The sequence below is a fragment of the Dendrobates tinctorius genome, unplaced genomic scaffold (assembly GCF_039654945.1).
Source record: "Dendrobates tinctorius isolate UK_male_01 unplaced genomic scaffold, ASM3965494v1 ptg000129l, whole genome shotgun sequence".
Taxonomy (NCBI): domain Eukaryota; kingdom Metazoa; phylum Chordata; class Amphibia; order Anura; family Dendrobatidae; genus Dendrobates; species Dendrobates tinctorius.
In genome coordinates this window covers 37,994,687-38,283,044 of record NW_027361797.1, presented here as the reverse complement: position 1 = coordinate 38,283,044, position 288,358 = coordinate 37,994,687, and the positions used below count along the sequence as shown (strand labels likewise).

The following is a 288,358-nucleotide window of genomic DNA, read 5'->3' as shown; positions in this document are numbered from 1 at the left end:
TGTAATGCTTCATTTGCCAGATCCAGGACAAAGAGAAAAGAAAGCATTCCCCATAACCGATATCTGCAGAAACAAGTATATGTTCGATGATCATCACTCACCTGAAGGGACAATGTTCCTCTTATGGCTACCAAGATGGCTTCTGTTTTGTGATCAAGGGCAACAAAAAATGGAATTTCATAAATCTACAAGATAAAATATGAAAGATATTACTAGGTTTGTAGTTCTTACTCACTGCTGGGACATGATGGTTATTGTCTCACCCGGTTATGAAAGCTGATGTGGATGAAGTCCCGGTACTGCAGTCCTGTTGTTTGTAGAATGGAGCCAAAATGGCATTTTAGGTGATCACCGCCCACAATATCGCTCTGGGCTCTCCGGCTCTGGCAACTAGAATAAAAATAAGGATATAATTCAGATCTATGTGGAAATATAGTGGGATGGAGGGTCCGTCATATTGTACACTCCCTGACAGAAGTTATGTCGCTTATCCAAGTTATGTAAATAAAAGCTTATAACCTGACGTTAAATTCATCCATTGGTTGTATAAATTATTCTTTTGAAAGCTGAAACCCTCCGAAATGTGGTTTCGGTTAAGAAAATAAATTGGCATCAATGCAGAAATATTGATCATTTAATGGACACAGAGTGGTCAGATTTTGGCAAGACAAAAGTTTTGTTGCCCACAGAAAGTAATGTGATATTCAAACAAATAATTAACTTAAAATACAAATATATGTTGCATAACATCGGTGAATGAAGCTGTGGTGCTATTAGAGCAGGGGTGGGCAATTAATTTTGCCATGGGGCCGCTTTAGAAATTGTGATGGTGTCAGAGGGCCAGACTAATATAATTAACTCAGTTGCACCCAATACTATATATGTATATAATATATAGTATACATATGCTATCTTTTCATAAACAAGGGGCTTTATTAGGCGCTGACCACTCTACCCAGAGTCCCAGACCCTGGCCTGACGTAAACACCCAGTCCAGACCCAGTCTAAAGTAATTGATGCTAGCCTTACGTTGCACCACAGTGTCACTGGTCTGCTTGCAGCAGTATAGATCACACCACGCCTCCACGTTTTAGCACAGAGTTGGAGGCGTGGTGTGATGTATACTGCTGCAAGCAGACGCCACCAACGGCATCTATGCAGCCCTCTCCCTGACCACGTCCCCCTCCAGCCTCGACCAGTCAGCGCCGCAGGTCTGGTGTGTGGGCGGTGCGCTGGAGGCAATGTTTCTGTGCCGCTCTCAGGAGGTCGGGGTATGCTCCGCTCACCGCCGCGTCTGCCGGAACTCCTCTGCTTCTTGCTTTCCTCATGAATGATTCATGAGGAAAGCAGGAACCGGAGAAGTCCCAGACCCCTACGCGGGCCGCCCATTGCCCAGGTCTGTATTAGAGTCATATTTAATATTTTGTGTGACTTCCATGAGCTTGAAGGACTGCATCCATGCGGTTCAACAATGATTCATGCAATTAATGAAGTCATCAGGAATAGCAAAAATGCAGTCTTCCATGCCTCCCAGAGTTCATCTAGATTCTTTGGTTTTGTCTTCCAAGCTTCCTCTTTCATCCTACCCCAAACAAGCTCAATGATGTTCATGTCTGGTGACTGGACTGGCCAGTCCTTGAGCACCTTGATCTTTTTTGCCTGGAGGAACTTTGTAGTAGAGATGGATGTATGAGATGGAGCACCATCCTGCTGCAGAATTTGACCCCTTTTATGATTTGGAATATAAGAGGTAGCTACTACTTCTTGATATTTTAGGCTATTGATATTGCCTTCCACCTTGCAAATGTTCTGCACACCCCCAAACTGAATCTAACCCCAGACCATGATCTTTCCACCACCAAATTTAACTGTTTTCTGGGTGTATTTTGGATCCATACGGGATCCAGTAGGTCTCCTGCAGTATTTGCGGCAGCTGTAGTGTAGTTCTACTGAAGATTCTTCAGAGAAATCCACCTTCTGCCACTTTCCCAGCGTCCATCTGTTTAGCAGGCTGTGGGACTTTGCAAATGCCACACAGTTTTTTATTTGCCTTTTGTTTAGTGCTTCTGGGCACTGATTCGACCATGGAGGCCATTTCGAGACAGAATCCTACAAACTGTTCTAGTTGACACAGGGACTTGAGCTGACTAGGCCTGTTGGAGCTCTGCTGCAGTGGAAGAGGGGCTTGCTTTGGATTTTCTAACCAACAAACGTTCCTCCTGAGCAGTTGTCTTGTGGGGTCTGCCGGACCTGGGCTTGTCAAACATCTCCAATCTCTTCAAATCTTTTTTTAATTCTTTGTACTTGACACTGAGACACATTAAAGGTGCCAGCCACCTCTGCAGTGGATCTGGTCTTCAGCCTCTTGATAATCCAGGCTTTGGTCGCAGGGTGGATTTTCGGCATGTTGTCGGAGCTTTAGTTGCAGCTCAAGTGAAGGTCTGGGGTGCTGGGTTTCTTTTTACACACACCTACTAATTAACCGATCATTTACTGAGCACAGGTGAGGATATAAGCTAGGATTGGGGGCATTATATGACCAGGTGACAAAACTTTTGTCTTGCCAAAATCTGACCATTCTGTGTCCATTAACCCCTTACCTACAATTGACGTAATATTCCGTCCATGTGACCATGGACCTAATTACCATGGACGGAATATTACGTCATCGCGATCAGCGGCGCCCACGTGGTGAGCGCCGCTGATCGCGGCCGAGTGTCAGCTAATTATCACAGCTGACACCCGGCACAATGTGTCAGGGGCGGTCACGGACCGCCCCCGACACGTTAACCCCTTGCACACCGCGATCAAACGCGATCGCGGTGTACCGGGGGTTAAAGGGAAGCATCGGCAGGGAGGGGGCTCCCTCCGTGCTTCCCTGAGCCCCCCACGGCAGCGCAATGTGCAGCGCTGCTGCGGGGGACTCCCTTCCTCCAGGCCCCCGAATCCAAGATGGCGACGGGGGCCTTCGGGGGCCTGAGGAAGCTGGCTTCCTCAGTGCCTGCAAAGCGCAGGCATGAGGAAGTCTGCAGCAGTGCCTGTGACAGATCGCTGATCTGTCACAGTGATCTGTGATGTGACAGATCAGCGATCTGTCACAGGACAGTGATGTCCCACCTGGGACAAGGTAATAAAGTAAAAAAAAAAAAAAAAGTGTTAAAAATAATTTAAAAAAAAATCGCTAAATAAATTAGTTAAAAAAAAAAAAAATATTCCCCAATAAATCCATTTTTTGAAAATAAAAAAAAAACAAAACAATAAAAGTACACATATTTGGTATCGCCGCGTCCGTAATGACCTGCCCTATAAAACTGTCCCATTAGTTAACCCCTTTAGCGAACACCTTAAAAAATAAAAATAAAAAACGAAGCAAAAAATAATGATTTATTATCATACCACCGAACAAAAAGTGCAATAACGCGCGATCAAAAAGACGCATATAAATATCCATGGTACCGCTGAAAACGTCATCTTGTCCAGCAAAAAACGAGCCACCATACAGCATCATCCGCAAAAAAATAAAAAAGTTATAGCTCGCAGAATAAAGCGATGCAAAAATAATTATTTTTTATATAAAATTGTTTTCATTGCAAAAAACCGACAAAACATAAAAAAACGACCTAAATGAGGTATCGCTGTAACCGTACTGACCCGAAGAATAAAAACGCGTTATCAATTTTACCGCACGCGGAACGGTGTAAACGCACCCCCCAAAAGAAATTCATGAACAGCTGGTTTTTGTTCATTCTGCATCCCAAAAATCGGAATAAAAAGCGATCAAAAAATGTCACGTGCCCGAAAATGGTACCAATAAAAACGTCAACTCGTCCCGCAAAAAATAAGACCTCACATGACTCGGTGGGTCAAAATATGGAAAAATTATAGCTCACAATATGTGGTGATGCAAAAACTATTTTTACAATAAAAAGCGTCTTTTAGCGTGCGACAGCCGCCAAACATAAAAACCGCCATAAATCATAAATCAAACCCCCCGTTATTACCCCCTTAGTTAGAGAAAAATAATAAAACTAAAAGAAAATGTATTTATTTCCATTTTCCCGCTAGGGTTAGGGTTAGGGTAGGGTTAGGGCTAGGGTTAGGGCTAGGGTTAGGGCTAGGGTTAGGGCTAGGGTTAGGGCTAGGGTTAGGGCTAGGGCTAGGGCTCAGATTAGGGTTAGGGGTGTGTTGAGGTTAGGGTTGGAGTTATAATTGGGGGTTTCCACTGTTTGGGCACATCAGGTGCTCTCCAAAGGCAACATGGCGTCTGATCTCAATTCCAGCCAATTCTGTGTTGAAAAAGTCAAATGGTGCTCCTTCCCTTCCAAGCTCTGCCATGTGCCCAAACAGTGTTTTACCCCCACATGTAGGGTATCAGCCTACTCAGGACAAATTACAAAACAACTTTTGGGGTCCAATTTCTCCTGTTACCCTTAGGAAAATAAAAAACTGGGGGCAAAAATATAATTTTGCGGAAAAAAATGTTTTTTTTATTTTCACGCCCAGGCGTTATAAACTTCTGTGAAGCACTTGGGGGTTCAAAGTGCTCTCCACACATCTAGATAAGCTCCGTGGGGGGTTTAGTTTCCAAAATGGGGTCACTTGTGGGGAGTTTCAATAGTTTAGGTACATCAGGGGCTCTCCAAACGCACATGACACCCGCATACCAATCCATCAAAGTCTGCATTCCAAAACGTCACTACTTCCCTTCCGAGCCCCGACGTGTGCCCATACAGTAGTTTTCTCCCACATATGAGATATCAGCGTACTCAGGACAAATTGGACAACAACTTTTGGGGTCCAATTTCTCCTGTTACCCTTGGGAAAATAAAAAAAATGGGGACTAAAAGATGATGTTTGTTGAAAAAATATGATATTTTTATTTTCACGCCCGGTCGTTATAAACTTCTGTGAAGCACTGGGGGGGTTCAAAGTGCTCACCACACATCTAGATAAGTTCATTAGGGGATCTAGTTTCCAAAATGGGGTCACTTGTGGGGGGTTTCCACTGTTTAGGTACATCAGGGGCTCTCCAAACGCAACATGACACCCGCAGACCATTCCATCAAAGTCTGCATTCCAAAACGTCACTACTTCCCTTCCGAGCCCCGACGTGTGCCCATACAGTAGTTTTCTCCCACATATGAGGTATCAGCGTACTCAGGACAAATTGGACAACAACTTTTGGGGTCCAATTTCTCCTGTTACCCTTGGGAAAATAAAAAAATGGGGACTAAAAGATCATGTTTGTGGAAAAAATACGATTTTTTTATTTTCACGCCCGGTCGTTATAAACTTCTGTGAAGCACTGGGGGGGTTCAAAGTGCTCACCACACATCTAGATAAGTTCATTAGGGGATCTAGTTTCCAAAATGGGGTCACTTGTGGGGGGTTTCCACTGTTTAGGTACATCAGGGGCTCTCCAAACGCAACATGACACCCGCAGACCATTCCATCAAAGTCTGCATTCCAAAACGTCACTACTTCCCTTCCGAGCCCCGACGTGTGCCCATACAGTAGTTTTCTCCCACATATGAGGTATCAGCGTACTCAGGACAAATTGGACAACAACTTTTGGGGTCCAATTTCTCCTGTTACCCTTGGGAAAATAAAAAAATGGGGACTAAAAGATCATGTTTGTGGAAAAAATACGATTTTTTTATTTTCACGCCCGGACGTTATAAACTTCAGTGAAGCACTGGGGGGTTCAAAGTGCTCACCACACATCTAGATAAGTTCCTTGGGGGGTCTAGTTTCCAAAATGGTGTCATTTGTGGGGGGTTTCTATTGTTTTGGTACATCAGGGGCTTTCCTAATGCGACATGGTGTCCGATCTCAATTCCAGCCAAAAACGTCAAATGGCGCTGCTTCCCTTCCGAGCTCTGCCATACGCCCAAATAGTGGTTTACACCCACATGTGGGGTATCAGCGTACTCAGGATAAATTGCACAATATCTTTTAGGGTCCTGTTACTTTTGGAAAAATAAGAATTGAGGGTGAAAAGATCATTTTTGTGGAAAAAATATGATTTTTTAATTGTACTGCTGTACGTTATAAACTTCTGTGAAGCCCTTGGGGGTTCAAAGTTCTCACCACACATCTAGATAAGTTCCTTGGGGGGTCTAGATTACAAAATGGTGTCATTTGTGGGGGGTTTCCACTGTTTTGGTACATCAGGGGTTTTCCAATCGCGACATGGTGTCCGATCTCAATTCTAGCCAAAAACGTCAAATGGCGCTGCTTCCCTTCCGAGCTCTGCTATGCGCCCAAATAGTCATTTACACCCACATATGGGGTATCAGCGTACTCAGGACAAATTGCACAAAAACTTTTAGGGTCCTGTTACCCTTGGAAAAATAAAAATTGTGGGTGAAAAGATCATTTTTGTGGAAAAAATATGATTTTTTAATTGTACCGCTGTACGTTATAAACTTCTGTGAAGCCCTTGTGGGTTCAAAGTTCTCACCACATATCTAGATAAGTTCCTTGGGGGGTCTAGTTTCCAAAATGGGGTCACTTGGGGGGGTTTCCACTGTTTAGGTACATCAGGGGCTCGCCAAACGTGACATGGCGTCCGATCTGAATTCCAGCCAATTTTGCATTGAAAAAGTCAAACGGCGCTCCTTCCATTCTGAGCTCTGCCATGCGCCGAAACAGTGGTTCCCCCCCACATATCAGGTATCAGCGTAGTCAGGACAAATTGCACAATAACTTTTGCAGTCCAATTTCTCCTGTTACCCTTGGTAAAATAAAGAAAATTGAACCTGAAGTATTTTTTTTGTGAAAAAAAGTTAAATGTTCATTTTTTTTTTTAATATTCAAAAAATTCCTGTGACGCACCTAAAGGGTTAATAAACTTCTTGAATGTGGTTTTAAGCACCTTGAGGGGTGCAGTTTTTAGAATGGTGTCACTTTTGGGTATTTTCTATCATATAGACCCCTCAAAGTGGCTTCAAATGCGAAGTGGTCCCTAAAAATAAAATGGTGTTGCAAAAATGAGAAATCGCTGGTCAAATTTTAACCCTTATAACTTCCTAGCAAAAAAAAATTTTGGTTGCAAAATTGTGCTGATGTAAAGTAAACATGTGGGAAATGTTATGTATTAAGTTTTTTGTGTGCCGTATCGCTGTGATTTAAGGGCATAAAAATTCAAAGTTGGAAAATTGCGAAATTTTCAAAATTTTCGCCAAATTTCCGTTTTTTTCACAAATAAACGCAAGTTATTTGAATGCAATTTTACCACGAACATGAAGTACAATATGTCACGAGAAAACAATGTCATAATCACCAGGATCCATGAAAGCGTTCCAGAGTTATGACCTCATAAAGGTACAGTGGTCAGAATTGTAAAAATTGGCCCGGTAGTTAACGTGCAAACCACCCTTGGTAGTGAAGGGGTTAAATGATAAATATTTCTGCATTGATGGCAATTTATTTTCTTAGCCGAAACCACATTTCGGAGGGTTTCAGCTTTCAAAAGAATAATTTATACAACCAATGGATGAATTTAACATCAGGTCATAAGCTTTTATTTACATAACATGGATAAGTGACATAACTTCTGTCAGGGAGTGTAGGTGGACACGCTGTCAATCATTTACAGTGGGCAGGAAGCAGGACTTATAAACTTTCTCCAGAGATCCTGGCAACATTCATTAGTCCCCTCCTTTTATGTAACAGAAAGGCTGACGAATAAAATAAAAAAAGGATGAACCTAATCTCCTTGAAAATTAAGACTGATGACACCACACACTCACCATTCTCCGCACAGTTTGCACAGTCCAGTTAGGGGGTTACTGTACACATAAAGGGGACATCCGTAGGCAGCGGCGGCAAACTGCATGTAGTGAGCGGCCTTATGCAGCTCCACCTCGAGGTCATCTCTCTGAAAGGAGAAGGGAGGAAGGTTTTATACAGGGAGCAGCTTATTTTTAGAGGAATTCCTTTGGCAGGACTGACCTCAGGATGTGACGGCGACTGGGACAACACTTCATCTGGATCTCGGCTCAGTTCAATCTTATCCTGCTCCTGATGAAGGAGGGTCAGTCCAGCAGCTATGTCACTGGGAACCAAGTCTGTGTCCTGAAAGAGAGACGCCATACTAATCCAGAACTGGTCACCCAGAACCTGATGTCTCCAACAGAAATTAAAGGGGTATTCCCATCTCCCAATATGTAGAAGGTGTAATAATAATAGGAAATACCTGAAATTAAAAATGTAGTATAGTTCTTCTAATTCACTATATCGCTTACCCCATGTGCAGGGCATTGAACATAGCTTAGTATTCATGGTTACAATCACACATATAGTAATAGTAAGTTTGCTACTTGCTAGTAGTCATAACCATGGATTCATAAGCTACTTCAAAGCCCTGCACATGAGGTGAGAGACCTAGCGAATCAGAAGAACTATACTACATTTCTAATTGGAGGTATTTGCTAATATTAATATTACATCTACTACATAATGGGTTAGGATCTTGGAGGGGAATACACTTTTAAGAAAGTCTGGATAAAACTATTACACCAAGTGCAGGGGTTCAGGAGACTGTGCATATGGTGTGCACCCCCCCCCCTCCTTCCCAGGTCCAGAGTTGTCCTTTAAATGGAGACTACATCAGATTTGGTGCTGACTACAACCTTAAACACCTCAGATTGGTGACAGGTAGGAATAAGGGCAAGAACTACTAACTATCCAGGCTTAAAATCGGGCAGGTCACATTTTAAACACGTTTGCTACATAAATGTAATTTGAGCACCCATATATGCATTTTTATATTTAATGCATGCATTTTTGGCAAAGAAAAGGGATGTTTTCAAAATAAGGTTTAGTTAAAAAAAAAAAATCGTTCGATCATTTGGCTTCTCCAGCCTTTATGTACCACAGTGCATACACTACAAAAAGGAGCCAACAGTGAATATATCAGTTCTGATGGCAGGGACTGTCAGGATCATCTTTACTCTCTTGACCAAGTGAGTAAGTGGATTTGGCACCAAATCAAAAGGTGAACTATGATGTGCTCAGAACTCAGATAGGAAAGAAGTATTACAGACCATGCTGATGGAACACGCTGACTGACGGATTCATCGTTAACTCATCTACAACTCACTATGTACTGTGATACATAGAGGCTGGAGAAGTGAAATGGTTTAAAATGGTTAATGAAACCTTATTGTAAAAATGCTTTTTTTCCTAAAATTTATCCCTTGACAAACTTTGCTACAAGACTCCTCAAGTCGTACATTATGGGGGCTTATACATGTAGGCGCACCCACTAATGAGCCTTTAATAAGTCTTGATTATAGCAACCACGTCAGCTGTGATTTCATACCCCTAGAAAAATCTGCCACAAAATCAACGTTTTACAATTTGGATTCATCTCGAAAATGGTGCAGAACTGCCGAAGGTAAAATCCGCAGCAACTCTATGGAGGAAAATTACGGACAGCGAGAATCTACTATTAGAGCCATATATGATTGAAAAGGGAAAAAAAAAAGCCCTAACAGCAGGTTACAACAGCAAGCTGCAAGGACCGGAGTCACACAGAACAGCTTACAGCAAAGTAGCTGGTGAAGAGTTCGGCGATGCTGGAGAAAGCCACCCGGTTGTCGTTGTCCTTGCCTATGCAGCAGCACAGCAGGCGGAAGCGCGTCTCCCACACCTTGGTGGCAGTCTTCCTGAAGTTGTACAGCAGCTGCTCGGACTGGCTGCTCTCCAGGTTGTGATCTTCATCTCTCACGAAATATAACACTTTCTTGCGTCCCAGGGGATCGAAAACGATGACGACAGCTATAGTGGTGAACAGCATGATAATCCAGCTGTAATACATGGAGAGATGGCAGGAGGTCACACCCTGCGTCCGGTAAGCATCTTATTAGTCTAAGCTCTGAATTTTGATAGTGTGGTATTCCCATCTCCAGGATCAAATTCCAAAATGTATGTGGTGTAATAATATTAGCAAATACCTCCAATTAGAAGTGTTGTATAGTTCTTCTGATTTACTGTGTCGATTATCCTATGCCCAGGGCGTAGCAGCAACTTAGGTATCCATGGTTACAACCACTCATAGTGAAAGTTAGTTGTTAGTAGTCATAACCATAGATACCTAAGCTACTGCAATGCCCTGCACATTGGGTAAGCGTCATAGTGAATCAGAAGAACTGTACTATATTTCTAACTGAGTAATAAATTATTATTATTATTACACCCACTACATATTGGGATAAGATCTTGGAGATGGGAATACATCTTTAACAAACTAATTTCTTCCTTTACACCACTATTATATCAAACCCGTTCCTGCATGGTCAAATTTTATTTTTGAACTGGTCTCCCTTTTCCCTTTTTTTCTTTTCTCTTGGACAAGTTGCCATTTTGACAGACAACATTCATTTTACCATGCATAAATGTACTGAAAAATAAAAAAAAAAGTGAAGTGGTGAAAAAAAATAGTTAACTAAATAGGAACACCATAATTCTGCCATTTTTTTAAATGAGGAAATGGAATTCACACTTTTTCTCTAAAACATTTTTTTGCCTTTTTTTTTTTTTTTTTTTTTTAGTACTACAGTGTTGCAACATATATAGAAAATGACGCTCTGATGAAGCTCAGCCACAAGCTGGGCTTCACAGGAGGACCAGTACAGCAGCGACTGAGTCTTCAGCAGGTACAGCCATTCATCGGCACAACAAGACAGATTGGATCCTAGATCAAAGCTAGTTCGATTTGCTGCTGTAATAGGCAGATGCTGGCTGGGCAAAACAGACAGAATCTGCCGGCTTTGGTGCAGGCTCAACTGCTAAGCCCACTCCACATATGCACGCCCAATGTACTATTATGTCAGACATTGAGAGGGGGGATTAAAGGTTTTGTGTAGGTCATTATTATAAGAACGGGGGGCACCAGCACCTCCACCAATCAGCTTAAATTACAATGAAGTGTATTTTATAAAATATCGGAGTCAAAACTACATAAACAGGAGCTCTACCACTATGTAAACTGGAATTCAACTGCATGTGTCATAAAACTAAAGTGTTTGCAGGGCAATGGCACAGGGCACTAGCAGGATAACCAACAAGTCTGCAGAGCAATGACCTGGGGTGACAGCAGGATAACCAACAAGTCTGCAGGGCAATGGCCCGGGGTGATAGCAGGATAACCAACAAGTCTGCAGGGCTATGGCCCAGGGTGATAGCAGGATAACCAACAAGTCTGCAGGGCAATGGCACTGGCTGACAGCAGGATAACCAACAAGTCTGCAGGGCAATGGCACAAGTCTAGCAGGATAACGGCACAGGGTGATATCAGAATAACCAACATGTCACTAAAAACTTTCTAGGGTCTAAGAGGTAAGGTTTCTCCTTGCGGAGAGTGACATGCCAGCTGTGGCTTGTCAAGGTCAGGAGGCTTATTCGCCGTGCAATGCTCCTCTGGGAAAATAATATGCAAATTGCCTCTTCAGACCCTAGTCCAGAGCCTCTCACCTAGCCAAATCAGATCTCATACTTTGCACTGACGAGAGCCAATAGCTCGAAACACCGTGTCTGCAAATTGAGATTCTGATTTGGCTTGTATCCTAAGTCATATTACAAGACTCGTTAAAGGGTTGATTGTGACTTGTAGGATCGCTACTACCAATAGGTGGCGCTGTAGAGTAAAAGTCCTCTTTCTTTCTGAAGAGGCAATTTAAAACTTTCTAAGAACTCTATGTAAAGGTTCATTCAGATGTCCGTGCACATCGATTCAGATCGGACAGCTAATGGCACAGACTGGCTTTCAGTCTCTCGACCCGAGTGTGACACATTTAGGAGGACTCATCAATGCTCTAATACTATAACTTGGGTTGTTAGTCTTACCTAGCAATGACAGTCAGCAGAATGACATGCACCACTGTTTTATCACACTGAAATCCATTATCCGACACCCAGACTGCCCCCATGATGGCCCAGGCGAATTCTGGAATATAGAGAGCCAGGCGGATATAGACCAGTTTGGGCATGCACTTTCTGGGCCCTGGGTTGGCGATTGTACCTGCAAAAGCACAAAGAAAAAGTAAAGCAAACCCAAAACACAACACTTGTCAATAAGTCTAGTCTGACTACAACACCAGGTATGCTAGCAGCTGCCAACACTACTCAGAGCCACCACACCACTTCAGCGAAGTAGTCTATTGACACAGTCTGAGCTGTAAGGTTTAAGATCTGTTCCTCAAAGTGGTATCCAGGTTAGAAAACCCAATTTCAGATGCCCTACTATAAGCAGAGTCCCCTGTTATAGGGTCTTCATCTCTGGGTGGCAGAAAAGTTAGGTCTGTCGGTCAGGAGGACCTGTCCTGCATTACATGGACAGCACATTGACGTGGATGAGACCTGTGCAATGTTTCACTTTCCCTTGTGGTGGCGCTGTACGGTTTCCATAAAGAAAACAGCTGATAAAAGAACTTTACAACAAATAGTAGGCCCTGTCACTTGCCATAAATACGCTTTTTTTTTTTTTACCTGGTGTAAATGCTGACGCTCTTATAAATCTGGCGCTGTTGTCTTTTATTCCTGCCCCTCTCCTGAGATATGGCCCTTTCTCTCCTGTATGTACATATCTAGTGTTTATATCCAACTAGGTATGGTCAAGACGACTCCCAAAAAGTTACGGACCATTCCCAGTTGGCCAACAAGACGTCCCCTACAACAATGTGACGTCAGCGCTGAAGACAATAACAGAGACAACGGGTAATGGTGGAGACTCGTCGCTAGACCTGTGAAGGGTGAGTAAAGCACAGTTTTGTTTTTAAATAAACACAGTGGTTTACTCATCCTTTTAAGGTCTAGCGATGAGTCTCCACCAATTCCCCTGATATCTGTTATTGTCTGCAGCCGATCAGTGACTGCCAGAGTTGGCAGCATGAGCCGCTGAGCTCAGCCATTGTGGCGTCAGCGCTGCAGGTAACACAACACACCAGGAGCAGCGGCCGAGTCTTTGTGTTGGACCCAGAGAGAGGGAGAAAAGCTCTATTTTTTAAACCACAATATCCGACTGGGGACTAATTGGACTGTCCAACACAAGGATTCAGACATTTCCAGTCACATTGATTTCTCAGCCGATAATTGGCTCCAAATGTATCAGGAAGCAACTTATCCCCCGCTACGTACTGTAATGTCATGCCCACTGAAGCAAACGCTATAGTGAGTCTATGATGTGGGTATATTAGGGTCTTACAATGTGACAACGCAGAATTCTTAGACTTTTTTTGTTCTAGAACGTTTACAGTTGAGAGAGACAAGTACGAGCTCGTTAGAAATCCAACCAGAATTCTGCCTGAAGCCTAAAATCTGTGCTAGGAAAAAGGTGGTCTCCATACGAGCCAGGACTCGCAGAGACTCGCAGAAAGTAATGAATATCGACATGGAAAGATGGGCGATTTCAAGCGGAAAAAACCCAACATAATATGTAATCAGTGGGGGCACCTGTCAATCAGCTGTTTAAAGGGCCGGCACATTAATTGCAATATCAGCCGCCTCTTTTCTGTATGGGATGTGCTCAGTAGACACATTACTAAACAGACCACTTATACCTGACGAATTTGGTGTACTTACTGTGACAATCCACATCAGAACTCCAGTGTAATCCCGATATTGAAAGAAACATTTTATGAGTCCAGCTAGAGCTGGCCTCAAATATCCATATTCATGACGGGCAGGAAAACTTTCCGAAAGGATTATACAAACATTTTAACATGGATTTTCAAAGTAAGTACACCAGCCTCATCAGGGCTACCAGACTTATGTAATACTGTATGCCGTTTCTATTGAGAAATCTGGTGACAGGTCTGCTTAACTGGCTCCTGGGATTTCTTCAGACCACATTGAAAAGCAAGGCCACTGATTACTACAGGAACCACAAATAAGCAATAATTTACAATAGCACATTCCCACCTTGCATACTGACATAGACGATGGCAGAGATTGAGCAAATAATGGCAGCCAGCATGACGAGAAGTACAATGATGTAGCTCTTTAGTATGGGCCCGCCGGGACAGTCAAAGTGCCCCTTATGGACAGAGTAGAGAGACAGGACCCCAATCCACCTGGAAAAGAGAAGCAAACAGTGTCAACACAAAACACACTGAACATTACTTTCTTGGAAAATACCTTTTGCTAAAAGGGTCATTCCCAATATTACACGTTATCACATATCCACAGGATAGAGGGTACCTTCCGGGGGTCCGACTGCTGGCAATAAGGATAAATGATACAAACCATGAAAACACATATTGCATTGAGCAGAGTTAGAGGAGTACATGCTCAAACTTCGCTCCATTGATTGTGTAAGAGATGGACGTCAACAGACGAGCCGATAACACAGAGTTATTTCCAGCAATTGCAGAGACCATGAACTGAGCTGGGAGGCAGATCCTTAGGATGGGTCAGCAAAATCAGATCTATGGGGTCCAACACTCTGCACTTCCACCTAATAGTCACTTACAGCTATGGCACTGAATAGAAATAGAGGTAGAGCAGCCCCCCCCCCCCCACGCAGCGCGCGCAGAGAAGCCCCCCCCCACGCAGCGCGCGCAGAGCAGCCCCCCCCCACGCAGCGCGCGCAGAGCAGCCCCCCCCCCCCACGCAGCGCGCGCAGAGCAGCCCCCCCCACGCAGCGCGCGCAGAGCAGCCCCCCCCCCCACGCAGCGCGCGCAGAGCAGCCCCCCCCCCCACGCAGCGCGCGCAGAGCAGCCCCCCCCCCCACGCAGCGCGCGCAGAGCAGCCCCCCCCCCCACGCAGCGCGCGCAGAGCAGCCCGCCCCCCCACGCAGCGCGCGCAGAGCTGCCCGCCCCCCCCCACGCAGCGCGCGCAGAGCAGCCCGCCCCCCCCCACGCAGCGCGCGCAGAGCAGCCCGCCCCCACGCAGCGCGCGCAGAGCAGCCCGCCCCCACGCAGCGCGCGCGCAGAGCAGCCCGCCCCCACGCAGAGCAGCCCCCCCACGCAGTGCGCGCAGAGCAGCCCCCCCCCCACGCAGCGCACGCAGAGCAGCCCCCCCCCACGCAGCGCGCGCAGAGCAGCCCCCCCCCACGCAGCGCGCGCAGAGCAGCCCCCCCCCACGCAGCGCGCGCAGAGCAGCCCCCCCCCACGCAGCGCAGCCCCCCCCCACGCAGTGCGCGCAGAGCAGCCCCCCCCCACGCAGAGCAGCCCCCCCCACGCAGTGCGCGCAGAGCAGCCCCCCCCACGCAGCGCGCGCAGAGCAGCCCCCCCCCACGCAGTGCGCGCAGAGCAGCCCCCCCCCACGCAGTGCGCGCAGAGCAGCCCCCCCCCCCCACGCAGCGCGCGCAGAGCAGCCCCCCCCCCACGCAGCGCGCGCAGAGCAGCCCCCCCCCACGCAGCGCGCGCAGAGCAGCCCCCCCCCACGCAGCGCACGCAGAGCAGCCCCCCCCCCACGCAGCGCGCGCGCAGAGCAGCCCGCCCCCACGCAGAGCAGCCCCCCCACGCAGTGCGCGCAGAGCAGCCCCCCCCCCACGCAGCGCACGCAGAGCAGCCCGCCCCCACGCAGCACGCGCAGAGCAGCCCGCCCCCACGCAGAGCAGCCCCCCCACGCAGTGCGCGCAGAGCAGCCCCCCCCACGCAGCGCGCGCAGAGCAGCCCCCCCCCACGCAGCGCGCGCAGAGCAGCCCCCCCCCCACGCAGCGCGCGCAGAGCAGCCCCCCCCCACGCAGCGCGCGCAGAGCAGCCCCCCCCCCACGCAGCGCGCGCGCAGCAGCCCCCCCCCACGCAGCGCGCGCGCAGAGCAGCCCGCCCCCACGCAGAGCAGCCCCCCCACGCAGTGCGCGCAGAGCAGCCCCCCCCCACGCAGCGCACGCAGAGCAGCCCGCCCCCACGCAGCGCGCGCGCAGAGCAGCCCGCCCCCACGCAGAGCAGCCCCCCCCCACGCAGAGCGCGCAGAGCAGCCCCCCCCACGCAGAGCAGCCCCCCCCACGCAGTGCGCGCAGAGCAGCCCCCCCCACGCAGTGCGCGCAGAGCAGCCCCCCCCCACGCAGCGCGCGCAGAGCAGCCCGCCCCCACGCAGAGCAGCCCCCCCCCACGCAGCGCGCGCAGAGCAGCCCCCCCCCACGCAGAGCAGCCCCCCCCCACGCAGCGCGCGCAGAGCAGCCCCCCCCCACGCAGCGCGCGCAGAGCAGCCCCCCCCCACGCAGCGCGCGCAGAGCAGCCCCCCCCCACGCAGCGCGCGCAGAGCAGCCCCCCCCCACGCAGCGCGCGCAGAGCAGCCCCCCCCGCGCGCAGAGCAGCCCCCCCCACGCAGCGCGCGCAGAGCAGCCCCCCCCACGCAGCGCGCGCAGAGCAGCCCCCCCCACGCAGCGCGCGCAGAGCAGCCCCCCCCACGCAGCGCGCGCAGAGCAGCCCCCCCCACGCAGCGCGCGCAGAGCAGCCCCCCCCACGCAGCGCGCGCAGAGCAGCCCCCCCCACGCAGCGCACGCAGAGCAGCCCCCCCCACGCAGCGCACGCAGAGCAGCCCCCCCCACGCAGCGCGCGCAGAGCAGCCCCCCCCCCCCACACCTAATAGTCACTTACAGCTATGGCACTGAATAGAAATAGAGGCAGAGCAGCCTCCCCCCCACACACACAGCGCACGCAGAGCAGCCCCCCCCACGCAGCGCGCGCAGAGCAGCCCCCCCCCCACACCTAATAGTCACTTACAGCTATGGCACTGAATAGAAACAGAGGCAGAGCAGCCCCCCCCCCACACCTAATAGTCACTTACAGCTATGGCACTGAATAGAAATAGAGGCAGAGCAGCCCCCCCACGCAGCGCGCGCAGAGCAGCCCCCCCCCCACGCAGCGCGCGCAGAGAAGCCCCCCCCCACGCAGCGCACGCAGAGAAGCCCCCCCCCCACGCAGCGCGCAGAGAAGCCCCCCCCCCACGCAGCGCGCGCAGAGCAGCCCCCCCCCACGCACACACCTAATAGTCACTCACAGCTATGGCACTGAATAGAAAGAGGCAGAGCAGCCTCCCCCCACACACACACAGTGCTCGCAGAGCAGCCCCCCCCTTACAAAGGGCGCGCAGAGGCAGAGCAGCCCCCCCCCCTCACACAGGGCGCGCAGAGGCGGAGCAGCCCCCCCCCCTCACACAGGGCGCGCAGAGGCAGAGCAGCCCCCCCCCTCACACAGGGCGCGCAGAGGCAGAGCAGCCCCCCCCCCCTCACACAGGGCGCGCAGAGGCAGAGCAGCCCCCCCCCCCCCACACAGGGCGCGCAGAGGCAGAGCAGCCCCCCCCCCCCTCACACAGGGCGCGCAGAGGCAGAGCAGCCCCCCCCCCCTCACACAGGGCGCGCAGAGGCAGAGCAGCCCCCCCCCCCTCACACAGGGCGCGCAGAGGCAGAGCAGCCCCCCCCCCCCTCACACAGGGCGCGCAGAGGCAGAGCAGCCCCCCCCCCCTCACACAGGGCGCGCAGAGGCAGAGCAGCCCCCCCCCCCCTCACACAGGGCGCGCAGAGGCAGAGCAGCCCCCCCTCACACAGGGCGCGCAGAGGCAGAGCAGCCCCCCCTCACACAGGGCGCGCAGAGGCAGAGCAGCCCCCCCTCACACAGGGCGCGCAGAGGCAGAGCAGCCCCCCCTCACACAGGGCGCGCAGAGGCAGAGCAGCCCCCCCCCCACACAGGGCACGCAGAGGCAGAGCAGCCCCCCCCACACAGGGCGCGCAGAGGCAGAGCAGCCCCCCCCCTCACACAGGGCGCACAGAGGCAGAGCAGCCCCCCCCCCACACAGGGCGCGCAGAGGCAGAGCAGCCCCCCCCCCTCACACAGGGCGCGCAGAGGCAGAGCAGCCCCCCCCACACAGGGCGCGCAGAGGCAGAGCAGCCCCCCCTCACACAGGGCACGCAGAGGCAGAGCAGCCCCCCCCCTCACACAGGGCACGCAGAGGCAGAGCAGCCCCCCCCCTCACACAGGGCGCGCAGAGGCAGAGCAGCCCCCCCCCCCTCACACAGGGCACGCAGAGGCAGAGCAGCCCCCCTCACACAGGGCGCGCAGAGGCAGAGCAGCCCCCCTCACACAGGGCGCGCAGAGGCAGAGCAGCCCCCCCCCACACAGGGCACGCAGAGGCAGAGCAGCCCCCCCCCACACACACAGGGCACGCAGAGGCAGAGCAGCCCCCCTCACACAGGGCGCGCAGAGGCAGAGCAGCCCCCCTCACACAGGGCGCGCAGAGGCAGAGCAGCCCCCCCTCACACAGGGCGCGCAGAGGCAGAGCAGCCCCCCCTCACACAGGGCGCGCAGAGGCAGAGCAGCCCCCCCTCACACAGGGCGCGCAGAGGCAGAGCAGCCCCCCCTCACACAGGGCGCGCAGAGGCAGAGCAACAGGAATGGCACCTGCAAGACCAGAGGAAGTCGGAATTGGCCACCTGTGAATTCCAATCATCTATATGGGCTGCAGGGAGTTCAGATATATGATCCTGTACCATGTTGGTTACATTAGGAAGAGTGAGGACATCTGCCTATCTAGATACATACAGAAAGTGAACATAACTCCCAAAAAAGGGCACATTTCCATGTTATAGAAACAGAAGGCCAGTCCATAGAGGAGGTGCTTGGGACAGATATGACTGTATGCTCTATGGTTATTATGAAGGCTCCTCCGATATAATTTACTTTTCTCACTTATATAGAGCCATTATATTCCACAGCACTTTACAGACATCATCACTACTCTCCCTCAATCTTGATTCCGTATCAGTATATCTTTGAGGAAACTGGAGAACCAGAGAAAACTCATGCAAACCTGGGGGGGGGGGTTTCGAGACATAAAAACTCCTTAGGCTGTGTGCCCACATTGCGCTTTTTTAAGCATTTCTGCAGCGTTTGTGCCGGCTCAGACGCTGCGGAAATGCTTAAAAGATGCTTCAAATTAATTTGCATGCTTTTTTGGCTTTTTGTGCCAATGCATGCGTTTTTAACCGCTCAGGAATCGCTTAGCGGCTAAAAACGCAGGATGCTCATTAATTTCCGCATTGCTCCGCATTTTTAGCCATCCCCAATGTTCCCAGAAAACGTGTGTCAAAAAACGCGTCAAAACCGTGCGGTTTTTTTTGCACAAAACGCGCAAGAATCGCACGGAAAAAAGACGCGCATTTTCTGGGAAGGGGATCAGTTTCATGAGCGTTTAAAAACGCTAGCGTGGGCACATAGCCTTACAGATGGTGTCCTTGGTGGGATTTGAACCCAGGACCCCAGTCCTGAAAAGCAAGAGTGGTAACCACTGAGCCACCAGATCATCAATATAAACTAACGGAGGAGATATACAGTTATATGTACATTACACGGTCACTCAATACAGGCGGGAATTGTGTGTGTGGCAAGTATACTTACATATACACGCATATCTCTATCGTTACCAAAAAAGAATTAAAGAGATTCGATGCAAATGACCCTAGCTATTTTGTGATAAAACACAGTAGTACCGATCACATTATTACTGATCACGTACAGAACTATAGCACAATAAATTGGAACTGTCATTCAGATCCCCTAAAGGTCTTTCTGGGCAGAGACCGAGCCAAGTACTAGGATCAGGCTGAGAAGTGAGTAAGGCTGAGTAATGAGAACTGTATCATTACTGATTTACTATACAGCCTAAGGATGCGTTCACATGCTCAGTATTTAGTGAGGTTTTTTACGTCAGTATTTGTAAATCAAAATCAGAAGTGAAACAATCAGAGGGGAAAAGCATAATAGAAACACATCACCACTTCGGGATTTATCACCCACTCCTGGTTTGGGCTTACAAATACTGATGGAAATACTGACCAAAAACTGAACATGTGGACGTGGCCTGACACAGGTTTACGTCATCGAATCGTGCAGTCATCAGACCCTTATAATTGCATAGTAGAGGAAAGTATTTTAACATTGCACCGATGTCCATCCATGTTTTTGGCTGTGCATTCAGAGCTCTGCCCCTCCACTGTGAGCTAATGAATGCATGTTGGGGCAATGGCCAGTATACAATAACAGAAGCAGCACAGAAAGGCTCCTTGAACTTTTACCTTTGTACCTTTGATTGGCTGATTTGATCCCAAGGTCAAAATAACAAACACAGACACTGCAAAGCTCACCAGCATCCATGCTCAGGGCCGCTGCACATAGCATTGAACCTATCCATCGGTGAATCATCAGACTTTTGATAACACTGCTGAGGCCCTGATGAATCATGGCAGCAATCAATGATGTGCATTAGGGCATTTTTTTTTGCTGTGGAATCTCTCTCATTGCCTTTGCTATCCTAACGAAGAAAAATTAATCAATCTAAAAATCAAATGGATGAATTGAGGCAATAGGCAGTTCTTCAATCACTGAAATACGGCTACATCAGGGAGACAGTAAGCATTGATGCTTCTACAAACGAGAATGAAGACTGAGAACAAAAACACACTGAGAGGAGCCATGGTACTTTTAACCAATGCTCTTCAGCTACCATCTAAATCTTCTAGATACCAAACAACTTCAGAGATGAGGGTAATGGGGCATTTTCTGAAACTCCAGCTTTGAAAGCTTGTCCTGCCATTGCACAACATCCCCACAACCCAATGGCATCTGTGCAAGTATATGAAGATCATATTGATGGAGATCTGGAAACCTAAGGGTATGTTCCCACAGTCAGTAAAAGCTGCGGGTTGGACGATGCGCATATCTGCCGTGTCCAGATATTACAGCACAGTGGATGGGACTTCAAGAAATCATCTCCACTACGCGTGCACCGACGTCGGTGGCAGACCTGCGGAGACGGACATGCGGTGCGTCTTTCCAGAACACAGCATATCAATTTATCTTGCGGAGACGCTCGGTCACCGCAAGATAAATTTCACTCGTCCAATGTAATGGGACGCGGTGATTCCGCACAGTTCAATGAACACATGCGGAATCACCGGTGTTCAAAAGCCTGCAGCGCTTTGGACGGAGCGACCAAGTGCTGCTGATTACTGACTGTGGGGACGTAGTCTAACATGAAGAGGCCACAATGCTACATAGCGGATGTGTCAAAATGCCTTTAAATGTCATAGGACATGAATCTTTACTAATAACCTGTGGATCTCTCTAACTACAACCCCCAGCATGCTCAGATGCTTAGTCTTAGGTTTTTTCTATAACCCAAATAAGTAAATTCTGTCTGGTTCCTCTTACTGGAGGAGTTACAACATTCAGTTTAACCGTAAATGTCTTTCACCATTCCGCATGACAAAATTACAAAATGTGTAAAGCAGCAATAATGAGTGGTCTGCCGGGTGAGCTGGTAGTTGTAGATAAAAACCACACTCCAACTTGGAATAGATGCATCCTGTGCACACCTGGCGCAACCATCCACAAGGCTGCAGCAACACAGAAATCCAGTATTCTTATTAAAAAAAAAAAAAATCAATGTCTCGGACGTGCAGAGCCTTAATCAAACCTGTAAGAAAATGTATTTTTTATGGCTTGATAAAGGCCATGCGCGGCCAAAAGGTTGTGATTTTTCTGTACTAATAAAGTTATCAAAAAGGAGGATGTCTGGTGCCCTGGATGTTTCTTAGCACCACACTCCTTCATAGCATCCCTTTATATGAGAATCTGTGGGTGAAGTATACTAACGTGTTATGTGGGGGGTGAAGGACAATAGATGCCATCTGAGGGCAGAACCACTCCTGCACCATGGTAGCTCAGACTTAGATACAGACGGAGGCTGATGCCTTCAATACTTGTATTTCCCATAATATTACAATTCTGGAGCACCTTTTCTTAGAACTGCTCCTCTATTGTTCCTCCTGACAACTGGGTGCTGCAAATTCTCGTATCAAAGAGGCCTCTCAGTCTGATACTGGCAGCCCTTACTGTCAGAGCACTAGGGACACGCACTCACCTGGAAACATCCAGCTGTCTTTATTTATTCCCAACTTTCCAAGAAGAATAACAGATGTTACGTGAAACATTGCTCCAGAATTTTTTATTAATATTTACTAAAGCAGATATGTCAGGAGTGAGGACGGGTCGTCTTTACAGGCGGCATTTTGTACTATGAGGTGATGAAAAATATGCAGTCTGCACCCCATGTAAATTGTGCCTCTATCCCGGCAATGATTCTAACAGCACTTGTGGGACCCCCAGGCAGGATCAGGGTGGGGGGACATGCCTTCCATCCAGATTCTACCCTCTGGCTTCAGGGACCATTTTATATACAGTTTCTTATTATTTGTCATGTAGATTTAGTCACCATCAGGTCTGACACTGGGTTTATATGGCCACTCTCCATTATATGGACATAGAACAGCCCAGCTATGGCCTGCAGTGAAGGAATTGTTGCAGGCCCCCAATTAAAGGACAAGTAGGGGGTCCCAAATTCAGAGAAGACCCTATAACCAGTCATCACGAGTGCATTGTGGGATTTGTAGTCAATGGTCACGTAATGACAGCTGAAGTATGCGTTGAGCTCAGCAGGCACGTTACCACAGCAACCAGCACTACAAGTCCCAGCATACTCACCATATGAACCTAATCAGCAGCTCGAAGGCTCCGGGAAACACCAGATCATCACTGGCTATGGCCCAGCGCCGGGCGAACAGCTGCAGCCCCGGCATGGTGATGGCGGCTGGTCCGCTCCTCCAGACAGGACGGAGCAAGAGCTCTGCCGGCTGCGAACTGCTCCCTTCCCGCGGCCCGACTGACACCACAGCTTCCGCCACTGCCCGTGTGCACCGCTCAGGACATTCCGACCGGAAACTAAGGCGCCTGCGCCAGGGGGCCGCTGGGAGCCGTGCAGCGCCGTCACGTGACCGCCCGCCGCTGCTCCCTTGTTTCTCTTCCTCCCTTCATCCTCTCACAACTTGTTCCTTTGTTTCATTTTCCAAAATCTTCAATCGCAATTATATTAATGGGAAAGTTGTAAACCAGAACCAAAAACGCCAAATCTAACACATAACCTGTCCGTTGCCCATAGCAACCGGTCACAGCGGCCATGTTTGTTAACTCTTTCTAGTACATTTAGTTGTCAGGGTATTTTCTGCCCCACAAGCCGGTGGAGCAAGTCCCCACCACTTGTCCAGTATGGACCCCCCCCCCCCAGCACATGAATAGTGATGTTAGAGGGTGCTGGTGTACTTACAGTACATTCCCATACAGTCTCTTTAGAGAAACAGATGGGAATCGCGCAGACGTATTTATATCCGTTACACAGATGAGGCCGAGGGGTCCATTTTTAAGGAAAAAAAAAAAAAGATAAAACCGTGTTCAGGACATTTTCATTCTAAGAATTAGACCCCATAATAATCAGTGCCCCCCCCCCCCCCCCGTGTGTCTCCATCTGTGTAACTGCTATAAAGAATTCTGCAATTTCTATTCCTCTAAATGTATGGAAATGTTAGTGCGGCTGCACTGTAAGTACACCAGTGTCATCTTCCATTACAAGCCATGTGCTGGGGGAATCAGAGGTGGGGAGTGCCAACTCTCCACAGACCAATGGTCAGGTGCCTCCGTAACTCTCCTTTCGTTAGTTCATTTTCCAGACAGTCTTCACTCTAAAGGGTTATTCTCACGCTGTCTCTTGAGCGGCACGGTTCTTTGCAGTCTCCTTACTTCCCGGTTGCTCGGTTTGGCGGATACGCCTCCTCCGGTGACCGTTCTGCTGAGTAGCTTCATTGTACTCCACATAAAAGGGGATGTGTCATCAAGTTTTGCTCCCCCATCTGAGAGTAGCATGATGTAAAGCCAGAGACCCTTATTCCAGTGATGTATCACTTGCTGGGCTGCTTGCAAGAATTTAGATAAAATGCTGCTGTTTTATGTGCTGCTGAGCTCTGTGTAACCTGCCCACACCACTGATTTTGACAGCTTTCTGCCTCTGCACTGTGTACACAGAGAGCTGCCAATGAGTGATGAGAGAAAGCGCCTTATCCCGGCACTAACTGAGCATGCTCGGGTGCTAACCGAGTGTCTTCAGCGTGCTCGAAAAATATGTTTCAGTCCCCGCAGCGGCTGTGCAACAGCCACAACCTATGCAGGGATTGTCTAACAAACAGGAAATCCCTGCATGTGTTGCGCCTGTCAAAAATCAGCAAGACATTCAGCCGCAGGGACTCGAACAGATTATTTGAGCATGCCGTAGACATTTGGTTAGCACCAGAGCATGCTCAGATAACACCTTATGCCAGCACTTTCGCTCATCACTAAATTGGCAGCTGCGTACACTGTGCATAGGCAGAAAGCCGTCAATCAGTGTCATCAACGGGGCTATACAGAGCTCATGAACATGAAGGCTACATAGTAGCAGGTTTTCTAGTCCTGTAGTGATAACCTGATGAAAGTGTGTTTATCAAAACCACAGCAAGCAGCCCAGTAAATGACACATCGCTGGAATCAGGGTCTCGGTCTCTACCTTATGTTGCTGAGAATAGGCACCATGTAATGCCTTTTAATGGTCATCAGCGTTTGCTCTGAGGGTATGTCCACACGTTGCGGATTCGTTTGTGGATTTTTCAGCACGGACTCTATTTTTGGCAAAATCCGCAGGTCAAAATCTGCGTTTCACCTGTGGCTTTCCTGCGGATTTTGCCTACGTTTTTACACCTGCGGATCCCTATAATGGAATGGGTGTAAAAACGCTGCAGAATCCGCACAAAGTATTGACATGCTGCGGAAAATAAACCACTGCGTTTCCGCGTGGATTTTTCCCGCAGCATGTGCACAGCGGGTTTTTTTCCCTAAGATTTACATTGTACTGTAAATCACTAAGAAAACTGCAGCAAATCTGCAATGTGTGCACATCCCCTTAGAAGGCTTCTACTGTAAGCACAGCAGCAGCCAGCGAGCCATTGATGCCGGATGAGAAACCAAATTGATCAGCATTGGGAAGGTTGCTCGCTGATAAGGCGGGATTGTCTGGGTAGAACCAGCAGCAATATCTGATCTGGACGAGTCTAGCATAGTGTGACGGCAGCGAGGATCCTTCATTAGGAATGAATATTCATGGATTCAGAATAAGTCCTGATGTGCGGGACCCGTGTGCTCAACAGTAATTAAAGCTAATTTATTCCTAGACTCCATTTATTTTTAAAGCGTAAGGCACACAGAAGTGAATGGAGATGTATTATTAATAAATGGTGTTTGGAATCGGGTGACTGGCCAAATTATTCATGACCACCCGGACCTCCCAAGGGTTCCCGGTCAGTAGACGTGGGAGGAAAGAAAGCTCAAGCTCGTTGGCGTTTCTTCCGCTAATCGCCTTCACCCTCCAAGACAGTTTTCGACTCTGGATCTGGTTTAGGACAAGATGCAAGGTTCATGTGGGAAGATGGATGAAATATCCAAGAGCAAAATTAAAACATCTAAAAGATAAAATATTTTCAGATATCCTACCAACAATTTAGGTTAGGCCAGGGGTAAATCGCTCCAAGATCAGACCGCAATGCACGGACTGGTCACTAGATCTCCCGACCCGAGAGTGACAATGTCATATATTTCCATGCTCGGGAAGTACTGATGTAGGAATAAGATAGGATTCACACCATATGAAGACCAAAGCCCCCAAAACTATGATTCAGAGGTTCTCACCAGAGGCCGCAGACCAACCGTGCAAACAGGATCCAACACCTACAACTTTGGCCTTCATTTGATCTTTCGGCAGTGTCCGTCTTTTTTAGCCCAACACTATAGTGTAGTCGCATAACCTGAAGTTCATGGCCCCCAACTGTCAGTTTTTTCCTTTACTGGTGACCTTTTTTGGTTACCCCCTGCTCCTTCTACAGTTATGTCCTCGGTCATAGACTAGTTTATTGTGTCCAGACCAGCGGGAAAAAGGTCAATCGGGAGTGCAACGGTGCTTGTTTTTTACCCGGTTTGCATACTTGAAATCGATGGCTCCCTTTTGGGCACGTCGGATATCACAGTTTTGAGACTTTAGCTGGAAGTTCCCAGATAGACCAGGGATTCGCAAACCTAAGTTGAACCAGTAGGCACATGCATCTTTAATCACATGCAACTGCGACTTACATGTGACTCATCTGCTCCTTGGCCATTTTTTTATAACTAAACCAGCTGGAGGCCAGCGCTGCCCGGGCATAGTAACTAACTACGGTTAGTTATAACAAATTATAATGAATATATATAAAGAGAGAGCTGAGTGTAGAGCCCTGCCTACTCCACATAGCCACATTCACTATAATATCCCACATCATCCCGTCAGCCAGAGCCACCGGACTACTACCCCTAATATCCCACATCATCCCGTCAGCCAGAGCCACCGGACTACTACCCCTAATATCCCACATCATCCCGTCAGCCAGAGCCACCGGACTACTACCACTAATATCCCACATCATCCCGTCAGCCAGAGCCACCGGACTACTACCCCTAATATCCCACATCATCCCGTCAGCCAGAGCCACCGGACTACTACCCCTAATATCCCACATCATCCCGTCAGCCAGAGCCACCGGACTACTACCCCTAATATCCCACATCATCCCGTCAGCCAGAGCCACCGGACTACTACCCCTAATATCCCACATCATCCCGTCAGCCAGAGCCACCGGACAACTACCACTAATATCCCACATCATCCCGTCAGCCAGAGCCACCGGACTACTACCCCTAATATCCCACATCATCCCGTCAGCCAGAGCCACCGGACTACTACCCCTAATATCCCACATCATCCCGTCAGCCAGAGCCACCGGACTACTACCCCTAATATCCCACATCATCCCGTCAGCCAGAGCCACCGGACTACTACCCCTAATATCCCACATCATCCCGTCAGCCAGAGCCACCGGACTACTACCACTAATATCCCACATCATCCCGTCAGCCAGAGCCACCGGACTACTACCCCTAATATCCCACATCATCCCGTCAGCCAGAGCCACCGGACTACTACCCCTAATATCCCACATCATCCCGTCAGCCAGAGCCACCGGACTACTACCACTAATATCCCACATCATCCCGTCAGCCAGAGCCACCGGACTACTACCCCTAATATCCCACATCATCCCGTCAGCCAGAGCCACCGGACTACTACCCCTAATATCCCACATCATCCCGTCAAAGCCAGTAAAAGTAGAATAGTGAAATTGCACAGAAACATGGTTCAATAAGATCTCAGGTTTTCTACTGATCAGGTTGATAATCTCACTTATCTGCCACCATAAATATCAGTCATGTTTTTCACCAATGGACAGGCACAAACCTTATACATTAGTACAGTAGAGAAACCCTCACACACATTTTCATGCACCTTCAACTTGTAATTTGTCCGGCTGAGTTGCACATGGTAGTACAGCATCTGTATGCAGTATAGTATCATATTTAATGGGTTGTTATGGGAAAAGCATTACGTGTTATATGGGTATATTCAGGTGAATTATGGGGAAAGTAGCACTTTAAAAAAAACTCACAGCATCAGAGCACAGTAACATCAATAATGCATAAAAGTGTCTATGAGAAAATATTAAATCCACATGACATTTAATATGTGCGCTTTCCTACATTCATGTGTGTCACTTAATGATACCACATGGGAGGGGTGATTTATCTCTGTCATCACTGCTCCTTTCTGGGGGACAGACAATGGCTGGGAGCTTATGTTCCCAGGGATGCTAGATTTCTCCCACCATGTCAGTGTCTGCTGAGGTGTTGTCAAGTGGGAAAACTTTCGCATAGCAACCAATCACAGCTCAGCTACTTTTAAGCAGCTCTGGTGAAATGAGGGATGCTTAATGATTGGTTGCAAGGAAAACTGTTGTTCATAGCAACCAATCACAGCTTAGCTTCTTTTGAACAGCTCTGGTGAAATGAAAGATGCTTTGTGATTGGTTGGTGATAAACACACACATATATATATATATATATATGTTAAAGATCTAAAATAGCCATGGAACAACAAGTAGCACCGATGGTTTTAGTCATGTGACTTCTGAGACTTACTTTAAGAATTAGGACTGGGCGACATGGCAAGTGTCGCACGAAAGTATCAGGGTCATCCTCCTAGATGGATATTGTCAAATAGGACTTGGAAAAACAAGCCCTCTTGTCATTTACTGCTTACTAAAATTTGCTGCTATTCTTGAGATATTCGCACTTTTGCTTACAGCTTGATGCCTAGGAGACCGACCACCACATCAGCTTAGTTTATAAACTGCGCTGGCCGGGATACCACCATGGTTACTTACCGGTAGCCGGTTTTTCCGGAACCCATGACAGCACCACATGAGAGAGGGATCCGCCCCGCCAGGACAGGAACCTACTGAAACATAAGGGGCGGCACCTCTCCCCCACTTCAGTTGGATTACAGAGCATTTGAGAGGACTTCCCGGTTAGTTACAAATTTATCCAACACCACATCACACAATTACACCCGACTATTGTGCACACCCAAACGGTGAAAAAGGGGGGGAAATATACGGGTGCTGTCATGGGTTCCGGAAAAACCGGCTACCGGTAAGTAACCATGGTGGTTTTCCCTTCACCCATGACAGCACCACATGAGAGATTCTGGAGACTTTGAACACCTTAGGGAGGGACCACCGCTTGCAGCACCCTTCTACCAAAGGTCAAGTCAGCAGAGGAGGATAGATTTAGTCTATAGTGTCTAAAGAAAGTTGAGGGTGAGGCCCAGGTAGCGGCCTTACAAATTTGCTCTATTGGTACCTCTGCTTTCTCAGCCCAGGAGGTCGCCACGGCTCTGGTGGAATGAGCCTTGATGCCGTCAGGAACCGGGACGCCACTAGCTGAATAGGCTACACTAATGGCCTCCCTAATCCATCGGGCAATAGTCCCCTTTGACACTCCATAACCTTTTCTAGCACCCTGGAAGGCTACAAATAGGGACTGGGACCTCCTCCACTGGCTGGTTATAGACATATGCTCTACTAGGGTTCTTTTAACGTCTAGGCTATGAAATTTCTCCTCCCCTGGGTTTTTCGGATTCTCGCAGAAGGAAGGGAGGATAATTTCTTGGTTTCGGTGAAAGTTAGTTACTACTTTCGGCAAGTAAGCAGGGTCTGTTCTCATAACCACCCTATCCTGGTATATCTGGGTATATGGTGGGTTGACTGAGAGGGCCTGCAAGTCACTAACTCTACGTGCTGACGTTAGAGCTACCAAAATGATGGTTTTTAGGGTGAGATTTTTAGTTGAAATCTGCTGTATGGGTTCAAACGGCTCCTTCGTAAGGGTTTCCAGTACTAGATTTAGATCCCATGGAGCTATTTTTGGTAGGGAAACTGGCCTAGATCTGTGGCAAGATTTTATGAACCTGGCTACCCATCTGTTTGCTGCTATATTGCAATTGTATAATGCACCCAGTGCTGACACCTGTACCTTGAGGGTATTAACCGCCAGGCCTAGCTGCAGGCCTGCCTGCAAGAACTCCAAGATGGACTCGATTGGAGGTTCTTGACCTAACGGTTTTCCCAGGAATTGTAGAAATTTCTTCCACGTCCTGCCATATATATTGGTTGTTATTGGTTTTCTACTTTTCATTAGAGTAGTCACCAACCCCGGGGAAAACCCTTTATCTCTCAAAAGTGCCCTCTCAAATTCCACGCCGTCAGATGGAACCCCTTGACTTGTTTGTGGAATATCGGCCCCTGAGCTAATAAATCTGGAATTTCTGGCAGTACCCACGGGTCCGAGAGAGACATCATTTGTAGTAGTGAAAACCACGGTCTTTTTGGCCAGAACGGGGCTATGAGGATTACTCTAGCTTGCTCGTCTCTTATCTTTTTTACTACTGCCGGGATTAACGCTACTGGGGGAAAGGCATAGCTCAGTTTGAACGGCCACGGGATTTGCAGAGCATCTACTGCCCACGGGTTTTCCCCTGGGTTTAATGAGCAGAACCTCCTCACTTGCCGGTTGTTTTTGGTGGCAAAGAGGTCGATCACTGGCTGCCCCCATAACTGTACTATCCTCTGGAATATTACACAATTTAAGGCCCACTCTCCCTGTTTTAACTTGTTGCGGCTTAGAAAGTCGGCTTGAACATTTTCTGTCCCTTTGATGTGTAGGGCCGTCAGGGAGGTTAGATGTTGTTCCGCTTTGAGAAAGATTCTTTTGGCTTCGTCCATTAGGGAGTTTGACCTTGTCCCTCCCTGGTGGTTGACGTACGCCACTGCCACCCTGTTGTCTGACATAATTCGGACGTTTTGGCCCTGTAACATGGGAATGAATGCCTCTAAGGCTCTGTTTACCGCTCTTAACTCCCTTAAGTTGGAGGAAGCCTTCTGCTCTAGGTGACCCCAGGACCCTTGGGCTATTTGTTCTCTCAGGTGTGCCCCCCATCCCGAGGAGCTTGCGTCCGTCAATATTACATCGGACACGGGCCTGTGCCACAAAGTTCCTCCTGCTAAATTTGTGCCGTCTAGCCACCAAGTGAGAGAGTTTTTACCCTTTTCGGAAAGTTCCAGCTTCCCTTCTAAACGTCCTTTCAATCGTTTCTGGGCTGACAAGATTTCCGCCTGCAGTTGTCGGGTATGAAACTGTGCCCAGTTGACCGCAGGGATACAGGCTATTAGCGTGCCCAACAGGGACATTGCCCTTCTTAGGGTCATGTGAGGATGCTGTATTGCCGTAAGGGTCATTTCTCTCACCTTCTCTAGTTTTTTCTCTGGCAAGAGACAAACTTGACGGTCGGAGTCCAAAACGAACCCTAGAAATGTTTGTTTCCTTAGGGGGTTGAAGTTTTGATTTCTTTAAGTTTACCATCCAACCCAGTCTTTGCAGGGTTTCTGTTATTTTCTCTACTTGGTGTGCGCAGTGATGTTCTGAATTGCCAATCACCAAAAAATCGTCCAAGTAAGGCACCATAATCACATTGTGGATTCGAAGGAAAGCTGACATTTCCGCTATTACTTTCGTAAAAATCCTTGGCGCTATGGAGATGCCAAACGGAAGAGCTGTAAATTGAAAGTGCCTGAGGTCGCCCTGGATGTATAGGGCTACCCTCAGGTATTTCTGGTACTCTTGGTGCATCGGGATGTGGTAATAGGCATCCTTCAAATCTATTACGGCCATGAAGCAGTTGTGGTGTAACAGCTTTATGGCTGAAGTCACCGATTCCATTTTGAATGTTTGGTTTATGATCCATTGATTGAGGCGCCTGAGATTTATTATTGTTCTGAAGGAAAGGTCTGGTTTTTTTTATTAGGAAGAGGGGAGAATAGAACCCCCTTCTCTCTTGATCTTTTGGGACCTCTATTAGAACTTGTTTCTCCAACAGTCCTAAAATTTCCGTTTCTATGGCTGATTGCTCTCCTGGTTCCTTTCTGACGGGGGTTACCACAAACGAAGATCTCGGATGCTGGAAGAAAGGGATTTTTAGGCCATTTTTTATAATGCTCAGAATCCAATTGTTGGCCGATATTTTCTCCCATTCTTGAGAAAAGAGCTTCAATCTTCCCCCCACCGGAGGGCTGACGTCATTGCGGGGATTTTTTGGCGGTTGAGGTAGTTCCCCCAAACATGAACCCTGGTTCTTTTTTCCTCTTGTCGTCCCACCTTTTCCGCTCTCCCGGGGGACGGCCCCGATTGAACTTTCCCCTCCGAAAGGGCGGTCTCCTCTGATCACCCATGAATCTGGGGAAGCCCTTCTTTTTATCACCGGCTTTCTCCAGGATGTCATCCAGGTTTTTCCCAAACAGGAACTGCCCATCACATGGTAACGAGCATAATTTCGCCTTAGATTGAATGTCCCCAGGGCAGCCTTTGAGCCATAACGCCCGTCTTGCGGCGTTCGATAGTCCCGCTGCTCTTGCCGTTAACCTCATTGAGTCGGCCAAGAAAGCAGCAGCTCCGTGTAGCAAGTACATTTCTCCTAGTATTTTCTCCCTTGGTACCTTGGAGGCTAGTTTTTCTTCAAGTTGTTGCAACCAGACCATTAATGACCGGGCTGTGCAGGTGCCGGCTATTGCCGGTTTCAGACCCCCTGCCGCTGCCTCCCAAGTGTGCCTTAGGTATGAGTCCGCTTTTTTATCCAAGGGATCTCTCAAAACCCCTGAGTCCTCCAGGGGTAGGGCCGACTTTTTGGAAGATCTAGACACTGCTGCGTCAATCTTTGGGACCTTGTCCCAGACATCCGTGTCTTTAGCCTCAAAGGGGTATCATCGCTTTGAAGAGGAGGGAAGGCTACCTGATTTCTCCGGTTTCTTCCATTCTCTCTCGATTAGGGCCTGAACCTTGTCATTGACCGGAAAGGTACGCTTCTTCCTTTCTTGCAGGCCGCCAAACATTACATCCTCCAGTGATCTCTCTACCTTCTCCTCTTGCAGGCCCATAGTGGACCTGATGGCTTTGAGGAGAACGTCCGTATCTTCTACGGGAAAGCAAGGTCTGCCCCCCGTATCACTGTCTGAGGATGAAGATGACCCGTGCTCAACTTGATACTCCGAAGAGGAGGAGCCTGACGAGGAACTCGGGGAGGCTTTCCTACTCTTACTCTTCTTTTTTAATAATTTTTTAAGTGAGCCCTGTACTTCAGATTTTATTATCGATCTGAGGTTTGTTGCCAGGCTCGGCACCTCTTCAGCCATAGTCCGCTGGATACAGCTGACAAGTCCTTTTGGTAGTCTTTTGCTAAAGGGCTGTGGCATATGGCACATTCTCTATTTTTCTTTTTGCTTATAGCTTTTTTGCCTCCCTAATAAAAAGAAAAGACATAGGAAGGCCTATTATAATATTGTCTAACTTTCACGGAGATCACTCACCACCCAGGAAAGACGGATACCGGGCTCTGGGGCTGCGAAGGAGCGTGCGCTCTTTTGACCTCGAGGAATCCCTCAATCGGTGACTTGGACGGCTGCTGCTTTTGCCGCTCGAGCGGCTCTTGCGACCAGAAGCTTGCGATGGGGGCAGGGACAATGGGGACGGTGAGCGATCCTCCTGAGACGCCATTGTCACTCCTGCAGCCGCTTCTGCTCCTTTTACCGGTGAGTGAGCCCCTCATTACCCCTCCCCCCCGCGACCGCCAGCCGCTCCTGGCCGGCGTCGCGCCCGGCGCCATGACCGTCACGTCCTGATGAAGTCAGCGGTCGCGCTCCCAGAATCCTCTGCGCCGCTGACGTCAGACGCCGGTCTCCGCCCCCGGCTTCCCCTGCATGCAGGCGAAGGAACGGGCGCGTGAGCAGGGGGAGGGCGGCACAGGGAGGAACCTCCGAAGGGAGGACATTGGGACGTGCCCGCACAAACCCGGGGCCCGAATCAGGCAAAACCCCGGGGACTGCGCTACCAGCTGCCGACGGCCGGCGTCGCAGGTAAGCCAGCACTGCCATCTTTACACGCCGGGACGGCCCTGGGTCTTTCATCCTGACAGGCACCGCCGCTGTCAGAGGGATTCCTTTCCAGGACAGGAACCCAACTGAAGCGGGGGGAGAGGTGCCGCCCCTTATGTTTCAGTAGGTTCCTGTCCTGGCGGGGCGGATCCCTCTCTCATGTGGTGCTGTCATGGGTGAAGGGAAAAAGGAGGTAACCATACACTCCAGTGATCCTGGACAGCCTCAACCTGTGCTTACAAGCACAATAGAAAAGGGATTGTAAGCACTGCACAGGTGCTGCTGTCCAGCAGCAGTAGTCGGTCGCCAAGGCAACAACCTGTAAACATGTGTTAGATGAATATTTTAATAGGCAGTAAATTGCTTGCATTTACAAGCACTAGTCGACAAAACCTTTTCTCGAGATGGGAATAACCCTTTAAAATGTAGGTGCTGGTTGACATTTATTGGACACGTTAACCTTTCGGTAGGTGGCAAGAATCAAGCTATTTGGCATAGAAAGGTATGCATCACATTTAGAAGTCATTACCTATATAGTCACTCTGTGTGACTGCCAGAGACTCCAACCGTCCAATAGAAAATGAATCGAGTGGAGGGGTGCATGCTCGACCTGCACTCTGACAGAGGGGTGGTGGGCAACTTCAAAATTTGGTGAAAACTGTTGGACTTTTCTAATATTTTGCTCCCCCCCCTTGCTGGCAGCAGCTATAAATGTTTGCTAGAACTTGTTGAGCAGGGAAAAGGACAAGGCCGCAACACCTGGCATGCAACCAACGTTCACCAGATGTCGCTGCCATATTACAGTGCAGTACAAGTGACTGTCACGACAAGCAATCTGCAAGAACGCCAACTGGGGCAGATTTTTTTGCAGTTTGCTTGTTGTAGTACCCTCAGGATCCTTAACGTGATCCAAAGTAGCAACGACACTTTGCAAACATGACAACAGCCTGAAAGCATCTCACTTTTTTGCATCGGCAGCAGAGAACAGCAGCCACGTGGACACATCATACGAAGACAGCAAGCATCACTAGAGAAGGACATCATGGTCAGAAGATTAGAAGAAACAAGGCAAAGAGGAAAACCAGCAACACAATGGCTTGATACAATCAAGATCACGGCGGCGAAGACCCTGGTGGACATACCCAGGCTTGTACAAGATCCATCTTCCTGTAGATCGTTCATCCATCAAGTCACCATGGCTCAAGCTAGAGACGAAAGCATGGACACAATATATATGATACGAGCCTGAGACACAGCGGCACTTGGCAGCTACAGAAGCTTGTGGAGATCCACGATGCCTTTAAAGCATATGCAAAGGAAAGCTGCTTAAAGGGAACTGGTCAGTGTTATTAAAGGGAGTATCAGGGACTTTACAAAAAAAAAAAAAAAAAAAAAATAGTATCAAGCACCAACAGGCAGGTAATGGCAACTTGCCTGCCTGTTGTGCCCGGCCCCGTTCTTCCCCAGTCACAGACCGCTCCTGCCGGCGATTTAGCTGCTTGTACTAACTCAACAGTGCGGGACTTCATAGGTCATACTGATTGACAGCCGACCCCCCCCCCCCCCTCAGTTAGGCAGTGAGGATCAAGCTCAGACCTTGGAAGAACTGCACCGTCGACAGAGCGAGAGAAGCCTCCGCCCGGACACAAAAGGTAGGTGCAACTATATTTACATATTGAGACATTAAACAAAAATAAGAAAGGAATGATGATGATGATGATGATGTTGACTGTCCGGTAGTAAACTGCATTGTATACGTGTCCTGTGCGTGCACTAAACGGTAACGAGTAAAGAAATAAAGCTCGGTTTTGAACATATATACTTTTACTTCAAACCATTGATATTTCATATCAATTTCCTTTTCAACACAGAATGTACTGCAGGGTTAGATTCCAGAAAACATTGAGACATCAGAAATGGTTTCGTCGTGGCTGAGAAGCTAATAAGAGGCCGGACCCATAGACACCTGTCGGGATGCGGAGAGCTGGGAGTCACAACTAAGCCCCTCACATTGATAAAGAGTGCGAAACCGGCGTGAAAAATCAGACACATTTCTACCCATGACCGGTTCGGAACTCAAGGCCTGCACCAATAAAGCCTTTGTCTGCCAGAAAAAAAAAAAAAAAAAATGTTCTATCAATCATTTTCTAGGGAATCGGTGACCTTTTTTTCGTATAAAAGCTTCTTATCGATTATTTAATGGCACTTCTTCTAGTGAATAGTTCAATCTTCCTTTAGGTGATTAAATCTGGAAAAAAAAGAAACCTATACATACACTTTGTGACATGTATAAAATGGGATTTTTCTTCTTATAACAGGAATTAAACCCACTTCGCTTTATTCTGAGAACCATTTCATGAATACACATTAAATGAGACATTTGAGATAACTGATTAAAAAAAAAAAAAATATGCAATGTTTCTCCCCAAGAGAAAATAAATTATATAGTGGAATGACTGGAAAATATTGGGAGTTATTAAAAACAGACTATTAGAAATCAATGCAAAAAAAAAAAATAAAAAATTACAAATAATTGGCTCTTCAGAAAAAGCTAGTAACTGGGGAGGGAAAAAAAAAAAAAAATGCAAAAATTTGCAGTTAAGCCGAATTGTAAACTGCACAAGAAAAAAAAAAAAAGTTGTCATTTTCTTTTTACATCTATTGAATTGAAACTGCGCTCTGGATCTATTATTACAGCATACCTTTTATGTAAAAAAAACCTTTATACATCAGAATAAAAAACAAGGAAGGCAAGATGCGTAAAACAAATCAGCTGGTATCCGAGAGTCATCAATTAAACCACTTTTTGCTGTTGGAGGGGCTGGCGTCACATTCTGTCCCGGGGCCTCTCCGGCAGCAAATACGGGAGTTCTGCGTAAAAAAAGTAGTGTATCTGACTCTGCTTCAGGCATCTTACACCTTCGCTCATAGTATGGATTGTTCTGTCCACGCGGTGTGGAGGACAGCAGCTGGTCCCGATCTTTGGCACTTATGCTGGCAAACTTAACTTCTTGCCTTTTAGGACTGTAAATGGTAGAAAAAACAAACATGTGAGTAATACATTAAAGCAGTGCACTTCACAGATAAAGATGATCAAGACAACCTTCTACATTAAAGGAGGTATCCGGGACTCTAAAATGCACCCAAGTACTAACAGGCAGCTAACTGCAACTTACCTGACTGTTGTGCACGGCACCGTTATTCCCCGGCATAGACCGCTCCTGCCAGGAATTCAGAAGCCTCTGCTGACGTCCCACCTACGGAGCGGAGGCTTCTTTTCCGCCAGGGTGGGACTTCCGAGGTCATTCTGATTGACAGCCGGATCTCTGCTGTCAATCAGAATGACCTTTGAAGTCCTGCCCCATGTCACCAACAGAGGCAGCTGAAACCCTGGCAGGAGCGGAACGGCGCCGTGCACAACAGGCAGGCAAGTTGCAATTACCTGCCAATTAGTGATAAGGCACTTTTTTTATATAAGGCCCCAGAAACCCTCTTTAAAGTAATATGCCACTTCAATGCCCAGCCAGCGATGCCCGACTACACAGCTCAGGACCAGTCAGTGGTGTTGGACCCCCACCAATCACACATTGGTAATATTAGATTTCTGCTCGGTAAAGCGCAAATTGATCGAAGACCAGTCACCAAGACAGTGGAGTCATAAGCCAAACCTCAGACTCAGACTCCTCAATTTCCATGACACCAACTGACTGCAACTCCACAGCCCTGGTTTCCACCATTAAACAATCCCATAAAGCCTTAGGGTATGTTCACACTACACCAAAAAAAAAAAAAAAAAAAAATTCTCCAAGCAGAAGGAATGTGCTTATTTTCTCTGCAGTTTTGTAAACCTCAAGCTTTTACTGACCATATCTGCAGAGCTTTAGACGATCGGCTGCTGTTTTTTTTATTTTCCTTTTAATTAAAGTATATTGTCACTGGCACTTTTCTGCCTTTTTTTTTAGCTCGCTGAAACACCATTCTGGAGTTTTGTTTAATTCCACTGCCAGAGTGGTATCGCTAAGGTCTGCCATCTGCCTGTAGTAAAAATACTTACTAGCCGCCATCTTCAGCTCTTCAAGGCACCACTCCGGTGTCGCTTCGCGGTCTTGTGACCGCCACTCCCGACTGGTTGGTCAGAAGTCATAGCAAACGTTCGCAAGCTCTCAACGTAAAGCTGGCCATACACATTAGATGGCCTTCAGCTTAAATATCGCTCGTCTGATCGCCAACTCCACCGAACATTCATTTGGCCGAGTGCTCCTATGCCTTCATTGAAAAAGCTGCTGACTGACACATCTGCCAGTGGCTTATCTCAGGGAGAACAATGCGATCGGCAGTCCAAAAAACAGGCAAGCCTGATCGTCATCTCTCCCGACCATCAATCGGCTGGCACCCCATACACACTAGACCGTCGGCCGAACCTGTCGACATTGGCGGCTCAGCCTTCTTTTTAGAATGATCCTTGACTATGGTAACGTATTGAGCGCCTTCTGAATGGATTAACGTTTTAAATCCCAAAACGTTTCCAAATGGCTTAAAAGTCTGACTATATGAACATCAAGCAGTTTCCCCCATTCTAATTAGTAAGTCCATTCTTTTCATCGTGGTTAAAGCCTTTTCCACCATTTTTTTTTTTAGCAGAACAGCTTAAAAAAAAAAAAAAAAAAAAACGGTTGGTAAAGATGCAATGTGAACATACAAGGTAGTACAGTCATATGTTAAAGTTTGGGCACCCCTATTAATGTTAACCTTTTTTCTTTATAACAATTTTGGTTTTTGCAGCAGCTATTTCAGTTTCATATATCTAATAACTGATGGACTCAGTTATATTTCTGGATTCAAATGAGGTTTATTGTACTAACAGAAAATGTGCAATCTGCATTTAAACAAAATTTGACCGGTGCAAAAGTATGGGCACCCTTATCATTTTCTTGATTTGAACACTCCTAACTACTTTTTACTGACTTCCTGAAGCACTAAATTGGTTTTGTAACCTCATTGAGCTTTGAACTTTATAACCAGTTATTAGATATATGAAACTGAAATAGCTGTTGCAAAAAACAAAATTGTTATAAAGAAAAAAGGTTAACATTAATAGGGGTGCCCAAACTAACATATGACTGTATATATCAGTATATATTATGGAAAAAATGCCAAGCAAATATTAAAGGGATTTTTCGAGTGCATTTTTTTTTTTTAAAAATATTTAAAAGCAAGCTCCTTTTACTGCTCCGCCATGCTGCCACTTCTCCTGCTACCCAGATCCACCACAAGTCATCAGCAGACTAGGATAGGCATCTGACCACAGAAGTCAATCACTGGCCACAGTGGCCAAGTTAGTCTTTTGACAGCGTGGGAACCACGTTGGTTGACCGGCGGTGACGATTTTACCGCTGATCAGAAGCAGTGTTTGCCGCACTGACATGCATATGACAGCTTCGCAAACACTGGATGTTCGGACGCCCAATCACGTGGTTCGGGTACTCAAATTTTTTTTTTTTTTTTTTTACTGTTCGGCCGAACCCGACAGACCCAAACATGCAGGTGTCCACCCATCTCTACTGCAGAGTGGTCCCATGTCTGTTCCGAATGGAAAAGGAGCCAAGGAGACTGGCAGGGGGATCACGCAGCAATGAGTGGCAGGGATGACTAAGGCGAGTACTCCAGGGTTGGAAACCCCCTTTAAATAGTCTCTGCTCAATTAATATATACAATACCAAGAATGGCAACTGCAGTCTTAGCACAGAAAGCTAGTACTAAGTCTGTAAATGATTGCCAGGCTCTGGGCCAGAATGCAGCTTACATGTAAGAAGTGTCCTCACCTTTCGTAACGTACAAGTAGAAGAAGTCGCAGTACAGGATGGTTTGAACCACACCTGCCACTATCGCAATCAGGTCAAAGAAGCCTTCGAAGGAATAGCGCCAGATCCAGTTGAAGAGATACAAGGCACGGTACAAGCCCAAGAAGAACAGGTAATGAGTAGTGATTGTCTCCGCTTCACCTGTTTTACTGATCATGAAGAGCTGAGGCAGGATGGCCACCGACTCCAGATAAATGGAAAAGGTCCATAGGATCTACGAGGCGATACAAAACAACAACTTTATGTCATTAACAGATAAAGGTTTCAATTTAAATGCAACTTTTCCAACAGTCGTAATTCTCTAGGAGTGTTTTATGTACTCTGCTCCTACATGTTTATTATGACGTAAAGGGAGTAACACAACACAGGACGGCAGGAGTTTGTTTGCAGTTTCCATGGCTCGGCTAGGGGCTGTATACACGAAACGGAAGCCAGGACTACGTGCAAAGAGGTCGAGTTTTAGATGCACCGGAGCAATAGAATTGCAGAACGGCACATAAATTATAACGCATGGCGGCATATTGGCTATATTTACTGCATTACGTCTTTTGTGGTAGAGGGAAATACACTCAAAAATCTGACTTGAAGAATTTTGCCGGTTGATACATTTTTACTAGGGCTCCATAAAAGCCTGTATAGATACGCCACGATTTAGCGCAGCTCACAAAAAAGGAGGAGACAGCAGAAAAATCCTGTAAAAGTACATACAAGAATGATAAAATGTATACATAGGAGAGTAATTATATGAAAATAATGAGTATTTTTGCCAAGGATCCCTATATGAACTGAAATAAGACTGATCACATGTTACAACGGAAACCATGCCGCCACGCTGAGCAGTGCCGTTAAAGCGCTTTCACTGCCAATGGCTGCATGTTAAGGGAAGGTACACTGCATAACCACACGGTCATTGCCCATTTAAGCGCTTGTAACCGGATCATTTTCAGCTGCAATGTGACTGAGGCACACAGCGTGGGGGATTAAGAGGAGCCTGGCACATCCAGAAATGCCATTTACCCGACGACATAAAGCCAATCTGCAGGTGAAGAGCATTACAATCCTACTTGGCTGGCTTACAGGAGCAGCGGCTGCAGGAGAACATGACGTTATATTCTCCCTGCAGCTGCTCACTACCAGATATAGTGGCGGTGCAGAGGGAGCCATTACAGCCCCTGCAATGCAAGCATGGCGCCATCACTCCCAGACACAAGTGCAGGGGAGCATTAACATACGCACTCACAGTATAGCGAGTGGTGACTAACCGCTCCCTGCGCCTACGGGGAGCCTGACCTGATTTTAATGCCATTTATTTGCAAATTAACCCTATACCTGCAAGTTATAAATGGAATTTCTTGATGTGACAAAATCCAAGTCTTGACATATTCCCAAAATTCCATAGGATAATGGGTTTTGCACCGACTGCTTCCCCTTCATTCTTCTAAGCTAAACCCATTACTGCAGAACCGTAAAACCAACAATACCTCAAGAGGAGAGAAATCGTGATTGACAAGGACGGACAATCCACCGACGGGAACCACGAGGAACTCCACCCGGAAGGTGTCATGGTTTCCATCGTAAGTGGCCTTGAACTTCATGTAGATCAGATAGACTGTTGCATATGCGCAGGCAATATAGATGAGCTGGAAGACAAGAGAATACATCAGAACACACATTGCAATACTGCGCTGAACTGGAATAAACGCCGGATTGCGCTCCTGAGCTGGACAACGCTTTCCCTAGGATCGCAATAGAGCCAATAAAGAAGGACAGCAAAGAGATTTGTCTAGGAATATATTAAAAAAAAAAATCTACAATAATCTTTCCTTCCAAAAACTACAGGGTAGTGTCTAGTATTGCAGCTCGGCCATTGCTGTATTTACCTTGCACTGCTTTAGTGTTCGGCTGTGTTCACACGTTGCATTTTTTGCTGCTTCTTTTATCCAAATTTTAAGCTTCGTTTTACAGTACCAGCAAAGGTTATGACATTCCAAAAATCTCATACACTTTTTTTCCTGACCGATTTGGAAAACTATGGCATTTTTTAAAACTGCACTGTCACTTTTTTTTCACCCATAGAAAGCAATGAGTAAGTGTAAAGACACTGGTATGGGGTTTTGCTGCATTTTTGGTGCAAAAACCTTTAGGAAGTGGCATGATGACTTTCAGGGGGGCACTAAACTATCAGCATGCACAAAAAAAAAAAAAAACAACAGCAAAACCTGCACTTTGTAGCAGCTTCTTTGAGCAGGTTTTTCCTACTGCAAAAAAAAAAAAAACGCAGCAAAAACGCAACATGTGAACAAAGCCTTCCTCTGGATTAGAGTCCACTTATCCATAAAACCCATCACATCTGCCACCATTCCCTGCATTGCTCAGGATTTGCTTTATGAGAAGTCCAAAACACAGCGGGGTCGGCATCCGGAAACCCGCAGACGGCCCCCGAGAATTGCTGCCATACCATTGGCTGAAAAATACGGCTGCTATAAGGTCATGTGACTAGTCTTCGCTGTTAAAGGGGTCTGGCAATCCCTTAAGATGTTTCCGTTTGCATTTGCTAGAAAGACCAAAAAAAAATTGATGCACATAAACTCAGAATTAATCCTTAAAAAAAAATCTGTCAACATGTTTTTTGCCACCTAATCTAAGAGTATGATGTAGAGACTGGAACACCAATTACAGTGATGCATCACTTACTGGGCTGCTTACTGTAGTTTTAACAATAATCACCGATTTACCAGCTGTAGATCACCACTAGTGGACTGCTAAACCTGCTGCCAGGTAATCCTCCATATTCATGAGCTCCGTATAACCCCGCCCCCACCACTGATTGGCAGCTTTCTGTCTTCACACTGCATAGGCACAAAGCTGCCAATCAGAGGTGTGGGCGGGTTTTGACAAGCCTCAGCATTTAGAGAACGGCTAGATCTATAGCAGAGAAAAGGGTTGCCCAGGACCTGCATATTTATGACTTACCCAGATTGGTGGGGTCCAGACATAGGTGGGTAAATGGCAGTACCTGGAAGCGGCCACTAGACCTAAGTAGCTGCGACAGGTATCAGTTAAGTGATGAGGGTATCAAGTGTCAGCCCTCCGCAATCTCATACTGTTTACCTATCCAAAGGCTGGCTAATCAATTAAAGGGAATCTGTCACCTGGTTTTGGCGGGCTATTTAAATGAGGTCTGTCCGGTCCGATGGGCGACGTTTCGGATCTTTGCAGCCTCCCCATCCTTGACCGCCGTTTTTTCATGAATAGAAGTAGGTGTCCGCCATCTTTCGCACGTGCGCTAAGCATTCTTGGCTCGCGCAGTATGCTTTGCCCAACTGCGGGCAAAGCCTTACTGCGCATGCGCCGGTTAACTAGGCCCCGGAACACAGCAAAATACTTCTGGGGCTTAGTTAACCGGCGCATGCGCAGTAAGGCTTTTCGGCTTTGCCCGCAGATGGGCAAAGCATACTGTGCATGCACGAGCCAAGAATGCTTAGCGCACGTGCGAAAGATGGCGGACTCCTATTCATGAAAAAAATGCGGACAGCGGCCAAGGATGGGGAGGCGGCAAAGATCCGAAACACTGCCCATCGGACCGGACAGACTTCATTTAAATAGCCCGCCAAAACCAGGTGACAGATTCCCTTTAAAGTCCAAAGAAACCGCTTTAACTGATACTTGCTCAATTTGGCTCCAGATTTTTGCATCTATATTATGAAAGTTTGTCCTGGCCGCACTGCAAGTCTACAGACACCACCTATACTGCTGTCACATTGGGTGACAAATATAACCATAGATCCAGGACCTACTGCCGCTATACACATGCCAAACTGAGCCTAAGATGGCCGCCTGCATGAGAACTTCATTGGGTTGTCCGTCTGCTCTCACTTCTGCATAAAGATGTGAGCGGTGCCCACGATGCTGCGACACACAGATGCCATCTGTCCTATTCTGTACTACAGCATGCATCCTGGCAGGACGCTGAAGGGAGCGGCTATGGACAGCCCATTCATTAGATTGGATAGCAATTAGGCTAGTTTATAAATGGGATTGTCCAGACTGAAATGGTAAGTCTGCAATCACTATGTGATTGTAGAAGTGTGTGATGTACACAGTCACAATTCCCCTGTATTTCCCAAGCGGGTGTGTGGTCACGTGACATCAGGTATGCCAACTTCATACTTGCGGTCACACACAGACTAGACTCAGCTGGTTTCTCTCAATTCTTTTCTACAGAGAAAAGCCAGTTGATACTAATCGGCACAAGACCAGCAGCATGCAAATCGCACACAAGTTGTCATCTGACTCCCTCCTCCCCTCACACAAGACACCGTGAATTTGGGAGTGACCAAGCCACACATTATCATGATCTGACAGTCTGCAGTCACATAAAGCGACTGCAGACTTTTCATTTCAGTCTGACCAACCCCTTTAAGACATTCTTAAAGGGCCTCTCCAGGCTTGGGGGTCAAGTCTGCAGTTACTAGGACTACAGATTTGTGAATCCTCATAGCATGCAGAGTAAGCGCTGTCGAGAATTAGCCACTGCCAGCAACGGGCGGGCCCATGACTGCAATTCGGTGATTTGCATACATCTGGCCACATGCAGACCAGACTTCAACAAAAGAACTGGGCGACGTCGGACAAATCTAGTTGGAATGTGTCCGGAAGTATGCTAATCGGTCACGTGACCGTCCACTCCCAGAGAATCCTGACAGTGCGTACGGTGAGGACCTCCAGAGTGACTGCACACTTGAGCAGCAAAGCCTGAACACAACCAGTTTACTGAAAAAACCGTAACATGTAACCGAGACGCATACGAAAAACTGAAATAGCCATGCACCCCCTTATGGCCGCTCAGCCAGACTAACGTCATAAGAGCTTATTGAAAAGCCATCGAGCGCAGGGGATGAATAATGACTGCAACGTCCCTACAAGCGCAGATTCCAGAGGAGGCTGCAGATCGGGACGATGCTTATCACAGGACCGGGAGAAAGCAGCCGGCGACAGATCATCATACAGGAGCCGATATGGACGGGACACGTCCGACACGCCTAGTCTGAGTGCAGAGCATGATGTCTGGAGGTCTTCGGACCTCATGAACCGGCCCTGTTTAGTCCATTGTGGCAGATGACGTATGGCTGCTCATGCAGGAGGGATTCGCTGCAGGAACTGTCTGCAGCACAATTTGCAACAATATATTTTGCTGAAGATTTTAAAGTGGAATCTACAAATCTGGGCCAAGAATGGACATCCTGCAAAATATAACAAATCTTACCCAATTTGCTGCATACAGCAGAAGATATGACGCCTGCAAACCTGGGCAGAAAATCCAAAGCCTTTCCATCCCTTGGGATGCTACCCTCACGGAGGGCAGATATGCCAGCTGCCGCTAAGAGAACATCCACTATTGCACCAGCTGTCATGGCTCTTCACTTGTGGTCAGAGACCTGCAGACAGAACCTGCTCATCTGAAAGATCACTAAAAGTCAGCAGGACTACAACTCTCAGCATGGCAGCATCTATCCGAGACTGTCAGATCATGATGGGACTTGTTCATCATTTTGCAACAGCTGCTGAAGACCACCGAGGTAAAGACCGCAGCCCCCTCGGAGCATCTGGATCATCACGTTGGAGGCCATCATCTTACCTTCATAGAAGTGTTGTAAAGTGAAATGAACGATGTGAAGAGATCCAGGTATCGGGTGGTGAACACCATGGCAAAGAGAAGCTGACTCTTCCCAGAAATGCCTGCGAATGACAAGACAGTGCAATCAGAAAATGTCCAAATAAAGTGAACATCTCACTCCTGTCCCTTTGTATGATATAACCTGTGAGTATAACGCTAGAATAGAGATTACAACTAGCGATGAGCGAGTAAGGTGTTATCTGAGCATGCTCGAGTGCTAACCGGGGGGGGTCTTCCATGTGCTCGAAAACTATGATCGAATGCCTGCATGTGTTGTGGCTGTCAAACAGTGGCGAGACATGCAGCCGCAGGGACTCTATCATAGTTTTCGAGCACATCGAAGACCCCCGGTTAGCACCCGAGCATGCTCAGATAACACCTTCACTTGCAGATGTTGTCCCTGGTGGGATTTGAACCCAAGACCCCAGTGCTGCAAGGCTGCAGTGATAACCACCGTGCTGCCCGTATACTTTTACTAGTACTGTCTTAAGATAGTGACACTTGGTTTCTTTGCAGCTCATTGCTTTGGAGACCGACCACCACTGCGGTCCATCTTTTAAGCACTGCACTGAAGCTGTCCGGGATCAGGAGGCAACATTGCGCTGCAACAATCCCACCATATTGATGGCACTGCTTACAAGTCAACTAGAAAAGGGCAAACCCTGTGCACGCCGAGACCACCGCTGCTAGACGACAGCGATGGTCAGTCTCTAAGGCAACCAGCTGTATTCAAAAGTGAATATCTTAAGAACGGCTATAAGTTCATATGTGGTAAAATTGCAAATGTGCTTATTTACCCAACTATACCCATTTATGAAGAGGTGAAAAACCCTAAAGGGAAAAGTATCACCAGAAAATGACTTAAAATTAAAAGGTTTTTTCACATGTCTCAATCTATTAGAAATCTGGCAATATTCACACCGGCATTTTAGTATATTTTATAATTGTACTTTCTTTACTAAAAAATTTTTTTCAGAAGTCTCATTAGCAGCAGAGGCACGAATACAGTGACAGGTAACCCCTCTATACCCAGCTGATAACTCCAGTCACAATAGTCAGTCCCAGTCAACCCCGCTCCCCCCTCCATTCACAATGACCTTTGGCCAGGCTTCAAAACAAAAGGGTCAGAGTCTGCTCATTGCTACTGATTTATAAGAGGATTTCCCAAAACAGCAGAGGGCCAAAGTCTAAGTGACCCCCAGTGGTCAGTGTGAGAACTGCAAGATTGGCTTTGTTTTCTTTTTAGGATATTAAAAATACATTTTAAAAAATTGATTTGAACAGTGAGTGCTTCAGATGACAAAATCCTTTATTATCTGCATTGGTGAAAACGGACCAATTGGCATTAAAACAAAAGAGTCAATGCAACTGCTACTTGTGTACCAAAGCTGCGGGTCCAGATGATTGTAGATGGTCTCATTTGAGAGAACTGGGCCAATTAAGCAAATTGCACTCTGCTCAGAGAGCAATCAGATGAGGAGAAGACAGAGAATAACATTTCTCCATTCTGTGAGGCCATGAAAATCTGGCTGCACTCAGATGCCATTCGAGTGCAATCTGACGTTTCTCATTGACCTGCATGGACTTGGACAACAAACAGACTCATGTGCCTTAAGGGAGGATATCCTATTGTCCTGCAGGGCAGAGATTCCCCGCACAACCGCTGCAGATGAATAACTCCCTTATTCAAATCATACAATGACATTCTGAACCAGGAGGTTCTTTTCCTTGAGACTATGTGGGGCAGTAACCAAGAAAATAACGACTTCTGTACTGTGTGCAAACTGAGATTCTGCTTTGGCTTTTATCCCAAGGCTCGTTAAGGGGGTCGATATTGATTTTTAGGATTTCTACTTCCGATAGGTGGTGCTAAAGACCTAGCCCTCTTCGTCTCTGAAGAGGCTATTTGCATATTTAATTCCCAGATGAGCATGCATGGCCTATAAGTCTCCTGTGTCCACAAGGAAAAACGTTGCCCCCTAGATTAAAAAAAGAAAAACACTACTGGTTCAGCACATAGAAAAGTTTGGCGCGCCATCACACCATCGATTTCTTGCAGGCCAATTCTGGATTATTTTGGCAGCACATAGGAGGATAATTACCCCGCATATTTTCTGTAAAGATGTAACACGACTGCGGCCAGCAACATCCAGCAGCAGAAAACAAGCATTGTAAACTCCTCTCAGATACAGCCCGCAGGCACGGAGGACATGTACAGAAAGCAGAAAAGCAATATATGAAGGGCTCTGCTCGCTATGTACAGTATACAAGGGACGGCAGCGCTCAGCACTTTCTAGATCTCTCATTTAACTGCACACAAGGCCATAAAAAACAGCCTACTGCGCCTACCCTCCTAGTAAATCTATTAAAGGGAATCGGTCAGCAGGTTATTGCTATGTAGTTTGAGCAGCAGCATGATGTAGGGGCCAAGACCCTGATTTCAGTGATGTATAACTTACTAGGCTTTGTGTTCCCGTTTCAGTAAAATCAGTGCTTTAACAGCAGAAGATCACTACAGGACTGGTCGTTTCCTGCCATGTAGTCCTCCTGCTCTGTATAACCCCGCCCCCACCACTGATTGGCAGCTTACCTTGTACACTGACAAAAAAATGCCAATCAGAGGTGGGGGCGGGGTTATATAGAGCTCAGCATTCAGAGAATCGGTCAATTTACGGCAGAGAAAACATGGATTTTATCAAAACTGCACCAAGCAGCCCAGTAAGTAATACATCACTGGAATCAGGCTTTTAGTTCCCAGATCATGGTGCTTTCAGATTACAGAGCAAAAATCTGGTGATAGATTCCCTTTAAGAAAAAATAATAGTCCCCGCAAAAAAGTGGTCATAGACATAGGTCATGAATTATGGAGCAAACGCACCACTTCTATAAGACCGGCAGCCCAACTAGAACAAATCTATGCTCAACTGTGAGAGTATGCATGCATACATGGTCCTTATCCTGGACCGCAAAGCAATAGCGGCCACAGCCGATCCCCCGCCATGTTCCATTTACAATGCCTTGTTCTGCTTCTCCATAGAATTACATTGTAAAAGCGACCCCAGGGTGGTCCGGAATACAAGTCACGTGATCCACAAGAGGACCAAAGCGTTGGTGGAAAATGGGGAAGATGGGGGATCGGCGAAATTATGCTATAAGTTTTGGTGGAGTGCTTCTTTAAGTGGTAGAGGGGCTTTTGGTCCCTCTCTGACACAAAGGCTCGGGTGAGGCTATTACCTTGCAACCCCAACTTTCAAGAAGCGATACACTGAAAATCCACCAAAATGCTAGAGACACGGGAGCAAGGAACAAAAATTAGTTTACAAAGTAATACAGGGCCGCGCCGGGGGGACAGGACAGGGGGAAACGTACCGAAAATCTCTGAAAATATACTGAATTATTAAATGCACTAGATAAATTTTTCTCATTTAGGTTTATTGTATGAAATGATCAACGAACTGAAGCTCTGCTGCACCGGACAGGACGAGACCCCGCAGAGGATGAGACCCCCGCGCTCTGCACTGCAGCAGGTAGGCAATCCTCTATGGTTAGCCAATAATAGAGGTGATGATGTGGCTGCATCCTCCTCACTAACAGCCCCAAGGCTCATAACTAATACAGTCACACGCTGTCTGGCAGAAACCTGGAAGGATCTCAAGTACTAGTGATGGGGGGGCTGTAGGAGAGCGCCGAAAACTATTCAAATCAGCTGCGGGGTAGAAGGGGTTAAAAGCCAACATGTGCTAAGGGGATCTCACTGTGATGTATGGTCTCACCACGCCTTACAGCCGGCTGCCACGTCAGACCCACACACCGTCCATGTCAGAGCCCATCATCTAGGGTGAGCTCCGATTCATTGACTCCCAGCACACGAGGACACTGCGCTTACTACTTTATAAGGGGGCACTAGGGGCATTACTACTTTATGAGGGGGTTATATAAGGGGCACTACAACTTTATAAAGAGACATTTGTGGCTTTATTATTTTTTCATTAGACACAGAGGTGAGTATTGTATTAGGGACATTTGTACAGGGGTATTCAGGGAATTATAACCTCCAAAGCGCCACAAAACCTGACTGATGCTCTAAGGCTGTGTGCACACGCTGCGGATCCGCAGCGGTTTTGGTCCTGCGGATCCGCAGCAGTTTTTGCTGCTGTGTACAGTACCATTATAACCTATGTAAAATGAAAACCGCTGTGCAGACAGTGCGGAATTTTCCGCGGTTTCAAATCCGCAGCATATCAATTCTTTGTGCGGATTCCGCAGCGATTTGGCACCTGCTCCATGGCAGGGGGAAAACCGCAGGCTAATCCGCAGATAAACTGCAGGTCTTTTGACCTGCGAATTTACCTGTGGTTTTCATCAAAGCCGTGCAGAAAATTCCACAGAGCAATCCGCAGCATGTGCACACACCCTAAAGGTAAGAAAAGTTATCAATCTCTGATCGGCGGGATCAATCATGGCGATCAGAGACAAGCCTGACATCTTACTGTGAAGAATTTCACAGCCTGCAGCTAAAGGCCTTATCAGATCTGTCCAAAGGAAAGTCATGTGGAAGGGGTGGCATCCTCAGACAAGCCTGGACACAAGGACCAGTGCAGAAACGACAGGGTACGGTGGTACCCATCTCGCCGTACCCCCTACGACAGGGCACGGTGGTACCCATCTCGCCGTACCCCTGTGACAGGGCACGGTGGTACCCATCTCGCCGTACCCCCTACGACAGGGCACGGTGGTACCCATCTCGCCGTACCCCTGTGACTGGGCACGGTGGTACCCATCTCGCCGTACCCCCTACGACAGGGCATGGTGGTACCCATCTCGCCGTACCCCCTACGACAGGGCACAGTGGTACCCATCTCGCCGTACCCCTGTGACTGGGCACAGTGGTACCCATCTCGCCGTACCCCCTACGACAGGGCATGGTGGTACCCATCTCGCCGTACCCCCTACGACAGGGCACGGTGGTACCCATCTCGCCGTACCCCCTACGACAGGGCACGGTGGTACCCATCTCGCCGTACCCCTGTGACAGGGCAATCACGTGCCCCTCTGGTATAAATCAGGGGGATGTCACAATATGACAACACCAGGGTCTTATTGACTCCAAATTACAGATCAATGATTTTCGCTGCATCCTCTCGCCCCGGGCACCAGGCATTACCGCGGCCTGAGATATAAGACGTGACCAGTGCTGCCAGGGGGCATTACACAATGATGGGCCCTAGAGAGAGTCCTGCTGGCACTGCCCTCTGCAGGGTGCACACACACCGCCCTCTGCACCAGGGGAAATGCTGGAGTTTGGTGCAAGTTGCCAAAAATGATATGAAAGGTTCTCCCTGCAGTCCTGGCAGAGCCCTGGTGTGTGCGGGGGGCGCTGCAGAGGCACAGCCTGCACCCTCCCGCCCCCGGCTCTGACATCACTTACCGGCACAGGACCGGGTCTTCCAGATCTTCAGCAGCAGGATGATGATGGCTGCCAAATGGGACAAGTCCCCGGTTAGCCTGAAGACGTTCATTGTGCCGGGAGATAAGGGGGTCTACGGTGACCGGGCGGGGGGAGAAGCAAGGGCAAGAGGTGACCCGGGGACCGCGGAGACGAGCTGTGCCGCAGCCGCTGACTTCAATCCGTTAAAATGGCGAGCGCCGAGCTACGTGGCCCGGGGACGTGGCCTAACTGCAGCGAGCGCAGAGCATGCTGGGAAACAGCGCTCAGGCAAGGGTGACGTATCAGACCCCGCCCCCTGCCGCACGTCCCTTTCTCAGCCGGCCGCCACCAAGCCCCGCCCCTTAAAGGCACCGCGTCCTGGAATGTTCATTGTCTTTTTGTAACTTTTTTTTTAGTCACGTGTCTCTCCGGGATTTCTAGAAGCGTCCCTGGAGCAATGTCCGCTCTCCCTCCTGTCACTGAACCTTTCATTCTGCATGACAATTTATTGTGTCTTTTTCTATTCAAACATCTTTTATTTTCTGCACATTTTTTTCTTTTTGGATAGTTTTGCTTTTTTTGACAGGTGAGGATTTCCTTTTTTTCCTTATTTTCATCCTATTTTTTAGCAATACTGGGAGGAAAATCATAGATTTTAACCCCTTCACGCTGCAGCCCTTTTTCGGTTTTGCGTTTCTGTTTTTCGCTCCCCTTCTTCCCAGAGCCATAACTTTTTTTATTTTTCCGTCAATATGGCCGTGTGAGGGCTTGTTTTTTGCAGGACGAGTTGTACATTTGAAAGACACCGTTGGTTTTACCATGTCGTGCACTAGAAAATGGGGAAAAAGTCCCAAGTGCGGTGATATTGCAAAAAAAAAGTGCAATTAGTGACGCACTTCCGACACAATCAAATTAAATGCATAAGTCAAGAGATTGACAGCGGCATTTAACAGGTTAACAGCCGCGGGTAGATCGCAATTCCACCTGCGGCTGTGAGGGGTCCGTGTCTGCTGTTCAAAACAGCTGACGTGTGGAGAAAGATGTGGGCTCACATCAAAGGGAGAGATGCAGGGTGCGCCGTACATGCACGGCGCATGTCGTGAAGTGGTTACAGTGAAACATCAGCAGCATTTATGCCCGATCCAGAGGTCTATTTCAGGGAATGCCGTGTATATATTCAGCCAGACAGTGCTACACCCCATACTGCATCCATCACAGCAGAATGGCTCCGCAGAAGAAGGCCATGGTCACACGTTGCATTTTTGCTGCATTTTTTTTAATGCAAATTTTAAGCGGCTTACAAAAATCAGATTTTTTTGTGGTGTTGTTTATGCTGCGATTTTACGTTTTTATTGCTGCATTTTTGCAGTCTCTTGTGCATGGTGATAAACCCTGATTTAATTTCCCAAGGTTTTGGCACCACACTTGATACCTGAGGTTCTCGCTGCTCTTTTGCCCTTGCCCATTGTTTCCTATGGGTGCAAAAACCGCAAATAAGCAACAAAAACCCTGAAAGAAGTGACACGCTGCAGTCTGCCAGAATGGTGGACCTGGCATGTACCTGCCACCAGTTTCTAAATCGGTTCATTTTATTCTGTAGAACTGAGAACTGTCCAGCGTTCACCTTCTGATCTGTGTTCTGCTGCGAATAAGCAAGAAGAGATTTCCAAATCATTGCATTCTTGTTTTCTTTACATTTTGCGACATTTTGGGGTTGTAATGATAGTTTGCCCTTTGACCCCTTTTTTTTTTCTTTTTGCTGAAATCAGGAATGAAAAGTTATACATTGTTGTAATATTCTTATTTAGTTTTATTTCTTATTAGTTTTGGAATGTGTTTTTTTTTGTCTTGGGGCGTTTTGTGGCTTTTCGATTGGAAGGTGCCTTGTCGGGAGCTGATTGCATCAGGATCTGCTGCAAAGATGGGACTTGCACTTTGATTTTACACAAGGTGTTTTTGAATACCTCTTCAGGCTGTGTTCACGCAATGGGTTCACGATGAGGTTATATACCTGTAATTTAATAAGAAAGTCAAATAAATGGTATGCTGTAGATAAGCCCCCGATGTAACCCGAAAGATAAGAAAAATTAGTTAGATTATACTCACCCAGGGGCGGTCCGGGTCCGGTCTTGGTCCGATGGGTGTTGTGATCCGGCGCCTCCCATCTTCTAACAGTGACGTCCTCTTCTTCCCTTCCTGTCTCCGGCACAGGCGCACTGCTCTGCCCTGTTGAGGGCAGAGCAGAGTCCTGCGGTGCGTAGGCGCCGTGAGAGGTCCGGCGCCTGCGCACTGCAGTTTTCTGCTCTGCCCTCAATAGGGCAGAGCAGTGCGCCTGCGCAGGAGCCACGACAGGCAGCAAAGAAGAGGACGTCACCATTAGAACTTGAAGATGGGAGCCGCCGGACCACATCACCCATCGGACCAAGACTGGACCCGGACCGCCCCTGGTGAGTATAATCTTAACTAATTTTTATTATCTTTCAGGTTACTTCGGGGGCTTATCTACAGCATTACAGGATGCTGTAGATAAGCCCCTGATGGTGGCGCCGGCAGCTCATACTCGAAAAATGGGGTGACAGATTCCCTTTAAGTGGTGAAAAAAAATTGGTAATTTGTAAGAAAAAAATTGTTCGCTGTTGTCAAAATTTTTCAAGACCCATAACGTTTTCATTTTTCTGGATCTGGGGCGGTATGAGGGCTATTTTGCATCCAGAGCTGACATTTTTATCAGTACAATTATGGGGTAGATACAATGTTTTGATTGACTATTATTGTATTTTATTGTAATGTTATGGCGGACAAAAAAAACGTAATTTTGGCGTTTTGATTTTTTTTCTTCCTTACATCATTTACCGATCGGATTAGTTTATTTTATATTTTGATAGATTGGACATTTACTAACACAGCGATTACAAATAGGTGTATTTTTAAATTGTTTTGTTTTTAATGGGGCAAAAGGGAGATGATTTGAACTTTTTTTATCATCTTTTTTAAAACTTTTTTCTTCACTTTTTACTTTATTTAATAGTCTCTTAGGGGATCTGAAGCTGGGATCGTCTGATCGCTTGTGCTATGCATAACAGTGCATCATCACTACTATGTATAGAGTTATGATCTCCTCTGAACGTCAGCCTTGGGGCTCTTAGTTGCTGGAGTACGGCGTTCATTGGGTTCATTTCTGCAGCCCTGGTATGATTGCTTCTTTCTTCATGGATACCTAAAATGGCTTCCTTCTCATTATGTACAACCCCTTATAAACTGACAGATCCCAAACTCATCTCCTAATACTTTTAACGCTTCCTATACTTAAAAAAAAACCTTTTTCCACTCCATTCTGGGCTCAAACCCTGTTATATCAGCCTCCCTTTTATGGCAGGGTCCAGTACGGCCTAACTTTTTTGCTGCACCGATGATTTAGAATCATCGAGCAACTAGAGAGGTTAAAGTGGTTACAGGATACTCGTCCGACTAGGACAAAAAAAGTCGGAGTTTCATCCGCTCAATGCCGACTTTTATTCCCCATTGACTTGCATTGGGGTTGGGTTTCGGACGAAACTCCGACTTTTTTTGCCCTAGTCGGACCAGTTTCATCTGAAACAAATTTTGTTTCATGAAACCTGATCTGACCAAAGTCGCTCAACTCTAATTAAAACCTTATAATCAACCTCTGCCTGGCAGCTGTTACCTCAGGTGACTGTAAAACATTCTGGTTAATGGTCGCCCTGAGTAAAATCCCTTCAAGATTCCAAATAACTCATGTTCCTTTGTCTTGCTTACAGCATATCTATCCACTGGCGGTCAAAGACAGAAGATGGCCTCTGTGCAGTATATGGGCCCTTTGCAGTCCGACAGCTCATCAGAATGCACAATCCCACCTGCTTTGGAGGAAGAAGTGGCCCCTTACCTCTTGGGCGTCGGTTTTGAACAGGTTGCACCAATGATATGTCCGCAATTTTTTATGTATGTCTGTCTAAAAAATTAAAAACCAGAGGCAGCGCGCCTCAAGAATTTTGCAAAAAGGGTGGTTGATTAGCCCATAGTGGTGACGGTTCGGTTCTGATGTGTGAACCTTCCTCAAGCTTTCAACGTGTCACTTATATAGACCTGTATAAGCGAGGACTCGGGTAAGAATGCATGAGTTGTCACTTGCTTAAATGCCTTCCACAGCTTCCCCATGACTCGTCATTTACTCCTAGGTAAGCCTTATTATAGATGATGTGTCCTTAAGAACTTCACAGTCACAATGTTGATTTTGCTGACATGGAATATTCCCGGGGTGAGGCCATAGAAATGTCACTGCAGTGCAAACACACTGGAACCGATCTGGAAAACCTCCTCCGTGCTCCCAAATCTCAGAGCTCAAATTAAATGAGTACGTGTTGGACATATCTACTGTGAGGAAGCCCAAGAACTCTCCTGGTGAAGAAGCCAGGACTGAAGTGTAGGTCAGCTCCACACAGTGCGCTCCTTAGATATATTTTCTACGCTATGTCATTTTTATCATGATTTTTTCCAAAATTGTGATAAAATATTCTGGAAAAAAAGCAACAAAATGAGCAACATGACCACAACATGTGAGCAAAACCTAAGGTAATGTTCAAACTGCGTCTTTTGAGGAGTTCTTTGGAGCTGAAATCTCTAAAAAAAAAACCCGCTTGAAATACTCTTTCTATTCATTTCTGTCGAAAAACTTCATTGACGTAATCTGTTACTCCCTGACTAAAAAAAAAAAAATTGAATTCATATGCAAATGAGACTTAAGTGCTCAGGGTGTGTCAAAGCACTTCCAAAGCATCTGCTGCCATGACTCTATTCCCAGATTTTTCAGTCAGAGAACAACAGATCGCACCAGTAAAGATGTGGATGGCATTATCTATCGGAGAATAATCTGACCAGATAACCTGTCTTGCGGGGTTGGATCTTCCTGACATATTCCCTATAATAGTTGTTAATAAAAATTGCTGACAAAAACAAAAAAAAGTTTACAAAATATTTACAGAAAACTACTTCAAGAAGACATTATCAAAAGGCTTCAAGAAAAAAAAAAAGCAGCCTGCGCTATTTTCACTTACACAAGTCTATGGGTGCCTAAAAAATCAGATTGCAAACGGATCACAGGTATAACCTTTTTTTTTTTTTTAACGGATACATTGCAATTATTAACATAGGAAGCTGAATTTGGTCTTGTAAATTTTATTAACTGCTGATGTATAAAAACGAAAGACAATATAAATGAAAAATAATCTTTTCTTTCTGGTTGAAATTGAGCGAAAAAAACAATGGGGCACATCATTTGTTCCTTCTGGGAGGCGGTTAGGAAGTTTTCGTAATTTTGATGGTTCCACTAAAATCAGTATTAGGCCAGTCTCACACATCTATGTTCCCTTTTCAACAGCCTAAAGCCACGTTCACACGGTCAGTATTTGGTGAGTTTTTCAACTCAGTATTTGTAAGCCAAACCCAGGAGTGGGTGATAAAGACAGAAGTGGTGACGTGTTTCTATTATACTTTTCCTCTGAGGTTAAAAAAAACCTCAGCAAATACTGATCGTGTGCACGTGACCTTATATGGTAGAATGAGGGCCACATCATATGATGTGTGTAGCACACCGTGGCAAATCTTGACCACGACCCTAACCACAGCCTAAGCCACACCCATTTACCGCTTCTTTTTACACTGGCAGGAGGAGATGTCAGCAAGGCGGTGGCAGTGAGGGACATTCAATAGATACCCAAGACAGCAGAGCGTAGACCCAAATCCGGGACAGTCCCACAGGATACAGGACAGTTGCGAGATAGACTATAGGCATAAATGAAGGTGTTGAATTTGGTCAGAAAAGGAACTGTAGCGCCATAACATGCAACCATGAAATATGAAAAATGAATTGCTTTACTGCATTGAAAGTATGAAAAATTGAGAAAGTTTAGCACATAAAATGGCCAATTTATGTGTACCTGGAAGCCACGGTAAGGCATTTCTCATTTTCCAGGACCCTATGTATGCCAATTCTCGCTTAGACTGAAGTCTTCATCTGAATGGGGACCTATGCAATTCCTCTGTTTAGACTGAAGTCTATATCTCTGTGGAGGGGTAGTGGCCCTGCTTTAATTAAAAACAACTGCGGCTAACAGGTGGAGTGCTCAGTCAGAAGGGTAATGAATACAGATTTCATTAACTGACCGTCACATCCAAGCATAAGGATAGTGTGAACAGGTGGTTAACCTAGAGTCACCAACTCGTATACATTCAAGCAAAAAAGGAAGCACACTGTAGCGCCATAGCATGCAAACATGAAATATTTAGCCGCAGGCATTTTTAATTAAAGCAGGGCCACTACCCTTCCACAGAGATATAGACTTCAGTCTAAACAGAGGATTGGCATAGGTCCCCATTCAGATGAAGACTTCAGTCTAAGTGAGGATTGGCATAGATAGGGTCCTGGAAAACAAGAAATGCCTTACTGTGGCTTCCAGGTACACATAAAATTGGCCATTGTATGCGCTAAACTCAAGGCTTTCATCTTCAGGAACTGCCACACACAATCCAGGGGACACCAAGTGCTTTACAACAGTCAACCCTTTACTGAACAGTTTACAGTCCTTACAGTGGACATGTGGGATAGGGCACAAGAGGTTATAGTCTTTCCCTCAGGTCCAGACATACCTTCAGCCCTAGCATTTGCTCCTGAAGAGTGTCCAATTTTCTGCTCTCTCCAATATCTCTAGCGATCCCTGTCCACCGATGGCAGTGTACCCGGATTCCATCATCCTCCACCTTTGAGGATCCGTGTCCATCTTCCCCTGCAGGTGCAATGTGCCGGATTGCCCTGACAGCAATCTCAACTTCACAGGCCCAAAGAATAGATCTGCATGAGGGAGTTGTATGGCAATCCACTGCCCCTAGTGATAGGCCCATGTTGGCCCTAGCAGCCCACTGCACTTGAACTCTACGAAAAGCTTGCTTAAACCCTCCACTACTCCTAACCACCCATAACCAAAAACTACCTCTCATTTCATTAAAACTATTCCCCTCCCATCTCCGGGCTTGTACCTAACATTAACTATTCATTATCTATTTCCTATCTCTACACTATATTACAAATAATCCTTGCTTCCTTTTATCTATAAAACATTTATCTTTATACACTATCATAGGGTTTCATAATTTTCCCCGCTATGCTACACACTACCATAACACATTACACAGGGATTACACACATACACATTAAATACATAAAGTGCATAGCACTGTTCACACTACACATAAGCATACGGCGGTTGTCGTCACAGTACGGACAGTGTAAGATAGTCCACATCCTCATGAGTCTATGGATCGCTGTCTGTACAAACTGCCTTTATAGATAATTGGGTAATTACAACATTTCTGTAAATGCACCCAAAGTGTAGGAGTCCATATAGGACACAGGGGCTGCAAATCAAATGTAAAAGTCCCTTTTCTCTCTCCATGATGGTTCCCTGTTAGTAGAGGTGCAGCCCTGGAAAGAGCATCTGTCCTACCCTGGAATCTCCAATGATATTGCTCCTAGTAAACCCCCAAAAAAAAATTCTTCATTCTGGGGGACCTCAATTCCTGGATCCAGATGCAATCTTGCTAACGGCCCATCCTATGTCTAATACAAAGTCATCCTCAAGCTTGCTTTTTGCAATAAAAATGGCATAAATGTTCTGCAGCTTTCCAGTGTGATCCACTGTGTGCGGGATATAATTACGGGCTGTCACTATGTTTGCTTTTAGGGAGGCAACACAAAAGTCTTCCAAGTTTTCTTAATGATTAGTAATTGCAAACTCCATACTTGTTTTGTCCCCTTCTGTTGGTGACTTCCAGGCTTTGTGACTTCCCCTTTAAATCATCTGTCAGTAGCCTCAAATCCTTCATCTGCCGGATACATATCCTGCGAGACCTTCATGCACCTAGCAACAACCCAGACTCCATGGTTCTCACATTTCTGAGCTAAACAAGTTTTTCACTTTGTCTGAGTCATCAAGATGAGAAATCTCTGCTCGGTTCCTAAAAATCTGTTCCACAGAGATCTTGGCACACTCCAGATCACTATCTTACAATAAATATTACTAGTCATATCTAGGGAGGAAAAACACGTTAAGGACAATATTAAAAAAAAAAAAAAAAAAAAAACTTTGTTAGAATTTACTCTATATTTGTACTATTATTATTTATTTTATTATTTAGTTGATAAAATGATCCCTCTCTGCCCTCCAGACTTTGTAGTAATGTGATCAGAGCTGCAGGGAAATATTGCCATTTTTTTCTTCTCTTTTTATGGTGCAGAAAAATCATTTTTAGATATTCAACGTGCTTTAAGCCGAGTCCACACAAACACATTTTCAGTCCAAGTGATATCCGTGAAAATATGCATCATTTGGACCAAAGTTCTTCAATTAGACTATTCGGATTAGTTTTTTTCTCTGACTGAATCTGCAAAAGGTAAAAAATCGCAGCACGCAGCCGTGTCTTCCGGGTGTTGGAAGAGACTCGCCCATTCAAGTCTATCGGAGCGCAAACGAAAGAAATCGGATCCCATATGGATCATTTGTATGGCATCTAATTTTAACGGATTCATTTTGGTTCTTTAACACAGGAAACGGCATTTGTTGTTATAAATTTTAATTACTGCTGATGTATAAAACCGGATTGTAGACGTATGGAAATATAGATTAAATTGTCAGTTTCTTTCTGGATGAAAATCGGACGATTTTTTTTTTTTTTTTTTTTTTTTTTTAACGATCGTCTGAACTTGCACCCGCCATTGTGAACTGGTAATGATGAATATACAGTGGGAGAAATAAGTATTTGATCCCTTGCTGATTTTGTAAGTTTGCCCACTGACAATGACATGAACAGTCTATAATTTTAAGGGGAGGTTAATTTTAACATTGAGAGATGGAATATCAAAAATAAAATCCAGAAAATCATATTGTATAAATTATATACATTATTTTGCAGTGAGAAATAAGTATTTGATCCCTCTGGCAAACAAGACTTAATACTTGGTGGCAAAACCCTTGTTGGCAAGCCCAGCAGTCAGATGTTTTTTGTAGTTGATGATGAGGTTTGCGCACATGTCAGGAGGAATTTTGGTCCACTCCTCTTTGCAGATCATCTCTAAATCATTAAGATTTTGAAGCTGTCGCTTGGCAACTCGGAGCTTCAACTCCCTCCATAAGTTTTCTATGGGATTATGGTCTGGAGACTGGCTAGACCACTCCATAACCTCAATGTGCTTCTTTTTGAGCCGCTCCTTTGTTGCCTTGGCTGTATGTTTTGGGTCATTGTCTTGCTGGAAGACCCAGCCATGACCCATTTTTAATGTCCTGGCGGAGGGAAGGAGGTTGTCACTCATGATTTTATAGTGCATGGCTCCATCCATTCTTCCATTGGTGCCGTGAAGTAGTCCTGTGCCCTTAGGAGAGAAACACCCCCAAAACATAATGTTTCCACCGCCATGCTTGACAGTGGGGACGGTGTTCTTTGGGTCATAGGCAGCATTTCTCGTCCTCCAAACACGGCGGTTAGGTGGTGCTTGTCTATTCCTACATATATGTTTTGCATAAAATCTCTATTTATTCCCATTATTTAATCAGCGCCGCTGTGGACGATATTACCCCGGTGTACGACGGAACGTGCTTTTCCAGCAAAGCCATTTCTGCAACAGTGTAAACATGGCAATTATAAGGCATCAAAGTGAGCACACCATGTTATGGAGATAGCGGAGAGTCCCCAAAGGTATTTATCTGTGATGTGACGGCGTCCCATGGGCACTGCTACCTTTTATGACAAAACACAGATGCCAGGTCGTCCCATTATCATCCGTTCAAAGCCGCTGCTTGTATTCACTTATGTGTGGGAAATAATAATGAAGGGAGTATTTTTTAACATGAAAGTCTCTGAAATTCACACAATCCTTTTCCACTCTTTGTATGGAAACTTACGAAGATGAGAAATGGAGGTTTTTATCCACAGGAACCAATCAGACACGTATTCCGCAGCGGCAAAATCTGCACCAAATCAGGTTGATGTGCTGAGGAATGGCGCCAGATTTGCTGTAGAATGCACTTAACCAAAGCTTTGTTTGAAAAAAGGCTTTTAAGCCAAAACGCGTCATATATATGATGATCTGGAGATTTTATGGAATAATCCCTAAAATAATTGCAACATACGTGAGCGCCTTTTTTTCATATTTTTACATGTGGGACGCCATCCCTTTGACACGAGCGCCGCTAATCTCTTACTGCCGACTGGAAGCATATGTGGATTCAGTAGATAGTGATAAACAGATAATCTGCAAATCACGACATCTATAAATTATGTTTTCCAAACTTCAAAAATCACTTGAAAGTTATTAGGTGTCTCCCAATTTACAGCTTACTGCCTGTTGTTAGGTGTAATCTGTCTCTAGAGGCAGAGAAGTCAGGAGGCTTACAGGAAGTAGGGCGGGTCTTTGTCTCTTTGCTCATGCTCTCCTGTCTGATAAACTCCATACAGACATAACAGAGAGCTGTCTTACAGTAAGGTGCAGGCAATTGGACAGTGGAAGGAGCAATGCATGTTGGGAAGTCGGGGAAAGGAAGTTCCAGCACCTACAATGCTGGAAAAATACAAAGAACAGCTACAATTTAATAACTTACTGTATACTACTTTATTATTGCACTCAGTGCTCACATAGTAAGCTCAGAATCTACCTTAACACTGACTGCTGGCATCAATTTTATCATGAGTAGGTGAACAGTACATTTCTACAGTATAGCTTTCGTTTGCACAAATGGTGGGGTTAAAGTGTAACTAAATATTTGAAAAAAAAAATTTATATTTTGGCCCCTTTAATTACCTGCAGGATGGTGGAAGTTCTGATTCTAAGACCTCACACCCATTGCTCAAAGGATTTCTGAGAAGTGCGCAGCTTGGGAGACAGAAGCTACGCTTTCGATTGAATCCGTACTCCTGCCTTCCAAGGATGTCATTGAAAAGTGGCAGAGAGCGGTAGTCATGACCGAGTTGCTCTCCGATTACGCTCTGGCACTACAAATAAACGGGGTCCCAGTCCCAGTGTGCTGACAGGTGTGTGGGGCATCACACTCACTTGTAGGCCGCAGGCCTCTGCTGTCTCCAGGCCTCCATCCTCCAGAGCCGTCGCACACCAGGGGATGTCAAGATCTTCACAACAGGCAAACATTTAATGGTCAGTTCAAGTTCATCAGGTGGGATAGGGCACAGCATTTCATGTTTCTTCCTTCCTTACTACAACACCTCTTCTTCAGCCCTATCACTCGCTCATTCTGGGCTATCCCTAAGCTCACTGACTCCATCAGCCCCAGAGATTTCCTGTCCACTTCAGCAGTCCCCTGTCTTCCGACTTGGCGGCTCCCTTCCCATCTTACACTGTACGCCAGAGGACATGATGTGTCCAGCAGCCACTTGGCCAGTCCTTGGGTTTCAGACATGGCAGGAAGGAACGCTCGGAATCCAGTAGGGTCTGGTAAATGCTGCCCCTAGCAGCCCACTGCACCTGAACTTGACCTTGACACTACTCTTCTCTATCTCGCTTGCGATCTGGAAGTGCCCCCCTTTTATTAACACTAGATCCTACTCACTGGGCCTGTTCTATCATTAACTATATAATTAACTATTTCTTATCCTATGTCCTATATCAGTTATCTTTTCCCTAATCTAATCCTGTACTATGCACTACTCGCATTCTACATTAACACTTTGCATTACTTATATGCTGTACCTTTCCATTACACATTATATAAGACGTACATCACTATTCACATTACATGTAAAACCGCATGACGCCTATACACATAGCGCGATTGTTGTTGTCTTCAGGGGCAGCATCAGGGTAAGCCAGTCCACATCCCGACATCATCATTGCAGGAAGTAGAGACTTTCTGCTGATTGGGCAGCATCGGAAAAAGAGCAGGATAGATTTGGGGAAGTGAGTATTTGTTGTTTTTTTTTTAAACCAATCTGAGTATTTTGTAAAAAAAAAAAAATGATGCTACTCAGTAAGTAACAGCTTCTCACCCGAACCAGCGCCAATCCAGTGATGTCAGTTCTGGGTCTCCCAGGGCTATCGTGACATTATTATGCCACATGAGCCCTGCAGCCAATCATCAGTTGCTAGTGGGATGCAATGCTCACACTTCCCGCCGCCGTCAGTGTGAGAACTGGAGTCTATTAGCAGTTGTTGACTGGCTGCAGTGCTCAGAGATTGACAGCAGCATGGAAGATATTGTTGGAGATTTTGCTTTTTGGGCCAGTGAGATAGACCCCACCGGCATAGGGATGTGTCTGATGTCTACATGGTGAGACCCTCGCCTTACATTGCTCATGACTTTCTATATGATTTACAAGTAACACAGATACTGAGCCACATCAAAATAGTTTATTTTGGTCACAGATATATTTGTATCACAATAATGTATAAAAATGAAACTGGTTATCTGGTAAATTTGGAGACATGTAGTCACACCCAATATGGGTCAGTAAAGACGCAATCCCGATAGAAGTTGAGCTAAGTGAGGAGCGCCGGGTTCACGTAAGAACTCATCGATGGCTCCAAGTCACAGATACAGCAATTGGCAAATGAAGGCAAACACAACGCAGAAGTCAGCGGTTATTGAGATGCCTGAAAGAGAGGAAAAGGATGATGAGGAGTCCCATAGTGAGAAATGGGGCATAAAACAAACCTTTAAAGCCGTGTTCACTAGAGATGAGCAACTTTGCCTTTTTTAGGGTCAAGTCGGGTTTCATGAAACCCGACTTTCTCAAAAGTCGAACGAAATCGACCGACTATAGGGAAAAGTCGTGAAAAGTCGTGAAACACGAAACCCAATGCAAGTCAATGGGGAGAAAAGTTGGCAGTGAGTGGAGACTGTAAACCCACCTGGCATGAATTTTAACCCTAGAGGCGGTGAAATCTCTCTCTCTCTTCTCTCTCCCTTTCCCTCTCCCTCTCTCTCCCACTCCCACTCCAGCTACGCTCCCGCTACGCTAGCTCCGCTTCTCTCATTGGCTGAAAAAAGTTACGTGCAAGCATTCGGCGAAACCCGACTTTGGCGCTTGGGTCGCCGACCGCATGGCCGACTTCACACTGTGGTCGGGTATCGTTTCATGAAATCCGACTTTGGCGAAAGTCGGCGACTTTTGAGCCTGACCGACCTGTTTCGCTCAACTCTAGTGTTCACACATAACTTATGCTGCATTTTTTTTAATGGGGAGACTGAAAAAAAATGGAGTTGTGTTTTAAAGTGAAGAATCAAAGATTTTCTGTACTATAAAAAAAAGCTGCTTCAAATGAAAGGAAAAACTACAGCATTTATACTAAGTATGAACACAGCCTAAGACTATGAAAATTGAAATAAAATATGACTTGGGATTTCATCTTTTATTATCTCATTTGAGGGGAAATAATAGAGCGGCTACAAAGTGTATTTATCATTCTGGGGGACCTGCCCTGTCCTGCATTTCACATAAAGCCTTTTGATTTGAATGGGTATTGTGTAATGCCGAGCTTCACCTGCGGAGGCGCTGCAGGTAAGTAGAACATTTACTGCTAGGTTTCCTTACTAGATTTGAGTATCTTGTGATCAGCTTCAAAATTATCAGCCTCTAACAAATCCAAAGTGGAGAACGTTGTAGGCCTCATTGACACGTCAGAGTTTGGTCAGTATTTTGCATGAGTTTTTGTATAGCAACACTTGGAAAGGAACTTACATAGAAAAACTATGATTGAAAGATTGACACTAATGATGAGCGAACGTGCTGGTGTTATCTGAGCATGCTTGGGTGCTAACCAAGTGTCTTTGGCGTGCATGAAAAATATGTTCGAGTCTCTGCGGCTGTTGTTCATCAGCCGTAACACATGCAGGGATTCATCATTGACCGCATTTCCAGAGCTAAATCCTGATTTTTCCATCACCATCCAGAACTACATCTAAACCTATGAGATATATGTAGCATCTGACCACTTACTCATGGATACTGGGGGAGTGGTGGCGGTGGTCGTAGTGCGTGTTGTCACTGGTATTGATGTGTAGCCGCTGGCTCTTCTGCCCTCTAGTGCCTGGCCAAGGCTTTGCAGTTGTACGCTGTTCAGCAGTGCCCGCTGCGATTCTGTAACCATTGCTCCATTCTCAGGTCCAAGGTTTGTGATTTGCTCAGGTGACAGCTCCTTAGGAAAGCACATTATTAAAGGGGTTAGCCAGGACTATTTTTTTTTTTACTATGGGCCTAAGTACAAATAGGCACGTATTTGCTTCCTACCTGCCTGTTTTGCCTGGCGCTAATCTCTGCCGTCACAGAGCGTTAATAGACTACTCCCGCTGATGTCACATCGACAGAGTATTGGCTTCTCTAATGATCTGCTCTTTTGTTGAGGTGTGACTACCGATGTCATGTCTAACTGCAGAGGGCCGGCTGAATCGCCACCAGGAGCAGTCAGTGAGCAGCTGAATTGCTATTTTAAGCGGTCAGTCTGTAGCTGAATCGCCACCTAGAGTGGTCAGTGAGCAGCTGAATCGCTACCAGGAGCGGTCAGTGAGCAGCTGAATTGCTACCTGGGGCGGTCAGTGAGCAGCTGAATCAACATCTGGAGTGGTCTGTGAGCAGCTGAATCGCCACCTGGAGTGGTCAGTGAGCAGCTGAATCTCCACCTGGAGTGGTCAGTGAGAAGCTGCGTCACCACCTGGAGTGGTCAGTGAGCAGCTGATTTGCCACCTGGAGCGGTCAGTGAGAAGCTGAATCGCCAACGGAAGCAGTCAGTGAGCAGCTGAATCGCCACTGGAAGCAGGGAGCAGCTGAATTTCCACCAGGAGCAGTCAGTAAGCAGCTGAATCACCACCAAGAGCGGTCAGTCACCAGCTGAATCGCCACCAGGACCGATCAGTGAGCAGCTGAATCTCCACCAGTAGTCAGTGAGCATCTAACTCGCTATCAGAAGCGAGCAGTCACCAGCTGAATCGCCACCAGGAGCGGTCAGTGAGAAGCTGAATTGCCATCTGGAGTGGTCAGTGAGCAGCTGAATCTCCACCAGGAGCGGTCAATGAGCAGCTGAGTTGCCACCTGGAGCAGTCAGTGAGCAGCTGAGTCACCACCTGGAGCAGTCAGTGAGCAGCTGAGTCACCACCAAGAGCGATAAGTCAGCAGCTGAATCGCAACCAGGAGCAATCAGTGAGCAGCTGAATCGCCAACGGAAGCAGTCAGTGAGCAGCTGAATCGCTAATGGAAGCAGTCAGTGAGCAGCTGAATCGCCACCTGGAGCGGTCAGTGAGCAGCTGAATTGCCACCAAGAGTGGTCAGTGAGCAGCTGAATTGCCACCAAGAGCAGACAGTCAGCAGATGAATCGCCACCAGGAGCGATCAGTCACCAGCTGAATCATTACTAGGAGCAGTCAGTGAACAGCTGAATCACCACCAGGAGCGGTCAGTGAGCAGCTGAATCACCACCAGGATCGGTCCATGAGCTGCTAAATCGCCACCAGGAACGGTGAGTGAACAGCTGAGTTGCTGGGTACAAAAAGCCAATAGTTTTTAGACCCATAGTAAAAACAAATACTCCTGGATAACCTTTTAACATTTTTTTAATTAATAACCCAAGTTATACGCACAGTAATTTCCTCTAATTTTGTTAATATAAATGTGTGTGGGTGTTAATATGGCATCAGGCCACTTCTAGAGTTATAAGAGCTTTTATTCTTGGCATTGCACATGGTGTTGATGTCTCTCCTAGATGCTTGGAAAAAAAATCAATTTTATAAAATTCACTTGTGGTAAGTTCATAAAGATTGACAGTGCCAAGTTTAAAGTCACTGGCCCTGATTCATTTCCTTTTTTTATTTTGATGTCCCTTTTCTTTTACGTCTTGTGATATTCACTGACATTTATTGCGCCAAATTCATCAAAATACACTCACCTTGAGGAAGACACCTTGTGTGTCGGAACGCGTGGGTTTCTTTATGCCACCTGATGGGCTGCCTGTCTGACTGCTGACTGGGATGACTGGGTGACCGGACTCTGATACTTACCCTGATAGGGAAATGGTGATGTATAGCTATACTTTAATCAGGGCTAGTGCATCTCTCAGTATTTCACTTTTGATCTGCTAGAGCCACTGACTACTAGGATTAAACTTATTCTTTGTGTGGTCATTTATTCAGGTATTATGCTTGATATGATATTACACTCTACCTGAGTATACTATAACCACTGTGTATCAGGTTTTGTTTTACACAACCTATAGTCTTACCTAAATGGAACAACCAGCAGCATACTACTACTAAATAGTAATCTATATGTGATTTGTATATTGTCTAGGCAGTTGGTGGACATATTGTGGACTATGGGACCTCTTGTTTGTTATAGTCCCTTGCCTTGTTTTTAAATGTTTTTATTGTGTGTAGTATTTCATGACCTGATGTACAATAAAAATTCATGATTTTTTCACAATTACTAGTTATTGTGGTGATCCTAAATTATTTCTTTGCATAGTCTTTCATCTATTTAAATTCATCAAAATGGCGCACGCGGTTTATGAATTCTGCTCAAAGTAAAAAATTTACTTTTTTTTTACTGTATCCCATTTTTTTAAACATTTTGAGGAAAAATGTGCAACTTTTTCAAAATAGCACAAAATTTGGGACTTTTTGCTTGACATGCAGAAAATCACTCTGGGGGGGGGACTGGTATGGTGTGATGCTACATTTTGTAACTTTTTAAAAAGTCACACGTGAAGAATCAGCCAAAAGCATCTGAAATCGCTAAGCTCCGACCACATAAAAAAAAAACAAAAACGGGTGCAAATAGAATAATGAATTGGGCGCTAACAAAAAAAGGGGCAAAACACAAAACTAGACAAAGAACAGGCTCAAAGGCAATGATAAGCCCGGACAACTGAGCTTGGTGTGTGCACACGCTGCGGATTCTGCTGTGGATCCGCAGCGGTTTTGGCCCTGCGGGTCCACAGCAGTTTCTGCTGCGTTGTACAGTACCCTTTTAGCCTATGGAAAATGAAATCCGCAGTGCACACTGTGCGGAATTTTCTGCGCGGATTTCAAATCCACAAAAAGAATTGACATGTCAATTCTTTCTGCGGATTCCGCTGCGGTTTGCCACCTGCTCCATTGTAGAGGTGTGAAACTGCAGGGCAAACCCGCAGGCTCATCCGCAGATAAACCGCAAGTCTTTTGACCTGCGGATTTTTCAAAATCCGCACATCATTCCTCAGAGTGTGCACACACCCTCACTCATCCTTCCCAGGTCCGGCACTGTATTTCTACCGCTGCTCCAGATGTTATTCTCTACAGCGTTGATGTCACTTCAACAGCACTGCATCCAATCACTGAGCTAAGCAAGATGTCAGCGCTACAGACAATAGGAGGCAGAGACTCAGGGTTGGACCAGGGGAGGGTGAGTATTATTTTTTTTTTTTTTTTACAAACTACAGCTGGGGGACATCCTTTTGGTCATATACTGTACACATTAAAAAAAAAATTCTTATATATATAATTACCTTAAATATCTCCTCTGGTATAAATTTAATAGCGAAAGGCTGAATATAGGACATGAGTTTTGGATCAAGCGTCTTGAAATTGTCCTTACTCATACCAGCTAAAAAAAAACAAAAAAAAAACCATAACAAGGACATTGGTCAGTACATCTTCAAATTAGAGATCCTGTATATTAACAGTTACCGTGAACTATCTATATGTATAGTATATAATCATAAATCACTAAATTGCATGTATTTTGGGCTAAAATTCATCTTTGCAATTGGGTTTCATTAAAAATGTTGCACCTTTTGCCTTCTATAGCTTCTGTATTGCACTGTTTATTGCTGGCTGCAGAATGAGATAACTGAGAATCAGTCAGTGAGCTTGCATTTTTCCAGAACTCCTCTGTGCTGATTTTTGATCACAGACCAAATCAATATTGAATGTGCAGCGAATGTGGCCAAACCCTTCTTCTCGGTCTATAAATTGCAGATTGTTTGCCGCTGTTCACATCTGCAGATTTTCTGGATTATTGTTTACGGATTAACAGAATTTCATTGTAAAACTTTCCTTAGAAGTAACTATAGGAAGAGTAAAATGGGTCACCTGCTATGTAGCCAATGTCATTCAGAACATAATGGCTCCACTCCTCAGTTTTTCCGTAAATCTTCTCAGTCTTGCTCTTCAATGCTCGCAGGATTTGATGGCTGCACGGTAGAGATCCAATTCTGGAAATAACTGAACTAAATACAAAAAAAAAAAATAATAATAAGTAGGATCATCCAGAAGTTTACAGCAAATGTAATTTAGGGCTTAGCTCATACAGTATGTCCATGCACCCTTGTAAAGCATTTAGGGTGGTCCTCCCAGTGACCCCCCCCAGATCTGACAGCCGCTCCACAGAAGTGGCTCCCGTTCTGGCACACTCACATTCACCTCGATCTCAGCCATGTAATTCTACTCTTATGGGTATATCCTGATAAGACACAGTTCATATAGTAACATTATATGGTTGAAAGAATAAAATGGGAAGAAGCAGTTGTCTTAGAACTATATACATGCCGATCAAAAGCCTGAAGGTTTTTCTAGAAAAGCATATTATGGCAGGGGCGAAGAACTGAGCCTGGGTGTCTGAGAATCCCCAAAGGGCCCTCTGCCACATAAAAAGACACAAGTGTTATAAATGGCATCTGGTAAGCTGGGGGCCCTCGGGTCCTGGTATAGATTTTGCATTAGGTGTAGGAGATTTAAAAAGTAAATGCTATTTTTTTTTTTTTCAAAAATCAATAATACAGATGAAAATAAGAAACTTTGTAATATATCTTATCAGAGACATCTGCTTCTTTCTCCTCCTGGACTGATTATTCACTTTCAATTCATGGATAAAATCTGTATTGAGTGAAGACAGATTTTACCATTAATAAGACAGGAAGTGACAGTTGGTGCTTTAAAACTTCTATGTAGAGGAGAGGGGAGGAGAAAGAAACAGACAGACATCCTGCTGCAAGTTCTCCTGAAAAGATGCTACAGAGGGAGGAGCTGGAGGCAGAGACACATCCTGCTGCAAGTTCTCCTGAAATGACCATTACAGAGGGAGGAGCTAGAGGCAGAGACAGACATCCTGCTGCAAGTTCTCCTGAAGAGATGCTACGGAGGGAAGAGCTGGAGGCAGAGACACATCCTGCTGCAAGTTCTCCTGACATGACCGTTACAGAGGGAGGAGCTAGAGGCAGAGACAGACATCCTGCTGCAAGTTCTCCTGAAATGACTGTTACAGAGGGCGGAGCTAGAGGCAGAGACAGACATCCTGCTGCAAGTTCTCCTGAAATGACCGATACAGAGGGAGGAGCTAAAGGCTGACACAGACACCTAGAACTTTGTGTGCACCAATTGCCATCTATGGAGCACTGTAACTGTCATTTCAGGAGAACTTGCAGGAGAATATGTGTAGGCCTCTAGCTTCTCCCCTCTACATAGAATTCTAAAATCACCAACTGCCATCTCCTATCTCAGTAATGGGAAAATCCATCTTCATTGAATACAGATTTTACCCATGAATTGAGAGTGAATGATCAGTCCAGGAGGTAAAAAAAAACAACCAGATTTCCCTGATAAGATATACTATATAGTAGCTTATTTTCTATGTATTATTAATTTATTAAATAAAAATTAAAGTAACGACGACTCTTTACATGCATGATTACAATCTGTCAGAACTGAATTGACAGCAATTACTAAAATCATAGTTATTGGCAAACAATCAGAAATTGGCAGAAAGTGCTCCAGGACTTGTTTGTCCATATGATACCACTAATGAGATGTGAACACTTTGCTTCTGTACTAGTGATGATGAGTGAGTGTGCTGGGAGGATAAGGTGTTATCTAAGCATGCTCGTGTACTAATTGAGTATTTTCGGCATGCTCAGAAAAAAATGATTTAATCGCCGAGGCTGTTCGACAGCCGCAACATATGCAGGGATTTCCTAACGAACAGGCAATCCCTGCATGTGTTGCCACTGTCGGACAGCCGTGAGACATGCAGCCGCCGGGACTAGAACATAGTATGCGAGCACGCCGAAAATACTCGATTAGGACACGAGCATGCTCAGATAACACCTTATCCCAGCACACTCGTTCATCACTACTCTGTACATTTGGTGAAACGTATAGAAGTTCTCCAGGACTGCACAGAATGTCGGGAACACATACCGAAACTCCAATGTCTGGATCTGATCTATCTGCTCCTGGTCAGTGGCACACAGACTGATTCCCAACCCAGCTAGCTCAAAGCTCTTCAAATCATTTATTGATTTTCCAGAATCATTTAGAAAACCATAGAGTATAGACTTTGCCTGTAAAGAATGTAGAGAAAAAAAGAAAAAGAAAAAACATCCATGATTATGGTGATATATTTTATTTTTTTTCTTCTCTAGATTGACATCTAGAACAGTTCCTGTAATACAGCGATTACCAAACCCCAGTCCTCACGGCCCCGAACACATCATGTCTTCGGATTTCCGTACTATTGCACAAGCGAGATAAATCCTGAAAATATGACCTATTGGGAAACACTGCTCTACTACAATGCAGGAGAAAAGAACACAAAATCTTGGATTGGACCTAGGAGATGGTTGAAAGGTGGACGTACTACATAAATGATGTGTGAAAAGGGCCTAAAGATGGGAGAACCCTCGCCTGCATCAGCTGAAATACCCCATATAACCCTCACCTGAATAGCGGTCCATTCAGTCTGCCGGGTGAGTGCAGACACCATATCTGCAGATGGTACGTATAGCTCATTGATCTCACTGACGCTCAGGCTGGTGGCTATACGTCCCAAAGCTGTGATGTGATAACTCTTCCAATCTGACAATGGCCCCCAAACCTTCAAAGTAAGAATGGAACATTTTTATGAAAAAGTTCATCCTGAGGGTGATGTAACCCCACAAGGGTCATTACTGTACCATTTTTGCCCTTTCCTTCAAAACGAAAAGCTGGGATTGATTGAAACTTCCAACAGCCCCAAGGATGTGAACACATTTGGAGAAGGTGTCTGAAGACATGCACTGCAGCTCCTCGGGCGTCCAGAAAGCATTGGCTTCACTCAATAACATCACTGTGGCAGAAGATGGCGCTCTAATGCCTATACACTCTGTACGTGACACATGAACATACAACACTGTATGAGTGGTTAGGTAGTGACCGACACATCGCATACTGTACATTGACCAGGGCTGGCTACATGATGGTAGGTAATAGAATAGGCTAGAAGTCTCTCCCGAGTCATTCTTGGTAAGAAAGCATTACGATACCCTCTGAACTAATGCTTGAAAACTGACCATTTTTCTATTTGCACCTATTTAGATCTCTTGCTCTGTTTCGGTAGTGCCGGTAGCCATCACGTGATCCAGCTTGTCAGCTTTGTCCTCCCTGTGATGATCCACTCTATGGTATCTACTTCTGGCCAGTAACCTTGGATGGAAAGTCATGGTGACTTGTAAGGTTGTCTCAACGAGGCTATGGAAGTCTGCGCAACATCGGGCGTAGTGATGAGCGAGTGTGCTCGTTACTCGAGTTTTCCAAGCACGCTCGGGTGTTCTCTGAGTATCTAGGGCGTACTCATAAATTATGTCTGAGTCCCCGTAGCTGCATGATTTCTGGCTGCTAGACAGCCTGACAGACAGCCTGAGTACATGTGGGGATTCTCTAACAAACAGGCAATCCCTGAATGTATTCAGGCTGTCTAGCAGCCGCAAATAATGCAGCTACGGGGACTCAGACATAATTTACGAGCACGCTCAAGATACTCGGAGAACATCCGAGCATGCTCAGAAAACTCGAGTAACTAGCACACTCGCTGCTCATCACTCCTTGGCCGGTAGAAACAGCCTCTTGAGTGACATCACTGTGACTTTCTGTCTGAGGCTGGGGGCCAGAAGGAGAAATCATCAGATGGAACATCACTGGAAGTAAAGGTAAAGCTGACAGGCAGAATCACGTAACCGTCATCTACACAGTGAGAATTAGTCAAAATAAGGAATATAATTTATTTTGAATAATTATCATTTTTCAAGTGTTAGTTCAAAGGACAGAACTTGGTAATGGTGGACAGCCTCTTTAAAAACTACTTCAAGACAGAACAACACTGGAAGTAAAGGTAAAGCTGACAGGCAGGAACACGTAACAGTCTTCTGCACAGTGAGAACTGGGCAAAAATAAGGAATATAATTTATTTTGAATAATTATAATTTTTCAAGTGTTAGCTCTAAGGACATAACATGGCAATGGTGGACAGCCCCTTTCAAAGCTATTTCACAATGCTGATACTGTAATACCTGCCATATTTCCCAACTGGAAAAGTGGTTTTCTCATCATCATAAATGGGCAAAATTGCAAAATGCTCATACAAACAAGCAACTTTATAATTTACCTGTTATTAAAAATCCTCATGAACAGAGACATTTTTAATCATATTGTGCATTGCTTGTTGCTTAGTTACTGGCCACTGCCTCAGAAGTGGATGGTTTCCTAGGCAAGGTGCGCAGCACCTACAAGCTGTTTGCTATAGAGCTTGCAAATGCTGCTCTGAATCTCTGAATCCAGCTGGCTTCCATCCCCCTAGGCTCCTTCAATGCTGAAGAGGCAAAGTTGCCTCTGCATTCAGCATGGATGAACAAACAGTTCAGCCAAGCCACTAGTCTGAACTGTGAATCAGCAGGAGCACACTGCTCCCCAGCAAACAAAAAGGTGAGAGGCAGGGGAGCTGTGCGCTCCTGAAGATAGGATCATGAGAATGACCCTGTAACTTCTGAATTTTAGCTGCTGCACATTAAGTAGATGTGAGTTAAAAGAAATTCTAAAAAAAAGATAAAAAAGCAAAATTTTTGCTAAGGCTATGTGCACACATTGCAGATTCAGCGGCTTCTTCCGCGCGGATCCGCAGGTAAAGTGACCTGCGGTTTTCCTGCAGTTTAGCCTGCGGTTTCACACCTCTACTATGTTAAAGGTGTGAAACCGGTGCGGAATCCGCCCAAACAATTGACATGCTGCGGTTTGTAAACCGCGCAGAAAAAACGCAGCGTGAGCACAGCGGATTTGAAATGCCATAGGCTAACATGGTACTGTACCATGTCTGCGGAACTGCTGCGTTTCCGCAGGGCCAAAACCGCAGCGGAACCGCAGCAGAATCCGCACCGTGTGCACATAGCCTTAGGTGGAAAGAAAAGATGATTTTGATCTTTCAGGCAAATTTTAGAACAAGACTTCATCACACTGCTTCTCTTTTAGATCCTAATAGTTCAGGGTATTCAATACCTGAAAAGACATTTGTTTGATGGCCTGAGAACAATGAGGCTTTTGAATACCGGGGAGAAGAGGGGAAATGGCATCTTCATGACGTCTGCAGAACGTGACTAACAAGCAGGATAATAAGCTTTACCTGCCGTCCGCTCAGGCTCAGATATGTTGGCACCATGTAAGTGAATGGTATCAAATAAGGCCGATAGCATCTGATGACTGCGGGCAATGGCGGCCGCTCCTGATACCATCTCCGATACCAGCTTCTGGAACTGGACACAAGTGAGGAGAGAAGGGAACACGTATGAAATGTCGTATACACCGCGGCCGCGGAGGCTCGCATTTATTCTGGTGACATTTAGAAGATTAATTTTGGAACATTTTGTCGTCACGGGTGCTGATAATCCGAGAAAACACTAAATCTAGAAATGAAACATAAATGTGCTAGCGAACGGCTTTCCTCACAAGATTGTCCTTCTTTCATCGGTGCCGCGCATGCGCCGTAAACAATGACAATGATTCACAAGGAGCGGCATGCACGAACAATTCGAATGGATGCCTACACAAATTTTTTTGTCGGTATTTATTTATTTTTTTAAACTCTATTTTTTACTTTAGTTTTTTATTGCCTTTTTCCATATTTTTATGTTACTTTTTGCTCAACTTTACAAACTATTTTTTTTTTCCAAAAAAAAGTCACAACCTCATGGCATTGGGAGGCGTAGTAAATGCTAGAGGCGTGCAGGAGGTCGGGTGCAGAAGAGAAGACTGCCCTGTTCTGTCTGCCACAGAGGACCGGACCACCGACAAGGGCAGTACAAATCTTTCTGCTCAACTAATGTGTTTTTGAACCTGCATTTTTATCGGGTTTTTTTGTTTCATTTTATTCATTAAAAGATCGAAAATCACAAGAAAAAAAAAGTCACATAACCTATTAATTGCCTACTAATTAGAGGGGACCTGTCACCCCCCCCAAAATGCTACTTACCTGCAGATATAGTGGCAATCTGCAAGTGACTAGCGTTTAAATCTTGTGTAGATCGGCGGGTGCAGGGAGAAAACAAAGTTCTATTCTCCCTGCAACCATTCACATCCAATCATAGGGGTGGACCAGGGGGCTGTAACAATCACTTGTCACTACATGGCAAGCACTCCCCCTGCATCTTGACTGACGTCCTGCTCTATAGACATGCTGAGCACAAATGCTGTAGAGAAGACCAATCATTGTGCCAGTGAGTGAACATAGAGCGCTCACAATGTAGTGAGCGGTGACTTCCACCCAACATCAGTCTTCAGGGCTTTTTGACCACAGAAATAAAATGCAATAAAGAGTGTAGCATTTTTAAACATGCATTTTTTCCTGCTTTCTAGAGAAACCTACGAGAAGCACACTAAAATTGCCAAAAACAAAGCATGCTAGATCCATATTTATATCCCCTTCTGTATTTTGCAATGAAAACTGAGTGGACCATTCCCTATTATTACAGACCCTCTCATCCCTTGGCATCACAGACTTGGCCCTATCCTGGATCTCATCATACCTAACAGACCGGACATTCCGCGTCTCCCACTCACACACCACCTCCTCACCTCGCCCCCTATCTGTCGGAGTCCCACAAGGTTCAGTCCTAGGACCCCTGCTCTTCTCCATTTACACCTTTGGCCTGGGACAGCTCATAGAATCTCATGGCTTTCAGTATCATCTCTATGCTGATGACACACAGATCTACATCTCTGGACCTGATATCACCTCCCTGCTAACCAGAATCCCTCAATGTCTGTCCACTATTTCATCCTTCTTCTCCGCTAGATTTCTGAAACTTAACATGGACAAAACAGAATTCATCATCTTTCCCCCATCTCATGTGACCCCCCCAACAAACCTATCCATTACAGTAAATGGCTGCCCACTCTCCCCAGTCCCACAAGCTCGCTGCCTCGGGGTAATCCTTGACGCTGATCTCTCCTTCACACCACATATCCAAGCCCTTTCTACTTCCTGCCGACTTCAACTCAAAAATATTTCACAAATCCGTTCATTCCTCAACCAAAAATCTGCAAAAACCCTAGTCCATGCCCTCATCATCTCTCGCCTTGACTACTGCAACCTACTGCTCAGTGGCCTCCCCTCGAATACTCTCGCACCCCTCCAATCTATTCTAAACTCTGCTGCCCGACTAACCCACCTGTCCCCCCGCTATTCCCCAGCTTCTCCCCTCTGTTAATCCCTTCACTGGCTTCCCATTCCCCAGAGACTCCAGTACAAAACCCTAACCATGACATACAAAGCCATCCACAACCTGTCTCCTCCATACATCTGTGACCTCGTCTCCCGGTACTTTCCTGCACGCAACCTCCGATCCTCACAAGATCTCCTTCTGTACTCCCCTCTTTTCTCCTCTTCCCACAATCGCATACAAGATTTCTCTCACGCATCACCCCTACTCTGGAACTCTCTACCACAACATATCAGACTCTCACCTACCATCGAAACCTTCAAAAAGAGCCTGAAGACCCACCTCTTCCGACAAGCCTTTAACCTGCAGTAACCACCGATCGACCAAACCGCTGCATGACCAGCTCTACCCTCGCCTACTGTATTCTCACCCATCCCTTGTAGATTGTGAGCCCTTGCGGGCAGGGACCTCTCTCCTCCTGTACCAGTTATGACTTGTATTGTTTAAGATTATTGTACTTGTTTTTATTATGTATACCCCTCCTTACATGTAAAGCGCCATGGAATAAATGGTGCTATAACAATAAATAATAATAATAAAAATATATACGTTCTTTATGTCACAAAGTTCTTTATCTTACAATCCTATGTCTGGCTGCAAGACAACTGCCTGCAGTAGAAGCCTCCCCCCACTTTCTTATCTGCAAAAGGCAATACAAATAATGTCAACATAAAACAGAAGAGACAAGAAGGAAATTAAACCCTTTATTCGTTTCCAGATGTTGAGCTTACAGAAAATCCGCAACCTGAAAAAAGTTTAAGGAGGTTTAACACCTTTTCGCCTTTATTTTTCATTTCTAGATTTAAAGTTACTTTTGGTTCTTTATCTTAAAACATATAGTTATGATTAAGATATACCTTGATTCTAAATTTTCCACTCATGCTTAATTCTATTCCTTTGAGTTCAGAGCACAAGATTAAGAAGTGGAAGTGGAAATACTTTGAAGAAGCACTCTTCCTCCTCCTCCCATCAGAATTTTTATCCTCTTAATATATTGTAGTCAACACATTATATAACACGGTGTACTTACAATTGCTCATTTTGCCTTTCTACCCAGATAATTTTTTCCAATAGGACTATGATATCACGTGATTAAAAACAGACTAGCTGATTCCTTCTAAGCTCTATGTAGAAACAGGAGGTCAATTTTCCCTGTATGAGTCATGAGTCACTGCAAAAGTCAATGGCAGGGGGAAAGGAGAGCAGCTGAGCCAGGAGGTGAAGAGGAGAATGATAAATGCAAGGACAAGAGACTTGTTGTTTCTACATAGAGCAAAGAGAAGAATTATCTGGGTAGAAAGGCAAAAGGAGCAATTGTAAGTATACAGTGCTGTATAATATGATGACTGCAATATATTAAGATGGTAAAAACTTTGATGGAAATACTTTGGCTTCTTCATGTAATTTTTACAATAGTACCCTCTGTTACAGTAATACCTTCTCTATTACAATAATGATCTCCTCTTTCGACAGAAGATTCCAGAAGGGCGCAATATCTTGTGCTGTTTCAGACGTCCAGTTTACCGGGTTCCTGCGTAGTACACAGATACACCGATAATATAGCAAAACAACCACTTCCCTTTAGTGGCCAACCCAGAGAACCTTGCTTACCCATAATGAGCCCAAATTCTGTATTTAATTGCTTTTTTTTGCTCTTGGCTGAGATTTGAGCAGACCGTCATCTGATTTAACGCTGCCTCAATGACATTCGAGGATATCCCACGTTGTATGATGCTTGGAGGCAAGTGACAGATGAGATTTCCAAGTATATCTAGCTGATACACATCCACAACAGAACTGTTCTGAAAGACAGAGGATTCTGTTATATTTACTTGCTTGCCCTGAGATGGCATTGTGCTTGTTTGCCCAAGTACAATGCACTGAAGTACTCATACCCCCACATTTTTTCATGTGATGCCTACAAACTTACATGTATTTATTGGGATTTTATGTGATATACCAACACAAAGTAGCAAGTATTTGTGAAATGCAAAGGAAATGATACAGGATTTTCTAATTATTTTAAAAATACAAATCTGAAAATTGTGACGTGCATTTGTATTCAGCCCCCCTGTGGTCTGATACTCCTATATATAATCCTGAGGGACCAATTGGCTCTAGAAGTCACATAATTGGTAATTTGAGTCCACCTGTGTTGTAAATTATTCTCAGGATAGCTACAGATGTTCTGCGAAGGCCTCATAGATTTGTTTGAGAACATTAGGGATCAAATACCATCATCATGAAAACAAAGAACACAACAGACAGGTCAGGGATAAAGTCATGGAGAAGAGTGAAGCAATGATAGGTTATTAAAAAAAATAGCCCAAGCTCTGAACATCTCACGGGGTATGAAAACTATTTCAGTGTATGTCAGGCCTCAAATCCCATTACCTTTTCCACATAGGCCAGGTTATGGTCACTACATAGTGTATGTGGTTTATCTACCTAGAAACATGGTCAAAATTGTTGGTACCCCTCGTTTAATGACAGAAGAACCCACAATGGTGACAGAAATAACTTGAATCTGACAAAAGTAATAATAAATCAAAATTCTATGAAAATGGACAAATGAAAGTCAGACGTGGCTTTTCAACCATGTTTCCACAGAATTTTTTAAAAAATAAAACACATGAAATAGACCTGGACAGTAATGATGGTAGCCTTAACTTACTATTTTGTTGCACAACCTTTTGAGGCAATCACGGCAATCAAATGATTCCTGTAACTGTCAATGAGTCTTCTGCACCTCTCGACAGGTATTTTGGCCCACTCCTCAAGAGCAAACTGCTCCAGTTATCTCGTGTTTGAAGGTTGCCTTTTCCAGATGGCATGTTTCAGCTCTTTCCAAAGATGCTCAGTAGGATTTAGGTCAGGGCTCATAGAAGGCCACTTCAGAATAGTCCAATGTTTTCCTCTTAGCCATTCTTGGATTTTTTTAGCTGTGTGTTTTGGGTGATTATCCTGTTGCAAAACCCATGACCTGCGAATGAGACCAAGCTTTCTGACACTGGGCAGCACATTTCCCTCTAGAATCCCTTGATAGTCTTGAGATTTCATTGTACCCTGCACAGATTCTAGACACCCTGTGCCAGATGCTGCAAAGCAATCCCACAACATAGCAAAGCCTCCTCCATGTTTCACAGTAGGAACAGTGTTCTTTTCTTGATATGCTTCATTTTTCCGTCTGTAAACATAGAGCTGATGTGCCTTGCCAAAAAGTTCCATTTTTGTCTTATCTGTCCATAGGACATTCTCACAGAAGCCTTGTGGCTTGTCAATATTTAGTTTGGCAAATTCCAGTCTGGCTTTTTATGATTTTTTTTTTCAACAATAGTGTCTATCCTTGGTCGTCTCCCATGAAGTCCACTTTGGCTCATACAACGACGGATGGTGCGATCTGACACTGATGTTCCCTGAGCTTGAAGTTCACCTTTAATCTGTTTAGAAGTTTTTCTGGGCTCTTTTGTTACCATTCGTATTATCCGTCTCTTTGATTTCTCATCAATTTTCCTCCTGCGGCCACGTCCAGGGAAGTTGGCTACAGTCCCATGGAGCTTAAATTTCTGAATAATATGTGCAACTGTAGTCACAGGAACATAAAGCTGCTTGGAGATGGTCTTATAACTTTTACCTTTAACATGTTTGTCTATAATTTTCTATCTAATCTCCTGAGACAACTCTTTCCTTCACTTCCTCTGGTCCATGTTGAGTGTGATACACACCATATAACCAAACAGCACAGTGAGTATCTGTAGCCTCTATACAGGCCTACTCACTGATTCCAAGATTGTAGACACCTGTGATGCTAATTAGTGGACACACCTTGATTTAACATGTCCCTTTTGTCACGTTATTTTCAGGGGTACCATCATTTCTGTCCAGGACGATTTCATGAGTTTTAATTTTTTTTTTTAAATTCTGTGGAAGCATGGATGAAAAGCAATGTCTGACTTTCATTTGTTCATTTTCATAGATTTTTGATATATTATTACTTTTGTCAGATTCCAGTTATTTTTGTCACCATTGTGGATTTTTCTGTCATTAAACGAGGGGTACCAACAATTTTGACCACACGTGTAAGTGGGTGAAATGTATTTGGACACTACTCCTTGAGACAATGTTGATTCCGAAACTGATCTTTATTTATGCGTCTGGCTGTTTAAACCCCCGACGGAATTGCGACGTAGAAACTCTTACCAGGCATTGATTTACTTTGTTAATTACAAAATCCTTCTTGCTTGCATGTAACAGCAAATAGTTAACATCCGTCTTCCTTAGACCAATTAATATCTGTTTGCAGAGAGGGTGAGAAGCAAAATATTCTGTCCTGGAAGGGAAAAGGTGATTTAACAAAGGCAATGTGATAGAGAACAACTGCTTGGTGTTGCTAGGTTATGGGCTTTTGCTGTTAGACGCACCAAATGTACATATAATTGATTCATCCTCTGTGACCTTGGTAACTGAATCAGTAGGGCAAACTATTTGTGAGTACTTCAAGGTAAAAATGCTTATTTAAGGATTTAAAGGGGATTTGTCAGTAGGTTTTTGCTACCTCATCTGAGAGCTGCATAATGTAGGGAAAGAGACCCTGATTCCAGCGATGTATCACTTAGTCTACTGGATGCAGCATTTGTACCATCATCAGAGTTCTTAGATGGAGCATGTAGCAGAGCTGAAAAATCTAACTCCGCCCACACCACAGCTTCCTGTGCACATTGTTAATTGACATTGAGCTGCTTATCAAAGTAGGAGGCGTGGTCAGACCAGGGTTCATGTGCTCTGTGGTCCAGGCAGTGATAATCTCCTGATGATAAAACATTCATTTTAAGGAAAAAACAGCACACAGCCTAATAAGTGACACAGCCTTGAAAGCTGTGTCTCATCCCCTACTTCATGCTGTCCTTAGATTACATAGCAACAACCTGCTGACAGATTCCCTTTAAAGAGATATTTGCAAGCACATTGGTAAGAGACAGAAAATGTCCAGGACTTTACCAACTTTAAAGGGAAGCTGTCAAGTGATTCTTGTTGCCCGAACCATGGACAGCATGAATCGGAGCCTGTCTGCGCCATTGTTTCACTCTGGAATGCTGCGGCATTTCAACAAAAACTTAGTTTGAAAAGTTGGCACGGAATATAGGGAGAGACGAGACTACTCCAGCTTAGCTGACTTCTCCTGTTGATTGCCAGATCTTTCCTTATGCACACATGTGGGAAAGACCTGTCAATCAACCAGGAGAATCTGGCAGGGGGTGGACTAATAAGATCTCTTCCTATAGTCCTTAGCCAACTTTTCAAACTGTGCTTTCTGTGAAAAGCCCTCAGTCTCTGATTCATGCTGCCAGTTGTTATTTTTATTTTATAACTTGGTTTTTCCAAAAGGCTCAGAGGTGGATTTCAGGTACCAGGACAACAACCCCCGCCCCCAAAGAAGAGCCCCAGACTTCTATGTGGTATGAGAGTGATATGTTAAGAATCAATCTAACAAGGAGGAGCACAAAGTTCTAGACACACAAATAATGCAGATCTATTACCATATTCCATAATACAAACTGAAAATATTAATAAATAGATCTCGTAGTCTTGATGAGGCTGGTATACTTACTTTGAAAATGCATTGAGATCTGTCAATCAGGCTAGGTGGGTGAAAATTTTCAGCACGGAGGAGGGACATTGAGGAGCTGTCAATCAGGCTAGGTGGGGCTAGGCGGGTGAACATTCTCAGCAGGGAGGAGGGACATTGAGGATCTGTCAGTCAGGCTTAGGTGGTTGAAAGTTCACAGCAGGTAGGAGGGACATTGAGGAGCTGTCAATCAGGCTAGGTGGGTGAAAATTCTCAGCACGGAGGAGGGACATTGAGGAGCTGTCAATCAGGCTAGGTGGGGCTAGGTGGGTGAACATTCTCAGCATGGAGGAGGGACATTGAGGATCTGTCAGTCAGGCTTAGGTGGTTAAAAGTTCACAGCAGGTAGGAGGGACATTGAGGAGCTGTCAATCAGGCTAGGTGGGTGAAAATTCTCAGCACGGAGGAGGGACATTGAGGAGCTGTCAATCAGGCTAGGTGGGTGAACATTCTCAGCATGGAGGAGGGACATTGAGGATCTGTCAGTCAGGCTTAGGTGGTTAAAAGTTCACAGCAGGTAGGAGGGACATTGAGGGGCTGCCAATCAGGCTAGGTTGGTGAAAATTCTCAGCAGGGAGGAGGGACATTGACGGGCTGCCAATCAGGCTAGATGTGTGAATACTGAGTTTAGACTTACAAAAAATGTTATACAGCTATTCTGATACAACTTTACAAAGTAAAACACAAAACAAATATCCTGGAATATATTGCAAAAATTGCATGAAGGTAGTAATTTGATCAAAATTATGTTAACTAAATACCCTTATTATTACTATTATTACTACCTTCATGCAATTTTTGCAATATATTTTTTTACTTTTTTATTCCAGGATATTTGTTTTGTGTTTTGCTTTTGGTTTTCTCTGTGTAAAGGTCATGTGTTCATATGCAATTACATTTTGCATGCACATTAATTTACTTTTTCTGCTTAGACCCAGTTTCTCATTTGTTTCATTGTGCATTCTGTGCATATAAGGGTGTGACCGCCCTGTTTCTGAGTTGGAAAATCCATCCTGTCTGGCCTATACTATTACTGGTGGTTCAGTCCCTCTGTCCTTGTTCACATTTACGTCACTTGACAAGTGGAAAGGTTTTAAATACAAGAGTTAGGACTGTCCCACAAGGGTTGCCGTGACGTGGCGGGATGGCTTCTACATTATTTTGATCAAAATTATGTTAACTAAATACCCTTATTATTACTATTATTACTACCTTCATGCAATTTTTGCAATATATTTTTTTACTTTTTTATTCCAGGATATTTGTTTTGTGTTTTGCTTTTGGTCTTCTCTGTGTAAAGGTCATGTGTTCATATGCAATTACATTTTGCATGCACATTAATTTACTTTTTCTGCTCAGACCCAGTTTCTCATTTGTTTCATTGTGCATTCTGTGCATATAAGGGTGTGACCGCCCTGTTTCTGAGTTGGAAAATCCATCCTGTCTGGCCTATACTATTACTGGTGGTTCAGTCCCTCTGTCCTTGTTCACATTTACGTCACTTGACAAGTGGAAAGGTTTTAAATACAAGAGTTAGGACTGTCCCACAAGGGTTGCCGTGACGTGGCGGGATGGCTTCTACATTATTTTGATCAAAATTATGTTAACTAAATACCCTTATTATTACTATTATTACTACCTTCATGCAATTTTTGCAATATATTTTTTTACTTTTTTATTCCAGGATATTTGTTTTGTGTTTTGCTTTTGGTTTTCTCTGTGTAAAGGTCATGTGTTCATATGCAATTACATTTTGCATGCACATTAATTTACTTTTTCTGCTCAGACCCAGTTTCTCAACTTTACAAAGTAAGCACACCAGCCTCATCATATCTACTTAATAATCTACTTACTAATTCCTCTACTGGAGGAAACTAAACATAAAAGTAATTCATTTTTTCCAGTAGTAATAGATTTCTCATCAAGATTGAGTTACTCAGAAAGGACAATTGAAAAAAAGTCCATACCTATTATAATTAATTAAGACAACATTAATGAAGTACATCTATAAATACATGTTTTTATGCTTTTTTCCCTCTTCGCTCATCACACTTTAGATGTTGACAGTAATTTAAACATCTGTGAATCACAAGACATAACAGCTAGTGAAGAAGCTGAAGATACTGTTATTTTTAGCAACAGAAAATGATCTTGTAATTTTAAAAGTCTTATAATACTTCCTCTCCGTAAAGTCCCATCATCCTCTTATCTCATGTATACCCTATCAGGGCTGTAGAAGTGGTCCCATCGTCTGCGCCTGTATGTGGCCCCGCTCCGGGCACCGAGCGGCCCAGGTGATAGAACATAATTCATTTCCCATCGCTGCAATAATGATCAAAGCCGGATGTTTCTTCCCTTGGGAAGAACTAAGTGATGTTTCCATATTCCTCATTTACATAAGCCGCAGTATAACATCACACATTTTTTTTTTCCAAATCCTTTGAAGTTGTGAACTTACGGAAGTACAGCCAGCAGGAATGGAGGAATAGTTGCTTGGGAAATTCTCCAATATTTCCATGCCAGACAATGGATCTGAAAAGTCAGACAACATTTTGGTGCCAAATAGTTAGTAATTACATCCAGTATCAGTATATAACGGCTCATTATACAGATGTCACAACTACTAATCACTAGTTAGGCCAAAACTCTGCTCTGCTTTTTGAACATACATTTATCAGCTATCCTTAAACAACATGGGCATAATGATCGCAGTCGAAAAGGGTGCGACCGTGACCAGTCTGATGTATGAGGGGGGCCACGCTATCCTCAGTGCCTACTTCAACTGGATGTGCCCCAGTGCAGTGCAGGGACCTGCTGGCTCCCTGCACTGTAATACATGCCGCCAGCAGCTGAAGTCTGGCCCCCAGGGTGATTATCTTTGGCCAACAATGCCATGACTATGTGGGGCCATTATACTGTATGGAGCACTATGTAGGGCCATTATAGTGTGTGCAGAACTATGTGGGGCCATTATACTGTATGTAGGGTTATGTAAAGGCCATTATACTATTTGGAGCACTTTGTCGAGCCATTATACTGTACTCCTAACAAACAGGCAATCCCCACATGTATTCAGGCTGTCTATCAGCCGTAAATCATGCAGCTACGGCGACAGAAACTAAATCTCCGACCACATCCAAATACTCGTAGATCACCCGAGCATGCTCGGGAAATCTCGAGTGACGAGTATACTCACTCATCACTAGTTGGCACAATTTGAAGTTGTTCCAGAAAATGAAGTATTTCTCCCATAAACTTATTGCAATTAGATGTTTTGATATACACATGTTTATTTCCTTTGTGTGCATTGGGACAGCACAAAAAGCAGAGAAAAAAGGCAAATTGGACATAATTTCACACAAAACCCTAAAAATGGGCCGGTCAAACTTGTTGGCACCCTCAATTTAATATTTGGCTGTACACCCTTTGGAATAAATAAATGAACTCAATCGCTTCCTATAACCAACCATTATCAAGCTTCTAACACCTCTCAACTGAAATTTTGGACCATTCTTCTTTTACAAACTGCTCCCGGTCTCTCATATGTGAAGGTGCCTTCTCTCAACAGCAATTATAAGATCTCTCCACAGGTGTTCAGTGGGATTTAGATCCGGACTCATTGCTGGCCACTTCAGAACTCTCCAGCGCTTTGTTTCCATCCATTTCTGGGGGCTTCTTGAAGTATGTTTGGGGTCTTTGTCCTGCTGGAAGACCCACGATCTAGGAGGCAAACCCAGCTCTCTGACACTGGGCACTACATTATGATCCAATATCCTTTGCTAATCTTCAGATTTCATGATGTCTTGCACACAGTCAACGCATCCAGCGCCAAAGGCTGCAAAACAACCCCAAAAAAACTTTGAACTTCCACCATATTTGACTGTAGGTATTGTGTTCTTTTCTTTGTAGGCCTCATTCCATTTTCAGTAAACAGTTGTATGAAGCTCTATCTTTGTCTCACTTGTCCACAAGACACTTTCCCAGAAGGATTTTGGCTTACTCATGTCACGAACATTTTGGCAAACTACAGTCTAGCTTTTTTATATCTCTGTGTCAGCAGTGGGGTCCTCCTGGATCTTCTGCCTTAGAGTTTCATTTCATTCAAATGTCAACAGATAGTTTGCGTTGACACTGATGCACCCTGAGCCTGCAGGACACCTTGAATTTCTTTGGAACTTGATTGGGGCTTCTTATCCACTATCCGGACTATCCTGCATTGCAACCTTTCATCAAGTTGTCTCTGCCATCCACGTTCAGGAAGATTAGCTACAGTATCATGTCGTGCACCGTGGACAAAGGAACATGAAGATCTCTGGAGATGGACTTGTAACCTTGAGACTGTTGATATTTTTCAACAATTTTGGCTCTCAAGTCCTCAGACAGTTTTCTTCTCCTCTTTCTGTTCTCCATGCTTAGTGTGGCACACACAGGCACATGATGCAAAAGATTCAGTCAACTTCTCCTCTTCTTATCTGGTTCCAGGTCTGATTTCCATATTGCCCACACCTGTTACTTGCCAGAGGTGAGTGTGAACAGGCATCACATACTTGAAACACAATTGATTACCCACCAATCTGGAAAGGCTCCAACAATTTTGTCTAACCCACTTTTGGGGTTTTTCTGTGAAATTATGTTCAATTTGCTTTTTTTCCCCCCATTTTTGAGTTGTTCCAATACACAAAGGAAATATATATGTGTTTAACAAAACGTGTATTTGCAATAATTTTTATGGGTGAAATACTTCATTTTCTGAATCAATTTCAAGAGTGCCAACACTTTTGGCCATGACTGTATTATTAAAGTTTTATTAACTTCCAATATACATTTTGTAATCACTCATCAGTTTTTAAGATCTCTGCTTGCAGTCAGTCATTCAGTAGGAGGCTTCATTTCTTACTACCTGATATGGAGAAAGTAAAGGCAGGTTCTTCTCTATGAGCTTGTAGTGGTTCAGAAAGGTCGGCTTGCTCATGTTATCTATATATTCACATGTCATCCCTTTCACCAGCTGCCCTGTACTAGAAAATACGAGGGGTACAAACAAGGTTCACTGTTAAGGGTCTGGGGTGCCAAACAATAAGGAGGAAAGCAGGCAAAGTAAGAGAGAGAAAACTTAATTTTTTCACCCTTAAACCATGACCTATGACATTGCTGCACAATGCATATAGGATGGTGAGGGTAGCAGTCGTTATATGTGTCCATGTGGGTGCAGAAACAAGGGTGACGTCCAAACGGCTGGGTGTCGTGTCGGCCACTCATCTATTTACTCTATGTCACCGGGTGGGTAACTAAAGAATAACTAAACTTTTTTTTGTGTCCACCAGGAAGTTAGGAAACTTTGCAAATCCCTATATTAGAGGAGTTGTCTGATTGTCCCCAGTGTATTTTCCAGTTTTCAGAACGTACTACTTTGGAGTACAGATAATGGCAGTGAAAGGGTCAGCTCAGCACCTGTGACTCTCTAAAGGCTCATTCAGACATAATTTTTTTTACATGTACAGGAAAAACTGAGTTTTATCAGTGATTTCGCTCACAGTTTCTACAGAGTTTTATCAGAGTTTGGTCCGAGCTTCATCAGTTTTCCAGATACGTGAAAAAAGGAAAAAAAAAAGTTTCTCCATCTGAGTGCTGTCCAATTTTTTCACAGGCCCATAGACTTGCATTGCCAAATTTGATCCGACACTCAGATCAATATGACATGTGAACAGCCCCATTCACTGCGTGAGCTATTCGTGAAAAACACGGAAAATGCTGGTATGTGAAAAACTTACATCTGAATGAGGCCTTACTCTGAGGAGAAGCTGCTGCAGGAGATTGTACTGACGAGCACAACACTCGGAGGAGAAGACAGGTGCCGACCCATCACTGCCATCATCTGTACTCTACATGAGTATGTTCTAATATCAGTGCAACTAAAGGCAGGAAATGCAACGGGGAAAATCAGGGGGTTGGAAGTCAATTACATTTGCATTTTTTTACAGGAATGAAAATAAATCCCCTAATAAAGTGATGTGTAAAATGTAATACATTTCCATGCTAGGCAAAATTATAAAAAAGAAAAAATGTACAATTTTTTTTTTTAAAGAGGTTGTCCACTATTTTAACATGATAGGTCATTAATATCTGATCGTTGGGGTTCGACACCAATGTACTCCTGCCGATCAGCTGTTCCCGGTGCCGCCGCCGGCCAGAAGTGCTCCGTTATGGAGCTGCTCCACCTAGCGATAGTGGCTGTGGCCGGGTACTGCACATCCATCTCTTATTCAAATCAATAGGGGATGGATGTGCAGTTCCCGGTCGGGACCACTATCCGTAGAGGGAACAGCTCTGCAACTGAGCACTTCCTATGACCGCCACCTCTGAAAACAGCTGATTGGCGGGAGTGCCGGATGTTTCACCCCCGCCGTTCAGACATTGATGACCTATCCTAATGTTATGTCATCAATGTTAAAGTAGTGGACAACCCCTTTAAATAAAAAGCAAATAAATGTATTAACTCATTATGTGTGGTAGTAGAAGCCTCAAGTCTGCATTTACTATTTTGGATATAACCTAATACACACTGTGCATACTGCGAGGGGGTGTTTGAGCCATTATGATATTCTAACCTAACTACCTGTAAAATGTATGACTAATAACCTGCTACATACAATGTACTATTTTACCAATAAGCCATCTAGCTTATAATAAAAGGTCTGAACATTCCTAGGAGACCATAGCCATCCATACCTCAGCAGGTTCACCAATGGAACATGTGGAGACAACAAGTCAAACAAAAGAATGGCCTGAAAGAGAAATCACATAATGGAAGCAGGCCGTTAGTTATAGGAAACATCCCTAGAACACATTTTATTCTGCAGCGAGAAATAATAAGTGTTGTAAAGCCTTAAAAGGTTATTCCATATAAATATCATCCATAGCTAATAATCGATTTGGGTTGAAACTCCAACTGATTAAGACAATGGGGGACTTATGCGTTTGGTCTATCCTTGTTCTCCCAAGGCCACAACCAGTAGTACATAAAGCAAACCTGTAAGCAGGATCTTGCTAAGTAAACTACAGGCATTGGTTGGTTGGCACTGTTGAACTGATTGGAATAATAACTGGGGAGACGAAATCCTTCTTGTGGTTCTTGTGTAATCAGTGTCATAAGTTTTCAGTTAATGATATTTTTGTGCTCCAGGACAGGACTGTAGGCAGAGTCTTATCTTCCTGCTCTAAGCCAGAGAAACCAAGAAGAGACTTGCCCACAGGCTATCCCAAGCACAAGCATTGTCCTCATCATAGAGACAGAGAGAGACAGACTGTGCTTCGGAGCAGGCTGTGTGCAGGTCTTTCCTTGGCTTCTCTGGCTATGAGCAGGAAAATAAGACTCTGCCTACAGTCCCGCTTCAGAGCACGAGCATATCATTAACTGAAACCTTCTAACACTGATTACACAAGAACCACAAGACGGATTTCTTCACCCCAGGTATAATTTTAATCAGTTTAACAGCACCAACCGGACAATGCCTGTAGTTTCCTTAGCTAAATCCTGCTGACAGGTTCGCTTTAAAAGGAGCGGTAGAGTATAGACCCCAATTAACTCCTCCTGGTCAAGGGATAAATGGACATAAGTTACCAATTCCAGCAATTTATGTGGGTTCCAGAGGACTACCAAAGTATAAGTTGCGCCGTTGCCTTGAAAAGTCACCTTTGCACTACGAATAAGTAGAGGATACAAAGCAATGGCGAAGTGAAGACATTGAGGACACATGAGGATGTAAATCAAGCTTGAAAGGAGGGCTTGAAGACTTGAGTCCATGACTATTCGGGATAGCGGCTCTGACCTCAAGACTTTTCAACCATAACTAGGGTAAAGAAATACATCTTTATAAATCCATTCCCCATCGGTATAACATAGTAGTTATGTTATGGTGGCCTCTAGCCAAGTGTCGAGGTCTCTTTAAAAGCCCATGTAATTGATGACCACATGCTATTATAGAATGCTGCTTTTTGTGGAGTAGCGACGGATAACTCAAGTGATTTCGTGAATGAAACTACTGACCCATTTATAAGGAATACTTGGTTACATGAGTGTTATCTACAAAGTCTCATTAATGAATGCATCTGGGAACAATGACTCCTGCCTGAGTCCCAGGAGACCGCGGCATTGCCCAACGTGCACTGCTTCTACTCACTGCCTAAATAGGGGCTCATGGCTGAAGGGAATTTGGGTGAAACACATAATTACCTGACTCACTCTCATCTCTTTGTCACTTAGTTCAGTACCGTCCACCTTCCTTTGTGCTAAGAGTTGCGAGAGAGACACTTGTTTAAAGAAGGCTCCATTCATGTCCGACAGGACGCTCAGGAATTCTCCAGACAACATCAGCTAATTAGAGGGAACACAGAGAGGAAATGTGACCGTGTGATTGTGCTACCTCCGCGGTATTTTATGCCATTGTTCTAAATGTCAGCATAGGGAACAATATGACTATTCAGTAATTCTGCGTCATAAAACCGTCAGATAATGTGCGTGGAGCTGATAAATTCTGAAGATGCAGCATGATATCAATGTATGTTCTAAACCATTATGATTCTATGCTGTGTGACATGAACTGAACATAAGGTTTCAATAAACCTTTTTTACAGGATGTAACCACTAGTAAAACTAACTACAGTTGAAATAATATATAAGTAGCAGTTTAAGGGGGACCTGTCACTTGCCATAAATGTTATTTTTTTTAACCCGGTGTAAATGCCACTGTTCTCCTGAATCCGGCGTTGTTTTTCTTTTGTTCCTACCCCTCTCCGTTCCTGAGATATGACCCTCTTTTCCCTATATGTAAATGAAGTCTGTAAGCCAATAGGATGTGGCTCACAGCTCTTCTCTGTGGGCGTTTTCTTGAGCGCCACACCCAATTCGCTAACAAATCTAGATTTATATACAGGTAAGACTGGGCTATATCTCAGGAATGGAGTGACGCAGGAACGAAAGAAAAACAACGCCGGATTCAGGAGAACAGCGGCATTTATACCACGTAAAACATTTAAATATTTATGGCAAGTGACAAGTCTTCTTATAAAGGGGATTACTGCTTTAGATGATCACTGTTATATGTGGGGATCGGCTGGCTATCTGTCTAACGCATGGGCATGCTAGGTACTCCAAAATGAGAGACTATATCTCTTTGCAAATGTCTTTATGAAATATGCAGCTTTAGTAATAATTCAATAGGGTACTTGAAAATTTGTTTTCCAAGCCAGGATTTTAGAAAAAAAATGATATGTAAAGGAGCTTTCCGGGATTAAAAAAAACAATGGCTGCAATTCAACCTTATTTACTTCAATGTAGCTGAGCTGTAGTTTCACACACAACCTGTAGACAGGTGTGGCACTGTTTTCGGAAGAAATTAGCCGTGTATTTCAAATCCTAGACAACCCCTTTAACTCTGTTCTCACAGTTGCTCTTAGGACTGGCCTCTAGCCTTTTTCCTTACAGCAATTATCTTTAGGAGAAAATACCGAGTCTTTATCTGATCTGCAGGATATTAGCATTGTAGTTTATCTTTAGATCAATGTGAAAAAAAGCTTTTTAGATTGATTTAGTAAGAGGTCAAACTGTATAGTATGAAGTCCACCTGCTGAGAAACATCCTACTTAGGTCCTCAAAGCAAGATCTAAAAGTATCTCTAATCTTTTATAATAAAACTCAAAAAGTCGTAGAAATAACTAATAGCTACAAAATAGCTCAGAATGCTACTGTTCACATATCATCCTTTCAAAGGCAAGCTATCATTAGAAAATTACCTATTGTTCACATTTTTTTTGCATTAAATGTATTTTTTATATATATTTTTGGCATTTTTTTTTTTTTACATATCCCTATCTATATTAAAAGTCTAAAATACAGGGTGGGCCATTTATAAAGTTGGAATCCAAAATGGCCGACTTCAAAATGGCCGCCATGGTCACCACCCATCTTGAAAAGTTTTCCCCCTCCCAAATATTAATGTGCTACAAACTGGAAGTTGATATCACCAACCATTCCCATTTTATTTAGGTTTATCCATGTAAATGGCCCACCCTGTAGAAATCTTGCAATTTTCACACTGGCTACTAGGGCTTTTTTTTTTTAGACTAACTTCCTGTTATTTCAGGGAATAACCCACATACATTGGCCAAAATGGCCAGACCCCAATCCTATCTTTTGTATTGAAGCAGCTAATCAGCGTGTGCAAAGATCATTGAGCTGGGAGGGGGAGCTGTGACATCATCTGTTCTGATTGGTTGATCCTGTGTTACCAGATGTATATAGAGGTGGTACCTGTCACTTTAGTACTGCCTCTGGTGATAAGGAGCCTGCTGAAAGCTCTTCCTGATAGAACAGGAAGTATGAGTCTAAAATTGCCCTAGTGGCCAGTGTGAAAATTGCAAGATTACATTTTTTTTGTTGAAAGTTTGTGATATTAAAAAAACAACTTTTTTTTTACAAAAAGTAACACAAAAGCCTGTTTCTAACAATAAGTACAGTAGTTTTTTTTATGATAGCTCACTTTAAAATATTTTTTTTTCTGTAATCTTTACTATTGCAAACGTGAAGCAGTTTTCCACTGATTTGATACTTATGACCTTGGAATGGGTTGTCAATATCAGATTTGTGGTGGACCCAGTACCACCACTGATCTGCTGTTACCAGGGCTGGCGGCAGCCGGATGTAATCAGTGTATAGAGTTGACTAGCACAGCTTCTTATGCCGATTGGTGGACCTTGCCGAGAACTTCAGCTCCGCTCCTATCCAGTAGTTTACTTGCAGTTCTCCGTAACGGCCGCTACTCGGTGTCTAGAGCTGTGACGTTCCGCCTTGTTTCCATCTAGCCACATCCGGAGCTGATTGGTGGGGGTGCCAAGTGTCGGACCACCACATATCTGGTATTCATGACTTATCCTAAGCCAGTTCCTTGCATCCATTGGTTTAAGGGTCTCTAGTTACCTTACTTAGGATGCTTTCTTGTTGTGCTGGAGTAAAATATGCTGCATGCTGGGAGAGTCCGCTTTTTAGAGCCAGAAAAAGATCCATGGAATTCATCTCATAAAAGGAATCTGCACTGACTCCCGACACCAGTTCTCCCAGCTGACTTACATTAGAATACGTTAAAACCTGTATATAACAGATGCAGAAAACCATATCAGTAACAAGTGCCATCATGGTAACCACAAGATACAGAAGATGCTTCAAATCCTCACATGGTCACCTAAGAAGTGAGGCGTCTCACTAAAGCTCCATACATTCTAGATTAAAGTCCACCATCCCACCGTCTTCAGCAGGAACGGCCAGCAATCTAATGTGCATGGCACTCTTCTGACAGATGACATTGGGGAACTGAAACACCTGATCCTTTTAGAAGGACAAGCAGCCATCAGAGCTGTCCTGTAGCGGCTTTGATCCCTCACCCCATTGAAAAAAAAATGTTTGGATGAGCCAAGCACTCCTCTGACAGGCAAAGTCCAGAGAGATAGCTGCCGTCCTAAATAAATCTCTAACCGGAAGTGCAGAAGAAGGAAATGCAGGGGAAAGAAGTGCAGGGGAAGGAAGTGCAGAGAAAGGAAGTGCAGGGGAAGGAAGTGCAGAGTAAGGAAGTGCAGGGGAGGGAAATGCAGCTGAAGGAAGTGCAGAGAAAGGAAGTGCAAGGGAAGGAAATGCAGCTGAAGGAAGTGCAGAGAAAGGAAGGACAGGGGAAGGAAGTGCAGGGGAAGGAAGCACAGGAGAAGGAATTTTCACTGAAGGAAGAGCAGGGGAAGGAAGTATAGTGGAAAGAAGTGCAGGGGAAGGAAGTGCAGTGGAAGGACGTGCAGGGGAAGGAAATGCAGCTGAAGGAAGTGCAGAGAAAGGAAGTGCAGGGGAACGAAATGCAGCTGAAGGAAGTGCAGAGAAAGGAAGGACAGGGGAAGGAAGTGCAGGGGAAGGAAGCACAGGAGAAGGAATTTTCACTGAAGGAAGAGCAGGGGAAGGAAGTACAGTGGAAAGAAGTGCAGGGGAAGGAAGTGCAGTGGAAGGACGTGCAGGGGAAGGAAATGCAGCTGAAGGAAGTGCAGAGAAAGGAAGTGCAGGGGAATGAAATGCAGCTGAAGGAAGTGTAGAGAAAGGAAGTGCAGGGGAAGGAAATGCAGTGGAAGGAAGTGCAGAGAAAGGGTCTACAGGGGAAGGAAGTGCAGAGGAAGGAAGTGCAGAGAAAGGAAGTGCAGAGAAAGGAAGGACAGGGGAAGGAATTGCAGGGGAAGGAAGCACAGGAGAAGGAATTTCAGGGAAGGACGTGCAGGGGAAGGACGTGCAGGGGAAGGACGTGCAGGGGACGGAAATGCAGCTGAGGGAAGTGCAGAGAAAGGAAGTGCAGGGGAAGGAAGTGCAGGGGAAGGAAATGCAGCTGAAGGAAGTGCAGGGGAAGGAAGTGCAGAGAAAGGAAGTGCAGATAAAGGAAGGACAAGGGAAGGAAGCACAGGGGAAGGAAGTGCAGGGGAAGGAAGTGCAGGGGACGGACGTGCAGGGGAAGGACGTGCAGGGGAAGGAAATGCAGCTGAAGGAAATGCAGAGAAAGGAAGTGCAGTGGAAGGAAGTGCAGTGGAAGGAAGTGCAGAGAAAGGGTGTACAGGGGAAGGAAGTGCAGAGGAAGGAAGTGCAGAGAAAGGAAGGACAGGGGAAGGAAGTGCAGGGGAAGGAAGCAAAGAATAAGGAATTGCAGGGAAGGAAGTGCAGGGGAAGGAAGTGCAGTGGAAGGACATGCAGGGGAAGGAAATGCAGCTGAAGGAAGTGCAGGGGAAGGAAGTGCAGGGGAAGGAAATGCAGCTGAAGGAAGTGCAGTGGAAGGAAGTGCAGAGAAAGGGTGTACAGGGGAAGGAAGTGCAGAGAAAGGAAGGATATGGGAAGGAAGTGCAGGGGAAGGAAGCACAGGAGAAGGAATTTCAGGGAAGGAAGTGCAGTGGAAGGAAGTGCAGAGAAAGGAAGTGCAGTGGAAGGAAGTGCAAAGAAAGGAAGTACAGGGGAAGGGAGTGCAGGGGAAGGGAGTGCAGGGGAAGGAAGTGCAGAGGAAGGAAGTGCAGGAGAAGGGAGTGCAGAGGAAGGAAGTGCACAAGGGAGTGCAGAGAAAGGAAGTGCAAGAGAAGGAAGTGCAGGGGAAGGAAGTGCAGGATAAGGAAGTGCAGGATAAGGAAGTGCAGGGGACGGAAGCACAGGGGAAGTGCAGAGGAAGGAAGTGCAGGGGAAGGAAGTGCCGGAGAAGTAAGTGCAAGAGAAGGAAGTGCAGAGGAAGCAGTTGCCACTTCGCCTTGGTGTCTAGGGGAGGCCAAAGGGACTTCTATCCCATAGGGCAACAGCAAAATTATAAATGGTAACGTTAGATACAGATGCTGTTGAAAATTTTGCATTGAGGACCAAAGTCTTCGCGTAGCACGCATAATTGTAACATTATAAAATTGTACAACTTGGCCAATTATAAGTTACATGTCTATTTTGAATTTCTGCTTCAAAATGGCTTATTTTGTGTTTGTATCATCTATGTCCTGTATTATTGCCCACTAGACGTGCATAGGAAAGCTCTGAGAGATATTCAGTGCAGTCAGCAGCAGCTGGAAAGCCTTTTTGGCCATACTGTCATCTCCTTCTACATCCGCATTACCTTCTCAGAGTGAAGGAACTTCTGTGTAAGTACTGTTATCTGGCTCTTGGTCCATCCTGAGACTTGTTGGAGGGTCAGGATGGCGTGCTGCACAGCTTCTGGAGATAAGGATTCAAGCTGTGATATGGTCAGGCCAACCACGGCGTCAGAGAGAGAACCCAGGCTTTCATTCAGGGTCTGGTGCAGGACAGCTATTTGAAGGAACTGAGACTTCAACTGTAAAATAGAATTTTAGTTTGGAATATATATTTATTTTAACAAAAGAAGATATTAGACCACAGCTATGATTGGGACAAGTATCGATTCCCTATTTCATATGTAACAGGAAATGCACAAAAAGCATTCATGGACTCTGGACAGTCATTTACGGTGCAAACAACATTTAAGTGAAAATTCCACCTTTTATCATCATGTTATTTATCCGATACTGAGCTCTAAATCCAATAAACACAAAGATAATTTTCCAGTTATATGTAGCAGCCACTAGAGGGAGCTAAGGAGCTAACTGCATACTGTTATGCTGTACATAGAACTCACTAATAACACAGTATGCAGTAAGCCCTTGAGCTCCCTTTAGTGGCTGCTGAAAATATCTTAATAAATTGTATTAAAATGCTAAGAGCTATGAGCCGAGATTACAAAGTTGTGCCCTTGCGTCGTACAATTATAATTTAGCCCCTCACAAGCAATACAGTAGAAATTACCCTGTCTTTTCAGAGCTCCCTGCAATTGGAAGGTTATACAAGGTGCACAGAATAACATTTTCCTGGGCCATATTATAACATGGATTTACATTATTAAATAAGTATCTTAAACTTGATTAGACCTAATATTAACAAACAGGCCAGACCACATATCAAATATAAGGGTTGGGGGTCACTTGGGGAATAGTGATCACAAAATAATAAGTTTGCAGGTGTCCTTTAATAGGATGTGTAGTAGAGGGGTTACAAGGACACTAAACTTCAGGAAGGCAAATTTCCAACGGATGAGAGATGATCTTGGTGCAATTAACTGGGACGATACCCTGAGACATAAAAATACACAAAGAAAATGGGAGACGTTTATTAGCATCCTGAATAGGACCTGTGCACAATATATACCGTATGGGAATAAACATGCGAGAAATAGGAGGAAACCACTATGGCTAAATATAGCTGTAAGGGGCGCAATAAGAGATAAAAATAAAGCATTTAGAGAATTAAAGCAAGTAGGTAGTGATGAGGGATTAACTAAATACAGAAAATTAAATAAATTCTGTAAAAAGCAAATCAAAACAGCAAAGATTGAGACAGAGAGACTCATTGCCAGAGAAAGTAAAAATAATCCCAAAATATTCTTTAACTACATAAATAGTAAGAAACTAATAAATGATAGTGTTGGTCCCCTTAAAAATAGTCTGGGTGAAATGGTGGATGAGGATGAGGAAAAAGCCAATATGCTAAATGACTTTTTTCAACAGTATTAACACAAGAAAATCCCATGACAGATAACATGATCAGGGATAAAAAAATTCTCCATTAAATGTCACCTGCTTAACCCAGCAGGAAGTACGGCGGCGTCTAAAAATCAGTAAAATTGACAAATCCCCGGGCCCGGATGGGATACACCCCCGAGTACTACAGGAATTAAGCACAGTCATAGACAGACCATTATTTTTAATCTTTAAAGATTCCATAATAACAGGGTCTGTACCATAGGACTGTCGTATAGCAAAAGTGGTGCCAATATTCAAAAAGGGGAAAAAAACTAAACTTGGAAATTATAGGCCAGTAAGTTTAACCTCAACTGTGGGTAACTGGACCAAGGGAATGCAGTGGACGTGGTGTACATGGACTTTTCAAAAGCTTTTGATACGGTGCCACACAAAAGGTTGATGCATAAAATAAGAACAATGAGGATAGCTGAAAATATGTGTAAGTGGGTTAAGAGCTGGTTCAGGGATAAGAAATAAAGGGTGGTTATTAATGGAGTACACTCGGACTGGGTCACGGTTGGCAGTGGGGTACCACAGGGGTCAGTACTGGGCCCGCTTCTTTTTAACATATTTATTACTGACCTTGTAGGGGGCATAGAGAGTAAAATTTCAATATTTGCAGATGACACTAAACTCTTCAGGGTAATCAATACAGAGGAGGACAACTTTATATTACGGGAGGCTTTATGTAAACTAGAAGCTTGGGCTGATAAATGGCAAATGAGCTTTAATGGGGATAAATGTAAGGTCATGCACTTGGGTAGAACGAACAAGATGTATAATTATGTGCTTAGTTGTAAAACACTGGGCAAAACAGTCACTGAAAAAGACCTGGGTGTATGAGTGGACGACAAACTCACATTTAGTGGCCAGTGTCAGGCAGCTGCTGCAAAGGCAAATAAAATAATGGGATGCATTAAAAGAGGCATAGATGCTCATGAGAAGAACATAATTTTACCTCTATATAAGTCACTAGTGCGTCCACACTTAGAATACTGTGTACAGTTCTGGTCTCCGGTGTATAAGAAAGACATAGCTGAACTGGAGCGGGTGCAGAGAAGAGCGACCAAGGTTATTAGGGAACTAGGGGGTCTGCAATACCAAGACAGGTTATTACACTTGGGGTTATTTAGTTTGGAAAATCGAAGGCTTAGGGGTGATCTTATTACAATGTATAAATATATGCGGGGACAGTACAAAGACCTTTCTAATGATCTTTTTACTCTTAGACCTGTGACGGGGACAAGGGGGCATCCTCTACGTCTGGAGGAAAGAAGGTTTAAGCATACTCACAGACGCGGATTCTTTACTGTAAGAGCAGTGAGACTATGGAACTCTCTGCCATATGATGTTGTAATGAGTGATTCCCTACTAAAATTTAAGAAGGGATTGGATGCCTTTCTTGAAAAGTATAATATTACAGGGCATATGCACTACTTTCCTTAATATTGTGTTGATCCAGGGAGCTAGTCTGATTGCCGTATGTGGAGTCGGGAAGGAATTTTTTTCCCCAAAGTGAAGCTTACTGTTTGCCACATGGGTTTTTTTTGCCTTCCTCTGGATCAACATGTTAGGGCAGGTTAGGATAGGATATGGGTTAAACTAGATGGACTTAAAGTCTTCCTTCAACCTGAATAACTATGTTACTATATTAATTAAATAGAAAATCCATGCCAAAGTGGCTGCCTAATCCTCAGTGTACCTCCTCTCTGCTGAGTTCTCACACTGTACAGTACAAGCTGCAGCTGTCAGTCAGGCTGGGTGAGTGGAGACTGAATACATTTAGACTCATGAGCTCTCTCACTCTGTAACTGGACTCATACAATGCTCAGTTTAAGATCAGTATTATTCATTTCTCCTGACATGGATTTTCAAAGTAAGCACACCAGCCTCATCAGGTTTAAGAGATCTGTTTAATAATTGTATGCCATTTCGATTGTGAAGTTTGGTGACAGATCCACTTTAAGCAACGCAATGGGAATATATTGATGACACCATGTACACTTTTATACTCTTTTTAAGCAGCTAATACACACTTTATGAAGTCAATTTATTTCGGATTTGCCCACCTTTTGCACATCAGCTCGGAAGCCCCTCAGCTGGTTGCACTTAATCATCTGATGCAGTAAAGCTTTTGCCATCACCGGATCAAGATCTTGCGTGTCATCATAGAAGCAGATGAGTAAACCAAGCCTAAAACGTACAGAGGAACAATGTGTTCATACGCATATGGCGTGCTACGCTCCGCAGGCTGCTCAGTGATAGTTATCCAGGAGGACCTTGCTGTCATAATGCACTACTTAAAAGGAATCTGTCTCTAGGATTCTACTACTTCATCTGAGAGCAGCTTGATGTAGGCAAAGAGAAGCTGATTCCAGCGATGTATCACTTAGATTACTAGGTTCAGCTGTTGTCACACAATTAGAACTTTTAGATTTAGAATGAAGCAGAGCTGAGAAATCTAATCCCGCCCATGTCACAGCTAACACTGCCCACACCAGGCTCTCTATGTACAAAGTCCATAGAGAGTGAGCTGCTTTTCACAGGAGGGGGCGAGTCAGACTACTCCAGCAATGTTAATCTCTTAGTGATAAATCCTTCACAATTAGTAAACCACATCTCATAGAATCATAGAATCGTAGAGTTGGAAGGGACCTCCTGGGCCATCCGATCCAACCCCCTGCTCAAAGCAGGATTCGCTAAATCATTCCAGACAGATGTCTGTCCAGCCTCTGTGACAAGTGACACATCGCTGAATTCGGTGTCTCAGTCTCTATCTCCTGCTCTCTTCAGATTACATAGCAAAATCCTGCTGACGGATTCTCTTAAAGGTGTTTCAATAACATTTTTTCGCTCCATCTGGGTATTCTGGACCTCTGTGGTGACAGCTGTGCTTTTTCTCTATGCTCCAGAGCTGCAAGCGATGAACTATATCATGTGGGCTTTAGCATGTTCTCTTTTCTTATGGCTGATTTCTATGTGTTTTTAAAGGGGATCTGTCACCAGATTTCATAACAAAAACTGCGTACAACATTGAACAGATACTGTAAACCTGATGGTGCTGGTGTACTTTGAAAATCTATATCAGACTCGCACACTGCCCATTTTAATATTAGCCAGAAAAGTTTCACAAAGGTTTGAACAGTCATTCCGAGAGTGAATTTCAAAGTAAGTACACCAGTCTAATCAGGTCCAAGAGATCTATGTTAGAATATGTGCAGCTCATATAGTGAAATTTGGTGACGGATCTACTTAAAAATGTATGGAAGTGCTGTGCATAGGGCAAATGAAGTGCTCGCAGGGTGATATAAAATCGGTTACATGTTCTCCCTCCTCTACCATGTCCACAGCCCAAATTGTGGAATTTGTAAACTTCACCCTTAAATGTGCCTGGAAACACTTTAAATCCACCAGAAACAATTTTTTTGCAAATTTTTTATAAAACATTTCACAGGACAGTCATTTAAAAAAATGAGCGTTTTGGCTGGTTTTCTTACCTATATAAAGTGGAAATGTTTCTCAAATCGAACCCGGATGAATTTATTAACTCCAGGAACGCTTTTGCTAGGTCTTGTGTGATGTCATATACCGTATCCAGCTGCTTTGTGGCGTTGTCATAGCTTATAAAAATCCGAATCTGAGGGCACAAGAAAATATCCCTAAAAATATTATAATTAGAATATTTGTGTAGCGCACTTACAGAGTTATTTCCACGGGTGTAGTAAAATTGCTCATAAAAGTAAAAAAGCAGAAATTAAAAAAATAGCAGTCACTGTCAGAAAATCTTGTCTTATTTCCATTGACAACACTGAGTACAGCCAGATTGGATGTCAACACTGATGAGGGGCAAAAACCCCGAAACACGTGTCTGCAATTGGAATGTCTGGTTTGGCTTTTCATCTCAATTCATGTGGCAAGACTCGTTACAGATTTTTTTTTTATAGTAATTCTGTCCTTTTTTTATTCTTTATACATTGAGAAAATGTTGTTTACCATTGGTTTATCTTGAGAAATTAAAAGGGTTGTCTAATTTAGAAAAAAAAACATGTAAAATGTAGAAAAATTGGGAAAAAAAAGCAATTAGAGTGTGGTGGTGGGAAATGTGGTTCTGCCACAGATCAGACCCGATCACTGAAGGACAAATCTCTGATCCGATGTCATTGACCCCTTCAGAAACAATTATCATCTGTTCCTCCTGTTGTAATTTTTTTGCAAAAATGGCCACTGCCACAAAAAACAACCGTGTGTTCAATAACACAAATAAAAGTGGAGATCATAAAAATGTAAGTTACTTACTTCATTAATGCTAATTTTTCTGATTTCATCCAGTGGTAGATGGACCATGAAACGTCCTAAAATCCACAGGACCTCAGCAGTCACCCATGATATGGACGAATTGGCCTCTGTGTATAGTAACTTATATTTATGAAGTGCACATGACATAAGGAAATATTATACTGATATAATAAAAGGTAAAAGAGTCAGATATATATTTAGTTATCAGGGATGTCTTTACAGCAGTTTTTGGGGTCTTCAGGACAAATAGCACTATTTTTCGGAAATAAATAGGCTGTAAAGAAATATAAATGGGGCTCTGGTCTTACAGAAACCACCACTCATTTAAAGGGAATTGGTTACCAAGTATTTGCTATGTAATCTAAGAGCAGCATGATATAAAGCTAGAGATGCTGATTCCAGTGATGTGTCACTTACCTGGCTGTGTGTTTTTGTTTCAATAAATTCAGTGTTTTATCAGCAGGAGATTTTCACTACAGGACTAGTTGGCTCGTGCCATGTAGACCTCCTGCTCTGTGTTACCTTGCTCCCACCTCTGATTGGCCACTTTCTTCATATGCACAGTGTACACAGAAAGCTACCAATCAGTAGTGTGGGCGAGTTATATACAGCTTAGCTTTCTGAGAACAGCAGAAGAGAAAATGATTGTGTCAAAACTACAGCAATAAGCCCAGTAAGTGATACAGCATTGGAATCAGAGACTCTGCCAGTACATCATGCTGCTCTCAGATTACAGAGCAAAAACATAGTGATGGATTGCCTTTAAGAAGTTTACCCTGGCATATGTCCGCTTCATCCATATAACATGCACAATATACAGCCAGGGAAGATTAAGCAACTAGAATATCCTATAGAATATTTAGGGCCTAATGTCTGGCAAGCCTTCCTTTAGGGAGTAGAGTAATTTGTATTTCTTGGGACCCAATTCACAATATGTAACAGCCACCTCCGACTATCACACATCACTTGTGATGCTGGCCTCTGAAGTGGGAACAAAGGGATAGTTTGAGCCTCCTAATCTGCACCATCCAATAACTAATGCATATAAGGTATCAACACAAGAGACGAGCGAACCTGAACTCCGAACACAGACTTCTCTCTGAAGTCCATTTTACAGTTCGAGAGAAAGATCCACCGCCATTTATCCAGCAACTCCTAAACGGAGCAGAGATCACTGTGACCTCCGCACACATACAGCAGCATTTGTTTCCTTGTTTTTAGAATATTACTGTCAGAGAGAAAATTAAAATCAATGATAAAAGATGAGAGAAAGAGCTTGCACTCTGCAGGCTGTCTTAAAATTTCACTCTATGCAGCTGACCTCCTACTTTGTAATTAGGTAACTAAGGAAACTCCTGATGGCTAACAGATGTGAGGCCCTGCATCAGGAATGCGTAGCAGATTTATGATCCAGATAAGACTTCGAAAAATGTAAAGATCTGGGATTCCTTTGTCTGATTACTAGAAATTAAAAAGGGAGATTTGAATTAATTACATCATCCAATAGATGGGAAAATTATATTTTCGTAAACCTGATGAAGTGGCAAATGCAAAGTATGGTATTACATCGCTGGGCAATGATCAGGATCCTTTCAATTGAATACAGATGCATAGACGAGGCTACACCAGTCATATTTGGACTCTATGTGACGATAAAATCATGATAAAAAAATATGACGTTGATATCAAGCACCTGTGACTCACAGGAGCAAAGATATTATCAATGTAGGGAATCTCATAATTTTCAGAAAACTGATGCCACATCCCATGTCCAACCCTGTAAGAAGTCACCAAGGGGAGGTGTGTGGGTGTCACTTGGTAGATAATAAAATGCAAATGCCAAATTTTGGCCATCATCAGTACGTGGAGGCACAGTTCACTGCAGGTGCCGTCCATTTTCCTAGAGTGCCTCCCTCCATAAATCTGAAGTCAGGTTTAGTAACTTTCTTTTGGTTTACCTTCTTTATTTTATGCAATTGTATATGCTGTATTGTTTTGTCCCCTTTGTAAAATCTTTTGTGTCTTTACTAAAACACTGCTTATCATGATGGATTAAATGTAAAATGTAATGGTTTTGTTCCTTTTGTTCTGTTAACCGCACCCTGAAACCATACACTACTAGAAATCAGGCGTCCAGTCAGTCCGTATAAACAACTGGTGGTGGCAGCGAGCAGTTCTTGGGCTATTGTGAAGTAAGCAGTGACCGTACTGGGGTATATATATTACATGCATTGGAATCAGAGGCGTATATACCATACACTCACTGTTAGTTTCCCAATAACCGGCCTATTAGTGGAAACAGCTTGTGGCCTCCTCCGTTAATCGTCGGTCAATCGCATGATTGTCCGGATGATAGGGGGCAGCAGGGAGCTGTTTGTGATAAAAAATTAACAGCGGGTGGATCTGAGTGACCCCCCAGGCTTTGATCTTTGACAATTGCCAGTATATATTTGTTAAAAACAGATCTTCCATTTGATATCAATTGAACAATCCCATTTGGTTCCAAATACGTGGATACGTGCTGACTAGACGTACACGGCCTCGCTCTTTGAAAGTGTATTGAGCGAGGCTAGACATGTCTAGTCGGAACGTGGTGGTAAATATACCAATCCCATACTTGCCGCCTGTTTCTGGCGACTGCATTGGAGAATCCTCACGTGAAGTGAGGATTCACAAATCTGCAGTCACAAACATGGAGGCTGCCACGTCTCAGTTATGAATGACCCAAGTAGTGGATGCACACCCTACTCATAGAGAGTCTAGTTGTTGATTACCACTTTCGAAAAGTGGGTGAACAAACCCCACACAAGACAGATGCATTAACTACTCTTTTTACAGATATATGAGGTTGGGTCGCCCTCCCAGGGCTGTGGGGTACTCGGTACTGGGCCGGTGTCGGCAGGATGTGTCACAGCAGCGGTGACCCAGTCCGTGGCCCTGGGCACCCAATTAATGGGGGAAATTGAATGGTAGAATGTAGTGAATGGAATAGTTCATGACGCCACCTGTGGTGTTCGGCAAGTGAGATGTTAGGCCGACGCTGCATGCAGATCCTCTGGGGCTGGTGGTGTGTTGCAGCCAAGATGGTGAAGCTCCCCACAGGTGGAGCTGTAGCCCCAGGGCAGTGTAGATATAGAGGAAGAGGAGAGGCACAAGCGGTGTAGAAGCTGGTACCCAGATGTAGCAGTACTGGGTGCGTTGGCGCAAGAATGAATGGCGGAAACCAGGGCTTGTAGTTCCAAAGCTTTACTCACAGTCTGTAGCACACACAGGTGCCTGCCTCCGTGCCGTGTCGTCCGGGTCAGGGACTCAGTCAACTTCCAGGCAAGATGGAATGCTCCCTTCCAACGCTCCGCCAACATGTACCTTTCTGAACGTCTCCTCTTATAGCGCCTTTAATTGTGAAGATCTCCTAGTACTGAGTTACACTGGAGTTCCTCCTTACAGATGTTCCCAAGAACTCTACTTGTACGGCAGACAGCTGTAGCCTGCTTCAGGGACTCCTCACTCCTGAGTCCCGGCTCACTATCCAAGTTGCTGTTGTGCCCCAAGTCTTAGATGGGAGTAGTGCATTTACAGCCCACTACTCCACCGGTGTCTGTTGCAGGACCATTAGCATCCATACAACCTCGGGGACCGAGCCCCGGCCTTGCGCTTAGAACTTCTACGCAGGGTTCTCTCCTAACCCACGTCCTCTGTTCCCTTTTACTCCTTCGTTCCGTACTAATCTCTCTCTCTTATGGAAGATCAGGTTTCAGTTCAATGTTTTTCTCCTTCTTTCCTTTCCCGTGCCAGCAGACCCAAGTCACTAAGGTCTGCTGCAGCACGTCCTTCCTCTATCCTTCTCTCAGGTATCTTCTTTCCCCACTCCTCTCTGAGTCACTTCCTCTCCCAGACTGACCTACTGACTGACGGACTGAAATTCTAAACCTTCCCACTCTTTTATGTATTCTCAACTCCACCCGCCTCCCAGCACGTTTAGTGTTCCAAGCAGGGAACCACCAAAGGTGCTCTGCTACTCTCTAAGCAAGGAGCCGCAATGTGGCTTTGCTGAACTACTCTGTTGTGTGGGGTGCGAGTGTTGGAGCGTGGTCAGGAGCCTCCAACTTACCTGGATGGTGGGGCACCACACCTCAGGAGGAGGTGCAGTACCTCTGTGGCGACTGAGCCTCAGGGGCGCCACAAGGTCACTTTGGATAGTCAGATATCTTATCACCAAGTCTCAAGAAAAAAATGCTTAAAATTACTATCTAGAATAAAAAAAAAGAATTAAAGAAAAAAATAATCTACCCAAGAACAAATGGACCTGTCCTTCATTCCCGTCAGGTCATGTATCGGACATCGACTGACACATAGACTTGTCCTGAGATGCTTTTTCCTAACTTTGAGGTCCTACAAACATGAGACTGCTCCACTGATTTTGACTTCTTATTCCCAGACTTCTCGATTTCAGGGCCATTGTTGGCCATTACAGCTGGTTGTAGAATGGACATGCTCTTCACCATGACACTAATCACATAGTAGGAGAACATAGTAAATACTCACCACTGGATGCATAGGATTTTTGCAGAACATGAGTCATCCATTCATATATGGCTCTCCTGTCACTGGCCTTCAGCTTATCATACAGGTTCCTAAATACGTATGAACTACAAGGATAATTACACAGAGATGAATCCTCTTCTGTTACCATAACATGTAAAGTAGTAGGTTATAAAGTATTTCTATACACAATAAAAATTTCTGAATATAATTGTATATGCCTAAATCCAATTCTGATTGCAGCTGCAGGGAGAAAATGAACTTATATCCTCCCTGAAGCTGCTGGCTTCCAGTCATCAGGGCAGTGCAGGAGCGATTACAAGTGTATGACCAACTTATATCTTTTTGACAGATGTCCTCTGGGCACCCAGCAGTATATAACAATACTATGTCAGAACAGATGTATTTTTTTATATAAAAGTACTATACTTACAGGTTTCTGAACGGCTCATCTGGTATTTCAGATGGCAATCCCGTAATCACATCCGTTTGTAGGTAAGTCGCACCATACATGCGTGTGACCAGACCTAGTATTTTCACACAGTCGGCTGAATACAGCGCCGGGAGACATTTCTGGAGGGTGACGTTGAATAAACTACGATTTCCCACAGGGGACTGGAAAATTTCATCTCTCATGCTCTCAAAGTCCACATCAATACCGGCCATTTCCTTGGCATAAAACATCAATGAAAAATACAACGTGGTAAAAAAGAGAATCAACTAATATCACAAAACTCCTGCACAACTTTCATCTCTAAAGGGCAAGTCTACTTTATAAAAGTCATGGTCAATGAGGAAATTCTGAGAACATCTCTAGCACCTCTGGAGGACCAAGCAAGTTCTCCAAACTATAGTTCACAGCTAGTTCCCTTGGGTCCCAGTAGTAGAAGTGCCTTTTATTACTGTTTTTTCAGGTCACAAGAAGGGATTTTAACAAGTGGACAACCCCATTAAGGCTTATATTGCTTCACACTATTCTTTTTCCATGTAATTAAGAAATGTTAGAATATGAGGATCCATGAGCGCTGCGGTATCTTGTCTAATAATTGTCAGGCCCTGAGCTTATGGATATCCACCAGTGTTCTCTCCGGCACAATGGGTAATCTAGTGATCAAAAATGAATCAAATACATAAAAAAATTATCCACAGGGCAAATCATATAGAATCTGGCTGGTCCACCAGTGTTCAAGGGGATGCTTTAAAGGGAATTTGTCAGTAGGATCAACCCTCGTAAACCGTCTATATGGGCATAAAGATCATAGGAAGCTGAATAAAATGATATCTTGATGTCTGCGATCTAATGTTTTATTACAGAGTAATCCAATTTTTTTCTTAATATGTAAACGGGCTGTTAAGATCTATGGGATGGACGTAGATCTCCCTGAGAATCTGTCTCCAAAGATTATTTTAAATGAAAGAAGGAGTTACCAGTGTGAGACCTGTAGATCAGGAGAACAGACTGTCAGTCATTACATGTCTCACACTGGTTACGTCCCCTTTTATTTAGAATAAGCTCTGGGGGCAGATTCTCAGGGGAAGATCTATGTCTGGTCCATAGATCTTCACAGCTCATTTACATATTAAGAAAATGTGGATTTCTCTGGGAAAAGATGTTGGATCGCAGATCTCAAGGTATCATCTTACTCCACTTTCTATGACCTACATGCCCATATAGACGGCTTGGTAGGGTTGAAGCTACTGACAGATGCCCTTTAATGGGACAAGATGACATAGGACAAGACCATCCAATTTAGAGTAGAGCTTGGGTCTATTTCTGATGGGATTGTTTCTCAAACAACTTACTAGACTTTCATAATTAGATTCTGTATTCATATCCATTGCTCATATTCAAATTACTTACGAAATGTTCCTTTTTCCCACTTAAAAGATATTCCATCGCTCTTGCAAATAAGTGATGATCGAGACATGCTAATTCTGAAACCACAAGTTCTGGGTCATCACTAAGATCTGACAGGTACCTTTTTACTGATACCTTAAAAAATAAGAAGATAAACCCTATGGTATATACTATACATATACATGTTTGTTTGTGTTTTTTTTACATAAATTACCTGGAGGCTGAATATATAAGAAGGACTTGGGATGGACAGATAGTGCAGGATTTTCTCTTCTAAATCTGGAGTCCATTTGTTCAAACTGCAAAATGAAGTGATATCAAGTTATTCGATATTTCCTTAGTGCTCCCTATAAATCTGCCCTAATTTGTAGGAGGCCACCCAAATGTTATCACATGTTATAATTATTTCCGGTGTTGGATTGAAAACGTTGTGTTAAATGTACCTTTGAAACTCCATTATCTGTAAGAGACCTGGAAAAAATAGAGAATCTTATAACAATACGAAAACTCCAGGTGTGAAAAAGATATGGCTGTATCTAAAAAAAAAAAAATAGACGCTTTGAATTTTTAAAGGGCTTCCATAAATTGGTATTGGGTCACGCTGAAGATATGCTTGGCTGGTACTCCGGTGTTGACGCTGTTTGGACTGGTGCCCATACTATTTGGACTAATGCCCATACTGTTTGGATCAGTGCCCATAGTGCCGGACTGGTGTCCATACTGTTCAGACCAGTGCCCATACTGTTCAGACCAGTGCCCTTACTGCCCATACTGCCCGAACCAGTGCCCATACTGCCCGGACCAGTGCCCATACTGTTAGGATCAGTGCCCATAGTGCCGGACTGGTGTCCATACTGTTCAGACCAGTGCCCATACTGTTCAGACCAGTGCCCTTACTGCCCATACTGCCCGAACCAGGGCCCATACTGCCCGGACCAGAGCCCATACTGTTCAGACCAGTGCCCATACTGCCCGAACCAGTGCCCATACTGCCCGGACCTGTGCGCATACTGCCCGGACCTGTGCGCATACTGTCCGGACCCGTGCCCATATTGCCAAGACCCATGCCTATACTGCCCAGACCAATGCCCACACTTTTCGGACCAGTGCCCACACTGCTCGGACCAGTGCCCATACTGCTCGGACCAGTGCCCATACTGCTCGGATCAGTGCCCATACTGTTTGGACCAGTGCCCATACTGCCTGGACCAGGGCCCATACTGCCCGGACCAGTGCCCATACTGCCCAGACCAGTGCCCATACTGCCCAGACCAGTGCCCATACTGCCCAGACCAGTGCCCATACTGTTTGGACCAGTGCCCATACTGCCCGGACCAGTGCCCATACTGCCCAGACCAGTGCCCATACTGTTTGGACCAGTGCCCATACTGCCCGGACCAGTGCCCATACTGCCCAGACCAGTGCCCATACTGCCCAGACCAGTGCCCATACTGCCCAGACCAGTGCCCATACTGCCCAGACCAGTGCCCATACTGTTGCATTTCAGTAGGATGCTCATGTGACAGTTGCATAATTTCTGTTATTCAAGAGTCAGCTGTAACTCAAAAAGTGAAAATTATTATTGCTCACTTTAATACAGCACTGGAATAGGGCGCATATAGGAATTCATTAGCCTTAATGTATCTCTGTGTGCCTGGATGAGTACAGCTTCATACATATGGAGCCTAATGGAGCATAGTATGAAGGGTGTAAGTGTAATCTGTCTCTAGCAGCAAAGGTGCCAAGATCTTTGTATTTTTGCCTCTGCACTCCAGTCTGTCAAATTGCATCCAGGCATTGTACAGATAGGTGTGCTTTCATGTTCAGAGTAGGTCCACCATTGGACAATGGAAGAGTGGCATGCATAGCAGCAAGTGAGGGAAAGAGAGTTCTTACACCTTTAGGACTGGCAGAAGTCTGACGAGGAGGGACTGACCACTGGAAATGGTGGATGACAAGTTACAGAGTAAGAAGTGAGGGGAAGGATGTCCCTGCACTGATAGTGCTGGCAGAATGCTGATGAAGGGGAACTGCCTACTGAAAAGAAGTGCATCACAGAAAAAAGCATGTGGGAAAGCGAAGAAAAGGAAGATCTTTGCATCCCTATTCCTGGCTGAATGCTGAGGAAGAAGGACTGCCCACTGGAAAAAAGTGGATGGCACCTTATAGAGTAAGGAATGAGGGCAAAGATTTTCCTGCGCACATAGTGCTAGAAGAATGTTGATTAGGAGAAACTGTCCACTGAGAGGAAAAAGCATTCTGAGAAGGGACTAAAGGAAGCTCTTTGCATCCCTAGTCCTGGTAGAATGCTGATGAAGAGGGACTGCCCACTGGATAATAGTGGATGGCAAGTTACAGAGCAAGAAATGGGGGAAAGGATGTTCTTGAACCCATAAATGAAGTAAAAGAACAGAATAATCCAGCTCACCGCACTGCCTTGCTGGTAGAATCCAAAACCTGCGCACGGATTTGACTAGGCAGTCAATCAATAGTAGAAAAAAAGGAAGAAAGTTCCAGCGCCAGGAATGGAAAATTAAAAATCCATTTTATTGTGCCAATGCATATTAACATTCCAGCAGGTACAGCATATCAGTCGGATGACTGCAGAACAACGCGTTTCGACGCCTCAGGTCTTAATCATGTTCTGACATTAAATGCAACCAACTTCCTTATGTTGGATTCTCCCACCTCCAATAATCAGAAACAGATGTGTGGACTACTCCAAGGGAGCTCCTGATATGGTAATGGTAGGAGAGCCAAACAGAATGGAAGGAAAAACAGTCAGTGTAGACAACATAACATAAATAACATGCATAATATATAATATACTTTATCTTTTTTTCTTTCTTTCCTTTCCCCTCTTTCTCCCTTTTCCTTTTTCCTTTTAAAAGGAGATATAAAAACCTCCTAATGTAAAATAAAAAAGATGAATATGAACATCAATAATTGCAACAACATATTTTAAAGTACATATCACACATTCATGTCCCATAAATAATGTACCATAAATTATACTACAAAAGGATATGTACAAAAAAAAAACAAAAAAAAACAAAAAACCACGCAATCAAATATATAGGTAAATTCAGTATCCACCAAGACATCATCCCATCATTATTAGGGACACCTACACTTAGCACTATTCTTTCCCCCAGTCTTTTTACTAGTGAGAGTGGCCAGACAGAAGGATCCTCATGGATGACACTAAAGGGTTTTTATAAATGTGGTGCAGCTAGATGTAAAACCTGTAATTTTGCACAAAAAGGAAAAACATTTTTTTCTATGCTAAATAAAAAAACATTTACCATTAAAAATTTAATAAATTGTAATTCCTCCTACATTGTATATTTAATATCATGCAGAATTTGTAACATCCAATACACTGGTTGCACCACGGGACCCCTGAAGGTCAGAATCAGGAGGCATCTCTCAGATGTGTCTAATCATAATGCTGTTGCGGTTTCGGCAGTTTCAAAGCACTTTGCCACAGTTCACAAGGGGGATGTCAGTGGCTTTTACTTCATGGGAATAGAACAGGTGCACAGACCGATTCGGGGTGGAGATCACAGAAGGAAACTCTTGAACAGGGAGTCCTTCTGGATCTTCACCCTGGGCACAAGATATCCAGATGGAATGAATAGCCGACAAGATCTTATATTGCATTATTAAATATGTTTATCCCAGATTCTCATTCAGGGGTTGTAATATATTGTATGGATCGTTTGTTGTGTATTGGTTGGGGTTTTCTCATTTGGAGATTTATTAAATATTTTTACATAAAATAAAAAGAAAGAAAGAGAAAAGAGAAGGGAAGGGAGAAAGGAAGGAAAAAGAGAGAAAAAATTCCTGAGGGGAAAGGAAAGAAAGAAAAAAAGATAAAGTATATTATATATTATGCATGTTATTTATGTTATGTTGTCTACACTGACTGTTTTTCCTTCCATTCTGTTTGGCTCTCCTAGAATTACCATATCAGGAGCTCCTTTGGAGTAGTCCACACATCTGTTTCTGATTATTGGAGGTGGGAGAATCCAACATAAGGAAGTTGGTTGCATTTAATGTCAGAACATGATTAAGACCTGAGGCGTCGAAACGCGTTGTTCTGCAGTCATCTGACTGATATGCTGTACCTGCTGGAATTTTAATATGCATTGGCACAATAAAATGGATTTTTAATTTTCCATTCCTGGCGCTGGAACTTTCTTCCTTTTTTTCTTGAACCCATAGTGCTGACAGAATGCTGATTAAGAAGAATTGCCCATTGAAAAACATTGGGCAGCATGGTACAGAGCAAGAGAGTCAGAACAGTTCCTGGACATATTGGACTGGTATGTGCACCAAAAGCAACTTTACTATGTTGTGGAGAATAAGTAGAGCTACAATATATGAAATGACAGAATCGTGGCACACATAGCACTTGTGTCCGAGCTGTAGACGGGATGTGATGTTGTTTTGCAATTTTCATAAAGGAAGAAGAATTTCTAATTCTTGCTAGAATGACATTACCATTTAAATAGTTGCCAGAAATCAACTCATTCTGCAAAATACACAAAAACACAAATTCACAAAACTAAGTCACAATACAAAAGCCATCATGTATTAGAACAAGGCTATTAATAATCCATACTGACCAGTCCTCTCATCAGCTGTTCAGGTAAATCTGAAAAAAGTGGGAAAAAAACATGTTACAAAAGAGGAGTAGATGTGTGTATGTAACTTATCTAGAAGTTTGTTGTTGAGACTAGAGACCGGTTATTAAAGGGAATTTGTCACCGGGTTTTTGGTGCCCTATCTGAGAACAGCATGATATAGGGGCTGAGACCCTGATTCTTGTGATGTATCACTTACTGGGCTGCTTGCTGCAGTTTTGAATAAAAACTGTTTCCTCTGATGTAAATCTAGCAATGACTTTATGAAAATTGCAGCAAGCAGCCCAATAAGTGACACGTCGCTGGAATCAGGGTTTCCCGGCTCAAATTGTGCTGCTCTCAGATTAGGTAGCGAAAACCTGGTGCCAGATTCCCTTTAAAACTATGTATTTCAACATTCTTAATACACCAATTGCCATTACACTTAGTCAGTGATTAAAGGGGTTGTCCGGCCTTAGGCTACAAGCCTGCAGTCACTCTATGTGACTGCAGACTTGTGAATTCTCACATCGCATGAACTGCACACTGTGAGGATTCTCCAGTATCGGTGCTAGGAGCGAAAGAATGCAATTTGCATACATGCGGTCACGTGCCGACTAGACGTGCACAGCATCCCTCATTGCAAGGTAACTGAGCGAGGCCTGACATGTCTAATCGGAATGTGGCTGGAAGTATGCAGATTTCATACTTGCTCCAGGAGACAACAGCGGAGAATCCTCACAGTCAGCAGTGTGCACGATGTGAGGATTCACAAGTTTGCAGTCACATAGAGCGACTGCAGACTTGTAGCCTAAGGCCGGACAAACACTTTAAATATTGTCTGCAGTGACTGAATCTGATACATTTGTATTCTTTGGCACACAAATGTTATAGAACTATGTAAAAAAAATCTATAAATTATCAACCGATCTGAAAAAGCTGACACCCAATAGCAAATTCCTCTGGTACCTGAAATCGGAGAACTCTGCGCAGCTTCAATGCTTTTCTGACCACAAATTAACACAACGAAGCAAAGTTTCATTCCTATGAGCATCCTGCAAAAAAAAAACATTGTTAGTGCTTAGAAATGTGCTATTAAAGTACAAAAAACTACAAAGAAAGGACATGTATAGGGATGGCACATTCTGACTACACGTGTCTAGCCTCACTCAATTCACTTGAATTGAGCGCGGCCATACAGTACACGTCTAGTTGGCACATGACCGTATGAATGCAAATCGCACATGATGAGGCCACATTATCACGCTGCTCGCGTTATACTGCAGAGGTGGCGAAGATGGCAGGGAAGGTAAGAGCTCCATATTAGAGTTTAAAATTAAAATTACTTTTGCTGGAAGTTGGGACAGTATGAAAATGGGCACAGTATGGAGTTGGGACAGTGTGAAGATGGGCACAGTATGGAGTTGGGACAGTGTGAAGATGGGCACAGTATGGAGTTGGGACAGTGTAAAGATGGGCACAGTATGGAACTGGGACAGTGTGAAAATGGGCACAGTATTGAGTTGGGACAGCGTGAAGATGGGCACAGTATGGAGTTGGGACAGCATGAAGATGGGCACAGTATGGAGTTGGGACAGCATGAAGATGGGCACAGTATGGAGTTGGGACAGTGTAAAGATGGGCACAGTATGGAGTTGGGAGAGTGTGAAGATGGGCACAGTATGGAGTTGGGACAGTGTGAAGATGGGCACACTATGGAACAGGGACAGTATGAAAATGGCACAGATGGAACTGGGACAGCCTGAAAATGGGAACTGTATGGAGTTGGGACAGTATGAAGATGGGCACAGTATGGAACAGGGACAGCATGAAAATGGCACAGTATGGAGTTGGGACAGTGTAAAGATGGACACAGTATGGAACTGGGACAGTGTGAAAATGGGCACAGTATTGAGTTGGGACAGCGTGAAGATGGGCACAATATGGAGTTGGGACAGCATGAAGATGGGCACAGTATGGAGCTGGGACAGCATGAAGATGGGCACAGTATGGAGTTGGGACAGCATGAAGATGGGCACAGTATGGAGTTGGGACAGCATGAAGATGGGCACAGTATGGAGTTGGGACAGTGTAAAGATGGGCACAGTATGGAGTTGGGAGAGTGTGAAGATGGGCACAGTATGGAGTTGGGACAGTGTGAAGATGGGCACACTATGGAACAGGGACAGTATGAAAATGGCACAGTATGGAACTGGGACAGCCTGAAAATGGCACCGTATGGAGTTGGGACAGCGTGAAGATGGGCACAGTATGGAGTTGGGACAGTGTAAAGATGGGCACAGTATGGAGTTGGGACAGTGTAAAGATGGGCACAGTATGGAGTTGGGACACTGTGAAGATGGGCACAGTATGGAGTTGGGACAGTGTAAAGATAGGCACAATATGGAGTTGGGACAGCATGAAGATGGGCACTGTATGGAGTTGGGACAGTGTAAAGATGGGCACAGTATGGAGTTGGGACAGTGTAAAGATGGGCACAGTATGGAGTTGGGACAGCATGAAAATGGGCACTGTATGGAGTTGGGACAGTGTGAAGATGGGCACAGTATGGAGTTGGGACAGCATGAAAATGGGCACTGTATGGAGTTGGGACAGTGTGAAGATGGGCACAGTATGGCGTTGGGACAGTGTAAAGATGGGCACTGTATGGAGTTGGGACAGCATGAAGATGGGCACAGTATGGAACAGGGACAGCATGAAAATGGCACCGTATGGAGTTGGGACAGCGTGAAGATAGGCACAGTATGGAGTTAGGATAGTGTGAAGATGGGCTCAGTACAGTATGGAGTTGGGACAGTGTGAAGATGGGCACAGTATGGAACTGGGACAGCGTGAAAATGGGCACAGTATGGAGTTGGGACAGCATGAAGATGGGCACAGTATGGAGTTGGGACAGCGTGAAAATGGGCACAGTATGGAGTTGGGACAGCGTGAAGATAGGCACAGTATGGAGTTAGGATAGTGTGAAGATGGGCACAGTATGGAGTTGGGACAGTGCGAAGATGGGCACAGTATGGAACTGGGACAGCGTGAAAATGGGCACAGTATGGAGTTGGGACAGCATGAAGATGGACACAGTATGGAGGGGAGACTGTGGTGGGGGGACAGCGTGAGATGAAATAGTAGTCAGGAGACAATGTGAAACAGGCACAACATGAAGATCATATCTCATAAGACAGTAACAGAGTAAAGCAATGAGAACGTTTAGGTCATATTTCTTAAGAGAGGACAGTGAAATCTCTTAATTCATAACAGAGGACCATGTGTCGGTTTTAGTTCATAAGGTCTGACAGTGTAGCACTGAAATAGTTCATAAGGAAGGACATTATAGTTATTATAATTCACTTTATGACTTTGTAAGAAATTTGGAAACCTGTGGTAGAAGGCAAAAATAAATAAAGAATTGTCTAAACATATATATTGTGTATGACAAGATTTCTTTGTATGTGGTAAAACCAAGCAAAACAAAAACAAAATAAACTTCCTTACTGAACATTATCTGCGGCACCTGAATTATGTGAGAAATGCTCACAGATCTCCTTGCGCAGAGGAACATTTGGGAATACGCTGCTCCATGTGACACCTGAGGAAATAAAACCTTTGCAGCACAGAAGAGTATTACAATATACACACTGTACTTGTTGAATACCTCAGGAACATTGCCAAATCTAGCTCCTTGTACATGTTCCTTTTAGTTTTCTCCTACTGTACTTGTGTCCTTTGACGGGATGCACCCTTTAACAGCTGAATATATATATATATATATATATATATATATATATATATATATATATATTTTACATAGTACTGAATTTACTTATGGATTTATATACGAGCATAAAGAGGGGTTCTCTAAAGGGCAGAGCACACATCTGGGTGCAGATATGTACCCTGGTTATAGTGGATACCACCGTACCACTAGGATAATAGAGTCACCATGTGAATGAAATAGGTAATCATCAGAAGCACATCCAATCATGGATAATAGCAATCAGGTGACCGAAGAATTTAATGCTTCCTAACCCCCCACAGACCACCATAGAGTCCCGTTCTTCAGCCATGTGCATTCTAGCATGCAAGTGTGAGGGGGCCAGGGTGATAGTCGTGGCCAGGTGCTGTTGCATTCTCACAACTGGCACCCCATAAAGGAAACATAAACCAGAACACTCACTTTAGATTCTAGGGTTCCTTCTGCCTCTGCCATCCCAGCTCCAGATTCCCGGTTCCCACAAAAGACTCCAGAATCTATGTCCATGCTTAACAGTTTAACTTTGCTTAGCAACAGGGTTCTTAATTCAGATGCAGCACAGTTCTCATGCAATGACATTCCTGGAGCTTTCCCTAGCAATCTCTGCTTCTCCCAGCAATATCTGCCTTGTCCGACAATATCTGTCTCTTCCGGCAATCTCTGCCCCGCTGGAGAATCCCTGTCCCTTCTGACAATCTCTGTCTCTCTTGGCAATCTCTGCCCCGCTGGACAATCTCTGTCCCTTCTGACAATCTCTATCTCTCCTGGCATTCTCTTCCCCGCTGGACGATCTCTGTCCCATCTGCGACGTCCGTGCCTTTAGGTCCACCAACTTCCTTTGTCCGGTTTCAATAGGAAAATATAAAAGGAGCGCTCAGCCCTGCCTAATTCTGGCCGTAGGCCCCGGATCTTTCTTGGAATGGTTACTGTTTAAGATGGTGACCATTTGCATGCTCTTCAGCTTGGGGTCCCTTCTTGCCTTAGCAACTTCACCCCCATGGCTATCTGTCCTTTTTTACTGCTGCATCACAACTGCCCATTAACCAGGAAGTCTCATCACTATATCCCATTGCTCTGCACTACACCCTTCTTTAACTCCTACCATAATTCTATCTTGTCCCACTATTGTCCTATACTACTACCTTTCGATTCTATCCCTAATCCTATACACAATACAATAACAGTAAATGAATACATTAACTGGCATAGACTCTATGGAACCACACGTATTTAATGTGAACACTGTTCAAAGAGGGGGAGGCATATGAAGGCCTCTGTCACCTCCTTACACAAGAACACAGAATTTTGTTATTTTTTTTGCCCACTCTTTTTCCCCTGAATCTCCAACATCTTCTATGCAGCAGGCAGTCAAGAACATGCAGCAATGCAGTAACGGCATTGTGACGCTGGCAGCAGACAATGATACAGTAGTAAGTGACGCTCGTCAGGGGATGTGGGCAGCTACCAACACGTAAGAGAACCCACAATCACTGCCCCCATTGAGAACCATTGTCTGCACAACTGGATGTTTTCCTAACTAGGTAATCCATTCCCAATAAAAAACAAAATGAGAATATACGCTCTAGGAAGTAAATCAATAGTACATATGAAAATAAGCAACTTTATAATATATCTTATCATAGAAATCTGTTTCTTTCTCCTCCTGGACTGATCATTCTCTTTTAATTCATGGGTAAAATCTGTATTAAAAGAACACAGACTTTCACATTGCTAAGATAGGGAGATGGCAGTTGGTGCTTTTAAAATTCTATGGAGGAAGAAGGAGGAAGAAAGAGCTAGAGGCCAACACATATATCATCCTGCAAGTTCTCCTGAGTTACAGTTCTCCATAGAACTTTACGAGCACTAACTGTCATCTCCTAGCTCTATAATGAGTAAATCTGTGATCACTGAAGGTATATTTAATCCGTGAATTGGATCTTATTTGTATTGTTTGCTCATTTTTTGTAGGTTTTTACCTTTTCCTATTTGTCTACATCTCCTTATTATTCAATGTATTTATTTAGACTAAAAAAACATCTACTATAGAAAATCCCAGTGTTTCTGCCCTGTTTCTGCTTTACTCTCCACCCATAAAATGGACAGCGTACTTGTTCTATCCATCACTTCTTCTCACAAGCGGTCAGAGCTCTCTGAACATGACATCCTTCCTTCACTTTGTTGTTCCTCCGCATCATTTCAAGGTCACATTTGTTACAGGTCCCGCAGGAAGATTTGGGAAATTTTAAGGCATCATAAAACTGAATAGGATTGAAAGGATTATAAACCCAGAAGCGCTGAACTGTCCACATCATCCTAAGTAGCTGCTCCGCAGTATTCTGATTGGATAGTAACTAAAATTGATAGGTGTTTTGAGTCCCGGTAGCAGAATGGTTAATGGCGCATTTTATTCAGTTTTATTATTTTATAAATCATGGGCTATGGCGCGGGAATTATTTTACTCATTGTTGTATGTCACAAAATTAGACAGATTAGATGAAGGCTCACTTCCTAAACACATTGCTGGATGTACAGGAGCCGGTGCTCCGATGGATCCTGAGAGCGGAAAAGGATTTTAGGGATCTGTAGGATTCATCAGGTCACGAACCTGTTAGTAATAGAAGCCTCATCGGTATTGTAAACAGAGAGAAATAGGTCGGTTACGCCTCATGTAAGGATAGATAAGAAGATAGATAGGTAGATAGATGATAGATTATAGATAGATAGATAGATAATAGATAGCTAGATAGATATTAGATAGATAGGTAATAGATAGATAGATATTAGATGATAGATAATAGATAGATATTAGATAAAAGATAGATAATAGATAATAGATAATAGGTAGATAATAGATAGATAATAGATAATAGAAAGATAGATAATAGGTAGATATTAGATAGATAGATAATAGATAGATATTAGATAGATAGATTGTAGATAGATATTAGATGATAGATAATAGATAGATATTAGATAGATACTAGATAGATAGATATTAGATAAAAGATAGATAGATAGGTAGACAGATAATAGATAATAGGTAGATAATAGATATTAGATAATTAGATAGATAATAGAAAGATAGATAATAGATAGGTAGATATTAGATAGATAGATAGATAGATAATAGATAGATATTAGATAGATAATAGGTAGATAATAGATAGATGGTAGCTAGATAGATATTAGATAGATGATAGATAATAGATAGATATTAGATAGATATTAGATAAAAGATAGATAGGTAGACAGATAATAGATAATAGGTAGATAATAGATATTAATTAGATGGATAATAGATAGATAGATATTAGATGATAGATAATAGATAGATATTAGATCAAACATAGATAGATAGTAGATAGACAGACAGATAATAAGTAGATATTAGATAATTAGATAGATAATAGAAAGCTAGATAATAGATAGTTAATAGGCAGATATATACTAGATAGATGATAGATAATAGATACATAGATTATGGATAGATAGATAGATAGATAGATAGATAGATAGATAGATAATAGATACATAGATGATAGTTGATAAATAGATAAAAGATAGATAATAGATATTAGATGATAGATAATAATAGATAGATATATAATAGATAGATATGAGAAAGACATAGATGATAGATAATAGATAGATAAGTAGCGTCAGCTGTAGAATAATAGATGTTCTCCAATAATAATATATGTAATAATGGATTTTACCCTTGTAACGTCTTTCTTCATCTCATGTATAATGAGGCTGTTATTATTGTAAGTGTTCCCTAATAAATAATTGCAGTAAGGCTACAGACGCCCATACACCTTACACAGCTGTGGGGCGAGAGGCTGTTCGGCCATCAGGTCTATCTCTCTCATCTCTTTACCCCTGTCCACTTTAATGATGTGTTTTCCTGAGCTTCCATGTGTTTTCAATGAGAAAGTAGTATCCTATCTCTCTGACAGCTCCTTTACTGTATCTTTTGCTGGCTCCTCCTCCTCTCATCTTCCCCTTACTGTTGGGGTCCCCCAAGGATCGGTTCTAGGCCCCCTCCTCTTCTCCTTGTACAATGCCCCAATTGGTCAAACAATCAGTAGATTTGGTTTCCAGTACCATCTCTATGCTGATGACACCCAATTATACGCTTCTTCTCCTGACCTCACGCCAGCCTTTCTAGAAAACACCGGTGATTGTCTAAACGCTGTGTCTAATATCATGTCCTCACTATATCTGAAACTGAACCCGTCAAAGACTGAACTCCTTGTGTTTCCTCCCTCTACTAATGTACCTATACCCGACATTGCCATTTCTGTGTGTGGTTTCACTATTACTCCCCAGCAACAGGCCCGCTGTCTTGGGGTCATACTTGATTCCGAGCTTCCCTTTGCCCCCCGCATTCGATCACTGGCTCGCTCTTGTCATCTGCACCTCAAAAACATTTCTAGAATTCGACCTTTTCTTACTTTTGACTCTGCAAAAACTCTTACTGTTTCTCTTATTCATTCTCGTCTGGACTATTGTAACTCTCTTCTAATCGGTCTCCCTCTTACCAAACTCTCCCCTCTCTAATCTGTCTTTAATGCTGCAGCCAGGATCATATTCCTCACCAATCGTTACACCAATGCCTCTACCTTGTGCCAGTCATTACACTGGCTACCCATCCACTCCAGAATCCAGTACAAACTTATTACCCTCACCCACAAAGCCCTCCATGGCTCAGCACCACCCTACATCTCCTCCCTTGTTTCAGTATACCACCCTACCCGCGCCCTCCGTTCTGCTGATGACCTGAGGTTAGCATCCTCAATAATCAGAACCTCCCACTCCCGTCTCCAAGACTATACACGTGCTGCGCCAATTCTTTGGAATGCACTTCCCAGGTCAATACGATTAGTCCCCAATCCCCACAGTTTTAAGCGTGCCCTGAAAACGCATTTATTCAGACTGGCCTGCCGCCTCAACACATTAACCTAATCTATCCCTGTGTGGCACAGCCAAAAGTTTTACCATAACCAGGTTCCCAGCATCATATTCCCACATGCTTTATGCATCCATTATCCCTCTGTGTCTGTACTGTTACACACTTAACATTATGACTGGTCCATACAATCAGGGCAATTGTTACCACCCACTTTTCGTGTCTCCCCTTTTTCCCTCATAGACTGTAAGCTTGTGAGAAGGGCCCTCACTCCTCTTGGTATCTGTTATGATCTATGTGATTATTGTTATGCTGTAATGTCTATTGTCTGTACAAATCCCCTCTGAAATGTAAAGTGCTGCGGAATATGTCGGCGCTATAAAAATAAAATTTATTATTATTATTATAAGTCTCTGCCAGGCCTCCCTGCCGGTGGCCAATTGCCCCAGAGAGCTAAAGGATCATGTGTTGAAATTCACTATTCCGGATCCTTTTTCCCCTGGCAGATGATGTCGGCTGACTCTTCTCCTATGTCGCATTCACAGAGGTCAAGGAATTTGCCTGACGAAACATTGATTGTTCTTCCCTGTGGACTTGTAATTAAAATCCATTTTTCACCCTTAAGACCGAGCAGAGCCAGTGAAAAAGGGGACTATCTAGTGACCTCGGAGTCCGGTTGGTGCCTAAGGACGAAGCTACTTGTAGGCCCCAGGATAAGACGAGGCTGGCACATACCATGGATGCCAGGTAACGATATATTCTATTCAGTGGCCTATAAGCTAAAAATGGTATAAACAGTCTAATAAAATGATGGCAATGTAAAATCACTGACCTTAGCTCGTAGATTTCCAGACCACAGAGAACAAAGCACCTGCAGATTGTCCTCCAGCTTTCTGGAATAAGGTCAGTGCCGCCAGCAGCGGGATGGTAATATGGGCTGGCGGGGGGGACGCTCACAATCCAGGCCCAGCTCTGATTACAGTCGGACCATGAAATCGATACCCAGCCCAACAGAATCTCCCTGTTCTTCTTCGTAGTCTGGCATCTAGATCTTGATTTTTTTTATTTTCGAACATGTTGGATCGTCACACAGTTACACAATGGACCTGTGATTTGTTTTCTGCTACTGGGGTTTCACAAAAAAGGGCTTTCAAGCTTCTGAACAAATCTTTCTTCCCCATCAAATGCTAAAATCCAAACCATTTTTTTTTTCATTATATAAAAACGAAAATTTTCCAGGTGATGATTTTTTTCATACATTGGCTGAACCAGATAAAATCTTCTGTTTTGGCAGATTTTTGTCTAACAGGGCCGGACTGGCCATCTGGCAATTCTGGCAAATGCTAGATGGGCTGGTCCAGTCGTGGGCTACATTGTCTGCTATGCTGTTAACAGTATCAGCGATCTCAGAGTGCAGGCCTATGTGCTTTCAATTGCCAGGGCTGAATTTCACTCCCAGTCCGTCCCTGTTGTCTAATGCAGGGTTCCCCAACTCCAGTCCTCAAGGCCCACCAACAGATCATGTTTTCAGGATTTCCTTAGTATTGCACAGGTGAAGCCATTATCACCTGAGCAATACTAAGGAAATCCTGAAAACCTGACCTGTTGGTGGGCCTTGAGGACTGGAGTTGGGGAACCCTGGTCTAATGTGTATGTGTAGGTTGTAAACTAAAGTTGGCCGTACACATTAGATGGCTGTCAGTCAGACGATGTTTAGGCAGATTGTTTGGCCGACAGTCGTTCTAGTCGACTCTTCCGTACACAGGAGAACGTCGCGCGGCCAAGCGCTTCCCTATAAGAAAGCCGTCAACTTTCACATCAGCCACCGGCTTAACACCAAGAGATCAGTGGTCCGAAATGTGCGATCAACATCTACCCAGAACATCAGTCGGCTTGTCCTCCCAGCCGAACCTGCTGATAAAACAAAAGAAAAAGAAACCTGTCGATATCTACTTATATCATCTAATGTGACATAAAGATGGCATCTACGGATGTCAGTGGGGTCGGCTGACCTGCCGTGACCACGACCATGACTTTCTGCAGTAGTCACCATGTAGTACTATATCCATTCCTCCAACAAAAATATTGGCTGTTTGCCGGGAATAAGACCTGGGGCCGCATCTGATCGTTAAGGTGGTCACATTTTGAGAAACATACCTGGGATGAGACAATCCCTTTAATCCTGACTTTAGCAGCGGTTTTCTCGTGTGGCCATTTCCCCAGCAGTGGTGGCCCTGAGGTGTGTTTGAGAGAGATGGGCCCAAAGAGAGGGACATACTTTACAACGTCCATATGTCCAAGCAGGTTCTATGGGCAGGGGTTGTCAGAACATGGTGACTTGTTTTTCACCAATAATGTACGTATTTTGCTGAGAGGACTTATTTTTTAAATGGAAATCTATCAGCAGGTGTTTGCTATTTTATATGAAAGCAGAATGCTGTGGGGGCAGAGAATCTGATTCCAGTGATTTATCACTTGCTGGGCTGCTTGCTGCCCCTTTGATACAATCACTATTTTCCCTGCTGCAGATCTAGCAGTGCTCAAATGCTGAGCTCTGTATAACTCCGCCCACACCAATGATTGGCTTCTGAGTACACCGTACATGGACAGAAAGCTACCAATCGGGAACAGGGGCGGGGTTACACAGAACTGTTGACCAGGAGGCACAAGACACCTAGTCCTGTAGTGATTATCTCCTGCTGACAAAATGTTGATTTTGTTGAGACAACAATACACAGCCAAGTAAGTAACATAGTAATATAGTTATTAAGGTTGAAGGAAGACTTTAAGTCCATCTAGTTCAACCCATATCCTGTCCTAACCTGCCCTAACATGTTGATCCAGAGGAAGGCAAAAAAAACCCATGTGGCAAACAGTAAGCTTCACATTGGGGAAAAAAATTCCTTCCTGACTCCACATACGGCAATCAGACTAGCTCCCTGGATCAACGCAATATTAAGGAAACTAGTGTATATACCCAGTAATATTATACTTTTCAAGAAAGGCATCCAGTCCCTTCTTAAATTTTAGTAGGGAATCACTCATTACAACATCATATGGCAGAGAGTTCCATAGTCTCACTGCTCTTACAGTAAAGAATCCGCGTCTGTGAGTATGCTTAAACCTTCTTTCCTCCAGACGTAGAGCATGCCCCCTTGTCCCCGTCACAGGTCTAAGAGTAAAAAGATCATTAGAAAGGTCTTTGTACTGTCCCAGCATATATTTATACATTGTAATAAGATCACCCCTAAGCCTTCGATTCTCCAAACTAAATAACCCCAAGTGCAATTACCTGTCTTGGTATTGCAGACCCCCTAGTTCCCTAATAACCTTGGTCGCTCTTCTCTGCACTCGCTCCACTTCAGCTATGTCTTTCTTATACACCGGAGACCAGAACTGTACACAGTATTCTAAGTGTGGGCGCACTAGTGACTTATATAGAGGTAAAATTATGTTCTCCTCATGAGCATCTATGCCTCTTTTAATGCATCCCATTATTGTATTTGCCTTTGCAGCAGCTGCCTGACACTGGCCACTAAATGTGAGTTTATCGTCCACCCATACACCCAGGTCTTTTTCAGTGACTGTTTTGCCCAGTGTTTTACAACTAAGCACATAATTATACATCTTGTTTGTTCTACCCAAGTGCATGACCTTACATTTATCCCCATTAAAGCTCATTTGCCATTTATCAGCCCAAGCTTCTAGTTTACATAAATGCTCCTGTAATATAAAATTGTCCTCCTCTGTATTGATTACCCTGCAGAGTTTAGTGTCATCTGCAAATATTGAAATTCTACTCTCTATGCCCCCTAAGTGACATGTCTCTGAAATCAGGGTCTCTGTCTCTACATGATGCTGCTCTTAGATTACCTAGCTAACACCTGCTGACAGATTTACTTTAAGTACCATTTTGGACTAGTCCATTAGCTACCTGTGATCACTTGCCTTGATACATTCCTGCAGAGAAAGGGAAGCATTAAAGGGATTATCCAGGACTTTTATTTTTTTCACTAACAGTTGCTAGTTGCTATGTACCTGCCTGTTGTGTCCGGCATCAATCTATGCCGGGCAAAAAGCGGTCAGACCTCTCCAAATGATGATTTTGAATCTTCCATTGACGTCACATCGACAGAGTAGTGGCTTGTCATCTGTGAACATACTGATTGACGACTGGCTCCCTGCTGCTTAACTGCGGGAAGCTGACTGTCAATCGGAATTACATCGGCAGTCACGCCCCATTGACAGAGCAGCTTGGAAGAGGAAGAGCTGATCTGTTGACTTGAAGCAGTAAAATCGCTGGCAGGAGCGGTCAGTGATCATTCTGAGCAGGAACAAGGTTGAACAGGCGGGTAGTTGCTTCCGTTAGCAACTACCTGAACAACCCCTTTAATTGCCCATTAAAATCAACGCGCCTCAGCTTATATGTGGGATTGCTCTCTATACAGTGGGGCAAAAAAGTATTTAGTCAGTCAGCAATAGTGCAAGTTCCGCCACTTAAAAAGATGATAGGCGTCTGTAATTTACATCATAGGTAGACCTCAACTATGGGAGGCAAACTGACAAAAAAAAAAATCTAGAAAATCACATTGTCTGTTTTTTTTTCATTTTATTTGCATATTATGGTGGAAAATAAGTATTTGGTCAGAAACAAAATTTCATCTCAATACTTTGTGATATATCCTTTGTTGGCAATGACAGAGGTCAAACGTTTTCTGTAAGTCTTCACAAGGTTGCCACACACTGTTGTTGGTATGTTGGCCCATTCCTCCATGCAGATCTCCTCTAGAGCAGTGATGTTTTTGGCTTTTCGCTTGGCAACACGGACTTTCAACTCCCTCCAAAGGTTTTCTATAGGGTTGAGATCTGGAGACTGGCTAGGCCACTCCAGGACCTTGAAATGCTTCTTACGAAGCCACTCCTTCGTTGCCCTGGCGGTGTGCTTTGGATCATTGTCATGTTGAAAGACCCAGCCACGTTTCATATTCAATGCCCTTGCTGATGGAAGGAGGTTTGCACTCAAAATCTCACGATACATGGCCCCATTCATTCTTTCATGTACCCGGATCAGTCGTCCTGGCCCCTTTGCAGAGAAACAGCCCCAAAGCATGATGTTTCCACCACCATGCTTTACAGTAGGTATGGTGTTTGATGGATGCAACTCAGTATTCTTTTTCCTCCAAACACGACAAGTTGTGTTTCTACCAAACAGTTCCAGTTTGGTTTCATCAGACCATAGGACATTCTCCCAAAACTCCTCTGGATCATCCAAATGCTCTCTAGCAAACTTCAGACGGGCCCGTACACGTACAGGCTTAAGCAGTGGGACACGTCTGGCACTGCAGGATCTGAGTCCATGGTGGCGTAGTGTGTTACTTATGGTAGGCCTTGTTACATTGGTCCCAGCTCTCTGCAGTTCATTCACTAGGTCCCCCCACGTGGTTCTGGGATTTTTGCTCACCGTTCTTGTGATCATTCTGACCCCACGGGGTGGGATTTTGCGTGGAGCACCAGATCGAGGGAGATTATCAGTGGTCTTGTATGTCTTCCATTTTCTAATTATTGCTCCCACAGTTGATTTCTTCACTCCAAGCTGGTTGGCTATTGCAGATTCAGTCTTCCCAGCCTGGTGCAGGGCTACAATTTTGTTTCTGGTGTCCTTTGACAGCTCTTTGGTCTTCACCATAGTGGAGTTTGGAGTCAGACTGTTTGAGGGTGTGCACAGGTGTCTTTTTATACTGATAACAAGTTTAAACAGGTGCCATTACTACAGGTAATGAGTGGAGGAAAGAGGAGACTCTTAAAGAAGAAGTTACAGGTCTGTGAGAGCCAGAAATCTTGATTGCTTGTTTCTGACCAAATACTTATTTTCCACCATAATATGCAAATAAAATGAAAAAAAAACAGACAATGTGATTTTCTGGATTTTTTTTTCTCAGTTTGTCTCCCATAGTTGAGGTCTACCTATGATGTAAATTACAGACGCCTCTCATCTTTTTAAGTGGTGGAACTTGCACTATTGCTGACTGACTAAATACTTTTTTGCCCCACTGTATATGACCTGTTAGTAGAAGACAAGCCCTTTAATGCTATATTCCGTAAGGAAAGGTAATTTCGCCTAGCTGCAATTTTAGTTTGCAAGACTTTGCTGACTTTATTCTTAAACTCCTGGATTTCACAGCGGCCCACAGAGAAATCCGCTTCCCCAACAGATGGTGTTGTACGTTCTCAGCTGTACACCGGAGCAAGTCTGGCAATGAGACGTACGGGTCACAAGCAATGTTTTTTTACAGTGCGCAGCCATTACTACACCCGGCAAGCGGCACAATCCAGTCAGTGAAGGTCGCCGCTTTTCGTAATGGATTCAGATGGCGTAGTTGGAAAGAACCAGCGCTCATTGATATTCTTATTCTAGTAAACACTCCGCGTTTTAGAAAGTAATACGACCGCCTACAACCTTTACGGAATTCGGAAATGTCAATTTTATTTCCAAATGTTCTTTAAAAAGAAAAAAAAACGTGTAATATTATTAGTAGCCTACAAAGTAAATTAAAAAGAAGAAACCTAAGCCCACATGTATCTCCACATGATCGCTGCCATCAGTTAAAGGCAATCATCAGGTTTATGCTACCTAATCTTAGCTGAGCATAATATAGAGAGAGACCCTGACTTCAGCGATGAGTCACTTACTGGGCTGCTTGCTGTAGTTTTGATAAAATCATTGTTTTATTAGAAGGAAGTAATCATACTGCCATCTAGTCCAATATATTCATGAGCTCTGTATAACTCCACCCTCACCACTGATTGGCAGATTTCTGCCTATGCAGAGTGTACACAAGCTGCCAATCAGTGATGCGGGCAGGGTTATTCCGAGCTCAGTATTCAGAGAACTGCTAAATCTGCAGTGGAGGTGGCTCATATGTGCCATAATAGTGAGATCACTGATGTCCATGCAAGCAATGTTACACAAGTCTGGAATGGTGGCCCGAAAAAAAAGTTGAAGGGGCCTCGAGTTCAATATTGTCATAAGAAGCGTCAGCTTGAGTTTGCAAAAAAAATTCGGAAAGTAGAAGATTGGAAATGGGTGATGAAAGTCAATAGACTAGGATTTGATGGGTGCAAATGGGTGTGAAAGAAAGAAGGGAAAAAGGGGCTAACGGATCGGGACATTGAAGGAAATGTCAAGTTCAGTGGAGGAAGCCTGATGATATGGGGATGTTTCACCGCCAAAAGCGTTGGATACTTGACCAGGATCGATGGTGGTCTCAGTGCTGAGCTACGTGTGAGCAAGATGAGTTACACTCGAGTACTATGGGTATGAAATGGATGGCATGGGCACAGTCATTCAATTTATTTATTCACATTTATTTCAACTAAAAATGTGCTAAAGAAGTGGTGTTTTTTTCTTTTGTTTTTGCGCCTCTTTGTTCCTGAGATAGCCTATTAGGCCACGTTCACAAGCTCAGTATTTGGTCAGTTTTTTACCTCAGTATTTGCCAAAACCAGGAGAGGAACCATCAGAGGAAAAGTATAATAGAGACACAACACCACTTCTGTCTTTATCACCAACTCCTGGGTTTGGCTTACAGATACTGAGATAAAAAACTCACCAAATACTCAACGTGTGCACGTGGTCTTAGGAGGAGGCTCATAAACTAAGATTTGGCACCACTGGGCCGTGTGCGTGCTTTACTGTGTGAGGCGACACAGGCATTGGGAGACATGATGGATAGGTCTGTTAGGAGCTAGGGAAAGAGGACATGTAGGAAAATATGCTAACCTCAGAATAGAATGCCCAAACCCCATAACCTCACTCTCCAACATCACTGAAGGGGAGCTTAATCGTCTCTTCTCCAATTCGCACCTCACCACCTGTGCACTTGACCCCATTACATCCCACCTCCTCCCCAACCGCACCACCACACTTATCCCATCCCTAACCCACCTCTTCAACCTATCACTAATGTCTGGTACCTTCCCTTCTGCTTTCAAGCATGCCACAATCACGCCTATCCATAGAAAGCCAACCCTCGACCCAACCGCTATGTCCAGCTATCGCCCAATATCGTTGCTTCCATTCGCTTCCAAACTCCTGGAACAGCACGTCCACACTGAACTCTCCTCCCACCTATCATCTAACTTGCTCTTTGACAATCTACAATCTGGTTTCCGCCCCCATCACTCCACTGAGACAGCCCTGACCAAGATTACTAACGACCTACTTACAGCCAAATCAAATGGACAATACTCTATACTCCTGCTTCTAGACCTGTCCTCTGCATTTGACACAGTTGACCACTGCTTCCTACTACAGATCCTCTCCTCCTTTGGCATCAAAGACCTCGCCCTATCCTGGATCTCCTCATACCTTTCCAACCACACATTCAGCGTCTCCCACTCCCACACCACCTCCTCATCCCACCCTCTCTCTGTTGGAGTCCCCCAAGGCTCTGTTTTAGGACCCCTACTCCTCAATCTATACACTTGGTCTGAGGCAACTCATAAAGTCCCACGGATTCCACTACCACCTTTATGCTGATGACACTCAGATCTACCTCTCTGGCCCAGACGTTACTTCTCTGCTGTCCAGAATCCCAGAGTGTCTATCAGCCATATCCTCCTTCTTCTCCTCTCGCTTCCTCAAACTCAATGTAGACAAATCTGAACTCATCATCTTTCCTCCATCTCACAGATCTTCCTTACCCGACCTAGCTATAACAATTAATGACATCACACTTTCCCCCGTACCAGAAGTCCGCTGCCTCGGAGTAACCTTTGACTTTGCCCTGTCCTTCAAACCGCACATCCAAGCTCTTTCTACCTCCTGTCGCCTCCAGCTCAAAAATATTTCCAGAATCCGTCCTTTCCTCAACCCTCAATCTACTAAAATGCTTGTGCATGCCCTCATCATCTCCCGCCTCGACTACTGCAACATCCTTTTCTGTGGTCTCCCTGCTAACACCCTCGCACCTCTCCAGTCCATCCTTAACTCTGCCGCCCGAATAATTCATCTCTCTCCTTGCTACTCCTCCACTTCTCCCCTCTGCAAATCTCTTCACTGGCTCCCATTCCCTCAGCGTATCCAGTTCAAATTACAAATACTGACCTACAAGGCCATCTATAACCTGTCTCCCCCAAATGTCTCTGAACTAATCTCCCGATACCTTCCCTCACGTAATCTCCGGTCCTCCCAAGACCTCCTTCTCTCCTCCATACTTATTCGCTCCTCACCCAACCGCCTCCAAGACTTCTCCCCGAATATCCTCCATCCTCTGGAATTCTTTGCCCCAACAAGCCCGACTATCAACCACATTTGGATCCTTCAGACGGAACCTGAAAACCCACCTCTTCAAGAAAGCCTACAGCCTGCAATGACCCCGCTACCTCCTTCTCTCTCACCACTACCGGTGATATCACCTCAACCAACACCGGAACTGCTGCAACCCACCAACCTACTGTCTCCTTCCCCACCATCCTGTAGCATGTAAGCCCGAAAGGGCAGGGTCCTCTCCCCTCTGTATCAGTCATTGTTAGTTTGTTTACTGTAAGCGATATCTGTAATTTGTATGTAACCCCTTCTCATGTACAGCACCATGGAATCAATGTTGCTTTATAAATAAATAATAATAATAGTAGAAGGCAAGGAGTGGACGGTGAGCTAGCGATTGACCATGATTAATCTCACGGCTGATAGAGGAGTCCAACGTAGGAGGTGGGTTGTAAAGAAGTTTGAATGGTCGACTGCAAAACTGGTAATAAATAAGGAGTATTGGTCGCCCATGTGAGGAGCCTTGTTAGTTTGTGGTGGTCTATGTGAGTGTTCAGTGTGGGCATAAAAAAAAGCGCATGCGAAATTGACATGAATTACGGATCTGAACATAAAAAAAATAAGCAGCATGTAGATGAGATTTCAGAAATGTCACTCACTTTGTTGGTACTGTAAAGTGCAGCATTTTTTACCCTTGAAATCATGAAAAAGTGGCAAAATACCAACGATTTGTACAAATTTTTAAAGCTGAGTTCAGACTACCTTAATTTGACAGTCCAGATATGGACCACGATGCCCGAACTGACAGTGGGACTCCTGCGCCGAACTTACAGGCTCATGGGCATATATACAACTATAAGTTTGGGCCTGGAGCCCGGGGTCCATAGATATTTTGTGAAATACAGTCTTAAAATGACTTTGCTTATTATTTTCTTGCTGGATTTACTCCATTTGATCTGTGATTGTCTTTTTCTTTGTTGAGAACCACGTGTTTTACCCAAGTTACAATTCCAGCATATTCGACTCTTCTTAGTCATAACTATTGAAGCTTGTGTTGATAGGGGGCGGCAAGTCTTTATTGGGAATAACTCAGACTCAAAATAGAAATCGCTTGTTGATCATTTATTTCTATTTTTTTTAATATATTTTTGTAATTTTTTTTATTGCGCAGACTACATCTGATCTCCATTTATTCCTATTTAACCCATTCTATTTTGTGTATATAAGCCTAGTGCGCCACCTGCTGACCATGAAGTGTATATCCACCAACCTGTGGCCCAACTGAGAGCCCACAGCAAAACATGAGCATAACAACCATGTTAATGGAGCTGCTTTTAACGTGGAACCGTCTTCCATTGGATAGAGGAATGGACTTTAACCCCTTGGGATAATGTTTTGGGTATTCGTGGTCAAAGGGTGGGCTAGTCCACGGAGTCTAACATATTGGGGGCATAATCTTTGGGACCATAGTATTTTATCCCTCCACCTGTCTCATTTGTTGTTTTTTGTTTATTATTTTTGACATGTTTTAGTGTATTCGGCATATTTACATCTTATTATAATTATGTGGAGGTACTTTTTCATGTGCTTTAAGGCATTTTGCTAGTGATCCCTTTTATTTGATATCTTGGATTGTTTATGATGTTGGCACCTTTCTGGGAGGATTTGAGAATCCCATTTTATGTGGTTTGCGGCATAATGCACTGTATTCAACTTTGCCTGCTAAGGTATTACTGTAGGAGGTCGGTGCTAGGCACCTTTGATTAGGGTGATTCTAGTGATAGCACTAAGTAGGTATGGATTAGCATGCTAATTAACCCCCCTGGCGGCGTATTACGTAGATGCAGGGTTTATCCAGGCCACCATTTACTCAAGCCGGTTTGCTATTACTAAGTTAGCACCGCGCACGCGCGAATTCTCGCGCGATTTTCCCATTGTACACATACATAAGCCGTGGGGGACGCAGCGCGCATGCGCGGACTTGTGCGTGCCCGGGGTATCCAGGCAACGGCAGTACAAGGCGACTCCACTCCCCATCACCACGTCATAGTTCGCGGGGGGTGTGGCTTAGTCATCATGTCCGTGCCTTGATGGCCTCTTTTGACAAGAGCGAAGCTCCGTCGGCGCATGCGCCAGTGACGTCCACGCAGGCGATGGTTATTTTCTTTGATTGTGACACTTCTACCTATTGGCTGGGGGCACATATTTAAGGTGAACACATGTGGAGTTTAGACACCCCCCCCGAGGAAGCAGGGCGAAACGTGCGCGTCGGGGCTGGGTGACACGCATTCCTCTTCACTGTTTATCATGCTGCAGGGATCCAGGTAATGTGTATATGACGCTTTCTTTGTTGACTGGAATGTTTAGGGCAATTTGAATCAGGATGCACGTTTCCCCCTCATATATTTGGCCAGCAGCTAACACTTTGGCAGGGAAGTTTATGATAGGGGGTAGTAATGTGCAGCGACTCCTGGGTTTTTGAATTTCTGCTGTGGTATCCCTAAGAGGTCTCATTGGGCTGGTGTTATCACACAGCAATGGGCTCTGGGGATTCCGATTTCACAGGCAGGGTTCTATTTTGCGCATAAACAAAAATATAAGCATTTCAGCGCCATGTCATGTGCTAGGCGGCAATATTAATTTATTTTGAGGAATCATTTGGGTCACCAATCTTTGTTCTTGTATTCTATATTGTAATTGTGATTAATTTTATTACTAATAAAATTTTGACATTTTTTGAATTGGTTGTTATGCTCATGTTTCGCTGTGGGCTCTCAGTTGGGCCACAGGTTGGTGGATATTCATTTGTAGTTAGGAGCTTACATTGATTGGCATTTGGCAATTTAAGGTTGATTGACCATGAAGTGTACAGCTTTCTGCCTACCACCATATAAAACATATCCACAACAGTAAAGCCATGCTGAACTAAGAAACGTTGCAAGAACTCAAAAGGCAGCAATGCAAAATTTATTAGGAATGGGCTCTGCACAGAATTACTACAAATACAGAATATTGCGTAAAGAAAATGATGGATTGACGATATATAGAAAAGCTCTATTTATTCACAATGCCCTAATATTGTATCTGACAATAGCTTTTTCTATACCTGTCAACCTTTGTATAAAAATGAACTCTCTAACACCTATATGCTATTACAGCTGTTTGTACAAAGTACAAGAAACTAAAGCAAGACCAAAAAAATGAGCTGGAGCATAAACTGGTAAACATGCAACATATAAGAGCATGTTCACACTTTGGCCATTTAACAGACAAAGATTGGTATAGCAAAACTTCTGTGTTTGATGCTGCTAGGAGTACATAATACTATGAAGATTGTGAATCTATTCTTCCCCAGCACAACCCTTGACCAGGTACTGTAATGTATGTACCCCATGTAAATGAGCAAACACTCTCCTTTTTCTAGTCAGACTAGGGACAGACTAGAAAAGACTTCTTTAAGCAGCAAGTATAGGTCAGAGTAGTGAATTAACGATCCCCAATGAGACTTTAGTATTTGCCGCTGTGAACAATGTAGAAAACTGCAAAGCAAAAGACACACGAGAGTGTAAAACAGCAAATTGCATCATATTGAATTTCATCATATAAAATGTATGGAAGATAATCTAAAAGGAAGTAAAAAATGCAACTTCCTTTTTTATCGCTTATAACTTTTTTGATGAGTATAGGTAAAATGATTTTTACAGAATTGAACAACAATGAGATTAGCTGTAAATGCTATTCGGCCTATAGATTGTCCTCCAACCACAAGGGAATCTCTAAGACGTAGGGTCACGTGTCATAGTTAATTTATCTAGTTATCATGTCAAAAACATATGAAAATCCTCACTTGACTCATAATACCGGTCTCTACCTGTGAGTGCTGTGTGAAATGTAACATCAGCCTGTCTTCTGCTTGTAATAGGGAATGGTGAGAAAACTATCACAAGAAGGAGGCGGGGGAGAAAGACAGTGCGAGTTTCCTATACGCATACTCCAGGCCACATTACAACTAGATGGGTGCAGCTTCACTCAATGCAAGTGAATTGAGAAAGGCTGGAAAGTCAAGTTGTAAAGTGTCCGGGAGTATGCATTTTGCATACTCGCAGGCACATGACCGCCAGCTCCAGGCCCCGGAGAATTCTGACAGTGTGCATGATGTGAGTATTTACAAGTATGCAGTCACATAACGTGACTGTAGACTTGTAGCTTAAAACTGGACAAGCTTTTTAAAGGATTATTCCAACCTTAGACATTTATGGCAATATATGTGGGTCCCAACTCTCTTACCTGCATCAGAATATGGTCCTCTGACTCAAAGTGCCTGCTGCATCCAGGTGGAGAGACGAGGCCAAAACACATGTCACTGTAGCTTTTATGGGAATCATGGCAAGCATTTCCAGTGTTTTCTGTAACCTCCATAGTAGTAAACAGAGCCTTGTGGCCACCAACCTATTCAAGCTCCACCTGCATGTGACATTGTCTTACTGGGCAGGATGGAGATCAGAAAGTCTTGTTCTGTAGATGTGAATCCCAATGGTGGGACTAGCATCTATCACATAATGGCATATCCTGTGGATATGACACAAGTGTCTAAGGTGGGAAATCCCTTTTAATCATGCTATCGATCTGGCAACGTAGATAATTTGAAATAAAATCTGTCACTAGGTTTGTGCCACCTAATCTGAGAGCAGCATAATGTATGGACAGAGATCCTGATTCCAGTGATGTGTCACTTACTGGGCTGTTTGATGTAGTTTTATCAGCAGGAGATTATCAGTATAGGACTAGTAAACCTGCTGCAATGTAGTCCTCTATATTCATGAGCTCTGTATAGCCTCGCCCCTGATTGGCAGCTGTCTATGCAGTATACACAGAAAGCAGCCAATCAGGGTGCAACAAGCACTCTAGTAAGTGATACATCACTGGAATCAGGTTCTCTGTGTGTTATGCTGCTCTCAGGTGGGTAACAGATTCCCTTTCAGAAATTACAGACTTTTCTAGTGCTTTGCAAAACACAAGTCAACACTTTTCTAGCACTAGTATTGTTTGTAAAGGATCAGCCCAAACCAAATTCTCCCAATATTGGTGTAGCTTGGGAACAGACATCTTTAAGTATTTTGTCCTGGTCGGTTTCACACGATGAAAATAAGAGATCCGCACACACAACAGTCTTTGGACGTTTTATTGACATGATTAAAAAACATGTGCTTTTGGCTTGTCGATCAAACAGATTTCTCACGTGGAAGAGTCTGAAGTATCCCATTATATGATTTATTGCGAGAGTTGTTGTTTTCTTTTTTTTTTTTATAAGACATTGATTTTTTTTCTCACAAGGAACAAAATAAAACAACATTTTATCGATGCAGCGAACGGTTGTTCCGTCACGTAAAAATATGTTCACTTTTGCTGGAAAAAGGTAGCACAGTTGAGTCAATTAAAAAAGGATTCCTATCGGCGAGATTCTGTACATGTACAAACACAGACACTCACATGTATACTTATATATATACACGTCATATAAACACGGCCCTGGAGGAGATACAATGAGATTTTGGCCTTGAAGGTTTTTTTTTTATTTGCCTTGGGCAATCTCTTCTTCTGGTCCATGTAGGATAAGGACACCGAATTTCCTACATCGGCCGGAGAACGAAGACGGCATCGTCCAAAACGTAATAGTCATTGTACATATCGCCTTCACATAAATAGGGGAGTCTGGTGAACGCCTCAACAACAAACCCTGCTTCATGGAAGACGGCAGCCAGGCTGTTCACTTGTTCCTCCCATACGCTCCCGGTTACTTCCATGATTTCCGATGGCTTCTCCCATTTGCCTCCTAGAAGTATACATACATAATGGTAAAGATTAGAGCTTGGATCATGAGCAATCGGCTTCAACGTCTTAGAATTTAGGACTTCTCAAACTACCAAAAAACAAATAGTGATGAGTGAACGTGCTGGGATAAGGTGTTATCTAAGCATGCTCGGGTGCTAACCGAGTTTCCTCGGCGTGCTCGAAAAGTATGTTCCAGTCCCCGAGGCTGCATGTCTCGCCGGTGTTAAGACAGGCAATCCCTGCAGGTGTTGCAGCTGTCGAACAGCCATGAGACATACAGCCGCGAGGACTCAAACCTATTGTTATGAATGAGTCACCGAGGAGGAAAAACAAAAACAAGCTAAGCCACAGAAAACCAGAGAGGTTGGTAACTAAGCGGATTGCAGACCCCTGATCCTATCCACACAACTAGCAGTAGCCGTGGAGCGTACCTATGATGATCCTAGACGCCTCGTCACAGCTGGAGAACTAAATAAGCCTAAAGCAAGAAAAGGGGAAATCTAAACTGCCCCAGAGCAGACCCCAAAGGAATAGACAGACCCCAAACATGTACTGTCGGTGAGACAAGATGAAAACACAAACACAGGTAGAAAAATAGGCTGAGCAAACGATGGGGCCCATACTAACTAGAAAGGACAGGAAAGGAAAGATGCTGTCTGCAATCACGCACAAAACCCTGCCAAAAAACGTCCAACACTTTCTGTAACAAAAACCCTGAAGTCGCTAGACTTCAATTCCCTATATCAGCACTCTGGTATATTCTGAAGACAGAGCAAAAAGAGACCAATCTGATCAGGGACAAAAAGCAAACTGGCATAAACAGAGATATAAGAATGGAAATTCAGCACAGCCCCTGCAGGGGCTGGCTGACCACAAAAACTGAGTAAACCAGACCAAATCTCATGTGAAAAAATAGCAGAGCACATTTAGCTTGAGAAGGCAGGAATAGAACTGGAAACCAGAACCTCAGGGCAGGAAAAAATCACCAGTATAAAATTAGGGAGTCGGCTGTCTTAAATCCAGTCAGAGACTCCTGATGTCCACTCATAGTCCTCCTCCTCAGGTGGCAGGTCTCTGCCATTTAGATCAGCTTCATTACCTACTGTCACCACTAGAGGGAGCCCGGATGGAGAACTCACGACTCCTCCTTCAACGCAGCTAGCTCCACCACCCTCACCAGAAGCCAGAGGTAAACCAGAAAATGAGTTCACAACACCTATTTTTCGAGCACGCCGAGGACACTGTTAGAACCCAAGCATGCTTAGATAACACCTTATCCGAGCACGTTCGCTCATCACTATACACAACATTATCATTCTGGACAATAACTTTGGAGTCCAATCTCATCAGGAGTTAAGGGATTGTTGGCGGTCCAACTACTGGGATCCCGCCTATATGGAATAACTTCCAAAGTTGAGAATACCCAATTAAAGCCTTAAGAACAAAGATTTTTTTTCATCTACGCCCTTTCATTTTTTTCCCTTCCCTACTTCCAAGAGCCATAACCTTGATATTATCCCTTTGTCAAAACCATATTAGAGCCTTGTTGTACGTTTTATTGACACCATCCATTTTAAATCAGACATTGTACTGGAAAATGGGAAAAGTATTCCAAGTGGAATAAAAGCAAGAAAAAAACAAAAACACTATTCAGAAAATTGTACAATATTTAGCTTGAGTGGCCATTTACCACCACTCGCTATATTTTAGTTTTTCGGCAAATGGAGCCGTGTGAGGTCTTGGTTTTTACATGGTTCGCTTATGTTTTTATTGATGCTATTTTGGGGTAGAGACGACGCCTTGATTGCGTCTTATTGCATTTTGTATGTGAAGTTGCAGCAACTAAAAACTCACAAATTTGGAGTTTTGATTTTTTTTCTCTTTACAGTTTTTACAAATTGGGCTAATTTTATATTTAGATAGATTGGACACGTTGATACCAAATATGTAGATTTTTCTTTATTAGCGTAGTATGTCACCAGCCTTAGCGATCTTTTGTACAACAGCAGACGGAGCGGAGGGGAGAGGTTCCTGCTGCAGCCAGATGTCTCATCTCCACACAGAAGACAATGAATGAGGAGGAGAGGTCGCGGCTGAGCCGAGGAGACAGAGAGAAGATTTCTGGATATATTATTAGTTTTAAATTATAACAAAAATCAAGATAGGATCAAAGGAAACAAGACCAATGATGGAGGAATTGCTGGGGTATTCCTTTTTACTTTGTGCATTGTTTTTTTTTTTTTTGTGTCCCAAAAACACTGCAGTCCGGTGTGGGAATAAAAGGCTTTAGGGACGGACATCAAGAAACCAAGGCAGGAAGTGACCCAACAGCTACAGGAGGGCTTAGACAAGGACTGCCATCAGTTCCCCTTTTAGAAGTAATTTACGGAGACGAGAAATGGCCAGAAGCCACTTGTCAGGATGCATGTTTCTTCAGTTCATCCTCACGTATTGTTACTCCGGTAAGTGACATAAATACGACAATTATACATGACAGATCTGATCCTGTACTAGAGAGAAATATCGAAAAAAAAACCCTGTCTGTGCAATTCATTATTATGGTAAATGTAGGAGAGAGCAGGGGCTCAGCGTCATGTATAGCTTCAGAGTGGACTTCAGGGGGCCGTCCAGCTTCGGCCAAACTACAAACACGCCGCCTGGGACCTGTAGTTTTACCACAGCTGGAGAGTAACAAGTTGGAGGTCACTAACTTTGTTGTCGTAGGATAGATGTGTTCAGATTGATCTACAGACTGGGGCAATGCTATATTATTAAGATGGCGGCCCCCTGAAATAAAAATAATGCATTAGGGTCTAGGAGACTCTTTGCTTTCAAACCCAGACAACAATGTTTACGCTGCATTACACCTAACGCACGGCGCACTCCGACAACCACGGATGGGCATGGATCGCAGGGAGTTAAAGGGAACCGGTGGTGCCGAAAATGGTCTCTGATCTGCAGGTGGGATGTTCTAAAGCAAGTGGAGCTGATAAACCTTCCCCAAAAAATGTTTAAGTAAAACTTGAACGTGATTGAAGTTACTAGTGTTTTTATGAGTAGGAGTCCAGTGGGCGGTCCAAATCAATTATTGACCGTCTTCCCTGTATGACAGTACATACAGACATGACTGTCAGTCACTGATAGGACCACCCCTTGGACTCATTCATACAAGCATGGATTTTAATGAATAAAACAAGTTATAAGGACTCCTTTCCCATAAACCTATATATACAGTGGGTACATGGAAAGTATTCAGACCCTTTTACATTTTTCACTGTTTCATTGCAGCCATTTGGTAATTTCAAAAGAAGTTCATTTTTTTCTCATTAATGTACACTGCACCCCATCTTGACTGAAAAAAAAAAAACAAAAAAAAAACAAAATGTAGAATTTTTTGCAAATTTATTAAAAAAGAAAAACTGAAATATCACATGGTCATAAGTAGAGATGAGCGACTTTGCCTTTTTTAGGGTCAAGTCGGGTTTCATGAAACCCGACTTTCTCAAAAGTCGAGTCTAAAGAAATCAGCTGACTATAGGGAAAAGTTGAAGGTCCGACTGAAACACGAAAACCAAAGCAAGTCAATGGCAATGGGGAAGCAAATTCAGCAGGGAGTGGAAGACAGTAAACACACCTACAGTGCCGGACCGCTTTTTTAAAGTGCGCGAAAACTCTCTCTAGACGCTGCACATGGCTGAAAAGTCACGTGCAAGAATTCTGGGAAATCAGACTCGACTTTGGCACTCGTATTAAGACCGCATGGCCGACTTCACGCTGTGGTTGGGTTTCGGTCGTCGAAACCCGACTTTGCCATAAGTCGGCGACTTATGAATCTGGCCGACCTGTTTTGCTCAACTCTAGTCATAAGTATTCAGACCCTTTGCTCAGACACTCAAATCTAAGTCACATGCTCTCCACTTCCTCGTGATCCTCCTTGAGATGGTTCTGATAGGACTTGATTTGTAAAGGCACACACCTGTCTATATAAGACCTCACAGCTCACAGTGCATGTCAGACCAAATGAGAATCAGGAGGTCAAAGGAACTGGCCAAGGAGCTCAGAGACAGAATTATGGCAAGGCACAGATCTGGCCAAGGTTTCTGCTGTACTCAATGTTCCTAAGAGCACAGTGGCCTACATAATCCTAAAATGGTAGTTTGAGACCACCAGAAGTCTTCCTAGACCTGGCCGTCCAGCCAAACTGAGCAATCGTGGAGGAAGAGCCTTGGTGAGAGAGGTAAAGAAGAACCCCAAGATCACTGTGGCTGAGCTCCACAGATGCAGTAGGGAGATGGGAGAGAGTTCCACAAAGTCATCTATCACTGCAGCCCTCCACCAGTCAGGCCTTTATGGCAGAGTGACCCGACGGAAGCCTCTCCTCAGTGCCAGACATACGAAAGCCCGCATAGAGTTTTGCTAAAAAAAACACATGAAGGACTCCCAGACTATGAGAAGAGGTTTTCACCCAGGATATCTCTGTACTTGACCGCATTCATGTTTCCTTCAATGGTCCTGTTCCTGCAGCTGAAAAACACCCCCATAGCATGATGCTGCCACAACGTTTTACTGTTGGGATTGTATTGGGCAGGTGATGAGCAGTGCCTGGTTTTCTCCACATATACCACCTAGAATTATCACCAAAAAGTTATTTGTTTCATCAGACCAGAGAATCTTATTTCTCATAGTCTGGGAGTCCTTCATGTGTTTTTTAGCAAACTCTATGCGGGCTTTCATATGTCTGGCACTGAGGAGAGGCTTCCATCGGGCCACTCTGCCATAAAGGTCCGAATGGTGGAGGGCTGCAGTGAGTTGACTTTGTGGAAGTTTCTCCCATTTCCCTACTGCATCTGTGGAGCTCAGCCACAGTGATCTTGGGGTTCATCTTTACCTCTCTCACCAAAGCTCTTCTACCACAATTGCTCAGTTTGGCTGGACGGCCAACTCTAGGAAGACTTCTGGAGGTCCCAAACTTCTTCCATTTAAGGATTATGGAGGCCACTGTGCTCTTGGGAACCTTGAATACTGCAGAAACTATTTTGTAACCTTGGCCAGATCTGTGCCTTGCCACAATTCTGTCTCTGAGCTCCTTGGCCAGTTCCTTTGACCTCATGATTCTCATTTGGTCTGACATGCACTGTGAGCTCTGAGGTCTTATATAGACAGGTGTGTGCCTTTACAAATCAAGTCCTATCAGTTTATTTAAACACAGCTGGACTCCAACGAAGGAGTAGAACCATCTCAAGGAGGATCACAAGCAAATGGACATCATGTGATGTAAATATGAGTGTCTGAGCAAAGGGTCTGAATACTTATGACCATGTGATATTTCAGTTTTTCTTTTTTAATTTGCAGAAATTTCTACATTTGTTTTTTTTCAGTCAAGATGGGGTGCAGAGTGCACATTAATAAGAAAAAAAAAATGATCTTTTTTGAATTTATCAAATGGCTGCAATGAAACAAGAGTGAAAAATTTAAGGGGGTCTGAAGACTTTCCGTACCCACTGTATATCTTTCTCTTCTACTCCATGCTGTCTGCATGTACGATATCCCTTTCAGAGTTTCACAACAGCTGGGGAGCCACAGGACGGAGACCACTGCCCTAACCCACTGAAGAGCTTTCAATCATTCCTCCATTTCGGTATTTTCCAGAAATACTGTTACCACTGTATTATATGTAGGGCTCAAATCAGCTTTCCCTTGTTTCAGAAGAACTGTCTAAGGAGGATTTTTAGAGAAGCTTTTCGTTTCTGAAAAGTACAAAGCAAGATCTGCAGTTCTTCCTCAATCATAGGGAACTGAAATTATACTGGAGGTTATTTTTTGTCTTAAGTGGAAAGTCAAGGAGCTAAAAACGGTGGCGTCAATACAGGGGTGTCCTGTTATATATGTAGCCTATAGAAACAGTGTTGATTAGCGCGCACGTTCCCCCTCGAAAAACATGCGTATTGCTGAATTGTATAACGTGAACAGTGATATGCCTTAATAGTGTAGGTGCTGTATTCTGCCCGACAGTAGGGAGAGCTGGAGTTAATATTTGGGAGTAGCCCAGAGTGGGAGGGGCTAAAGTGAAGAGACAGCAACAGCTTCCTGTCAGGACTCACATAGGGTCCAGTGTGTGTTAGAAGGTCTGGACAGTAAGCAGTGGCGCATGATGTGGGTGTCACAAAGTGAGGGGAGACCAAGACAGTGGTCAGCATGAACCGGAGTAAAAAGGAAAATAAAAACTGACAAAAAGACAGTGTGGTCAATCGGAGACAGGTCCTGGGAGAAGACGCCTAGAAATATGGCTCTGAGTTTATAACCCAGAGAGGTAACGGGTCAAGACAGGACAGAGAACGTGAGATGAAGAGAGTGCACCAGGCGGGAGTTCCAAGGCGTCAGTAGCAGAGAAGCTAAGTACCGGCCATATTGACAACTTAGTTCAGAAAGAAGATGTTGAACCGCGGGTTGAGAATAGGACCCTTGCTAACTAGACTGTAGTACCGAGCTGGGTTGTGGTGATGGAAGGTGAAACAGTGGAGCTAGAGAACACGAGAACAAGAGAGTAACGAGAAAGGAATTGAGCCTGGGTGAGAAAAACGGTTATAAAGTTGGGTACCCGCTACCTACTGTACAGAAATCCCACAAAGTTATTACTAAGTAAAAAGTTTATTTTTGATGGTGGTGGTCTCGCTCTATGAAGTTCTCAACATCTGGTCAATGAGACATGAGAATTGTAAGGGTGTAGTGCCCCCATAGACAATGTCCACACACCCATCCAGGAACCCCACCTTCATATAATGTGCCGGGGCCCAATAGAGGAGTATCTCACTCACGGCCTCCGCCCTGCCCCACGCTACATGTGCGACATCCCTGAGTGTCCCGAACGCCACAGGACAATTGGGCTACGTTCAGAACAAGGTAATTCCGGGGTTCAAAACTGACCAGTTTTTCAAGCAAAAAACACTTCAGGAAATGGTCTTTCTTGAAGGAGTTTTAGAGCAATTTTTATTTTAAGTGTTATTTTGTAAAAGGTTCAATAATTTAAGTGATGATGTGTTACATATAGAACATATTAATAAAGGACTCAAAACATCAAAAAGTAAAAATACAAACACTACGGGAAAAAAACCCTGAGCGTATGAACAGCAAAGTGGATTATGAGTGCAATGAATAGAAAGAATCTTTCAAGCATTTCTGAAGCAATTTTTAAAGAGAATATGTCATTCAGGTCAAAAATGGCCAACTTTTGCTTTTATTTTACTCCCGCTGAGTTTTTAGTTTATTTATTTTTAAAATCTGCCAAACGGTTAAAGATACAGTGGGTACGGAATGTATTCAGACCCCTTTACATTTTTCACTCGTTTTGTTTCATTGCAGCTATTTGGTAAATTCAAAAAAGTTCATTTTTTTCTCATTAATGTGCACTCTGCACTCCATCTTGACTGAAAAAAAACATAAAATGTAGAAATTTTTGCAAATTTATTAAAAAAGAAAAATTGAGCTATCACATGGTCATAAGAATTCAGACCCTTTGCTCCGACACTCATATACGTCACATGCTGTCCATTTCCTTGTGATCCTCCGTGAGATGGTTCTACTCCTTCATTGGAGTCCAGCTGTGTTTAATTAAACTGATAGGACTTGATTTGTAAAGGCACACACCTGTCGATATAAGACCTCACAGCTCACAGTGCATGTCAGCCCAAATGAGAATCATGAGGTCAAAGGAACTGGCCAAGGAGCTCAGAGACAGAATTGTGGCAAGGCACACTTCTGGCCAAGGTTACAAAAGAATTTCTGCAGTACTCAAGGTTCCTAAGAGCACAGTGGCCTCCATAATCCTTAAATGGAAGAAGTTTGGGACCTCCAGAAGTCTTCCTAGACCTGGCCATCCAGCCAAACTGAGCAATCGTGGGAGAAGAGCCTTGGTGAGAGAGTTAAAGAAGAACCCCAAGATCACTGTGGCTGAGCTCCACAGATGCAGTAGGGAAATGGGAGAAACTTCCACAAAGTCAACTATCACTGCAGCCCTCTACCAGTCGGCCCTTTATGGCAGAGTGGCCCGATGGAAGCCTCTCCTCAATGCCAGACATATGAAAGCCCGCGCAGAGTTTGCTAAAAAAAACACATGAAGGACTCCCAGACTATGGGAAATAAGATTCTCTGGTCTGATGAGACAAAGACAGAACTTTTTGTTGATAATTCTAAGCGGTATGTGTGGAGAAAACCAGGCACTGCTCATCACCTGCCCAATACAATCCCAACAGTGAAACATGGTGGTGGCAGCATCATGCTATGGGGTGCTTTTCACCTGCAAGGACAGGACGACTGGTTTCAATTGAAGGAAACATGAATGTGGCCAAGTACAGAGATATCCTGGATGAAAACCTCTTCCAGAGTGCTCTAGATCTCAGACTTGGCCGAAGGTTCACCTTCCAACAAGACAATGACCCTAAGCAAACAGCTAAAATAACAAAGGAGTGGCTTCTGAACAACTCTGTGACCATTCTTGACTGGCCCAGCCAGAGCCCTGACCTAAACCCAATTGAGCATCACTGGAGAGACCTGAAAATGGCTGTCCACCAACGTTCACCATCCAACCTGACAGAACTGGAGAGGATCTGCAAGGAAGAATGGCGGAGGATCCCCAAATCCAGGTGTGAAAAACTTGTTGCATCATTCCCAAGACGACTCATGGCTGTACTAGCTCAAAAGGGTGCTTCTACTCAACACTGAGCAAAGGGTCTGAATACTTATGACCATGTGAAATTTCAGTTTTTCAATTTGCAAAAATTTCTACATTTTTGTTTTTTTTCAGTCAAGATGAGGTGGAGAGTGTACATTAATCAGAAAAAAAATGAACTTTTTTTAATTTACCAAATGGCTGCAATGAAAAAGTGGAAATTATATTAGAAAATATGAAAGGGGTAATGAAAGGGGTAAGGTCAAAAAATTAATTTAGCTAACAAGGAGCCTTACAACAACATTGTCTCAGATATAAATTAACCTTTATTTGAAACTTAATCTAAAAACAAGACAATAACACACAGAATAAACAACCAACTGTGCCACCTACCATCACAATAAAAAGGGGCTCTGATATCATCAGGAGGTGGATAGTCAGATGCATCTGACTATCCACCTCCTGATGATCCAGTTAGGTGAAACACGTTGAGGTTTTCCTTGTCAACTACCAACCTTGAGTACCATTTTCTTACTGTTATCAATATGAACTGTCATTTTCCTGCCGCATATGTCATGACTGGACTATGGGTATATGCCTTCCATATAAATATACTGTTTTACTACCCTTGTTAATGATTAATAGACATATCAGGGATTTTGAGGGATAGCCGTCGTGGAGCGGGGGCGCCATTCCGCTGACCAGTAGGGTGCCAACCTCCGCTGTTAGATAATTTGATATCAGGGCCCCTTTTTAGGGTGTTGGTTGGTGGCATAGAGTTCTCCAGGGCTTTGGAGTCGGTAAGCCAAACCTGCGACTCCGACTCCTCAATTTCCCTTACACCGATTCCGACTCCCACATATATTGCTTATATTTAAGTGAAAAATTTATTGTAGTACAATGTGAACATCAGACATTGAATCATTTTTATGATACAATAATCAAGATATTTAGATAGAACAGAATATATATTTATTGGAATACAACTTTAGAACACAAAAAGCTGTAATAAATTGTGAGTACTCACCGTAAAATCCTTTTCCCCCCCGAGACGCTCATTGGGGGACACAGATACTGTGGGTGTATGCTTCTGCCGCTAGGAGGCTGACACTAAGTGAAAAAAAGAGGTTAGCTCCTCCTCCGCAGTATACACCCTCGCCCCTATTGCGGGCGGAAATCAGTTTGGTGTCAAAGTAGTAGGAGAACAACAAATCAGCCTTAATACAGGTACAACATGTCCAAAGGAAAACACCACCCTTATATAAACACATATTCATTTAAACAAAACAAGAGCCAACTAATAGGGTGGGTGCTGTGTACCCCAATGAGCATCTCAGAGAAAAGGATTTTACGGTGAGTACTCACAAAAATCCATGTTTCTCCTTCGTCTCATTGGGGGACACAGATACTGTGGGACGTCCTAAAGCAGTCCCTGGGTGGGAGATTGACTCACCGCTCCAAGCTACATGCACCTCTTGTTTAAAGGTGCGCCACCGTTGCTTGGAGAATCCTTCTACCCAGGCTCGCGTCCGCCGAGGCCTGAGAATGGATATTATAATGTTTGGCAAATGTGTGCAGGCTGGACCAGGTTGCTGCCGTGCAAACCTGTTCCGTCGAAGCGCCCAAAAAGGCGCCCCCTGCCCGGGTAGAGTGCGCTCCGATCCCTGCTGAAATTGGTGTGCCTCTAACGCGGTAGGAGTCCTGAACCGTCCAACAAATCCATCTGGCTATGGTCGATTTTGAGGCAGCGAGTACCCTTCCTGCACCCTTCGGGGAGCAAGAACAGCGTGTCCATCTGATGAAAGGGTGCCGTCTGCGACACGTACCTCCAGAGGGCTCATACCAGGTCTAACGTGTGAAGAGCCTTTTCCACATGGCGCACAGGTGCTGGACAAAATGAAGGCAAAACATCTTCATTAATGTGAAAAGAGGACACGACTTTCGATCCTTATGGAGAGTGAGGAACGGAGCTCGACAGGATAGGGCCGCCAGCTCTGAAGCCCGCCTAATGGAAGTGATGGCCACTAGGAACACCACTTTCCAGGTAAGCTACCTCAAAGAGATATTCTGAAGCGGTTCAAATGGAGCTTCCTGCAGAACACTTAGGACCATGTTAAGGTCCCAGGCGTCCATAGGCGCCTTATAGGGAGGTACCAAGTGGGAGACTCCCTGAATGAAAAGTCTTCACCTGCAAATTGGTACCAATTCTGCGCTGGAACAGGGCGGATAAGGCCGATATTTGTCTCCTGAGGGAAACTGGGGCAAAGCCTGAGTCTCCATGCAAAGAGAAAAGGTCGCACTCATCGAGATGGAAGTTTCACTGATTTATTGACATATCATGAACATGTCAAGTCGGGGGAAAGACATAAGGAGTGCAAGAAAGGCTGACAACGGCCGTTTCGCGCTGCTCGAGCGCTTCAACGGGTCAAACAGAGGGGGGGAAGTGCCGGGTTCATATGGAAATCACATCACTCCGTACCTCCTCCCTCCACAGCTGCTGTCTAAGTGACATTAGTGAATTAAAAACATGCTGAGATGCATTACAACATACAAAAGCATAAATACAACTTGCTGCACAAGCAGAAAAATGGTTACATCGAGAGATAATAAATTACAATGCATATTCATATATCAAAGACTACTGTTATTTTCATATCTCGAAAACTACTATTTTTTTCCCTTTTCTTATGGAAAACATCTACAATCATATGTATCCAGAGACCAAGCTGTCTCACTATTATTGAACTATTAATATACTCACAGGAAGAAAAAAAAAAAAAAAAATTTTTTTCAAAAAATTATTTTCCTAAAATGGAAAATATGAATTGTGTGCAACTTGATATGTTTTTTTATAGCATTCTCATAAACCACTATATACCTCCATAGCTGTATCTTATTATGGATGAACACAAAAATGGACTATCAATGACAAATCTCAATCATAGCGGACAAGAACTGCTGCACCGAAAACGCACAATGTGTATGTGCACTTATACTATACAAACAAAAAACAAGTCACTATACGATTCAAATGCTACAGGAAAGAAAACCTACTAAATTCAAAAAGATGTCTTTGCCTCAAATATGTGGAAGTTGAGTCTAATGCTCTACCGACTGAGCTATCCGGGCTCTCTAAGCCCGACTGGAGAAAAGCCAAGATGTTGGGGATCGAGAATCTCAGCGGAGAAACACCGCGCCTTGACATCAAGCAAAGAACACCTTCCAGGTGTGGTGGTAAATTCATGTTGAAGCAGGCCTCCGGGCGCTAATCATTGTAGCGACCACCTTGCTCCCGAACCCTGCCTGGGTTAGAATCCAAGATTCAACGGTCCTGCCATCAAACACAGGGTCCCTGAGTTCGGGTGGCACATCGGCCCTCGAGACGGTAGATCTGGGCGCTCTAGCAAGCGCCCAGGAACGTCGGCAAGCAGCTGCATTAGATCTGCGTACCACGCTCGATGGGGCCAGCATAATCGCCGGCCCCCCTTCCATCTTGATCCATCTGCTGACTCTTGGTAGTAGTGGCAGTGGAGGAAATAGATATGGGTGGCGAAACTGGTTCCATGGCAGAACCAGCGCGTCCACCGCGAATGCCTGCGGGTCCTTGGCCCGAGCGACATATGTGGGCACCTTGGCATTCACTCTGGAAGCCATCAGGTCCACATCCGGATCTCCCCACAGTTGACAAATCTGCTGAAGAACTTCAGGATGTAGAGACCACTGTCCGGATGCAAGACCCTGCCGGCTGAGGAAGTCTGCTGCCCAATTTTCCACGTCAGGGATGTGGACAGCCGAAATCACCAAGTGGTTTGCTTTGGCCCACTGTAGAACATGCCCCACCTCGCGCATGGCTGTTCTGCTGCGGGTGCCCCACTGACGAATTATGTAAACCACCACCGTGGCGTTGTCCGATGGAATCCGGACGGGACAGCCTGCTAAAAAGTGATGAAACTTCTGCAGAGCCAGCCGAATTGCTTGTATCTCCAATAAGTTGATCGGGAGGCGTGCCTCCTGTGGCGACCACCGTTCCTGGGTTGTGTGGTGGCGAAACACCGCTCCCCAACCGAGGAGACTGGCGTCGATTGTCATTATCAGCCCATGACCTGGAGGGAAAGGTTTCCCCTAGGCCAGAGAGGGAACTGGTTATCCACCATCCAAGCGACTGCCTGACTTGAGAGGACAGTTGGCACCGCCGATCGAACGTGAAAGGATTCTTGTCCCAGGCTGACACGAGGCGTGCTGCAGGGGGTGAAGATGGAACTGGACGAAAGGTATCGCTTCCATTGCTGCCACCATTTTCCCTAGGATCTTCATCCCGGATCGGATGGTATGAGGGACTGGTTGGCGTAGTGTCCGGACTCCCTGCCGGAGACTAGCGCCTTTTCCAGAGAAAGAATTACCAACCATCTGCAAGTGTCGAAGATCATTCCTAGGAAGGAGATCCTCTGAGCTGGCACAAGGGATGATTTCTTTGTATTGACCAACCATCTAAGCGGCAAGAGTATCTAGCGTGATGTTGCCACCTTCCTCACATGCCCGTATTGACGGGCCCTTGACCAAGAGGTCGTCCAGATAAGGCAAGACTATGCCTCGAGAATGCAGTGTGGCCATGACAATTGCCATAACCTTTGTGAACACTCTGGGAGCTGTGGCTAGCCCGAAGGGTAGCGCTACGAACTGAAAATTTTGAACGCTGATGGCGAAGCGTAGAAACCTCTGATGAGGAGGAAAAAATGGGAATATGCAGGAATGCGTCCTGGTTGTCTATTGAGGCCAAGTATTCTCACTGCTCCAAGGCCGATATGACTGAACGGAGAGACTCCATCCAGAAATGTCTGATCCTGATGAATTTGTTCAGAAGCTTCAGGTCCAAAACAGGCCTGACAGACCTGTCCTTTTTGGGAACTGCAAAACGGTTGGAATAGAACCCCTGAGCTCTTCCGTGTTCCGGCACTGGAACAATGACTCCGTTGTGCAGGTGCGACTTGATGGCTCCCAATAGAGCCCTTACCTGGGTATCCACCCTGGGAAGTCGGGAAAGAAAAAACCATCTTGGAGGGTATCTGACAAATTCTATTTTGTAACCTGAGGACACCAATTCTTTTACCCATACGTCGTGAGCGATGTTGGCCCAGACGTGGCGAAAACAGAGTAGGCGGCGGCCACCCACCTTGCTGGTGTCGTCTGGTAAAGACCGAGTCATTTGGCCGATGATCTTTAGGATCTGGGTCCCTCGATTTGGCCTGTTGAGCATGCATTCTCCCCAGTGGGTTGGCTCTATATGAGACCTGACGCTCCCTATCCTGGTTGGGGCGGCCTGAGGTGGCGGAATTGGGCCCCGTAGTCCACCCGAAGTCTTTTAACGCATAACTCCGGACCGGTCTCCTATTCGGGTCCCGGACCAGGCTCAGGCTGCTTAGCAGCCGCCCCCTGACGAATGCAGTCACGCTCGGCCTAGAATGGCCGGTGGCACTGCGAAAGGCCCGAAAACGTGCCTGAACCGGGTGACGAAAAGCGGTTTAACCTTCTGTTGAGGGAGAATCTCGCTCTTTTCTCCTGTGGAGTCGGAGATAAGTTGATCCAACTTTTCTCCAAATGGGCGGCCGCACTGATAAGGCAGGGAAGACAAGGACTTCTTGGAAGTAGAATCGGCCCGCCATGTCCTCAACCATAGGGCTCTTCAGATAGAGATTGCATTAGCGGCAGCAATTGCTGAACAATTGGCAGCATCCAAAGACGCATTCATTACATAGTCTCCGGCTATCGCCATCTGACCTGCGACTTCCGAGATCTCTGCAGGTAGATCCTGCTCCTGCGCGACCTTGTTTAATGTTTCTGACTATGATAACATGGCCTTAGCTACCCAAGTTGCTGCGAACGAGGGAGCGAGTGCAGACCCTGACGCCTCATATACTGAACGAGCTAGGCTCTCAATAAGGCAGTCCGTGGAATCTTTAATCGAGGAAACCCTAGGGACAGATAACAGGGTCTTCGTGGCCAGGCGTGAAACCGGAGGATCCACTATCTGGGATTCCATCCTTTGTTTACGGAGGTCCGGAGCAAACGGATACCTCGTTTCGAGTGCCTTTTAACCCGAGAAAACTCCGGTCTGGACGTTCTCTGTGCCTCTGCACTATGTCCTCAAACTCAGGGTGAGAGGAAAAAATTCTGTGCGGCCGCTTCAATAGTTTAAATGCCACTTTATGCCCCGTAGCCGCTGCGGGATCATCCTCAATCCCCAGGGTCTGATTGACGGCTTCTATGAGGCTGTCCACTATTTCACGTGACCCTGGAGTGTCCAGGTCAAGGGGCTCGCCTGAGTCGCAATCTGAGGTCTGCTTGATATCAACCACTGGTGACGGGGAGCGAGAAGCAGAACTTACGGATGCCGAAGGCACCAGATGGACTGGGCGACACCGTGTGGATTCATTTCCCCCCGGGTCTGCCTGGAGTGGGAGCGGCCCCTGCAGGCCAGAGGCTCCTGTGAGGTGGAGGTTCCCTCTAAAGGCGGCGAGACACTGTCCCTGCCCCTATCTGGGGCTTGAAGGGATTCTATTGCTCTCGTAAGCGACGCCATGTACTGTGACAGTGATCGGGCCCACTCCGGGGGATTTGACACATTGGTCGCGGTCGCAGGGGAGTGCTCCTGGGCGCGTTTGGATTCGCAGGCTTCGCATAAACGCTTGCTCTGCACCCGCGGAAACGCAGCCCGACAAGAGATGCATGCAGCTTAAAAGAACGTGCATTTTTGCTTTTCCGGACATGATGTATCTGTCCGCTGCTGGCGATATGGGGAAGAGGTAGCCCCTCATTTTTTCCCTATAGCGTGGCCTCTCAGGCAGCACTTACCCCAGTCCTGCGCCCCCCCGACCTGGATGCTTCCTTTAAATCGCGCGCCGACCAGCCGCGTTGGTGGAGCAGTGGGGGCCACACAGACTAGTCTTGTGCCTTTGTGCAAGCCCATGGTTTCAATACCTAGGGGTGGACAGGGCTAAGTCTGGCATAATGTCTCATGTCACGGGAAAGGGTACGTGGAGGGACACTCGCACAAGCTCGCCCGTTGATCGTTTGGGGAAATCGGATCCTTTCAATAGGACGCGGTGCCCCTGTCTTATCTTCATAAAATAACAAATAAAAATAGAAGTCTGGGGAAAAGTCCCAGATATGTCCCTCGGTGCGGGAAAGTATACGCGGAGGCGATACTCAACGCGTGCTCGCCCGTTGATCTTTTGGGGAGATCAGACCCTTTCAATAGGATCCGTCGCCCCTGTCTCATCTTCATAGTAAACTAGAAAAAAAAATAGTCTGGAGAGATCCAGACTGTGTGTGCCTCCATAGGACACTAAGCAAAAAAACTGATTTCCGCCCGCAATAGGGGCGAGGGTGTATACTGCGGAGGAGGAGCTAACCTCTTTTTTTCACTTAGTGTCAGCCTCCTAGCGGCAGAAGCATGCACCCCACAGTATCTGTGTCCCCCAATGAGACGAAGGAGAAAAATGCAGGAAAAACGCTGTGTGTGAATGTAGCCTTAGATCAGGAATATAACAGTCATTTATAGGACATTTCATAACTTTCCCAAATATTCAGCATATTCTGCATTGAATTACTCTACCCAATTTATTATATATTTTAGGAGTCGAAGTCGGTCCATTTTATACCGACTCCACCAAAATGAGCTCCGACTTGTTAGTCTGGTTGGTGCATTTCGGTGCACTATCACTGCCCTCTTCCCTGGGTGGGCGAAGGGTACAGACTGAGGGTGGATTCAGGAGCTAAGGCAAGGAATGTGACCCCGGAGTCTTCACCATCAGAAGTAATACGGGGAGCAGGGCAAGCTAGGGCGCCCGTAGCGTTAGAGACAGATAAGGAGCCCCAGATCCTGGGACACCCGACAACAGAGTCGTGACAGCACCGGGTGTAGAAGTGACAATGCTACCAAGAGACATGTTGATTAAAACTGGAAGAGGTGAATATTTTACATGGGACTTGTTACATGAGACAGGGATTTTGTAAGTTTGGCCAAAAAACAAGCACTATATTTAGTAGTTTTGTGGCTACTACTGTAGAAGGGCTAAATGTACATTATGTGAATGAGGAGAGCTGAGGAAAACATATTGGGCAGATTTATGTCAGCATTATATATTTATAGCGTCCACTCAGACATTACTGCATTTTCCTATGTAAATTAATGGTGCAATCTCTAGTAAATACTTTCTGTGTTGGCAATTTATCAAAATTGTCCTTGCTGCCCATTACAACCAGTCACACAGCAGCTTTCATTTTACTAAAGCCTATTTAAAAATGAAAGCTGCTCTGTGATTGGTTGATATGGGAAACTAAGACAGTTTTGATAAATGAGGCCCGATTGCCAACAGAGAAAGTATTTCATAGGGTTAACGCCATTATCTTACATAGGAGTATGCAGTAATGTCTGAGCGGACGCTATAAATATATAATGCCGTATTGCCGCGATGCTTGGGAAATAACCAGATGGAGTAAACCTGTGGTGTGAAATCACACATCTGCTGACCCAACACAGACCTATCAATGAGCTGTAAATATAGCATTTCCTTAACATCTACTTGGAGACACACCGCCATTGTAACAGTAATGGCCGACGACCAAGGACACACTTTCAGACCAGTCGAAAACAACCATTTTGACACCGGCTGCTCATGGGATTGCCACATATAAACAGATTTATGATCGATTTAGGATAGTACATGAACTAACCCCCAATGAAAAGTGATAAGACTCATGTCTGTGCCGCTTCATCCTCTAGGTGCCGGGGGCTGTGCGGTGGAGGTGACGCAGAAGCCGTTTTCGGAGGCATTACTGGAGCAGAAAACAGCCAACGTGTCATGTGGGTATAAGGCCAAGAACTGTCCGGGCACAAAGTCCATCTTCTGGTTTCGATATCTGGCTTCTACGTACGAAATACTAAACCCAGGTGATGGGAACCGGTTCAAGGTCGAGAATAACGCTGAGATAAGCCTGCTGAAAATCGAGCAAATAGTCACGGAGGACAGCGGAATATATATTTGTGGCTTAGTATTTCCCCAATCTTCAAAAGCCACGTCAAAGGCCGCAGGACAAGGAACAACGCTAATAATACGAGGTAGAACAAGACTGACCCTAAGGTGCATTATCCGAGCAAGCATTACTATAAACACTCCTTCCCGATAATCTGAATGCCTATTCAGGCTGCCAATCACCCAACGATCGGACAAAACGCTTGTTCGTTGGGTGAAATGACTTTTAAGCCTCATCGTTCTCGGCAGCACATCCACCTGTCTAACCAGGACATGTGCTGCCAAGAACAATGATACCTTATCCACACCGAACTGTTGCATCAATGACCGTTCTGTGAGCGTCTCGAGCGCCGTCGGCTTGTCTACGCCGGGTGCTAGACAACCACCATGGCTTCTAGGTACCCCGAATGCCGGTTGTTTAACAGCCACAGATTGGCTAGTCCAAACTCTTACGGATATTCTGGATTATCAGATGAACGACTAAGAGCTTGATTCACTATTGCATTTGCGCCTTTTTTGGTCTAGTTTTTTTTCTCTTTTAAGCCTGTTTTTCACTTGTGCCTAATTCTAAATTTGTGCTCTTTTTATACCAAACCTGTGTGTGTGTTTTTTTGTTTTTTTTTAATATAGGTTTTCGCCATAGTGAGCAGAGTTTGAGGTTTCCAGATGTTTTCCCTCGATTCATCATTTGTGACTGGCATGATTTTATGTACACCAGATATTTCTGGCAAATTTTTGCGATTCTTTGGGGTATTTTTTTTTTTTTTTTGCGCTTAAATGGTTATTAAGTAACAGTTGTTTTCATTTTTATTTCACAGATCAAAAGTACACGTAAAAAAAGATTTTATAATATATCATATCAGGGAAATCTGCTTCTTTCTATTAGATTGATCCTTCACTCAATTCGTGGATAAAAAAATAAAAATAAAAAAAATCGGTAAAATTTGTATTTAGTGAATACAGATTTTCTCATTACTTAGATAGGAGATGACAGTTGGTGCTCATAAAGTTCTATGGAACTTGCAGTAGAATGTCTGTGTGCCTTTAGCTCCTCCCTCCTTCTACAGAACATTATGAGCACCAACTGTCATCTCCTAGCTACGTAATGGGAAAATCTGTATTCACTGAAGACAGAATTTTTACAAAACAATTGAGAATTTTGAGAAAGAAAGATCAGTCCAGAGGAGAAAAAAGCAAATTTTCTCTGATAAGTTTTATTACAAAATAATTAAAATTTCAAGTATACAAGTCAGGTTTACACAGGAAGACGTGCTGGTAAAAAAAAAAATTTTTAAGCAAGGTGAAAAATAATTTCATCCATTAATGCACCCTAACAGATGATGGAATTAGGGGATTATACTTTAAACACAGACATGAAGAGAGCTAAAAAAATAAAATAAATAAATATATGTATATTCCTGCCTTTTTATGTGGTTTCAGGTGTGGCTTTCATATTGCCAACACCTGTTACTTGCCACAGGTAAGTTTGAACGAGCATCACATGCTTGAAACAAAGTCGTTTACACACATTTTTTTAAAAGGTGACAATTTTGACCGTCCCATTTTTGAGGTTGTGTGTGAAATTATGTCCGATCTGCCTTTTTTCCCCCACTTTTTTTTGTGCTGTTCCAATACACATAAAAGGAAATAAACATGTGTAATAACAAAACATGTGTAACTGCAGTCATTTTCTGGGCGAAACGCTTCATTTTTAGGGACAATTTCAAGGGTGCCAACACTTTCGGCCGTGACGGTAGTATTAGCAGGGAAGTAGCCGTCTTGTGTGTGGTGTCACAGGAATGCACAGAGTTGCGCAATAAGTGTGATCGCAAATGGCCGCAATATACTACAACTATTTGCAAGTATTGAGAAATGCACACAACCCTGACGGCTGTGAGAAAAGATCAAACGAGAGGAAAAAAAAAACCCTTAGAGGAAAATATGTAAAGATCTTAAGATGCTTTTCGGTCGAGCATATTACTTGACAGTCACTGCGATCAATCTTGCTATGGGATGAGCCTCGGAGGGAATAGAATGATAAAATCATCTGCAAGTAGTGAAATATATACCGTAACATTCTAATAGCGTTTTTACCTTTGGGGTCCTGTTCCCCCCTAGCTACACTTGTCCTGGCCCCTGCTGTTGCACCGCCAGTCCCATACTAACACAGAACAGAGCTGCCAGGGTCAGCGTGTGGCAAGTGCAGTGTATGAAGGGGGTTGGCCGATAGCACAACAGCTAAGCCAGCCTCATCCTCTAGCTCTGTGATACATGTCTACAGACCATAAATCCTAGCTGCTTTCACTGTGAACTGTAAAACGAGTGCTAAATACAGTCATACGAATCTGTACAAGTCTCTGCAGCTTAAAAAAAAAAAAAATAAAAAAAAAAAATCACAGGCTTTTTTTTTTTTTTTTTTTCGGACAGGGGAAGAAAGTGCCCTATTTTTTGCAGACTGTTCGGGAATTTCAGGACGGTTGACAATCCTGTTCCTAAGCTGATTTCTTTCTCCTGGAAATCCTTTTTCAAAACCAGTAATTATTACTTCTCTTCCATTGCAGAGAAAGCCGACGTGGTGCTTACACCAACCAATATCGCTCTAATGGTCCTGTGCACACTGACGCTCATCTATTGTATAGCGGCGTTTTTTTATTACTCCTTCAAGGTGAGTACTATGTGTCTAATAAAATAAGAGAGTGTGATGAACGAACGTGCTGGGAGAAGGTGTTATCTCAGCATGCTCGGGGGCTAACCGAGAGTCTTCGGCGTGCTCAAATAATATATTCGAGTCCCCATGGCTCCATGTCTTGCGGCTGTTTGACAGCTACAATACGTAGTAATTGCCTAACAAACAAGTAATCCCTGCATGTGTTGTGGCTGTCGAAGAGCCGCAAGACATGCAGCGGCGGGGACTTTAGCCCCCGAACATGCTCAGATAACACCTTACCCGAGCACGTTCGGTCATATAGAGCTGTAAACCACTGAATAAAGAGAAGTCGGCATTACCCAAAGTGACTAATATAGATATTAACACCACGACAGGAAGATCTAATAAAAGGACATTCCTGTAAATCTAAAGCCACAATGGCGAAAGTGGTGCCAATAGTCAGCCTTCGGCGGCACATCGCTGAGCCCGGAGCTTGTGCCGCTTCCTTAAAGTGACCAAAGAATGTCTCTGCACCTGGACCTCCCATCAATATGATCCACTGAAATGTCAAAATTGTAATTTGGGTTATTAATCAATGCATCAATGTAGAGCGACTGTATGTATTAGAAAACCATGGCTACTTTCTTTCAGAAATGGCGCCACGGTGGTCCCCGGGTTGCGACTGGTAATGAGTCTCGGCCTCAGGAAAGTGAATTTTGATAAACTGCAATAATGCACGTGCAACCCATGCACTTTGCATTTTTCTTATTCATCAGCCAGTAGAATATTCAGTTTTTGAGACACAATATTAAACAACATTTTAAAACTTTTACAGGCAAAATGGAGAATGTGGAAATGTCTACGAAGCAAGCGCGGCGTCACTATGAGAAGCAATGTAAGGGATGCTTGTGCTCCATTTCTGCTTTATGGAATAGTATCTCGCGATCTATAAAACTTTTCTCTCTTCTTACAGAGAACTTTCAAGACAAGAAGTATTTTTCAGGCCATTGCAGCGGAATACCACAAGAGGTATCCTGGGAAAACCAGAAAACCAGTAAGTCTTGATTGGTGCTTAAAACGTCACTCCGATATAGGCGAGCCTCAGACACAGCGCCACATTCAGGAACATATTTAGGAATGCTGTCACTTTCAGTAAAGGAACTTACCCACAAAAAGGGCAATCCCTTACTAGGGCCCTTTGATGACAGAAGTGGTCTTCTCACTCAGTCTCTCGTCTAGAAGTTAGAATGGAGAGCAACTATGGAAGGTTCAGACCACGACAGATCCAGCTAATAAAGTCCCCCATACACAATGGATAGTTGTCCGACAGCTCTCTCTCCTGACACCCCCATACACAGGAGCGCTCCTGCATTCCCTAGGCTAGAGCCACTGCTAGACTCCTCTACCTCTAGATGTCTGGCTCGCTGACGTCGTAATTTGCCCGTGGAAAGAAGGATGGAGCAAAGCTCGCTGACCGCTATCTGAGCTCTGTCGGCACCTTGCAGAGCATTTTCCACTAAACACATTTATCACCTATGGGAGGATAGCTGATAAATATATGTCGGGTAGGGGTCCAGTAACCCCTATAATCAGGACATATTCCCCTGCATGAATGTGTGACAGCCACTCCATTCACTTCTGTGGTATTGGTGACTATCTCACAGAAGTAAGTAGATGGTTGGCCATGCATGTGCTACGCTACCTTATTCAAACAGTGATCTTTTGGAGATTTGTGGTACTTTAAATCAACTGTCACTGTAATGGTCTGGGTCTGCCCTGCATGACATGGTAGTCCACCCATCTGAATGGCTACTACGGCAAGCTATAATTTCCCAATGCAAGGGAAATCTATGGCTAGGAGTAGCCAAAATGACAGCTGATTGATCGCTGTGGGTTAATTGAGCCAGACATGTGGCGGTCATCTCCTGTTTACAAAAAGCATTGCCCCAAAGAGCCCCGGGTGGGGGTCAACCAGTCCTGGGATTAGCGCAGCATGTCAGGTGAGCTCAAGAACCACCAACAATTTCCTCCTAATCCAAATATCCGACTCCTTTCTTAACAGAACCAGGTCATAGAGGATGAACAAATCTACCAGAATACACAAGATTTAGACTGAACCGGCTCCTCCGAAGCATAAGGCTGGAATGTACTGACCAATCGGTGTGAGGAAAAGACAGAAAATATGTAAAAAGTTATTAAAATATTTAATTAATAAAATCTCAAAAACACCAAGTGCCCGGTTACTGAAATACTCGGACTGATGAGTAGGAATCAGTTCCGGGTGATCCAAGAATCCAATGTTCTGATGTCAGGAACGGATGGTGGAGAAGAGTAAAAGTGCTGCGTTCACATCTGCGTCGGTGGCTCCGCTATAGAAGAATAATCTTGTATTTTTCTCTTAAAAATCCAGGACGGAATCAGATGGCTCGGATTATATGTCTGATTATAAGCAGGGTTCATCGGGGGCAGTTGGGGACGGATTCAGCGCATTTTGTTTTTTCTGCTCTGATGACAGATCAGAAAACCAGGAATGACAGCTTAAATCCCATCCGAGAAAGGAGCCATATACGATTTTGCACAACATAGGGCCCGATAGATCACCCTTGAAAATGTACAGAAGCCACGTAAAGTGTGATACGTGGATGCACATTTCGTGACTCTTTAGCTCCATACTTGGACTATCCTGATGTCGCTGAATGCAGCTGTAAATTTATTTTATATCTGCAAACAAGGCAACACAAACACCCGTGACATCCCCTGCGCCGACATTTATACAGGAGTCATTACCGTACTTATGTGGAACTTTTATAAATGTGGAAAAAAGTGATTGCAGTAAATGCTGCAAACGTAACGATCATGTGGATGTATTCTGTGACCCCTTACTCCATGGTTTACAGTCATCTGTCCAGCAGTGCACGTTACAGAGTTAAAGACAAATTATTTATAGCAAAAGAAAACTGAAAAAAAGTTCTCAACCAACACCTGATAAATGCGGCCGCAGTTACCAACACCCAAGATTAAATGCACTGCAGGATGCAGCAGCCCCCATGATAAAGGCGGAGGCAATATAGGGCAAAATACAGATGATACAACCACATGGAGGGGGTGCCTAAGGGCACACGGATAAGAATTGTGTAGGGTGCCAGCCACACAGGTACGTGTGATGCACAGTGTCCGACTTACAGCCCACTGATGACGCCCGTACTATTAGATCAGGAGGGCAGTCCAGCATTATATAGGTGCCCCCCACAAAGTCAAGAGACCCCGATTCACCCAACTAACAGTAAAGGGCATGCAAAAATGTGCAATAAAAAAATTTGTAAAAATGTATAAAGTACATGAGTTATTAGCCAATATTTTGTGCAAAATACACAAGCACGCAAGATGCGTATTTTGGTCAAAATATTCTCCCGTCTCTCATGTATTTTATACATCTTTTTATTGCATATTTTTCATCCTAAGCAGAGAGCAGCCAGACCCTTTAGAATATCTGGGGTGTCTGTCCTTGTGGGGTGCACTTACATAATGCTGGGCAGGCGTCTGATCTAATAATATAGGAGTCACTAATGGGCTGTAAGCCAGACACTTGATGTGATGGCGCCCTATACAAGCCTTACAGTGGCATGGAAAAGTTTAGGCACCCCTGGTCAAAATTACTGTTATTGTGAACAGTTAAGCAAGATGAAGATAAAATGATCTCTAAAAGGCCTAAAGTTAAAGATGACACATTTGTTTTGTATTTTAGGCTAAAAAGTAATACACATTGTCATTTTTTCACATTTTATAAATTACGAAAAGAAAAATGGTCCGATGCTAAAGTTTGGGCACCTTTGGAGATTTGTGTGCTCAGATAACTTTGACCAAGGTTTCAGACCTTAATTAGCCTGTAAGGGATATGGCTTGTTCACCCTCAATGTTAGGAAAGGCCAGCTGATGCAGATTCCACAGGTTTAGAAACACATAGCCTCCTCTAACCTTGTGCGAAAAAACAGTCAGTTCAATATGTAATTCAGAAATAGCAGTTTACAGGAACAGTGGAGGTCAAGATAAGGTCTGGGAGGCCAAGCAAAATTTCAGAGAGAGCTGCTTTTAGGATTGCTAGAAATGCATATCAGAACCCCCACTTTACTGCAAAAGACCTTCAGAAAGATTTAGCAGATTCTGGAGTTGTGGTAATTGTTCTACTGTTCAGAGACACCATATCAAATATGGCCTTCATGGAAGAGTCATCAGAAGAAAACCTCTCCTGCACCCTCACCATAAAATTCAGCATCAGAGGTACGCAAAACAACATCTAAACAAGCCCAATGCATTTTAGAAACAAGTCCTGTGAATCATTGAAGTTAAAATAAAACTCTTTGGTCGCAATGATCAAAGGTATGTGCAAAGAAAAAAATTGCATAGAATTTCAGGAAAAGAACATCTCTCCAACCATTAAGCATGGGGATGGATCAATCATGCTTTGGAGTTGTGTTGCAGACAATGGCACAGGGAACATTTCACAGGTAGAGGGAAGAATGGAGTCAATGAAATTTCAACAAATTCTTGATGCAAACATAACACCATGTGTAAAAAAGCTGAATTTGAAAACAGGATGGCTTCTACAAATGGATAATGATCACACACATCAAAATCCACAATAGACTACCTCAAAAGGCGACAGCTAAAGGTTTTTCAATGGCCCTCACAGTCCCCCGATTCGATCATCATTGAAAATCTGTGGCTAGTCCTCAAAATAGCAGTGTATGCAAGATGACCCAGGAATCTCACAGAAATGGAAGAATTTTCCAAGGAAGAATGGATGAAAATCCATCAAACAAGAATTGAAAGAAGCGTTTACAAGCTGTGATATTTTTAAAAGGGAGTGCTACTAGGTACTAACTATGCAGGGTGCCCAAACTGTTGCATTGGCCTATTTTCCTTATTGTAATCTTTAATATATAAAAAATGACAATATATAATTTTTTTGGCCTAAAATACAGAGAAAATGTGTCATCTTTAACTTTAGCCCTTTTAGAGATCATTCCATCTTCAACTTGCTTAACTGGTCACAATAACAGTAATTTTGACCAGGGGTGCCCAAACTTTTACATGCCACTGTATCTGTGTGCATTTCTAAAACTAGGCAACCACCCCCTCCATGAATTGGTCAGTGTGCGAGTGGCTGTATCAGGATTTTGCACATTTGCAGCCTGCACCTTTATCATGGAGGCTGCTGACCCCTGCTGTGCATTTAATACTGTGCGTTGGTAAATGCAGCCGCCTTTTTTTCTGTGATGTTTTTTCCATTTTATATCCTTTTCGGTGAGTTGTCTTAAGTCTGACTTATGTACAAATTGAGGGTCCTCTGAAAGAACAGGAGAGGCAGCTGCCGGAGAATGAATGGAGAGCTCTACCCTCGCCTACTGTATTATCACCCATCCCTTGAAGATTGTGAGCCTTCGTGGGCAGGGTCCTCTCTCCTCCTGTACCAGTTATGACTTGTATTGTTTAAGATTATTGTACTTGTTTTTATGTATACTCCTCCTTACATGTAAAGCGCCATGGAATAAATGGCGCTATAACAATAAATAATAATAATAATGCTGGGCATGCAATATAGGAGTGAGGGAGAACGCCTTTTATACATGCACAGACATCTCTCCATTCATTCTCACCACAGAGGTTGGATGTACCCAAATCCAGACCAAACAATATGTACTCCATTGCACAAACATTAGAGTGCATTCACACTGGGTGGTAATGGTGCAGCAGAGGAAACTGTGTGTGAATATAGGTGGTTTTCGCTGTAGTTTTACTCTTTGCAGCATGAAAATACGGACGGTTATTAGGTCACTTACCGTTTTCTACATAAGGGTGAAATGGCAGGACCAAGGCCAATATGACCCGACCTCTTGTTGGCTCAAGGACACTTCTCATTTCCTTCAGTAAGGTCACGGGCTGGTGGCAGCGATCAAGGAGGTTTAAGCAGCTAATGACGTCGTACTGGAAGCCAGTGCTTTGCCATTCATCAATATTCAGTACTCTAAAAATGAAAATAGATATTCACGTTAGACGTGGTAAGAAAAACCTTAACTTTCAGGCATCGTGTGATTTCCTGCTGGAAATATTCTGTAGGTTAACGACAGACCAGCACATCTAAAGGACGGGAGATCAAGAGGAGACCCTTCATTCTAGCACTGGAGATATCCTCTGTACATATACAGTCATCCATGTGCTGGTGTAAAGTGATGAGCAAGTGTGTTGGGATCAGGTGTTATCTAAGCATGCTTGTGTGTTAATCAAGCGTCTTCGGCGTGCTCGAAAAATATGTTCGAGTCCCAGTGGCTGAATGTCTCACGGCTGTTCGACAGCCGCAACACAGGCAGGGATTGCCTAACAGCCGCGGGAACTCAAATATATTTTTCAAGCACCCTGAAGACTCTGTTAGTACCCGAGCATGCTCAGATAACACCTAATCCCAGAACACTCGCTCAGCACTACAGTTGCATGCTTAAAAATACAGATTTCTTTCCAGATGTGGGGGAAACGTACCTGTACTTTTTCTTCTGAAGTTGCCATATCATGGTCTGAGACATCTCTGTGACGTAAATCTCTTCAAAGTGTGGGCTCATAACCTTTGTGACTTCACCATCTCCGGCACCTAGATCCAATAGTCTGTGAGATTTCCAATCAGGGCCAACCTTCAGAAGTCTCTGGAACTGTTCTGGTGAGAAGACAAACATTGACCCCCTGCCGAGGAGCCTACGGACATTGGAAAAAAAGGTGGACACGTGGTTACAATAAAGCTGATGCTATGCTCCATGTGATCCTAGTTCACGGTCATAAACCTGTCAAATAGTGATCTATATTACCCTTATCGGATCATTTTATGGCAGATGCCTCTTTGTTCCAGAAACTGAAAAAAAGCAATTCACTGTGTATTGATTTTGCTATGGGCAAAAAGTGAGTTTTTGAGATGTTACATTTCCGGTAACCAGCATCGATCCACAATATAGCAATTTACCAATATACAGCTGTGAGGTTTTTGTAAATATAGTCGTTTGATTGACCATTATCTCCCCTTCAAATAGTTCCCACTTTATACAAGTTAAGAGGACATCTGCCTTTACTTAAAGGGGTTGTCTGACCTTAGGGTACAAATCTTCAGTCATTTTATATGACTGCAGACTTGTGAATGCTCACAGCACGCGCACTATGCACTGTCAGGATTCTCTGATGCACACGCCTGCAAGTGTGTGATTTGCACACAAGCTAGATGTGCGCGGCCTCGCTCAATACAAATATATATAGAGCGAGGCTGGACACGTCTAGTTGGCATGTGGTTGGAACTATGCAAATCACAAACTTGAGGTGATGTGACTGTAGAAGTGCACCCCAAATCTGGAGATCCCTTTTAAGATTTGATCGGGGTCTCAGGATGTGCTAATGGCATTTATGTAAGGATAAAACTGCAAATTATTATGTGATTACTGGAGATGATCGTACTGCACAGCAATTGTGAATAGTCGGTTACAGAGGCTTGCAAAAATATTCGCTCCCTTGGATTTTTACCTATTTTGTTACATTACAACCGGTGTTTAAATATTTCTGTAATCAGTTTTGTGTGTGATGTATCAGCATTAAATAGTCTAAGTGAGAAAATATAGAGAAAAACTGAATTTATGGGATCAAATAACTAAAAATTGGCATGTGCATATGTATTCACCCTTTTTGCTATGAAGCCCCTAAAGATTTCTGGTGCAAGCAAGTACCTTTATAAGTTACAAGCTTAGAGAAAGGAAGTCCACCTATGTGCAATCTATGCGTTACATGGTCTGTCGGTATATACACTTTACCTTTTCTGAAAAGCCACAGAGGCGGCAACACCATTAAGCAGACGGCATAACCAAACACCTTGAAGACCAAGGAGATCTCCAAACAAGTCAGGGACAAAGTATAAGGGTTGGGTTATAAAACAAAGATCTCTTTCTCTGATGATCACCTGGAGCACCATCAAATCCATTATGTCAAAAGGAAAGATCAAGGTACCACAACAACCTGCAAAGAGAGGGCTGCTAACGAAAACTATCAGCCGACGCAAGGAGGGTAGTAATCAGAGCCAAAGGTAATCCTGGAGGAGCTACAGAGTTTCCAAGCAGAGACTGGAGTATCTGTCCATTTGATTGCAATAAGCCGTACACTCCATAGACGTGGCCTTTATGGAAGAGTGGGCAGAAAAAAAAGCCTTTGCTTACACACAAAAGTTATAAGGGTTGTTTTGAGTGTGCCATAAGACAGGTGGAAGACTCCCCAAATGTATGGAGGAAGGTTCTGTAGTCAGAGGAGATCAAAACTGAACTTTTTGGCCACCAAAGTAAACACTGTGTCTTGTGCAAAACCAACAAAGTTCATTGCCACAAGAACACCATCCCCACAGTGAAACATAGTGGTGGCAGCATAATGGTGTGGGGATGTTTTTTTGGCAGCAGGGACAGGGAAAATGGTCTGAGTTGAGAGGAAGATGGATGGTGAGAAATACAGGGATATTCTTGAGCAAAATCTGTTTCAATCTGTCAGTGATTTGAGACTGGGATGGAGGTTCACCTTCCAATAAGACAATCACCCAAAGCACACTGCTAAAGCTACACTCGAGTGGTTTAAGGGGAAACGTGTAAATGTTTTGGAGTGGCCTAGTCAAAGCCCAGAACTTAATCCAACTGAGAATCTGTGGTCAGACTTGAAGACTGCTGTTCACCAGAGGAAACCATCTAACCTGAAGGAGCTGGAACAGTTTTAGCTTGAGGAATGAGCAAAAATGCAAGCGGCAAGATATGGAAAGCTCATAGAGACTTATTGAAAATGACTTACAATTGTAATTGCTGCAAAAGGAGGCTCTACTAATTTATCCTATTTGCTGCTTGCTTTACAATAAAAAGAAAACCAAATGTCCGCAGCTGTAGGTATGTTCTTTATATGAACTGATGCAAACCCTCAAAAAAAACAAACAAAAAAACAAAGTGAAATTCCAGGTTGTGAGGTAGCAAAACAAGAAAACTGATAAGGGGGTGAATACTTTGGCAAGTCACTGTATGTGCACATAGAACTACCATTACCATCCCATATAAAAGGTCAAGATTATTAAAACCATATAGAGAAGAATGGAAGCCCTGGAGATGTCCTCCTGGATGGAGGAAATACTACTCACCCATTAATAGAGGTTCTGGACATAAACATGCTGAAGACCGAGGACATGAAGGAGTGGTAAAGCTGTATAGACAACCAGCCGGACTTCTCGATGCTCCGGTTCAGGAAGGTCTGTGTTCCTTGATCCAGGAAACTCTGGACAAATATTGGATGAAGTTCTTCACTTAATTTCTCTTTATCGCATAAATACCACTATAGGAAAGAACGGGAGACGTTAATAAATCTTACTAGCACGGCCTTCAAAAGGAAAGAATGTACCGTAACGATTATTTCCTGGCTTATCCAAAGATTAATGGGGTTGTCCAGTTGAGAAAACGTATATTCATAAACATTACTAGGAATTCCCAGGTAATAAAGGGGAGTCTTCCATTCAGGATCCTCATCAATCAGCCATAGGGCAGTGCGGTTACAGGGGACTCTGGAGGACCTCTACAATCATCTGATGGTGTAATGCCTCATTTACCCCGTGGTGGCGCTGCAGGGATATTCAACACTTACTGCCAGGATTCCCCATATATAACAGCTAAATGATGAAGGTCCTAATTGGAGGAAACGGTGATCTGCTTACATCAAGGGACCCTCGTAACCCATAGCAGAGAAGCCCCTTATGGGACATCTATAAGACAGAGGCAAAGGTGACATGGTGGAATTGTCCCTGGCAATGTGCAGAGCAATACATGGGGATGAGCTCTGTAGAACTTTAGTACCGCCATGCAGTGAACGATAACTGCAGCGCGCTCATTCTCTGTGGAAATCTTACAGATTTTCACACTGATGTCACCGTAATGCCAGACTCACATATGTGTTTTCTGCTTTGGAGAATGGACTGCGATACCATCCTGACCAAAACTAACCACCTCATTTATGTCTACAAGGCTGGTGAATTCAGGTCAGGAGACCAATAGCAAATTCGTACTTGAACAACAAAACACTATTGTCTGAAACCAGCCTAAGGCTAAGTTCACACTCGGCATTTTTGCTGCTTTTTTATGCTAATATTCAGGTTATAGGAGTACACTGAGCACACGCTGCTCAGTGTCTCTGCTGGATGACAGGCTGTGTGGTCGCATCCTGCAACCTGCCATCTAGATGTAGCAGAGCTAGACCAGTCGTGGGACAAATGGAGTATCATCTTCTCCGCGGAAAGATGAGGAATATTGTTGCTTGTTATTTTATTTCTCTTGCAGGGGACAATGGCGTCACTGGAATGGGTGATGTCATTAGCATGGTTTAATTAAGATTTATTAAAGGAGTTTGTCTCATTTTTTCAATTAAAAGGACTTTATTCTGGGTGTCTGTGTTTTTATACAATATGACTATGGGGTTAGTAATGTGGGTGTCTTATTAACACCTCTCCATATTAACCTCTGAGCATCAAGTCACCTGACAATACAAAGGTGACATCAACCCCCCTCCCCACAACTATTACCCAACTTGCCACTGCAACAGGGCAAGTGGGAAGAGCGAGGTTAAGTGCCAGAATTGCCGCATCTTATAGATGCGCCTTTTCTGGGGTGGCTGAGAGCTGATGTTTTAAGGCTGGGGAGGGCCAGTATCCATGGCCCCTTCCTAGGCTATTAATATCAGCCCTCAGCTGTCTGCATAGCTTTTGCTGGTTATTAATTGTAGGGGGACCCTACATCTTTTTTCTAGGGCCCCCCATTTTAATAGCCAGTAAAAACTAAGTATACAGTTGTGAGCTGATATTAATAGCCTGGGAAGTTACAAGGGTATTACCCCCTTCCCAGGCTATAAACATCAGCCCCCAGCCATTGGCTTTCCCTCTGCTGGTTAAGAAAACTACGCAGGAGCCCATGACATTTATTTCTAAAAATAATCTTTTAATAATTAAATACATGTACAGTAAGCGGCACACGGACTGTACTAATTTTATAATGTCACTGACATCTATCTTGTCTATGTGTATACTGTATGTCATCCATCTATTCTTTCCTGTCATGCTATAATTTTACTGTACACGGCCGCTGAATTGCCAGCTTTTCAAAGGACATCGGTGTGTAAAAGTCTAACAGCACTTGCATTGTCCGAGTGCTGTGCAATTTTTTCTCACACCCATTGACTTCTATTGCGGGATGCAATCCGATTTTCGATTACAACCGCAGCATGCTGCGATTTTTTTCCAATCTGATCATGATCTACAGGTTTGGTTGTACAGGAAGCAGGGTTTTTTCTCCCTCTGGGGACACTAAACTTTATTAGCATGCACAAAGACACACAAGTTAGCCGCAAAAGCGCATGAAAAAAACCACACCAAAGCATGCATTTTTTGCCGCATGCATTTTGGATAGCACTCATATTCGAACATTGGATTGAATAAGACGTAAGAGATCGTTCACATGTCCAATTTTTACATGCACAACAAAAATGCTCAAATTGTATTGATCGGAGTGTGGTCCGAGCGTCATCCGTTTTTCTCATATATGAAGAAAAAGAATTAAAAACGTTTCTCCACCTTCTCCACTGTCAGTCCGAGAAATCAATCCACACTCGGATATCATCCGAGTGAGGTCCGATTTCTACACGGCCCTACAGACGTGCATTGGCGATTTTGAGCTGACCCTCGGATCATAATCGGTCAAGTCTCCACAATTTTCCGTGTACCTCTTGGTCTGCGAAAAATCAGATACGTGAATGGCCCCATAGACCATCACAGGTATAAGAACTATCCGTGAAAACCATGGATACACAACAACCTGCTGTCTGAATAAGGCCCAAGGCTGAGTTTGGATATTTCAGTATCATGGCCCGTGTATGGACTGTGACTCAGGACTGGCCACGTTGGCATATATGAGGCTATTCAGTTGGGGTCATGAGACCACCAGCTTGTCCTGAAAATCCTGATCCATACTCAGACGTCTAAGTCCAGCCTGAGATTATAGAGGGTAAAAAATATATATGAAGTCACAATTTTGCCTATGTCAAGACCTAAACTACACACATCCAACCTATTGAAAAATAAAAAATAAGACCAAATCTTCACTTTATCACCAGCCTTTTATAACTGCTAGGTTTGGTCACCAAACATCATCTATTATAACGACCACTGGAAGTTGCATCCATTAACGAAGCGCAATATAACCGACCTTGTATACAAAATATCCAATATTAAAACGAGCAGAAACAGCGACCACTCCTAATATAACATTTACCATCAATACATAGTATTTTATATATCTAAGGAAGGAAACAAACTCATTTAGACAGTCTAGCGCCCGGGAGAGGTACAGCAGACAGAAAAGGAATGCATGCAAAAATAGCAGACACTAAGGGAGACATTTAGGTTTTTTTAGATTGGCCAAGAACATATTTTCATATTTATAATCATCACAAACTTAATAATAAAATACAATAAATATTATAATATTTTTTGTTAACAGATTCAATATATTAAGAATAAATAAAAGAATGAAAGCCAGAAAGGAAAAGCAGAGCTCCTATAGTGAATGCTAATAAGAAGGTGATGAAGAGCAGAGGAGGGATGAGGCGGCTTTCGTGCCCCTTGTGGCCTGACGGTGAGAAGTGCATGCCCGTGATGAGCAGACGGCGTCGCTCTGCCAGACAATGAGCAGGAGGAAGTCGCACAGTATCCTGGTGAAGAATGACAATCGCGCGTCACTCGCTGCCGGCTGATGTCTGGGTGCCTCATGCCATCACACCGGCGGCACAACTCAGGCCCGGAGTGTAATAGCTGATCACAGGGACCGAGACAAAGCCTGGACGGCAGCACAAGACGAATCCTAACAGGTGACACACGGCAGCGATGGAAGTGCGCCTGCACAAAAAAGGTGCAAGCAAGGAACCTCAGAGAGGGAGCCGTCAGGTCCCGATAGCCCCCCAGGATCACCTTTAAGTGTAATAGTAAAATAAAAGTCTGCCCCGTTCCCTCTGAGGAGCGAGTGTCGCCCCCCGGGCTTGTGTGTGCTTACCGTAACAGGAAAAATTACAATCATTTCTAAAATCTCATTCACACCCTGCTTTTTTTCCTCCTTTTTTTTTAAACGCAGCCTGTCAGTCCTTTCCATGTCCACAGGACGCACGATTTTCCATAAAGAATGGTAAAAGAAAAAAAAAATGATCAGTTTACCACGCTTTAGAAAAAGCAACGGGAAAACACAGTGTGAACGCGGCCTTAGCATTTTAATGAAGTTTTTATCCATTGAGATCAAAACGGCTTTGCAAAAAAAAAAAAAAAAGCACCAAAAATGTACGGAATTTCCTCTGCGATTTTATGGCTATAATTTGCCTTTTTTTTTTTAAATGCCTAAAAAAAATCTACATGAGAACACGTTCTTACTTGTTGTGGCCTGGACTGAAGGAATTCTTCCTGTGAAAAAACAGTGACGGGGCGTTAATACGAGGGCCTGATCAATGGGGGTCCGGCTGCTAGGGAAACCAATAACAGAGGGCGATTTGGTGCTAAGTATAGAGGCTCTTCTCTTTTGTACCCAGAAAGAGCGCCCCAACTGGTCGGAGGTTAAAAAAAAAAGGAAATTAAAGGGACAGCGCCCGTTAACTTGTATTTAGTGGGGTGCAATGCAGCCGGACCCCAACCCAATGTGAACACGGACCAGATTAAAAAGAAAACAAAACAACAATGACCCCTAAATGTTAAACCCAGCCATGTCATAGCACATGATAGCCCGGAGCAGCCCTCCTGCTCCTCCTGTCAGACCCCACAGCTGTGCACACACCTGGTGACTCACTTCCCAGTAAGGGGCCTGGTTAGGGCTCAGCATGTTCATATACAGGGATCTACTCAGGTGACTCCTCAGGTACCGGCTGCTCCACATCTTCCTCACCGCGGCCAGGCAGAGCACGTATGTGAGTACCCAGCCGATGAACACTTTCATCTGAGCAGCTTCGGCCGATGAGCTCCGGAACCGAGCCGGTCCATGGCCCACATCGGCCCGAAGAGGCGAGTGATGGGTGGGAGGAGAGCAACCGTGCTGAGAAGGAGGGGTGAAACCAGGCTGGAGAGAAGGGGCGGAACCATAGTCACCGTCTCTGTTTCCACACGGACGTTTTCCAGGTGATCACGAAGCATAGAGACAGAAGAGGGCGCTCTCTCAGCGCCGAGTGGACTAGCTGTACTTAACGAAGCCCTTCTCTATGGTACTATCTAGCATGATTGATGACGTAACAGTCACGTGAGGTTACCCGCTCTAGTCGGGGGGAGAGCTTATAATTTTGCATTTTTTTTATTTTTTTTTTTATTAAAGTTTGATAAGAATTATTTCAGTTTTGCTAAAGAAGTTTGATAAAATTTAAAAATAAAAACTGTGCCAAATTCTGTGTAGATGCAAAAAGCCACGTTCACACGGTCAGTATTTGGTCAGTATTTTACCTCAGTATCTGTAAGCCAAAGCCAGGAGTGGGTGATAAATCCACAAGTGGTGACGTGTCTCTATTATACTTTTCCTCTGATTGTTCCACTCCTGGTTTTGGCAAATACTGAGGTAAAAAACTGACCAAACACTGAGGGTGTGAACGAGGCCTTATAGTGAGGCCTCTAACATTCAGAAACGCACACTGTCTGGGCTCCTGGTGGTCGCTCCTTGTGGCCTTACCGTTCGGGATCGCTCCAAAGTACCCAAAGCATAATATCCGTCCCTGCCTGCTGCATCCAGGTCTCGGCCACCACAGGCTTGTTACAAACACAGACGATTATGGCTGCTGCAGTCCTGTTTGTGCAAGTCCCCTAGAAACAAATGGGAGAAAGCGCTACACTGGAGGCATAGCTCCCATTCATTTCTATGGGAGTTGTGCAAACAGAATAGTACAGTCGCACTCAGCGACTGTTCTTGGAACCTGCTGTTGTCCAGGACTTGGAGGCAGTGATTCCCACCTCAGCCAGGACAGGCACAGGTGGGAATAACCCTTTATTAGCTGCATCAGTCACCCAAAAAGAAAAAAGGTCCCACATATGTAAGAGGTAGCAAATAATTTATTATTTGTTTAATGGCCTTTGGCTCGATCTTGCGTGCAGTCCAGTGTTTTGTACAGATGCATAGACTTACTGTGACGCCGAGTCACTTCTCACAGACAAGCCATGAGACCGGATAGTCAAGAGTCCAGTGTCAGAAACCGAGGAGGTATGTCATTAAAGGGAATCTGTCACCCCATTTATTGACTATCAGCTGCCAGCACCGCCATCAGGGGCTTATCTAAGGCATTCTGTAATGCTGTAGCTAAGCTCAAGATGTAACCTGAAAGATAAGATAAATTAGTTATATTATACTCACCCAGGGGGTCCGGTTTTGGTCGATGGGTGTCGCGGTCCGGTCCGGCGCCTCCCATCTTCTAACGGTGACGTCCCCTTCTTTGCTTCCTGTCGTGGCTCCTGCGCAGGCGCACTGCTCTGTCCTGTTGAGGGCAGAGCAGAGTACTGCAGTGCGCAGGTGCCGGGAGAGGTCCTGCGCTTGCGCACTGCAGTATTCTGCTCTGCCCTCAACAGAGCAGAGCAGTGCGCCTGCGCAGGAGCCACGACGGGAAGCAAAGAGGAGGACGTCACCGTTAGAAGATGGGAGGCGATGGACCGTGGTACCCATCAGACCAAGACCGGACCGCCCCTGGGTGAGTATAATATAACTCATTTTTCTTATCTTTCAGCATTACAGAATGCTGTAGATAAGCCCCTGATGGCGGTGCCGGCAGATCATAGTCGAAAAATGGGGTGACAGATTCCCTTTAAAGTCGGGATCACACATGCGAGAAACAAGGCCGAGTTTCACATGTTAATACCAGGCACTCTGACTCGGATCAGAGCGTGTGTGAATGAGGTTTAATTCGGTCTAGCAGTAGCTGCTACGGGAGAGTCCACGTTACATACAGAAACACACTCCCATATCTGGAATGCTGTTAGACATGTACTGTCCATTGCCGAAATCTTCCAAAAAAATCTCTGGTGCCTGACTAGGGGTTGCCCCTGTAGGGTCTGTGCACACAATGTCTTTTTTGGTGGATTCTGCAGTGAAAACCACGTGAAAAACGCCCTAAAGAATGAACATACGCATTTCTAGGTAAACATGACTTGTTCTTTATATGTTCAGCCTTTTGACTTTTAACCACTTTGTTACTAAAAATACAAAAAAGTAGTGACCGGTCCACTCTTCTGGCATTTTCAGCTAGGGAGATGTTCTGTAATTTACAGTACAAGTCAATGGGAAAGCTCAAGATGCCCAAACGTCACAGGATGCCATCGTTTGTGCTTGAGAAACCGCAGACAGTTTCTTCAATGTTCCATAGGTAAAAATTAATGACTGTAAAAAGACTTTACAAAACCCAGTTGTGGTACGATCAGACCATGTTCCTTCACGATCAGACACGGCCATTACACAGCACATGTCTGGGGCACATTTATAAGATTATCTCAGCACAGGAACATTTTCTGTAATCACATCCAATTGAGGAAATTATTATTATTCCAAGATGTATTGATTAAAATCCACTTTAAAATTAACTTTGTTAGTAGGAAAACCCCTTTAACAGTAAATAGCAATGTTTCGGGTGATGTACCCTTCATCAGGATGTGTATAAGATAAGTGAGCCATATCCCCCATCGGTAGTGCAGTTGATGTATTCACATATACCATTATTGGCAAGAACTCCAGGGTTATCTGAAAATCCAGGAAGGAGAGCAAGGTAATAGTGAATGAAGTGGACACACTGCTACAATAGATTGTATGCTACACTGACACTGAATAGGTCAAGCAAGCGAGAGCACTCAGTGTCAGTGTTTGCACGCTCTCATCCGTCTCTCCTGTCTGCATTGGTACTATGTAATCCTGTGTGCAGCGAGCGGACACCGCAGACAGGAGAGAGGCAGTAAAGCGAGTCTGTACGGACGCTGCGTGTTAATGCGCTCATTGGGCTCCTGCAGTATTAGTGCAGGCCTGGGCATTTAATGCGGGCAGCACTCACTCTGGACCACCAAAAGTGTGGTCATCAAGCTAACATGACGTTGGCAGCATGCGAATTGATGGGCCGGAACGGCATTCTGAGCCCTTGGCCACACCATGGGTGCACCAAGGACCCCCACCTCCAGGAATTTTTTTTAATTTCATTGCTGGAGTGGTGTCACTAATCCTCTAATAATACACATATCAGCCACTGTCTACAGCTGTTCCCGACACCGCTCCGGACTTAACCCACCATCATGTGAAAGCAACTTGACCGAAGTAACGGACACAGGCTCTCAATGTAAGTCTATGAGACCCTCATTCAGGCTCTCATAGATTTGCATTCAGTATTGACTTCCGGAAAACACTGGAACTATGGGGCATGTCCCAAACTACAGAAGACGACCGGATCAGCGATGGGAACAGAAGAAGATGGCGGCTCATTTTTACAAGTTACTGATTACCTTTAGTTAATAAAATTGCATTAAGTTTCAGTTTGCAGTCTTCAACTAGTCATTCATTTCTACAACTCCCGACATGTAGTTTTCCGCATCATTCAGATTTTTCGCTTGTGGGAGTAATGTAGGTAATACAAGCTGGATGTAAGGTCTGTGGTTATCCGTGGTGCTGCAGTCTTCCTTAGCTCATGTATCAGCATAATTTCTTTCCGGTGCTCATTTCCTCTTCATGCGTTTTCCTCCTTTTCTAAAGCCTGATTTCTCTGCACTCCCCGAGACTGTAGACACTTTTTCCCTATCCATACTGTGAATATCTGTGTATTTCTCTTCTCCTTCACTGCTATCTCTGACACTTAGGGTGTGTGCACACGCTGCGGATTCTGCTGCACATCCGCAGCGGATTTGGATATTAAAAACCGCAGTGCAGATGGTGCTGATTTTTCCACGTGGATTTGCTGCGGTTTCTAAACTGCAAAAAGAATTGACATGTCAATTCTTTCTGCGGATTCCTATCTCCTCCATTGTAGAGATGATAAACCGCAGGCTAATTTGCAGGTAAAACCGCAGGTCTTTTGACCTGCAGATTTAATCCACACGGCCAAATCAGCACCCCATTCCGCAGTGTGTGCACGTACCCATAGAGAAGGGAGAGAGCAGAGAGATGTCAAAGCCAGGAGCAGCTGGTCCAACTGGTTTTCAACATTTTCTAGAAAAAAAGCCCGACAATCTGCAGCAGGAAAATTGGTGGAAAAATTTTAATGAAGACTAGTTAGAAGCAAAAACAATGAAAAAAAAAAAAAAATTGTAAAGATGTACACACCCTTTAAAATTTAGGTACTAAAATGCTCATCTTAATATCAGGATGATATCAAAATTTTAATATCAAAAAGTATTATGCAACCCATTCTGACATGTATTTTGGAAGCCAGTACACCAGCCTCATCAGTTATAACATATATTGTGTGTTTGTGTATTTAATAATTTATGCAGTTTGTAGTGTGAATCCTGGTTAAAAAAAAAAAAAAAAAAAAAAAAAAAAAAAAATTCTCATTAACCCCTTTCCACCATGGCCAATGTTCATTTTTGCACAATTGTTTTTTCCTCCCCTTCTTCAAAGATAGAGCCGTAACTATTTTTTTTTTTTTATTATTCCTTCAATATGGTCATTTGATTTTTTTTTTTTGTTTTATTTGGACAGCACTATTTAGTTTACCGTAGAGCTTACCTAAAAAAAAAAAAAAAAAAAAAGGGAAAAATTGAAAGTGATGTGAAATTGTGAAAGAAAATAAAACTGTGGTAAAATGAATGGTGTCATTAAAAAGTACAACTCATATGTCTATGTGGACAGAAAAATAAGACTTATGGCTGTGGGATGAAGGGGAGGAAAAAATGGAAACGCAAAAAGTGAAAAGTGGCTGCGGTTGAAAAATAACGCTGAACTCCAATTGTTTATGCGGGATATTTGAGGGCTTGCATTTTTTTAATGGTGACATTTGGGGGCACATTTGATGTTTTTATGGTATTTTATTATTGAAGAAGTATCAGCCAAAAAAAAGGGCAATTTTGATGTTTTGATTTTAGTTAGTTTTTTACGGATAACGATAGTGTATGGGGCTGATAACGATGCAAGTGTCGGATCAAAATCGACAATGCAAGTGAAAAAAAAAAAAAAATCGAATTGCTCTAGAACGCCATCCATATTCACTGACTTATTGTTTTTACTGATGAGCAAAAAATAAATAAATAGGAGAAGGTGGAGAAACTAACTACCGTAAAGGACACGCTGACGAAAATCACTATCCGTTTTTCATGTACTTGAAAAAAACCCTGATGTCTGAATTAACCCTAAGTTTTTTATTTTCTTTAAACTCGGAAAAAGAGGGGTGATTTGCATTTTGATTTTTTTAGTTTTTTTTTCTAATATTTCAAACCTTTTTTTTTTGTAACAAAAGGGAACTTGAATCTGTGATCGCTTGCGTTATGTACTGCATTTGTTAGTACAAAATTATGGCCCTCTATGTCATAAAGATGGTGGAAAGAAGGGTCTTCAGCTGTGCCATGCCCCTTGTAATCACATCGCTGGGGACGATGGGCGCCGGAACAGATCAGATGAATTGGGTATTACTGTCAGAAATTTACATCGGCAGCAATCGGAGCCAGCTCAGATTGCTGCTGGTAGAAGGCAGGTGCTGGCTATTTAGAGCAGCGGACACCTGCCCTGTGTAAAGCGGGTCCGCTCCATGTACCCACACGCACTGTGACGCTAAAATGCCATCTATCACCATTACAGTCAAGAGACAGCGCCCCCATAGTCTTATTCACTTTAACATGGCAGCAAGGTGGCTCAGTGGTTAGCACTAAACCCCACCAAGGATAATATCTGCAAGGAGTTTATGTTCTCTCCGTGTTTGCGTGGGTTTCCTCCAGTTTCTTCTCCCACTCCATACATACTGATAGGGAATCTAGATTGTGAGCCCCAATGGTGACAGTGATGATGATGTCTGTAAAGTGATATGGAATATGATGGTGCTATATAAGTAAGTAATAAATACTTATTTGCCTACCACAAACTGAAACCCGCGAAAAACAAAGACGCACAAAGTTTGATTTAGAACAATGTTTTAAGTTCATTTTCACTGGTTTTTAAATTATCAACTTTTACTGGCAGACAGAATAATACAAATTATTTGACTTTTTACACTTAAAAACATAAAAATACATTGACGCCCATCACAAAAAAAACTAAACAAAAAGATAACATTTAAAAGGGTTGGTCCCCACTGCTAGACTAGTGGCCCCAGTTTGCTGATAAAGTAAAATTAAAGCCTCAATACATCCCTCCCGAAACAGCTGTGTTCTGAGCCCTGTGTCCCCCGCTGGTTTCATGTCCTATGACCGCTAGGACAAAAATATGACTGGTGCAGATGATCAGCACCTGCCTATTGACTTCAGCCGCCATGTGACATCATTTAGGTGCTGAGACCGGCGGAGGACACAGGCCAGAACAGTGCAGGTCCAAGAGGTCAGTATAAAGGGTTTTTATTTTTTAACTTTATCAGCACCATAGGGCCATCGATAAGGGGGTGTCTAATAATAATTTAGTAAGCAATATGGTTACAACCCCACCTCCAGCGGATGTGAGCTTATAGGTAGAACACATCCTTTCCACCTCGACATTTGGATATCGTGATACGCGTCACTGAGGACACCGACTTACTACTACTATCACAATAATGCTTCAATCTCTCCCCTCCCACATAATTGTGCACTTATCAGAAGACTTTTACATTCTTGTGCGCAAATATGATAAAATATATAGTAGGTGTTGAATTTCTTATGGCCAATTTGTAACGTTTCTGCCATCGGAAGATTATGTAATGGGAAACTGTAAAGGGCTCCCAGTGAAAATGGCAAGTACCGGTAATTAAACTACTCGCTTTCTATGGATTCACCCTGATCCCCCCCAAACGATAAGCTAATACATTTTTTTCCATTTTTAAAGGCAATTGGCCTATCCCATATGGTGTTTGTGCATTTAGTTTCAGGACTCGCTAAAACTTGTCATCGCCTCTACTTTTGAGCATTTTTTCTTAGGACTCTGTATAGTGCCATTCCACTATTGTTCTTCTTATTAATCTAAAGGTGTTTCTTCTTTCAAAAACGTTTTTCCGATCCGCTTCATTAGCGGTAAAAAAAATTAAATGCTTTAGTCACCCTCCCCAGTTTCAATGCTGGATCTCTGCAGCTGCTCTTGGTGGTAATATGGCAGACATATGGTTTCCGGAATGTAGACTATATTTCCTATGATGCCACATGCTTTGCACAGGGGCAGGGTCTCATAACGCCGTTCTTGCTTCTATATTGGACCACTGCTGGATATGATATTGGCCCTGGAGGGCCATAAATAAGTATCTACTGGGTATTCACTAAAGCAGCGCTCCCCAACTCCGTTCCTCAAGAGCCTCCAACAGGTCATGGTTTCAGGATTTCCATAGTATTTCACAGGTGATGGAATTATTGCCTGTCCAGATGATGTGATTATCATTTTTGGCAATACTAAGGAAATCCTGAAAACATGACCCGTTGGTGGCTCTTGAGGACCAGAATTGGGGAACACTGCACTAAAGCCTCTGGTGGTGAGGATAGGCTTTGCAACCGGTAGTCACCAGGTACCGCTCCAGGACAGTCCCTGGTTTTGCAGCAGTGACTGGAGGGTCAGAGGCACGGCTACAAGGGGCAAAACAGAGGTATAGTCAGAAGGTCCGAGGTTGGGGAAAGCAGCACAGGATCAGTAAATGTAGCCAACGGCAGGATCAGGGATGTCAGATAGGACAGGTAACAACGCCGGGTCGTTAACGGAAATTGGAATAAGGAGGAATGCATTAATGGGTACTATCAGGATAGGAACCAACATTTCAGCGAGAAGTGGTAGGAGGAGCTGCCTAAAAAAGGCCCTGCTAGCAAGGGATTGGCCGAGGAAGCAAATCTCTACAGGACCCAGCAGGGTTAAATTCCTGCAAAGACTGGCAATGGCCCCTAAGGCTAAAGGAATGCCATATGTAGATGCTGCAGGAGCAAACTCAGCGGGATGACCTGAACGCAGTTAGACACCAGGGCTGCGGAGTCGGTGCTCATTTTGGTGGAGTCTGAGTCGGTATAAAATGGACCGACTCCAACTCCTAAAATATATAATAAATTGGGTACAGTAGGTCAATGCAGAATATTTTTTCATAGGAATTTGGGAAAGTTATGAAACGTCCTATAAATGACTGTTCTATTCCTGATCTAAGGCTACAATCACACACAGCGTTTTTCCTGCGTTTTTTGAGGATGCATTTTTCAGTTGCAAAAGCCGATCAGCTTTTTAAAAAACCGCATCACCTGAAAGGCTTTTGAGCTTATAGATAATGTTTTCAATAGCAAAAGCAGATTAGAAATCTGCTCTATCTATATCATATCTGTACCAAAAAGAATGAAAGCCGGATAGCACACAGACTAACACTCCTTTTTTTTAGCACCAGTCAGGTACACCTCATAGCTGCCCAAAAGGACGCCCAGGACAGGCATTGCTCGTCTTCATCAACATCAACTGATAGTTGGAATAAATAGACTGCATTCATCACCACATCTTCTTAAGGTGCAGGCTTTATTTTCAAGTGTAGGGGTGTGAAGTATGAGGTTCTGCAGCACCTGAGGTGTGCAGTATGAAATTCTGCGGAACAGTATGAGGTTCTGCCCCCCTAGGTTTGATCCTGGCTACGCCCATAGTGTGAATGTAGCCTGAGGATCTAGGCTTTATCTTAGCCGAGATAAGTCATAGTGTGTGTGTATATATATATTTACACACACAGTACAGACCAAAAGTTTGGACACACCTTCTCAATCAAAGCGTTTTCTTTATTTTCATGACTATGAAAATTGTAGATTCACTCTGAAGGCATCAAAACTATGAATTAACACATGTGGAATTATATAATTAACAAAAAAGTGTGAAACAACTGAAAATATGTCTTATATTCTAGGTTCTTCAAAGTAGCCACCTTTTGCTTTGATTACTGCTTTGCACACTCTCGGCATTCTCTTGATGAGCTTCAAGAGGTAGTCACTGGAAATGGTTTTCACTTCACAGGTGTGCCCTGTCAGGTTTAATAAGTGGGATTTCTTGCCTTATAAATGGGGTTGGGACCATCAGTTGTGTTGTGCAGAAGTCTGGTGGATACACAGCTGATAGTCCTACTAAATAGACTGTTAGAATTTGTATTATGGCAAGAAAAAAGCAGCTGAGTAAAGAAAAACGAGTGGCCATCATTACTTTAAGAAATGAAGGTCAGTCAGTCCGAAAAATTGGGTAAACTTTGAAAGTGTCCCCAAGTGCATTGGCAAAAACCATCAAGCGCTACAAAGAAACTGGCTCACATGAGGACCGCCCCAGGAAAGGAAGACCAAGAGTCACCTCTGCTGCGGAGGATAAGTTCATCCGAGTCACCAGCCTCAGAAATCGCAGGTTAACAGCAGCTCAGATTAGAGACCAGGTCAATGCCACACAGAGTTGTAGCAGCAGACACATCTCTACAACAACTGTTAAGAGGAGACTTTGTGCAGCAGGCCTTCATGGTAAAATAGCTGCTAGGAAACCACTGCTAAGGACAGGCAACAAGCAGAAGAGACTCGCTTGGGCTAAAGAAGACAAGGAATGGACATTAGACCAGTGGAAATCTGTGCTTTGGTCTGATGAGTCCAAATTTGAGATCTTTGGTTCCAACCACCATGTCTTTGTGCGACGCAGAAAAGGTGAACGGATGGACTCAACATGCCTTGTTCCTACCGTGAAGCATGGAGGAGGAGGAGGTGTGATGGTGTGGGGGTGCTTTGCTGGTGACACTGTTGGGGATTTATTCAAAATTGAAGGCATACTGAACCAGCATGGCTACCACAGCATCTTGCAGCGGCATGCTATTCCATCTGGTTTGCGTTTAGTTGGACCATCGTTTATTTTTCAACAGGACAATGGCCTCAAACACACCTCCAGGCTGTGTAAGGACTATTTGACCAAGAAGGACAGTGATGGGGTGCTACGCCAGATGACCTGGCCTCCACAGTCACCAGACCTGAACCCAATCGAGATGGTTTGGGGTGAGCTGGACCGCAGAGTGAAGGCAAAAGGGCCAACAAGTGCTAAGCATCTCTGGGAACTCCTTCAAGACTGTTGGAAAACCATTTCCGGTGACTACCTCTTGAAGCTTATCAAGAAAATGCCAAGAGTGTGCAAAGTAGTAATCAAAGCAAAAGGTGGCTACTTTGAAGAACCTAGAATATAAGACATATTTTCAGTTGTTTCACACTTTAATTATATAATTCCACATGTGTTATTTCATTGTTTTGATGCCTTCAGAGTGAATCTACAATTTTCATAGTCATGAAAATAAAGAAAACTCTTTGAATGAGAAGGTGTGTCCAAACTTTGGTCTGTACCGTATACATGTACATGTATACAGTGTATTACATATTTACAATTTATTAGTTTTTTGTGTTCTAAAGTTGTATTCCAATAAATATATATTCTGTTCTATCTAAATATCTTGATTATTGGATCATAGAAATGATTAAATGTCTGATGTTCACATTGTACTACAATAAATTTTTCACTTAAATATAAGCAATATATGTGGGAGTCGGAGTCTGTGTAAGGGAAATTGCGGAGTCGGAGTCGCAGATTTGGCTTACCGACTCCACAGCCCTGGTAGACACTGCCAGAGAGTAGAGGAGCGCTGAGGAGGCATGCGAGTTACTGCCGTGACAGACATCACTTGCTGTATGGGCCGACATACAGAGGCACAGGGAGAGTGGCGCTAGGAGGTCAGGAGAAGGGGCCGAGAGCTGCCTGGATGGATTTGATTGGGGGTCATGTCATCCAGTAGTTCACAGCAAGTCAGAGACTGACATCCTGTCTCCACATGAGTGCATGTACCGGGGCTGGTTGTCACAGCACTAAGAGCTTCACATTTATTACAGGACATCCATGTACGACGAAGGCAGTAAACATTTATATATTACTCATTATGTACAATGAAGAAAAGCCAAGACTCCACAGAGAACAATGTGAACATTAGCAGATGTATCGGACATTTACAGTATATGTCAGATATCAATTCATGGCCGAGTATGCTACAGTAAGTGAGCTGTCTCTTCCACGTGAGAGCAGCTGCTTATCAGATTGATAAGGGTTTCCAATGATGTCCATATCCCCTAATAGGGCCTAAAGACACAGACTGGCCTGATGGGAAAACCCCTTCAATATCTAAGCTACCTATTAGAACTAATCAAAAGGAGGCAACAATAAATTCTAGATCTGATCTATGTATACGAGGAGCGACGTCATCAGCTGCTAAAAAGACTCAACTTGTACAAAATTCACCATAAAACAGAATGAAAAGTTCTGCAAGTCGGTAGAAAATGTCCTTTCTGGGATTTTTCTTACCGTATAGATAGTAAAACAAAATGTAAGGCACCGGTGAGATAATCAGAAAGTTATTGTATATTTAGCGGCTCAATGTGTATTGGTGACATGACTGCTCCGAATGGAATATGGCGTCCAGATGACGATCTGTACGACGGCGATACAGAGAGGAATGATGCACGTCAGGTAGAACATGGCGTCATGGAGGCCTAGAAATAAACTGAATTTAAAAGTTAATTTTATTAATGGTCTGCAGAATAAATTATCCAAAGTCATTTGACACCAGCGGCAGGAAAAAAAATAATATATGTGTTTTTTCTGATGTGAAATATATGCATGTGGTCAAAATTGTTGGTACCCCTCGTTTAATGACAGAAAAACCCACAATGGTAACAAAAATAACTTGAATTGGACAAAAGTAATAATAAATCAAATCTATGAAAATGAACAAATGAGAGTCCGACATTGCTTTTCAACCATGTCAGCAATGTCGGACTCTCATTTGTTCATTTTCATAGATTTTTTATTTATTATTACTTTTGTCCGATTCAAGTTATTTCTGTGACCATTGTGGGTTTTTCTGTCATTAAACGAGGGGTACCAACAATTTTGACCACGTGTGTGTGTGTGTGTATATATATATGTGTGTGTGTGTATATATATATATATATATATATATATATATACACACATAATATATATATACATACATACAGTGGGGCAAAAAAGTATTTAGTCAGTCAGCAATAGTGCAAGTTCCACCACTTAAAAAGATGAGAGGCGTCTGTAATTTACATCATAGGTAGACCTCAACTATGGGAGACAAACTGAGAAAAAAAAATCCAGAAAATCATATTGTCTGTTTTTTTTTTCATTTTATTTGCATATTATGGTGGAAAATAAGTATTTGGTCAGAAACAAGCAATCAAGATTTCTGGCTCTCACAGACCTGTAACAACTTCTTTAAGAGTCTCCTCTTTCCTCCACTCATTACCTGTAGTAATGGCACCTGTTTAAACTTGTTATCAGTATAAAAAGACACCTGTGCACACCCTCAAACAGTCTGACTCCAAACTCCACTATGGTGAAGACCAAAGAGCTGTCAAAGGACACCAGAAACAAAATTGTAGCCCTGTACCAGGCTGGGAAGACTGAATCTGCAATAGCCAACCAGCTTGGAGTGAAGAAATCAACTGTGGGAGCAATAATTAGAAAATGGAAGACATACAAGACCACTGATAATCTCCCTCGATCTGGTGCTCCACGCAAAATCCCACCCCGTGGGGTCAGAATGATCACAAGAACGGTGAGCAAAAATCCCAGAACCACGCGGGGGGGACCTAGTGAATGAACTGCAGAGAGCTGGGACCAATGTAACAAGGCCTACCATAAGTAACACACTACGCCACCATGGACTCAGATCCTGCAGTGCCAGACGTGTCCCACTGCTTAAGCCTGTACATGTCCGGGCCCGTCTGAAGTTTGCTAGAGAGCATTTGGATGATCCAGAGGAGTTTTGAGAGAATGTCCTATGGTCTGATGAAACCAAACTGGAACTGTTTGGTAGAAACACAACTTGTCGTGTTTGGAGGAAAAAGAATACGGAGTTGCATCCATCAAACACCATACCTACTGTAAAGCATGGTGGTGGAAACATCATGCTTTGGGGCTGTTTCTCTGCAAAGGGGCCAGGACGACTGATCCGGGTACATGAAAGAATGAATGGGGCCATGTATCGTGAGATTTTGAGTGCAAACCTCCTTCCATCAGCAAGGGCATTGAAGATGAAACGTGGCTGGGTCTTTCAACATGACAATGATCCAAAGCACACCGCCAGGGCAACGAAGGAGTGGCTTCGTAAGAAGCATTTCAAGGTCCTGGAGTGGCCTAGCCAGTCTCCAGATCTCAACCCTATAGAAAACCTTTGGAGGGAGTTGAAAGTCCGTGTTGCCAAGCGAAAAGCCAAAAACATCACTGCTCTAGAGGAGATCTGCATGGAGGAATGGGCCAATATACCAACAACAGTGTGTGGCAACCTTGTGAAGACTTACAGAAAACGTTTGACCTCTGTCATTGCCAACAAAGGATATATCACAAAGTATTGAGATGAAATTTTGTTTCTGACCAAATACTTATTTTCCACCATAATATGCAAATAAAATGAAAAAAAAACAGACAATGTGATTTTCTGGATTTCTTTTTCTCAGTTTGTCTCCCATAGTTGAGGTCTACCTATGATGTAAATTACAGACGCCTCTCATCTTTTTAAGTGGTGGAACTTGCACTATTGCTGACTGACTAAATACTTTTTTGCCCCACTGTATATGTGTGTGTGTGTGTATATATATATATATATATATATATATATATATATATATATATATATATATATATATATATATATATATATATATATATATATATACACACACACACACACACAAAGTTTTTGGTTTTTGCTGCTATGGAAAAAGCTAGGCCTTATACCATCTCACCATTGGATGGCGCCAAATGGCCTTTTTAGTGATGGCTCTTCACATCAATCATAAAGCAAATATGAAACATGCCTGAATGAAGCCTATGATCGGGGTATATATTATATATGAGGAAGAAAAAGATGATGAATCCAGCAGGAACAATAAATGGTTAAAAATTTTCAATTTTTATTCCTCCATGTAAAAAAAATATTATCCTTTATGGTAAACCACGTAAAATATTTTTAGATTACAGCCTAGTGCACATATTGCAGCGTTTTACCTACGCGTTTCGAAAAACATCTTAATCATATATAGGTATATGTATATACCGTATTTTTCGGATTATAAGACACACCGGACCTTAAGACGCACCCCAATTTTCAGAGGGGAAAATAGGGGAAAAAAATAATAATGTGTCAAATGGGGGTCCGTCTTACAGTCCGAATTCAGCTTACCTGGGAAGGGATCCGGCACAGGTGGAGGAGTAGTCACAGGGGTCATTCAGTGGTCCAGGCTCGTGCGGTGGCGGCTCTGTGTTGGGGCAGGTTGGTTGTGCTGGAGCAGCTGGGCTGTACTGGGGCAGCTGGGCTGTGCTGGGGCAGCTGGGCTGGGGCTGGGGAAGCTGGGCTGGGGCTGGGGAAGCTGGGCTGGGGCTGGGGAAGCTGGGCTGTGCTGGGACTGGGGCAGCTGGGCTGTGCTGGAACAGCTGTGCTGGGGCAGCTGGGCGTCTCTCTGTGCTCCGATGCAGGGGCGGCAGCTCCGCCAGCATTTCCTCCAAGCCCGGAGGCCCCCGCACATCCCTTGCTGGCCGCCGCCATGTTGCGGTGGCCTCCAGGAACATGGACGCCGGGAAGATGGCCGCCGGTCCGGGGACGGCGCATGCGCAGGTTCAGATCTCGTCCCGAGATCTCGGGGGACAAGATTCAAATCAGCAAGGGATGTGCGGGGGCCTCCGGGCATGGAGGAAATGCCGGCGGAGCCGCCGCCCCTGCACCGGAGCACAGAGAGCCGCTACCCCTGCACCGAAGCACAGCCCGCTGCCACCACCGCACTACAGAGACCCCGCGGCACCCGCACCAGCCTCGGAGGTTAGTACATTGCGACCATAAGACGCACCCCCCACTTTCCCAAAAAATTTTTTGGGGAAAAAAGTGCGTCTTATGGTCCAAAAAATACGGTAATATACTGTATATATTATATAATTTTTTTTTTATTTAATCGGAGACAACCAGAATTACTGAACACAAATTAAATAAGGGAACTATGATCTCAAGACGAAAAAAGAAATCACACTTTTTCTATATTTGTACCATATGGATTCTTCACCATTTCAGCAATGCTGAGCAGGCTTCTTCCTAAAGCCGGCCATTAGCTCATTTACCCAATGCATGTGTATAGGAGGGGCGTTCTAGTGGTTAGCTAATATAGGACTGCACATAGACATACCAGCGGGGTGAGACTCACCTGGGATCTGGCTGATCCACTTTGTTGGTTAAGTTTTCATATCCATACTGATTAAGAATAGTAACGACAAGCATAGGTGCCAGGGACTGGGCAGGCTTTGTGAAGAGGGCATTTGTCCCAAAAACCATTGACGACAGTGGGGACCTAACGGAAAAAGAATACTTATTCATCTTGATGAGAGAACATTTTGTAAAAGCTGGTGGCAGATGTTGCTTTTCAAGGTTTAAATGAAATTAAAGGAGTTGTGCGGGATTAGAAAAATATGGTGGCTTCCTTTCAGAAAGAGCTTCCACCCTATGGGTTGTGTGCGGTATTGCAACTCCGCTCTATAGAAGTGAATGGAGCTACGAACAACCATGAGCACTGGCACAGTGTCTATAAGAAGGCAGCCATATTTATTCTAATCCTTGATATCCACTAAGTGCCTGGAACAAAACCGATAAACAATGAGCAGAACATACCTAAAAGGGCTTGGCTTAGGAAGATCACCAGCGATACACAAGATGGGTAATAAATGTATGATCGCGGGGGGGGGGGGGTCTTACTGTCGATACACCTACTGATCACAAGAACAGGCTTCCCATTAGGGGTGGTCCACATGTGTAGTGACACTCCAATCATCCTAGTGTATATGTCCCCCATTCTGGTATACATATCTCTTACCCTTGGCCCCATCCTGGTATACATGTCCCTTTTCTTCTTATCCTGGTATATGTCCCTTACCCTAGGCCCCATCCTAGTATATAGATATCCCCATCCTGGTATATGACCCTTAGACTGGGCCCCATCCTGGTAACATGACCCTTTTCCTGGCATATATATCCCCATCCTGGTATATGACCCTTATCCTGGGCCCCATCCTGGTATATGACCCTTATCCTGGGCCCCATTCTGGTATATATGTCCCCCATTCTGCTGCTGTTGTTTAAGTCGTAGAAAAAAAAAAAAGATTATATTCACCTTCCTCCGCCGTCCTCTTCTGAAGATGTCAGCGTGCAACAACGGGAGAGCATGACGTCACTGCCATGCACCGCCAGTCACGTGCATGCCGACATCAGCTACTGGCCTCGGATTGGCCAACAGTGTGTATTGCAGCGCACGGACCTGACAGGTCTCTGCAGCGCAATACACTTCAGTTGAATATGCATCCGAGAACGCACAGTTGAAGTTTGAGCTGGCATCAACGGGTCCCTCAACTGCACGGACCTCGTCACAACCGCGATCGTTAGTCCCTTGTCTGTAACTCTTATCTTTCTTCCCCTGAGCCAAGACAATTTGGTGTATTAGTCACAGCTAAGAAACAAGGTTCAGTTTTTATTCACATTTGAACTATGAAAATTTGTAAAGCGGTAACACAAGGAGGATGAGCCTTCATGTCCATCTCATGACGTGGTTTATGCTCCACAGGATTACATCGTAGATGAAGAATAACAAAAGAGGTCTTGGAGGAAAGATGGGGAGTGCTGCTACTAAAATTCTCCCCACACTTTCCAGAATTCTTACAAGAAGGATGGAATTTAGGGAGCAGAGCAGAACATTGTAGAAAACCCATCTCTGTGCGTCTTGTTCCCAAACAGCAAAATTACCTATATGTCATGTGACTCCCCTTATACTAAATGTCCCTATTTTGTCAATAGAGGTGGTCCTGAGCAAGAAACCCCATATGAAATAATCTGAGGCCAGATCTCAGTAACTAGAGCAGGTGTTTGGCTCCTCTATGTACAAAGCTCAGCACAGACCAAGATAACGGGTCGGGTTTCTCTTGTGGCGGCTCATGTGCACGAAGGAAAAGATGCCCCAATACTGTCACATTCCGGTCTCCAAGGCCATCATTGAAAGTGCTGGTAGTAAGTTGGGCAACACAATAGCAGAGTAAATGTTTGTTACATAATAAAGTTTATAGAACTTATTTAAAAGTGACCTTAAGGCTATGTGACACGTTGCAGAACTCCCGCGGAAGTTATTGTGGGAATTCTGGAATTTCATTCTGCGGGAAAACTGCATTTTAAATTCCCGCAATTTTCCTGCGGATAAACTAGCGATTTGCAAGCGTAATTAGCTTGCAGAACTGATTGACAGGTTGGTCACACTCATCAAACAGTGTTTGACTAGTGTGACCAACTTTTTACTATTGAGGCCGCCTATGCGGCATCAGTAAAGATATTGTGGTGTAGTAACCACTGAGTCCGCTAGGGGGCGCTGTGTGGATGTCCCAGGAGAAAGGATGAATGGCAGAATACGGAATGGCCGTTATGTATCCCAAAGTGGGTGGCTTTGGGATGGAGACTTGTGTGTTGTTCAGCAATGATATTGCTGAGGTGTTGCTTCAATGTATAAGGGAGAAATCTCCAGGTAACTAGAGAGATGGGCGGGCCTGGTTACCTACAAACCCACCCAGGGGTGTGTTCAGGCCCGGATTGGCAATATAACCAACCGGGCATTTTCCCGCTGGGCCGCTGTCACGTGGGCCGCGGGCGGCAGCGCCCGATCATCTGGCCGCTTGCCAGCGGCTGCGGTCACTGTTGCTCCTGCCGCCGGCCCTCTGCAGCACGGCGGTGATAGTTTCCAAGTTCCTCCCGCACTGCAGGGAGATAAGCCGCCACGCCCCCCACACACCCCCCAGAACCCCATCCTCGCCTTAGCATGAGACCCCCTCCCCCCCGCAGCCACTCACAGCGTCGCACTCGCTTGTCTGCTCGCTCTGTTCGCAGGACCTGTGATGAGGTCACAGGATGGGAGGAGTCAGGGGGTCACATGATCAGGAGCCTTTGTCCAGACCCCAGACCATGTCACCCCTGACTCCGCCCCTCCTGTGACCTCATCACAGGTCCTGTGCGCTCAGCCTTGCCTCTACCGTCTGCAAGACTCTGCTTTGCTGTTGTCATGGTGCTGGTTGAGGTAAGTATGTGTGGGGTCAGGATTTACAGTGTGGATGTAGCAGAGCCGCGTGTGTGCGGGGTGTACGGAGCGGAGCCGCGTGTGTACGGGGTGTACGGAGCGGAGCCGCGTGTGTACGGGGTGTACGGAGCGGAGCCGCGTGTGTACGGGGTGTACGGAGCGGAGCCGCGTGTGTACGGGGTGTACGGAGCGGAGCCGCGTGTGTACGGGGTGTGCGGAGCGGAGCCGCGTGTGTACGGGGTGTGCGGAGCGGAGCCGCGTGTGTACGAGGTGTGCGGAGCGGAGCCGCGTGTGTACGAGGTGTGCGGAGCGGATCCGCGTGTGTACGAGGTGTGCGGAGCGGAGCCGCGTGTGTACGAGGTGTGCGGAGCGGAGCCGCGTGTGTACGAGGTGTGCGGAGCGGAGCCGCGTGTGTACGAGGTGTGCGGAGCGGAGCCGCGTGTGTACGAGGTGTGCGGAGCGGAGCCGCGTGTGTACGAGGTGTGCGGAGCGGAGCCGCGTGTGTACGAGGTGTGCGGAGCGGAGCCGCGTGTGTACGAGGTGTGCGGAGCGGAGCCGCGTGTGTACGAGGTGTACGGAGCGGAGCCGCGTGTGTACGAGGTGTACGGAGCGGAGTCAAGTGTGTACGAAGCATACAAAGCGGACTTTTCCCATGGACACAGGAGTACACGGCGGAGCCCTGAGGAGCATTTTAAAACTCGCACATGATGTTCCACCGGAAGTGATATGCTGGAAGCTGACCGGAAATGAGATAATTTCTTGAGGAGATTGTGACGGAACCAGGAATGCTTCAGATCCATCACCATGTCCTCCTCCGACAGCACAGACAGCAGGATCATGATATGTCCTGCACTGGGAGGGTCAGGTGGGCACTACAATGGGAGCCGGGCTGCTATAGTATCTTTATAGAATCTTTCTTTATTTCTTTCTTTTTCTTTCCTCTCTTTCTCTCTGTTCTTTCTTTCCCCTTTCTTTCTCTCTTTCTCTGTTTTCTCTCTTCCTTAGTGCCAGCCACTGTTCCCTCAGTACCAGTCAGTGTGATCAGCAGTGCTAAATGGGTGCGATTAGGTGTGCACATGGGTGTGGCTGGGCGTGGCCAAAATTTGCAGCGGCGCGCCGCAGTCTTTGTCCATCTTTCCTTTCTTCAAAACTTGGGAGGTATGATAGGGGCGGCTATGACCCGGGGGTCTGGTTGCCCAATGGATAGCAGTTCTGCCAGGAATTCTGTCATCATGCATACAAAAGGGGACAGAGCTTTGGGAGGAGTACTGTACCTAAGAGCAATAAATAGGACTGAGCTGAAGTACTGGGCACAGCTCTGACTACATGTTATATAGTCGTGTTAATCTCCGCTCACTTTTTGTAACCTACAAGTGTACAAAGATATTATATAGTCGCCATGTGACTAGTGGGCCTGTGTAACTTCAAATGCCAGGGCTGAATTTTAGTCCCAGTCCGGCCCTGGGTGTGTTTAAGAGTGTCATAATAAAGTATATGTGTGGCTGTGTGTAATAGGACCTTTAGTGAGGTCATAGCCATGTGATCACCTGTGGGTGAGGTTATGGACCATATAAGGTACCTGAGGTCCGGTCACATGAGAGAGAGCGTATGGATCTGATTGAGCCATGTGGAAGGTCCCGGCAGGCCTAGGTGGAGGAAAGTGTGCTACCTTCCTAAAGACCACGTGCTGAGGCTGCTGACCCAGTGAGGCCTGTGGATATTGGCTGTATGTGTGGACGGATAAGCCTCCTGTGTTTGCTGAGGCTCCAGGACTGAGCCTGAAACAATGGACACTTGTACTTGCTTTCACCTGAGCTAAAGGCTATTCCGCGGAGGTTGGCACCCTAGGGGGGACGTTGTGGCGCCCCCGCTCATGATAGTATGGCAGCCATTGGGCATTAAAAGAGTGATTATCTCCATGTGGCACTAGTTCGAGTCTAGTGATTGTGGTATTTTTTGAGAAATTATCTGATGACCACAAGATCAATAACAGTCCATGTGTGAAAGTAGAAATACTTCCTTCACAACTTTACCCTGAAACCACCTGTTAATGTGGATTGAATGTGTTCTATTGTTTTTAACTGTAAGGGATACAGGGCCCTCCTTAGAGCAGTATTTTATTGTCTAGAATGAGGGGTCCCTTTACGATTGGGTAGAGGGTAACCCTAGTGGCTGCAGGGTGTATCAGGGTCCCTAGGGACAGTCATCGTTGAGCGGGGGCGCCACAACGTCCCCCCTAGGGTGCCAACCTCCGCGGCCAGGCAGTTGTGAGCTCAGGGTATCTAATAGGGATTCCTAGTTATTCACTTATTGGGGTTTTGTTTGAACACTTTTGGTTTTGATTTTTGTCACTTTTTGGTGCATAACCAAGTTTTTTGGTTATTTTTAACCTAATAAAGTATCATTTTTAGGGGTATGTTCTTATGATTAGGTTAATCATTGCCTACAAAAATAATTTGATCAATAATGCAGCAGGAGAAAAAACCGTGACCGTAAGAAAATAAAGCCGTCACCTCCAAATAGCTATGCCAAAGTGATGGCCAATATTTGTACTCTACACACACAGGACCCGATTCATTTACATATTTGCTGTTTTAAGTCACTTTTCTTTTTTGCTATGTGGTATTTATTACCATTTTTTGTGTCAAATTTTTCAAAAATGGTGAACGTGGTTGATGAATTGGGTGGACACGAATCATTATGTGACCTAAGTAATATAAAATAACACATTTAAAAATATAAATTCCTGTTTCCTTTAGTGCAGAGAACGGTAACTAATTTTGACAGCGTATTATAGACGCGTTTCCATTTGGCAGACTTATTGATAAAGTCTCATATAGCCGCTTTCTGAATCGTCTGGTCTAGAAACTTCAAGAAGGGGGACTCCCGTTTAGGAGCCTTATCTATTGTCCGCGTTATGGCTCATGTACATGAAGCTCGGCCCACGCACAGGCTGCAATGCACAGACTGTCCGCTTATCTCCAGACCTAAACTTGACAGCCTCATAGGCATGTTTTGAGCATCTACAAAAGAGTGTTTATAGCTTTGGAGGACATAGCTCAATGGTGCATTGACAGCCTGTTGATTTTAATGAGGACAATGTAATACTTTATTTGTTCTGTGGTGGCGCTGTAGGTGAATTGACACTTCCTGATAGGTTCTCACACTGATTGCAGAGCGCTGGGGAATCCAGCTGAGGGACCCCCAAAATCACAGTCTCCTCAGTTGACCCTTCAAGCAAACAACTTAAAGATACTCCTAAAGAGTACTTTTCATGCCTTTTAAACTCTGCATGAAAATAGTAATAAATGTAAGGTTTTAAATAAGGGAGTCTGTCAACAATTTTTATAATTCCAAATTGCTCATAAAAGGGAGGCTCTCAGCTGTGCACTGTTAGCCACGCCCATCTCCAATATACTCTGGACCCTAGCTAGCACTCATTGTCAAGAGTTAGCTTTTGCTGCATGCCTAGAGGTTGTTGGTGGTTATTACTGGAGAAGGTGTTTGGTGGATTTATCTGTGACTGTTGCAAGGTTTTGAGTGTGTGATAATTCCCTTTCTTCTCCTACTTTGGTTTAACCCCATCCTCCGCGCCTCGATGCATTCCTCGGTTGTCTCTGTGAGTGTATTTGTATGTTTGGTATTTTTCAAAACCCCTGTTCATATTACCTCGATCGTCTGGTTGGTGTACTACAGTACACTGCTACTCCCCTCTTCCCTGGGTGGGAGAAGGATACAGATTGAGTGCAGATTCAGGAGCTAAGGCAAAGTATGTGGCCCCGGCGTCTTCACCATCAGAAGTAATCCGAGGAGCAGGGCGAGCTAGGGCGTTAGGGACAGGGACAACAGGATCGTGACACCGATGCTGTGGATCTGTCCATTGTCTAATTCCATCATAGAATCATAGAATGTTACAGTTGGAAGAGACCTCAAGGGTCATCGCGTCCAACCCCCTGCTCAATGCAACCCCACCAGCTATGAGCACGTTTGAAAAAAAGTCATATAAAAGTTTCCTAACTCAATGTGTTCTAGAACGACGTCCCTGTGACATCTCCTCTCCTCTGATAATAATTGGACTTATGGTCTATTTTTGTAAACCAGGTTGGCATGAGTTTGTATAACCAGCCTCCGTGCAGACCGAAATGATAGATCCCATTCATAGTGAGGAACGGAATACTAGGGCAGATATTATGAGTAAGGTGTACACAGGTTTTACAGGAAGTGCAAAGCATCAACAGCAAATCAGGTCAGGCATCACAAAACATGGTAAATGACGGGAAAGACTTCCTCTGTGCTTAAAGGGGCGGCACGTAACACTTGAAGCCATATGTGTGACTTACTTGCGTTTGTAGTTGGCAAAATCTGCATCTACAATATCGGCCAAAGGCAGATTAAATACGCTGAATGAGGCATGTACTAATACCCTGGAGAGAAAAAAATATAACATGAGTTACAAATAAATATAAACCTATAATTTGTCAGTAATTATACAGTAATTTCCAATGACATGTGAATCGTAATAAAAATGCTGTGACACAAAATACGGGTTATTGGGTCACTTGTCTATTGGGACAAACAGAAGTGAATAGAACATGTGTCACTATGGCAACAGACTACAATCCAACCCTGTGTAGTCAGGTCCTGCAGTCACAGCCTATGCCCCTGCACACTGATGGTAAAGACAAGCCGTCAGCTTCATTTTACAGTGTTATCCAGAGGTAGAGCTCTATAGGTCAAGAACAGAGCCTCTGTCTCCATTGTCAATCATGCAGCACAGGGCGGACAAAAAAATGGAAGCGTAACCATGGACTGCAAGTGCACCAGTATAGACCACAGTGTGCACTTGCAAACTAATTTGCATAAAGCTAAAAAAGCAGTTTTGGGGGCTTTAATGATGGATTCAGACCACTGAGGCATCATTGGAATTGTGACACCATATAGTGAAGCGGACAAGGTGTTGGAGAGAGAGAACACATTTATAACTACGGTACATATAAAATCCCCTATATTTGTGCATGTGCTGAATACATTCAGCACCAAAGCAGAAGAGAATGTAACTGGGGGGCAGCAGAGAACGTGGATACGGAACTAAGGAGTACAGAGCACAAGGAGTACAGAGTTATTTAACCACTCTTCTCACCTGAGTGCCAGAGAGGCATGAACCAGGAAGCTCAGCATGAACAGTGTTAGCTAATATTGCTTATTTTTCAAAAAAGATCTACAGCAAAAATTTGCCACGGAGTAATGGGATAGTGGGAGGACACAGAAAAACTAAAAGTTTATACAATCCAAATTTAGTTATTTTTGTTATTTTGTGATCATTGAGAAAAATAAACTGCTAGAAGGTCCAAAAGGTTAGTATTTAACCCATGGTGGAACTGAACCAATGTATGCTTAAATAAGACATATAATACAATTCTGGTTTATTGGACAGTTAGACAAAATGTATATATAGTCATGGCCGAAAGTGTTGGGTAGTCGGCCCTGGAAGCGGTTCTAATCTCAGCGAGTCAGCGGAAGGGAGAGACTGTAATTTGCACCATCTTGGGTATTTGCCGGGATTGTTCTACGTGTTGTTTGCCAGTTTTGTGGTTCAGTAAAGTATTGCCACACTGTAGTCTTAGTAGTATTACGCCCACGGTAAAAAGAAAGCGGGCGTTCGGTGGGATAAGCCCTGGTCCGTGCAGTTTCGAATAGCGGACTAGAGCACCTGCTGATCCCCAGTGTCTCCACACCCATGATCTAGGACGCAAACCCAGCTTTCCATCGCTGGCACTATATTGCCACCCAAAATCCTTTAGTAATCTTCAGATTTCATGATACCTTGCACACAATCATGGCACCCAGTGCCAGAGGCAGTAAACCAACCAGAAAACATCTTTGAACCTCCACCATATTTGACTGTAGGGGTTGTGTGTGAAAATATGTCCAATTTGCCTTTTTTTCTCATTTTTTGCGTTGTTCCAATACACACAAAGGAAATAAACGTGTCTAACAAAACACATAATTGCATTACTTTTCTAGGAGAAATACGTCATTTTCTGGAACAATTTCAAGGATGACACTTCAGGCCATGGCTGTAAAGCATACTAATAAAGGGAATCTTCCACCAGATTTTTCCTACTCCGTCTGAGAGCAGCATGATGCAGGGGCTGAGACCCCGATTCCAGTGATGTATCACTTACTGGGCTGATTGCTTCAGTTTTGATAAAGTCCTTGTTTTATCTGCTGCATATTTACCAGTTCTATGCTGAGCCCTGTATAACCCCGCCCACATCACTGACTTACAGCTTTCTGTGTACACTGTGCATAGGCAGAAAGATGGCAATCAGTGGTGGGGGCGGAATAATATAGCTTGGGTCTATTTAATGCTAATCTGTCACCATATTCAGCAATACGAGCTGCAAACTATAATATGCAGGCCTGTCACACCTGATGAGGGGGGTGTACTTACTTTGAAACTCCCTGTCAGAGTGGTTTTGTAATCCTTTTTGAAAATAACCCTACTGAGTATTAAAATGCTCTTTCATTTGAGGATTATACAGGCTTTCTGATGTGACAATATCAGCCTGAATAGATCTATTTATTAATACTTTCTACAAACTATATTGTGAAATCAAATGACCGATCCGCTTTATTGATCGGTAACGGAACGTATAAACATCAACACAGATTTCCACTGAAACACAATAAGAGGCAGTGTTTGGGCGGCAGGTTTTGGAACGAAATATGTGCCAAAATTCACGTGAAACTTTCACCATCTGAACGTATTCTTATATTAGTTGATGTGATAAGAACCTCTTTTAATATTTTTTTAAAAGTAAAAAAAAAAAAAAGTTCCCAGTTTTTTTTTTTTATAAGTATTTTTCTAATTTTTATGTTCTTATGCTTCCAGAACCAAAGGCAGCATAAATCAGACAGGTTCTGTTACTGCAGACCTATATGTTGTACTATGAAACACTGACACAGAAAACATACTTTAAGACGGGGGCCGGGGCGATGCGGATAACTAGTCACAGAGGTATGTCCGCTCCGGCATCTCCCCATGATCGACAGTTTTTTGTTTTTTTTACCCGTTTGTGTACAGAGCCAGTCTCCGATTCATCCCTACCATACTTAGGGCAGTATGAATCATTTGTCAGGTTCCCACTAATGCTGGAATATCAGATTTTCTAGACCATCAGATGAGCAACTCTTCCACTAAAGATATTTTACTGTCAAGGTTCCTTTGCTGTAATTTATCAGGAGGTTGAGCAGCAATTACCATAATATTTGGTAGAGCCAGAAAAGCAAGTAAGAGAAATCGACAGGGCGGATACATGATTGACAAGGTAATAATAGTCATATGCCTTCTCGAAAACAGTCTAAGTACTATACATATGTTTAAAGTATATGTATATTTCACCAAATATTTCATTTTGCCCTAATTATGCCTCTCTATTGCGGAGATATGAGCAACCTAAGTATATGACACCTAACAAGTTTATTTTTGCAAAGTCCATGTGGACGTTATCAGAGATTTTTCACTGTGGGTGTGTACTTCTTCCCCCTAAATGAGGTTGCCCAATCATGAGTAGGAATCAACACAAAGGAGAAAAAGAACACGCCCCCACAATGGCTTACAGCAGGTTTCTCAGTGTGCGAGATGTAATGACAGATGACTTTAATCACCTGCTCTCCTGGTCCAACCTCCTGCATGATTAGAAAGTGCTGGGAGTAAAGAACTGATCACGCACACCTTACAGATGAGGTCTTCGTGCAGGGGTGGGACAGTGCAGTCAACTTTAGCTGTGTCATATTACAAACCCTTCTATCAGCTCTCCTCCTCTCATAACATTGTCACCTCTGCTGTACCACCCACTTTGCCTGTCCAGAGGCGAGTCACACAACATGTAATGGATCTGCAGTGAGATCAGATTATATCTCACATAGGAGGATCCTGTTCTGAGCTATAGTGGGAACATGTTCTTTTTCTCCTTTGTGCTGCTGCCTGCTTATGATTGGGCAATGTCATACAATAAGAAGTACATGCCCCCAGTGAAAACTCTCCAATAAAGTCCACTAGGACGTAACAAAAATTAACTCATTAGGTGCGGAATACTTTGATAATATCTGTACAGAGAAGAGACAGAAAAAAAAACATGCATTGTATTCCACTCTGCAGCCACTATTACATCCGGTGTCCAGTGCAAATTCTGTCCTCTTTGACACTTCATATCTCTAGACAGCAATGTCAAAAATGGATACCTAAATAAAGTTAATTTTCAGAAACCATATCCTACATTTGCCTATACTGCCAATGCTTTAAAGACTATGAACACTTTTGACATGGAAAAAAACTATTTTTACATATTAGTGATTACCATTTAGCTAATAAAATTGCATTTATTGCTTCATTAAATGTCAGACTGTCTATGCACAGTTTGCAGCCTGATCGAAGTGTCAGATTCTTTTCCTTCATGGGAGTGTCTCTCTCAGTAATATAGGTTGGATGTGAGCTCTCTCCAGGGTGCTGCTTTCTCCATTAGCTCATTTATCAGCACAGCTTCTATTCTGCACTGACTTCCTCTTTATGAGCTTTCCTCCTTATATTATACCAGGGTTCTAAGAGGTATCAGAAATATATCACTGGCACTTTAAGCCACAAAATGTCTGACATTTGGGACCAGAGTAATCGAGACTGGCGTTTTGCATGATAGTCTTAATAAACAGTGTACTGGCGTAAGATAAGACAAATTCAAGAGGCGTGCGACTCTAAGGCTGTGTGCACACGCTGCGGATTATGTGCGGATTCATCCGCGCGGATTTTGTAAAATCCGCAGGTGAAACCGCAGGTCAAAAGACCTGCGGTTTTACCTGCGGATTGCTCTGCGGTTTTGCCCTGCGGTTTTTCATCTCCTCAATGGAGGAGATGGCAAACCGCAGGAGAATCCGCAGAAAGAATTGACATGTCAATTCTTTCTGCGGATTGAAAACCGCAGATAATCCGCGCGGAAAATTCCGCACCGTCTGCACTGCGGTTTTTGATTCCCATAGGGAATCATGGTACTGTACACCGCAGCAAAAACTGCTGCGGGTCCGCAGCGGCCAAAACCGCTGCGGAACCGCAGCAAAATCCGCAGCGTGTGCACACAGCCTTAGTGAATTTGCTGTGCACCACCACCAAAAATGTACATCAATCAGTCCCTTGTCAAAAAGTTGGCAGAACTGGTCACTGCTGGCACAAATACATCAAAAGTCGCTAAATTTTTGTGCAAAGCTGATAGTATGTGTATTGATTGACGCCTTTAAGAACCATCTGTGATGCGGTGCTATATGGTGCCAGAGTCTTTACATATACCCGTAGGTCCGTCAGTGACAATGTCAATTTAATAAAATAAGAGTATTAATCTGTCATTAGAGACAAAATACAATTGAGGAAAAACAGAAGGAATAAAAAAAAACAGTGTTATACCGGACATTAACAGAAAGCAGGAGAGGTTTACTTACATGTTGGTGACGAGGAATGTCGCAAGGATATAGTAATGCTGCTGTCCTATGAACACCATCAAAACTGCTGCAATGGCTTCTACATAGAAGGCATACAAGATGACCTTATAATACCCGATACGTGATAATAACGAGTGACTGATCAGCACGAGAAACTGAAAATATAAATGAAAAGTGATCAACTGTGACCAAATTCAGAATACGACCAGGCTACGATAAGAAGGATCAAAGTCACTTAATATACCTGTGGGACTGTCTCTCATACCATTGATATGGAAAAAAATTACATGTTAGTAGTTACATTTAGTTAATAAAATTGCAATAAGTATCAGTCTCCAATCTTCATTCTTTCGTATCATTTTTAGACTGACCCAAGATTCAAATTTTTCTCCTTTGGGAGTTTCTCTTCCAGTAATACATGCTGGATTTGAAGTCTGAAATTGTCCAATCTTTATTAGCTCATATAATAGCACAGCTTCTATGCTGTACTCATTTTCATGTACTTTCCTCCTTATTTGTAGTCTGTTTTCTTTCCCTTCCCTGACACTGTATATACTTTCTCACCTCTTCACATTATGGAGATTTGTGTACAACTACCTCTCTACTACCGAAAGAAAAAAGAGTGGGAGATACTGGGTCCAAGAGGTTCAGTTCCTACACGACTGCATGGGAACGCCCATCACAATTGACTCTAAGACGTCTACTATTGGTTGACCTTGAACAATACCAACTGACTGTAAATAGATTATTTCTGACGGAGGTCCTAAAGAAAAAAAAGCTTATACTCACCTCCTGTGGCGGCGCCATTCCAGGGGTATCAGCACTTGGGCACCAGTGCTCTTGAGCGGTTGTCGTGACACGCAAGCCTGGCACCCAGTCGGCGCTGGCATCACGGTCTCCTCCTTCAGACGTAGAAATATTAACAAGATATTAAGAGCTGCGGCTGGTCACTCACTTTTTGTCCTGTGACGCCAGCACTGATTGGGCGCTGAGCTCACGTGTCACAACCGCGCAAGAGCTCTGGGAGCGCGAATGCCAACACTGCTGGAATGGCGCTGGCATGGGAGGGGAGTACAAGTCTTTTTAATTTGAGAACAAGTCTTTTTAATTTCAAGGGGGCAAACAATGATTGGTCCCATTTTCCTCAAAATTCCAGAGGCATGATGAAAAAAAATAGGGAACGTGAGGGTCTCTTTGAATCAGTCTATAGCTAAATGTTACGCTTCATTTATTTATACAGTTCGTAATTTACCATACGTCGCACTGATATGATCTATATATGTTCATTTAATGTTATTAGCAATTCCAAAATGTTTAACTTTTGGAGATTTGAATGTTATTTGCGCTTTCGGAATGTCGCCATCAGATGCGCATACAATGGATGGGACTCGCGCTAACAGCAAGCATCTCTGTAATTCGGCATAATATTTTTTAACGATTTTGCATATAAACAGTTAAAAAAATAACACTGATAAAACCCCAATCATGCCCCAATTCACCCGCCACCTCCTGTCATCTCAAAATCCCTTCTGGATATCACAATTAATATACCAAAGAAAGTAGGAGAGGGAGAGAGACAATTGTGAGATCCTCAACATGACCAAGTATGCAGGTCACGCGGTGGCCATACCATTAGACTTATGTTGGCCGAACCCATCGATATCGAAGGGTTCGATCGATGGTCTAATGTGTATTGGGCGCCGGCTGATCGATGGTCTGGAGAGGTGTTGATTGCATTGTTCTCCCTGAGCTAACCAGCCAGACGATGTGTCAGTCGGCGGCTTTCTTATAGACAGCACATGAGCATTCGGCTGAAAGAGCGCTCCTGTGTATGTGAGAGTCGGCTGCGATAGCCGAGAGCCATCTAATGTGTTCGGCCAACTTTAGGGCCTCTAATTATTGTTATGCCCAAGACACAATCCAGTACCTCCAGCTCCTTCCAATACCAGTGAAGTTGTGAGCCTCCACAAAGCATATGAATTAGGTCTACTGGTTCTATAGAGCACCAAGGACATTTGGCATCTGACCAACATCCTAATTTTGGGAAAAATTCTGATGTCCTACAGACACTCGGTAAGGCTTTATTCATACATCAGTAATTACAGTTTCTCTCTGTAAGTGCCATTCCTGGTTTTGGCATACAAAAGACTGATGCAAAATACTGATGTGTGAATGAGACCTAAAGAGTAGAGTTGTGAACGCTTAACACTTCCCACCACAGACAACCGTCGCGACGCTAATATTTCCGCATTGTTCGTTTGCACCTTCTACGGTTGACTTTATTGGAGTCTGATAAGCGTATCGAATCGGCAACTATTAAAAGTTTTACTTGGTTAATGAACTTCTTCCTGCATTCGTTTCCGTGATTTGTAAGCATTATTTTATCAGCACGTATTTAATCGATTACATATTGATGTCTGTATGGACCTGAGGAAGAAGACTGTACGGTTTTACTACTTACTGGAGGAAAAATGAAGCCAGCTCCATACATGAGACTTCTGACGGCAGAGGGGAGTGCATCTTTAGGAATGAGGTTATCAGCAAATATTATCATGAAGTTGCTGCAAAAAGTACCGTGAAAAACTTGAAAAAAGTTCATAAACACAAACAACAGAAAATTCTTTTGGGTAAGGATCTGTTTGGTGAGAGTCAGCACAGCGGTCCAGGACAGAGAGGTGTCTGACTTGGCGCTGCTCTCCACCGATTTTTCCCGCTGTTCGTACTGGCTTACGCCAAACACCCCGGTGTAACACATGCATGCTGTGGCCAGGACTGCCACAAAGACTGTGAATGTCTGAAAGCTGGGGATGTTGTCCATGTTATCAGATGCAAGTCCGCAGAAGAGAATGCTCGATGATGCCAGAAGTGAAGCTACTTGGTTGTATTTAATGAGCTGAAGACGATTTTCGTGCTTGGATGAAATCTCGGCAAATAGGGCGCATTGGGCAAGCAAAACAAAGGTAAGCATGCCATCAAAAATGCAGAGGGCTACCATGAGATGGACACCACTGAGCCATTCACCTTCTGTGTAATCTTTCCAAGGAAACCAAGGAACCAGAAAAGCGAGGGCATAAAATGGAGCGCCGTATAATATGGAGTGGCGTCGTATAGAGCAGAAGCCCGTTTTGGAATTATCTTGGATATAACCAAATAGCGGGTCGTTTATGGCATTCCAGACCATAAAAATTACCTGTAAAAATGAAAATAGCATGTGAAAGAATATAAAGAACATCTACACCCCTGTGTACTAAAATCCCAAAAAAGGCTCAAATACAAAAAAAACTCATCCATAATATGCACAAAATCCCAAGAAAGAAAGTGGACAAAAGAGCGTAGGTGAAAATTATAACAAATTTTATTGTAGTCAAAATAAAGTAATAAAATTGACAGAAAAAACTAAAATACACAAGGGAATCAGCAACACCCAGTACCACACTTGAATAGGTTGGTATAGTGATAGAAACAATGATAAAAATATATAAGGATTATTATTATAAGCCAATATAATAATACTGTCAGGTGCTCATGGACAAAGATCCATGGTCACAAAAGGACTTTTTGTATATAGCATTAGTGCAAAAAAGTACTGATCTATAAAAATAAAATACCCATAGCAATCGCACTGCAAAAACTCAGGGCCATAGGAAACAGTGTTCAATATTATCCCCTAAGTAGTGCAATCAGCCTATACTGAAAAGGTTATATCAGCAAAAAAAACGACCACAAAACATTATATATATATATATATATATATATATATATATATATATATATATAGGGAGAGATGCAGGATAACAGCCAAGTGAGGCAAATAGATATAGAAAATAATAAACGGCCAAAATTAGTCAAAATCAAACAGTGCCAAGAACCAAACCTTATCAAAAGTGCAGGCTAGGAGACCCCAACGCGCCGGACCTCTCTGACCTTTCCCGGCGCCTGCGCACTGCAGTACTTTACTCTGCCCTCAACAGGGCATATAAAGTACGCGTGCGCAGGAGCCGAGGGAGAAGCAAGGAGGAGGACATCATCGTATGAAGATGGGAGGCGCCGGACTGTACTGCGACACCCACCGCCCCGCCCCCCGGTGAGTATAATGTAACGTTTTACTTATTTTTCAGGTTTCATCGGGGGCTTATCTACAGCATTACAGAATGCTGTAGATAAGCCCCTGATGGTGGTGGCCCCAGCTTATGGGGCAAAAATGGGGTGACAGATTCCCTCATGTTCTAGAATACCCGATGCGTTAGAATCAGGCCACCATCTAGTAATAAATATATAGTTCCCTAGCAATCTTTCCACAAGAGTTCAGCTGGGGTTCTGAAATTTTTGACATACAGAGGAAAGGTGTAGACTGCGCTATTCTTAGCATAAAAAATACCAGAACCACTGATGGAAAGCGTAGTATGACCAGAGCACATGTAAAATGCTTATTTAAGAAAAACGACAAAACATTGAGTTAATTTGATTTCCAAAATGAGACCGATCCTGAATCTCCATTTTACCTGCGCTTGGTGAAAGGCTCCTTCTGATATTTTGTAGTGGTTAAGAAACAGCTTCACGTAATAGAAGTGGAATATGCTGTTCATCATTCCAGCCCCTAACGTGGTCATAGAGTAGGCCAGGGCCGGCCCGTGGATTCCTAAGGATAACTTCATGTTTACACTTCACCTACGGAAACATAAACAGCGAAAGAACTACATAAAAAGCCATAACACGACTACATAAAAAACCATAACACAAATACATTAAAGTATAATACAAATACATAAAAAGTATAATACAAACACATAAGTATAATACAAATACTTTAAAGTATAATATAAATACATAAGTATAATACTAATACACAAAAGCCATAATACAAATACATAAAAAGCCATAATACAAATACTTAAGTATAATATTAATACATAAAAGTATAATAATAATACATAAAAAGTCATAACACAAAAGCATAAAGTAAATGAAAATAACAAAAATAAAGCTGCACCCCTTCAGCTGTGTTCGGTCCTGTGTGGCTGATCCTCTGAAAAGGGGCAGTGTGATGTATGGGCTCATAGACTTTTTATTAGAGTTGAGCAGAAAGGTTTGCAGGAACCTCGTCCAGCAGTCACGTCAGTAGTCCATGGCCACCAGACCAGAGTCCTGTGAATTTCCTCGTACCTGCCAGCATCCCTGGCACCACTTCTGATTAGTTGGCTGAACATGATGTTATGAGTGCGTCACCCTGCAATGATGGCATCACGCTGGTCCTAACAATCAGAAGAGGGGACGAGGATGATGGCAAGTAGTAGTAGAAGGTTCACAGGGCTCTGATATGGTGGCCGTGGAATACCAACAAGGTTGCTGAACCACAGTCCTGAAAATGTTTTTGCTCAACTCTGTCTACAGATCAACACATCACTTAGCTTCTTTCTGAGGATCAGCTGAGCAGAACCAAACACCAAGCACTTAACTAAGAGTTTCCACCGCTTCACTACACTGATCGTGGAAGTTTCAGGACCAGGATCTGCACCGACTAAAACTTTTATCATGTTGCGGTGACATGTCAAAACCTATTTCAAAGCACGGCTCCCCCTTCAGTCCTACTGCACACCTACCAAATATATTTTTGTGGACAAGCACTTGAGTTTATGGAAGGAGGTAACTTGGTATTTTTAGTATCTTATGACTGCATCTATAGTCTCTGAAAGACCCTCAAACCCTTATAGACTGTACATGCAAAAGCACTAGGCATGTGTGGGGAAAAATACTGCAAAGTAAGAAGCTTTTAAAAACAAAAGTGTGAGTAGTTTTATCATGTTACAGAATTCAAAATTAATTATTGGGTGTGATTGCCATTAGTCTTCAAATTACAATCAGGTCTTCTAGTTACATTTACACAGTTTTTGAAGGAAATCGGCAGGAAGGTTTTTCCAAACATCTTGGAGAACTGACCACAGATCTTCTGCAAATCATTCTGTCAAATCAGATTCGATGATGTTGAGATCAGGGCTCTTTGAGGTCATATCATCACTTCCAGGACATCTTTTTCTTCTTTAGATTAAAGATGGTTCTGAATAACATTGGCTGTATGTTTGGGGTCTTTGTCCTGTTGCAGAATCATAGACACCTCCCTGATGGTATAACATGATAGATAAGTGTATTTCTCAGCATTGAGGACACCATTAATCCTGACCAAATGCACAACTCCATTTGCTAAAATGCAGCCCCCAAACTTGCAGAAGCCTCCACCATGCTTCACAGTTACATGCAGACCCTCATCACTGCACCGCTCTCCAGCCCTTCCGCAAACAAACTTCCTTTTTCTACTGCCAAATATTTCTCATATCAGTCGAGAGCATCATAGAGGCAGAATGATTTGCACAAGCGACATCCACAGAAGATCTGAGGTCAGTTTTCCAAGATGTTTGGAACAACCTCCCTGTGGAGTTTCTTCACAGTGTGCAAGTATATAGAATTGATGCCGTTTTGAAGTCAAAGTGTGATCACACCAAATATTCAAATGACTTAGATTTCTCTTTTGTTGAGTCACTTCAATTTTTTTTAATTATAAAAAATAAACTAGTAACACATTTATTACAAAAAAATATACCAGGATCATATGCGATCACAAAACCACTTGCCCCATTGAATTTGATGATTACCTATTTTTTTTTTTACGTTTTTAGAACCCCACATAATCTGTGTTCCCATTGGTAAGAATACGTCTAAGTATTAGTTTGAAAATGAATTATATTTTAACAAAAAATATTTAATCAATGTCTTATAAAGCTTCCACCGATACCTAGAGCAACATCACGGCGTATTTTTAAATAAAACATTATTTTACCCCTACTAACTAAATGGACTCAGTTTCTGGCTTTGAAACTCAGGCTGTACTGGAATATCCAACACAAAACCAGTTTGACGCCTTTGGACAAAAAAAAGAAGCTAAAGAGACCTCAGTGCATTATCTAGAAGCAGTGCCCAGTAGTTGCCGGCATCCAGTGATCTGACCCCCATTGTATATCTAACCTATAAGGTGACAAAGTCCATAGCTGGCACACTACTAAACGCATGACTTATCAAACACAATTACAGCTTTGTGCTAAAAGGTACAAGGTGGCGACATAAACCTGTAAATTCCGGGCACCGGATCCTCATATTATTCTCTCCATGTCCTAATGATCTATCACTTTCTGCCTGGGTACTGAAAAGATTGACACTCCTTAAAGCAAGTTCTGCAGAATCCATAAGGCTCATCAGTGTCTCCTTGTCTTCCTTAAATCCGAGCCAGGTGGGTGGGCTAGGTAAAGTTGGCACCATATATATCCGATCTATGTTATGTAGTATTACAAGGATCAGCATGTACTCAAATATCAGTCCTGGGCTCCACAATAAAAGTGGCTGTGCTTACTGCACAAGTCACCCATAGTAATTTAAAGGGACCTGTCATGATGGAAATGGTCTCTTGATTTGCCGGCAGGAGGAGCTGATCACATTTTTTTGAGGCCAAAGTTTCAGTAAAATTTGTTGACATCCCCGATACTTATATGCCCAGGAGTCCAGTGGGCGGTCCTGTTCAGTGATGGACAGTCTTCCCTGTATGACTTTGCATGTAGATAGCTGTCAAACATTAAGTAGGACCGCCCACTGGACTCCTATACAAACACCTGGGATTTTAATAAATAAGATGCAAGTTTTACTAAATCCCCCCCCCCCCCAAAAAAAAAAAAAACACCTATATATCATTCTGCTCAGCTTCCACAGCTCGGACTTGTTCCCTTTAATATGGCACAATGAAATGGTGACAATTAAATGAATATTCTGATTTTATGTAATTGTAGCGTAATCCTATTTTAGTGACACTGCCACAAACAGGCACATCCCCTGACAAAATCCGCAATGGGGAGCGGGAGATCCAGGGTCAAACAGATCGATCCGATCACATCAGCTGAATCTGCACAGATTTATAAACAGTTTTAGATGCTGGAGGATCTACCCCAGGCACAGCACAGCGTGCGATCTGTGTCATGCCCTCAGCATTGGCAATATCTGCTTGCAGCCAGTGACTACAGACAGCAGGAGTGTTACCTGGGCCTGAAGAACACAGGTTTCATTCATTACCAGCAAGCAGAGATCTTGATAGTAGGGAGGAACTGACTCTGGGGTAAAGCAGCACAAGAACTGCAGCAAGACTCATCTACATCTAGCACCATCACCAAAAGTAAAGCAAGCACCCACAGTGACCACATACTACCAGGCAGAGGACATGGATGGTAAGGACGCGTTCACACGGGGCGCCAGGACGCGCAGGAGCTCCCACCGGCCAGTTGCCCGTCGCAACCCGCAAGCTTCAATACTCTGAGCATCCAGCAGCAAAACACGGAAGTGTCGCAACACAAATCTGGGCGTGTTTGAGCGTTTAACCAATCACAGCAGGGCAGCGTGCCTTTACTAAAAAGTGATTGGTCCAAAGGTAACCGCCCTTTCTTTACCCCGAGATTTGATTGGTTAGTTTGTAAACTGTCCTTCCCATCTGGAAATTTGACGACACACACTCCGAATGCCACGTTGCGGCGCTGTTCGGAGGAGTTCGGCAGTTTCCGTCGGTGGTTCGGGGGGGATGGAGGAGGCGGGAGGAGCAAGTTGGAGACAGAGCAGAAGAAGCTGTCAGCAGCATCAGTCCCCGCCGCCGCCTGCTGCAGCCGGGAGTCCCGGGAGAGCGGAGCTCCGTCCGACCTGCCATCATGTTAACCGACAGCAATGTGGAGGAGTTTGAGATCAAGGAGGACGAGCCGTGGTACGATCAGCAGGACCTGCAGCAAGGTGAGAGCAGCCTGGGTCTGGGGGCTCCACCCTTCATACTGGGATGTCAGCGGTCATCATGGGGGTGCAGAATGGCCAGGAAACGCCTCATCTGAACACTGCCATATATATACATATCTCACTATTCTGCTCTGGTTACAATCCCTCACACCAGGCAATTGGTCTGATTTATTTTGGAAGCGATCAGTAACGATCACCTGAGATCCTTCGCAGCCACTTGTAAAAATAAAATCCTCGGCTTCGCCAACAATCCGGTGACATGACGGTTTACGCCTCAGGTGCTGATTTTTCGCTAAAGGGCGCCCCGTTATCAGTGCCGTACACTTTACGTATTATTGATGACATTGGAACAAATTCTATCCCTGCAGTGAACTTTTATTTTTATTTTTTTGAATTTTTGCTCTCCCCGTTACATTGTCGTACACAAGGTGAGGTTTAATGTTCAGGATAAGCCCATTGTGGTGGGCATGCCTCGTCGCCGTGAGACGGCTTTTACACTTTTTCTTTTTACGAAGTATCCCATGTTATTTATATGCAGTATCACTATCTACAACAGGATATTGGTTCATCTTGTTTCCATCTTCGGTTTTGCCCGTTAAGCGGCCGCGGTGTGAACGTGCTTCTATGTGTTGCACGAACACCAGCTTGTGCCCCGTAGTATATCCTGGGTTTTGTCCTATAGAGTGTGGGTCTCCATTGTTCCTATGTCTGGCGCACTACAATCGTCCGATCAGTGATCGCTGCGTGTATTGTGTACATGCCTTGCAGTGTGGCGGATGTGGGGTGCTTGATGCAATCCCGGACGCCGTCCCTTTAACAGTCATGTCCTTCAGCGCTGTAGCGTGAGTCACAGAATCCTATCCCACACATCACATTTATTAGATATTATGGTTAACCCGATTTAGGCTTATAGGAGAGCTCGGAATTTAATCCAATTTTTTTTTTTCCTTAAGGGGATGGTATACCCGATCCTTACATTCTCTATTCACCTGCTGTGTTCATGCTGATTCTTGCGGAGAGACTCCGCTCTAAAATCCTCCTCTAAGGCTGGTTTCACATTTGCGTTTTTTTGCGCTGGAAAAAAACGCATACCTGCGCATGCGTTTTTTCCCCTATATTTAACATGGGTGCGCATACCTGCGCGCTGGTAAGCGCACGTATGCGATTTTCATGCGCTGCGTTTTTTTGGGGTGTGCGTTTGTATTTTCCAGACGCAGCATGTTGCATTTTTTGGCCCTGCAAAAAAGCGCATGCGCACATATGCGCACGTTTTGCGCTAAAAATTGCCATTATAGCCTATGGATGCGCATACGTGCGCACTGGCATGCTCATGTATGCGTTTTTTTTGCACATGCGTTTTTTTTTTTTTTTGTTAACCATGGAATTTAGGGGTTTGGGTTAGAGTTGGGGTTAGTTAAGGGGGTTTAGGGTCAGGGTTAGGGTTGGGGTTAGGGTCAGGGTTAGGGTTAAGTATGGTTTGGTTAAGGGTTAGGGTCAGGGTTAGGGTTAAGTATGGTTTGGTTAGGGTCAGGGTTAGGGTTAAGTATGGTTTGGTTAAGGGTTAGGGTCAGGGTTAGGGTTAAGGTTAGTTAGGGTTTGGGTTAGGGTTAAGTATGGTTTGGTTAAGGGTTAGGGTTAGGGTTAAGTATGGTTTGGTTAAGGGTTAGGGTTAGTTAGGGTTTGGGTTAGGGTTAAGTATGGTTTGGTTAAGGGTTAGGGTTTAGGGTTTGGGTTAGGGTTAAGTATGGTTTGGTTAAGGGTCAGGGTTAGGGTTAGTAAAGTCATGGTTTGGGTTAGTGTGAGGGGCCACCTAATGTTGGAAAAAAACGCAAACGCGGTAAAAACGCACTAAAAACGCATACAAACGCATAAAAATGCTGCGTTTTTTTCATGCATGCTCATAAAAATGCTTGAAAAAAACGCAGCAGTTGTATGCTTTTGTATGCGTTTTTTCAATGCGTTTTTTTGCGGGAAAAACGCGCTGCAAAAAAAAGCAAGTGTGAAACTAGCCTAAACACATTTTTTTAAGATGTTTTTTTCAAGGAGGTTTTTATAGCAGAAACACTCAAACCTCCTACAAAAAAACTAACTTTGAGTACCGTAGCCATGTGCACTCAGTGTATTTTTCAAGCGGATTCCACCCAGAATCTACCCGGAAAAAAGTCCCACAAAAGAATGGACATAATGCGCAGCAATGTGAAAACGACATTGCTGTGCAGACGTTAAGTATTTTATTACTACTTTTAACTGCTTGACATGTTCATTCTTGGGCAAGTGCTGTAGATTCTCTCATTTGAGAGACTCAGATGTCATCCGAGTGCAGTCTGTTTTTTGTTTTTTTTTTTTTTCCCCCCACACACTTAATGGCTTGCATGGCCGAGTGCGATCTGAATAGCGGATCCAACGTGGTCATGCAGCGTCTGAGACTGTCCCAGGAAAATATTGGCTAAGTTCTCGGCCCCATACGTTGGTCCGATATTTTGTTGGATTGCACTTGGAGCGAAATGCGCTCGTTTGCACCTTCTGTAATAGAAGATATAGGCGGCGAAGAAACAAAAAAAACAAACTCTGGCTTTTTCCTGAAGCGGTTTTGTGTAAGAGAACTTAAGCATCAGATGTCGTGCATAGAAGTAGTTTCTGCTCCGAAAAGACCGTGTGCGCATCCCCTGAGAAATACTTGGGGAAAACTTTTTCCTATTCTAAAACTTTACCAGCAAAGTTCAGAAAAAGAAAAATTTCAACCAAAAACTCCCCAAGGCTGTGCGCACGTAGATTTTTGAGGAGTGTTTGAACCAGAAACTGAATGTCTCCAAATACTCAGCAAAAAAGGCTCAGTGTGCACGTAGCCTTACCGAGTTCTAAGAGCATAAACTTAGAGGAAACTCTTCAAAGCTCCTCGAAAAATTTTTTTAAGTGTTTGTGTGCACACATCTTTTTCATGCGGGGAAAAAGCACCAAGAAAATGGACATAATGCACATCAATGTCAAAACGCCATTGCCGTGCAAGTGCTCGGGATTTTTTATTTTTTTTGTGTAGATCCATCTGTTTTAGCTACCAGAAGTCACCACTTGAGGGAGCTCACCGGGTATGGATTAAAGGGTTGGTCCGTCATAATTTTTTGTTTTGCACGGATTGATTAAAATATGAAACTGCGCCAAACTCTCCTTCCACCGCCCCCCGTGTATACGGTGCAGGCTGCTGCGGAGGTTTGTGCTAGATCCATGTAGCTTCTGTAAGGCAAGTATGTTTCCGTTTCTTATATTTAATGAATCCATATCTTAAATAGTTTTTTCTACTGTCGGGACAGCCCCTTTTATAGGCACACGTGCACCGTTTGGCCTGACTCTGATGGCCGTCCCTCCTGTACAGTCAAGTTGTTGGGCTCTAGGTAGCACAGTCCCTAAAATAGGAGTCTGGTGAACCCTTCCTTTACAGTGTCTGTGTTGTGCCATCGTCTCTGAGGCTGTTTTTTCCCAAGTAAAAACTGCAGGAACCGCAGTGAATTCTGCTGAGCTCCGTGATCTGCATCGGGGCTGATGGCTTATGCAATAGGACTGCTAATCTGCGATGTGGACTCTAGAGCGGACTGCGTCCACGCCGTGCACCTGGCGAGGGATGGCTGTCGGGTTAATCGATTGATCATTAACTGTTAATGTTTTGTAGTGCTCATCACAAGGCCTCCTGTTCCAGTGTCGTGCGGCGACATGAAAACATCGTTCCTAGAAGAGAATATTTCTGCCATACCGTACTATATGGCGGCACGTGGAGTCTGTACTCTTCAGCCCCAGGGGGAGTGTGTGCTGCTGAACAGCCTGCTGCGCCAAGTACACACAGGCCTCACACCTGTACATTGTAGATCTGTTCTAGAACAAGGAATGTATCCTTAAGCTACAGTCGCACATTCGTGTCAGGTGTCAGCGTGCAGTCCTATGTAAGCCCTATCCTTATCCTCAAAATCGGGGTCTTACGGGTCTCGCACGTGGCTCTGATTTCCACGGATGTGTCTCTGTGGATTTGTGTCGTTTGGTAAAAAATCGAGCCGCACGTGGACAATTCACATGGATGTATGTATGTAGCTTAAGTACCACGAGTGCCCTTTTGAAGAATTTAGCACAAAAATGTCAACCAACACAACAGAACAACCCACCCCCACAAATGATGCCTTGAGCCCAGGGCTGTGGAGTCGGTAAGCCAAACCTGTGACTCCGACTCCTCAATTTCCCTTACACCGACTCCGACTCCCACACATATTGCTTATATTTAAGTGAAAAATTTATTGTAGTACAATGTGAACCTCAGACATTTAATCATTTTTATGATCCAATAATCAAGATATTTAGATAGAACAGAATATATATTGGTGTACTACCCGGTTTTCATTCTTTTTGGTACAGATACGATATGGATAGACAGATATGGATAAATGGATAGAGCAGATTTCTAATCTGCTTTTGCTATTGAAAACATTATCTATGAGCTCAAAAACCTTTCAGGTGATGCAGTTTTTTAAAAAGCTGATCTGCTTTTGCAGCTGAAAAACGTATCCTCAAAAAACGCAGGAAAAACGCTGTGTGTGAATGTAGCCTTAGATCAGGAATATAACAGCCATTTATAGGACATTTCATAACTTTCCCAAACTCCTATGAAAAAATATTCAGCACATCCTGCATTGAATTACTGTACCCAATTTATTATATATTGTCGGAGTCGGTCCATTTTATACCGACTCCGACTCCACCAAAATGAGCACCGACTCCACGACTCCGACTCCACAGCCCTGCTTGAGCCCTATGGTGACATTTTTGCGCCCATGGTACAATGATTGCAGCTACTAGCTGACCAAACGAACAGCATACTGTAATCTCTGAAGCTTTAGGAGACCTGCAGTAATACACATTGATCCGAGCAGTCTTGTCTTTAAAGGGAGTGACCGCAGCTGGACACTTCCCTGATCACAGCGCTGCTCGCGCACTAGTCTCACACCATTGTCATATTGGGATTGTTTAGTTTGCAAAAGCGAAGACTGAGAGGAGACTTAATAGCTGTCTACAAATATCTCAAGGGCTGTCACATTGTAGAAGGATCAACTTTATTCTCATTTGCACAAGGAAAGACTAGAAGCAATGGGATGAAACTGAATGGGAGGAGACACAGATTAGATATTAGAAAAAACTTTTTGACAGAGTGATCAATGAGTGGAACAAGCTGCCATGAGAAGTGGTGAGTTCTCCTTCAATGGAAGTCTTCAAAGAGAGGCTGGACAGACATCTGACTGGGATGATTTAGCGAATCCTGCTTTGAGCAGGGGGTTGGACCAGATGGCCCAGGAGGTCCCTTCCAACTCTACGATTCTATGACCCCTGCAGCCAATCAGTGGCTGGTAATCAGCTGCAGCCTTTACTATTCCATCAGAGCGGACTCCTTCTCTGGCAGAATAGTAAAGGCTGCTGCCAATCATTGTAAGCTAATCTGCTGTCAATATCACGTGATCAGTTAGGGGGGAGCACTAGTGCGGGAGGTAAGTATTCGGTGGAGTTCATAAAGACTTTTGGATGACCCTTTTTCTGTGTGCCCATGCTGCACTCGTCTGAATCCTACATGCCACTATCATCTATAAATTAATGGATCTAAGTGCTCAGTCAGTTTGTGCTGCAGAGAGCATTGATCTTTTCTGCAGCACAAAAGATCCTTTCACCCGACTTATGTTTGCTCGGTGATCGGCAGCCTGTGATACGGACTAGTGATAACACAAGGAGGGGGTGTAATCCCCATCAGTAAAGTGACCCTGAAGTCTCCTTTGGGTTTATACTCCTTTTTCTTTTTTTGCTGCTTCATTGCGGCAGGCTGTTACATAATCTGCCGGGGAATGTCTCCTTGTGTTACGTTAGAAGCTATTATTTATTTTTTATTTTTGCTTCTCTCCATTGTGTTTGCACATTCCTTTTAGTTCAGCAGTTTCCTCAAATGCCTCCAAGAAATCCTGAGCGTGTGAGCCGGAGATCCTGATTCCTGTTCATTTACCGTATATTCATCCTGTGTTAATATCCCTCCAGCAAAACATCCAACGTACCGTTTATCTCTGCGGGAAAAAAGTATATTCTGTCTGATGGGAATATCTGCTGCCCTTGTGCATAGTGGATGGGTTACTTGCTGTATGCTTAAAGGGATCCTCTAGAATTAGAGAAACTTTTTTTTTATTTAATATATTTTATTACAGAAACAGCGCCATCTTTGTCCTGTCTGTTATTAAAGCTGAAGCCCATTTATTTTAAATGGGATAAGTTAAAATGTCAGAACAGCTCTCTCTTTGTGGGGGGGAATTGATGGTTGACTTCTAATTCCACGCAGACCCCAAAACTAGAAGAGTAGAGGATGGTGCAAAAAAAAAAAAAGCACAATGGGCCTTCATTATTTTTTTTTTATTTTTTTTTTTTAATCCAAATTCTTCAAATGCGGTTCATGAATTTTGCGCAAAATGAAAAAATGCACTTTTTTTGGTCTTTGACCCATTTTTGCAATTTTTCGCCCAGTCGCACATTTTGTTAAATGGCGCAAAATTTGCACCAAATCTGTTTTGCATAAAATCACTCCAGGTAAAGGTAGACTGGAGCACATTTGTGCCAACGTTTGCACCTTTTTATAAAGTCACAATTGATGTAGATGAATCGGCTGAAAACATCTGAAAATCCCTTCAACAATGGTGAACCACAAAAAAACACATATAAAGTAGACTTTAAAAAAAGGTGCAAATTATAAGAAGTCTTGGGTGCAAATGAAAAACGACAAACTAGACCAATAGGTGCAAATGCAGTGATGAATCCGGCCCAGTGCTCTGAGTTCTATCAGCCATATGGTGCAGTTTATCACCGGAGTAGACCATGTGCTATGGACCCTCAGATCAACCAAGCTGGGGGGGCAATTCTAGTGTTTAGTGTAATATGATGGGTATATCTTTTTAATGGATTAGCAGTAAAATCACAACTTTATTTCCTATTGGATTTGGAAGCTGGAGCCTCTGTGTGCTAGCTAGTCGGGAAATGAGCGCTCCTTGGAATGCTGCCTCATTATATTCCTACACTGTAAGAGGACTCAAGGGTGCGCGCACAGGTTATGTATCTGGATGCAGAAATTTCTGCACCATTTCTACATCTCTTGGCAGAAAAAAGCACATGTTTTTTAATACTTTTTTTTTTTCCACCTGCTTTTTTTTTTAGATGGCAATGAATGCTATTTTATATAGATAGATGGAGATTCTGCAGATTTATTATTTATCCCACCCTTCTTCCCCTGACATAATATAAAATTGCAGCCTTTAGTGCTTTGCATATGGAACTTATTGAAAAGCTTTGTATGAAGCTAATAAATGAAAATGAATGATGTGACCCCCCCCCCCCCTATTTTTTGGTAACCAGCAAAGGTGAAGTAGACAGCTGACAGCTACTATTATCAGGCTGGGAAGGTCCCTGGTTATTGGGCCCTTCCCAGCTGTAAAATACCAGCCCACAACTTCCCCAGAAGTGGTGCATCACATCAGATTCTCCAGTTTTGGTGCTTTTGCCTGGCTCTCCCTGGTGCGTTGGAAATCTGGGTAATGGGGTTTAGGGTTGATGGCATCTGTAGCCGTGGTGGTCAGCTGTCACTGACCGCTGTCGGCACAAAGCCGTCAGTGTTTTCACACGGTGGCAGGTATACAGGTCATGGTGCGGCAACTGACACCTGCTCATGATCTACTATTCCCATCACGCGTTGTTAAGGAGTTACGGTCTGTTTATATGGACCAACCGGCGGCACAATGTGAGTTGTAAGCTTCTGTCGATCAGTGTGTTGTTTTTTTAATATATATATATATATATATATATATATATATATATATATAATACACAGCCAGACCAAGTGAAACAATGTGCACTTGATTGCTCAGTGCCCACGGGCTGCCATAGTTCTTGGCAGTGCAAATCTTGTTTACACAGGACAATGAACCGCCGAGGATGATTGTGTTTTTTTTTTTTTTGTTCGTTTTTTTTTTTTTTTTTTTTTAAATCTGTGCTGCACATAAAATCATTTTACCCCATAAATGAGCATTTTTTCCTGCTCATCGTCATCGGCAGACTCTTTACGTGGCAAGATAGTCGTGAAACCAGTGTGATTATTTAGCAGTGTAAATGCCTCTTTACTCAAATCCAGACGACTCATTTAATGGTATGTGCACATGTGCAATATCTTCCGCTGAAAAAAAAAATGTGTTGGCTCAAAAAACACTGTGTAAAAACACTTGTGTAATTTTTCCTGCATTTTTTTTTTTCTCTTATAATGAGTGCAAGAATTTACATGCTGCAGATTTAAGTGCTTCAAATCTGCCAGGATAAGATAAGCACGTGCATGAGATCTCAGAAATCTCCTCAGACTTGCGGCAAAAACACACTGAAAGAAAAAAAAGTGATTGTCTGTGGTAAGTTTAGCAGCTTCTCAGACATAGCGAGGATCTGGCTGAGGAAGCCGCCTACAAATGCTGAAATAGACCATAAACAATGGCGTCTATTCTTATTGACCTCCCATCGTTTAATATTCGGGCCTGTAAATGGGTCACACAATGGCCGCTGCCCTCCCTGTTCTAATGAATCCTTTGTAAGCGCTACAGCAATGTTGTCTTCCCTGATGCTTTGAGGGTCTGACAAGAAAGAGGGGCAAAAGTGTCTAAAAGAAATCCCATTTATTGTCCATCGCAGCCAATCACCGCGCAGCTTTCACTTTACCAGAGTGTTGTAAAAAAATGAAAGCAGATCCCTGGTTGCTATTGGCAACCGACTTTCCCCCCTCTCTTTTAATAAATAGGCCTTTAAGTTTTCTTAACGAAGTAATGTATGTAATAAAGGGCCTGGCTGTCCGCTGTGTCCACACACCACGTTCTTGTGGCTCTTGAATGATGTTTGTATATATCTGTGTGAAGCCATTTTCTGAGGCCTAATAATTTGCATCGCTCGTTTTCTCGTTGTCCTGTCTGTGAATGACCCCTCTGTGTCCCGTGCAGCTGTGCTCGCCTCCATCTACTTAGTCATGGATGTTGCTGTAATTCTCAGTGCTGTGTGGAAAGGCCAGCGCTGGATAGCGAATGACATCCTGCAGTGTGGGGGGAGATATATATAATTTTTTTTTTTTTTAAGGGGCATTTGGCAGTTTACATAAACCTATATACATGGTTGCGGTGTGATCTTAGCCAGTATGTGCTCCTCTCTTGACTATGTGCTCTGAATTATGTCCTCATGTGGTGATTTAACTTGCACCAGGCCCGAGAGTATACAGTAATCACCAGATCTACTGTAGTACTGTAGCATTGGTGTATTGAGAGGGTGCATGGTGCAGTTGGTGGGGGGGGTGAGGGCTGGCGGGTGCGCACCGCGCGGGGGGGGTGAGGGCTGGCGGGTGCGCACCGCGCGGGGGGGGTGAGGGCTGGCGGGTGCGCACCGCGCGGGGGGGGGTGAGGGCTGGCGGGTGCGCACCGCGCGGGGGGGTGAGGGCTGGCGGGTGCGCACCGCGCGGGGGGGTGAGGGCTGGCGGGTGCGCACCGCGCGGGGGGGGTGAGGGCTGGCGCGTGCGCACCGCAGTTGGGGGGGGGGGGGGGGAAGTGTGAGGGCTGGCGGGTGCGCACCGCAGTTGGGGGGGGGGGGGGGGAGTGTGAGGGCTGGCGCGTGCGCACCGCAGTTGGGGGGGGGGGGGGGAGTGTGAGGGCTGGCGCGTGCGCACCGCAGTTGGGGGGGGGGGGGAGTGTGAGGGCTGGCGGGTGCGCACCGCAGTTGGGGGGGGGGGGGCGGAGTGTGAGGGCTGGCGGGTGCGCACCGCAGTTGGGGGGGGGGGGAGTGAGGGCTGGCGGGTGCGCACCGCAGTTGGGGGGGGGGGGGGAGTGTGAGGGCTGGCGGGTGCGCACAGCAGTTGGGGGGGGGGGGGGGGAGTGTGAGGGCTGGCGGGTGCGCACAGCAGTTGGGGGGGGGGGCGGAGTGTGAGGGCTGGCGGGTGCGCACCGCAGTTGGGGGGGGGGGGCGGAGTGTGAGGGCTGGCGGGTGCGCACCGCAGTTGGGGGGGGGGGGCGGAGTGTGAGGGCTGGCGGGTGCGCACCGCAGTTGGGGGGGGGGGGGAGTGAGGGCTGGCGGGTGCGCACCGCAGTTGGGGGGGGGGGGGGGGGGGAGTGTGAGGGCTGGTGGGTGCGCACCGCAGTTGGGGGGGGGAGTGTGAGGGCTGGCGGGTGCGCACAGCAGTTGGGGGGGGGGGGGGAGTGTGAGGGCTGGCGGGTGCGCACAGCAGTTGGGGGGGGGGGGGGGGGGAGTGTGAGGGCTGGCGGGTGCGCACAGCAGTTGGGGGGGGGGGAGTGTGAGGGCTGGCGGGTGCGCACAGCAGTTGGGGGGGGGGGGGGGGGAGTGTGAGGGCTGGCGGGTGCGCAGAGTTTTTATAAGCTGAAATCCCTGGTGTATGTATGTAAATGAGTCCAATGTGCAGTCCTACTCAGCGGTCTGACTGTTATCTCTGCATGCAGTCTTTCAGGGAAGACTGTCAGGTTCTGTTCCTTTTGATTGGCGGCAAGCAAATGTGGTACCAATATTCAAAAAGGGGTGTAAAAGGGAACCTGGAAACTATAGGCCGGTAAGCTTAACATCTGTTGTGGGTAACATTTTTGAAGGGTTTCTAAAGGATACCATTATGGAATATCTCAATGTTAATAAATGTTTAACTCCATATCAACATGGATTTATGAAGGATCGCTCCTGTCAAACTAACCTGATCAGCTTCTATGAGGATGTAAGCTCTCAAATGGACCAAGGAGAATCATTGGATGTCATTTATCTCGACTTCTCTAAAGCATTTGACACTGTCCCACATAAAAGATTGGTAAGTAAGATGAGAAAGCTCGGGCTGGGGGAAAATGTGTGTAGATGGGTAGGTAGCTGGCTTAGTGATAGAAAACAAAGAGTGGTTATTAATGGGGCATACTCAGATTGGGCCAGGGTTACTAGTGGGGTACCACAGGGTTCTGTATTGGGCCCCCTACTATTTAATATATTTATTAATGATCTAGTGGATGGCTTACACAGTAAAATATCAGTATTTGCAGATGATACAAAACTATGTAAGGTAGTTAACACAAAGGAGGACAGTTTGCAACTACAGACAGATTTGAGTAAATTGGAGAATTGGGCTGAAAAATGGCAAATGAGGTTTAACACAGATAAGTGTAAGGTTATGCACATGGGGAGGAGAAACAGATGCTACAATTACTTACTAAATGGGAAACTGCTGGGGAAATCAGACATGGAAAAAGACTTGGGCATCTTAGTCCATAAGAAGCTAAATTGGAGTGCCCAGTGTCAGGCAGCTGCCACCAAAGCAAATAGGGTCATAGGATGCATTAGAAGAGGTCTGGGGACACGAGATGAAAACATAATTCTCCCTCTGTACAAATCACTCGTCAGACCAAACTTGGAGTATTGTGTGCAATTTTGGACGCTGGTGCTCAAGAAAGACATTACTGAACTTGAAAGGGTTCAAAGGCGGGCTACTAAAATGATAAATGGAGTTGGTTCACCCAGAAAGGTTATCAAAATTAGGTGTTTACTCTAGAAAAGAGAAGACTTAGGGGAGACTTAATATATATGAACAAGTATATCAGAGGGCAATACAGAGATCTCTCCAATGAACTGTTTGTACCAAGGACTGTGACAAGAACAAGGGGGCATTCTCTTCGTTTGGAGGAAAGACAATTTCTGCACCAGCATAGAAGAGGGATCTTCACGGTAAGAGCAATGAGGCTCTGGAATTCTCTTCCTGAGAAAGTGGTGATGGCCAACTCACTGAATGAATTTAAGAAAGGAATGGATGCTTTTCTTGTAACAGTATAGAAGGTTACGAATAACAGATTATAGGTAGATGGTTGACCCAGCTTAGGGGAAGGAATTTTTTCCCTATGGAGAAAATTGGCTGCTACTCTGTGGGTTTTTTGCCTTCCCCAGGATCAAAAATGCAGAACAGCTGCACTAAAAGTAGACTGAACTAGATGGACACAAGGTCTTCCTTCAGCCTTCAAAACTATGTTACTATGTAATCACTGAGTAGCACTGCCCACTGGACTCCTGCATACAAATACCAGGTATTTCAATTAATAGAATCCAAGGTTTGCTGGAACTTTTCTCACAAAAATGTGTATCAGCTCCTCCTGCTTTATAACAACATCCTGCCCGCTGATCAGTTGCCATGTTCAACATCACCGATTCCCTTTAACGTAATGGTAGAGTTGGAAGGGACCTCCTGGGTCATGTTGTCCAACCCTCTGTTCAGTGCAGGATTCACTAAACCGTCTCAGACAGATGTCTGTCCAGCCTCCACTTAATGACTTCCATTGAAGGAGAACTCGCCACCTCTCGTGGCAGCCAGTTCCCACACTTTTGGACCTAATAGGGGCCGCTTGGCGTTTACTCAGCGCCCCCTATTGGGTCTGGAGTACTGTTCTGTGGTCTGCCCAGAAACCATACACACCGTCGCGTATGGTGGACACGAGAAGGATTTTCTATAGACCTATTTGAGATGTAGACGTGTATGCTGAACACCATAATGTGAGAGCCTCGCAGTATATGTGTATTCATGTCACAGGTAGCTGTAAAACCGGGCAAACCTAGAGATAAAGGAATTAATTCTGGTTCTACTTCCATATCGGATCATTACGGATAAGATAATGTCCCGTCTAATGATTAACGAGACTTCACTTTCTAGTGAACTAAATAGAACTAGCTGAGTTACAGACTATGTAGAGACTCTGTAACCTACATATACGTATTTTATCTTGCCTATTACATGCTCCCTTCCTGCGTGGCATCTTATCCGCTGTCCATCAATGATCCTTGTATGGTTACTCTGTATCCGGTACAGAACAAGAAGCTTGAATGTAGTGTTAGGCCTATTCGTCCGTTATGAAAATTGCAAGATTTTTTTATTTTTTTCATAGACCATAACCTGGAAAGTTTTAAGGGAAAAAAAAAATCAACAATTAAAAAAAAAACAAAAAAACTTTATGAACCATCTGAAATTTATTTTACACTAAAAGATTTGTCCTAAGATTCCCAGACCAGCAAATAGCATGTTCTAAAACAGAACTATATCAGTGGTGGACGTAGCTGTTAAGGGTATGTGCACGTTTAGTATATGTAGCAGATTGTTGGCCGGAAAAATACTATGTAAAATCTTTGCATTGTTACTTCATCAGTTCTGTATAACCCCGCCCCACCAGTGATTGGCCACTTTCTGCCTATGCACAGTGTATGAAGCTTTCTGTAACCAGTAGTGTGAGCAGGGATATACAGGGCTCCGCATTCAGAGAACTTGTAGATCTACAGCTTTTTAAAACTGTAAATGTTATCAAAATTGTGCAAAATAGCCCAGTAAGTGATACATCCATGGATTCAGGGTCCTGTGCGAATAGTATCTTTTCTCTAAAGTTGGTTACTCATTTTTCTTTTTCTTTTTTTTTTTTTTTTTTTTATGCCTTCCCAATGAATAGAAAATGGTTACTCATAACTATAATGTGGGTTACAGAATGGCTCGTTATGCCTGGTGACATCTGGAGATGTATGTGATCCCATACAATGTAAATGTATGGATGCTGACGTTGTACACAACTCTCCGTAATCTGTCGTTTGAACTGGTCCCAGCACCTCCCAGATTAAGGGAACAATACGACTTCAGCTTTTACAGGGCATTTTCTTTTCTCATAATTGTGTGTTGCCTTTTGCAAGCAGAGATCAAACCTTTTATACAGATGTACCTAAAGAATGTGTTGGCTAACCACTTAGTGCCATGCCCAAATTTTCACTTGTGCCATGTCACTTTATATGGCAATAACGCTGGAATGTTTCAACATTTCCCAGTGATTGAGAGAGAGAGAGAGATAGATAGATATATAGATAGATATATATATATATATAGAGAGAGAGATATATATCATAATTTTTTTTTTTATTTTTTTTTTTTGGGATACGTTGTACTTTATTACGTGGATGGAGATCAAGGTAAAGGAGCCGCTTTCCACTTCAGTGCAGCCTGCAGCTTCTGTCCCAGACATGTTATTGGGATGTAAAGGGCCCATATACTGTTCTGGTACAAGGGCCCTCTTCTTGCCTGTGTTCACCTCTGTGTTAGTGCTAAATTCAGGGCGACATGGTTTCCATTTATTCGTGAAAATAGTTGAAAAATTTCTAAGAATTTGCATTTTTTTTCACTTTCTAATGTTTATACTTATTAAATTGGAACACAAAAGTTACCGTAATAATCCCCATAGTTCTATTTACATCAGTAGCATTTTTCAAATGTCGTTTTTTTTTTTTTCTGTAACGGTTAACATCTTAAAAGCAGATTTATTTTAGTTCTTTCAGTGAAATTTACAGTACACTTTTTTTTTTTTTTGTTGTTGTTTTTGTGACCTTTTTCAGTTTGGAAGTGACTTTTTAGAGACTTATGTTGGCTCTCCACCCCAAAATGAAAAATTGCACTTTAATAGCACAACCTCTCAAGGTATTAAATACGGTTGTCAGGAATTTTCAACCAAGAAAAAAGTAAATTTTTCATTTTTCAGCCTCCATTAAACTACGAGGCCAATTCTATATACATGAGCGTATGGTGCTAAAAAGAAAGCCCACCCCTCCCTTTTGTTAGCAGCAACAGCATCTAGATGTTATCAACAGCAGTGTCTAGGGGGTTAAACGGCAGGGATAGGTGTTGATGCTGATGGTGGCAGGTGCAGCAGGTTGTCAAGTTAATGTAGAGCTGATCAGCATTCTGAGCTCTGCTAGATCTGCAGCACAGAAAACAGTGTCACAACTGCAGCACCCAGTAAACTAAGTGATACATCGCTGGATTCAGGGTCTCGGTCCCTACATCATGCTGCTCTCAGATTACATATAAAAACTTGCTGACATATTCTCTTTAAACACTCCATATGCCCAGACAGATCTATCCAAAATGGACCAAACATGGATATAGAACTAAAGCCAAAGTTTCCATGTTGAATTAGCTTGCGTTTATTTTATTTTTAATTTTATTTTTGTCCCAACTGGATCCTTTACAAACAGATCACCCAAAGGTCATATAGACACTGTTAATTATTTGCACATATTATGATCTTCATATTTTATAGCCCACTCATTTCCAGCTTTTATACAATCTCTATTGTGATTATTTCCAGATCTGCAACTTGCTGCCGAGCTTGGCAAGACATTACTAGACCGCAACACTGAGCTTGAGGAGTCTCTGCAGCAGATGTACGCCACCAACCAGGAACAGATCCAGGAAATTGAGGTACCAAGCTTTTCCTGCCGCTCACCATTGTCTACTCCTACTTCTGCGCAGAGATTGAGATCACCTACTTTGGATGTCTTCGGGCTACATGTCAGATTCTAATTGTCTCCTATGTTTTACCCAGAGCTGTACTCAAAATTCTGCCTTTTCTTTTCGCTCTCAGTAGCCCGCATCCCAGGATTCCTGCCCATCCTATAGAAAGGTGCTTATCTGAAATGGGTCATATTGATGCACTTCAGGTTAATCCATACTTTGCAATAAATACTCAGGCCTAAAGCAGCTGTAGAGTTCCAGAGACCTCTCTATGCAGTGACATTCTTCCTTAAATCAAATACCCTTTTGTAGCTTTAGTTAAAGGAGTTGTCCACTACTTGGACAACACCTTCTGAATGACTGATTCCCCCCAGTAAAATAGTAGCACTTCCAGTGACAGTCCCGTTCCAACGGAGTTATCACTGGCTGTCCCAGGGCTTGTGTGACATTTGTCATGCGAGCCCTGCAGCCATCAGCGCTGGAATCACTCTCCCCTCTTTCGGACAAATCGTGACATTTGGGAGAAGTGAGAACTGAGACTGCTCTCTCTTCCTCCAGAGGTCAATTATGACAGTTCTGATTGTCTGCATTAATTTATATTGCAATACCGATAATGGAATAGTGACATCATGGAGCTGGTGGATGTTGGAGACCTTGTGCTCCTCCCCCTTCTGTTTGATGTCCCACAGATTTTCAATAAGGTTTAGGTCTGGAGACATGCTTGGCCAGTCCAGCACCTTCACCCTCAGTTTCTTTAACAAGGCAGTGGTCATCTTTATGGTGTTTAGGGTCGTTATGTTGGAATACTGCCTTGCGGTACTGCCTTGCGGTCCAGTTTTCCGTAGGGTGAGGACTGTGCTTTGCCTCAGTGTGTCACAGTGCATGTTGACATTTGTGGTTCTCCCAATGAACTGCAGCTTCCCACAACCTGCAGCAGTCGTGCAGCCTCAAATCATGGCGCTGCCACCACCATGCTTGACTGTATTATGTACATAATGTATGTGCTATAATGTAACCAATTGAGGCTTCCCATTGAACCAGGCTTGTAAATGAACAACTCCCACCGCTTAACCAGGTCACCCCTGTTGATCACTGAGACCTGCAAGGAAAATGTAAAGCTCCCTACAGCTTCTCCCAAGAATATTGACTGACTGTCCCGCCGCCGTGCCTTGACTGTCCCGCCGCCGTGCCTTGACTGTCCCGCCGCCGTGCCTTGACTGTCCCGCCGCCGTGCCTTGACTGTCCCGCCGCCGTGCCTTGACTGTCCCGCCGCCGTGCCTTGACTGTCCCGCCGCCGTGCCTTGACTGTCCCGCCGCCGTGCCTTGACTGTCCCGCCGCCGTGCCTTGACTGTCCCGCCGCCGTGCCTTGACTGTCCCGCCGCCGTGCCTTGACTGTCCCGCCGCCGTGCCTTGACTGTCCCGCCGCCGTGCCTTGACTGTCCCGCCGCCGTGCCTTGACTGTCCCGCCGCCGTGCCTTGACTGTGCTTGGTAAGTGCTTTGACACTCCCAGAGCACTTAAGCCTCATTTGCATATGAACTAAAACTGATATTTTAATCAAGGAGCAACAGATTATATTCTAATATAATTCCCCTTCCTCTCCTGCTCTGTTGCATGCCGCCATTCTGTCTGGTCTGTGTATAGATTCTCCCTGTCCATTAATATCTGTTTTCTGCCACATATGTATTGTAGTAAAATGTTAAAGGTCTTCCTGAATAAAGTGGGTGCAGATATTTTTACTCTCATGATGTTCTCTTCCTGCCAGTACCTGACAAAACAGGTGGATTTACTGAGGCGGATGAACGAGCAGCACGCCAAGGTGTATGAGCAGCTTGATGTCACAGCCAGAGAATTAGAAGATGCCAATCAGAAGCTGGTACTGGAGAGTCGCTCATCACAGCAGAAGATTGCAAGGTGGGTGGCCTGGTGGAGGGGAAACCGTGTTAACAATCTCTCGATTTTGTCTGGGGGCTAAAACTGCAAGAAAAAGCGTTTACTCACTGACACTAGTCCGTATTCAGTAGCTCCAGTCACTGCCCCGTGGATGTGATTGACGGTCCCCCGTGTTCAGTTTGCGCTCTTCCCGGCATCTCTCTTCCCCCATTATATCAACCATAGCTCGATGGACTTAAAATCCTATCGTAAATAACATTCATCAAATGCAATAAACTTCCAAAACTGCTCACTGCTTCAGCTATCGCCCCCTGAAAACCTCACGTCAGGGGCTTTATATCTACTCTGTTGGCCATGGTTACGTCCTATAGATCTTTCGTGACAGGTCGCACATGCTCAGTAGGGAGCGCCCTCTTAAATCACTATTGGATGTGGGACTACTTGTTTTTTATTTGTTTTTGTTAATTAAAAGCATGAATCTTTGTCATAATGGACGAGGCCTACCTATATACAACTGGGCCTTTATAATACGTACAATAGAAACTGTCTTTGTTGCCTATGGCAACCAAGCGGAACTCTCCTTTTTAATTTTTAAAACCGCTGCGGTAAAGTGAAAGCTGCACTGTGATTGGTTGTTACGGGCAACAAAGATGGTTTTTGGAGCCAAGAGAGGACACTTAGGGGGAATATGTGTGTATGTACAGAATTGGAGGACTAGAGATCTTTGTACACGGTGATGGAGTCACAGGCAGTAATTACATTTGATTGCCAATGGCAGATCACACAGCATTTGGGCAAACAGCTAATGTCCTCTATGTATGAAGGAGAGTCGATAGCTTGGACGAGAAGCAGGTGGTTATGGGAAATGTAGTTTACAATGGTCACATGGGCAACACTTGACGGAAGGCCTACGTCACACTGAGCAAAAACATGATTACAGAGGATGGGGAGCCGTAAAAAAAAAAAAAAAAAAAGAGGGTCTGAAGGCATGGCTGGGTCTCTTTAGAGAGATTATTAGACTACAGAGTTGGGGAAAAGATATTCTGGGATAACCCCTTTTTAATAAATCAAGTTGCCCCATGCCATAAAACAAGATGGCCACCACTGTGATGAGCGTTGCTGTGACACTTGCCTGCCCTGGGTAGGGTGGACGGTTCAGCGGATACTAGGTTGTGTTGCGCTATGGAAGGGTCTTAACCCGGCTCTAAGTAGGACTAGTGGTCACTTGCCTCACCCTGTAATTAAGGTGCAGTGATCGCACCGTCCTGGTTTTGTCACCAGGTGTGATTGGCCATTTCCCTATCCTGGCTCCTATACATTCCCTGCGTTATCTGGATGTTCTTTAGTTTATGGCCTATTTCGTATTATTGTGTAGCCCTTTTGTATCCCGTTTGTATCTTGATCTGCATTTCTAGTATCTGTTCTTTCCCTCTACCTAGTTCTGTATTTCATTTCTGATGCTTTTTTTTTTTTTTTGTGTTTAGACATGTCCGCTTGATTTATTAATAGACGTCTATACCATTTGTGATAAATTGGATTTGGACTTTTGTCCTAGGTTCCCAGGGAATAAGTGTGGACTGCTATTTTGTGCATTATTGTGGAGCGTCCCAGTTGTAGGTTGTAATTGGCCTATATGGAACAGACTGCCAAGTGCTTTATCTTCCCTTTTTTATTATGATGGTGGTGTGTTTGTGTATGATCCTCCCCCCTCCCCAGACATTTCAGTAGGATTTTTTTTTTTTTTACACATGTACTGTAATTTAGCTTTGTACTGTAGCTTTACACTTGCCCTGTTTCCTAAGTTACATGGCTGCATGCTTTAATGAGAGCAGACTCGCTGACCCAGATGGAGGAGTATGTATTGCTTGGAAGTGTAATTTGTGATGTTACTGGGAAGACCTTAATTTTTGTGCATGAAATTACTGCTAAACTGACAAGATAATGATGATGGAGTGCACACAGGATCATGAGATTATAGAGAGGATGTTTTCAATTTCTTAAACTATTTGTCACTGATCCCACTGCAGTAATTCTCCTCTACCTGATCTGCTATAATATTGACTAATACGTTATACTTTTTTTTTTTTTTTTGTCTGTTTGCTCATAATGTCTGTTCTTAATGCAGGTACACTCTCAAATGTAGAGGCACATGGGTTACGCTATTACCAAAGCAAGAATCCTTCCGATTAATGACCATCAAAACTTGTAGGCGAGATTCCACCCATTAATCTGGAAGCAGAGCTCTTCCTACATGTGAAAGGTGTTGGCTGTGGGTGCCAAAATGCGCCTTAATGTCCTGAGTAGGTTTATCCTGGAAAGAACATATGAAGCTATTTAGTAAATGACCTGTTGGCTACTTGTGCATCACAATCGGGACACGTATAAAGCAGGCCATGAGTTTAAGACCTCCCTCCCCCTTGCACCACATACACCTTAGATAAAAGTTGGCTGAGCCATGGTATTAACCAGACCTCTAATGCACTGGCAAGAACAATACATGGGCCCTTTGCAGTCCAATAGCTCATCATAGTGCACAATTCCCATATTTTGGATGTGGAAGTGGCCCCGTTACCTCTTGGGGCCTTGTATGGTTGCACCAATGATATGTCCACCCCTGATCTAATGTATATGTGGGGCCTCCTGACTTTCCCGAGAGCAACACTGTCCCCCAACATAACCTATCTGGTGGTCTGCTTTCTATGGTGCCATATTCTCCTCTTAACGACTCTTCTAGCAAATGGCAGAAGGTGGAATTGATCTTCTGTACCGGCAAAGCTGTGTCTTCTAATGAGGTCTGCCCTAGGTAGGCGCTCTCCTCCAATGCAGGACAAAATGGTCTCCGTGAGAAGAGATGTCAGCAGTGTGGCCTAAGCTATGAGTATACATACGCCTCGCTTCTTGTGAATGCGCTCTTGCAAACATTTGTTTTATTTTCTCTTGTTCAGTTTGACAGAGGCTATTGAAGGTCTGCAGATTCACATTGACGATCTACAGAAACAGGTGGAAGAGCTGAAAAAGTGTCGTAGCCGTGAGACGTTTGAGCACTCGAGGTCAACCCACAGCCTCTCCTGTCTGAAGGAACTCTATGACCTGCGCAAGTAAGTTTAAGAAATGATGTGGCTGAAAATATATATTTTTTTTTTTCATGGTAAATTTTTACGCCAACTTTATTGTATGCTTTTTTTTTTTTTTTTCAAAGTGATCGTCAAAATTAATGCAGAAATAAAAGTGATGCCTATTTTGTAGTAAGCCCATGAGCCAACGCTGAGGACTTTAAAGCCACATGTGAACTAACCTGTAAGTGCATTGTGGGTGCATCTAATGTACACAGACACCGCCTCAATGCACTTCCAGGTCAATTTGCATATTGCTTCAACACTCGATTCCTCGTGCTGGATTATCAGATTACTACAAAATGTGTAGATTTTATTTTTTTTTTTTTCATTGGGACCTAGTCAGCCATGCCACTAGTTTTAGTAGCAAAATTGTCTTGGCAAATTTCCTTTAACATATTTTTTTTGAATATTGAGATCTGAAGCCAAATTAATGGGAAAGCCTAAAAATGTCTCTTCCTTTGTTGATATACCTTGTGTGACTTCAAGACGCTAAATATATCCATATCTACATTGGGCCTGGCTTTGATACATGTCATGGCCAAACTTGCATGTAGCACCTAGACTTGCTGCCCTTCACGGAAGGACATGACGTCCCATATGTACTCCAGACAGAAAACAGATGATTAGCTTCTATCTTCCTGATGACCACAGATTATTAGCTGGGCTGAGGAAAAAAAAACAGTTCTTCGATTTCACTAACGCAAAGTCCAGGGTGATCAGGCTCCTGATACGTCATGGTGGACTCCTCTCCTTCCTGACATCCAGGAGATCTCTCCATCCCCCTTTACCCCGTTCTGCCTTCTCACGCTTTGCAACCTCATCCTTCAACTCTCGCTTGTTTTTATTTTTCCTTGTACTCCTTTTTGCTTTTTACTAGCACTATTGAATCAGAGGTAGGGGTGGACGTATCAATGGTGCAACCTGTGTGGCCACACAGGGGCCCAAGAGGTAAGTGGGGGCCCATTTCTCTTCTTCCTCTTTTTTTTAGGAGCTCTTGGGCTTTAAAGGGCCCATATATTTGTGTACAGACGGACTAATAATTGGGTGGACCTGCTGAAAAGCCAAAGGGAAGTGGCAGCCTTTCATTTGAGGGATCCAGTAATGGTGCCAATTATGCAAAATCAACATGTGTGAACATATCTGAAGCTTGCAGTGTTGTCAGAGTGATAATTATATCTCTTCACTTGGTAGTGAAAACAAAAAAATGTAGTTTACCAGGTTTGATCTGAAAGGTTTTACTAGAGGTGGTGGTAGACTAAGTATTTTTCTTACTTTGCAGGTATTTTGTCTATGATCACGTCTTTGCTGAGAAGATCACATCTCTAAACACTCAACCTGGTCCCCTTGAAGAAGAAAATGATCATCTCAAGAAAACTCTGGCTGTTCTGGAGGCACAGCTCAGCCTAGAACGCAAGAAGAGGGAGACTTTAGAGGATGAATATAATCAGATCTTGAAGGAAAACTCAGAGTTAGAAAATATCCTCAAGGATAGGGATTCGTGTCATGCCCGGGCAGAAGAGTTGGAAGCTGAGGTGGCCGAAATGCGTCAGATATGTCGATCAGACAGCGTATTCTCTAGCAGTGTTGAGAAGCTGATACCAGAATCCATCTTCATATCATTCAAAGAGACTTCAGATAAGGATCCAGAGCTCGATCCAATCTCCGAAGGAGAAAAAAAGCCCTTAAAAAGGAGCAGTAGTGAGATGGTCTTGCCCACTGTCACTGCAGAAGCCATTCGTAATGGTCATGAGGAGACCTGTATCAGGAGGACCGAGGCTGTGAAACAAAGAGGAATTTCTCTGCTCAATGAGGTGGACTCTCAGTACAGTGCCCTTAAAGCTAAATACGAGGAGCTTCTTCACCGTTGCCAGATGGAGGATGACCTCTTCAGTCACAAGTCTGTCCAGACCACAAAGCTGTCCACCATGTCATCTCCAGACAACTCTCCACCAAATACCTTAAATTCAGGAAAGCACACCCCCGGCTCCCCTGTGTCCCAGCCGGAGTACAAAGTTCTTTTTCAGGAAATATTTACTTGTATTAACAAAACCAAAGAAGAAATCAGTGAGAATCGAACAAAATACAAACTTATCTCCCACTCCCAGAGTAGTTAGGACCACCGGCAGAACTTCAGTGTTTTTGTTTATTCTTCCAGTATACCTACCACTTAGACCTAATATATTCAAATGTCTATTTCCTTCTAAATTATTTTTAATTCTTGATCATAAAGAAGTCTTATGGCTTCCTCACTAGCCCATACGATGGCCAACAAGCACGGTGATCTACTATATAAAGTGGAATCCACTTTCAGATGGTGACCTTGTTTCATCCCACAAGCTTTAACTTGGGTCTTCTGGTCAGGACAGTAGTCGGGATTAGAAAAATGAGACTGTCTTCTTCCAAAATCGGTGAAGCAGATTGGACCACACTTCTCGTTTTGAAGCTTTGATGCCTATGGACCGATGAAGAGTGAAACCGGACTACAAGAGCTATGAAGGACTGGATTCTTCACAGTTCATCCTCAAACCAGGGTCTGCTAAAGAGGTGGTGTAGCCTGGTTTCTCTTCTTTAGTCTGACTTTTCTGTGGGATAACAGGACCTTCAGATATCTTCAGGTTCATACCTGATTGTTAGTAGATGTAGAGGATTTCCCAAAGTTGTTTTTTGGTTTGTTTTTTTTTTTTTGGTACACACAACAGGGTGTGCAATACTCCTGGTCACCAATATTATACCACTAGCCATGTTGATATTAGCAGAAGCCCCTTTCATCTAAACCAGACAACACAATCTCTGGCTAAGCCTGATTTTTCACACGTCCAACATTCACGGGCCTGAGTTATCTGACATGCGTGCAGTTCTCCCGCCTCGAATTTGGGTCAGGAGACCCCAGTAGACCCAGACATCTATCCATACTCGGACCCCTGAATGTTGGCCATGCGCAGCTATTCCAAGCTTCAGCTTTAGGTACGACCAGCACAATTTTGCTGTGACTTGTTGTCTTTGTTAGTACGATACGTGTGGTCTTCTACGGTCTGGAGAAAAGCACAAACGGTCTATTTTATGCATGGCAACCGTGTAGGAGCTGAACTGTGCAGATTATAGGTCTGCATTAAATGTAGTTGTATGATACTTTTTAGTATCATTTTATGTAGCCGCTGGCGCTGTGGGGCCCTAAAACTGCTCCTATAGGGAGATAACTTTTTATATAATACTGTGATGTCGTATTAGAGAACACTAACATATTGCACTTATTACTAGCTGTAAATAATCCTATAAATATTATCTGTTTTCTATTTATATATTTCTTTGTTTTGTTCCTAATTTTCTGGTGTATAATATGCCTCTTGCCTAAATGTGGGAACATCGCAGCAGCCAATGGTTTCCGTTCCCTACAAACTGGTGGCCCATAAAGTTGCATGCCCTCGGCCACTACCTGCTACCATGTTACCTCCGTGACACACATCCTGCAATTGTGTGCCGAAATACACCCCTTATTGTTATTTCCTAGGTTTTCAAAGCCATATTATCCATCCCACCCACATTTGTAAGGATTTAGAGATTAATGGCTGGAAATTATGCATTATCAAAGTCTTTATTTGTATGGTCGTGTCATGGCTTTGTGTCCTCTGATTAATGGGATCAGAAGCCATCAAGGCAACGTATTTAAAGGGCTTGTTCCCTTTCACAAATCTTTGGACTATATAAGCTGCAGTAGGTATAAAATACAAGCTTAACATTACTTGCCTTACTCTGGTCCAGCACTGGCTCTCCACCTCTGCTCATTCTGTTTGGCTGCAGCAGTGTTGCAGCACTGCCACCGATCGATGAGATCGGCGATTGGCAGAATAGCTGAGCTCACCGATTGCTTGTATAAGACAGAAACCGGGCAGCAACAGGGTCTCTACTTTGGACCTGGGGAAGCTAAAGTATTTCTACTGAGAAAAAAAAAAACAGGGATTTTTGTGTACTCACCGTAAAGTCCTTTTCTCCAAGCCACTCATTGGGGGACACATGTGTGGACTGAGCACACTGTGAATAGAGTCCAAATGCTATTTGACTGTATAGTGACCATCTTACAGCCAGATCTCTTGGCTCCACTGTCAAAACTAACAGCCCAATTTGGTATATATTTAGGCGACACCTAACCCATGGTCGGGCCAGGATATCTGGACAAAAACACTTGCCCCCCAAGACCGTTATGACAGAAAATTTGGCCTCTTTGGGAAAAAAAAAAAGCGCTCCAGGTATGGGATTTTGATATATTTAGACACCCCAAAAATTTATTTAAAAGGTGCAATTTTTTTTTATTTTATGCGTTCCTGGCCCCATCTATTCCAGTTCCTCACTATCCATTACAAGTCCAGCAATCTGGGTGATTAGGGTAGTTAATCTGATTTTGGAGGGGATAAAAACATGTTAACATGAATACTAGGTTGTGTCCAGCATAGAGCCTGGGGGGGATTAGTGCATTTTCAGCATTGGGAGAATCTTTGTCCTGTTACCCCATCCCTCACTGTACTGTGCACCAGTTATGGCTAGAGAGCTTTTTTTTTTATGTTTTGGTGCTTCTTTAGGGAAATTCTACAACAAAAAATAAGTCTTGTTTTTTTTTTTTTAACTTTCAAAAATATGTGCTTAATTTTGCGGTAATTGTTACCGACTATTGTGCTTTGATATAAGAAAGCTACGCAGAGAATGGACGTAAGAGCCAGTTCAGATCTGTTTTTTTTAGTGACTGCTTTTAGACTAAATCAGAAGAGAATACATCATATCAAGCGGTATACATTAATAAACAGATCTTGGCCCTAATGAGGCTGGTGTACTTATATTGACAAGCCGGTGTCAGAAGGGCTGTATAATCCAGTCACTAGAAATGGCATTTTATGAGGACAGACAAAGCTGCTCCTCTGTCATCTTGGTCAAGTGAATTTTCAGAAAGGATTATATAGGGATTGTGACATAAATAGGCCTGGTGGCGCTGGAGCATTGATAATACTGAGTTTTATAAGTTATGTTTAATACAATGAACTTTAAAGAGGTGTAAAGCTACAAGTCTGCAGTCACTGTCTGACTGCAGACTTGTGAATCCCCCTAGTGCACGCACTGTGAACAATGTGAGGATTTACAAGTCTACAGTCACAGTGCCTGCAGACTTGTAGCCTTTCACTGGACAACCCCTTTAAGGCCGGGGTTGGGAGGTCTGTATTGTAAATTGGACTGGTCAAGATGCACACAGGTACCGTGCTGCCTCTCATGCCTTATTCTGGTCTGTAAAATGGACCACAGGAGGACATGCTGCCTTTTTTTTTTTTCCTCCATGCAGGCCATCAGTTCATGTGCACATGGACAAATTAAATGTTTAGGGGCCGTTCAGGCAGGCATACAGGTCTAGGCCAGTGATCGCCGACCTTTTTGGCTCTACACTTGTTGTACAACTTTAGCTCCTGGGGCAAGATGGCATTTTGAGTTCTCCACATGGAGAATCACAGGTTGGTGAAAAAAAAAAAAATTCCATTAGGTCTGTACTGAACTAGTGTGCGCTTGTTTGGCTCTAGTATGATGGAGATTATCCCATACTTAAGTGTTTCTAGGAATAATGCAGATTAACGTTGGTATGAATGAAGCGTAAGAAGGCAGCTGATGTGGGGGAGGGGATGGCGTTATTAAAGGGAAAGGCAAGTTAGGTGGAGTCAGATTTTGTGTTATGGTATTAATGAGACTGCTTTATGCAGCCAGAAGTACATGATCGTATCTAACGAAGTGTTATAGAAGACCGTATTAATGATGGCGGCTCGCTGTAGAAAGTCTGTGTACCACTGTTACTGATGGGAGGAAAACTAAATGATTACGTAGTTGTACGCCGTCCGGTATCGGCTGCTCTATTCCGTGATCTGTCCTTTGCTCAATCTGATCCGCACAATAAAGACATTCCTTATGTGGTTTTCTGCTGTCATCTTCTTTGGCCGTCATCCAGCGCACACAAGAAACGCACCAATCAGTTCAGCTGCCAATTATCATACAAGACCCCCAAGTCAGCAGTGCTTTGCCAGAATTCTAGTATAAAATACTTTGATTAATTACAAAATGTTTGCACAACTCACTTTTTTTTTTTCTTTGAATCCAGACCCACCAAAAAAAAAAAAAAATCTGTGGTATCATCAGGGCTGTGGAGTCGGTAAGCCAAACCTGCGACTCCGACTCCTCAATTTCCCTTACACCGACTCCGACTCCCACACATATTGCTTATATTTAAGTGAAAAATTTATTGTAGTACAATGCCAAGCGAAAAGCCAAAAACATCACTGCTCTAGAGGAGATCTGCATGGAGGAATGGGCCAATATACCAACAACAGTGTGTGGCAACCTTGTGAAGACTTACAGAAAACGTTTGACCTCTGTCATTGCCAACAAAGGATATATCACAAAGTATTGAGATGAAATTTTGTTTCTGACCAAATACTTATTTTCCACCATAATATGCAAATAAAATGAAAAAAAAACAGACAATGTGATTTTCTGGATTTCTTTTTCTCAGTTTGTCTCCCATAGTTGAGGTCTACCTATGATGTAAATTACAGACGCCTCTCATCTTTTTAAGTGGTGGAACTTGCACTATTGCTGACTGACTAAATACTTTTTTGCCCCACTGTATATGTGTGTGTGTGTGTATATATATATATATATATATATATATATATATATATATATATATATATATATATATATATATATATATATATACACACACACACAAAGTTTTTGGTTTTTGCTGCTATGGAAAAAGCTAGGCCTTATACCATCTCACCATTGGATGGCGCCAAATGGCCTTTTTAGTGATGGCTCTTCACATCAATCATAAAGCAAATATGAAACATGCCTGAATGAAGCCTATGATCGGGGTATATATTATATATGAGGAAGAAAAAGATGATGAATCCAGCAGGAACAATAAATGGTTAAAAATTTTCAATTTTTATTCCTCCATGTAAAAAAAATATTATCCTTTATGGTAAACCACGTAAAATATTTTTAGATTACAGCCTAGTGCACATATTGCAGCGTTTTACCTACGCGTTTCGAAAAACATCTTAATCATATATAGGTATATGTATATACCGTATTTTTCGGATTATAAGACACACCGGACCTTAAGACGCACCCCAATTTTCAGAGGGGAAAATAGGGGAAAAAAATAATAATGTGTCAAATGGGGGTCCGTCTTACAGTCCGAATTCAGCTTACCTGGGAAGGGATCCGGCACAGGTGGAGGAGTAGTCACAGGGGTCATTCAGTGGTCCAGGCTCGTGCGGTGGCGGCTCTGTGTTGGGGCAGGTTGGTTGTGCTGGAGCAGCTGGGCTGTACTGGGGCAGCTGGGCTGTGCTGGGGCAGCTGGGCTGGGGCTGGGGAAGCTGGGCTGGGGCTGGGGAAGCTGGGCTGGGGCTGGGGAAGCTGGGCTGTGCTGGGACTGGGGCAGCTGGGCTGTGCTGGAACAGCTGTGCTGGGGCAGCTGGGCGTCTCTCTGTGCTCCGATGCAGGGGCGGCAGCTCCGCCAGCATTTCCTCCAAGCCCGGAGGCCCCCGCACATCCCTTGCTGGCCGCCGCCATGTTGCGGTGGCCTCCAGGAACATGGACGCCGGGAAGATGGCCGCCGGTCCGGGGACGGCGCATGCGCAGGTTCAGATCTCGTCCCGAGATCTCGGGGGACAAGATTCAAATCAGCAAGGGATGTGCGGGGGCCTCCGGGCATGGAGGAAATGCCGGCGGAGCCGCCGCCCCTGCACCGGAGCACAGAGAGCCGCTACCCCTGCACCGAAGCACAGCCCGCTGCCACCACCGCACTACAGAGACCCCGCGGCACCCGCACCAGCCTCGGAGGTTAGTACATTGCGACCATAAGACGCACCCCCCACTTTCCCAAAAAATTTTTTGGGGAAAAAAGTGCGTCTTATGGTCCAAAAAATACGGTAATATACTGTATATATTATATAATTTTTTTTTTATTTAATCGGAGACAACCAGAATTACTGAACACAAATTAAATAAGGGAACTATGATCTCAAGACGAAAAAAGAAATCACACTTTTTCTATATTTGTACCATATGGATTCTTCACCATTTCAGCAATGCTGAGCAGGCTTCTTCCTAAAGCCGGCCATTAGCTCATTTACCCAATGCATGTGTATAGGAGGGGCGTTCTAGTGGTTAGCTAATATAGGACTGCACATAGACATACCAGCGGGGTGAGACTCACCTGGGATCTGGCTGATCCACTTTGTTGGTTAAGTTTTCATATCCATACTGATTAAGAATAGTAACGACAAGCATAGGTGCCAGGGACTGGGCAGGCTTTGTGAAGAGGGCATTTGTCCCAAAAACCATTGACGACAGTGGGGACCTAACGGAAAAAGAATACTTATTCATCTTGATGAGAGAACATTTTGTAAAAGCTGGTGGCAGATGTTGCTTTTCAAGGTTTAAATGAAATTAAAGGAGTTGTGCGGGATTAGAAAAATATGGTGGCTTCCTTTCAGAAAGAGCTTCCACCCTATGGGTTGTGTGCGGTATTGCAACTCCGCTCTATAGAAGTGAATGGAGCTACGAACAACCATGAGCACTGGCACAGTGTCTATAAGAAGGCAGCCATATTTATTCTAATCCTTGATATCCACTAAGTGCCTGGAACAAAACCGATAAACAATGAGCAGAACATACCTAAAAGGGCTTGGCTTAGGAAGATCACCAGCGATACACAAGATGGGTAATAAATGTATGATCGCGGGGGGGGGGGGGTCTTACTGTCGATACACCTACTGATCACAAGAACAGGCTTCCCATTAGGGGTGGTCCACATGTGTAGTGACACTCCAATCATCCTAGTGTATATGTCCCCCATTCTGGTATACATATCTCTTACCCTTGGCCCCATCCTGGTATACATGTCCCTTTTCTTCTTATCCTGGTATATGTCCCTTACCCTAGGCCCCATCCTAGTATATAGATATCCCCATCCTGGTATATGACCCTTAGACTGGGCCCCATCCTGGTAACATGACCCTTTTCCTGGCATATATATCCCCATCCTGGTATATGACCCTTATCCTGGGCCCCATCCTGGTATATGACCCTTATCCTGGGCCCCATTCTGGTATATATGTCCCCCATTCTGCTGCTGTTGTTTAAGTCGTAGAAAAAAAAAAAAGATTATATTCACCTTCCTCCGCCGTCCTCTTCTGAAGATGTCAGCGTGCAACAACGGGAGAGCATGACGTCACTGCCATGCACCGCCAGTCACGTGCATGCCGACATCAGCTACTGGCCTCGGATTGGCCAACAGTGTGTATTGCAGCGCACGGACCTGACAGGTCTCTGCAGCGCAATACACTTCAGTTGAATATGCATCCGAGAACGCACAGTTGAAGTTTGAGCTGGCATCAACGGGTCCCTCAACTGCACGGACCTCGTCACAACCGCGATCGTTAGTCCCTTGTCTGTAACTCTTATCTTTCTTCCCCTGAGCCAAGACAATTTGGTGTATTAGTCACAGCTAAGAAACAAGGTTCAGTTTTTATTCACATTTGAACTATGAAAATTTGTAAAGCGGTAACACAAGGAGGATGAGCCTTCATGTCCATCTCATGACGTGGTTTATGCTCCACAGGATTACATCGTAGATGAAGAATAACAAAAGAGGTCTTGGAGGAAAGATGGGGAGTGCTGCTACTAAAATTCTCCCCACACTTTCCAGAATTCTTACAAGAAGGATGGAATTTAGGGAGCAGAGCAGAACATTGTAGAAAACCCATCTCTGTGCGTCTTGTTCCCAAACAGCAAAATTACCTATATGTCATGTGACTCCCCTTATACTAAATGTCCCTATTTTGTCAATAGAGGTGGTCCTGAGCAAGAAACCCCATATGAAATAATCTGAGGCCAGATCTCAGTAACTAGAGCAGGTGTTTGGCTCCTCTATGTACAAAGCTCAGCACAGACCAAGATAACGGGTCGGGTTTCTCTTGTGGCGGCTCATGTGCACGAAGGAAAAGATGCCCCAATACTGTCACATTCCGGTCTCCAAGGCCATCATTGAAAGTGCTGGTAGTAAGTTGGGCAACACAATAGCAGAGTAAATGTTTGTTACATAATAAAGTTTATAGAACTTATTTAAAAGTGACCTTAAGGCTATGTGACACGTTGCAGAACTCCCGCGGAAGTTATTGTGGGAATTCTGGAATTTCATTCTGCGGGAAAACTGCATTTTAAATTCCCGCAATTTTCCTGCGGATAAACTAGCGATTTGCAAGCGTAATTAGCTTGCAGAACTGATTGACAGGTTGGTCACACTCATCAAACAGTGTTTGACTAGTGTGACCAACTTTTTACTATTGAGGCCGCCTATGCGGCATCAGTAAAGATATTGTGGTGTAGTAACCACTGAGTCCGCTAGGGGGCGCTGTGTGGATGTCCCAGGAGAAAGGATGAATGGCAGAATACGGAATGGCCGTTATGTATCCCAAAGTGGGTGGCTTTGGGATGGAGACTTGTGTGTTGTTCAGCAATGATATTGCTGAGGTGTTGCTTCAATGTATAAGGGAGAAATCTCCAGGTAACTAGAGAGATGGGCGGGCCTGGTTACCTACAAACCCACCCAGGGGTGTGTTCAGGCCCGGATTGGCAATATAACCAACCGGGCATTTTCCCGCTGGGCCGCTGTCACGTGGGCCGCGGGCGGCAGCGCCCGATCATCTGGCCGCTTGCCAGCGGCTGCGGTCACTGTTGCTCCTGCCGCCGGCCCTCTGCAGCACGGCGGTGATAGTTTCCAAGTTCCTCCCGCACTGCAGGGAGATAAGCCGCCACGCCCCCCACACACCCCCCAGAACCCCATCCTCGCCTTAGCATGAGACCCCCTCCCCCCCGCAGCCACTCACAGCGTCGCACTCGCTTGTCTGCTCGCTCTGTTCGCAGGACCTGTGATGAGGTCACAGGATGGGAGGAGTCAGGGGGTCACATGATCAGGAGCCTTTGTCCAGACCCCAGACCATGTCACCCCTGACTCCGCCCCTCCTGTGACCTCATCACAGGTCCTGTGCGCTCAGCCTTGCCTCTACCGTCTGCAAGACTCTGCTTTGCTGTTGTCATGGTGCTGGTTGAGGTAAGTATGTGTGGGGTCAGGATTTACAGTGTGGATGTAGCAGAGCCGCGTGTGTGCGGGGTGTACGGAGCGGAGCCGCGTGTGTACGGGGTGTACGGAGCGGAGCCGCGTGTGTACGGGGTGTACGGAGCGGAGCCGCGTGTGTACGGGGTGTACGGAGCGGAGCCGCGTGTGTACGGGGTGTACGGAGCGGAGCCGCGTGTGTACGGGGTGTGCGGAGCGGAGCCGCGTGTGTACGGGGTGTGCGGAGCGGAGCCGCGTGTGTACGAGGTGTGCGGAGCGGAGCCGCGTGTGTACGAGGTGTGCGGAGCGGATCCGCGTGTGTACGAGGTGTGCGGAGCGGAGCCGCGTGTGTACGAGGTGTGCGGAGCGGAGCCGCGTGTGTACGAGGTGTGCGGAGCGGAGCCGCGTGTGTACGAGGTGTGCGGAGCGGAGCCGCGTGTGTACGAGGTGTGCGGAGCGGAGCCGCGTGTGTACGAGGTGTGCGGAGCGGAGCCGCGTGTGTACGAGGTGTGCGGAGCGGAGCCGCGTGTGTACGAGGTGTGCGGAGCGGAGCCGCGTGTGTACGAGGTGTACGGAGCGGAGCCGCGTGTGTACGAGGTGTACGGAGCGGAGTCAAGTGTGTACGAAGCATACAAAGCGGACTTTTCCCATGGACACAGGAGTACACGGCGGAGCCCTGAGGAGCATTTTAAAACTCGCACATGATGTTCCACCGGAAGTGATATGCTGGAAGCTGACCGGAAATGAGATAATTTCTTGAGGAGATTGTGACGGAACCAGGAATGCTTCAGATCCATCACCATGTCCTCCTCCGACAGCACAGACAGCAGGATCATGATATGTCCTGCACTGGGAGGGTCAGGTGGGCACTACAATGGGAGCCGGGCTGCTATAGTATCTTTATAGAATCTTTCTTTATTTCTTTCTTTTTCTTTCCTCTCTTTCTCTCTGTTCTTTCTTTCCCCTTTCTTTCTCTCTTTCTCTGTTTTCTCTCTTCCTTAGTGCCAGCCACTGTTCCCTCAGTACCAGTCAGTGTGATCAGCAGTGCTAAATGGGTGCGATTAGGTGTGCACATGGGTGTGGCTGGGCGTGGCCAAAATTTGCAGCGGCGCGCCGCAGTCTTTGTCCATCTTTCCTTTCTTCAAAACTTGGGAGGTATGATAGGGGCGGCTATGACCCGGGGGTCTGGTTGCCCAATGGATAGCAGTTCTGCCAGGAATTCTGTCATCATGCATACAAAAGGGGACAGAGCTTTGGGAGGAGTACTGTACCTAAGAGCAATAAATAGGACTGAGCTGAAGTACTGGGCACAGCTCTGACTACATGTTATATAGTCGTGTTAATCTCCGCTCACTTTTTGTAACCTACAAGTGTACAAAGATATTATATAGTCGCCATGTGACTAGTGGGCCTGTGTAACTTCAAATGCCAGGGCTGAATTTTAGTCCCAGTCCGGCCCTGGGTGTGTTTAAGAGTGTCATAATAAAGTATATGTGTGGCTGTGTGTAATAGGACCTTTAGTGAGGTCATAGCCATGTGATCACCTGTGGGTGAGGTTATGGACCATATAAGGTACCTGAGGTCCGGTCACATGAGAGAGAGCGTATGGATCTGATTGAGCCATGTGGAAGGTCCCGGCAGGCCTAGGTGGAGGAAAGTGTGCTACCTTCCTAAAGACCACGTGCTGAGGCTGCTGACCCAGTGAGGCCTGTGGATATTGGCTGTATGTGTGGACGGATAAGCCTCCTGTGTTTGCTGAGGCTCCAGGACTGAGCCTGAAACAATGGACACTTGTACTTGCTTTCACCTGAGCTAAAGGCTATTCCGCGGAGGTTGGCACCCTAGGGGGGACGTTGTGGCGCCCCCGCTCATGATAGTATGGCAGCCATTGGGCATTAAAAGAGTGATTATCTCCATGTGGCACTAGTTCGAGTCTAGTGATTGTGGTATTTTTTGAGAAATTATCTGATGACCACAAGATCAATAACAGTCCATGTGTGAAAGTAGAAATACTTCCTTCACAACTTTACCCTGAAACCACCTGTTAATGTGGATTGAATGTGTTCTATTGTTTTTAACTGTAAGGGATACAGGGCCCTCCTTAGAGCAGTATTTTATTGTCTAGAATGAGGGGTCCCTTTACGATTGGGTAGAGGGTAACCCTAGTGGCTGCAGGGTGTATCAGGGTCCCTAGGGACAGTCATCGTTGAGCGGGGGCGCCACAACGTCCCCCCTAGGGTGCCAACCTCCGCGGCCAGGCAGTTGTGAGCTCAGGGTATCTAATAGGGATTCCTAGTTATTCACTTATTGGGGTTTTGTTTGAACACTTTTGGTTTTGATTTTTGTCACTTTTTGGTGCATAACCAAGTTTTTTGGTTATTTTTAACCTAATAAAGTATCATTTTTAGGGGTATGTTCTTATGATTAGGTTAATCATTGCCTACAAAAATAATTTGATCAATAATGCAGCAGGAGAAAAAACCGTGACCGTAAGAAAATAAAGCCGTCACCTCCAAATAGCTATGCCAAAGTGATGGCCAATATTTGTACTCTACACACACAGGACCCGATTCATTTACATATTTGCTGTTTTAAGTCACTTTTCTTTTTTGCTATGTGGTATTTATTACCATTTTTTGTGTCAAATTTTTCAAAAATGGTGAACGTGGTTGATGAATTGGGTGGACACGAATCATTATGTGACCTAAGTAATATAAAATAACACATTTAAAAATATAAATTCCTGTTTCCTTTAGTGCAGAGAACGGTAACTAATTTTGACAGCGTATTATAGACGCGTTTCCATTTGGCAGACTTATTGATAAAGTCTCATATAGCCGCTTTCTGAATCGTCTGGTCTAGAAACTTCAAGAAGGGGGACTCCCGTTTAGGAGCCTTATCTATTGTCCGCGTTATGGCTCATGTACATGAAGCTCGGCCCACGCACAGGCTGCAATGCACAGACTGTCCGCTTATCTCCAGACCTAAACTTGACAGCCTCATAGGCATGTTTTGAGCATCTACAAAAGAGTGTTTATAGCTTTGGAGGACATAGCTCAATGGTGCATTGACAGCCTGTTGATTTTAATGAGGACAATGTAATACTTTATTTGTTCTGTGGTGGCGCTGTAGGTGAATTGACACTTCCTGATAGGTTCTCACACTGATTGCAGAGCGCTGGGGAATCCAGCTGAGGGACCCCCAAAATCACAGTCTCCTCAGTTGACCCTTCAAGCAAACAACTTAAAGATACTCCTAAAGAGTACTTTTCATGCCTTTTAAACTCTGCATGAAAATAGTAATAAATGTAAGGTTTTAAATAAGGGAGTCTGTCAACAATTTTTATAATTCCAAATTGCTCATAAAAGGGAGGCTCTCAGCTGTGCACTGTTAGCCACGCCCATCTCCAATATACTCTGGACCCTAGCTAGCACTCATTGTCAAGAGTTAGCTTTTGCTGCATGCCTAGAGGTTGTTGGTGGTTATTACTGGAGAAGGTGTTTGGTGGATTTATCTGTGACTGTTGCAAGGTTTTGAGTGTGTGATAATTCCCTTTCTTCTCCTACTTTGGTTTAACCCCATCCTCCGCGCCTCGATGCATTCCTCGGTTGTCTCTGTGAGTGTATTTGTATGTTTGGTATTTTTCAAAACCCCTGTTCATATTACCTCGATCGTCTGGTTGGTGTACTACAGTACACTGCTACTCCCCTCTTCCCTGGGTGGGAGAAGGATACAGATTGAGTGCAGATTCAGGAGCTAAGGCAAAGTATGTGGCCCCGGCGTCTTCACCATCAGAAGTAATCCGAGGAGCAGGGCGAGCTAGGGCGTTAGGGACAGGGACAACAGGATCGTGACACCGATGCTGTGGATCTGTCCATTGTCTAATTCCATCATAGAATCATAGAATGTTACAGTTGGAAGAGACCTCAAGGGTCATCGCGTCCAACCCCCTGCTCAATGCAACCCCACCAGCTATGAGCACGTTTGAAAAAAAGTCATATAAAAGTTTCCTAACTCAATGTGTTCTAGAACGACGTCCCTGTGACATCTCCTCTCCTCTGATAATAATTGGACTTATGGTCTATTTTTGTAAACCAGGTTGGCATGAGTTTGTATAACCAGCCTCCGTGCAGACCGAAATGATAGATCCCATTCATAGTGAGGAACGGAATACTAGGGCAGATATTATGAGTAAGGTGTACACAGGTTTTACAGGAAGTGCAAAGCATCAACAGCAAATCAGGTCAGGCATCACAAAACATGGTAAATGACGGGAAAGACTTCCTCTGTGCTTAAAGGGGCGGCACGTAACACTTGAAGCCATATGTGTGACTTACTTGCGTTTGTAGTTGGCAAAATCTGCATCTACAATATCGGCCAAAGGCAGATTAAATACGCTGAATGAGGCATGTACTAATACCCTGGAGAGAAAAAAATATAACATGAGTTACAAATAAATATAAACCTATAATTTGTCAGTAATTATACAGTAATTTCCAATGACATGTGAATCGTAATAAAAATGCTGTGACACAAAATACGGGTTATTGGGTCACTTGTCTATTGGGACAAACAGAAGTGAATAGAACATGTGTCACTATGGCAACAGACTACAATCCAACCCTGTGTAGTCAGGTCCTGCAGTCACAGCCTATGCCCCTGCACACTGATGGTAAAGACAAGCCGTCAGCTTCATTTTACAGTGTTATCCAGAGGTAGAGCTCTATAGGTCAAGAACAGAGCCTCTGTCTCCATTGTCAATCATGCAGCACAGGGCGGACAAAAAAATGGAAGCGTAACCATGGACTGCAAGTGCACCAGTATAGACCACAGTGTGCACTTGCAAACTAATTTGCATAAAGCTAAAAAAGCAGTTTTGGGGGCTTTAATGATGGATTCAGACCACTGAGGCATCATTGGAATTGTGACACCATATAGTGAAGCGGACAAGGTGTTGGAGAGAGAGAACACATTTATAACTACGGTACATATAAAATCCCCTATATTTGTGCATGTGCTGAATACATTCAGCACCAAAGCAGAAGAGAATGTAACTGGGGGGCAGCAGAGAACGTGGATACGGAACTAAGGAGTACAGAGCACAAGGAGTACAGAGTTATTTAACCACTCTTCTCACCTGAGTGCCAGAGAGGCATGAACCAGGAAGCTCAGCATGAACAGTGTTAGCTAATATTGCTTATTTTTCAAAAAAGATCTACAGCAAAAATTTGCCACGGAGTAATGGGATAGTGGGAGGACACAGAAAAACTAAAAGTTTATACAATCCAAATTTAGTTATTTTTGTTATTTTGTGATCATTGAGAAAAATAAACTGCTAGAAGGTCCAAAAGGTTAGTATTTAACCCATGGTGGAACTGAACCAATGTATGCTTAAATAAGACATATAATACAATTCTGGTTTATTGGACAGTTAGACAAAATGTATATATAGTCATGGCCGAAAGTGTTGGGTAGTCGGCCCTGGAAGCGGTTCTAATCTCAGCGAGTCAGCGGAAGGGAGAGACTGTAATTTGCACCATCTTGGGTATTTGCCGGGATTGTTCTACGTGTTGTTTGCCAGTTTTGTGGTTCAGTAAAGTATTGCCACACTGTAGTCTTAGTAGTATTACGCCCACGGTAAAAAGAAAGCGGGCGTTCGGTGGGATAAGCCCTGGTCCGTGCAGTTTCGAATAGCGGACTAGAGCACCTGCTGATCCCCAGTGTCTCCACACCCATGATCTAGGACGCAAACCCAGCTTTCCATCGCTGGCACTATATTGCCACCCAAAATCCTTTAGTAATCTTCAGATTTCATGATACCTTGCACACAATCATGGCACCCAGTGCCAGAGGCAGTAAACCAACCAGAAAACATCTTTGAACCTCCACCATATTTGACTGTAGGGGTTGTGTGTGAAAATATGTCCAATTTGCCTTTTTTTCTCATTTTTTGCGTTGTTCCAATACACACAAAGGAAATAAACGTGTCTAACAAAACACATAATTGCATTACTTTTCTAGGAGAAATACGTCATTTTCTGGAACAATTTCAAGGATGACACTTCAGGCCATGGCTGTAAAGCATACTAATAAAGGGAATCTTCCACCAGATTTTTCCTACTCCGTCTGAGAGCAGCATGATGCAGGGGCTGAGACCCCGATTCCAGTGATGTATCACTTACTGGGCTGATTGCTTCAGTTTTGATAAAGTCCTTGTTTTATCTGCTGCATATTTACCAGTTCTATGCTGAGCCCTGTATAACCCCGCCCACATCACTGACTTACAGCTTTCTGTGTACACTGTGCATAGGCAGAAAGATGGCAATCAGTGGTGGGGGCGGAATAATATAGCTTGGGTCTATTTAATGCTAATCTGTCACCATATTCAGCAATACGAGCTGCAAACTATAATATGCAGGCCTGTCACACCTGATGAGGGGGGTGTACTTACTTTGAAACTCCCTGTCAGAGTGGTTTTGTAATCCTTTTTGAAAATAACCCTACTGAGTATTAAAATGCTCTTTCATTTGAGGATTATACAGGCTTTCTGATGTGACAATATCAGCCTGAATAGATCTATTTATTAATACTTTCTACAAACTATATTGTGAAATCAAATGACCGATCCGCTTTATTGATCGGTAACGGAACGTATAAACATCAACACAGATTTCCACTGAAACACAATAAGAGGCAGTGTTTGGGCGGCAGGTTTTGGAACGAAATATGTGCCAAAATTCACGTGAAACTTTCACCATCTGAACGTATTCTTATATTAGTTGATGTGATAAGAACCTCTTTTAATATTTTTTTAAAAGTAAAAAAAAAAAAAAGTTCCCAGTTTTTTTTTTTTATAAGTATTTTTCTAATTTTTATGTTCTTATGCTTCCAGAACCAAAGGCAGCATAAATCAGACAGGTTCTGTTACTGCAGACCTATATGTTGTACTATGAAACACTGACACAGAAAACATACTTTAAGACGGGGGCCGGGGCGATGCGGATAACTAGTCACAGAGGTATGTCCGCTCCGGCATCTCCCCATGATCGACAGTTTTTTGTTTTTTTTACCCGTTTGTGTACAGAGCCAGTCTCCGATTCATCCCTACCATACTTAGGGCAGTATGAATCATTTGTCAGGTTCCCACTAATGCTGGAATATCAGATTTTCTAGACCATCAGATGAGCAACTCTTCCACTAAAGATATTTTACTGTCAAGGTTCCTTTGCTGTAATTTATCAGGAGGTTGAGCAGCAATTACCATAATATTTGGTAGAGCCAGAAAAGCAAGTAAGAGAAATCGACAGGGCGGATACATGATTGACAAGGTAATAATAGTCATATGCCTTCTCGAAAACAGTCTAAGTACTATACATATGTTTAAAGTATATGTATATTTCACCAAATATTTCATTTTGCCCTAATTATGCCTCTCTATTGCGGAGATATGAGCAACCTAAGTATATGACACCTAACAAGTTTATTTTTGCAAAGTCCATGTGGACGTTATCAGAGATTTTTCACTGTGGGTGTGTACTTCTTCCCCCTAAATGAGGTTGCCCAATCATGAGTAGGAATCAACACAAAGGAGAAAAAGAACACGCCCCCACAATGGCTTACAGCAGGTTTCTCAGTGTGCGAGATGTAATGACAGATGACTTTAATCACCTGCTCTCCTGGTCCAACCTCCTGCATGATTAGAAAGTGCTGGGAGTAAAGAACTGATCACGCACACCTTACAGATGAGGTCTTCGTGCAGGGGTGGGACAGTGCAGTCAACTTTAGCTGTGTCATATTACAAACCCTTCTATCAGCTCTCCTCCTCTCATAACATTGTCACCTCTGCTGTACCACCCACTTTGCCTGTCCAGAGGCGAGTCACACAACATGTAATGGATCTGCAGTGAGATCAGATTATATCTCACATAGGAGGATCCTGTTCTGAGCTATAGTGGGAACATGTTCTTTTTCTCCTTTGTGCTGCTGCCTGCTTATGATTGGGCAATGTCATACAATAAGAAGTACATGCCCCCAGTGAAAACTCTCCAATAAAGTCCACTAGGACGTAACAAAAATTAACTCATTAGGTGCGGAATACTTTGATAATATCTGTACAGAGAAGAGACAGAAAAAAAAACATGCATTGTATTCCACTCTGCAGCCACTATTACATCCGGTGTCCAGTGCAAATTCTGTCCTCTTTGACACTTCATATCTCTAGACAGCAATGTCAAAAATGGATACCTAAATAAAGTTAATTTTCAGAAACCATATCCTACATTTGCCTATACTGCCAATGCTTTAAAGACTATGAACACTTTTGACATGGAAAAAAACTATTTTTACATATTAGTGATTACCATTTAGCTAATAAAATTGCATTTATTGCTTCATTAAATGTCAGACTGTCTATGCACAGTTTGCAGCCTGATCGAAGTGTCAGATTCTTTTCCTTCATGGGAGTGTCTCTCTCAGTAATATAGGTTGGATGTGAGCTCTCTCCAGGGTGCTGCTTTCTCCATTAGCTCATTTATCAGCACAGCTTCTATTCTGCACTGACTTCCTCTTTATGAGCTTTCCTCCTTATATTATACCAGGGTTCTAAGAGGTATCAGAAATATATCACTGGCACTTTAAGCCACAAAATGTCTGACATTTGGGACCAGAGTAATCGAGACTGGCGTTTTGCATGATAGTCTTAATAAACAGTGTACTGGCGTAAGATAAGACAAATTCAAGAGGCGTGCGACTCTAAGGCTGTGTGCACACGCTGCGGATTATGTGCGGATTCATCCGCGCGGATTTTGTAAAATCCGCAGGTGAAACCGCAGGTCAAAAGACCTGCGGTTTTACCTGCGGATTGCTCTGCGGTTTTGCCCTGCGGTTTTTCATCTCCTCAATGGAGGAGATGGCAAACCGCAGGAGAATCCGCAGAAAGAATTGACATGTCAATTCTTTCTGCGGATTGAAAACCGCAGATAATCCGCGCGGAAAATTCCGCACCGTCTGCACTGCGGTTTTTGATTCCCATAGGGAATCATGGTACTGTACACCGCAGCAAAAACTGCTGCGGGTCCGCAGCGGCCAAAACCGCTGCGGAACCGCAGCAAAATCCGCAGCGTGTGCACACAGCCTTAGTGAATTTGCTGTGCACCACCACCAAAAATGTACATCAATCAGTCCCTTGTCAAAAAGTTGGCAGAACTGGTCACTGCTGGCACAAATACATCAAAAGTCGCTAAATTTTTGTGCAAAGCTGATAGTATGTGTATTGATTGACGCCTTTAAGAACCATCTGTGATGCGGTGCTATATGGTGCCAGAGTCTTTACATATACCCGTAGGTCCGTCAGTGACAATGTCAATTTAATAAAATAAGAGTATTAATCTGTCATTAGAGACAAAATACAATTGAGGAAAAACAGAAGGAATAAAAAAAAACAGTGTTATACCGGACATTAACAGAAAGCAGGAGAGGTTTACTTACATGTTGGTGACGAGGAATGTCGCAAGGATATAGTAATGCTGCTGTCCTATGAACACCATCAAAACTGCTGCAATGGCTTCTACATAGAAGGCATACAAGATGACCTTATAATACCCGATACGTGATAATAACGAGTGACTGATCAGCACGAGAAACTGAAAATATAAATGAAAAGTGATCAACTGTGACCAAATTCAGAATACGACCAGGCTACGATAAGAAGGATCAAAGTCACTTAATATACCTGTGGGACTGTCTCTCATACCATTGATATGGAAAAAAATTACATGTTAGTAGTTACATTTAGTTAATAAAATTGCAATAAGTATCAGTCTCCAATCTTCATTCTTTCGTATCATTTTTAGACTGACCCAAGATTCAAATTTTTCTCCTTTGGGAGTTTCTCTTCCAGTAATACATGCTGGATTTGAAGTCTGAAATTGTCCAATCTTTATTAGCTCATATAATAGCACAGCTTCTATGCTGTACTCATTTTCATGTACTTTCCTCCTTATTTGTAGTCTGTTTTCTTTCCCTTCCCTGACACTGTATATACTTTCTCACCTCTTCACATTATGGAGATTTGTGTACAACTACCTCTCTACTACCGAAAGAAAAAAGAGTGGGAGATACTGGGTCCAAGAGGTTCAGTTCCTACACGACTGCATGGGAACGCCCATCACAATTGACTCTAAGACGTCTACTATTGGTTGACCTTGAACAATACCAACTGACTGTAAATAGATTATTTCTGACGGAGGTCCTAAAGAAAAAAAAGCTTATACTCACCTCCTGTGGCGGCGCCATTCCAGGGGTATCAGCACTTGGGCACCAGTGCTCTTGAGCGGTTGTCGTGACACGCAAGCCTGGCACCCAGTCGGCGCTGGCATCACGGTCTCCTCCTTCAGACGTAGAAATATTAACAAGATATTAAGAGCTGCGGCTGGTCACTCACTTTTTGTCCTGTGACGCCAGCACTGATTGGGCGCTGAGCTCACGTGTCACAACCGCGCAAGAGCTCTGGGAGCGCGAATGCCAACACTGCTGGAATGGCGCTGGCATGGGAGGGGAGTACAAGTCTTTTTAATTTGAGAACAAGTCTTTTTAATTTCAAGGGGGCAAACAATGATTGGTCCCATTTTCCTCAAAATTCCAGAGGCATGATGAAAAAAAATAGGGAACGTGAGGGTCTCTTTGAATCAGTCTATAGCTAAATGTTACGCTTCATTTATTTATACAGTTCGTAATTTACCATACGTCGCACTGATATGATCTATATATGTTCATTTAATGTTATTAGCAATTCCAAAATGTTTAACTTTTGGAGATTTGAATGTTATTTGCGCTTTCGGAATGTCGCCATCAGATGCGCATACAATGGATGGGACTCGCGCTAACAGCAAGCATCTCTGTAATTCGGCATAATATTTTTTAACGATTTTGCATATAAACAGTTAAAAAAATAACACTGATAAAACCCCAATCATGCCCCAATTCACCCGCCACCTCCTGTCATCTCAAAATCCCTTCTGGATATCACAATTAATATACCAAAGAAAGTAGGAGAGGGAGAGAGACAATTGTGAGATCCTCAACATGACCAAGTATGCAGGTCACGCGGTGGCCATACCATTAGACTTATGTTGGCCGAACCCATCGATATCGAAGGGTTCGATCGATGGTCTAATGTGTATTGGGCGCCGGCTGATCGATGGTCTGGAGAGGTGTTGATTGCATTGTTCTCCCTGAGCTAACCAGCCAGACGATGTGTCAGTCGGCGGCTTTCTTATAGACAGCACATGAGCATTCGGCTGAAAGAGCGCTCCTGTGTATGTGAGAGTCGGCTGCGATAGCCGAGAGCCATCTAATGTGTTCGGCCAACTTTAGGGCCTCTAATTATTGTTATGCCCAAGACACAATCCAGTACCTCCAGCTCCTTCCAATACCAGTGAAGTTGTGAGCCTCCACAAAGCATATGAATTAGGTCTACTGGTTCTATAGAGCACCAAGGACATTTGGCATCTGACCAACATCCTAATTTTGGGAAAAATTCTGATGTCCTACAGACACTCGGTAAGGCTTTATTCATACATCAGTAATTACAGTTTCTCTCTGTAAGTGCCATTCCTGGTTTTGGCATACAAAAGACTGATGCAAAATACTGATGTGTGAATGAGACCTAAAGAGTAGAGTTGTGAACGCTTAACACTTCCCACCACAGACAACCGTCGCGACGCTAATATTTCCGCATTGTTCGTTTGCACCTTCTACGGTTGACTTTATTGGAGTCTGATAAGCGTATCGAATCGGCAACTATTAAAAGTTTTACTTGGTTAATGAACTTCTTCCTGCATTCGTTTCCGTGATTTGTAAGCATTATTTTATCAGCACGTATTTAATCGATTACATATTGATGTCTGTATGGACCTGAGGAAGAAGACTGTACGGTTTTACTACTTACTGGAGGAAAAATGAAGCCAGCTCCATACATGAGACTTCTGACGGCAGAGGGGAGTGCATCTTTAGGAATGAGGTTATCAGCAAATATTATCATGAAGTTGCTGCAAAAAGTACCGTGAAAAACTTGAAAAAAGTTCATAAACACAAACAACAGAAAATTCTTTTGGGTAAGGATCTGTTTGGTGAGAGTCAGCACAGCGGTCCAGGACAGAGAGGTGTCTGACTTGGCGCTGCTCTCCACCGATTTTTCCCGCTGTTCGTACTGGCTTACGCCAAACACCCCGGTGTAACACATGCATGCTGTGGCCAGGACTGCCACAAAGACTGTGAATGTCTGAAAGCTGGGGATGTTGTCCATGTTATCAGATGCAAGTCCGCAGAAGAGAATGCTCGATGATGCCAGAAGTGAAGCTACTTGGTTGTATTTAATGAGCTGAAGACGATTTTCGTGCTTGGATGAAATCTCGGCAAATAGGGCGCATTGGGCAAGCAAAACAAAGGTAAGCATGCCATCAAAAATGCAGAGGGCTACCATGAGATGGACACCACTGAGCCATTCACCTTCTGTGTAATCTTTCCAAGGAAACCAAGGAACCAGAAAAGCGAGGGCATAAAATGGAGCGCCGTATAATATGGAGTGGCGTCGTATAGAGCAGAAGCCCGTTTTGGAATTATCTTGGATATAACCAAATAGCGGGTCGTTTATGGCATTCCAGACCATAAAAATTACCTGTAAAAATGAAAATAGCATGTGAAAGAATATAAAGAACATCTACACCCCTGTGTACTAAAATCCCAAAAAAGGCTCAAATACAAAAAAAACTCATCCATAATATGCACAAAATCCCAAGAAAGAAAGTGGACAAAAGAGCGTAGGTGAAAATTATAACAAATTTTATTGTAGTCAAAATAAAGTAATAAAATTGACAGAAAAAACTAAAATACACAAGGGAATCAGCAACACCCAGTACCACACTTGAATAGGTTGGTATAGTGATAGAAACAATGATAAAAATATATAAGGATTATTATTATAAGCCAATATAATAATACTGTCAGGTGCTCATGGACAAAGATCCATGGTCACAAAAGGACTTTTTGTATATAGCATTAGTGCAAAAAAGTACTGATCTATAAAAATAAAATACCCATAGCAATCGCACTGCAAAAACTCAGGGCCATAGGAAACAGTGTTCAATATTATCCCCTAAGTAGTGCAATCAGCCTATACTGAAAAGGTTATATCAGCAAAAAAAACGACCACAAAACATTATATATTATATATATATATATATATATAGGGAGAGATGCAGGATAACAGCCAAGTGAGGCAAATAGATATAGAAAATAATAAACGGCCAAAATTAGTCAAAATCAAACAGTGCCAAGAACCAAACCTTATCAAAAGTGCAGGCTAGGAGACCCCAACGCGCCGGACCTCTCTGACCTTTCCCGGCGCCTGCGCACTGCAGTACTTTACTCTGCCCTCAACAGGGCATATAAAGTACGCGTGCGCAGGAGCCGAGGGAGAAGCAAGGAGGAGGACATCATCGTATGAAGATGGGAGGCGCCGGACTGTACTGCGACACCCACCGCCCCGCCCCCCGGTGAGTATAATGTAACGTTTTACTTATTTTTCAGGTTTCATCGGGGGCTTATCTACAGCATTACAGAATGCTGTAGATAAGCCCCTGATGGTGGTGGCCCCAGCTTATGGGGCAAAAATGGGGTGACAGATTCCCTCATGTTCTAGAATACCCGATGCGTTAGAATCAGGCCACCATCTAGTAATAAATATATAGTTCCCTAGCAATCTTTCCACAAGAGTTCAGCTGGGGTTCTGAAATTTTTGACATACAGAGGAAAGGTGTAGACTGCGCTATTCTTAGCATAAAAAATACCAGAACCACTGATGGAAAGCGTAGTATGACCAGAGCACATGTAAAATGCTTATTTAAGAAAAACGACAAAACATTGAGTTAATTTGATTTCCAAAATGAGACCGATCCTGAATCTCCATTTTACCTGCGCTTGGTGAAAGGCTCCTTCTGATATTTTGTAGTGGTTAAGAAACAGCTTCACGTAATAGAAGTGGAATATGCTGTTCATCATTCCAGCCCCTAACGTGGTCATAGAGTAGGCCAGGGCCGGCCCGTGGATTCCTAAGGATAACTTCATGTTTACACTTCACCTACGGAAACATAAACAGCGAAAGAACTACATAAAAAGCCATAACACGACTACATAAAAAACCATAACACAAATACATTAAAGTATAATACAAATACATAAAAAGTATAATACAAACACATAAGTATAATACAAATACTTTAAAGTATAATATAAATACATAAGTATAATACTAATACACAAAAGCCATAATACAAATACATAAAAAGCCATAATACAAATACTTAAGTATAATATTAATACATAAAAGTATAATAATAATACATAAAAAGTCATAACACAAAAGCATAAAGTAAATGAAAATAACAAAAATAAAGCTGCACCCCTTCAGCTGTGTTCGGTCCTGTGTGGCTGATCCTCTGAAAAGGGGCAGTGTGATGTATGGGCTCATAGACTTTTTATTAGAGTTGAGCAGAAAGGTTTGCAGGAACCTCGTCCAGCAGTCACGTCAGTAGTCCATGGCCACCAGACCAGAGTCCTGTGAATTTCCTCGTACCTGCCAGCATCCCTGGCACCACTTCTGATTAGTTGGCTGAACATGATGTTATGAGTGCGTCACCCTGCAATGATGGCATCACGCTGGTCCTAACAATCAGAAGAGGGGACGAGGATGATGGCAAGTAGTAGTAGAAGGTTCACAGGGCTCTGATATGGTGGCCGTGGAATACCAACAAGGTTGCTGAACCACAGTCCTGAAAATGTTTTTGCTCAACTCTGTCTACAGATCAACACATCACTTAGCTTCTTTCTGAGGATCAGCTGAGCAGAACCAAACACCAAGCACTTAACTAAGAGTTTCCACCGCTTCACTACACTGATCGTGGAAGTTTCAGGACCAGGATCTGCACCGACTAAAACTTTTATCATGTTGCGGTGACATGTCAAAACCTATTTCAAAGCACGGCTCCCCCTTCAGTCCTACTGCACACCTACCAAATATATTTTTGTGGACAAGCACTTGAGTTTATGGAAGGAGGTAACTTGGTATTTTTAGTATCTTATGACTGCATCTATAGTCTCTGAAAGACCCTCAAACCCTTATAGACTGTACATGCAAAAGCACTAGGCATGTGTGGGGAAAAATACTGCAAAGTAAGAAGCTTTTAAAAACAAAAGTGTGAGTAGTTTTATCATGTTACAGAATTCAAAATTAATTATTGGGTGTGATTGCCATTAGTCTTCAAATTACAATCAGGTCTTCTAGTTACATTTACACAGTTTTTGAAGGAAATCGGCAGGAAGGTTTTTCCAAACATCTTGGAGAACTGACCACAGATCTTCTGCAAATCATTCTGTCAAATCAGATTCGATGATGTTGAGATCAGGGCTCTTTGAGGTCATATCATCACTTCCAGGACATCTTTTTCTTCTTTAGATTAAAGATGGTTCTGAATAACATTGGCTGTATGTTTGGGGTCTTTGTCCTGTTGCAGAATCATAGACACCTCCCTGATGGTATAACATGATAGATAAGTGTATTTCTCAGCATTGAGGACACCATTAATCCTGACCAAATGCACAACTCCATTTGCTAAAATGCAGCCCCCAAACTTGCAGAAGCCTCCACCATGCTTCACAGTTACATGCAGACCCTCATCACTGCACCGCTCTCCAGCCCTTCCGCAAACAAACTTCCTTTTTCTACTGCCAAATATTTCTCATATCAGTCGAGAGCATCATAGAGGCAGAATGATTTGCACAAGCGACATCCACAGAAGATCTGAGGTCAGTTTTCCAAGATGTTTGGAACAACCTCCCTGTGGAGTTTCTTCACAGTGTGCAAGTATATAGAATTGATGCCGTTTTGAAGTCAAAGTGTGATCACACCAAATATTCAAATGACTTAGATTTCTCTTTTGTTGAGTCACTTCAATTTTTTTTAATTATAAAAAATAAACTAGTAACACATTTATTACAAAAAAATATACCAGGATCATATGCGATCACAAAACCACTTGCCCCATTGAATTTGATGATTACCTATTTTTTTTTTTACGTTTTTAGAACCCCACATAATCTGTGTTCCCATTGGTAAGAATACGTCTAAGTATTAGTTTGAAAATGAATTATATTTTAACAAAAAATATTTAATCAATGTCTTATAAAGCTTCCACCGATACCTAGAGCAACATCACGGCGTATTTTTAAATAAAACATTATTTTACCCCTACTAACTAAATGGACTCAGTTTCTGGCTTTGAAACTCAGGCTGTACTGGAATATCCAACACAAAACCAGTTTGACGCCTTTGGACAAAAAAAAGAAGCTAAAGAGACCTCAGTGCATTATCTAGAAGCAGTGCCCAGTAGTTGCCGGCATCCAGTGATCTGACCCCCATTGTATATCTAACCTATAAGGTGACAAAGTCCATAGCTGGCACACTACTAAACGCATGACTTATCAAACACAATTACAGCTTTGTGCTAAAAGGTACAAGGTGGCGACATAAACCTGTAAATTCCGGGCACCGGATCCTCATATTATTCTCTCCATGTCCTAATGATCTATCACTTTCTGCCTGGGTACTGAAAAGATTGACACTCCTTAAAGCAAGTTCTGCAGAATCCATAAGGCTCATCAGTGTCTCCTTGTCTTCCTTAAATCCGAGCCAGGTGGGTGGGCTAGGTAAAGTTGGCACCATATATATCCGATCTATGTTATGTAGTATTACAAGGATCAGCATGTACTCAAATATCAGTCCTGGGCTCCACAATAAAAGTGGCTGTGCTTACTGCACAAGTCACCCATAGTAATTTAAAGGGACCTGTCATGATGGAAATGGTCTCTTGATTTGCCGGCAGGAGGAGCTGATCACATTTTTTTGAGGCCAAAGTTTCAGTAAAATTTGTTGACATCCCCGATACTTATATGCCCAGGAGTCCAGTGGGCGGTCCTGTTCAGTGATGGACAGTCTTCCCTGTATGACTTTGCATGTAGATAGCTGTCAAACATTAAGTAGGACCGCCCACTGGACTCCTATACAAACACCTGGGATTTTAATAAATAAGATGCAAGTTTTACTAAATCCCCCCCCCCCCCAAAAAAAAAAAAAACACCTATATATCATTCTGCTCAGCTTCCACAGCTCGGACTTGTTCCCTTTAATATGGCACAATGAAATGGTGACAATTAAATGAATATTCTGATTTTATGTAATTGTAGCGTAATCCTATTTTAGTGACACTGCCACAAACAGGCACATCCCCTGACAAAATCCGCAATGGGGAGCGGGAGATCCAGGGTCAAACAGATCGATCCGATCACATCAGCTGAATCTGCACAGATTTATAAACAGTTTTAGATGCTGGAGGATCTACCCCAGGCACAGCACAGCGTGCGATCTGTGTCATGCCCTCAGCATTGGCAATATCTGCTTGCAGCCAGTGACTACAGACAGCAGGAGTGTTACCTGGGCCTGAAGAACACAGGTTTCATTCATTACCAGCAAGCAGAGATCTTGATAGTAGGGAGGAACTGACTCTGGGGTAAAGCAGCACAAGAACTGCAGCAAGACTCATCTACATCTAGCACCATCACCAAAAGTAAAGCAAGCACCCACAGTGACCACATACTACCAGGCAGAGGACATGGATGGTAAGGACGCGTTCACACGGGGCGCCAGGACGCGCAGGAGCTCCCACCGGCCAGTTGCCCGTCGCAACCCGCAAGCTTCAATACTCTGAGCATCCAGCAGCAAAACACGGAAGTGTCGCAACACAAATCTGGGCGTGTTTGAGCGTTTAACCAATCACAGCAGGGCAGCGTGCCTTTACTAAAAAGTGATTGGTCCAAAGGTAACCGCCCTTTCTTTACCCCGAGATTTGATTGGTTAGTTTGTAAACTGTCCTTCCCATCTGGAAATTTGACGACACACACTCCGAATGCCACGTTGCGGCGCTGTTCGGAGGAGTTCGGCAGTTTCCGTCGGTGGTTCGGGGGGGATGGAGGAGGCGGGAGGAGCAAGTTGGAGACAGAGCAGAAGAAGCTGTCAGCAGCATCAGTCCCCGCCGCCGCCTGCTGCAGCCGGGAGTCCCGGGAGAGCGGAGCTCCGTCCGACCTGCCATCATGTTAACCGACAGCAATGTGGAGGAGTTTGAGATCAAGGAGGACGAGCCGTGGTACGATCAGCAGGACCTGCAGCAAGGTGAGAGCAGCCTGGGTCTGGGGGCTCCACCCTTCATACTGGGATGTCAGCGGTCATCATGGGGGTGCAGAATGGCCAGGAAACGCCTCATCTGAACACTGCCATATATATACATATCTCACTATTCTGCTCTGGTTACAATCCCTCACACCAGGCAATTGGTCTGATTTATTTTGGAAGCGATCAGTAACGATCACCTGAGATCCTTCGCAGCCACTTGTAAAAATAAAATCCTCGGCTTCGCCAACAATCCGGTGACATGACGGTTTACGCCTCAGGTGCTGATTTTTCGCTAAAGGGCGCCCCGTTATCAGTGCCGTACACTTTATGTATTATTGATGACATTGGAACAAATTCTATCCCTGCAGTGAACTTTTATTTTTATTTTTTTGAATTTTTGCTCTCCCCGTTACATTGTCGTACACAAGGTGAGGTTTAATGTTCAGGATAAGCCCATTGTGGTGGGCATGCCTCGTCGCCGTGAGACGGCTTTTACACTTTTTCTTTTTACGAAGTATCCCATGTTATTTATATGCAGTATCACTATCTACAACAGGATATTGGTTCATCTTGTTTCCATCTTCGGTTTTGCCCGTTAAGCGGCCGCGGTGTGAACGTGCTTCTATGTGTTGCACGAACACCAGCTTGTGCCCCGTAGTATATCCTGGGTTTTGTCCTATAGAGTGTGGGTCTCCATTGTTCCTATGTCTGGCGCACTACAATCGTCCGATCAGTGATCGCTGCGTGTATTGTGTACATGCCTTGCAGTGTGGCGGATGTGGGGTGCTTGATGCAATCCCGGACGCCGTCCCTTTAACAGTCATGTCCTTCAGCGCTGTAGCGTGAGTCACAGAATCCTATCCCACACATCACATTTATTAGATATTATGGTTAACCCGATTTAGGCTTATAGGAGAGCTCGGAATTTAATCCAATTTTTTTTTTTCCTTAAGGGGATGGTATACCCGATCCTTACATTCTCTATTCACCTGCTGTGTTCATGCTGATTCTTGCGGAGAGACTCCGCTCTAAAATCCTCCTCTAAGGCTGGTTTCACATTTGCGTTTTTTTGCGCTGGAAAAAAACGCATACCTGCGCATGCGTTTTTTCCCCTATATTTAACATGGGTGCGCATACCTGCGCGCTGGTAAGCGCACGTATGCGATTTTCATGCGCTGCGTTTTTTTGGGGTGTGCGTTTGTATTTTCCAGACGCAGCATGTTGCATTTTTTGGCCCTGCAAAAAAGCGCATGCGCACATATGCGCACGTTTTGCGCTAAAAATTGCCATTATAGCCTATGGATGCGCATACGTGCGCACTGGCATGCTCATGTATGCGTTTTTTTGCACATGCGTTTTTTTTTTTTTTTGTTAACCATGGAATTTAGGGGTTTGGGTTAGAGTTGGGGTTAGTTAAGGGGGTTTAGGGTCAGGGTTAGGGTTGGGGTTAGGGTCAGGGTTAGGGTTAAGTATGGTTTGGTTAAGGGTTAGGGTCAGGGTTAGGGTTAAGTATGGTTTGGTTAGGGTCAGGGTTAGGGTTAAGTATGGTTTGGTTAAGGGTTAGGGTCAGGGTTAGGGTTAAGGTTAGTTAGGGTTTGGGTTAGGGTTAAGTATGGTTTGGTTAAGGGTTAGGGTTAGGGTTAAGTATGGTTTGGTTAAGGGTTAGGGTTAGTTAGGGTTTGGGTTAGGGTTAAGTATGGTTTGGTTAAGGGTTAGGGTCAGGGTTAGGGTTAGTTAGGGTTTAGGGTTTGGGTTAGGGTTAAGTATGGTTTGGTTAAGGGTCAGGGTTAGGGTTAGTAAAGTCATGGTTTGGGTTAGTGTGAGGGGCCACCTAATGTTGGAAAAAAACGCAAACGCGGTAAAAACGCACTAAAAACGCATACAAACGCATAAAAATGCTGCGTTTTTTTCATGCATGCTCATAAAAATGCTTGAAAAAAACGCAGCAGTTGTATGCTTTTGTATGCGTTTTTTCAATGCGTTTTTTTGCGGGAAAAACGCGCTGCAAAAAAAAGCAAGTGTGAAACTAGCCTAAACACATTTTTTTAAGATGTTTTTTTCAAGGAGGTTTTTATAGCAGAAACACTCAAACCTCCTACAAAAAAACTAACTTTGAGTACCGTAGCCATGTGCACTCAGTGTATTTTTCAAGCGGATTCCACCCAGAATCTACCCGGAAAAAAGTCCCACAAAAGAATGGACATAATGCGCAGCAATGTGAAAACGACATTGCTGTGCAGACGTTAAGTATTTTATTACTACTTTTAACTGCTTGACATGTTCATTCTTGGGCAAGTGCTGTAGATTCTCTCATTTGAGAGACTCAGATGTCATCCGAGTGCAGTCTGTTTTTTGTTTTTTTTTTTTTCCCCCCACACACTTAATGGCTTGCATGGCCGAGTGCGATCTGAATAGCGGATCCAACGTGGTCATGCAGCGTCTGAGACTGTCCCAGGAAAATATTGGCTAAGTTCTCGGCCCCATACGTTGGTCCGATATTTTGTTGGATTGCACTTGGAGCGAAATGCGCTCGTTTGCACCTTCTGTAATAGAAGATATAGGCGGCGAAGAAACAAAAAAAACAAACTCTGGCTTTTTCCTGAAGCGGTTTTGTGTAAGAGAACTTAAGCATCAGATGTCGTGCATAGAAGTAGTTTCTGCTCCGAAAAGACCGTGTGCGCATCCCCTGAGAAATACTTGGGGAAAACTTTTTCCTATTCTAAAACTTTACCAGCAAAGTTCAGAAAAAGAAAAATTTCAACCAAAAACTCCCCAAGGCTGTGCGCACGTAGATTTTTGAGGAGTGTTTGAACCAGAAACTGAATGTCTCCAAATACTCAGCAAAAAAGGCTCAGTGTGCACGTAGCCTTACCGAGTTCTAAGAGCATAAACTTAGAGGAAACTCTTCAAAGCTCCTCGAAAAATTTTTTTAAGTGTTTGTGTGCACACATCTTTTTCATGCGGGGAAAAAGCACCAAGAAAATGGACATAATGCACATCAATGTCAAAACGCCATTGCCGTGCAAGTGCTCGGGATTTTTTATTTTTTTTGTGTAGATCCATCTGTTTTAGCTACCAGAAGTCACCACTTGAGGGAGCTCACCGGGTATGGATTAAAGGGTTGGTCCGTCATAATTTTTTGTTTTGCACGGATTGATTAAAATATGAAACTGCGCCAAACTCTCCTTCCACCGCCCCCCGTGTATACGGTGCAGGCTGCTGCGGAGGTTTGTGCTAGATCCATGTAGCTTCTGTAAGGCAAGTATGTTTCCGTTTCTTATATTTAATGAATCCATATCTTAAATAGTTTTTTCTACTGTCGGGACAGCCCCTTTTATAGGCACACGTGCACCGTTTGGCCTGACTCTGATGGCCGTCCCTCCTGTACAGTCAAGTTGTTGGGCTCTAGGTAGCACAGTCCCTAAAATAGGAGTCTGGTGAACCCTTCCTTTACAGTGTCTGTGTTGTGCCATCGTCTCTGAGGCTGTTTTTTCCCAAGTAAAAACTGCAGGAACCGCAGTGAATTCTGCTGAGCTCCGTGATCTGCATCGGGGCTGATGGCTTATGCAATAGGACTGCTAATCTGCGATGTGGACTCTAGAGCGGACTGCGTCCACGCCGTGCACCTGGCGAGGGATGGCTGTCGGGTTAATCGATTGATCATTAACTGTTAATGTTTTGTAGTGCTCATCACAAGGCCTCCTGTTCCAGTGTCGTGCGGCGACATGAAAACATCGTTCCTAGAAGAGAATATTTCTGCCATACCGTACTATATGGCGGCACGTGGAGTCTGTACTCTTCAGCCCCAGGGGGAGTGTGTGCTGCTGAACAGCCTGCTGCGCCAAGTACACACAGGCCTCACACCTGTACATTGTAGATCTGTTCTAGAACAAGGAATGTATCCTTAAGCTACAGTCGCACATTCGTGTCAGGTGTCAGCGTGCAGTCCTATGTAAGCCCTATCCTTATCCTCAAAATCGGGGTCTTACGGGTCTCGCACGTGGCTCTGATTTCCACGGATGTGTCTCTGTGGATTTGTGTCGTTTGGTAAAAAATCGAGCCGCACGTGGACAATTCACATGGATGTATGTATGTAGCTTAAGTACCACGAGTGCCCTTTTGAAGAATTTAGCACAAAAATGTCAACCAACACAACAGAACAACCCACCCCCACAAATGATGCCTTGAGCCCAGGGCTGTGGAGTCGGTAAGCCAAACCTGTGACTCCGACTCCTCAATTTCCCTTACACCGACTCCGACTCCCACACATATTGCTTATATTTAAGTGAAAAATTTATTGTAGTACAATGTGAACCTCAGACATTTAATCATTTTTATGATCCAATAATCAAGATATTTAGATAGAACAGAATATATATTGGTGTACTACCCGGTTTTCATTCTTTTTGGTACAGATACGATATGGATAGACAGATATGGATAAATGGATAGAGCAGATTTCTAATCTGCTTTTGCTATTGAAAACATTATCTATGAGCTCAAAAACCTTTCAGGTGATGCAGTTTTTTAAAAAGCTGATCTGCTTTTGCAGCTGAAAAACGTATCCTCAAAAAACGCAGGAAAAACGCTGTGTGTGAATGTAGCCTTAGATCAGGAATATAACAGCCATTTATAGGACATTTCATAACTTTCCCAAACTCCTATGAAAAAATATTCAGCACATCCTGCATTGAATTACTGTACCCAATTTATTATATATTGTCGGAGTCGGTCCATTTTATACCGACTCCGACTCCACCAAAATGAGCACCGACTCCACGACTCCGACTCCACAGCCCTGCTTGAGCCCTATGGTGACATTTTTGCGCCCATGGTACAATGATTGCAGCTACTAGCTGACCAAACGAACAGCATACTGTAATCTCTGAAGCTTTAGGAGACCTGCAGTAATACACATTGATCCGAGCAGTCTTGTCTTTAAAGGGAGTGACCGCAGCTGGACACTTCCCTGATCACAGCGCTGCTCGCGCACTAGTCTCACACCATTGTCATATTGGGATTGTTTAGTTTGCAAAAGCGAAGACTGAGAGGAGACTTAATAGCTGTCTACAAATATCTCAAGGGCTGTCACATTGTAGAAGGATCAACTTTATTCTCATTTGCACAAGGAAAGACTAGAAGCAATGGGATGAAACTGAATGGGAGGAGACACAGATTAGATATTAGAAAAAACTTTTTGACAGAGTGATCAATGAGTGGAACAAGCTGCCATGAGAAGTGGTGAGTTCTCCTTCAATGGAAGTCTTCAAAGAGAGGCTGGACAGACATCTGACTGGGATGATTTAGCGAATCCTGCTTTGAGCAGGGGGTTGGACCAGATGGCCCAGGAGGTCCCTTCCAACTCTACGATTCTATGACCCCTGCAGCCAATCAGTGGCTGGTAATCAGCTGCAGCCTTTACTATTCCATCAGAGCGGACTCCTTCTCTGGCAGAATAGTAAAGGCTGCTGCCAATCATTGTAAGCTAATCTGCTGTCAATATCACGTGATCAGTTAGGGGGGAGCACTAGTGCGGGAGGTAAGTATTCGGTGGAGTTCATAAAGACTTTTGGATGACCCTTTTTCTGTGTGCCCATGCTGCACTCGTCTGAATCCTACATGCCACTATCATCTATAAATTAATGGATCTAAGTGCTCAGTCAGTTTGTGCTGCAGAGAGCATTGATCTTTTCTGCAGCACAAAAGATCCTTTCACCCGACTTATGTTTGCTCGGTGATCGGCAGCCTGTGATACGGACTAGTGATAACACAAGGAGGGGGTGTAATCCCCATCAGTAAAGTGACCCTGAAGTCTCCTTTGGGTTTATACTCCTTTTTCTTTTTTTGCTGCTTCATTGCGGCAGGCTGTTACATAATCTGCCGGGGAATGTCTCCTTGTGTTACGTTAGAAGCTATTATTTATTTTTTATTTTTGCTTCTCTCCATTGTGTTTGCACATTCCTTTTAGTTCAGCAGTTTCCTCAAATGCCTCCAAGAAATCCTGAGCGTGTGAGCCGGAGATCCTGATTCCTGTTCATTTACCGTATATTCATCCTGTGTTAATATCCCTCCAGCAAAACATCCAACGTACCGTTTATCTCTGCGGGAAAAAAGTATATTCTGTCTGATGGGAATATCTGCTGCCCTTGTGCATAGTGGATGGGTTACTTGCTGTATGCTTAAAGGGATCCTCTAGAATTAGAGAAACTTTTTTTTTATTTAATATATTTTATTACAGAAACAGCGCCATCTTTGTCCTGTCTGTTATTAAAGCTGAAGCCCATTTATTTTAAATGGGATAAGTTAAAATGTCAGAACAGCTCTCTCTTTGTGGGGGGGAATTGATGGTTGACTTCTAATTCCACGCAGACCCCAAAACTAGAAGAGTAGAGGATGGTGCAAAAAAAAAAAAAGCACAATGGGCCTTCATTATTTTTTTTTTATTTTTTTTTTTTAATCCAAATTCTTCAAATGCGGTTCATGAATTTTGCGCAAAATGAAAAAATGCACTTTTTTTGGTCTTTGACCCATTTTTGCAATTTTTCGCCCAGTCGCACATTTTGTTAAATGGCGCAAAATTTGCACCAAATCTGTTTTGCATAAAATCACTCCAGGTAAAGGTAGACTGGAGCACATTTGTGCCAACGTTTGCACCTTTTTATAAAGTCACAATTGATGTAGATGAATCGGCTGAAAACATCTGAAAATCCCTTCAACAATGGTGAACCACAAAAAAACACATATAAAGTAGACTTTAAAAAAAGGTGCAAATTATAAGAAGTCTTGGGTGCAAATGAAAAACGACAAACTAGACCAATAGGTGCAAATGCAGTGATGAATCCGGCCCAGTGCTCTGAGTTCTATCAGCCATATGGTGCAGTTTATCACCGGAGTAGACCATGTGCTATGGACCCTCAGATCAACCAAGCTGGGGGGGCAATTCTAGTGTTTAGTGTAATATGATGGGTATATCTTTTTAATGGATTAGCAGTAAAATCACAACTTTATTTCCTATTGGATTTGGAAGCTGGAGCCTCTGTGTGCTAGCTAGTCGGGAAATGAGCGCTCCTTGGAATGCTGCCTCATTATATTCCTACACTGTAAGAGGACTCAAGGGTGCGCGCACAGGTTATGTATCTGGATGCAGAAATTTCTGCACCATTTCTACATCTCTTGGCAGAAAAAAGCACATGTTTTTTAATACTTTTTTTTTTTCCACCTGCTTTTTTTTTTAGATGGCAATGAATGCTATTTTATATAGATAGATGGAGATTCTGCAGATTTATTATTTATCCCACCCTTCTTCCCCTGACATAATATAAAATTGCAGCCTTTAGTGCTTTGCATATGGAACTTATTGAAAAGCTTTGTATGAAGCTAATAAATGAAAATGAATGATGTGACCCCCCCCCCCCCTATTTTTTGGTAACCAGCAAAGGTGAAGTAGACAGCTGACAGCTACTATTATCAGGCTGGGAAGGTCCCTGGTTATTGGGCCCTTCCCAGCTGTAAAATACCAGCCCACAACTTCCCCAGAAGTGGTGCATCACATCAGATTCTCCAGTTTTGGTGCTTTTGCCTGGCTCTCCCTGGTGCGTTGGAAATCTGGGTAATGGGGTTTAGGGTTGATGGCATCTGTAGCCGTGGTGGTCAGCTGTCACTGACCGCTGTCGGCACAAAGCCGTCAGTGTTTTCACACGGTGGCAGGTATACAGGTCATGGTGCGGCAACTGACACCTGCTCATGATCTACTATTCCCATCACGCGTTGTTAAGGAGTTACGGTCTGTTTATATGGACCAACCGGCGGCACAATGTGAGTTGTAAGCTTCTGTCGATCAGTGTGTTGTTTTTTTAATATATATATATATATATATATATATATATATATATATATATATATATATATAATACACAGCCAGACCAAGTGAAACAATGTGCACTTGATTGCTCAGTGCCCACGGGCTGCCATAGTTCTTGGCAGTGCAAATCTTGTTTACACAGGACAATGAACCGCCGAGGATGATTGTGTTTTTTTTTTTTTTGTTCGTTTTTTTTTTTTTTTTTTTTTAAATCTGTGCTGCACATAAAATCATTTTACCCCATAAATGAGCATTTTTTCCTGCTCATCGTCATCGGCAGACTCTTTACGTGGCAAGATAGTCGTGAAACCAGTGTGATTATTTAGCAGTGTAAATGCCTCTTTACTCAAATCCAGACGACTCATTTAATGGTATGTGCACATGTGCAATATCTTCCGCTGAAAAAAAAAATGTGTTGGCTCAAAAAACACTGTGTAAAAACACTTGTGTAATTTTTCCTGCATTTTTTTTTTTCTCTTATAATGAGTGCAAGAATTTACATGCTGCAGATTTAAGTGCTTCAAATCTGCCAGGATAAGATAAGCACGTGCATGAGATCTCAGAAATCTCCTCAGACTTGCGGCAAAAACACACTGAAAGAAAAAAAAGTGATTGTCTGTGGTAAGTTTAGCAGCTTCTCAGACATAGCGAGGATCTGGCTGAGGAAGCCGCCTACAAATGCTGAAATAGACCATAAACAATGGCGTCTATTCTTATTGACCTCCCATCGTTTAATATTCGGGCCTGTAAATGGGTCACACAATGGCCGCTGCCCTCCCTGTTCTAATGAATCCTTTGTAAGCGCTACAGCAATGTTGTCTTCCCTGATGCTTTGAGGGTCTGACAAGAAAGAGGGGCAAAAGTGTCTAAAAGAAATCCCATTTATTGTCCATCGCAGCCAATCACCGCGCAGCTTTCACTTTACCAGAGTGTTGTAAAAAAATGAAAGCAGATCCCTGGTTGCTATTGGCAACCGACTTTCCCCCCTCTCTTTTAATAAATAGGCCTTTAAGTTTTCTTAACGAAGTAATGTATGTAATAAAGGGCCTGGCTGTCCGCTGTGTCCACACACCACGTTCTTGTGGCTCTTGAATGATGTTTGTATATATCTGTGTGAAGCCATTTTCTGAGGCCTAATAATTTGCATCGCTCGTTTTCTCGTTGTCCTGTCTGTGAATGACCCCTCTGTGTCCCGTGCAGCTGTGCTCGCCTCCATCTACTTAGTCATGGATGTTGCTGTAATTCTCAGTGCTGTGTGGAAAGGCCAGCGCTGGATAGCGAATGACATCCTGCAGTGTGGGGGGAGATATATATAATTTTTTTTTTTTTTAAGGGGCATTTGGCAGTTTACATAAACCTATATACATGGTTGCGGTGTGATCTTAGCCAGTATGTGCTCCTCTCTTGACTATGTGCTCTGAATTATGTCCTCATGTGGTGATTTAACTTGCACCAGGCCCGAGAGTATACAGTAATCACCAGATCTACTGTAGTACTGTAGCATTGGTGTATTGAGAGGGTGCATGGTGCAGTTGGTGGGGGGGGTGAGGGCTGGCGGGTGCGCACCGCGCGGGGGGGGTGAGGGCTGGCGGGTGCGCACCGCGCGGGGGGGGTGAGGGCTGGCGGGTGCGCACCGCGCGGGGGGGGGTGAGGGCTGGCGGGTGCGCACCGCGCGGGGGGGGTGAGGGCTGGCGGGTGCGCACCGCGCGGGGGGGTGAGGGCTGGCGGGTGCGCACCGCGCGGGGGGGGTGAGGGCTGGCGCGTGCGCACCGCAGTTGGGGGGGGGGGGGGGGGGAAGTGTGAGGGCTGGCGGGTGCGCACCGCAGTTGGGGGGGGGGGGGGGAGTGTGAGGGCTGGCGCGTGCGCACCGCAGTTGGGGGGGGGGGGGAGTGTGAGGGCTGGCGGGTGCGCACCGCAGTTGGGGGGGGGGGGGGGGGCGGAGTGTGAGGGCTGGCGGGTGCGCACCGCAGTTGGGGGGGGGGGGAGTGAGGGCTGGCGCGTGCGCACCGCAGTTGGGGGGGGGGGGGGGAGTGTGAGGGCTGGCGCGTGCGCACCGCAGTTGGGGGGGGGGGGGAGTGTGAGGGCTGGCGGGTGCGCACCGCAGTTGGGGGGGGGGGGGGGGGGCGGAGTGTGAGGGCTGGCGGGTGCGCACCGCAGTTGGGGGGGGGGGGGAGTGAGGGCTGGCGGGTGCGCACCGCAGTTGGGGGGGGGGGGGGGAGTGTGAGGGCTGGCGGGTGCGCACAGCAGTTGGGGGGGGGGGGGGGAGTGTGAGGGCTGGCGGGTGCGCACAGCAGTTGGGGGGGGGGGGCGGAGTGTGAGGGCTGGCGGGTGCGCACCGCAGTTGGGGGGGGGGGGGCGGAGTGTGAGGGCTGGCGGGTGCGCACCGCAGTTGGGGGGGGGGGCGGAGTGTGAGGGCTGGCGGGTGCGCACCGCAGTTGGGGGGGGGGGGAGTGAGGGCTGGCGGGTGCGCACCGCAGTTGGGGGGGGGGGGGGGGGGGGAGTGTGAGGGCTGGTGGGTGCGCACCGCAGTTGGGGGGGGGAGTGTGAGGGCTGGCGGGTGCGCACAGCAGTTGGGGGGGGGGGGGGAGTGTGAGGGCTGGCGGGTGCGCACAGCAGTTGGGGGGGGGGGGGGGAGTGTGAGGGCTGGCGGGTGCGCACAGCAGTTGGGGGGGGGGGAGTGTGAGGGCTGGCGGGTGCGCACAGCAGTTGGGGGGGGGGGGGGAGTGTGAGGGCTGGCGGGTGCGCAGAGTTTTTATAAGCTGAAATCCCTGGTGTATGTATGTAAATGAGTCCAATGTGCAGTCCTACTCAGCGGTCTGACTGTTATCTCTGCATGCAGTCTTTCAGGGAAGACTGTCAGGTTCTGTTCCTTTTGATTGGCGGCAAGCAAATGTGGTACCAATATTCAAAAAGGGGTGTAAAAGGGAACCTGGAAACTATAGGCCGGTAAGCTTAACATCTGTTGTGGGTAACATTTTTGAAGGGTTTCTAAAGGATACCATTATGGAATATCTCAATGTTAATAAATGTTTAACTCCATATCAACATGGATTTATGAAGGATCGCTCCTGTCAAACTAACCTGATCAGCTTCTATGAGGATGTAAGCTCTCAAATGGACCAAGGAGAATCATTGGATGTCATTTATCTCGACTTCTCTAAAGCATTTGACACTGTCCCACATAAAAGATTGGTAAGTAAGATGAGAAAGCTCGGGCTGGGGGAAAATGTGTGTAGATGGGTAGGTAGCTGGCTTAGTGATAGAAAACAAAGAGTGGTTATTAATGGGGCATACTCAGATTGGGCCAGGGTTACTAGTGGGGTACCACAGGGTTCTGTATTGGGCCCCCTACTATTTAATATATTTATTAATGATCTAGTGGATGGCTTACACAGTAAAATATCAGTATTTGCAGATGATAAAAAACTATGTAAGGTAGTTAACACAAAGGAGGACAGTTTGCAACTACAGACAGATTTGAGTAAATTGGAGAATTGGGCTGAAAAATGGCAAATGAGGTTTAACACAGATAAGTGTAAGGTTATGCACATGGGGAGGAGAAACAGATGCTACAATTACTTACTAAATGGGAAACTGCTGGGGAAATCAGACATGGAAAAAGACTTGGGCATCTTAGTCCATAAGAAGCTAAATTGGAGTGCCCAGTGTCAGGCAGCTGCCACCAAAGCAAATAGGGTCATAGGATGCATTAGAAGAGGTCTGGGGACACGAGATGAAAACATAATTCTCCCTCTGTACAAATCACTCGTCAGACCAAACTTGGAGTATTGTGTGCAATTTTGGACGCTGGTGCTCAAGAAAGACATTACTGAACTTGAAAGGGTTCAAAGGCGGGCTACTAAAATGATAAATGGAGTTGGTTCACCCAGAAAGGTTATCAAAATTAGGTGTTTACTCTAGAAAAGAGAAGACTTAGGGGAGACTTAATATATATGAACAAGTATATCAGAGGGCAATACAGAGATCTCTCCAATGAACTGTTTGTACCAAGGACTGTGACAAGAACAAGGGGGCATTCTCTTCGTTTGGAGGAAAGACAATTTCTGCACCAGCATAGAAGAGGGATCTTCACGGTAAGAGCAATGAGGCTCTGGAATTCTCTTCCTGAGAAAGTGGTGATGGCCAACTCACTGAATGAATTTAAGAAAGGAATGGATGCTTTTCTTGTAACAGTATAGAAGGTTACGAATAACAGATTATAGGTAGATGGTTGACCCAGCTTAGGGGAAGGAATTTTTTCCCTATGGAGAAAATTGGCTGCTACTCTGTGGGTTTTTTGCCTTCCCCAGGATCAAAAATGCAGAACAGCTGCACTAAAAGTAGACTGAACTAGATGGACACAAGGTCTTCCTTCAGCCTTCAAAACTATGTTACTATGTAATCACTGAGTAGCACTGCCCACTGGACTCCTGCATACAAATACCAGGTATTTCAATTAATAGAATCCAAGGTTTGCTGGAACTTTTCTCACAAAAATGTGTATCAGCTCCTCCTGCTTTATAACAACATCCTGCCCGCTGATCAGTTGCCATGTTCAACATCACCGATTCCCTTTAACGTAATGGTAGAGTTGGAAGGGACCTCCTGGGTCATGTTGTCCAACCCTCTGTTCAGTGCAGGATTCACTAAACCGTCTCAGACAGATGTCTGTCCAGCCTCCACTTAATGACTTCCATTGAAGGAGAACTCGCCACCTCTCGTGGCAGCCAGTTCCCACACTTTTGGACCTAATAGGGGCCGCTTGGCGTTTACTCAGCGCCCCCTATTGGGTCTGGAGTACTGTTCTGTGGTCTGCCCAGAAACCATACACACCGTCGCGTATGGTGGACACGAGAAGGATTTTCTATAGACCTATTTGAGATGTAGACGTGTATGCTGAACACCATAATGTGAGAGCCTCGCAGTATATGTGTATTCATGTCATAGGTAGCTGTAAAACCGGGCAAACCTAGAGATAAAGGAATTAATTCTGGTTCTACTTCCATATCGGATCATTACGGATAAGATAATGTCCCGTCTAATGATTAACGAGACTTCACTTTCTAGTGAACTAAATAGAACTAGCTGAGTTACAGACTATGTAGAGACTCTGTAACCTACATATACGTATTTTATCTTGCCTATTACATGCTCCCTTCCTGCGTGGCATCTTATCCGCTGTCCATCAATGATCCTTGTATGGTTACTCTGTATCCGGTACAGAACAAGAAGCTTGAATGTAGTGTTAGGCCTATTCGTCCGTTATGAAAATTGCAAGATTTTTTTATTTTTTTCATAGACCATAACCTGGAAAGTTTTAAGGGAAAAAAAAAATCAACAATTAAAAAAAAAACAAAAAAACTTTATGAACCATCTGAAATTTATTTTACACTAAAAGATTTGTCCTAAGATTCCCAGACCAGCAAATAGCATGTTCTAAAACAGAACTATATCAGTGGTGGACGTAGCTGTTAAGGGTATGTGCACGTTTAGTATATGTAGCAGATTGTTGGCCGGAAAAATACTATGTAAAATCTTTGCATTGTTACTTCATCAGTTCTGTATAACCCCGCCCCACCAGTGATTGGCCACTTTCTGCCTATGCACAGTGTATGAAGCTTTCTGTAACCAGTAGTGTGAGCAGGGATATACAGGGCTCCGCATTCAGAGAACTTGTAGATCTACAGCTTTTTAAAACTGTAAATGTTATCAAAATTGTGCAAAATAGCCCAGTAAGTGATACATCCATGGATTCAGGGTCCTGTGCGAATAGTATCTTTTCTCTAAAGTTGGTTACTCATTTTTCTTTTTCTTTTTTTTTTTTTTTTTTTTATGCCTTCCCAATGAATAGAAAATGGTTACTCATAACTATAATGTGGGTTACAGAATGGCTCGTTATGCCTGGTGACATCTGGAGATGTATGTGATCCCATACAATGTAAATGTATGGATGCTGACGTTGTACACAACTCTCCGTAATCTGTCGTTTGAACTGGTCCCAGCACCTCCCAGATTAAGGGAACAATACGACTTCAGCTTTTACAGGGCATTTTCTTTTCTCATAATTGTGTGTTGCCTTTTGCAAGCAGAGATCAAACCTTTTATACAGATGTACCTAAAGAATGTGTTGGCTAACCACTTAGTGCCATGCCCAAATTTTCACTTGTGCCATGTCACTTTATATGGCAATAACGCTGGAATGTTTCAACATTTCCCAGTGATTGAGAGAGAGAGAGAGATAGATAGATATATAGATAGATATATATATATATAGAGAGAGAGAGATATATATCATAATTTTTTTTTTTATTTTTTTTTTTTGGGATACGTTGTACTTTATTACGTGGATGGAGATCAAGGTAAAGGAGCCGCTTTCCACTTCAGTGCAGCCTGCAGCTTCTGTCCCAGACATGTTATTGGGATGTAAAGGGCCCATATACTGTTCTGGTACAAGGGCCCTCTTCTTGCCTGTGTTCACCTCTGTGTTAGTGCTAAATTCAGGGCGACATGGTTTCCATTTATTCGTGAAAATAGTTGAAAAATTTCTAAGAATTTGCATTTTTTTTCACTTTCTAATGTTTATACTTATTAAATTGGAACACAAAAGTTACCGTAATAATCCCCATAGTTCTATTTACATCAGTAGCATTTTTCAAATGTCGTTTTTTTTTTTTTCTGTAACGGTTAACATCTTAAAAGCAGATTTATTTTAGTTCTTTCAGTGAAATTTACAGTACACTTTTTTTTTTTTTTGTTGTTGTTTTTGTGACCTTTTTCAGTTTGGAAGTGACTTTTTAGAGACTTATGTTGGCTCTCCACCCCAAAATGAAAAATTGCACTTTAATAGCACAACCTCTCAAGGTATTAAATACGGTTGTCAGGAATTTTCAACCAAGAAAAAAGTAAATTTTTCATTTTTCAGCCTCCATTAAACTACGAGGCCAATTCTATATACATGAGCGTATGGTGCTAAAAAGAAAGCCCACCCCTCCCTTTTGTTAGCAGCAACAGCATCTAGATGTTATCAACAGCAGTGTCTAGGGGGTTAAACGGCAGGGATAGGTGTTGATGCTGATGGTGGCAGGTGCAGCAGGTTGTCAAGTTAATGTAGAGCTGATCAGCATTCTGAGCTCTGCTAGATCTGCAGCACAGAAAACAGTGTCACAACTGCAGCACCCAGTAAACTAAGTGATACATCGCTGGATTCAGGGTCTCGGTCCCTACATCATGCTGCTCTCAGATTACATATAAAAACTTGCTGACATATTCTCTTTAAACACTCCATATGCCCAGACAGATCTATCCAAAATGGACCAAACATGGATATAGAACTAAAGCCAAAGTTTCCATGTTGAATTAGCTTGCGTTTATTTTATTTTTAATTTTATTTTTGTCCCAACTGGATCCTTTACAAACAGATCACCCAAAGGTCATATAGACACTGTTAATTATTTGCACATATTATGATCTTCATATTTTATAGCCCACTCATTTCCAGCTTTTATACAATCTCTATTGTGATTATTTCCAGATCTGCAACTTGCTGCCGAGCTTGGCAAGACATTACTAGACCGCAACACTGAGCTTGAGGAGTCTCTGCAGCAGATGTACGCCACCAACCAGGAACAGATCCAGGAAATTGAGGTACCAAGCTTTTCCTGCCGCTCACCATTGTCTACTCCTACTTCTGCGCAGAGATTGAGATCACCTACTTTGGATGTCTTCGGGCTACATGTCAGATTCTAATTGTCTCCTATGTTTTACCCAGAGCTGTACTCAAAATTCTGCCTTTTCTTTTCGCTCTCAGTAGCCCGCATCCCAGGATTCCTGCCCATCCTATAGAAAGGTGCTTATCTGAAATGGGTCATATTGATGCACTTCAGGTTAATCCATACTTTGCAATAAATACTCAGGCCTAAAGCAGCTGTAGAGTTCCAGAGACCTCTCTATGCAGTGACATTCTTCCTTAAATCAAATACCCTTTTGTAGCTTTAGTTAAAGGAGTTGTCCACTACTTGGACAACACCTTCTGAATGACTGATTCCCCCCAGTAAAATAGTAGCACTTCCAGTGACAGTCCCGTTCCAACGGAGTTATCACTGGCTGTCCCAGGGCTTGTGTGACATTTGTCATGCGAGCCCTGCAGCCATCAGCGCTGGAATCACTCTCCCCTCTTTCGGACAAATCGTGACATTTGGGAGAAGTGAGAACTGAGACTGCTCTCTCTTCCTCCAGAGGTCAATTATGACAGTTCTGATTGTCTGCATTAATTTATATTGCAATACCGATAATGGAATAGTGACATCATGGAGCTGGTGGATGTTGGAGACCTTGTGCTCCTCCCCCTTCTGTTTGATGTCCCACAGATTTTCAATAAGGTTTAGGTCTGGAGACATGCTTGGCCAGTCCAGCACCTTCACCCTCAGTTTCTTTAACAAGGCAGTGGTCATCTTTATGGTGTTTAGGGTCGTTATGTTGGAATACTGCCTTGCGGTACTGCCTTGCGGTCCAGTTTTCCGTAGGGTGAGGACTGTGCTTTGCCTCAGTGTGTCACAGTGCATGTTGACATTTGTGGTTCTCCCAATGAACTGCAGCTTCCCACAACCTGCAGCAGTCGTGCAGCCTCAAATCATGGCGCTGCCACCACCATGCTTGACTGTATTATGTACATAATGTATGTGCTATAATGTAACCAATTGAGGCTTCCCATTGAACCAGGCTTGTAAATGAACAACTCCCACCGCTTAACCAGGTCACCCCTGTTGATCACTGAGACCTGCAAGGAAAATGTAAAGCTCCCTACAGCTTCTCCCAAGAATATTGACTGACTGTCCCGCCGCCGTGCCTTGACTGTCCCGCCGCCGTGCCTTGACTGTCCCGCCGCCGTGCCTTGACTGTCCCGCCGCCGTGCCTTGACTGTCCCGCCGCCGTGCCTTGACTGTCCCGCCGCCGTGCCTTGACTGTCCCGCCGCCGTGCCTTGACTGTCCCGCCGCCGTGCCTTGACTGTCCCGCCGCCGTGCCTTGACTGTCCCGCCGCCGTGCCTTGACTGTCCCGCCGCCGTGCCTTGACTGTCCCGCCGCCGTGCCTTGACTGTGCTTGGTAAGTGCTTTGACACTCCCAGAGCACTTAAGCCTCATTTGCATATGAACTAAAACTGATATTTTAATCAAGGAGCAACAGATTATATTCTAATATAATTCCCCTTCCTCTCCTGCTCTGTTGCATGCCGCCATTCTGTCTGGTCTGTGTATAGATTCTCCCTGTCCATTAATATCTGTTTTCTGCCACATATGTATTGTAGTAAAATGTTAAAGGTCTTCCTGAATAAAGTGGGTGCAGATATTTTTACTCTCATGATGTTCTCTTCCTGCCAGTACCTGACAAAACAGGTGGATTTACTGAGGCGGATGAACGAGCAGCACGCCAAGGTGTATGAGCAGCTTGATGTCACAGCCAGAGAATTAGAAGATGCCAATCAGAAGCTGGTACTGGAGAGTCGCTCATCACAGCAGAAGATTGCAAGGTGGGTGGCCTGGTGGAGGGGAAACCGTGTTAACAATCTCTCGATTTTGTCTGGGGGCTAAAACTGCAAGAAAAAGCGTTTACTCACTGACACTAGTCCGTATTCAGTAGCTCCAGTCACTGCCCCGTGGATGTGATTGACGGTCCCCCGTGTTCAGTTTGCGCTCTTCCCGGCATCTCTCTTCCCCCATTATATCAACCATAGCTCGATGGACTTAAAATCCTATCGTAAATAACATTCATCAAATGCAATAAACTTCCAAAACTGCTCACTGCTTCAGCTATCGCCCCCTGAAAACCTCACGTCAGGGGCTTTATATCTACTCTGTTGGCCATGGTTACGTCCTATAGATCTTTCGTGACAGGTCGCACATGCTCAGTAGGGAGCGCCCTCTTAAATCACTATTGGATGTGGGACTACTTGTTTTTTATTTGTTTTTGTTAATTAAAAGCATGAATCTTTGTCATAATGGACGAGGCCTACCTATATACAACTGGGCCTTTATAATACGTACAATAGAAACTGTCTTTGTTGCCTATGGCAACCAAGCGGAACTCTCCTTTTTAATTTTTAAAACCGCTGCGGTAAAGTGAAAGCTGCACTGTGATTGGTTGTTACGGGCAACAAAGATGGTTTTTGGAGCCAAGAGAGGACACTTAGGGGGAATATGTGTGTATGTACAGAATTGGAGGACTAGAGATCTTTGTACACGGTGATGGAGTCACAGGCAGTAATTACATTTGATTGCCAATGGCAGATCACACAGCATTTGGGCAAACAGCTAATGTCCTCTATGTATGAAGGAGAGTCGATAGCTTGGACGAGAAGCAGGTGGTTATGGGAAATGTAGTTTACAATGGTCACATGGGCAACACTTGACGGAAGGCCTACGTCACACTGAGCAAAAACATGATTACAGAGGATGGGGAGCCGTAAAAAAAAAAAAAAAAAAAGAGGGTCTGAAGGCATGGCTGGGTCTCTTTAGAGAGATTATTAGACTACAGAGTTGGGGAAAAGATATTCTGGGATAACCCCTTTTTAATAAATCAAGTTGCCCCATGCCATAAAACAAGATGGCCACCACTGTGATGAGCGTTGCTGTGACACTTGCCTGCCCTGGGTAGGGTGGACGGTTCAGCGGATACTAGGTTGTGTTGCGCTATGGAAGGGTCTTAACCCGGCTCTAAGTAGGACTAGTGGTCACTTGCCTCACCCTGTAATTAAGGTGCAGTGATCGCACCGTCCTGGTTTTGTCACCAGGTGTGATTGGCCATTTCCCTATCCTGGCTCCTATACATTCCCTGCGTTATCTGGATGTTCTTTAGTTTATGGCCTATTTCGTATTATTGTGTAGCCCTTTTGTATCCCGTTTGTATCTTGATCTGCATTTCTAGTATCTGTTCTTTCCCTCTACCTAGTTCTGTATTTCATTTCTGATGCTTTTTTTTTTTTTTTGTGTTTAGACATGTCCGCTTGATTTATTAATAGACGTCTATACCATTTGTGATAAATTGGATTTGGACTTTTGTCCTAGGTTCCCAGGGAATAAGTGTGGACTGCTATTTTGTGCATTATTGTGGAGCGTCCCAGTTGTAGGTTGTAATTGGCCTATATGGAACAGACTGCCAAGTGCTTTATCTTCCCTTTTTTATTATGATGGTGGTGTGTTTGTGTATGATCCTCCCCCCTCCCCAGACATTTCAGTAGGATTTTTTTTTTTTTTACACATGTACTGTAATTTAGCTTTGTACTGTAGCTTTACACTTGCCCTGTTTCCTAAGTTACATGGCTGCATGCTTTAATGAGAGCAGACTCGCTGACCCAGATGGAGGAGTATGTATTGCTTGGAAGTGTAATTTGTGATGTTACTGGGAAGACCTTAATTTTTGTGCATGAAATTACTGCTAAACTGACAAGATAATGATGATGGAGTGCACACAGGATCATGAGATTATAGAGAGGATGTTTTCAATTTCTTAAACTATTTGTCACTGATCCCACTGCAGTAATTCTCCTCTACCTGATCTGCTATAATATTGACTAATACGTTATACTTTTTTTTTTTTTTTTTGTCTGTTTGCTCATAATGTCTGTTCTTAATGCAGGTACACTCTCAAATGTAGAGGCACATGGGTTACGCTATTACCAAAGCAAGAATCCTTCCGATTAATGACCATCAAAACTTGTAGGCGAGATTCCACCCATTAATCTGGAAGCAGAGCTCTTCCTACATGTGAAAGGTGTTGGCTGTGGGTGCCAAAATGCGCCTTAATGTCCTGAGTAGGTTTATCCTGGAAAGAACATATGAAGCTATTTAGTAAATGACCTGTTGGCTACTTGTGCATCACAATCGGGACACGTATAAAGCAGGCCATGAGTTTAAGACCTCCCTCCCCCTTGCACCACATACACCTTAGATAAAAGTTGGCTGAGCCGTGGTATTAACCAGACCTCTAATGCACTGGCAAGAACAATACATGGGCCCTTTGCAGTCCAATAGCTCATCATAGTGCACAATTCCCATATTTTGGATGTGGAAGTGGCCCCGTTACCTCTTGGGGCCTTGTATGGTTGCACCAATGATATGTCCACCCCTGATCTAATGTATATGTGGGGCCTCCTGACTTTCCCGAGAGCAACACTGTCCCCCAACATAACCTATCTGGTGGTCTGCTTTCTATGGTGCCATATTCTCCTCTTAACGACTCTTCTAGCAAATGGCAGAAGGTGGAATTGATCTTCTGTACCGGCAAAGCTGTGTCTTCTAATGAGGTCTGCCCTAGGTAGGCGCTCTCCTCCAATGCAGGACAAAATGGTCTCCGTGAGAAGAGATGTCAGCAGTGTGGCCTAAGCTATGAGTATACATACGCCTCGCTTCTTGTGAATGCACTCTTGCAAACATTTGTTTTATTTTCTCTTGTTCAGTTTGACAGAGGCTATTGAAGGTCTGCAGATTCACATTGACGATCTACAGAAACAGGTGGAAGAGCTGAAAAAGTGTCGTAGCCGTGAGACGTTTGAGCACTCGAGGTCAACCCACAGCCTCTCCTGTCTGAAGGAACTCTATGACCTGCGCAAGTAAGTTTAAGAAATGATGTGGCTGAAAATATATATTTTTTTTTTTCATGGTAAATTTTTACGCCAACTTTATTGTATGCTTTTTTTTTTTTTTTTCAAAGTGATCGTCAAAATTAATGCAGAAATAAAAGTGATGCCTATTTTGTAGTAAGCCCATGAGCCAACGCTGAGGACTTTAAAGCCACATGTGAACTAACCTGTAAGTGCATTGTGGGTGCATCTAATGTACACAGACACCGCCTCAATGCACTTCCAGGTCAATTTGCATATTGCTTCAACACTCGATTCCTCGTGCTGGATTATCAGATTACTACAAAATGTGTAGATTTTATTTTTTTTTTTTTCATTGGGACCTAGTCAGCCATGCCACTAGTTTTAGTAGCAAAATTGTCTTGGCAAATTTCCTTTAACATATTTTTTTTGAATATTGAGATCTGAAGCCAAATTAATGGGAAAGCCTAAAAATGTCTCTTCCTTTGTTGATATACCTTGTGTGACTTCAAGACGCTAAATATATCCATATCTACATTGGGCCTGGCTTTGATACATGTCATGGCCAAACTTGCATGTAGCACCTAGACTTGCTGCCCTTCACGGAAGGACATGACGTCCCATATGTACTCCAGACAGAAAACAGATGATTAGCTTCTATCTTCCTGATGACCACAGATTATTAGCTGGGCTGAGGAAAAAAAAACAGTTCTTCGATTTCACTAACGCAAAGTCCAGGGTGATCAGGCTCCTGATACGTCATGGTGGACTCCTCTCCTTCCTGACATCCAGGAGATCTCTCCATCCCCCTTTACCCCGTTCTGCCTTCTCACGCTTTGCAACCTCATCCTTCAACTCTCGCTTGTTTTTATTTTTCCTTGTACTCCTTTTTGCTTTTTACTAGCACTATTGAATCAGAGGTAGGGGTGGACGTATCAATGGTGCAACCTGTGTGGCCACACAGGGGCCCAAGAGGTAAGTGGGGGCCCATTTCTCTTCTTCCTCTTTTTTTTAGGAGCTCTTGGGCTTTAAAGGGCCCATATATTTGTGTACAGACGGACTAATAATTGGGTGGACCTGCTGAAAAGCCAAAGGGAAGTGGCAGCCTTTCATTTGAGGGATCCAGTAATGGTGCCAATTATGCAAAATCAACATGTGTGAACATATCTGAAGCTTGCAGTGTTGTCAGAGTGATAATTATATCTCTTCACTTGGTAGTGAAAACAAAAAAATGTAGTTTACCAGGTTTGATCTGAAAGGTTTTACTAGAGGTGGTGGTAGACTAAGTATTTTTCTTACTTTGCAGGTATTTTGTCTATGATCACGTCTTTGCTGAGAAGATCACATCTCTAAACACTCAACCTGGTCCCCTTGAAGAAGAAAATGATCATCTCAAGAAAACTCTGGCTGTTCTGGAGGCACAGCTCAGCCTAGAACGCAAGAAGAGGGAGACTTTAGAGGATGAATATAATCAGATCTTGAAGGAAAACTCAGAGTTAGAAAATATCCTCAAGGATAGGGATTCGTGTCATGCCCGGGCAGAAGAGTTGGAAGCTGAGGTGGCCGAAATGCGTCAGATATGTCGATCAGACAGCGTATTCTCTAGCAGTGTTGAGAAGCTGATACCAGAATCCATCTTCATATCATTCAAAGAGACTTCAGATAAGGATCCAGAGCTCGATCCAATCTCCGAAGGAGAAAAAAAGCCCTTAAAAAGGAGCAGTAGTGAGATGGTCTTGCCCACTGTCACTGCAGAAGCCATTCGTAATGGTCATGAGGAGACCTGTATCAGGAGGACCGAGGCTGTGAAACAAAGAGGAATTTCTCTGCTCAATGAGGTGGACTCTCAGTACAGTGCCCTTAAAGCTAAATACGAGGAGCTTCTTCACCGTTGCCAGATGGAGGATGACCTCTTCAGTCACAAGTCTGTCCAGACCACAAAGCTGTCCACCATGTCATCTCCAGACAACTCTCCACCAAATACCTTAAATTCAGGAAAGCACACCCCCGGCTCCCCTGTGTCCCAGCCGGAGTACAAAGTTCTTTTTCAGGAAATATTTACTTGTATTAACAAAACCAAAGAAGAAATCAGTGAGAATCGAACAAAATACAAACTTATCTCCCACTCCCAGAGTAGTTAGGACCACCGGCAGAACTTCAGTGTTTTTGTTTATTCTTCCAGTATACCTACCACTTAGACCTAATATATTCAAATGTCTATTTCCTTCTAAATTATTTTTAATTCTTGATCATAAAGAAGTCTTATGGCTTCCTCACTAGCCCATACGATGGCCAACAAGCACGGTGATCTACTATATAAAGTGGAATCCACTTTCAGATGGTGACCTTGTTTCATCCCACAAGCTTTAACTTGGGTCTTCTGGTCAGGACAGTAGTCGGGATTAGAAAAATGAGACTGTCTTCTTCCAAAATCGGTGAAGCAGATTGGACCACACTTCTCGTTTTGAAGCTTTGATGCCTATGGACCGATGAAGAGTGAAACCGGACTACAAGAGCTATGAAGGACTGGATTCTTCACAGTTCATCCTCAAACCAGGGTCTGCTAAAGAGGTGGTGTAGCCTGGTTTCTCTTCTTTAGTCTGACTTTTCTGTGGGATAACAGGACCTTCAGATATCTTCAGGTTCATACCTGATTGTTAGTAGATGTAGAGGATTTCCCAAAGTTGTTTTTTGGTTTGTTTTTTTTTTTTTGGTACACACAACAGGGTGTGCAATACTCCTGGTCACCAATATTATACCACTAGCCATGTTGATATTAGCAGAAGCCCCTTTCATCTAAACCAGACAACACAATCTCTGGCTAAGCCTGATTTTTCACACGTCCAACATTCACGGGCCTGAGTTATCTGACATGCGTGCAGTTCTCCCGCCTCGAATTTGGGTCAGGAGACCCCAGTAGACCCAGACATCTATCCATACTCGGACCCCTGAATGTTGGCCATGCGCAGCTATTCCAAGCTTCAGCTTTAGGTACGACCAGCACAATTTTGCTGTGACTTGTTGTCTTTGTTAGTACGATACGTGTGGTCTTCTACGGTCTGGAGAAAAGCACAAACGGTCTATTTTATGCATGGCAACCGTGTAGGAGCTGAACTGTGCAGATTATAGGTCTGCATTAAATGTAGTTGTATGATACTTTTTAGTATCATTTTATGTAGCCGCTGGCGCTGTGGGGCCCTAAAACTGCTCCTATAGGGAGATAACTTTTTATATAATACTGTGATGTCGTATTAGAGAACACTAACATATTGCACTTATTACTAGCTGTAAATAATCCTATAAATATTATCTGTTTTCTATTTATATATTTCTTTGTTTTGTTCCTAATTTTCTGGTGTATAATATGCCTCTTGCCTAAATGTGGGAACATCGCAGCAGCCAATGGTTTCCGTTCCCTACAAACTGGTGGCCCATAAAGTTGCATGCCCTCGGCCACTACCTGCTACCATGTTACCTCCGTGACACACATCCTGCAATTGTGTGCCGAAATACACCCCTTATTGTTATTTCCTAGGTTTTCAAAGCCATATTATCCATCCCACCCACATTTGTAAGGATTTAGAGATTAATGGCTGGAAATTATGCATTATCAAAGTCTTTATTTGTATGGTCGTGTCATGGCTTTGTGTCCTCTGATTAATGGGATCAGAAGCCATCAAGGCAACGTATTTAAAGGGCTTGTTCCCTTTCACAAATCTTTGGACTATATAAGCTGCAGTAGGTATAAAATACAAGCTTAACATTACTTGCCTTACTCTGGTCCAGCACTGGCTCTCCACCTCTGCTCATTCTGTTTGGCTGCAGCAGTGTTGCAGCACTGCCACCGATCGATGAGATCGGCGATTGGCAGAATAGCTGAGCTCACCGATTGCTTGTATAAGACAGAAACCGGGCAGCAACAGGGTCTCTACTTTGGACCTGGGGAAGCTAAAGTATTTCTACTGAGAAAAAAAAAAACAGGGATTTTTGTGTACTCACCGTAAAGTCCTTTTCTCCAAGCCACTCATTGGGGGACACATGTGTGGACTGAGCACACTGTGAATAGAGTCCAAATGCTATTTGACTGTATAGTGACCATCTTACAGCCAGATCTCTTGGCTCCACTGTCAAAACTAACAGCCCAATTTGGTATATATTTAGGCGACACCTAACCCATGGTCGGGCCAGGATATCTGGACAAAAACACTTGCCCCCCAAGACCGTTATGACAGAAAATTTGGCCTCTTTGGGAAAAAAAAAAAGCGCTCCAGGTATGGGATTTTGATATATTTAGACACCCCAAAAATTTATTTAAAAGGTGCAATTTTTTTTTATTTTATGCGTTCCTGGCCCCATCTATTCCAGTTCCTCACTATCCATTACAAGTCCAGCAATCTGGGTGATTAGGGTAGTTAATCTGATTTTGGAGGGGATAAAAACATGTTAACATGAATACTAGGTTGTGTCCAGCATAGAGCCTGGGGGGGATTAGTGCATTTTCAGCATTGGGAGAATCTGTGTCCTGTTACCCCATCCCTCACTGTACTGTGCACCAGTTATGGCTAGAGAGCTTTTTTTTTTATGTTTTGGTGCTTCTTTAGGGAAATTCTACAACAAAAAATAAGTCTTGTTTTTTTTTTTTTAACTTTCAAAAATATGTGCTTAATTTTGCGGTAATTGTTACCGACTATTGTGCTTTGATATAAGAAAGCTACGCAGAGAATGGACGTAAGAGCCAGTTCAGATCTGTTTTTTTTAGTGACTGCTTTTAGACTAAATCAGAAGAGAATACATCATATCAAGCGGTATACATTAATAAACAGATCTTGGCCCTAATGAGGCTGGTGTACTTATATTGACAAGCCGGTGTCAGAAGGGCTGTATAATCCAGTCACTAGAAATGGCATTTTATGAGGACAGACAAAGCTGCTCCTCTGTCATCTTGGTCAAGTGAATTTTCAGAAAGGATTATATAGGGATTGTGACATAAATAGGCCTGGTGGCGCTGGAGCATTGATAATACTGAGTTTTATAAGTTATGTTTAATACAATGAACTTTAAAGAGGTGTAAAGCTACAAGTCTGCAGTCACTGTCTGACTGCAGACTTGTGAATCCCCCTAGTGCACGCACTGTGAACAATGTGAGGATTTACAAGTCTACAGTCACAGTGCCTGCAGACTTGTAGCCTTTCACTGGACAACCCCTTTAAGGCCGGGGTTGGGAGGTCTGTATTGTAAATTGGACTGGTCAAGATGCACACAGGTACCGTGCTGCCTCTCATGCCTTATTCTGGTCTGTAAAATGGACCACAGGAGGACATGCTGCCTTTTTTTTTTTTCCTCCATGCAGGCCATCAGTTCATGTGCACATGGACAAATTAAATGTTTAGGGGCCGTTCAGGCAGGCATACAGGTCTAGGCCAGTGATCGCCGACCTTTTTGGCTCTACACTTGTTGTACAACTTTAGCTCCTGGGGCAAGATGGCATTTTGAGTTCTCCACATGGAGAATCACAGGTTGGTGAAAAAAAAAAAAATTCCATTAGGTCTGTACTGAACTAGTGTGCGCTTGTTTGGCTCTAGTATGATGGAGATTATCCCATACTTAAGTGTTTCTAGGAATAATGCAGATTAACGTTGGTATGAATGAAGCGTAAGAAGGCAGCTGATGTGGGGGAGGGGATGGCGTTATTAAAGGGAAAGGCAAGTTAGGTGGAGTCAGATTTTGTGTTATGGTATTAATGAGACTGCTTTATGCAGCCAGAAGTACATGATCGTATCTAACGAAGTGTTATAGAAGACCGTATTAATGATGGCGGCTCGCTGTAGAAAGTCTGTGTACCACTGTTACTGATGGGAGGAAAACTAAATGATTACGTAGTTGTACGCCGTCCGGTATCGGCTGCTCTATTCCGTGATCTGTCCTTTGCTCAATCTGATCCGCACAATAAAGACATTCCTTATGTGGTTTTCTGCTGTCATCTTCTTTGGCCGTCATCCAGCGCACACAAGAAACGCACCAATCAGTTCAGCTGCCAATTATCATACAAGACCCCCAAGTCAGCAGTGCTTTGCCAGAATTCTAGTATAAAATACTTTGATTAATTACAAAATGTTTGCACAACTCACTTTTTTTTTTTCTTTGAATCCAGACCCACCAAAAAAAAAAAAAAATCTGTGGTATCATCAGGGCTGTGGAGTCGGTAAGCCAAACCTGCGACTCCGACTCCTCAATTTCCCTTACACCGACTCCGACTCCCACACATATTGCTTATATTTAAGTGAAAAATTTATTGTAGTACAATGTGAACCTCAGACATTTAATCATTTTTATGATCCAATAATCAAGATATTTAGATAGAACAGAATATATATTGGTGTACTACCCGGTTTTCATTCTTTTTGGTACAGATATGATATGGATAGACAGATATGGATAAATGGAGCAGATTTCTAATCTGCTTTTGCTATTGAAAACATTATCTATGAGCTCAAAAACCTTTCAGGTGATGCAGTTTTTTAAAAAGCTGATCTGCTTTTGCAGCTGAAAAACGTATCCTCAAAAAACACAGGAAAAACGCTGTGTGTGAATGTAGCCTTAGATCAGGAATAGAACAGCCATTTATAGGACATTTCATAACTTTCCCAAACTCCTATGAAAAAATATTCAGCACATCCTGCATTGAATTACTGTACCCAATTTATTATATATTTTCGGAGTCGGTCCATTTTATACCGACTCCAACTCCGACTCCACCAAAATGAGCACCGACTCCACAGCCCTGGGTATCATGCCCCCAGCTCTGCCAAGTCATGGTATTTCTTATGCCAGTCCCTGACTGGAGTAAGGGTACCGTTACACCTAGCGATGCACCAGCGATCCCGACTAGCGATATGACGCAGTCAGGATCGCTGGTACATCGCTGGGTGGTCGCTACTGAGCTGCCACACAGGCAGATCTCACTAGCGACATCGCTGGGGACGAGGATCGCTACTTACCTGTCAGACGCGGCGATCCTGCGTCCTCCCGTCCGGCTCCACGCGTCGCTCGTCGTCACAGCAGGAAGCGACCGACGAGAAATGATCCAGCAGCGTCTCGCGCGATCAGCGATAACCAGCGGGGGAGCCGGTCGGAGGTAAGTATCACATGCAGCGATATCGCTACCAATATCGCTGTAACGTCACAAAATCAGTGACTTTGCAGCGATATTGCTAGCGATATCGCAGTGTGTAACGGGGGCTTAAGATGTGTGGCGGCACACACCATTATCAGAAGATTCTCATTCATTGCCAGATAAATGAGGCAGCTCTAACACTGATAATGAACCAGAGCCAAAATCTTCAGACATTTCTTCAGGTCTTCTGTAGTCAGCCTCATCAGAATACAGGCTAATCGTACTCTGGCTTTCCCATCTTTATCAAGAGCGTCTAAAAAGATGCAAAGCAGAAAATCCTGTACATTCCAAGTTTTATTGCACAGTATATTTTACAGGAGTATCAATCTATGCCTAGTGTGGTTCCCCTGTCAGTTGTCTGTTTTTAGCATCAGTTTTTTGTACAAAGACACCTTTGTGTAAATGTATTTTTGATACTGCCTGTGTACAGGAGAGACAATCTACTGTCTTATAATAACATTAACAGGTAAAAAAAAACAAAAAAACTAGTATCTATTTCCCATCAAAGGACATACTGTACTTGGAATTGTAGGTACATGTGATACCAATGAAGATTGTGAGGGCTGACCTAATTGATTGCCATACTAAGCTTGGTGCTGTATTCCAGTACTGATGGGGAGTCCAGTGCTGTAACTTAAAGGGAATCTGTCACCCCATTTTTGCTCTGAGATGCAGAATTCTGTAATGCTGTAGATAAGCCCCCGATGTAACCTAAAAGATAAGAAAAACAAGTTAGATTATACTCACCGGGGGGCTTGGTGGCTGTCACAGTCCGGTGCCTCCCATCTTCTAGCAATGACGTCCTCCTTACTTCTACTGCGGCTCCTGCGCAGGCATACTTTACCCTATTGAGGGCAGAGTAAAGTACTACAGTGCGCAGGCGCCGGGAAAGGTCAGATCCGGCACCTGTGCACTGCAGTACTTTATTGGCCCTGTTTAGGGCAGAGTAAAGTACGCTTGTGCAGGAGCCGCAGCAGAAGGAGGACGTCATTGCTAGAAGATAAGAGGGTCGGACCGGACCCCCGGGTGAGTATAATCTAATTCGTTTTTCTTATCTTTCAGGTTACATCGGGGGGGGGGGGCGCTTATCTGCAGTATTACAGAATGCTGTAGATAAGCCCCCGATGGCGGTGGCCGCAGCTCATAGAGCAAAAATGAGGTGACAGATTCCCTTTAAGAGACAGTGTTTTGTTCTATATATTACAATCACACTATTCAGGGCTCAATACTCTGGAGGGGACCAAATAATGATTACTGTAATAGCCACACACATGTAAAAAAAATTCCAGTCCACTGCATTTCCGTTTTGGCTTTAGGCCGGGTGCCCGCGATCTGGAACTGGCAACACTTTGGACGCAGTGCACGTTCGCTGTGTCCTTAGCGTTGCCGTCTGTTGAATGCAGGCGACTCCGCATAGGTTTGCTGAACCGTGCGGATTCACCACATCCAATACATTGGGTGAAAGAAACTAGTGTCTCCACAAGAGATAGACATGCTGGGTGTCCGTGGGACTTCTGGAAATCCCATCCACTATGCTGTAACACCTGGCCGCTGCAGGTTTGACACAGGAACTCAAGATCGTGGGCACATACCCTTAGGCAGCAGAAAAGCTAGAATCGGCTCTGAGAACTGAGGACACTAAAGGATTATTGGGTAATATTCTAGTGCTAAAAAGTGATACTGCATGGTCAATGTTAATGGTCATCCATAAGAAATGTTATTCAGCAAGTACTGAGGTAATACACACTTTACCTAAAATACACAAAAAAAATTAAAGGGGTCATCAATAATCAGATTGGTCAATCATTGGTAGTCTCAGCTCTATGGAACTGCCACGTACAATGATCAGTTATTCCTATCTGTCCCATGGATAATGAATGGAGCAGAGCCCAGTTCTTGAAACACTGGGGTTCTAGCAGCACATCATCCTAGATTTTTATTTTTATTTTCTTGGGGAGGGGGTGTAGGGGGGAATAATATTTTAAATTAAAAAAAAATCTGTAAATCTCCAGATGATTTTGTAAGATTTAAATAAGACATACTATCCTGGCACCTTTATTACATAAGGTAATAATTTTCATTTTTTTCATGTAAAACAATTACTCAAGCTTTGATATGCCTCCACTTTGATATCCATGAAGAAGGATGTCAACACATGTACATTAGCCACAATGAACACATGCTGACCCTAGCTTTTGTGATGAAGCATCTAATGAGCGTGTGCAAAGATCATTGCAAAGGGAGGGGGAGCTGTGACATCACTTATTGTGATTAGTGGATTCTAGTGGGGGAGCTGTGTAGAGAGGATTACCTGTCATTGTAATCCTGCCTCTGATGATAGGCTGCTGAAAAGCTTCCCTTTAATGTGCATGAGAAGTGAGCTACCACTCTGTAAACTGGTCATATGAAGCTGCAGGACGTCGGACCCCCAATGTTCTGATATCGATGGCCTATCTTTGTAAAATGTCATCAATATCAGAAGTACCTACTGTTATTAAAAAAAAAAATAAAAAATAGGGATCTTTGTGTACTCACCGTAAAATCCTTTTCTCTGAGCCAATCATTGGGGGACACAGACAGTGGGTGTTATGCTGCTTACCACTAGGAGGACACTAAGTGAACACAGAAAAAAGTTAACTCCTCCCCTGCAGTATACACCCTCTCACTGGCTGAGATTTCTCCAGTTCGGTGAAAAAGCAGTAGTAGCTTTAAACAAATAACAATAACTATGTCAAAACCTAAGAATGCTACAGTGAGCTAATAGGCTAAACAGGGTGGGTGCTGTGTCCCCAATGATTGGCTCGGAGAGGATTTTACGGTGAGTACACAAAAATCCCTATTTCTCCTACACCTCATGGGGGACACAGATAGTGGGACGTCCCTGGGTGGGGAGCATACAACTGCTAATACCCCCTGTACCACTGACTCAACACTGTGGTACATCCGATTGCAGGATGCGTCTGCCAAGAGCTGCATCCGCAGAGGCCTGAGAATGAAATTGGTAATGTTTTGTAAAGGTGTGCAGACTGGACCAAGTTGCAGCCTTGCAGACCTGTTCTGCCGACGCCTGGTGCTGAATGGCCCAAGAGGCGCCCACTGAGCGGGTAGAGTGCGCCTTAATCCCTGCTGGGACAGGCGCGTTCCTGACACGGTAGGATTCCTGAATAGCCAAGCGAATTCACCTGGCTAGTGTTGCTTTTGAAGCGGCTAGACCCTTCCTATGCCTCTCTGGAAGTATGAACAGGGCATCTGACTTGCAGAAGGGAGCCGTCCACGAGATGTACCGTCTCAGAGCCCTAACCACGTCCAGGGTGTGGAGAGCCTTCTCAATGCGATGGACTGGTGCCGGACAGAAGGAAGGCAAAACAGTTTCCTCATTGAGATGGAAAGAGGATATGACTTTGGTCAGGAAAGACGGGGACGTCCTGAGAACTGCCTTGTCCTGATGAAAATTCAGGAACAGAGGACGGCAGGACAGGGCCGCCAATTCCGAAACTCGTCTGATTGACGTAATTGCCACTAGAAAGACCACCTTCCAAGAGAGAACAGTTAGTGGTACGTCCTGCAGCGGTTCGAAAGGAGCCTCCTGTAAGGCCCTGAGAACCAAGTTAAGGTCCCATGATTCCAATGGCCTTTTATAGGGGGGCGCCACATGGGAAACTCCCTGAATGAACGTCTTGACCTGAAGTTTGTTGACAATTTTGCATTGGAATAGCACTGACAAGGCTGAAATTTGGCCCTTGAGCAAGCTAAGCGCGAGGCCTGACTTTAATCCAGATTGAAGGAATTCCAATATAGAAGGAATGGAAAACACCAGAGGGGATCGACCATGATCCTTGCACCACGAAAAGAAGGTTTTCCAGGTCCGGTGATAAATGCGCATGGACACGGGCTTCCTAGCACTAATCATGGTGGAAATCACGTCGTATAAAAACCCAGCCTGTGCTAAAATCCAGGATTCAACGGCCACGCCGTCAAAGACAGGGCCCCGGAGTTCTGGTGGTAAATCGGGCCCTGAGTAGATCCATGCGATCTAGAAGTCGCCAGGGGACGTCAGCGACTAGTTGTACTAGTTCTGCGTACAACGCCAGGCACGGCCAATCTGGCGCAACTAGGATCACTGGTACGCCCTTTGTTCTGATTTTCTTGATGACCCTCGGGAGCAATGGGAGAGGGGGAAAAATGTACGGGAGCCGGTACCAGTGCCACGGCAGAACTAGGGCGTCCGCTCCGATGGCGCATGAGTTGCGCGATCGGGCAATG

General features: G+C 44.2%; 9 protein-coding genes and 1 long non-coding RNA gene across 21 annotated transcripts in view; 4 read left to right on the top strand and 6 right to left on the bottom strand.

The window, feature by feature from the left end:
• DAGLB (diacylglycerol lipase beta) overlaps positions 1-22,783 on the bottom strand; it is a 39,761-nt gene extending 16,978 nt beyond the window's left edge. Inside the window, exons 1-8 of the mRNA XM_073543007.1 lie at positions 22,491-22,783; positions 13,927-14,078; positions 11,854-12,028; positions 9,554-9,815; positions 7,957-8,079; positions 7,755-7,882; positions 264-390; positions 102-185 (exon numbers count right to left, since the gene is read on the bottom strand). Of these exons, the coding sequence (XP_073399108.1) occupies positions 102-185; positions 264-390; positions 7,755-7,882; positions 7,957-8,079; positions 9,554-9,815; positions 11,854-12,028; positions 13,927-14,078; positions 22,491-22,585 (1,146 nt within the window). The 5' untranslated portion in view covers positions 22,586-22,783. The remainder of the gene's footprint in view (positions 1-101; positions 186-263; positions 391-7,754; positions 7,883-7,956; positions 8,080-9,553; positions 9,816-11,853; positions 12,029-13,926; positions 14,079-22,490) is intronic.
• Positions 22,784-35,074: 12,291 nt separating this feature from the next.
• KDELR2 (KDEL endoplasmic reticulum protein retention receptor 2) lies at positions 35,075-50,545 on the bottom strand. Its single transcript, XM_073543006.1, has 5 exons — positions 50,235-50,545; positions 44,768-44,868; positions 40,611-40,769; positions 39,091-39,343; positions 35,075-36,292 (listed from the first exon to the last, which is right to left on the bottom strand). The coding sequence occupies exons 1-5, from the start codon at positions 50,323-50,325 to the stop codon at positions 36,258-36,260; spliced, it is 639 nt and encodes a 212-aa protein (XP_073399107.1). The 5' UTR covers positions 50,326-50,545; the 3' UTR covers positions 35,075-36,257.
• LOC141047742 (uncharacterized) lies at positions 47,485-70,834 on the top strand. The gene is made up of 4 exons (XR_012219898.1): positions 47,485-47,524; positions 48,236-48,333; positions 54,014-54,358; positions 70,696-70,834. It is a non-coding gene; the product is annotated as an uncharacterized lncRNA (long non-coding RNA).
• Positions 62,646-106,591, bottom strand: OTOA (otoancorin). The gene is made up of 22 exons (XM_073543004.1): positions 105,825-106,591; positions 105,395-105,498; positions 100,850-100,956; positions 100,051-100,190; positions 98,623-98,746; positions 95,077-95,292; positions 92,397-92,564; positions 89,655-89,795; positions 88,151-88,206; positions 86,322-86,439; positions 83,880-83,953; positions 79,996-80,125; positions 77,407-77,597; positions 77,233-77,326; positions 73,701-73,830; positions 71,227-71,414; positions 70,992-71,147; positions 70,472-70,614; positions 68,369-68,505; positions 67,783-67,880; positions 64,248-64,446; positions 62,646-62,901 (listed from the first exon to the last, which is right to left on the bottom strand). Exons 1-22 carry the CDS (start codon positions 106,073-106,075, stop codon positions 62,837-62,839), a joined length of 3,030 nt encoding a protein of 1,009 aa, XP_073399105.1. The 5' UTR covers positions 106,076-106,591; the 3' UTR covers positions 62,646-62,836.
• Positions 106,592-134,994: 28,403 nt separating this feature from the next.
• On the bottom strand, positions 134,995-170,268 carry METTL9 (methyltransferase 9, His-X-His N1(pi)-histidine). Of its 4 annotated transcripts, XM_073542999.1 has the most exons (6): positions 169,901-170,199; positions 169,504-169,533; positions 165,190-165,380; positions 162,537-162,746; positions 161,843-162,027; positions 134,995-135,659 (listed from the first exon to the last, which is right to left on the bottom strand). In XM_073542999.1, exons 1-6 carry the CDS (start codon positions 170,057-170,059, stop codon positions 135,457-135,459), a joined length of 978 nt encoding a protein of 325 aa, XP_073399100.1. In that variant the 5' UTR covers positions 170,060-170,199; the 3' UTR covers positions 134,995-135,456. The 4 variants fall into 4 exon arrangements, with proteins under 4 accessions (XP_073399100.1, XP_073399103.1, XP_073399101.1 ...); XM_073543002.1 differs by lacking the exons at positions 169,504-169,533; positions 169,901-170,199 and adding an exon at positions 170,209-170,268; XM_073543000.1 differs by lacking the exon at positions 169,504-169,533.
• IGSF6 (immunoglobulin superfamily member 6) lies at positions 138,019-158,230 on the top strand. The gene is made up of 6 exons (XM_073543003.1): positions 138,019-138,120; positions 153,106-153,441; positions 155,917-156,020; positions 156,838-156,897; positions 156,976-157,056; positions 158,065-158,230. Exons 1-6 carry the CDS (start codon positions 138,057-138,059, stop codon positions 158,116-158,118), a joined length of 699 nt encoding a protein of 232 aa, XP_073399104.1. The 5' UTR covers positions 138,019-138,056; the 3' UTR covers positions 158,119-158,230.
• A 10,786-nt stretch (positions 170,269-181,054) lies between the features above and the next one.
• LOC141047736 (transmembrane protein 180-like) lies at positions 181,055-206,237 on the bottom strand. Of its 5 annotated transcripts, XM_073542997.1 has the most exons (8): positions 206,090-206,221; positions 203,788-203,966; positions 202,353-202,518; positions 200,312-201,040; positions 197,851-198,005; positions 192,702-192,785; positions 185,464-185,607; positions 181,055-181,742 (listed from the first exon to the last, which is right to left on the bottom strand). In XM_073542997.1, exons 3-8 carry the CDS (start codon positions 202,503-202,505, stop codon positions 181,613-181,615), a joined length of 1,395 nt encoding a protein of 464 aa, XP_073399098.1. In that variant the 5' UTR covers positions 202,506-202,518; positions 203,788-203,966; positions 206,090-206,221; the 3' UTR covers positions 181,055-181,612. The 5 variants fall into 5 exon arrangements, with proteins under 5 accessions (XP_073399098.1, XP_073399095.1, XP_073399096.1 ...); XM_073542994.1 differs by lacking the exon at positions 203,788-203,966 and having other exon boundaries at positions 206,090-206,237; XM_073542995.1 differs by lacking the exon at positions 203,788-203,966 and having other exon boundaries at positions 206,093-206,237.
• Positions 206,238-206,370: 133 nt separating this feature from the next.
• On the top strand, positions 206,371-232,975 carry LOC141047735 (cerebellar degeneration-related protein 2-like). Its single transcript, XM_073542993.1, has 5 exons — positions 206,371-206,661; positions 221,880-221,992; positions 223,791-223,939; positions 226,864-227,016; positions 228,314-232,975. The coding sequence occupies exons 1-5, from the start codon at positions 206,583-206,585 to the stop codon at positions 229,146-229,148; spliced, it is 1,329 nt and encodes a 442-aa protein (XP_073399094.1). The 5' UTR covers positions 206,371-206,582; the 3' UTR covers positions 229,149-232,975.
• A 2,286-nt stretch (positions 232,976-235,261) lies between these two features.
• Positions 235,262-256,042, bottom strand: LOC141047734 (transmembrane protein 180-like). 5 transcript variants are annotated; one of them, XM_073542990.1, is made up of 7 exons: positions 255,895-256,027; positions 253,593-253,771; positions 252,158-252,323; positions 250,134-250,862; positions 247,673-247,827; positions 242,524-242,607; positions 235,262-235,429 (listed from the first exon to the last, which is right to left on the bottom strand). In XM_073542990.1, exons 3-7 carry the CDS (start codon positions 252,308-252,310, stop codon positions 235,282-235,284), a joined length of 1,269 nt encoding a protein of 422 aa, XP_073399091.1. In that variant the 5' UTR covers positions 252,311-252,323; positions 253,593-253,771; positions 255,895-256,027; the 3' UTR covers positions 235,262-235,281. The 5 variants fall into 5 exon arrangements, with proteins under 5 accessions (XP_073399091.1, XP_073399090.1, XP_073399092.1 ...); XM_073542989.1 differs by lacking the exon at positions 253,593-253,771 and having other exon boundaries at positions 255,882-256,031; XM_073542991.1 differs by lacking the exons at positions 253,593-253,771; positions 255,895-256,027 and adding an exon at positions 255,732-255,854.
• Positions 256,043-256,175: 133 nt separating this feature from the next.
• LOC141047732 (cerebellar degeneration-related protein 2-like) lies at positions 256,176-282,889 on the top strand. Its single transcript, XM_073542986.1, has 5 exons — positions 256,176-256,466; positions 271,859-271,971; positions 273,704-273,852; positions 276,778-276,930; positions 278,228-282,889. Exons 1-5 carry the CDS (start codon positions 256,388-256,390, stop codon positions 279,060-279,062), a joined length of 1,329 nt encoding a protein of 442 aa, XP_073399087.1. The 5' UTR covers positions 256,176-256,387; the 3' UTR covers positions 279,063-282,889.
• The last annotated feature ends 5,469 nt before the right edge of the window (positions 282,890-288,358 follow it).

Coding starts and splice junctions, on each gene's coding strand:
- OTOA (XM_073543004.1), bottom strand. CDS start 106,075: ATGTTTTATGCCAAGGAAATGGCCGGTATTGATGTGGACTTTGAGAGC. Junction 83,954..86,321: donor CTTTACTTTCTCCATATCAG/GTAGTAAGAAAT, acceptor CTGACTTTTCAG/ATCCATTGTCTGGCATGGAA. Junction 71,415..73,700: donor TGAGCCTGAGCGGACGGCAG/GTAAAGCTTATT, acceptor TGTCACGTACAG/AGTGTATAGGCATTAGAGCG.
- LOC141047732 (XM_073542986.1), top strand. CDS start 256,388: ATGTTAACCGACAGCAATGTGGAGGAGTTTGAGATCAAGGAGGACGAG. Junction 271,972..273,703: donor AACAGATCCAGGAAATTGAG/GTACCAAGCTTT, acceptor TCTTCCTGCCAG/TACCTGACAAAACAGGTGGA. Junction 276,931..278,227: donor GAACTCTATGACCTGCGCAA/GTAAGTTTAAGA, acceptor CTTACTTTGCAG/GTATTTTGTCTATGATCACG.
- METTL9 (XM_073542999.1), bottom strand. CDS start 170,059: ATGAAAGTGTTCATCGGCTGGGTACTCACATACGTGCTCTGCCTGGCC. Junction 165,381..169,503: donor TTCAGTCCAGGCCACAACAA/GTAAGAACGTGT, acceptor TCTTTCCTATAG/TGGTATTTATGCGATAAAGA. Junction 162,747..165,189: donor TCCAGAACCTCTATTAATGG/GTGAGTAGTATT, acceptor CAATGTCCGTAG/GCTCCTCGGCAGGGGGTCAA.
- IGSF6 (XM_073543003.1), top strand. CDS start 138,057: ATGGCCAGAAGCCACTTGTCAGGATGCATGTTTCTTCAGTTCATCCTC. Junction 138,121..153,105: donor CCTCACGTATTGTTACTCCG/GTAAGTGACATA, acceptor TTCATCCTCTAG/GTGCCGGGGGCTGTGCGGTG. Junction 156,021..156,837: donor TTTTTTATTACTCCTTCAAG/GTGAGTACTATG, acceptor AAACTTTTACAG/GCAAAATGGAGAATGTGGAA.
- LOC141047736 (XM_073542994.1), bottom strand. CDS start 202,505: ATGAAGTTATCCTTAGGAATCCACGGGCCGGCCCTGGCCTACTCTATG. Junction 198,006..200,311: donor CTGGCTTCATTTTTCCTCCA/GTAAGTAGTAAA, acceptor TTATATTTTCAG/TTTCTCGTGCTGATCAGTCA. Junction 192,786..197,850: donor ACATTCCTCGTCACCAACAT/GTAAGTAAACCT, acceptor TTTTCTCTCCAG/GGTATTAGTACATGCCTCAT.
- LOC141047735 (XM_073542993.1), top strand. CDS start 206,583: ATGTTAACCGACAGCAATGTGGAGGAGTTTGAGATCAAGGAGGACGAG. Junction 206,662..221,879: donor TCAGCAGGACCTGCAGCAAG/GTGAGAGCAGCC, acceptor GATTATTTCCAG/ATCTGCAACTTGCTGCCGAG. Junction 227,017..228,313: donor GAACTCTATGACCTGCGCAA/GTAAGTTTAAGA, acceptor CTTACTTTGCAG/GTATTTTGTCTATGATCACG.
- KDELR2 (XM_073543006.1), bottom strand. CDS start 50,325: ATGAACGTCTTCAGGCTAACCGGGGACTTGTCCCATTTGGCAGCCATC. Junction 44,869..50,234: donor GAAGACCCGGTCCTGTGCCG/GTAAGTGATGTC, acceptor TGTCATTCGCAG/GCATTTCTGGGAAGAGTCAG. Junction 36,293..39,090: donor CTACTTGTACGTTACGAAAG/GTGAGGACACTT, acceptor TACCATTTACAG/TCCTAAAAGGCAAGAAGTTA.
- LOC141047734 (XM_073542987.1), bottom strand. CDS start 252,310: ATGAAGTTATCCTTAGGAATCCACGGGCCGGCCCTGGCCTACTCTATG. Junction 250,863..252,157: donor GAGCCTTTCACCAAGCGCAG/GTAAAATGGAGA, acceptor TCATTTTTACAG/GTAATTTTTATGGTCTGGAA. Junction 242,608..247,672: donor ACATTCCTCGTCACCAACAT/GTAAGTAAACCT, acceptor TTTTCTCTCCAG/GGTATTAGTACATGCCTCAT.